This window comes from Lepisosteus platostomus, chromosome 2 (genome assembly GCF_059453375.1).
Source record: "Lepisosteus platostomus isolate fLepPlt1 chromosome 2, fLepPlt1.hap1, whole genome shotgun sequence".
Taxonomy (NCBI): domain Eukaryota; kingdom Metazoa; phylum Chordata; class Actinopteri; order Semionotiformes; family Lepisosteidae; genus Lepisosteus; species Lepisosteus platostomus.
The window spans coordinates 51462694-51751051 of NC_142612.1; the positions used below are offsets into that span (position 1 = coordinate 51462694).

Here is a 288358-nt window from a genome sequence, read left to right on the forward strand (position 1 = left end):
ATGTGTGTCTCTGTGCTTGTGTTTGTGTGCACTGCGATGGAATGGAATGCCACCCAGTGTGTCCCACTGCCCTGTGCCCGTTGCCAGCCAGGATAGGCTCCAGTTCCAACAGATGTATAATTTATTCTTTGCATTAAACTGCATTAACATGTCTGTTAATTATGTCTAATACCAATTCACAGTTTATTATTATTGAGAAGTCTACAACAATTGCAATTGTAAAAAAAAATCAGACACACGCTTCTAGACAATACTTCTGCTCATTGACTCTAACACTCGGAAACATCTGCATCACCACACAATTTATTAAACATTATTCTTATGAACAGAACAAAAAAAAACTGTTGAGCTCTTGTGATAATTATATACATTCCATATCAGCTCTATTCCAAAAAATGATAGTAAATGATATAATGTAATAATATAATACCCTGTGCAAACTAAAGGTAAGCTTTATTTTTTTTTATAAATTAATTTAGTTTACGTTATTTCAACCAGGAAAGAAAATACAGGCAAATGCATTCATCGGTTGTGAATACATTTGAGATTTTAATTAAAACTTCAAATATATTCACAATGTAAATTCAGGAGAAAGTCAAACCCTAATCTAAATTACTTCTGCTCCTTCTAAGTATCTTTTTTTAACAAACCCACTACTGCATTGCTCTGCAAACTGAAAATCAAACCTTTGTTCTATCTTGACTGGGATTTTGCATTGATACTGAAATATATATATATTTGTGATTTAACAAATCATTGCATCCAAATATATTAACTATTTACAGATCCAGTATTTTATATCAAGTGATGAGTGCTGATGTTGTGCTTCAGCCAAACCTAGCAAGCACAGGGCACAAGGTGGGACTATACCCTGCACAGGCTGCCAGTCTATTGCAATCTATCGCACATACCACAGTCATTCATTCATTTACCCATGTAATGGAAAGTTACTGAGAAAAGGTGTTTAATCCTAAAAATGTTGTTTACTGACAGAGCTGTGCTGCAGAAGCAGCTGGATACCTAGAACAAAGTGTGATAGCACCCAACTCGTCAAGGGCACGGGATGTTTTAATAATGTTTATCTCTGCTGCTTGAAGAAGGGTGTATGAGAAATATTTTAATAACTGCTCTTCTTTGCTTAAAGCAGAAACCTATAAGGAATGGAAAATGACTGCTTTGCCTGTCCTTGAAGTGTTGCATCAGCTTAAAAAAGATATAAAACAAGGGCTCTCCCTGCTTGCTTTTGAATCAGCTTTCACTTCTCTGCACAGACGGGTGATGGCTTTTTCCCATATTGCAATATGGATAAAGACCTTACTGAGTGAATGAGAATACCTCTCCTTGCTCTTCTTCGATAAAATTCCACGACAATCTTTGGCGACGAGGATGGGACGTGTGGTTTTTGCTCTGCGGAGTAGTTAATGTGATAGTGTTCTAGAAACAGTAAGGCATTGTCAACAATGGGTAATGAGAGCTCTTAAGGCAAAGCTGGGCTGAGTGGCCCAGCCAAGTACATGTACGATAACTGCAGAGAAGCAGGAGTAGGTGGGTTAGAGTCCCACTAAGCCCGGGTTAGAGTCCCGGCAAGAAGGAAAATAAAAGATTTTAGTCTGGGTTAGAGTCCCAGCAGAAGAAAATGTTTTATGTTCATGAGCTGTGAAGCTAAGTTAAAAGGTGTAAGGGAACTTGCACATGATTTATATATGGGAACAAGTAATAGGTTTATTCCATGCTGAAAAAAAGAAGAAAGAGAACACAACGTTTCGGCCGTGGAGCCTTCTTCAGGTGTAAGAGAGACAGGGCAGTAGGCAAAGGTAAAGTAGCGGGAGAACAAAGGTTGGGAGGGAGGAGGAGTGAGAGGTGGGAGCAGGGGACAGAAAGAGAGGCCAATCAAGAGGTGTGAAGTCAGAATGGGTGCAGAGAGGTGTGAAATGAAACTTCCAATGAATGGAGAAAATTTAGTAGAATAGTAGTCTGTCATTAAGAGAAGGGAGAATGTGTGATCCTAGCTGCAGAATAATTTTGGTTTCGGTGGTCTTTCTGATGTATGAGTTCGGAAAACCATCTTTGAGAACACAGACAGAGAGATTAGAGTGGTCGTGGCTGTCAGCGGTGAAATGAGAAACAATGGGCTTGGAGAGATCTTTAATCTTCACAGCCCTGACGTGTTCTCTGAAGCGGTCTCCGAGTCTCCTTCCTGTTTCTCCAATGTAGATGGCTGGGCATTTACTGCAAGAAATACAGTAAATAAGGTTGCTGGAGGTACAAAATGCTGTCTGGGTGATCCAGAATTGTCCTGAGGGGCCTTGAATGAGTCTGGTGGTGGATGTGTACTTGCAGGTGATACAGCGAGCTCTGTTGCAAGGGAAAGTGCCTGGTGTGGATGGTTGTTGAGGGCGGTCAAGGGAGCTGTGAACAAGGAGGTTACGCAGATTAGGTGGTCGGCAATATGAGATGATAGGGCGATCAGAAAAGAGGGCCCCAATGGAGGGATCATCCTGTAGGATGGAAAAGTTGTGGTTAATTGTCCTGGGGATAGGAAGTGTGTTAGGGTTGTAAGGAAGCACCAAAGGAATGCAGTTGTTAAGGCGGGAGTTCCTGATCAGGTTGATGGTCCGGGGGGGGGTTTTTGGCTCGGGCAAGGGCCCTGTCAATCATACTGCTGGGGTATCCTCTGTTGATGAAAATGGAGTACATTTCGAGGGCATGGTTCTCGAAGTCGATGTCGTCGCTGCATAATCGTCGTAACCTAAGGAACTGTGAAAAAGGAAGACAGTTTTTAGTGTGGTTGGGGTGAAATGAGCTGTAAAGCTAAAGTCATGGCCATGCGTACTAAAAAGAAAAAGTCTCCACCAAAATTAGAAAGCAGTCGGGAGCCAAAGCCTTTTTACTCTGAGAGGTGTCTGACTGGGTGTCAGAAAAAAATTAGGAATGTAGAACAGGAATGTAGAATAGTGTATGAACATTGGGATAAAAATAAACAGATAAAGGTTTTATTTTAGAGGAATATTTGAGAATTCAAAAGAATATCATAGAGAAAACAGAATGGGATGAGACGCAAAGATTCCTGACGGAAAAGCTAAAAGCGATGGCTGAACGAAACGAAGTTATATATGCAGAAAAAGAAAAAGGCAAAAGGAGAAATAGAATGCCTTAAGAGAGAATCTGGGAGAAGCATGGGAATTAGTGTGGAGATTTTTGATAGAGCATTACCCTCTGTAGTGTTCTCTTTGAAGGCACCAGTTCTGTAGGGTTTGGGCATTTACTGGGACAATTATTAATTGTAGCAGTAAATCACAAAATGATTCTTTTGATGGCCTTAGAATCCAACCATGAGATATAACTCAAACAACGCACACACACAGGTACTAATACACGAGGATACATTTATTTATACATACAGATGCAGCCATTCAGCATTATTTTCCGGTACGCTGTACGCAGTCTACCGCAAGTTACCGGTAAATACCGCGAGTTACCAGTAAATACCGCTAGTTACCGTAAATTCTCCTATAATACGACAAGCAAAATAATAGTATCCGGAATTTCCGCAAGGTGGAGCTAATAAAGCTCAACCTCTCATGTTTGAGCTGTCGCCATCAAAGTCTTTAACGAAGATATTACTAATAGTATTAATAATGAATGACCTTGGACAAGCTGTAAGTGTAAACTCAAAGTATTGCCCTGGTCAACATTCTTTTTTTCATTGACCGTCTTTGTAAAAGTAACACCACAGCATTTCACAATCACGCATTTGTTTCCAGTCATGCAAAGTACAGTAATTTTTGAGAATCGATTCACCATGCCTTTCACATGCTCATAAAAGAGATTGATTTAGGAACATAAACATATTACCGTATGAAAACTGTACTGTATACAGTATGTATATGTATATTTAATGTCTTAACTGTGCCCGTTTAAGTATTGAATATTTATATGGAATTTTACCATTGAAGGGAAATCTTAGTGCCTGAGCATAAAAAGAATAGGAGCATACTGCAACGCGTGTGAAGGCCATAAACGATATTAATTTTGGAACTTAAACATACAGTATATGGCTGGTCTCGGTACTTTAAAGAAAACATACACACCAGTATTCCATTTCTCCCTAAACATTTTAAGCATCGAAGTCTTTAACTAACGCGATACCGGAGTCAACAAGCATACTTTTAGAATTTGATTAAAAGGGAATATAATATGGAATCGCGTATCTCAAGAAATTAATAACGATATAATTATATTCATGTTGCAAAAAAACTGCAACGGACATAAAAACTCCCTTGCTTTTAACAAGTTCCATAATTTCGAACTACGAAAATGATTTAAACTGCGACACTTATCATTCAACCAGAGCTCAAAATATCACAAGGATCCTCTAGAGCACAGCAAAGACTGTATTAAAAGAATCGCGTATCTCAAGAAATTAATAAGATATAATTATATTCGTGTACTGCGACAGGGCTGTGTAGGGCTGTTTCACCTCTGTCTTCATGTGACTCGATTCAAAAGCCATTTAGCAAAGAGGGGATGAGAAGAGTGACAAACTAGTATACAGTACAGTACTTCAGATCTTTTTTTCTGAACCGGGGAAAATCTGATCATGTTTCTCTATAACACTAATAAAAAACATTGCCACACCCGGACTGTTAAACCAACGCATTAGCACGTCGAAGCCCATTGAGGAGCCGGGCGCAATAACTGTTTTGTCCCTTGATTTAGTGATCTGCATTAATTACAGAAAGCGAGTTCCTGCTCTTTGCAGATGAACTGGTCCTGCTGTCGCCCACAGAACAGAGGCTGGAGCAGCACTGTCAGACCTGGGCGCTGACAGTCAATATGGACAAGACCAGAGTTATGGTTTTCCAGAAAAAAAGCCAGACCCCCATTAGTCTTCCTGAGATCGTCGGATTATGAACGAATAAAAGCATCTTATTAAAAACGCGTTTGCTTTTGTCTGGGTATTTACTTTGTAATCTGTGGTTTACATCTACTGTATTGTTTTGAGATGCCACTTTTAAAGGTGATATGTAAAATAATGTATTTTATTATTGTTATAGAGAAACATGATCAGATTTTCCCTGGTTCAGAAAAAAGACGATTAAAATCTGTAATCTTTCCACTTGTATGTCATCTGAAAATACAAGAAGTTTCTGCTTTGTGCTAAGACATTAACGAGTACAACCCCCCTCTCTGCGGGAGGGCTGGCTGTGACGAATTAAACCGGTTTCACAGGTATTTTCACTCTTCTCATCCCCTCTTTGCTAAATGACTTTTGAATCAAGTCACATGAAGACAGAGGTGAAACAGCCTCTGTCTTCATGATATAATATAATTATATCTTATTAATTTCTTGAGATACGCGATTCTTTTAATACAGTCTTTGCTGTGCTCTAGAGGATCCTTGTGATATTTGAGCTCTGGTTGAATGATAAGTGTCGCAGTTTAAATACATTTTGTAGTTGGCAATTATGAAACGCTCTGTTAAAAGCAAGGGAGTTTTTATGTCCGTTGCAGTTCTTTTGAAACTGAACTTGTTTGAATTGACTAAGCTTCGTGCTGTACCACACAATGTCTGTTTTTTTTTGTGCTGTCCTACTGTACTTCCTACTTTGAAAATACCTGTGAAACCGGTTTAATTCGTCACAGCCAGCCCTCCCGCAGAGAGGGGGGTTGTACTCAATAATGTCTTAGCACAAAGCAGAAACTTCTTGGAAAGATTACAGATTTTAATCGTCTTTTTTCTGAACCAGGGAAAATCTGATCATGTTTCTCTATAACAATAATAAAATACATTATTTTACATATCACCTTTAAAAGTGGCATCTCAAAACAATACAGTAGATGTAAACCACAGATTACAAAGTAAGTACCCAGACAAAAGCAAACGCGTTTTTAATAAGATGCTTTTATTCGTTCATAATCCGACGATCTCAGGAAGACTAATGGGGGTCTGGCTTTTTTTCTGGAAACCATAACTCTGGTCTTGTCCAGATTGACTGTCAGCGCCCAGGTCTGACAGTGCTGCTCCAGCCTCTGTTCTGTGGGCGACAGCAGGACCAGTTCGTCTGCAAAGAGGAGGAACTCGATTTCTGTAATTAATGCAGATCAGTAAATCAAGGGACAAAACAGTTATTGCCCCCGGCTCCTCAATGGGCTTCGACGTGCTAATGCGTTGGTTTAACAGTCCGGGTGTGGCAATGTTTTTTATTATTGTTATAGAGAAACATGATCAGATTTTCCCCGGTTCAGAAAAAAAGATCTGAAGTACTGTACCGTATACTAGTTTGTCACTCTTCTCATCCCCTCTTTGCTAAATGGCTTTTGAATCGAGTCACATGAAGACAGAGGTGAAACAGCCCTACACAGCCCTGTCGCAGTACACGAATATAATTATATCTTATTAATTTCTTGAGATACGCGATTCTTTTAATACAGTCTTTGCTGTGCTCTAGAGGATCCTTGTGATATTTCGAGCTCTTGGTGAATGTTAAGTGTCGCAGTTTAAATCATTTTCGTAGTTAGAAATTATGAAACGCTCTGTTAAAAGCAAGGGAGTTTTTATGTCCGTTGCAGTTTTTTTGCAACATGAATATAATTATATCGTTATTAATTTCTTGAGATACGCGATTCCATATTATATTCCCTTTTAATCGAATTCTAAAAGTATGCTTGTTGACTCCGGTATTACGTTAGTTAAAGACTTTGATGCTTAAAATGTTTAGGGAGAAATGGAATACTGGTGTGTATGTTTTCTTTAAAGTACCGAGACCAGCCATATACTGTATGTTTAAGTTCCAAAATTAATATCGTTTATGGCCTTCACACGCGTTGCAGTATGCTCCTATTCTTTTCATGCTCAGGCACTAAGATTTCCCTTCAGAGGTAAAATTCCATATAAATATTAAATACTACAATGGACACAGTAAAGACGTTTACTGTAAATCTTTCTACGACAGACCAACGGACCATGAGTGCCCCTGTCGGTAAACCAATCACATACCGCGGTACCCCGCGTCATCTTGCGTCACGATGCGCGACGCCGTAGCCAATTACCTCCGGTACGTGTCTGTACCGCGCACTTTGAATGGCTGCATCTTTAGTATATGCATGTAAACCTAACAGATCTTATCGAGAGGGTTATCAGAATACAAAAGGTATATATTCAGTCAGTTACGAAGTGTTACATATATCAAGAGGACATACGTTCAGTATATCATTCATTTAGACCGTTTCGTAAATGAACTTGGTTATAACTTCTACATTAGATACTCAAAACAAGTACATAACTCTTAGGAATTAAATTGATATCAACTGGTTGGGATAACAATTGAATTCTCGTGCAGTAATACAGTGAAGTTGAATACTCATCCAATCTTTGGAGATTCAGATCTCCTGCGGGCTCTCTGGCTCGGTGTCAGGCTGTGCTGTGCGGCTTGCGACGGTGACCATTGATCATGATAGCCAGGCTTAGCTAAGTGCATCCCCATTTGGGAGCTGTCCCTTATCAAAAGAAAACATCTTTAAATCAGCCTGCATTAATAGTTTCTGTGTGGCTGCACCACAGAGATGAACAGAGAGATGAGGCCTCATTTGGGAAAGCACTGCAACACTTAATTCTGTCTTATTAACAAGCATTGCCGCTACACCTCCAAAAACTGATTGGAGAAAAGTAACAGCATGTCAGCAGAAGGAAGTGAGGATGTGTCAGATTTTACAGAAAGGTTTAAAGCTTTATGGATAGTATACTCGGGGTAAGCTGATGAAAAGGAAGTGAATGAAGATAGTTACACAGTAATAAAATAAATGTACTTGAGTGGGTTAAAACCTGATGTTGCCAAGAATGTACAACTATGCTTTCCTGATATTATGGAGAGAGGTGTCAGATTTGATTTAATAACTCGTGAAACATGCATGCAGAAGTGCGAGCGATGCAAATGGGAGGTAAAAAGTCTCCCAAGGAGGAGAAAAAGGAGCCGCCAGTATGTCGCATTTATTGTGCGACTTTAATATTATACCAAGATATAAGACCCCTTCAAGAAAATAATGAGGACTGGGATAAATCTTCCTTTTTTTGGAAATTGTAAGAAAGAGACTTGATTTCACATTTAAAGAACATGTCAGAAGCTGTAACGTGAAATAATAGATTTAATCTAGTAAGCCCCTTTGTAGCCTTCCTAGATTTATTTTAGGATTTAAATAAAAGTGAAATAATCTTACAGTGTGCAGTAACTGGGGGACACAGGAGCACAGTTGTCCTGTTTTTTGACTAAAACAGCATAAAGATGTGATATATAGTTTTCTAATGGGTAACAGGAAGCTACAGGAGTAGGGGGGCAAGTGTTGTGTTTAAAGCAGATACAAGCTGTCACAGTATGCTTGGGAAAAGATGTACAGTTTCAACTACTGATGTGGGTGGGGGACGCCCCTGACCTATTGGGCTAGGATGCCCTGCAGCATTTATAAGGAATTACTATATGAGCTATGTGATATTGTGATTGTTTTACCTAATGAGGGAATCCATAAGGCCAGGCTACTCCAAGTATTAGATCTTTGGATGGAAAAAAGGGTATAAAACCAACTACATAATAAAGCCAGGGTGAATTCCTTCTCAGACAGATCATCTGTATGTAATCTGTATGTGAGTGAAAGAAATGGGTTGTGAGCTGCTGTGCTGGCGCAGGAGCATGGGGGTACATGTAGGCATCTTCTGGTGGGTTATTATTCAGGACCCCTCAATGCAGTGACCAAGGGGCCATGTTTATGTGTTGTGCAGGCTACCTGCCTGGCTGTGAATAATCTGGTGTAGAACCAGCAGACCGAATGAAAAGATTTAATTGAAACTTGTAAATATGCTAAATGGAAAAGTGTAGCGATTTATATAGACTATATACACATTTGGTGTATGCCACAATTTTGGATGGCTGTGGAGGAATTGGGTTTCCTCAACATGGCAGGGACTCCAGTTAAGAATGCTGGGTTTGTCTCTGAACTATTAGAAGCTTTGCAGCTACTGACTGAAGTAGCTGTGGTAAAGTGTAAGTCACATAATAAAGAAATGTTTCCAGTAACTCGAGGGAACAACTTTGCAGATGCAGCTGTCAGGTGAGCAGTCCTGGTAGAACAGGAGTCTGAGACCTCTGTGTAACCTCTATTGGTGAAAAGGGACAGCTACAGGACATTCAGGCTGAGGCCTCTAAAGCAGAGAAATGGACATGGTTAGAAAAGAATGTGGGGCTGCATGATGATTGGGTGTGGGGTTGCTAGCACACTGGACGCCCTGCATGCCCTCACATGCAGGGCGTCCACACAGCCTATGCCCTTTGTAGCTCGACAAATGCATTCTGTCGGACACCCGGGTGTGTGTCAAATGGTGTGCCGGTTACCCAAAATTGGGTGAGGACCTGGTTTGAAGCAGTAGCCACTTATGTGGTATCTCGATGTGATGCTTATCAAAGGAACTCAACTACAGTTCAGGTGCGGGTGCTACAGCTCAAAAGGCCTGCTCCTGAGGAACCTTTCATGCACTGGCAAATTAACAATTGTAAAGGGAAAACCTGGACTCTTATCATTTGTTTTCCCACTGGGTTGCTGCCACTGCCTCTGTGTCTACCAAACACTTGATGACAGAGATAAGTCCTCAGTGGGCACTACCCTGCCTCTTGTATTATGATCAAGGGACACACTTCACAGAGAAGGTGTGTCAGGCTGTGGCTGCGTTGTTCAGGGTGAGATGGGACCTTCATTGCACCCATCACCCTCACTCTACTGGAACAGTAGAATGAAGGAACAGAACTCTGAAAGATCGACTAAACATCAGACTGAAGGAACACCAGGGGTAGATGAAACTGCAAATAACAGCACCCTAAACTGTTCCCTGACTTGTGAACCATCACTTGCCAGATCAGGAGGCCCTGAACTAGTCCCGTGCCACTGGGAACATCGTAGGCCCGGAGTAGAGGCCTAGAAGAAAATGATGGCAGGACAAGAATTAAGTACATACTGAAAAGATCACTGAAAATGAGAATTGATGAGCGCACCCATGATAAGGGAGTGAATGGCAATACATACATTTTAGCTCTGTCACATTTGTATGCGAGCAGAGAGAATCAGAGTTCGTGTTGTGTTCGCACAGCAGGGCCCCAACCTGCTATAGGGGGGTTACCCTTGGGAGTGATTCTCCTAGATGCAAATGATTATTGTGGTTTGTTCATAATAAGATGTTTTGCAGGAACGGAACAAAGAGAAATTTTACAACTTCAGCTAGAATTGTTCTGCAAAACGGCCCAGCTGAGGCAGGGGAACAATGTTTAGATTTTTCTAAGAGTTATTACCCAGTTGTTGACCTATTTTGTAAAAAAAACCCTAAGATTATGGTATGCTCCAGCCCACATGGATTTACCTGTGCTGTAAGAAATAATGTGTGAATAAGGAGAGAGGCATCAAAGATACACCCATTTTCTTTTCATGGTTAAAATAATTATTTGGGTCATGGGGACTGTTTTTCTTGAAACTGTGTTTTTGCTGTTGTGCTGTTGAATGACTTGTATTATTCCTATGCTTCGATCTATGGTAATGAAAATGTTTATGCATCACTATGCACTGCTCAGAACAGACTCCGAGGAGCTCTGGGACCCACCAGATGACCCCTATGAGGACTCTGTGGTGTGAACATATTTAAGGATAAAAATGATGTTTACTGACAGAGCTGTGCTGCAGAAGCAGCTGGATACGTAGAACAAAGTGTGATAGCAGCCAACTCGTCAAGGGCACAGGAATTTTTAATAATGTATGAGAAACTATTTGAATAACTGCTCTTCTTTGCTTAAAGCAGAAACCTATAAGGAATGGAAAATTACTGCTTTGCCTGTCCTTGAAGTGTTACATCAGCTTAAAAAAGATATAAAACAAGGGCTCTCCCTGCTTGCTTTTGAATCAGCTTTCACTTCTCTGCACAGATGGGTGATGGCTTTTTCCCATATTGCAATATGAATAAAGACCTTACTGAGTGAATGAGAATACCTCTCCTTGCTCTTCTTCGAAAAATTCCATGACACCCATACAGTACAGGAATTATTGAAAGAAAAACATACTGCAGTGATTATGCAATAACAGACAGATTTAATACTTCAGAGCTCATTCAGATCTCATTCAGAAAAAAAAACATAGATGATACAAATAATTTCAGCATTTATAAAGTGACATTAGTGTAGCTCCTCTTTGTGTAAAATGGTGATCACCTCTTGCGTTGAAAAGTCAAATCACTGTAAACCACGCCTTCCACTTATCCTTCCTCTTCCTCCCATCTCTGTTCTTGGAGGGAAGAATTTCCAATGCAGTATAGGTCACTGTTGATACTTCCTGATATTGATTAAATGGAAAATAAAAATACTTGATCAATATATCTGTCCCAGATTGAGTAACTGTTTAAGTCTGTAAACCGCATTCTCTGTTTCTAATGCAAAATAATATTTTAGGTCTACAGTTAAAAATTATATTATATAATTATAATTATCATGTAGACTTTGTGCTGGTACTTCAAAGTTATCCTACATCACATTAACTATACCCTGCCATTAAGTATTTCTTTTACCTTTTTAGCTATGTACTGTATAGCTCACTTTAAATAGCAGCTATCCTATGTGACTAACTGACCAACAGTTTTTTTTTCCAGCTGTTGAAAATGAAAATGATGGTTACAATATCAGTTACAATAATGTGATCTTTGCTGCAGCTCAACATATCAAAATACTGCTGCAAATATGTTTTCCAAATATATTTAGCGATCATCTTGCATGTAAAACACTCAGAATGGATGTCCAATAGCTAAAGAACTAAGGTAAAAATTCATAAAATATAGACAAATAGAGACAATAGAGACAAAACTGAGACAAATAACTATCAACTAACATGTCCTACTATTTTTGGATTTCTGGAGACATTAATTGGAGTTAAATGAAAGGTTTCTTTATATTTGTAATAAAATTATGAGATACAAGCATCATGAACTTTAAAATACTGGATCCTGTACTGGAGTAAAAACCTGTATGCATGCTAAAATTTTGTTATAGTTGATTTCCAGAACAAGCTTAATAAAGTTCCATAGAAATTAAAAGACAATGTGAGTATATTTAAAAGTATTTTAAACTTTGTTCTTCCTAATTTTCAGAATCTTGGACATATTTAACTTGTCTGTGTCTAAATATTTAAAGGTTTATGCATGGAATAGTTTTGCTTATTTAAAGTTGGTCAAATGAATTAATTTACCTCATTGTGATTTCTGTGCTCTTCACCACCTTTCTTAGAGAGACGGCCTTGGAGAAGAGAGAATTGGTCTTGATTTAAAATTCTCAATGAAAACAAGGGAAGGAAGATCAATTAGACATCATCTTATTTTATAAAGTACTGTATATATCATACAGTGGATCTAGGAATAGATATACAGTACATGGAGATACTGACATCTGTTTCATGTGTGAAGAAAACATCTTTCTTGTGTTTTATTATCGAGAGATACATGTGCTGAATTGGTTATAAACTGTTACAGATGTCACAGGTTATTTGAATATAGAGGTGTTCATACCTGGCTGCATCTCACCTGCACACTAAAGGCACTTTGACATCTTTCTCCTCATCCACACCAGGACAGTGATCAGAACCATCAGCAATACATCAACTGCAGCCAGAATCATGTTCATCAGGTCAAAATGGAGGAAATCATCTGATCCAGCAGCTTAAACAAATACCATGCAGATTTATTGACAATGCTCTTCTCTTTGTGGAACTTATATGTGATATAAGATATACACAATGTAATATCTGTTTCTCCAAGTAAAAGTCTAAAAGAATGAAAAAGCATTCCACAGCCCTCTATTGACTGGACCATATTGTTGATAAACCTTAGAAAAGTCACATTGCTTTTACTACTGTATACTGTATGTGTCAGAAAAAACAAACAAACAAACAAACAAACAATCAAAAGAGGTCACTGCTCTTGATTTAACTTCATTCTTGAGTTTAGTTACTATTTTTGAATGTTAGATAAAATAACATGAGATAAAATGAGTGTCACATAACCTAAAGTTTGTAATTTTTTTAATAAGTATGTATTTTCTCATTCTTTGTTATGACTACAGACGCACCCATCTGGAATGTGCAAGTTGTCAGTAAGTATAAGCAAAAGGCACAGCTGTGTCACGGACTCCATAATTGTTCTATTTTTTAAAAAATCTGACGCAGGGCTGTTCTTCTTTGTAAAATGCCCAGGTATCACAGTGAATCCTTAAAGTAGCACAACTGCATGTTTTAAATGTTACAATTCAGAATTTCATTAAATATAATAATTACATTGTTGAGACAGAATGTTGCTACCACACCATCCTGTTGATTGAGACAGTACCATGATCCCACCACACCTTCAAATAAGATATGCAACAATACTGTATAACAATAAGAGAATTCTCTTTTTTAATTATATACAGAATTATTTGTAATCATGGATAAATAATAATTAGGAAACAGATTTCAATTATAAAATTAAACATAGCTTTAAAACAAATTAAAATATCAGATTTAAAAGCAAATAAACACATAAAAAGAATTATATAAATATACAGATGCAGCCATTCAAAGTGCGCAGTACAAACCCATACCATACGCAACTACCCACATCATACCGCGGTACGTGATTGGTTGGCCAAAATGACCGACAGGGGGCACTCGTGGTGCATTGGTCAGTAGTGAAAAGATTTAATCATTTAATCTCTTTACTGTGCATGTTTTAATCCACTTAGTATTGAATGTTTATATGAATAATTTAAAACTGCTACTGATATTATTACTGACAATAAATATTATAGACAATATATTGTCATTACAAACATGTATGTATGTCGGCCATATGGCGTATGCGTTACTGAAGCTAAACGTTTAGCCTTTGTCACTAATGTAACCACTAAATAAAGACATAAATATAGAAATTCCTACATTACAAACTGTATATGGCTGGTATTGGTATTTTAAAGAAAAAATACACACCAGTATTCCACTTTCTCCCTAAACATTTTAAGCATCAAAGTCTTACATGTGGTTATTTTGGAAACATTTTTACGTGCTCCTTCTGACCATATGAAGTTTATATTAAGTTTAAGTGCCCATGGGCACTTTTCCTGTCCATGGGAGGAAGGGGGACTGTCTTTCATGAGAAAGGTTCGCCTATTCTACTCTGAGAATGTAGAGGGGGAGGAAAAATGCCTGCTGTAATTAAATAAGTATTAAAATTTGCACTGTGCTAAATTGTTGCACTTCCATGTCTTGTAAAAACATTAATTTGCAAGACTGTGTTAAAACATATGTTACATTTGACTATCAAAAAACCAGGGTTTAGTTTTTCTGTCTCTCCCTACTTTATATAACCCTCTGCGATTCGCAGAATGGTTAAAAAAATGGGAACATGGCAGGCAGCAAGAGGGAACGGGGGAGGGGGTGGAACTGTTACCTGGTAAGGCTTTCTGTGTTTCCCTTACAAAGATATTGTAGCGGCAATGCTTGTTAATAAGACAGAATTAAGCGTTGGTATGCTTTCCTAAATGAGGCCCCATCTCACCCTCCATCTCTGTGGTGCAGCCACAGAGAAAGTATTCATGCAGGCTGATTTAAGATGTTTTCTTTTGATAAGGGACAGCTCCCAGACGGGGATGCACTTAGCTAAGCCTGGCTATCATGATCAATGGTCATCCATTGGCGCCTATCTGTCTAGGGAGTGCCGAATGGACATCTGGACTGCATTCCTAAGTGTCAAGAGTAAGTGACTCATATCTCACCTTGACCAACCAATCAGGGACTGGCAGGGCGTGGTAATACCACGTGGGTCTCCAATGCCCGCCAAACTCTCAACCAATCAGCACACATCTGTGTCTTGGTCAAAAAGAGAGCGCAAGCTCAGATCGGGGCTCTCCTTGGCCATTTTCGCGCATCCTCAGAGAAAATCACGTGACAACTGCTGTTGTCTGCAAAGGGACCTGGACTTTGTTCTAAGCGCGAGGCCGAGGATCCCGTACGTACTCAGAATTCTACCAACGTGAATGCTCCACTTGATCAACGGCAGCCTACAGTTGGACCCTCGTTGACAACCTGAATAGCTTATTCAGAAGCAGCGCTGGACCGGGAACAAACGAGCTTGTTCCCAGGCAATAGAGTGACTTGTGAGGACTCGCGGTCACACTCTGTGCATAGAGACTTTCTACTTGCCAGCCGGACTGTCCTACTCCAAGCTGCACCTCGACTGGTTGGCCGGTAGCCAGAGGATGCCAGGACAACGCCCATTGGACAACCGCTGGAACAGAGGCTGCAACAGAGCCTGTCAGCTGGTTTGGTGTTCGTGCCGGGAAATTCCAAATCCATACACAGTGGATAAGTAAACCCCATGTTCTACATTGCGTCTCGAGAATTCAATTGTACCTCAACACAAGTTGTTATCAATGTAATTCATGAGTAATGTATTTACTTCCGAGTTTAGAGTAACAGTGGGTAATAACACTGATTAGCGATTTGGTAACCGAACGATATATATTGATATATATTCTCTGTTGTGTATCTCTTTGTGTTTGCATCTCTTCGAGATTATATACCTTGTATATTGATAACCCTCACAGTAAGGTCTGCCGCTCGTATCCAGGCAGACAAGTATATGTTTGGTGCACAATTTATATTAATAAATGTATCTCGTGTATTGAACCCGTGTGTGTGCGTTGTTAGTTGTTCTGACGATTGATTTTCTAAAAGCCCCAACGAACAACCTCGTGATTACTGCTACAATTAATAATTGTCTCAGTAAACCCATCAAACCTCTACAATATGGACATAAGAATATTCATGTGTGGCCAAAAAAAAGGCATAAAAACGACAGTGAAGGCTGTGAAAACATTTACAATGTACTTTGTACACACAGCAAGTGTTTTTGTAGCTCTAGGTTTTGTGAAAATGCTACAGACATGCCAAAATCATTTTCTTCAAGCTAACTTTACCCCAGTCTTCACAGACTTCCTTCTTTGATTCAACTGTGCTTCAGTAAATAATGTAGAGTTTATCCCCTTCTGCAATGCTTCTAGTTTAGCAGGATTTGTGCAATAAGCACATTGTTTGATTGGGATGACATTACCCACGTCTACTGTATATCACTGTACGACACAGGTTTGAGTCGGAGTTGCTTATTAAACAGAGCGCCTTCCAATACAATAATAACTACTGCATGATTTCTTTATCCATTTCAGTTAAATGAGGGAAATTAAATCAGTTAGAATCTCGGAGTGCCAATTGTAAAGATAACGCTTCTTCCCTCCTTTGCTTAACTTTAAATTCTTTTTAGCTTAAGAATTTAGGGAAGAAATCTTTAATCACAATATCATCACTTAATTTATCCAGATACACAAATTCACGCCAGAGCCAACAACAAGCTATAATAGTGGAATATTTTTGCTTTGAACTGTCTGGGTGCAGCTCGCTATATTGCAGTGCTCATTACCACTACAAGAATAATAGAAGTTTTTTTACAAATATCAAAATGTTTCCAAAACGTCCACTTGTGATACTTTAGCTGCTTAGTTACACAATTCCATATTAATATAGCTATCAAGTGATGTTAAATTACTACAACATTTATCTTTTTACAATAACAGCAAGTGGTGTTCTTACTACTGTACTGTATGTATTCTTGGAAAAGGATAAAACATTATAACTTTTTATGACGTACAGAATATAAGCTTAATGTAACGCATACAGCCGGCATTGCAGGTTGTGTGAGCCGGCTTACCAGTGCGGTGATGTCACCGCCCTTCCCTGTGGATAGAGTCCTCAGCCACCAGGAGGAGGGGAGATCTCCCTTTAGCTCAGCTGGCTGGTTCCCTGTTGAGTGACGCTGGGGGCTCAGGTTCGAGTCCCCAGCGGTGGGGGGCCGACCTGATGTGGCAGCGGCAAGGGCACATACCCACGTGAATCCAAGAGCGCTACATTAATAATGTTAGAACAAGTACATTAAAGCCAGAACCCATGTAAATTACCAAGTTAAAGACTTGGATGCATAAAATGTTTATGCATTATTAAAATGATGAAGGTGGAAGGTTGTGTACTTTTGTCCAACTGAGCAATCTTGCTTTTATAAAATATACCAACTTTTTAATGTTTAATGATTAACATGCTGTAATACACAGTTTAAAATTAAAAGTCTAAAGAGTTCTTAATTGGATAAAGATTGCCCGTCAGCAGTGATTGGGATTCGAAACCGAGTGTTTTCTGGTGACAGCTCAAATGCTGTACATGAGAGGTTAAGCTTTATTAGCTCCACCTGGCGGTGATTCCGGATACTATTATCATAGCTGTGTTATGATGCGGTATGATGCGGTATGACGCGATAAGACGTGTTTTGACACGCCCACTGCGTTGTACCGCAGCGTACCTCGCTCATTTTGAATGGCTGCATCTGTATTTAAATTGTTAATATTGCAATTCACCCTTATATTGTTGAGCTATTCACCACTCAGAACATTTTAATAATCACTTATAAAATATTGGTGTAAATAATTGTATCTATAGTAGAGGAAAGCAATCTGCAAGGAAAGCGATAATGCTTTAGTTAATTCACAGTGTGGATATCTGTGAATATCACTTCACTGCATTCTTTAAAGTGTGCGGAATCTCTGGAAATTTAGTTTTTTGTCAATGTGTTTGACTCACATGATGGGGCAAAGTCAAAAGACACTTATGTACAATATTTTTGGAAATTGTGAGTATCATTTATTAATTTTACATTTCTAAAATGTTTTATTTTTATTTTTAAAGGGTCTATTTAACAGTTTTATTCAACAGGCACAGCATGTATTTTTTTATTCCACAGGAGTTTTCAATTTAAAAATGATTCAAAAAAGAAAAATTATGTGAACCTTTAGATTCAATAAATGGTAGTATTTCTTTGAGAACAATGACCTCAACTATATGATTCCTGTAACTTTTTATCTCTATCATTCATTGGCTTTTAGAAATTCCATCTCATTCTTCGTAAAAAACCGATTCAAGTGGATGTCATTTGAGGGTCTGTTTGTCTTTTTGCATAAACAACTTGCTTCAGGTTCTCCTATAACATTTCAATGGAGTTTAAGCCCAAAGTTTGACTAGGCCAAAATATTAAATTTCTTCTTTAGCCATTCTATTGTAGATATGTTTATTTGTATAGAAGACTGCTACCGACTTTTGAAAATATAAACTTTTGGCTGAGCTTCTACTGAGGAATGGATGGAAGGACATTCTCCTCCAGAATTTGCTGATACAACACCAAATTCATGGTTCTGTCATTGATACCAAGATCTCTGGGATCTGAAGCCAAAACCAAAATACTCCCATCACCATACCTGACTGTCACGATGAGAATCTTCTGTTGAGACAAATGTTTGTTTTTTTTAACACAAAACATTCCTCATTGTGGCCAAAAAGTCAATTTTGACATGTCTATCCATAGAACATTCACCCTACAGTCTTGTAGGTCATTCAATAGCAAACATGAGATGGGCAACAATGTCCTTTTAGAGACCAATGGTTTCTTTATGGCTGTTCTCCCATGAAAGTCATTCCTGTTCTATCTTTTCCTGAAGTTTCAGGAATATACACTGATAATAGCCACAGCAAGAGAAGTTTCAAATCCGTAGATCTCAATTTGTGTTTTTTTCTGAATTCCTGGATGATTATCTGGGTTACTCTTGAATTGATCTTGCAAGTTCGATGTGTCCTGGATCAATTCCCCTGGGTCATGAATATTTTCTTATATATTCTATTATTTGTATATCGTATCTGTCAAACAGTGGATGGAAATGGTTTTATAACCTTTCCAGATTCCAGGCATAACCTACACTTTTTCTGAAGTCCTCTAATATCTTTTGATAGCGGTATGACATTGTAAGAGGGCAGCGGAACCTGGAGTGTTGTATAGGTGTTAAAATACTGGAGGGAAGTTAGAGACATAACTGATATATGCAGAAATACATTAGGAAATCTCATACTCATGAGGTAATTAGGGAACTGGCATCAGCTGTGTGAACCTTCTCCCTTTGTAAGGTTTAGCAAGCAAACTGTCAGGGTCGACTCATGGGAGTCGGACTCTTGCTGACAGGTTTTCAGGTTTACAGTGTTGTGTGTAAATCAGAGTAATGCTTGTATTGTATGTGACTCAGTTTTGTGAAATACAGTAAAAGAAACATTAAATAACTTTTAAAGGATATGCCAAAATGAGAGAAAACGTTCTTGGGATATTATTTTTTAACAGACTTCAGTTACCAACTAGTTTGGGATTTACTGGGATGAATATGTTGATATAGTTAAGAATTATTTGTGCCTACTTTCACTCAGCAAAGTGCTCCCTGTGGCCAAGTCCCAATATCGGAGTGGCTGAGGGAGAAACAGCTATGTGTACAAAGCCCAGCCTCTGAGCTCATCTTGCACTGATCACTCCTGTTTCAGTGGTTGTTAATTATTCTTGGAAGGGATTTTCCTGAGCCACGTCTGAACAAATAAACATTGCGCTCTCCTGCACAACTCTCAGTGTGTATTGTACACTGGAAAGAATCATCTCACATCTTGGCTGAGACAGGTTACTTTATAACATAAAGCCCTCATATAGAATGTAATGCATCATCCCACAAAGAGCATGCCGTATTACACATCAATAAATGTCCAACTCCATTTTTTTAAATAATCTGATGCAGGACTTCACTACATTAAAAAACCGCCAGGTGCCACAGTGAGTGCTTAACGTACCATGTGTCTATACAGTACCCACTTTGCCCGGATGTCGGTTTTTTTTTTTATAAACGAATGATAAACAACATTTTTTTCAAACCGCTCCACAAATTTTCTCACATGCAAGTATTCTCCAATATCATCACAACAAAACCATAAAGTTTGTTTCCACAGATGTGACACTATTGTGCAATAAACCAATAAATTAATGAACTTGCAGCACCCCAATAAAAACACCCGGCCACCCGGCCAGCACAATATGTCAATATCATACATTTTTAGCAACAAAACCGCAAAAGCAAAAACCAGCAAAAATATATATATCCCATGATTTTACCTTATTCTGAAGCATGATATATGTCCAAAATAACCCAGACTAGCTTATCTCCAGACCTGGAGGCTATTGAACGTTATTGACTTTGTAGTAAATGTTTGAAGCAGGACCACGAGAAATAAGGTGATCTGATTGGTAAAAAGCACTGTCATTCATTGTATTTTCAGCCATTCAGAGCCCTTAGGGGGTAAGACTTCCTCTAGAAGCCTCAGGCTGCATTCTGCCTGCCTTTTAGCTGTCAATCATTGACTCAGTAGGGGTAATCAATCAATTTTTTATCAGTTGCTTATCAGTGCTCCTTTTTTCACACCAGAAGGCAACTCTGAGTTTTTTTTTTTCATTGCATAACAGCAAATAAAGGCTCTCTAGCAGTGTCTAAAGGTTTTTATAGCAATTGCTATGGTTTTTATTCTTATTATTCAATATGTTTTATGATTTTTTATTATAGGCGTGGAATTTAATTCCAGGTCCAGTCTTCACAAAACATGATGTATAATTTTTTCTAATTGATCAATTTGTCCCAGATTTTTATCCAAGCTAGAAGTCACCTAGAACAAGGTTTTCAAATCATTCTTTTTACATGCATATAGTTGAAAAATCTAACCTCTGAAGACCAAAAAAAAACATTTTCGCCTGCTGTTTTGGGTTTTTTTTCATATTTTTGTCTGCTGAGTGGACACATTAAGAAATATAAGAAATTTATATTCACCCTCAAAGCCAAGGGGGTTAGCTTCAATTTAAGACCTGAACCAGGCTCCTGCTATGTTCTGCTGCAGAGATATAACAAATGTTTAAGGGGGAGGAAATTCCAGGCGGAAATTGGCTAAATGTGTCCATGGTTATGGGCATCTGTGAACAACTGATAGAACTATTTTCTTTTCTCCTGCCATTGACAGTATTCATGTTTTGCTAACCCATCCATGTTCATTCAACATTATTGTTTGTTATTAATATTATTTTAATATTTAACTTAAATATAAAATATACAAATAAAAAAGTACCCATTTTATTTTTATTTTACTATTAGAGAAAGAGTCCTTTTTGTTTAAAGTACTATAGCAGCAGCTATACAACCCAGAATCTTCTAGCTCGCAGGCACAAATGTTTCATTTTCCATTACAACAATCACTACAGCAAAATGTAGTTAAAACAAGTGCATCAAAATGTTTCCAAAATAACCGCAACAAGTTAGACTTCAATGCAGATATTTAGGAAGAAAGTGGAATACACTGCCACCAACAGCTATATTAATATTGTATATTTTATTTAAATTCAGAAATTAATATATTTAAATTCTCTATGAATTTTTATTTTTGGCTAAAATTTCCTTTTATTTACATGACTCAATATTAATATTCCATATTAAGTGGACATGAAGAAGTAGGACAAAAGATTAATCAAGCTAATGTTTTCACTAACATCAAAGGCACCACAAGTGGCAACTTTCAATCTTCTTTGGCCAGTGAAGATTCTTTGGGCAGTGTAATATGGTATGGCAAAGTCATTTCACCGTAGTAATGCTTTTTTGTGTGTAATCTGCTTGGTTGCATCTTTATCTCCTCACTGACTAATCCTAATTTGAAGAATTAGGGACTCATTAATGATTAGAATTCTTCAACAATTGTGATCGTAAATATTTAGACACATGCTTGTATACAACACTCATGATCACTGACTCTAATTCTGAAAAAATGAATATTATTCAAATACACAGAACAAAATACACTTGCTATATCCCTGTATCAATCACTGTATATATAATGATATGTGCACATTGTGAGTTTAACAGTGCTAAAAGGGTTAACATTCCAACCTTGCCCTGGGTGATATTTACATGTAGTTTGCATGTTTTCAAGGTGGGCATGTGGATATCTGCCAGGTGCTCTAATTTCCTCCCACACTCCAAAACCATTTTGGTAGGGTTTATTGGCTACTGTGAAAATTAATGCTATTACGATTGTGTGTATATTTGACAGTGTTTTGGGTAACAGAGAAGAATATATTTAATAATTCAGCTATAGGTGATGTAGAGGTTTTGATGGGTTTACTGAGACAATTATTAATTGTAGCAGTAATCACGAGGTTGTTCGTTGGGGCTTTTAGAAAATCAATCGTCAGAACAACTAACAACGCACACACACGGGTTCAATACACGGGATACATTTATTAATATAACTGTGCACCAAACATATACTAGTCTGCCTGGATACGAGCGGCAGACCTTACGGTGAGGGTTATCAATATACAAGGTATATAATCTCGAAGAGATGCAAACACAAAGAGATACACAACAGAGAATATATGTCAATATATCGTTCGGTTACCAAATCGCTAATCAGTGTTATTACCCACTGTTACTCTAAACTCGGCAGTAAATACATTACTCATGAATTAAATTGATAACAACTTGTGTTGAGGTACAATTGAATTCTCGAGACGCAATGTAGAACATGGGGTTTACTTATCCACTGTGGTTGGATTTGGAGTTTCCCGGCACGAACACCAAACCAGCTGACAGGCTCTGTTGCAGCCTCTGTTGCAGCGGTTGTCCAATGGGCGTTGTGACGGCGTCCTCTGGCTACCGGCCAACCAGTCGAGGTGCAGCTCGGAGTAGGACGGGCGGAGGAATCTAACTGCGGCGCGCAGGGCAGTCGTTGCTCCGAGGGGATCTACCAGCAGTCCGGCTGGCTAGTAGAAAGTCTCTATGCACAGAGTGTGACCGCGAGTCCTCACAAGTCACTCTTTTGCCTGGGAAGAAACTGGTTCGTTCCCGGTCCAGCGCTGCTTCTGAATAAGCTATTCAGGTTGTCGACGAGGGTCCAACTGTAGGCTGCCGTTGATCAAGCGGAGCATTCACGTTGGTAGAATTCTGAGTACGTACGGGATCCTCGGCCTCGCGCTTTGAACAAAGTCCAAGTCCTTTTGCAGACAACAGCAGTTGTCACGTGATTGTCTCTGAGGATGCGCGAAAATGGCCAAGGAGAGCCCAGAACTGAGCTTGCGCTTCCTTTTTGATCAAGACCCAGATGTGTGCTGATTGGTTGAGAGTTTGGCGGGCATTGGAGACCCACGTGGTATTACCACGCCCTGCCAGTCCCTGATTGGTTGGTCAAGGTGAGATATGAGTCACTTACTCTTGACACTTAGGAATGCAGTCCAGATGTCCATTCGGCACTCCCTAGACTGATAGGCGCCAATAGATGACCATTGATCATGATAGCCAGGCTCAGCTTATTGCATCCCCGTCTGGGAGCTTGTTTCTTATCACAAGAAAACACTCTTAAATCAGCTTGCATGAATTCTTTCTCTGTGGCTGCACCACAGAGATGGAGGGTGAGATGGGGCCTCTTTTAGGAGCATACCAACGCTTAATTCTGTCTTATTAACAAGCATTGCCGCTACAGTGATGTGAGGTTTTAATTTACTATAACAATCACAAATTGTGAGCGCCATCAGGTTGCCCCCCCTACAAACAGCACAAACAATGAAACCCACCTCATTTGTTAGTGCTGCATTTGTACCGGTTTTTACCATTAAAAGTAACTTCCCAACTGCTTTTGTTCCTGAGATTTATCGCCTTCATTTTTGGATGATCACGTGACCATGTATGGCGACTTTGACCGTCAGTAACCCTGTCTGCTGAGTTCAAGCATTCTATGTTGGGTGTAAGGACAACAATGTCTGCAATTTTGTTTCTCTGTTTGCCCAAGTGGGGGAAAATTAAATTTGTCACCAATATTATACCCTCATCAAAAAAGTTGCTAGTGTGGCCTTAAAAAGTGGACATTAGCAAGCAACTGCCTGCTCTTACTAAGAGGCTTTAACTAGCCCATCTTAATACTTCGTACCTGTGACCTTTTAAAAAAAATCAGAAGAAGTCATCAGTTTCTCAATGTGTCCTTTTTAAATTAATATGCAATTCAAGGGCCTTTCAAAGATTTGACCCATCTTTCAAGCCACATATTTAAGAATTTAGGGATTAGCAACTTTCTGTATTACAAGATCATTGGTTTTAGATATTGTTTATGCTAAAAAATCATAAACATGAAAAGGAACTATAATTTTCTAAAGGGGTTGACCCAGGTAGTTCATAACTCAACTGCAAAACAAAATTGGAAAATTAAGAGTCTCACTCATGCAGACCGTGGAAATATTGGAAAATATTTTTATTTTCAGATAAAATAACCAAACATATAAATAAGGTCTTCAGGCATTATCCATGTCTTTGTATTTACAGTGCTCTTACAAGCAAACATATCATGATTAGATCACAGTCCTTTTATTTGTGTATTCCTGATTCCAGGACACGGGTACAGAGTATTAAGATGGGCCAGTTAAAGCCTCTTAGTAAGAGCATGCGGTTGCTTGCTAATGTTTGCTTTTTAAAGCTACACCCTCAACTCTTCTGATTAGGGTATGATATTGGTGACACATTTAATTTTATGTTCACTCAAATGCACAGAAGATACATCAAAATGAACCACCACCCCCCACCTGGGCAAACAGAGAAACAAAATTACAGACATTTTTATACAGTATATTTGTACCCAACACAGAGTGCTTGAACTCAGCAGACGGGGTTGCTGACGGTCAAAGTCTCTATGCATGGTCACGCGATCACCCAAAAAATAAGTTGTTTTACCTCAGGAATGAAAGCAGCTGGGATGTCGCTTTCAACGGCACAAACAAAGCACTAATAAATTAGACCAGCTCTGTTCCCCTACGATGTTGTGGGGGGTGGGTAAGGTCACACGAAAGCAATATATCTCAGGAACAGAAGCAGCTGGGAAGCTACATTCAATGGCACAAACCAGCAAAAACACAACACTACGAATGAGAATGGTTCGACGTTGTAGGGTGGCTGAGTGACGTCGTGATCCCAGAAAAAGCAAGGGGCTAAATCTCAGAAACGAAAGCAGCACAAACACTACTTTCAATGGCACTTACGCAGCACTAACTAATGTGGCAGGTTTCATCATTTGTGCTGTATGTAGGGGGGTCTACTTCACGGAGCTCAAATAGCGACAGTAAACTATGAGAGTACTAAATGACTTTTAATAACACATCAAACATAATAATTTATAATCTCACACATGGATTCTAAATATAACACCCACACATGCACAACAAACAATGTAATAGAATATGCCGGTGACAGTCTGCTGAGATCCGAAAGCTGACCATTCCTTCAGGGATTACAAAGATCGATGTTAATAACTTCAGAGTTAACATACATTTACTATAATGTGTTAAAGTCTAGCTTGTAGGTTCTATCAGTCTCATATAATTAAATTACATTTATTCACAAAGACAAGTGTGCAGTTGCTATTGAGAACTAAACATCAAACGTGCTTGGAATAATAGTGCAACTCTCAAGAATTATAATGTGAATAAAGAAGTCTATACTCAAAAATCCATTAGTAAGGCATCCTTTATGAGTTAAAATTTCTACAGATTTGGAGCTCAGATTTGTTCATGATCCTACTTTCAGCTGTTCTGTGCTGGGAGTTTCCTGGTTGCAGAGAGGAGAGAGAGAGAATTTTACCCAGTGTTGATTAAGTAATAATAATAATAATAATAATAATAATAATAATAATAATAATAATAATAATAAAAATAATAATAAACATTATTTTATATAGGACCTTTAAAGGTGACTTTTCAAAGTGCTTTACAGAATGATAACAACAACAACAACAATAAAAAATACACAAGATAAACACGATGAGAATATGTAGAGGAGACATTAGATGGTGGTACAAAATACAGTAGGAGCAGAGGGGTAAAGAATGGAACCAGTTAAGTAAAGGCTCTTCTAAAGAAGAAGGTTTTGAGTCTGGATTTAGTGGAGTTTAGAGAAGCTGAGTCTGATATCCTTAAGGGGAGAGTTCCAGAGGTTAGGGGCATAACAGGAGTAGGCCCTATCACCCATAGAGTGTAGATGGCCTTGGGGGACAGTTAGGAGACCAGAATTAGAGGAGCGAAGGTTGTGAGATAGGGAGTAGGGCAATAATAGATCACACAGGTACTGAGGTGCCAAGCCAAGTAGAGCCTTATAGGTAAACATGAGAATTTTGACGTCGACATGAAACTTGACAGGAACCCAGTGCAAGGACTCCAGGATAGACGTAATGTGATCACTTGCACTAGACGTGGTCGGGATTCTGGCTGCCATATTTTGGACATACTGGAGTTTGTTCAATGTGGATTTAGATATTCCAGCGAGTAGAGCATTACAGTAGTCAATTCTGGAGAAGACAAATGTGTTGATCAGTCAGTGAAAACATAGGGCATAGTCTAGTGATGTTTCTGAGGTGAAAGAAAGATGTTTTAACAATTTGCTGCGCATGTAGGTAGAATGTTAAGCCTGAATCAAATATAACCCCAAGGTCTTTCAATTTAGACTGAAGCTCAAGTACAGTACCATCCACATACAGGGTTACAGGATTGGCTTTACAAAGTTGATGTGGGTGCCAATAAGCATGACTTCAGTCTTGTAACAGTTAAGATGAAGGGAATTTTGAGTCATCCAAGTTTTTATGTCAGAGATGCAATTAAATAGAATAGAGACACATTCGTATCAGGTTTGGTATGGATGTATATTTGAGTATCATCAGCATAAAAATGAAAGTTGAGGCCATGCGATCTTAAAAGCTGACCAAGTGGAAACATGTAAATGCTGAAAAGTAAGGGACCCAGTATCTAACCCTGAGGAACACCAGCCTTAACGAGAACAATTTCAGACTTAAATCTCCCAAGAGTGAGCATAGAGAGAGAACCAGAATCAGAAGCTATTAGAAAATTGTTAGTAACTTTGACCAGGACAGTTTCTGTGCTGTGAAGTTGACATAAGCCATATTGGAGGGATTCAAAAAAGTTATTTACAATGAGAAGGTTATGTAATGAAAATGTGACAGCATATTCTAGAATTTCTAGAATTTCTAGTTGGAAATGGGGCGGAAATTGTTTAGATTGTAAAGAGCTATGTTAGGTTTTTTTGGCATGGGGGTAATGGCTGCAGTTTTGAGGACCTTTGGTACAACACCAGTGCTCAAGGATTATTATATTGAGGACAATGGGGCAGGGAAAAGTGAAACAGAACTGAAATAAAGTGGTGGGAATGGGATATAATATAGAGGTGGTGGATATCAGGTGTGAAACTAGTTTACTGAGGGATGTAGAGTCAAGAAGAGAGAAGTTGGAGAGAAAGGAACCAGAAAAATACGACAAGCAGGGAGGAGGTGTGGGAATGATATGAGTTGTGAAGAGAATCTGATGCCGGATGTTGTCGATCTTGGAGCTAAAGAAAAAATGTTACAAAGTTGCGATGACGAAGATAATGTGGTGGGGCAGTTAGGCTTTAGCAGTCTGTTGGTGGTGGAGAAAAGATGCCTGGGGTTGTTATGGTTATTTTCAATGATGTTAGAGAAGTAGATGGATCTAGCAGAATCTATCTTTCTCTTTCCTAGCATTAATCCTGCATCAGCAGGGTCCACTTGTCGGCACACCAGTCTCCATTTGGTGGTTTGAACCAAATCTTTGAGCTGACGTTGCCATTAACTGTGATCGAGAAATACTTCAACCGACGCATCGCTCCGCCTGCCGGGGGGGAGGAGAACAAAGTAATGTAGCCAATTCATAGAGGGGGATTATTAGGAGGCATGGGAAATTTGGCCAGGACACCGGGGTTACACCCCTACTCTTTTCGAGAAACACCCTGGGATTTTTAATGACCACAGAGAGTCAGGACCTCGGTTTTACGTCTCATCCGAAGGACGGCGCTTATTTACTATACTGGGGCATTAGGACCCACCTGGACTGCAGGGTGAGCACCCCCTGCTGGCCTCAATAACACCTCTTCCAGCAGCAACCTTAGTTTTCCCCAGGAGGTCTCCCATCCAGGTACTGACCAGGCTCACACCTGGTTAGCTTCAGTGGGTTGCCAGTTGTGTTCTGGGTTCCCATTATCTCTTCAAGCTTGATAATGTACGTTTAGGCCAGAAAGACCCACCATGTTTCCGGGAAACTGCCTTAGATCCATAGATCGCAGATGGTCAGTGTATCAGGGGGCGGAAAGAAAAAAACAGATGGTGCAAGTTTTTAGAGGAACAAAGGTGTCAAGGGTAGATAAAAGAGTGCTATTAAGAAAATATAGGGGGATATGAGGATCAATGGTAGAGAAACAAGATAAGGAGGATAGAACAGAATTTGCAAACCTAGGCTGATCACTTGATCGCCAGTTGCCATTTACAGAGCATAAGGGGGAAGTGTTAGAACCAGGCAATTCCAGATTGAAAAGAATAGCTAAGTTGTCAGAGAGGCCTAGATCAAGGGACGAGCAGTGGAAAAACAAAAGTCACTTGAAATGATTAAGTCTAGGGTGTGTTCTTTATTATGTGTAGGGCTATGAAACAAACTGAGTTAGATCAAAGCATCCCAACAGAGCTAAAAAATCCTTAGCAAAACTGAAATACCTTGTACATTAGGTCCCAAAAAAAAGGATCAAAAAGGTCAAACAACTCGGACCCAGTAGAGACTAGTGGTTAAACAGGACACCATAGTTTTGTCTGTGCCGGGTTTCAGTTAAGCACAGAAAGTCCAGTTTTTTATCTGTAATGAAGTCACATATAAAAAGCCTTATTGTTCACAGAGCAGGTGTTTAGTAGAGTTGATCTGGCTAGTATCGAGGATCCAGGGGGAAGCAGAGTGGGTTCCAAGCGGTAGTGAGAGTAGATTTTTGAGGTTGGCAAGGCTAGAGGAAAGAAACGGTGTCCTGTGCTGCAATGGATGTAATGCATCGGTTGTAAGATCCCAATATTACACCAGTAATCAAATGTGTCTTTTACCAGGGAGTAATTCTGTTTTAGTTGCAGCAGTTGCAGTGAGGTGTACCTTAGAAGCATGTTCGATGAATCCGCGACAATGCATCAAGACGTGGAGGAAATCCAGAATCAATGCAGTAGCAGGTGGTTAAAAGACCTCAGCTGAACAATTTCATCTAGAACAATTTCATCAGGAAGTAGTCGGCAGTAGAAGCAGCAGTCACAATGCAAGTGGAAGTCACGTTTGTAAATTGCAATGTGAAGCAGATAAAACTAAATAATTAGAAACCAGGGCAGAAGAGAAAGAAAAAATAATAAAAAGTAGATACAATTTTCTTTTTAATGAAAAAATGTAAATCTGGTGAGAGGAGCAGCAGCCTCTCAGCCGGAACCAGAGAGTAACATTGGTATTCAGGCTGCTCTGCCAAAGTTAACATGTCTGAACTTATGTCTTGAAATAACAGTCAACGCACAGTTTTCTGGGTCCCGGCTGCAAAGTAGACTAAGGGGAACTCGGTTCATACCAGGTATATCTTTGTTCAGAATTAGCATGGATATTCTACATATTGACAAAAAGAAAGACTCCAGCAGCTCTCTCTGCTTCAGAGAGAATATCTTGAACAGAATTCTGTACTTTCCTGACTCAATATTTTGGTTCCCGGCATCATGGAGAAAAGTTTAAGTCCTGACTTGGACTGTTTGCAGTGACATTGTTGGAAAGGTCAGATTACATGTTCAGTTGGGGAGATGAGGAGCCAGTAGGTTTAACCAGTGAAAATTAGTAATGTACAACATCACAAGTTGGTGATTGGCTGAGATGCTATTGAGTTTGATTCTGATACCCACCTTGCTGATCATTCATTTGTGGAGTTCCTTTGCAGCCTATGCATGTTTGCACAGCTACTTAATTAAAAGAAAAGATATGCTGCCTTCTAAATAAAGCAGACTACAATATAGACAGAAATATCCAGGAAAGAAAAAACAAAAATCTAGAAATTGAATTTTTCGTCCTGCCTTCAAAGATAAATTTTTCAAGTTGTGACCCTGGAAATTAGCTCAATATGCTTGTAGACCTTGCCCTATGTGTTTACTTACTTGGATACAAATTTGAGACAAATTGGACAAATATAAAAAAGACTATACTAATTCATTTTTTTTTCTTTTTTCCATAGATATTTTTCCTTGCCTTTTTGTTTTTTTTCCTGGTTTTGGATTATTTTTACACCATTGGCCTGCCAGCTTTTTCCTCTTTTATTTTTCAGTTGGGAGCCTCGCTTATTTTATAGACAGATCTTAACAATCTGTCTTTCTTCCATCTGCCTGTATACCATCTGTCTTATATTTTCTGATCCTGACATTCACTACTTCTATTTTAACACTTTTATCAGCATGCTGAGACCTGAGCTTGGGCATTAACAAAGCATCAGGCTACAGCACAGTTTACCGGTGGTAGCAGCATAACACTTTTTTTTAATTAAAATTAAAAAAATAAATTAAAACTACAATTTTACTTGATATTTAGACACTTAATCAAGGTTCTGAGATAATATTGTAGGCCAGCAGTTAGGTTTGTTTGTTTTTTCTGGAAGTTGCAAGTTGGCCCTCATTGTTGCGTTAAGGCCAAGCATTGAATATTTTACTTCACTAAGAGAACATAAACCTATTGTTTTCTAAATATAATTGTTCTCTCACAATCCTTTTCAAACCTTTATGAATTAATTACTATAAAAAGACTTATTAATATGACTAGCTCACAAGTTGTTACTGTATGTAACACTTGTTGAAAATGTAACACTAACCTTTTTCATGTGCTAGTGTAATTCAACATATCAGAAATACTGCTTACACTTTTCTGTTCAGGAATGTGATTCAACAGTTACTCACACCAAGAGGTGTGCTTAATATTTGGAAAGCTACAAATGCCACACACAAGAGTAGGACAATTTTTTTATTGACAAAATTTTTAACTTTTTAAAAAAAAATTCACCAATCACTCCTATGACTATTATGTGTAAAGTTATGAAGACATTAGAGTTACATTACATTACTGTTTAAATTAAGAGTTCAATTATAGAGGTTAATAATTATGAAGTTAAAAATCATAGATCCTGATTAAGTAAGTTATTAGATTACTCTGAGCAACTAACAAATTATGGATGCATGCAGAGCTTATGACATAAGAGTTCAATTTCAAAACGCATGCAACAATGTTCATCATAAAATAATTCGTGATTTTGAAGCTGCACAAATCTAAGGCAATGTGCCTCTAAATCTCTCAATTGAGTGGTGAAGCTAGTGCAGTGCCTCTGGGATCATTATTAGACCCATTGTTCTAAATGAATAAAATGGAAAACAGTGCTAGTATACACTCTGGGTGTGCAATTTAAAACAAAACAGGTAACATTAACCTCCTCTAAGAGAAGGTTAGAGACCTCTGAAGTTTCAAATTATTCAAAACAACTGATCTATTTTAAAAAGTATTTGATTTTCATGGTATCTAATTGGAATAAAATATTACCATGCAATTGTTTTCCTGTAAGAAATAAATTGATGGTCTTGGCAGCTTTTGGTTTGATCCTGTTTTATAAATTTTCTTAACATACCTAAAGGCTTCGTCTAACACAATCGCCATGTGGGGTTGGTACTGAAAGCTTTAATATTCCAATGACCACCTGACCTGTCTTTATGTATGTTTTAACAAATGCGATGAAACACTATAGGAATTTGGGTTTGGCTTTTAGAAGTCAACACATTTGGGTGGCATACTGTATGTATTTCATTCACTCTTAAGTGTGGAAGACTGTACAGCAGACTTAGGTTTCATGCAAATGTGTGTATATGTGGTCAGCATATAAAAAATAAATGAAAAATCAAATAATGCAGGAGTTTAACAAATTCAAATCTGACAAGGCACACACCATAGCTAAGCTATGGATCTAGTTACAGAGACAATAGCATACCGGTGCTTTCTTTATCGGTACTTTCTTTGTCCACTATCTTCTAGTTACTCTATGTATGCTACTTTATGTAAGTATGAAACCTAATGACAGATAAAAAAAATGATTGGCAGAAATACAGATGCACAAGGTGTTTCATTTTTGTAAATATAAAAATAGATTTTTTAAACAATTGCTGCCCTTTTCTGCTAATTTTAGCAAAAAAGCAAAAAAGCAGTGCTCACTTTTTGTTTAAAAAGCTGATTTTTATGAGAAAGACTGTGATGACTGCAAGCTTCCATACAAGGAAAAAAATATCTAAATACATTTGCAAGGCACTGTATATCGGGTCTTCTGTAGGGTATAAAAGACATTAGAAGGATAATGTTAAAAAGTACAGTAGGCAAAGACATTTTTTTTCTACATTTTATTCAAAGAAAGAAAATTTAGTCTCTGTGGACACAGACAGACCTCCCTGGACAAACTGATTTGGTATTATAAGCTGTATGACACCTTTATTGGAACTATATGAAAGAACTTCAATTCTGCAACAATATGTTTTAGACAGTATATTAATGCACCCAAGCACCACAGCGCAGAGCTATTGGTTATATCTCAGAAACAATGGGCTACACCAATCTCATTCATATTAATTGTTTTTAAGTTGCTTCAATACACAGCCACAATCACATTACACAGCAGCCCTATTACTAAGACAATACCAATGCAATTGAGCACAAAATGGAACAGGACAGCGTAGCACAATGATATGGTTGTTACCATTGCTGTGTCACTGTTCTGGGGCCCCAGGTTCAATTCCTGGATTGCTATCTGCATGGAGTGTGTATGTTCTCCCAGTGTTTACATGGATATCCTCCAGGTACTCCAGTTTCCTCCCACAGTCCAAAGACATATTGGTAGATTAATTGGCTTTTGTGAAAATTGGCCCTGGTTTGAGTGTGTATATGTTTGTGTCTGTGTGTGTCCTGTGATGGACTGGCATTCTGTCCAGGGTGTATCCTGCCTTGTACCCAGTGCTTGCATTGATAGGATCCAGCTCCCTTGCGACTGTATTGGATACAGTCCTTAGAAAAAGGAAGGATGGAGAAGGAAATAAAACTAAATCCGATGTAAAGGAGTGCCCAGCACATATGGTCATAATGACATCTAAAGCACAGCGAATTATATATTGTGTGAAAGAGTAACATTGAGTGGATTGGGTGGTCTTTTAATTTGGTGGTTTGTTTTAAGTTCAAACTTGTAAGTATGCATGTTACTGTAGGAACCAATTTAAGAACTTAGTCAATTACCTGCTAAGTAACGATTATATTCTGTCTATGGAAAGAGTCAGGCCTCAATGAACAAATTGATATCTGACATTTTTTTACTTCTTGTCATTTCTTACCTTGAAAATGGACTTGACTACTGTATATATTACTCTTCCCTCCTGCTCCTTCCTTGTTTTTGTGTGTTTAGCTCTAGTTTCATTAAAAGCCAAGGCAGTGTAGGTTTCTGTTCTTATCTGAGGATTCTGTAACAGAAAACAAACAATAATAGTTGTTTTTTTTTCTTCTCTGGAAGCAAGCCTTAATTTTAAAACTATACACAGATATCCTTTGCACATCCTTCAAACTGTTTGAACATGCACAGAATAGGTGGATGAACTCACAAAAACAGCAGATAATTTCTAGAGCCACTGAGAGAGTGAAATATGTAAAATAGTGAAATTTTTCATTATTTGACTTTGACATTTGATTTTGACAAGTTAAAAATCCAAAACAAATTGCTCTCCAGCTTACTTTTCAAGAAAAAGAAAGAAGATTGTAAATTTACTCATAAAATAGATTAGATACAAAGAGCTATATGTTTCTTTAAAGATCACATGACCTAAACCTATTTTATGTCCAATATACAATATAATTTTCATTTAAATTAATTTCAATTTTAATTTTTGATTCTAAAATTAAAGACAGTAGGCAACCAAGGTAAGGAACTTGGTCTGGTTAATGGACAGAAAAATCAAATTCGGTTGACATAATTAATTAGTACCAAAGGAGACTGTGCTAATTAGGATGATTACCTTTTCTAAATGAAATCATTGCTCTATATTTTGTTACACTTATTAAACTTCTAAAACTTGCAGTTAATACCCTAACAGATAAATTACAAAACAATGTTTAAACTGTAAACACAAAACAAAAAGACAGACAAAATTCAACATTAGGAAAATAACTGACAAATGTCATTTACTACAAATAAGTTCAGAGTGTTAGCAGTCCAGATTCAATATATATGGTATCAGTCCGGATTCAATGTACTGACAAGTCAAGAAAACATTAAACCAAAATCTTTGAATGTAGAGTTTTGAAAGTGGACCTGATTCCCATGTTGAAAATCCTCAAAGTCATTAACATACCTAAACTAATGAAGTCAACGCAAACAATGAAACAAACCTGTGAACACAGATGGAAACTATAGGAAAGTGCATTTAAATGTGATAACAAGGGTTCGTAGTAAAACGAGTTGTAAGTATCTGAAAAAAGCTACACAATGTTGATGAAGTGACCTTTAACTTCTTTTAATGGAAATAGATCATTAGATCTGTTAGCTACAAGCAACCATATGGGCTCATTGGCCAAATGACCTCCCCTTGTTTGTAACAGTAATTGGGTTCAACTTTGCTTTTCTCTTTTTTACTGTTTTTACCTGACAGCTGATGGTTTCTGAAAGTGTGTTGTGGGAGAGAATTCGCTCAGCTGGTACCTGGGAATGTCCTGAGAATTACGCAAGAAAGTGAGGGAGAGAGAGTGGACACTGTTTAATTTTCCTCTCAAGGGAGAGCAAGCTGTTCTTCATCCTAACTTCAGATCATGATATTTATCATAATGTAATGAGTAGTTTGTCATACTGCTTACAATCTCATAGACATATTTTAGATTAAAATATACTTCTTATTTGAATTTACTGTATGTTTCATTCATCCAGATTAAATTACAGACTCACTGTCCCTGTGACTGCATTACAGTACTAACTCTCAAATGGACAGGCAAAGTCAGGTAGAGAATTATGAAATTACTCGGCAAATTATATTTAGGAGACTATTAGAAATGTTTTCTGTAGATCATTTCATTTCTTAAAAATAAGTTTCTCTTCCTTAGCTTCTTTATTATTGCTGACATAGTGAGCTCACCTTTACACTGGTCACACAGCTGTCTGGAGGGCATTGTACAGACAAGGACAGCCAGGAGAAAACCTAATGCTGAGCCCAGAATTGACAAAACCAGCACCTCTGGGGGAAGGCTGGCTTTGGGACATGTCTCTGGAACTGCTGTTTAATCACATCATCAGTAAACAATGTAACATGAAAATTGTAGCATGATATTTATTTATGATGACGTATTATTCTTTTAATATTACAAAAATAGCTGACATTCATTAAAAGGTCACTACTTCTGTATTATCATGCAATCATGGGAATTTTTCTATTGTTTTATAACAGTTTATATCTCAATTTTAGATTACATTCCTGCAAATTATCAGTTTTTCCAGGTTTCATTTTCAGTGTTCAGTTTAACCCCAGGAATTATTGTTCTCAATATTATATGTTAATCTTGTATAAAAGTCTTTCTTTTTGTCTTGAGTAACGAGGGTAACTAAAAGTGCATTGTACTACGCATTATCATTGAAATAAACAACTCATACTAATTCAAATGTTTCATGTTACATATACTTTATCAGTTTAGCTTTATCATATAAATATATTCTACACATCCAGACAATCTTGAATACTTAAAGCGATATAAATTAAGAATTATATTTCCTGTTGTATATATTCTACATACCACAAATTCCATTTGACATGAATTTCAAATTGTGATTACAATAATGTCATATATAAAACACATACAGTATTAGATAAACAAAAAAAATCAGAAAGAAACATTAAAAGCCTCAAACTCAAGGCACTTTAGTTTTAAATGATCTAATCAGGTATATTCATACAGTTGTATCTTTCTCATGAGCCCCAGAAAATTCAACTGTAGTTTACCTAGATAGTTGCCTTTTCAATATACAGTATACTGCCTGGGTTTATAATGAGAACATCAATCCGTTTTTGGAACCACTTTATCCTATAAAGAGTGTCAGGGGTGTCTGAGCCTATCCCAGCAAGCAACAGGCATGAGTCAGGATACATTTTTTATGGAACGTCAGTCTATCAGAGGGCAAACACAGAGACAGATGCTCACACATTCATACTAGGGACAATTTTCCCTGAAGCCACTTAACAACAAGGACACAGAAAGAGCATGCAAACTCCAAGGAGATAAATAGGACCCAGGACTCCAGCACTGCAAGACAACACTGCTAACCACTGCACCGCTGTGCCTCTACCCTCATGAGAAGATATTTTGCATGTTTTGCTACAACCTTTGTTCAGATTCATTCATTTTTCAAGCAATTCAAGGAATCCAAAATATTTTAATGTAATTATTTTTTAATATGACAGGGTACCTGTAATCTCCAGCCCATTCCCAAACAGGATCTCCCCATATATGGCCACAGCACAGTAGTAAGTTCCAGCATCAGACAGGCTGAGGTTCCTCTTGGGGAGGTTATAGACACAATTCTGTGTAGGAAATCCAGCCTCAAAACTCCTGTTACACTGATCACTTCTGTTCCCATGTGTGTAAATTATTCCTGGAAGGGATTCTCCTGATCCATGTCTGAACCAATAAACACTGTGCAATCCTGCACAGGTCTCAGTGTGTATTGTACACTGCAGAGTCACATTATCTCCTGGCTGGACTGAGAGAGACAGAGGCTGCAGGACAACACTCCTACTTATCAATTCTGAACCTGATTAAAAAAAAAACACAAATTGATATCCATCATTCTATTAAAATTATGACTGCAAAAAAATAAAAAAATCTGTACCACAAATTATGTACCACATAACTTTTTTTACTTGTATATTTTTAAACTTTTTTTTTCAATTGAATTACTAAAACAGTTCAATCACTATTTACGCTGCAATATAAATTAAACTTGTATGACAACTACATCCTTAAAATAACTGAAGCAAGGTGAATAGTAAGTTTTTTAGATTTCAGTATTTGACTTCAAAAATAAACCTGTGCCAAGGCTGTAATAAAGCTCTAGTAAATACGTTTTGAATTCTGGTAAAGGAATTATATTTGTCCTGTCGTAGAAAAAAAACTAAATTAGCCTAATATTGCTCATAGTTTAAATTTATAATTTACCTTTCAGTAACAGGAGAGTTCCATTTCCTATAGCTACCTGTTTGTACATGAAGGCTCCGCAGTAATACAGAGCTGTGTCTGCTGACTGGATATTCAAAATTGTGAGGGTGAAGCTCCTAGCTGTTTTCCGTACTTTGAAACGATCGCTGAATGATTGATTTAATTCTCTGTGGAATTCAGGCTTCTCTGAAAATGTGGGTAGTGTCATTATGTATTTAGGTGTTTGTCCAAAGTCTTGCTTGAGCCAAGCTAATGTCATTGGACGGGTCTGGACAATAAAGCATGGAAGAATGACAGAGTTTCCAAGCTGAGCAGTCACAGAGAGATGAGACTGAGATATAACATCTGTGAGAACTCCTGGAACATATAAAGCAAAAGTAGTCATGGAAAGGGAGACATTCTTCATTACCAAGTCAATTAAGATAATATATTTTCCTTCTGTCTTTTCTTAATATAATCCTTGAAATAAAACACCAACCTCACATAGTAGCAGTAAACTACAATGACAGTATTATTTTCTCACAAAGGATTCTAAATTCTTAACTAACAGTACTGACATATCAAGTACATTTAATCTATTTTTCACTTCTGAATCTGATAAAGCAGCCATATCACCCTGCAACTCACAACTGGCATCCCACTGAAGCTAAGCAGGTGTGAGCCTGGTCAGTACCTGGATGGGAGACCTCCTGGGAAAAACTAAGGTTGCTGCTGGAAGAGGTGTTAGTGGGGCCAGCGGGGGGCGCTCACCCTGCGGTCCATGTGGGTCCTAATGCCCCAGTATAGTGACGGGGACACTATACTGTAAACAGGCGCCGTCCTTCGGATGAGACGTAAAACCGAGGTCCTGACTCTCTGTGGTCATTAAAAATCCCAGGGCGCTTCTTGAAAAGAGTAGGGGTGTAACCCCGGTGTCCTGGCCAAATTTCCAATTGGCCCTTACTAATCATGGCCTCCTAATAATCCCCCTCTATGAATTGTCTACATTACTCTGCTCTCCTCCCCACTGATAGCTGATGTGTGGTGAGCGTTCTGGCGCACTATGGCTGCCGTCGCATCATCCAGGTGGATGCTGCACATTGGTGGTGGTGGAGGGGAGTCCCCATTACCTGTAAAGCGCTTTGAGTGGAGTGTCCAGAAAAGCGCTATATAAGTGTAAGCAATTATTATTATTATATGTAATGCAGAAATAAAGTGCATCTGAACACATAGCTCAGCAAATCTCAAACTGCATAGTATTTAATAAATTTCTGTTTTCATTTTGGTTTTATGTATTGTTTATTGGTAACATAGTGTAAGTACACAGTGGCAGTATCATAGTTTCTGAGGTTTAACCAGAGGTGCGATTATTGCTAGTTGAAACATTGATTTATTCATTTAAATTATTTGTAAATAGTATAGTTAAATGTAATTGGGAAGGCTATATAGGATCATAATTCTACACTGTAACATATTTACTTTTACACAGTTTTTAATGCAATAAAGGGTACAAACCTCATACTGAAAGAAGAACTGAATAAGTAGTAATATAATTTCATAATAATTGTGAATACTGCTTTTAAAGATTCACATGAATTTCTAGAATAAATAAGAACACGTTCCACTGAGAAAAAACTAATGAAATCAGTTTCTACCTTTGAAGAAAAAAAGAAGAAAACTGAGAATTGCCATTGCTGGTGATCTCATCTGAAGTCCTCCCCAACCTCGTTAACTCTGAGGTTCTGAAGTCTGAGTACACTAGAGTACAGCAACTTGCAGTTGCCCAGTGGTGGACATCACAATGCTGATTGGTTCCTTTGAAGTGCACTGATAACAGCAATGGTAAGGGGAGGAACACTTTAACAACATCTTAGGCCATAGTGACAGTGAACAGCAACTGCAGACCTGATCAGGCAGTGCTAATGTCACCTTGCTATGTAAGCAAGACTCGTACATCACCAGGGTAGCAAACAGCCAGCTGCAGAAATATATTGTATGTTCCTAAAAATGGATTACTTGGAGAATTGTGTATGAATTTATTCGAAATAAGAAAACATTTATAATGGTAAAGGAAACCTTTTATAATGGTAAAGGAAATATTTTGGCTGTTCTTGATAACTGCCATCCCCACTAGGCCTAGTCTTTAGCGTTTATTTGAAAGCAGTGTTGTCAGCAGTTCTTAGAGAACTTTGTCAATTTAAAAATTGCAGTTTTTGTGAATTTTGAAATCTTTATTTTTGCCAGCTTGTAGCCTGGTTGTGGCAGATCTCAGAAGCTAATCAAGGCTGATTCTGGTTCTGGTCAGAACTGGGCTTGGAAACATCTAAGGTGTAGAATACATCTAGATATTGTTTTTTATGTCTACTTAAAGAAGGTAGGATACCCATTGTTCAACTCCGTCAGTGACATGTTCGTATTTAGTTGTCTAGAAAGAGTGTGACATTCTCGGACAATTGCACATCAGAATATATCTCTGTGTTGATCTTTTCATATATTATATTCCTTTTATATTCTGTACTGTGTGTTTTGAGATTATATCTTGTGTATGAAGTTGTTGGAAGTTCAGAAGTGCTTCAGAGTGGTATAGGCAAAGATACATTAATATTTCTGCTTTGCTCTCAAGGGGTACATCTGTGAACTTATTTCAAAATGTCACTGAATAATGCTGGGACTTCTTGTATTCCTACAAAGGAAAAATAGTTGCTGCTATAAGTGATGTTGGGGAATCACTATTTAGTGCTCATCCAGAACAGGTACAACATCATAATTTAAAGACCAATACCCCAGCATTGTGACTACTATGTCACCGGCTGTGGCACTGACTGTAAGAGGCACTGAGGTCTCAATTATAGGTCCTCTCTGCTGGGTCAAAAGATCCCATGGCAGCATTTGAAAAAGCAGAGGTGTTAAACGCAGTGCAGTTGCTATAATCCACACTGGGGCTTAACTATCTGAATGCCTTTTTTCCGTAATTCAGATGATGAAAGAATTTCTCAGTTCTCTACCTTATCTGCAATGCAGTGAGGCTGCTAGTGCAAAATGGCTGGCTTTGTCAACCAAAATAATTAAAAGCACTATATACAGTGCCTTGCGAAAGTATTCGGCCCCCTTGAACTTTTCAACCTTTTGCCACATTTCAGGCTTCAAACATAAAGATATAATTTTTTTATTTTATGTGAAGAATCACCAACAAGTGGGACACAATTGTGAAGTGGAACGAAATCTATTGGATTTTTGAAACTTTTTTAACTAATAAAAAAATGAAAAGTGGGGCGTGCAAAATTATTCGGCCCCTTTACTTTCAGTGCAGCAAACTCACTCCAGAAGTTCAGCGAGGATCTCTGAATGATCCAATGTTGTCCTAAATGACTGATGGTGATAAATAGAATCCACCTGTGTGTAATCAAGTCTCTGTATAAATGCACCTGCTCTGTGATAGTCTCAAGGTTCTGTTGAAAGCGCAGAGAGCATCATGAAGACCAAGGAACACACCAGGCAGGTCCGTAATACTGTTGTGGAGAAGTTTAAAGCCGGATTTGGATACAAAAAGATTTCCCAAGCTTCAAACATCCCAAGGAGCACTGTGCAAGCGATCATCTTGAAATGGAAGGAGTATCAGACCACTGCAAATCTACCAAGACCTGGCCGTCCCTCTAAACTTTCAGCTCAGACAAGGAGAAGACTGATCAGAGATGCAGCCAAGAGGCCCATGATCACTCTGGATGAACTGCAGAGAACTACAGCTGAGGTGGGAGAGTCTGTCCATAGGACAACAATCAGTCTTACACTGCACAAATCTGGCCTTTATGGAAGAGTGGCAAGAAGAAAGCCATTTCTCAAAGATATCCATAAAAAGTCTCGTCTAAAGTTTGCCACAAGCCACCTGGGAGACACCCCAAACATGTGGAAGAAGGTGCTCTGGTCAGATGAAACCAAAATCGAACTTTTTGGCCACAATGCAAAACGATATGTTTGGCGTAAAAGCAACACAGCTCATCACCCTCAACACACCATCCCCACTGTCAAACATGGTGGTGGCAGCATCATGGTTTGGGCCTGCTTTTCTTCAGCAGGGACAGGGAAGATGGTTAAAATTGAGGGGAAGATGGATGCAGCCAAATACAGGACCATTCTGGATGAAAACCTGTTGGAGTCTGCAAAAGACCTGAAACTGGGACGGAGATTTATCTTCCAACAAGACAATGATCCCAAACATACAGCAAAATCTACAAAGGAATGGTTCACAAATAAACGTATCCAGGTGTTTGAATGGCCAAGTCAAAGTCCAGACCTGAATCCAATCGAGAATCTGTGGAAAGAGCTGAAAACTGCTGTTCACAAACGCTCTCCATCCAACCTCACTGAGCTCGAGCTGTTTTGCAAGGAAGAATGGGCAAGAATTTCAGTCTCTCGATGTGCAAAACTGATAGAGACATACCCCAAGCGACTTGCAGCTGTAATCGCAGCAAAAGGTGGCTCTACAAAGTATTAACGCAAGGGGGCCGAATAATTTTGCACGCCCCACTTTTCATTTTTTTATTAGTTAAAAAAGTTTCAAAAATCCAATAGATTTCGTTCCACTTCACAATTGTGTCCCACTTGTTGGTGATTCTTCACATAAAATAAAAAATTTATATCTTTATGTTTGAAGCCTGAAATGTGGCAAAAGGTTGAAAAGTTCAAGGGGGCCGAATACTTTCGCAAGGCACTGTATATTGTTATTTTCCAATCTGAGCAATTTAAAAACAAACATACAATTATTATTAATTATAATAAAACAATAAAAATAATTATTTGCTGAATTTAATTGTCAGCTTTAAAAGACAGTATTTTCATGAATATGAACAGATCACTTTTGTCACATGATTAACAATAACTTCGGGGATATAAAGTACATACATATGGCAGTTTCAAAAACTTTAATTTTAGCAACAGCAAAGCATATATACTATTCACAGAGAAAACAAATGTATGTACCATAGCTAAAGAATTGTGACAGACAACAGCCCGAGGGCTAGGCAGGCTTTGTGGTGTCCATCTTTCAATACCGAGCCCTGAAGCCCGGAGACGCCAAACTTAAGTAGTGACAGGAAAATAAGAGACAGGTGCACGTAATAATGAAACTAAAATGCAAAAAGGTTGGAGCACCCTCTAGAGGAGGGATGACGATCGTGACAGTACCCCCCTCCTTTTGAGGGCGGCTATGAGGCCCTAAACAAAAAAGGCAAGGGGAGAAAAAAATAAAAATGAAAACAGGAGGAGTCCTGGGCTTCCGGACTATCATTCGTGGGATCTATGTTGTGGCTTGGTATTCTGTAACGGGAGCCGGTTCAGACTCCCATGTAGTGTGCATTTAGGACCCTATGCAGACAGTAAAATCTAGAAGAGACTGGAGAAGGACAACAGGAACACACAGCAGGATCAGGATGGGATGACTGACAGGGGGGTGTGACGGGAGTGTTCCGGTGCTCGGGGGGCGAGGCACAGGTGAACATGTCCAAAACAATCCTGAAGGGGAAACCAGGAAGCTGTCCAAACTATTGCCGGGAGATCCATCCAAACAGGCACAGGAACGGGGACGAGAAAGATAAGGAAGGAAGTTAAAATCATAACAGAGCCGGGTGCTCCAAGCCCCAGACCTAGATGGTCAGGACACAGGGGAATAAGACCTCCCCTTTGGCTACCCTTGAGGGGAAAGGCAGGCATGGTGGCATCCATCTTCCAATACCGAGCCCTGAAGCCCGGAGACGCCAAAGTGACGGGAAAATAGGACACATGTGCATGTAATAATGAAACTAAAATACAAAAAGTTTGGAGCGCCCGCTAAAGGAGGGATTAGGACCATGACAGAAAGGCATTAATAAAAGATGAAGATTTAACTATACCACAAATGCAAAAGGTGTATTTGGATTATTTAATTTACAAAAAAGTGAATCGTTAGATTCAATAGGTGGTATTTTCTCCTTGAGCAGCATTGACTTTATTTACACATTTCCTGTACAATTTATCAGTGTCTTCCATCGACCTTTAGCACCTTTGGTCTATTTTTCCTTACAGAGCTTCTTTAAATCAGTGACATTCAGGGTTTTCTTGCATGAGCAGTTAGTTTCAGTTCCTGCCACAATATTTCAATTAAATATAGGTCCTGACTTAGACTGGTCCAATACAAAATGCAAAATTGCTTTTTCTCAGTGATTCCATTGTAAATCTGCTTGTATGTTTAAGATTATTGTCTGCATGACACTGCATGACAAACTTAAGCCTGACAAATGGATGGCCTGACTTTCTGCTCCAGGATGTGCTAAAAAAACACATAATTCATGGTTCAGTCGATGATCGCAAGCCTTCCGGGTCCTGAGGCAGCAAAACAGTCCCTAACAATGATACTCCAATACAAATTTTCCTGTGGGCTATTTTCCAAAATTTCCATTAGAAAGTAAATTGATCAAGCTGCTGTTCATTTGTTTTCTTATAAGAAAAGCTCAATGCAATCTAATTCTGTCAGTATAGAATATGTTAATATTATATTACTATTTTATATTAAAATATTGTATTGAAACAATATTCAAAAAAGGTTTAAAACAGATTTGCACTGACATGATTTGCAGAAGATCAATAGTCTATAGGGTATTGGAATTGTGGTGGAGCATCTCTTCTAACAGGACCACAGATGGGCTGCGCTCAGAGGAGGGCCTGAACAGGAGTGCCATAAAATAAATGATGAGAACAGGTCACTAAGAAAACTAATGAGGAAGTCTGTAGATATGATTTTTCAGTTTGGTGCTTAGACATTGGAATGAAATGAAAATCCAGCTTCCGGGTTCAAAGTATTATTTACTCAAAGATTGGAATGTATGTCTTTTATGTGCTTTCAGCAGCATTTATTTATACAGTGCCCTGCAAAAGTATTCAAACCTTTGCAGAGTTTTGCTTTAAAACTTGCAGTTATGACACTTTGAAGTAACAGTTAATATGTGTTGCATTTGCAATTTAAAAAATATAAAAGAAAAGGTAAACAGAGAGTGGCATTGTAGTGCTGTAGGTACTCTACAGTAGGTTCAATTCCTCGAGTGCAGTCTGCATGGAGATATACTGGCTTCTGTGAACATTTGCCCTGGTGTCTGTGTGTACCCTGTGACGGACAGGTGTCCCATTCAGGGTGTATCTTGCCTTGCACCCATTGCTTTCTGGGTTATGCTCTGGATCTCTCACAATCTTGTACTGGATAAGTGGTTTAGAAAATGGATGGATGGAAAATAACAGTAATGAGCCACACAATTCATTGTGTCGCCAATGTCTATGTGCAATTATAGAAGATTATGTCATGTCATGTCATTTGCTAAACCGTTTTATACCATACAGTGTCGTAGGAAGCCGGAGCCTACCTGGAAAGCAACAACAAGTGCAAGCCCATCATACATGGGGACAATCTGGAGGCCACAGTAAAGGCTGAAGGGTGAAATTTGGCCTGTGCACCGGTGAAACTCCCTACTCTTATCGAGAAATGCACAGGGATCTTTAATTACCACTAAGAGTCAGAACCTTGTCTCATCCTAAAGATGGTGCCCACTACAGTATAGTGTCTGCGCCACAATACTAGGGCCCACACAGAACATAGAGTGGGCATCCCCCACTGGTCCTTCTAACACCACTTCCAGCAGCGACCATAGCTTCCCAGAAGGTCTCCCATCCAGGTACTGACCAGGCTCAACCCTGCTGAGCTTCAGTGGGTAGCCAGTTGAGAACTGCAGTTGATCTGTTTTTGTAATGTCTTTTAGTTAGTTAATAAATTTCAAGCAAAAACTTAACCATGAAGACTAATGAGTTTCCAAAACAACTCAGGAAAAAAGGTTTATAAAAGCACATATCAGGAGAATAACATTTCAAAGATGCTTTTTTCACATAGCCAATTGTTTATTTATTTTATTGTTTTAATTTGTTTAATCCATGCACAATAAATACATTAAAACTCCACAAAAGACAATGAGACAAGAATTACATATAAAAACAAACTAATCTCTTTGAGCATAGGAAAGTATATAAAGTACTGTATAGGAATGCCACTGTGAGGACAAGGAAGGTCCGTTGAAGGACCTACAGAATTTGACTGGAAATTATGGGAAAAATTTGTATGAGTCACAGTGGAAAACACATCTCTAATACTAAATACATGTAACGAAAAACTTTTTTGGTAAGACAAAATAAAATTGGAACTGTTCAAAAGGATGATATTATGTTTGGTGTAGACCTAAGACAGCATATCTTCAAGTCCACATCAGCTGCTAGGAGAATTATACTGTGGGGATGATTCTCATCAGGAGGGATAGGAAAGCATGTTATGAATGAAGGAAAAATGGATGAAACAAAGTACAGGAATATAGTGTAGTATTTTGCTGTATACATTTGTATATACAGATGCAGCCATTCAAAACGGGTGGGGTATTTTTCAGTATACCGCTGTGGGCGTGCTGCATCAAAACGCGGTATCACGCGTCACTTGACTTCATGCCGGAAAGTATCCGGAATCACCTTGTAAAACCGCCAGGAGGAGCCAATAAAGCTTAACCTCTCATGTACAGCATTTGAGCTTTTAAATTTAAACTGTGTATTACAGTGTGTTAATCATCATTCATTAAAAATTTGGTATATTTTATGAAAGCAAGATTTCTCAGTTGGACAAAAGTACACAACCTACCTTTATCATAAATATTTTAATTATGCAGAAATATTTTATGCATCAAAGCCTTTACCAAAGATATTACTAATAGTATTAATAATGAATGACTTTGGCCAAGCTTTAAACACAAAGTATTAGGCTGATCCACATTCTTTCACATTTTTCATTTTTAAACAAAAATACTTTTTTTTTTTCTTTGACAAACACCACAGCATTTAGTTGATCTAACTAACGAGGACAGGACATTAGCTAGCCAATACAATAAAGTAATTATTTTTTTTGCTAATTTCTTCATCACATTTGTACAAGCACCTGGAATCTGTCCAAGTCCTACTTTCTCAGGCATTTTCTTTTACTTTTACTTTAACGGACATAAAAACTCCCTTGCTTTAAACAGAGTGTTTCATAATTTCTAACTACGAAAATTATTTAAACTGCGACACTTATCATTCAACCAGAGCTCAAAATATCACAAGGATCCTCAAGAGCACAGCAAAGACTGTATTAAAAGATACTTGTATCAGATACATGAGAATCCAAGCTTTTTATCTACGCTTTCATTTCCATATACTAGATATTATGGAACCACTTCAGAAGGGTGTCAGCCAGTCAGATTCCAGGAATCAGTACTTTAAAGAAAAAATACACACCAGTATTCCATTTCTCCCTAAACATTTTAGGCATCGAAGTCTTTAACTAACGTGAAATAGCATGTAAAAAAGTGGTAGTTTTAAGCTTTTCTGCTAATATAATATGGAATCGCGTATCTAAAGAAATTAATAAAGATATCTTTATATTAATGTACTGCGACAGGGCTGTGTAGGGCTATTTCACCTCTCTCTTCATGTGCCTTCACCAGTAGTGCCCTGGTCTATGTGCCTGTCTACTAACCTACAGGTTGTGTGTTCAAATCCAGCCGGTGCCATGACTTTTCTTTTAACAAACATTTCTTTGAAAAAATAGAATAGCAATATTATGGACAATTAATTGACTTTTATATTTCTAAATATCACAACATGATCGAATTTAAGTCATTTTTAATAACAATGAATAGTCACCTTCTTCCCTTCTGACAACTGTCCCTGCTTCTGCTTCCTGCTTCTATCATGTGTGTGTGGGGGGGGGATCCCTTTAGATCTCCCTTCAGATTTAAAAGGTTATTAATCATATCTTCGTTGTCGCATCTTACCAGTGCAGCTGATCTTTTGCTGCCTGGGTAAACTATCACAAAGCTTCAGAGAACTTAGCATTTCTATTATCAACAAATTGTAAATACGACGTTTATATTTGTCATTATTAATTTTTCACTTGGGTGTATGGAGGGTTGTCAGCTGTCACTGACAGTAGACCCCCCCTCTTAGGCTGCGCACATGATCTTTTACATTTTTATATAGAAATGGAGGCTGTACAGTGTGCGTTACAATATAAACATTTATATTTATTTAAATCGCGTTTTGATTTAAATCACAAACGCGTGTTTAATTATATGTGTTTTTTTAAATCATAATCAGACAAATGCAACATAAATTGATATCTTTGTCTTCTAAGTATCTTAATAAACTTTCAGCATAGCTTTCTCCCCGTTTAGATTTATTTTTCTTGGGATTTTGGGATCAAACGTGGAAAGATTAGATTGTAATAATTTTTATTTTTTAAATACATTTTAGAAAAGTGTAATCTATACTAAAAAGCTGTACACCACCTGCTATACAGATACATACTGTAATACTTTCGGGTTCGGATAGGACGGACACAAGAACTCAGACTTGCGGAGTTAAAGCAAGTTAAAGCCTTTATTTTTCTTCTCCGTCACCACCTGCTAGCCCGGCTCTCCCGCGCCCCCGCCAGCCAACAGTGCAAGCCAACACACCGCCAGCGTGCGAGAGAGAGAGAGAAAAGAGAGAGAGAGTAAGACCCAGGGGTGCAGAAGCAGGGAACTATTTACAAGGAAAATGGATACCTCCCCAGACTGTACGCCCGCTTCACTGTGGGACAGCTGCACTGGTCAGCGGCCTTCCTAAACCCCGCCCTGACCACTTTCACTCCTGTCCTGCCCCTCACTGCACACCCCAGCCGGGCGCTTTTCGGCCTCTGCCCGGGGCGAGTGCGCTGCAATATGGTTAGATATTTAGATATTTAGACCCGGCGCGGCACCAAGAGAGCGTCTGCATTTATAACTTAGTTTTTAAAATTAATCAAGCAATATGAAGCATCTCTTTTTACTTTTAAGTCCCTTAATTATCAATAAGCACAGCTTTCTCACCACTTAGATTACTTTTTGATACCATCCCTAGACAAAGCAGAAACGTGTTGTGTTTTCCGATGACATTATCGTTATACATTTTAGAAACGTTTCATCTCTACAAACACCACAAAACTATTTTCGATTGTATTTCTGAATGTTATGTTACACTTACAGTAGTTCACTGATTTAAATACATCTAATTCAGAAATGTAGGTGTTAGCATAAACTATTAGTAATCAATAATATTGAATTTAGCACTGTAATGTTGTTCCCCCGCGTCTTGTTAAAATATATGTTCATTGTTCAAATATACATTAAATCTGACTATCATATACTAAGTTAAATACAAAACCAATTTTATTTTATATATCACCTTTAAAAGTGACATCTCAAAGCAATACAGTAGATGTAAAAAGAGTTAAAAGGACCACAGATTACAAAGTAAATACCCAACACTGATTGTACCCATCTGTTATGCTAATAAAGCACCTTGAATTGAATTGAATTGAGAAGGGGGGGAGGGCGAGCGAGAGAGCACAGACAATAGATTAGCATACTGTAGAGGAAAACAGTATAGGCATCGTTGATATGAGGACTGTCCACAATATTGCTATTCTAAGCAAGAAGGAGCACTTCACCCTGCCTGCTGTGGGAAGAGTTGGCTTATTCCTTCCCTGCCTCACCTCACTGCCAGGCCCTCGTCGACACCGGTTCGACCATCACCCTGCTGCGGCCTGGTGTCCTGCCGGGCACCGAGGCAGCCGGACCCCCAGGGAGCTCACCGTGCACTTTGGAGCTGCGAGGGTGAAACACCCCTTCTACCTTGCCCCAGTCCTTGAGGACTGTATCCTGGGGTTGGACTGGTTGCAGCAGGTGGGTGGTTGCCTTGACTTGGGCCGGCGAGAGTTGGTGGGGCAGGAGGAATGAATCAGTCTCGCGGTGGGCGGGGCGGAAGGTGTCCGGGGTGTGTGGGTTGACCGGATACAGTCCTCACGGACTGGGGCAAGGTACTGTAGAAGGGGTGTTTCACCCTCGTAGCCCCAAAGTGCACGGTGAGCACCCTGGGGGTCCGGCTGCCTTGGTGCCCGGCAGGACACCAGGCCTGGCAGGGTGATGGTCGACCGGTGTCGATGAGGGCTTGGCAGGGTCTGCCCTCGATGAGGCAGGGAAGAAATAAGCCCCGGCTGTGGCCAACCCTTCCCACGGCAGCAGGCGGGGTGAAGCGCTCCTTCTGGCTTTCCGGAGTCGGGGTAGCGTCGCTCAAGGGCGGCCTTCCCCTCTTTAGGCCGCCCAGCTCCTGTTTCACGATGGCCTCCTGAGTCCCCAGGGCTCCAGCGCCCGGCACTCCCATGTGATGTGCCCCCTCTCCCCACGGCGGTGGCAGATGACCAGCCATCGTCGCTCCCCCAGCATCGCCGTGCTGGCCGTCTTCTCCTCCCCATCTGATTCCCCATGCACCCCTCCATAGGTGCCCACTGGTCTCCTCAAATACGGCATCAGCCTGCTCAGCCAGAGCCAGGCCCTGCTCCAAGGGGACCGGCGCAGCCAGCATCAAGTGGCGCTGCACCTCAGTCGGTGCCAGGGCCCAGAGGAACGCCTGGAGCGCTATCTCCCGGTGGGCCTCCTCCGGGAGAGTAGGGTTACCCTGGCAGGCTAAGTAGGCCCCATCTGCGGCTGTTACCTTCACTGTTACCTGGATACCTCTTTATTTAGAACTCACTCTTCCCCCTGCCTGTCTGGCTTCTTTTAATCCTTCTGTGCCCAGACTGCAGCGGGTAAGATGTTTTTCCAAGAAAAAAAGAGAAATTAAAAAAAGAGAAATTTCACCAGAGCCTCTTCTCGAGTCTAATTTTTAGTTTAGAAAGATTCAAGCAGGATTTTAGATGAAAGGCAGCGACCTTAATCAAGCCCAAATCATAATTGAACCCATTCAGAGCATACATTGCATTTTAGCGTTTAATTCTGAGCAGAAGACCCTCACACCTGAAGAAGGCTTGCGTTTTACCATCTTACTGCTTTCTTTTTTACTGTCCTGGTGGTAGATTTCGAAGATCGTTTCGCCCCTGCGGTGTTTTCCTGAAGAACAGGCTATGAAGAAATGTTTATAATTGAATGTAAAATTCAAAATGGCAATAATACCTTGTAATATGCGTTATAATCTCATATTTCAGATGAAGCCTGCTGTATTTGCTTACCCTTCGCTCTTTGGAAGCTGGGTGCCAGAAGCACCTCGTCTCTTCCCGTAAAAGGTCTTAGTCTCCATACTGTACTGTGGTCGCTGTAGTGCAGGCTCGCATTTTTTTTTTTGTGATGGGAACTCACCCAATCCCTTGGTGTATTTATGCTATATTCTCATGTACGGCTAGAATGTGTTCATTGTCTTCCAATGAAAGGCAGGTTCCTTTTGCCAAAGTCGGGTGACATTAGAGGCTTGCCACTCCTGGACTGTTAAACCAACGCATTAGGACGTCAAAGCCCATTGAGGAGCCGGGCGCAATAATTGTTTTGTCCCTTGATTTTCTGATCTGCATTAATTACAGAAATCAAGTTCCTGCTCTATGCAGATGACATGGTCCTGCTGTCGCCCACAGAACAGAGGCTGCGGCAGAACCTGGCACTGCTGCAGCAGCACTGTCAGACCTGGGTGCTGACAGTCAATCTGGACAAGACCAGAGTTATGGTTTTCCAGAAAAAAAGCCAGACCTCCGGGAAACAGGTACAAATTCACACTTAACAACAACACATTAACACCTAACAACGGGTGCAGGGCCGAATTAGGCCAGTACCCACTACTGTTAAACATACAGAAAAGAATATTAAAGTATTGGCTTTAATATTAGCCATACAGAACATTAAAGTGCCCCCTTTCCATTCATCTTCTGACAGTCGTTGTTGTGAATGTCTGTAGAGTGTATCTTATTTTTAGTACTATATTTTTATATTATATTCCCTATTAATCAAACTTTAAGAGTATGTATCAGCTTGTCCCCCCCTCCCGCCCCTCTCAGTGTACAGTAGAGCCTCCTGTCCTGGATGGTGGAGCCCATACAGCTGTGTCTGGAGAGAATCCAGGGTATCAGCTTCAACCACACGGCTGTCAGCTTGTTCCCCCCTCCCCCCCGTCTCTGTGTACAGTAGAGCCTCCTGTCCAGCCAGTACAGGAGGCTCTACTGTACACAGAGAGGGGTGGGAGGGGGGAACAAGCTGCCCAGCAGTGTGGAATGCTACAGAACCCTAAACAGACAATACACACTAGCCGAATATTTGACCGAGATATCCAGGCACAGCTGGGTGAGCTCCACCAGCCAGGACAGGCAAATAAGATACACTCCACAGACATTCACAACAGCGACATATCATAAAACTTTTGCACATATTGTTTAATTATTACTTGTTTTTCAGGAAGTTAAAAAACACTTGAATTACTTATCCAGTCTCTCGAAATAAAATTATTTTTCAAGCAATGCAACTAACGTCGGGCAATGTGTTTTTTTAATCCAACATTGACAGCCACATCTTAAATCTTGTCAGTCAGCTCTTTTTTCTCTATTTGAATTGTGGCGATTCAAACAACTTGGGATAAGAAGTGGTCTCAAAGTCACAGAACTCATAGAGCTTCAACAACAGACGACAACTTCCTTAGTCCTTCCTTTGTCTTCCTGAAATTGTCTGATTATGAGTGAATAAAAGCATTTTATTAAAAACACGTTTGCCCAGTGGGCATTGATTCGTCGAATATACGTATATTCACAGCGAAAATACCGTACAATCGACGACATTAATAAACGCATATATAACATCGAAAACACATCTAACACAGTGCCTGAGGCTTTTTACTGTATGTATCGTGTGTGCCGCAACTAGGAGTATACGGCACTCTGCACAGTGTACGAAGTAAATTATTTTCGCAGTAATTAATTTATTATATTTACTATATTTATTATACACGTGTAAATTAATTACTGCGAAAATAATTTACTTCGTACACTGTGCAGAGTGCCGTATACTCCTAGTTGCGGCACACACGATACATACAGTAAAAAGCCTCAGGCACTGTGTTAGATGTGTTTTCGACATTATATATGCGTTTATTAATGTCGTCGATTTTGCGGTTGCAATTTGACGTTGATTATACGTCGAGGCGACGTATATATACGTATAGCCGTATTTTCGCCGTGAATATACGTATATTCGACGAATCAATGCCCACAGCTTGGCATACAAGGGTTTTGCTGAGGGGGTCTTGCCACCTGCCTGAAAAAAAACAGTAAAATGTTTGAGTGCCTATAGAGTTTCTATTTTTATTTTCTTGAGAAAAGTTGATACCATTTCCTGGACACCCCGTCCCCCATCAGTGCGCGGTGCCCGGGGAAAAATCTGTAGGGGGGCGTCTGAAATTCTGAGGGGGGGTGATATTTAGGTTGAAATGGAGCTGTATGGTGCAGCTACCCAAATGAAATCTCGCAGCTATGCCATTGATTAGTGCTTCATGATAGAAGATAACGACTAGCAATCTGGTATTTGCGATGAAGTTCAGTTTCACATTTTTCGTCACTCTCACGGTTTGTATTGCCTGGAGCGAAAAGTACCATAAGCGTTCATTTTTGCAGCTACATGGACGTTCTGAATCGTTAAGAAAAAAATGTTGTAAAACCAACAGAAAGCACAGACTGCTATAACTAGTCCTAGTTATATAACGATTTTAAGTATAATGATAAACTACTGCAAGGAATCGGTCCACCTGAGCAAACAGGATCGTAATGTTGACACTCAATAACGACACTGATATGTGCAGTTCCTGGACGGATAGCCCACCTGCCCATCAAACAGACTGAGTGACTGTTTGTGTCATTTAGTGTTGTCTGACCATTGACAAAGTACAACTATTTTTTTAGGGCGCAAATTAAGTTAGGTAAATCTTTTTGCCCAAAACTGAAGGGGCGACATTCCTCCCTCCCCCCGTGATGCCAGGCCTGTCCCCATCCTATTCCATAATGTCATTATATATAATACCATACAACAGTGACCGATCCTTACTAACTGCATGCGTTAAAATTGCACATCAGCTCATAGCAGGGGGCACATAGCCGCGATGTATTATCAATGTTAAATTTCAACCATAATATCGACAACATTAATAAACGCATACGTTGAGAAAATATCGAACCCAGCATATTTTCCGGTTATATACCACAATGCATTGCTAGTATTGGTTGGTCACCATTTTGGACACGTTTTTCAAACGTAGAAGTATATCCGCAAATATCTCAGCAATCCTCTTTTGACGAGTAAGTATGAACAATAATAATACTATCTGAATACATACAGATCTTTCTTAATATTATTTTGATTAAAATAGTAGGTGAATAAGCAAAAAATGGCACATAAAAATAGTGTGAATGGGGAAGATGACACAAAATCGTTTTGCCGTTTCTCTATTCTTATTCTATGTTGTACTTTCAAACTTTGGGTACTCTTTAATTAGGACAGACTTTATTGCTCAACTGCTATGATGCAAGCCAAATTTTATACATTTATTTCAGCTTTGAGCTTAGTAAACCATTCATTTTTTAGATTATACTAAAGAAGATATTAATCATCATTTATTTGGGAAGTAATATTATATAATTTTCTCCTAGCTGCGGTGCTGAAGTCCCACCCTACATCAACAGAAAAAGAAATAAAGGAGCACGCAATGTGTTACTTGAAGAATGCATATGCAAGGCAGGGGGCCAGGAGATCTGGACACTGAAAATAATAGGTTTTTGGTTCTAACTAGGACAATTAGACAGGGTTTGCAAATAGTGGACAAAAATCGTCTTAACTTCCATTGTAGTATTTTTTTTCTTGGAAATATAGAAGTTGTACATTTTAACATGTATATTTGAATCAAAATGTGGTTTTGAGTTAGTGTGTTAATGTAATTAGTTTGTGTTTGTCATTACTATACTGTATATTGCCATGTTACCGGAATTTGAAGCTGAAGTTTAAGACTAGTTGTGTTTTTTATGATTATTGCCCATATGTTGATTGTTGATTGATTGTATACAATGTATAATTTGAAATACATATGTTTCAGGTGTGAATGTGTATTTTCAGAATAAATTTCTAAACCTAATCATTGGCTTGGTTTACTTGTTTCTACACCTATAAAACCTATCTTTGATGTATAATAGACCTCTACCCATATACGTATAATAGACCTCTAATGTTATCCGTATAATAGACCTCTAACCATATACGTATAATAGACCTCTAAAGTTATCCGTATAATAGACCTCTAAAGTTATCCGGAACTCCAACCATATATGTATAATAGTCCTCTAAATTTATCCGTAAAATAGAACTCCAACCATTTATGTATAATGAACGTCTAAACATAGACGTATAATTGACATATAACTTTAGACGTATATTAGAATTTCATTCTAGACGAATTGCAGACCACATTTAGACGTCTAAGGTATGCGTTTAATAGACGTATATTATACGTCTTTTGCCCACTGGGTGCGTTTGTTTGGGAGCTATATTATGTATTTTTCATATGGAAGATATAATGATGTGTTCCTGCTTACACATCGCACGACTTTAAAAGCTAGAAAAACAGGTTTTGATTCACATTATCTGGCGAGCCTTGTTTTGTCAAAGGACAGCACATACTTTGAAAAGACCGCAAATGTATTAGCAAGGGTTAATTGCACTATGGACCGCACAAAGAAATTTAAAATAGTCTTCTTCAGGTGTGAGGGCAGGAGTGGATCGCAGCAGGCATAATCAGCAAATTACAAGAAAACAAAGAACAGGGCAGGTGAGACGAGTATCCAGAGAGCGAGTGATCAGAAAAAAGAAAACAATTGTTACGCCCAGGGTTTTCGACGCAATTTTTTTTAACTTCCTAATGCATCAGACACATTTCCTGGTGTATTGTGTTTTAAATAAAATAGGAGTGTCTTTCCCTGGTATTACCTCATCGTTATGGTGTAAGTTTTATCTGTACCATACTGTATACAGGTACAGACTTCAAGCTGCACCACTGTATCGCTTTGGTAAGGAGACGGACTACGGCCAAAATCACAAAAGTCTGATAAAGACAGTCTCAGGTTTGTGGACAAGACAAGAGACAAGAGGAATGTAAAAAAAACAATTACTTTTTGTCAATGAAAACCGGTGTGTGTATCTCTCTCTGCTGAATGTCTCTCTCTCTCTGCTGAATGAATAAAAGCATTTTATTAAAAACGCGTTTGCGTTTGTCTGGGTATTTACTTTGTAATCTGTGGTCCTTTTAACTGTTTTTACATCTACTGTATTGCTTTGAGATGCCACTTTTAAAGGTGACATATAAAATAAAGTTTTTTATTATTGTTATAGAGAAACATGATCAGATTTTCTCTGGTTCAGTTCAATATTTTGAATTATATTTTACCATGTTTTTTCTTTGGTTTTGTATTCAACTTATTATATGATAGTCAGATTTAATGTATATTTGAACAATGAAAATATGTTTTTACAAGATGCGGGGGAAAGTGCAACAACTTATTACAGTGCTAAATTCAATATTATTGATTACTAATAGTTTATGCTGACACCTAACTTTCTTAATTAGATGTATTTAAAACAGTGAACTACTGTAAGTGTAACATAACATTCAGAAATACTATCGAAAATAGTTTTGTGATGTTTGTATAGATGAAACGGTTCTAAAATGTATAACGTAACAAAATTAAAGACGATAAAAATCTGCAGAATTCACAGACGCCAGTGGAATGAACAATTCTCCCAGATATCCAACTGTTGACCATCACTCAAGAGAAGGAGGGGGGGTTGTACTTGCAGTGCATCAGTATAGATGGGAAAGCCAGAGCCGACCGCTACACCGCCCTCGTGTTTGGGGTGCTTATCATTCTCAGTGCATAACAAGTAAGATTAATAAACATAAACATAATCTCATGGTTAAATGGTCAAGTCTAGCCATGTGTGAGTCTAGTCTCACAGAGCTTCAACAAAAAATGACAACTTGTGAGTTAGATTAAGAATGAATAAAAGCATTTCATTAATAACGCGTTTGCGTTTGTCTGTGTGCTGACAAAGTAAAAAACAATTACTTTTTGACAATGAAGAACTGTGTGTGTGTCTCTCTCTCTGCTGGCGTTTGTAATCGTTTTTTATTTTTAAATACATTTTAGCAAAGTAATGTACCATAAAAATATTGTGAGACATATTTGGGTTAACATGTTCAGTGTTCAGTGTGTGGTAATTTGTTTGGTGCAAGTGAAGTTTTATTTAATCATTTAATCTCTGACCCAGGGAAAAGTTTTCAAAGAAATGTTTGTTAAAAAAAAGTCATGGCTCTGGCTGGATTCAAACACCCAACGTGTGATGTATAAGTCAGGAACCTAACCAACAGCGCCACTGGCAAGGTCACATGAGGAGTGTTGAAAAAGCCCTACAGAAACAGTATCAACAGACATTGTACAGCGTGTACTATTCTTGTGTTGCGGTACATATAATTATATCATTATTAATTTCTTTAGATACGCGATTCCATATTATATTCCCTTTCAATCAAATTCTAAAAGTATGCTTGTTGACTCCGGTATCATAATTAAAGACTTTGATGCTTAAAATGTTTAGGGAGAAATGGAATACTGGTGTGTATTTTTTCATTAAAGTTCTTTAAAGTACCGAGACCAGCCATATACTGTATGTTTATGTTCCAAAATTAATATCGTTTATGGCCTTCACACGCATTACAGTATGCTCCTATTCTTTTTATGCTCAGCTACTAAGATTTCCCTTCAGTGGTAAAATTCCATATAAATATTCATTACTAAAACGGGCACAGTAAAGACATTTAAATCTTTCTACGACCGACCAATGCACCACGAGTGCCCCTGTCGGTCAACCAATCACGTACCGCAGTATTTTGCGTCACGATGCATGAGGCCATAGCCAATTACCCGCGGTACGTGTCTGTGCCGCGTACTTTGAATGGCTGCATCTGTACAAGTAGGGGTTTTAATTTGCCGTAACAATCAAAAATTGCCAACAGTAAATTGAGAGAGTACTTGATGACTTTTAGGAATCAATCAAACATCATAATTAAGTCTCACACTTGGATTCTAAATACACATTATACAATTTATTGATATAACCAAAACATGCATAACAAGCAACAAATGTAATAGAATATACAGTAGATCTGTGAAGTGATCTGCTGAGAACACAGAATGGTGATCATTCACTCAGGGGTTACAAAGATCAGAGTTCACAGCTACAATCTTCAGAGTTAAAATATACATCAGCTATAAAGTATTACAGTTTACCTCATAGGTTCTATCAGTCTCATTTAACTAAATCACATTTATATTCTCAGACCCAAGTAAATATACAGTATGTTTACTAGTTCAGGTGGGTAGCTGCGTCAGCATGCGTAGGCTGCAAAGGAACAAGTAATAGGTTTATTCCATGCTGAAAAAAAGAAGAAAGAGAACACAACGTTTCGGCCGTGGAGCCTTCTTCAGGTGTGAGAGAGACAGGGCAGTAGGCAAAGGTAAAGTAGCGGGAGAACAAAGGTTGAGAGGGAGGGGGTGTGAGAGGCGGGAGCAGGGGACAGAAAGAGAGGCCAATCAAGAGGTGTGAAGTCAGAATGGGTGCAGAGAGGTGTGAAATGAAACTTCCAATGAATGGAGAAAATTTAAAAGAACAGTAATCTGTCGTTAAGGGAAGGGAGAATGTGTGATCCTAGCTGCAGAATAATTTTAGTTTCGGTGGTCTTTCTGATGTATGAGTTCGGAAAACCGTCTTTGAGAACACAGACGGAGAGATTAGAGTGGTCGTGGCCGTCAGAGGTGAAATGAGAAACAATGGGCTTGGAGAGATCTTTAATCTTCACAGCCCTGACGTGTTCTCTGAAGCGGTCTCCGAGTCTTAGTATGTTTACTATGTTTACTCACACCCGAAGAAGGCTCCACAACCGAAACGTTGTGTTTCCTTTCTTCTCTTTTCAGCATGGAATACACTTATTACTTGTTCCTGTATGTTTACTATAGCAAACTAAACATCAAACATGCATTTGGAATAATCATTATGCCTCGAAAAAGATGTGATTAATGACGTAATATTCAACAATCCGTTGGCCAAAAGTCCTTGATGAGTTTAAACTTTGTGCCAGTAAAAATCTGGTCTTGATCGGTTTGTCAGTGACAGCCTCTCTATGCTAGTAGGGTTCTGATGCAGACAGAGAAAGAGATTTTTCCTTGCTTTGGCTAACAGCTTGTGCCCAGTACGTGCCCAGTTTGTCTTTGTCTTGAACAGATGGGATATAAGGGGACCTGATATAAGTGTTCTAATTCCTCAAAGGCATTTATAAAGTCAGCACAGCAGATCTCTTCACAAAGAACAGTAAAATATGAACTAGCAGTCAAAATGGAAACTATGTGGAAGAGGCACTTCCTTCACCAAAGTTTTGTAAGGAAGTGCTATAATTTGAAGTGTGAAACAAACTACAGAGAAATGTTATTTAAGATGATACTCTGCCTTCCTTCAAAAATCGATTGAATTAGATCCTTGGATGTGTTCTACTGCCTTTTGTGGTAAAGTCTGAATTTCTAAGGAATAATTTATTCTTATTTCAGCTGGAATATAAATAAGTATGGAGTACACATGTCCTCCTAGTTACCTTGAGTTATGGCTATAGCTTTGCATTTCAGGACTATAAATAACTTTATTAAACAGCAACAGTTAACAAAATGAGTATCAGCTTTAGCTTTTTTTATTCTTTGTTGTGCTTTTGTCAGGGTTTTTGTTTTGCTTTTTGTGTTTTTTTTCTTGTGCCCTCTTGCGCTCTTGGAGATGAAGAACTCAAACATATTTTGTACTTTTGTGCCTATTTCAAGTATTTTTGATGTACCTCAGCATAAGCTTCTGAGCAGCAATTCACTCTCTCACTCTAGGTTCCCGAAAGCATTACTGTGATATGAAATGTGATGCACAGTTGAAAACAATAGCACTTAAGAAACACTTAGTGTATCTTAACTCTTAGTTTTTTTCTTCATTCTATCTCAAAAACATTTGATGTACAGCTATTATTTCTTTTCTTGATGAGTAATTATGGAAATACTATCATAATAAAATATTATCTCTCCTTCCTCATAGGCATGATGACTCTTCATGTACTCTTCATGTACTATGCTGTACTACTCTACTCTCTGTCCCCCACTTACAACAATTAGCAGAGATGCACATCTCCTCTTTCCCAGTAAGATCTAAAACCTGAATTCTATGGAAATCCAAATTCCATTTTCAGTGTCAAAAGAGCAAATGAGGTAAATGTGTAAAGATTCACAATTCTATTTTTTACATGTTTTAATAATTAATGTGTTTTGCATCATTCATTTAAGTATAGTTTTCTCTTCTCCAGAAAGATTTCTAGGTTATGTCTGAATCTAGATCACTTTTTTAATAGTACTGTTTACTGTATACCTGTTTATTTTTAGTTAAGGAAGTTCTCAAAATTTCAGCCATACCAATATTACTAGTTGAAACAAGGTTGGAAGCTATATCATCACTCCCTGTGAAAAGAATATGAGTATCCAGAGTATCCAACCCCAAGACTACCTTAGCCTCCTTTCAATGACTTGGATGTACATATAAATATACCTGCAATTACATGCACACAAAGGCGTTTTATAAGAGGACTACTCGAGACCTGTAGTTGATTATGTTCAAGACTAATCAGCTGGTCGAGTTCAACTGTGTGTTAAAATACTCTTCCTTCTGATATTGTGTTTTATTCGCAATGAGAATAAGGAGAATAAATTGGTAGTCACTGAAATAGAAGAGACAATGAGTTCCATATAATATAATGTAATATCATATTATTAGATTGTTATTAATGCAAACTAAATCTGGCAACTTGAGTAATTTTGTAAGCCATGTGTAATCTGACGTTGCTCACCATAGTATATAATGAACACTACATTTGGGGATTCAAATAGAATACCTACTGTAATCACACCATGAGGACTGGGAAATGGGGCCGGGGGGCAATAAGATGAACTGGGGAGTGGAGCAGGGTCATTATGATGTGCTGTATGTATTTGGGGTAAAATAAAAGAAAAAGTAAAAAACATTAGTGAAGCTGATATCCTTTCTTTCGTCAAACCAAATATTCAGATCCTCAAGAAAAAGCAGGTCATATAGCTAGTATACACACTTAATTAGCAACAACATGAGTTACATTTATGAATGTGGAATTACACTTCTCTGTGCAAGGCATTCTCCCTCCAACACTCCAGTAATATAATATGCCTGGTAAAGAGTTACTGTTCTGTCCATCAGATTTTATAAATAACTATGCCAAATTACTATTCATAGATTGTAGTTCAGCATTTAAAACTATAATCCCATCCAAGTTGGTCACCAAGATGTTGGAGTTGATCCTGAATACTTTTCTGATATTGGTAGATCTGAATCTATGAGAATAGGCAGCAACATCTCCTCCACACTGATCCTTAAAACAGAAGACTCCCCCAGGTCTTCTCCCTGTTTCCAGTGATTGTATGGCTAGACACATGTCCAACTCCATCTTTAAGTTCGCTGATAAAACAACCGTTGTACAGTAGATCTGATCACAAATAAACAGAGTACAGGAAAGAATTGTGGTATAGTGTCAGGACAGCAACCTCTCCCTCAACGTCAGCAAAACTAAGGAGGTTGCTGTTGATTTCAGGAAACAGGGAGGAGGCCACGCCTCTGTTTATATCAATGGGGCTGCTGTGTAGATGGTCAGCAGCTTCAAGTTTCTGGGCATTCACATCACCAAAAACCTGACTTGATTCCATCACATAGGTAATTGGTAATGAGCTCATGATTATAAAAGAAACTACAGAAGGAGGTGGAGACAGCTCAAGCCATCACTGGTACAGGACTCCCCTCCATTCAGACCATCTTCACTATGTGCTGCCTCAGAATGGCAGGTAATTAAGGATCAAAACCACCCAGGTCATGCAGATTTCTCTCTTCTTTCTTCTTTCTTCTTTCAGAAGATTAAGGTTATAAAAGCCCATAACTCTAGGTTCAAAGATTGCTTCTTTCTCATAGCTATAAGACTTCTGAACACCACCTCTTAATCCTCCTACCCCAACTTTAAAAGCTTTGAGAAGCCACCTTTAAAAGTACTATATGAAATAAAGTGTATTACTTTATACCCCACTGCTTTTGAACTGAACTCACAATTCTGTCACTACTCAGTTTTCGCATATTGCTGCTATTTGAATGCTGTTGAAAATTACAGTAATTCTAATGTGTACTGCTACTATTGTATTCTGTACTATTGTAATGTATATTGCTGTTAACCATACGTTTATGCATACTAATATTTTACACTGTTACTCCTAAGTTAACAGGGCTACTTTTCACTGTGTCGTTGATACTCATCAGGTTCGTGTGTCCAGCAATTTGTGATGCCATTTGTTATTTAATTTTTAATATAACTTGATATGTGAGGAAACACACATGTAAACAATTCACTGTACTCAGGCACATATCACAATACATTTGAAATGTTTATACTGTATGTATATTATACACTTGGGAGGGGATCTGTCAACAGCTATGTTCAATCAGTCTCAGCTGCCAGTAATTTGTAATCAATCCTGATGATATTTCCCCACTTAAACACTATAAATGCTGTACATAATCCCCAATAATTCTTTCCAAATAAATGTTTTTCATCCAGCTCCACCCCATCTCCACCTCTGCAGCTGCCACTTGGTCACTTCTCAATCTGCATGGAGGTCATATTCTCCTCATCCTATGGTCGGGAGTTTAGCCCTCAGCCAAGTCAAATGACTGTAAGTTAAAATACTCAATAATGTTTTATTACACTTAATTCTTGGTTGTTGTCATTCCTAGTGAAAAATAGTTATGAGAAAGAAAGACAGTTTGTTGTAATATAGAACCATTATTAAAATTTTACAGAATAGCTTAGAATCTGAAAAACAAAATTAGTTTCAAAACTAACTGGTCTTGGAGAACCTTCAAATCTACAAAGTCTGTGTAAGAGAACATGTTATTACAAAATCCCTGAATCAGATCAAATAGCAGAAAACAACCACTTTCATAGATGAATTTCAACTACTATATGTATCACATGTAATTCTAAAAGAGTCTTAACCTAAGGAAATACTTGTTAAGTAAGAAAGAATGAATACCTCAAAATCGTCTCATGTGGTTTCAGATTTAAGTAACGTAGCTCCTGTGTTGTTTAGTTAAATCAAGATTTGCCATTTTTTTCTCACCTAATGAAAACAAATCTGAGAAAAAACATGCAATTAAAAAAACTCTGATTTATAAGAAAATGTTAAGAAATTATTCCAATTGTTAATATTCTTCAAAGAAATTTGAGTCTTATCTTTTTTGAATGTGATAACTGACAAGTATTAAAACACCTACACTTAAACTAAGAAAGATATTTGTTTCATTTGAAGATGTTGATCAGAATCTTCTTGGGTTTTTATAAATCTTTGCAGTTACAGACCTGAATATTTCAGTGGGTGTTGGAAGAGGTATTGGTGAAATACGCCCATTGCAGTAATACAAACTCTCAATTGCCCGCCTATCATTCTCTTGCCTAGTTTTCAATACTGGTTCCTCAGTCCATTAAATGATTAATAACACAGTGGAGCTCTTAAAATGACCAGACTTTGGGTAAGACTCATCATTTTCTTCAGTACCAGTACAGGTAAGTTTAAAACCTGAATTATTTTACCAGGTTCCTTAAAAATCATAAAACGGTATCACAATGATTCAAAAGGTGTAAAAGGTTGTTTGTTTAATTATTAACCATTGCTTTTATGTTTGATGTGATTTAAATGTGATTTTATGGATTAAAGCAATACCATTTTTCGTGTAACCACAAAGCTTCTTCTCTTCTTCAATGTGCTAAACTGCTCAGATCTTGACCATTTTGAGGCAAGAACATGCAAAATTTACAGTTAAAGATTTTCACATCCACTATGCATCACCTAGAAATTACAGCATTTTTGAATATGTTAAATTATACTTGCTAAAATTGAATTTAAATTTTATGCACATATATGAAGTGCACTTCTTACACTTTATTTTTCTGTGCGTTTAATTTGTTAAAATATATTTCACAGTATTGCATATTAATGAAACATCATTCAAATATACAATCATCGTTGGTACAATCTTTTGTGAAAAAAAAAAACAAAGAAGTTCATTTGAATTTAAAATTTGGCAAATTTATTGAAAACTGGTAGATAGGAAAAATCTCCTATCTCTTCTATAAATGTATTCTAGTGTTATACTATCCTAAAACTACCTGATGCTGGTCTGTGTCTTCCAGGTGTCATTCCTGAGAATGTGGTTGATCAGCCTCATCTCTCGGTGACAGCGGGACTCGGAGGCTCTGTCTCTTTGGAGTGTTTTATTTTCACAGAAGAACTCATAAACTGGGTTTGGTTCAAACAGGTCCTGGGTCACCCTCCCAGATATTTCCTGACTTCATTTGGGAAGTCAGATAAAGCCACTTTCTACAATGAATTGGACAACACGACCCGTTTCACAATGAAGAAAATGTACAGCCAATTCACCCTGAAAATTTCCCAGGTGCAGCTCTCAGACGTGGCCACTTATTACTGTGGATTCCAGAGTTACACTGATGTGCAGTTTGGGAATGGAACCACACTCTTGCTGACAGGTACACAAGAGCGACTGCCACATGCATATAGTTTTATTCCTTTTGTTTTATTCACACCTAGCTATAAACAGATTAGTACCAGTATGAGAACTACTGCTTAATGTTTATCATGTTTTCTGCATGAGGTATGAGGGAAAAGAATTAGGAAAGCATTCTGGAGTATGAATTATAATAGGCAGTCCACATAAACAAAACTAATCAGAATTTTCTCAAGATCTAAGAAGGTATGACCAGCAAACACATCTAGTTTGTTCTTACTAATGGTAAGAACTAGAAAGATTATTTCAATTGATTTAGAGTCTCTTTAACTGGTCTTTTATTATTTTTGTGATCTTCTTCATGCAAAATTGCATGCTTTTACTTTTTAGTTTTTTTGAATAATATAAAATAAGAACAAATAAGAACATCAGAGAAGAAAGTTTTCATATTTATGCAATTCCCTATTACAACGCCTTACACCATTCATAAGCTGAAAAAAAAAACAAAGACATACCCATCAATTTAAAAGGAAAAAAAAAAGAATTTTGGCAATATAATTGGTTAATAAAATAAATAAATAAACTTTTAATAAATAAAGGTGTATGATAAACCCAGTGGCTAACACCAAAGTAAATATTAATAAAGTAGTTAACATTGACAAATATCTGACTTATGAACATATAATTAAAAACAATCTCTTAATATCCCATTAATGGTGCTGTTTTAATGTTCTCTTCAGAATTTATTAGTAATAAGGGCCATATAAATGAATTTACATCCCCTGTACTTTCTAACCAATGGAACTATAATTAGATTTCTTCATGGATGTTTAAAAATACTGTTGACCGCATATCATCATGGAAAATTAACTGTCAATGTATCATGTGCACATGTTTACAAATTAAATATTTAGACAGATGCACGTGTTTTGGATTCATCATATATTTTTGAAACCATTACCACTGTAAGATACAATAAGTTACAGTAAGACACAGTTTTTTAGAATTAAGCAGAACACTTAGGGCCTTTGGTCTGTGTTTCAGGCAGTGAGTCCAGGAACAGTGTGTGTGAGGCAAGCTGTGTGTCCCAGCACTCAGGGGAGCAGCTGTGTCTCCACTGTGTCTCAGCTGGAGCTCCCTGCAGTACTTCTAGAAGAATCTTAGGATCTGCTAATACAACTCACACTGCAGGTAAACTAAAATATTGGCACTGTACTATACCTTTTGTCTGCATAAAGAATCACTTTGTATACTAAGTGCATGCATGTATACAGTATAACCAAGAAAAGAACAGATTACAAAATGCATTGAATCATTGAAGAACTCTCACATTTATAAATTAGTATTTGCAATCTAAAATAGTTTTGAGCACCTTAAGACTATTGAGATAACTTTTCATGGAGCAAGTCTGTTAATAGTTTGAGATTTTTGTCATTAGTATTATGTAACAAACATTTTTTTTATTTATGTTTGCTTGTTAGTTTCATTCTTTTATTTCAACTGTACTAGATGGAACTTTTTCAATCCTCTCATTGACCCTGACACATGGGTAATCTTAATAAATTAATCAATTATTATGTGCAATAAATCAAATTGAATAATTGCTTTCATTGTAATCTATATCTTAAACTACAATATATCTTATGTGCCATGTTAGCTCAATGACCAGTCAAAAGTCTTGTGAGTCCCAGGTATTTGGCACTAGATTAGGAAGGGCCAACAGTCCTTGGTGTGGTGTGTGGTTTTCCGTCACAACCCTGCACTAGTCTGATCCACCCAAGGGTAGAGTCCAAATCCAAGATTATTGTATCATATCAGCCACTTAACACCATATTGTTAAATAGATCATGCTTATGTGTTCCAAGGCTTCAAATCAGTGACTCACAATCACTTCTCTGGACTTCTAAAAAGACCTGCAGAGCCTAGAATTTTTTCTTGTTATCAGTGTCTTGATGCATGTTGATATCATGTAATATTGATAATTGAAAATTATTTAATTCCTTTAGTCAATATCTTTCTTGGTGACTCATGTATCAAGGATATTAACCTGATTAACATTTATCAAAGTCAGTGGTGTTTGCCTAGTTACAGCATAGTCAATGAGTGTGTGAACTGTACTGTAGCTGCTCAGGCCTGGGGTGACCAGTGTCTCTGCAGAGGGCTGATCCCATAGAGGACAGCTCAGCTACACACGTGTCAGGAAAAGATGGCAATGTCATGGGCCTGAAGCAAAAACTGTAGAGATATATGGGGGATGGCATTACCTTTTTCTCAGAAAGAAGGAGGGTCTAAAAGAAATTGAAAGCAGCTGGCAATCAGGGCTATACCACACTACAGAAGAAGGTGTCAAGACCTTTGGCTTTGAGACAGTGCTATTTTACGTCCAGGCTACTCTGAGCTCTTGCAGCTCTGCTGCAGACCCTTGCTGAATTATGACTGTGCTACTGTGACTAATAGAGTTCAACTTGATAGAACACACTGAGGCCCCCTTTAGGGCTCATCAGTTAACTGTCTCTATAGATTAGACTCACAAGAGAGACATGTGGATCAGTGGTAACAGCAGAGAACAGCTGCCCACCAGTGTTGAGCTGCAACTGGAGTACCAACTAGTGAAGTTTGTAATGGAAAAGCTGGAGCAGTCTGTTACATATCCTTATCCTTGTATGTATATCCTTGTCTGGAGCAGTCTGTTCCATATCATTTCTTATCTTGAACAAGGATCTGGGGGTGGAGGGTGTGATTGCTTCAAATCTAAGATATGTGGGATAAATCTCCTATCAGATGTGAACACTCTCACTAATGCCTAATGAGAAAATAATAATTATATTGTTAAAAATAAAGATTAAATGAAAATTGTTAGTCATTTTTCACTTTATTCATTATCTTTATTGGTGACTCATGCCTGAAGGATACTCACCTGATCAATGCATTTATCAGAAGTAGTAGTGTTTGCCTCATTACATCATAATCAATGAGTGTGCAAATTGTACGGTAGCTGTTCAGACCTGGGGTGACCATGTACACACATTTTTTTTGTCTTAGAGTGGTAAAAACATAATTTTAGATGTGTCACTCTGTGCTGTAAATTAAAAACCAATAGAGATTAAGACTCTATCAATGTTGAAGCTATCAATGCCACATATTCAGATAGGTTCCAGTGATGTTTCAATGTGATGAGTTTTGTCTTTTTTTTCCCTGTGCTATCTATTTTTGTGGTTACTTTGCAAGAAGGCAGGGCCTTTATCTAAGAAACAGTGCCTCACCTTATAAGGTAAATCTGAGATCAACAGGTTTTTTTTAGAATCAGTAACTCACAGTGACTGAACACTTCCTGTGACCTCAATGACAGGAAACAGAAGCTTAGTGTTGTGTGTACCCAGCTAGAGTGCAGACACCGTATACAGACACTGCTCTTTGCTGTGCTAGAGTAAAAAATAAATTTAATAGTTGCACTTTTTCTCACGCTGGAACAGTGAATCATCCAGGTTTTACTCTAAATGTTTTGTTAATATTGAACAAGCAATATTAACATTAAAAAACATATTTAATGACCTCTTCGATTTATGCTCCTTTATACACCTTTAAGAAATCAGTGACTTTTGATGCGAATATTAAAAAATATATATTTGATTGTAACTGCGAGGGACTGGCATTACTTCCAGAGTGTACCCTGCCTTGCATACGTTGCTTACTGGGATAGGCTCCTGCTCCCCCACGAGCCTGTAATGATTAGAAAGTGGATGGATGGGTTTGATCGTAAAAGTTCTGTATCCTTGTTTTACACTTGTGCGTGAATATTCCCCGAAATGTGTCCAGGGAGTTGTCTAGTCCATGCTACATAAATTGTATTACTTTACATGCTACTTTGAGTTTGTAAAAGGTGAACATTATATTGCATCTTTCAAAGGACGGTAGAGACACAGCACAAATCAGTTTGAAAAGATTGATTTTTTAGACTGTTGTTCGTTTAATCAATGCCCTCTTGAACACTGTAGAATGGTCAGAGGTAACAAAAACTGGTAAGCAGGAGTGCTGTTGTTAAACCTCTGATGTATAATTGTAAAACGTTATGTGGAGTGTAGTTTCCGAGCGTTAATGTTAAAAGCATGTCCTGTGTTGTCTCGATGCAGCCGTCTTTCATGACCAGTTGTTTCAGCGTGTGACCGTGGCTCTGGGTGTGCTGAGCGCCGTGCTCCTCAGCGCACTCACGGTGCTGCTCTGCAGAAAAACATACAGCGGACACTGCCCGGTCTGCAAAGGTAAGGCATCTCGGTACGATCGGCCATGCACTGCTGTTTATTAAGTGGGGCCCATAATGATAAAATCCGTTATATTTTTTTCCGTTTTGCAAAGATGGCGTACAAACATTTTGTTTTTGCCCGAATTTTCCAGACAACCTCCAGACAAATAAAGGCGAGAAATAGTGTCTAACATCAGAATGTAGGTAAATGAAAATCACATTTCCCACCCTTTCTCCACATTTCTCTTTGTGTTTAATTTATTTTACCTTCCCTTTGTCTGTTTTCTTTAAATGTTAGGAGTAAATTCCGAAAACACCCTCCAGACAAATCACATGAACAATGAACAGGTAAACTTCACAAAATTAAGTAAAAAAGTGTTGATGAAATCAGTATAATCAATGTAATCAATACAAAACTATTTTAATTAAATGCATAATATTTATAGGTTATGCTATTGTATTTTATTGTTGTTATACATTATAACAATGTTATTGGCGCTATATTAGCATGGCTACACGTAATGGCAATTAGTTGGTACTTCTTACAAGAAAATAAATATTATCAGTATAAAAAACTAGCATAATACCGTTATATTAACCGCTTTAAATAAGGTTATCTAAATCTGATTTCAGTTTATTTTGTAATCTCATTAATATTTCTGCCAGTACAAAACTGTAAGAGTATGCTCAGTGCACGTGTTAACATTTACCCCCCAGGTAACAACTAAACAACGTAGAATTCTTCTGTTACAAATAAATATATTTATACAAATATGCAAAGAAAACATCGCTACCTGCTATATCTTTAGGCCAGACCCTTTTAGTGTTGTACAATTCCACCTGCTAGTACAGTTTAATTGAAGGAAAGCATTTATATCACTAATTTCTGAGCATCAATTATGTGTTTCAAACATCAGTTTTAATTAAAAGGGAGCCATTGTCCTGAGATTTTGTCTAGGCTATACTACAAAATGATTTACAATTTGCTTTATATGTGTTACTCTTCATAATGACCATTAACCCCTGTTGTGTTAATGGATGTAACTCCTATTATGCATTGTTATATTCGCTTTTTTTCTTAATAAGCAGGGCAAGGACACGCTCCACTATACAGCTTTAAAGTTCTCCCAGAGCAGAAACATCCCCAGAGAGAAGACGAGAGGGAGGCAGGAGAGGACGGCTGAGATGCTGCAATGCGTGTACTCTGTGGCGAGACACTGAGGCTCTCTGGCAAGAAACTGTACATTTACCCCGGCAGAGCTCTGATCTAAAATGTAGTATATTCGCCCTCAGACCCCCACACAGGCTGGGATATTAGCCCAGCTGTTAGCCTAAGTTAGCCTATTATTTTTATTTACATCATGTTTCTCATTCGCTCATACAGATACTAACTAGCAAAAGGAGCATATGACTTTGACTTGAAATTCAGTGTAAATAAATTTCAGACATTTTATTTAGGAATGGAGAACATACATTAAATGTGACCATGAAGCTGCTAAACTTGTTGAACCTGTAAAGGCATCTTAGAAAAGGGACAGAAATGTTTATATTGCCTCATCCAAGTTCTTGTCTAGTTGTCATTTAATTTAGGAAAGCAACAAAGATGATCTTGGTAATGCTGTTTATTGCCAGAAAATTCAGGTGCTCATACAACAAAACAGCTTTTGTGTGAAAGTCAAATCTAATTATTCATAATTGTGCATATGAAATATAATTATTGTAATTATTAATTAATAAATTATATATTTAACTGAACAGGTTTTCAACTTGATGAGCCAATGGGCCATTTGTAGAGCTTTTAAAATTTGTAGTTCGTAGTTCAAATAATTTATAATCCTCTGGTATCAGGGTCAGAGTAGTTATCAAGCGGCAGTGGAGTGCAAATATTTATGTCAGTTCATTTATGATAGAGGCAATCTGTTAACTAACAATCTGTTACAAAATGAATACAACTTAGAAACATTCTATAAACAGTGCAATTAACACTTAAGTGATTTTATAAGAAACAGTCTTGTTTTGCTTTGATTTGCATATTATTTTCTATAGCATGCAAATAGTTCAGTAAACAAGTCCCTGAAGTAGAAGGTTAATACTGTACCTCAAATCCTACAAAAGTTCATGTGTAGTTCAGGTGGAAATTTACACAAACGCCAAAAACTAAGGGTACTACTAAAATACAAAATATGTTTTTATTGTATCCATTCCAAAGACAAATGCCTAGTTATTTTTTATAGTGCAGTCCTGTTTTTCACTTGGAATACAATAAAATGTATTACTATTACTGTTATATTATTACTAATGTTGTTGTTGTTGATGTTGTTACTGTTTAATAAAGCAATGCACAGACAATCAATTTAATTTATTTGATATTATTTTTGTTGATGATGTTATTTGTTATTGTTATACAACAGTCTATATAATAATTATATAACAGTATATAATCACTATTATTACATTTACATATTACATTATTATTATTACAGCATTGTCTTGATGCAGCAACTTTAGCAGTCATACTTTAAATTTTTATTCAATCAGAAAATAGTGCACAGCTGTAATACAGATATTTCAATGTCTACATGATTTTAATCTTCAATAATAATTATTAATTTGTTGAAGACCCTGTTAATCTACTCTAAAGATTCATATTTAAAATTTGTTGTATGTTATGTAATGTCCATTTTAATGGATATTGGATTATGTAGTATGTTTCATACAATGAATAATTAAATCTGCATAATGTTGATGTTTGACTTCTTTTCTGATGACATTTTGTGTGTAATATTCCATTATTCTGGAGTTTCCACAGGATATATTTAATCTTTTTTTTTAATGTGGAGCAGTTCACCTTTTAAAACTACAGGTAGAGTACTGCTGAGATCAAGTTGAATTGTGGCTTGTTGGAGGTCATGATGGCTTTTCACATTGAACTCAACAAAAATGCAATATATTATTTAAAATATGTGAGGGCAAAGCATTCAGTGACAAATTCATTCATCCATTTGTTTAGTTGTTTATTCATTTACAAAGTTGTTTATTTCTGTAGAGGGGTTGAAGTGAGATGTTATTTAACTTTAATGATCGATTCTTAAGTTGTTTGTGATGTTAAGACTAAGAATATTGTATATTGAGTATAATTTTAGTTTAGATTTATATTCGATTTTTATGGCTAGCTTATTAACACATCATGGATAACAAAGATATAAAATTGTTCATTACTTGGTCAGTAATAAATGAGCAATACTCAAATGAGCAATAATGAGAATTAGGAATATAATAGATATTTATAATAGATCAACTAGTAATAAGATTATTTACTATAAAACTACACAATTTTTCATAACATGCATGCTATAAACCATTTATAAGTACCCTTAGTTTTGAAAACTGTTAATACAGTTTTAATGTAACAGTTATTACAATTCAATTACCCAGCTCAATGGTATTCTCCATTATTACTGATCAAGTCTAAGAAGGCTGAGTAATATGAATGTCCTAGGTCTGATTGTGGAAAATGAATCAGACGAGTGTCTATGGAGGAGATGGGTTCCCATTTACAGGGCACACACATTGCATACACTGTAGATCGCTGTCCCACAGAAATAAGGCTGGATCAGCCCAACCAACTGCCTTGCTTTTTTTAGCTTAAAACCATAATTTAAGTATGGTATGAGATGAGATGGAGTAATTCTCCATCTTCAGTTTTTATCTCTAGAGAGAGTTCTCTAAAAGAGAACTTCTGATACAAAGATTTTTTCTTCTAAAGCACATGTTTTCTCAGAAGACTTCACATGAAATGAAAAGGGCTTGATGGCTATTCCCACAAATGAACTGCATGTCGAACCAGGGTTTCTCATGCAACAAAACAGGCTTTTTTTCTCCAAAAACACATAAAACAACTTTTTCTTTCATGTGTGCTCTGGTTTTTTTTCACCTTCGCTTGGTAGCATCCGGTGGGCTGTGAGTTATTTTCCATTGGCAATATCACTGCGTTCTTTTACTGTCAAAACAGCCAGTGCAGGAAGGCTGACCTATAGACAAACCTTTACACCTCCTAGCAGTTGAAAACCACCACAAAGTCTAACTCAGACCAGAAATCACACTAGATCTTGGTGCTGTTCACATTTATTGAGCTAAAAATAAAGCAACCAGGCAGCTGACCCCTTTTACAGTTACAGAATGTAAAAGCTTAAAATAAATAAGATTTAGTGTATTTTATAGCTTTTGTGTAGCGAATGCTATTAAGAGATAAACCTGCTGTATATTTGTAAATCTTATCTAATACCATAAAGCCAGTCAGATTTTAAACTTAGCAACAATGTTTTTGATAATAGAGGTATTGATTAAAAACACATTAAAGTAGTTTTAATTTTAGAGTAATTTTTCATGCAAGTGATTAATATAATTAATTTCAAAGGCTGATCTAGCTTGACTGTTGGCTCGTAGTTTTCAAAATTCAATTCAAAATACTTTATTTATCCCAGGAGGGCAATTTAATAAATTTAATCAGAGTATTGTTTGCAAAGTTATGAAACATTTATTTATAAATAAACTAGGCGGTTATTAAATAATGACAAAAGCTTTAATTCAATGTAATTAAATAAATTTAATAAACTCCTGTGATGCAGTATTTATTTCCTCTTCCAAACCTCCACTTCCAAAAAAGAATAAAAACATCTGGTTTGAAATCACCTAATTTAACTGCTGTTTTATTGAATGTGTTTTTTGTGCTTAGTAAAAAGCAGAGTACCAGCAGAGTAGCAGAGTATGTTTAACAGAAATTTCAAATGACGCTAGTGCCACCAGGCGTCAGAAATATGTACGGCACCACGAATTTAACCACTGAAGCATTATGTGAAGTGGGTAGAAAGGTTTTCTTCTAATTATTTTAGAAGGAAATATTTATTTTTTGTCATTTTTTTCATGACATCTGCTCTAAAGGTTACCTTTATTCTTTCATGTTCATCAGCGTAGTAGGCCAATTGGTAAACTCAATAAGAAGTAAAGTAGTTGAGCTGCTGTAATATTTAACATATACTGTACAAAAAAGGCTCTATAGCCGGAATGTTGTGTTTCTACAGTGGATATAAAAAACTACTACTTTATATTTTTCAGTATGGAATAAACCTTTGCAGCCAACACACGTTGATGCAGTTCTTGCTTGAACATGAGTAATATTTTATTATTTCTTTCCAATTTACCTCGAAGTTACTCTTTCACCTTAGTGCTACTCCAGCATGAATGTTGTATGTTCTAATACTCAAAAAGTACAACCATATAAAAATTTAATGGAAAACTGAGAACAGCTGAAGTCACTTATTTGCAAATAAGAGCATGCTTTCATTTCATAAATGCCATAGTTGTATGGAGTGTGACACACTTTACAGTCAAAATACTAGTTTGAGTTGTGTTTGCAGTCAAAACTCATTAACCTTTGTGGTATTCAACAGAGAAGATTATGAACAAACCTGATACAAGTATTCAAAATCCTCAAATGCACTGAAAAAGTAAACCCAGGAAGATCTTCAGAAAAAACTGAAGCATGAACTAGAAAATACAAGTAAACACTACGTAGAAGTCAATTTAAAAATGAGAACAGGAAGTATTTTAACCCAAAGAGTTGTAGGATAATGGAACAAGCTACTATGTCATGTCTCCTCTGAAACTGAAATTAATTCTTAACTAGAAAAGTAGCAGATGGGCTGAATGGCTTCCTCTTGTTTGTAGCAAATTCTTAAAAGGTTCACATTGTTAAGCAAGGAAGGAGTGTGTGTCTGTGTGTTGCAGGAAGGGCTGGTTTTCAGACTCTAGAATGTTCCTAATCCATCACCTAGTCCTGTAGACCACACAAGAATAATCAAGTAAGATTGTGTAGCCACAATGTGCTTTCCCCTCTTCTCCAGGACCTAGGAAGAGTTTAAAAGTTTCTGTCCCTGCTCTCACTTTTTTAGTTAATAGAAAAAACAGGACTCTGAGTGCAAGTATCCAACACTTCTCTGCCAAAGGTGAGTGGATTAATGAAGGCAGAAGTATCAATATAGATATAAGAATCCAATCCTCCTTTTTAATACATTAACATCCTTTTTAATATATTAAAAATGCCTTTCGGGCACCTTGTTTGGTGCCTGTGGTTAAAGGAGAAATAGGCAATCTGAGTGAGCGCAAGAGAACAGATAAAAAACAGATGACTTTCCCTGAGATTAAAAAAACAGTCAAGAATATTACAATTCTTAATGCTGGCTGGTGTTATAGTGGTCAGACTGCTGCACTTGTGGCTCACTGCTGTGTTGTGCTAAATTCTTTTATATTAGACTGATGATCTATCCTACAAATAACCTTGATAGTATATATCGAAAGTCTTTTTTCATTCATGCGTTTTTCTCAAATGTCATGGGTGCCTTTCTCCAATTATGCTGGTATTGCCTTTAATCAAATTTTACTATCTCATCTGCTTCAACACAAATAACTGATTGCAGCCATTTTCTAACTGTGCAATTATTTACAGTATGTGCACCAGGTGAAGTGTGAAAAAGAAGGAGTTTCAGTTTGGCTGGCAAATCTTTGTTTTATGAGAACAGAAGCACGTGGATGACATGCACTTGTTATACAAAGTAAGTGACATTTTTGGGGGGGGCTGAAACCTAACTGTTAATGCCTGCTACATGAAGGGGGAGGTCTGTACCAACATTAAAAATGCTTAGTTGCATTTGCGTCAATAAAAAGAACATGATTGAGAAGCCCGTTTCCTGAAAAGCCCACAATTTGTTCTCAAATTGAAACAAACATCCTGTGGAAAACAGAAATAGCCTTCTTGGTAAAAGCCAGAGAATGAGTGGCCACACGCCTGCCATACCTCTGCACTTAGCCCTGACCACAGTCCTCCGCCTCCTCTCCCCCCCAGCCCTTTCTGGTCAGGGGTGTGAACGTTCCCCCAGTCACACATATTCTGATCACCACACTCGAGACCCTAATTTCCAACAGTGCAACAAGTAAAGGGTAAAACCACATTTTGAAAATAACAAATTAACTATATGTTTCTACTTCTGTGCATTAGACTAAAACCGCAGTGTTATAAAGTGCAGATATTTTCCATTGTTGTCTTTATACACGAATATGTAAGAGGCCAAGCACTGACAATATTTTGTGCAAACCTTCACCCTTCAGCAGCAATAAACTCTGAACTGGAAAATTAAACTTTATGAGAGTTGCGTACTCTGCAACAAATTTGTATTAGTTTTTATTCAAAATTTCTTCACTGACGTTTCATTTGGCTCCAAGCATAAATGCCACATTGATGATTTTTGGTTTGTTTGAAAACCATATAGCATTCTCCCCTTCCAAGGGAACTGCTGACGTTTTTAATTCAATCCCTGGAGGAGCTTACACTTATCTGTATACAGTATATTCATTTTGTTACAGAGTAGTAACAATTGAAGCTTTGTTCTGATCATTTTCCTTTGCCATTTTTCCTAGAAGGGTCTGAACTATCAAAAGTACATATCTATAAATACCAGTGCTCTTGAGAGCTGCAAATGTTGCCCTTTGTTTACATTTTCCTAGAAATTCATCACTGACCTTCAATATTTGTGGTTTAAATTAATTGCTCTCCCTGTAGAATGCATGACATTATATAAAAAGTGGATTTTAAATATAAGTGGCTCATTTAAAAGCATGAGGAACGGTAATTGCCTTGTCACTCATCTTGCATTGGCCTTGGTCGTAAAATAGCTTTTATTTTAGAGTGCAACTTCATGACTGAGGTTCTCTTGATAAGCTTCGGAAATATTGTTTTTGTCTGTCCTTTTAGATTGAATTAAATTATATATTTTTCTTCTTTTCTGTGAAGATGTGTCTTTTCTCACCCCCAGTGATGCTTTTTGTGAGTTACAGCCCTTTGGTGCCACCTGGTGGCAGCAAGGATGAATTTTTATTACTGTTGGTTTAAGATTAGCTGGCTGAGGGTCCTTTTTCATCAGATTCTCAGCAAGAAAGAGTTCCTAACAGCCATCACACTATCTGCTCAGGCTTACTCACTGACATTATAAAGAACAGTTTGCTGGAGGCAGTCAGTTTCTCCAAGATACCAAGAACAACAATGAAACTATCGAAGAAATGAGCAAGACCAACATGCACGTGGTCTTATAAAGCCTTTATTTGCATTAAACTAACTTTAAAGATACTCATCAGCAAGGCACCTAGTACACTTTGAAACTTCTATCAGAAGAGGCCTTAAAATGTAACTTATGAGAGTAACTATTGGGAAGCTTAATAACTAAATTTCAAACATTCTAGATATGGCTGACCCTGCGCTCTGACACCAGGCTCTCTCCCTATCTGTCTCTGTGTGTCTCATGGAGAGCAAGCTGGGGTATGCAAAAAGACGAATTCCTAATGCAAGAAATTGCATAGGGCTAATAAAGTGATGTTATGTTATGTTATACAATGCACATTAACCCATCACACTGCTATAATTATTTGTTTATGCATTTAGTTGTATATTAATTTTTATAAACCTTAAACTTTATTAACATAAGTGAAAAATAATGCTTACTGTCATGCTGTCTATTTTTCGCTTTTTATTTTTCTGAGGAGCTGTTGGATAGCTGTATAGAGCAGCTATATCTTCAGAGAGGGGCAGGAGCTGCTCTGGAAGATGTGGTCAGCTGTCTAGCAGTTGTCTGACAGCTGGTTGGCTGTTGTGCTTAGAACACAGCAGTGTTTTTTGAACTGCCAACCTTCCATGCCTCTTTCCCCCTCCTTTTTCTGACACGTGGTGGATTTAGCCTTGAATTAGGGAGGGTGGAGCAGTTAGGTTGGTGTTTTTGAGATTCAAAAACAAATTTTAAACATCCCAGCCTAGACATAGTGTACAGTACTGTACATAACCTGACCTTATACATATTTCAGCAGTGTGACAGCTGGGTGTGATAGTGCATTATATGAAGACTAAACAGACAAAAGGAGGGCAGAAGGCTGAAAATGGCATTAACACCTGTTGACAGCAGAGGGCAGTATTCCCTGTTCTGCACACAATCTTTTCCTTTTGAGAGTAGCATCGATTACATTGCATACTCGGTGAAGAGAGCGGCCTTCTGCTGTCAGCATTTGTTAATTTCCTTGTTCTGGCTCCTGCTCTGCCCTGCACAGACATGTTTCACCTACAAACATAACACCACAGAGCCATGTACAGCAGGCTATGCTTATGTATATGTGTGCAACAGTGGCAACAACACAGTAAGGTGTAATAAAACACAGTAAAAACACATAGTAAAGCGTTTACGGGTGTGGTGAAATATGACACAAGCCAGGTCAAAATGAAATGAATTTGTAAGTTATAAATGATCATCATAGACTGCTTTACAGTATGTGTTTGGAAAGAATATTGGCTGATATCTCTGATGCACCACAGTTATTAGTGACTGTTAAAGGTAACATCCCTCTTGGAATCCCAAAAAGGGATTTGTGAATCCGTTTTGTTCTAATCTAACACTTTTTATAGAAATCCGTTCCCTAATTTCTGCTGCAGGACAATATATTGAGATCTTTGCCTCTTATTTAACTGTAAAACTCTGTTCACTAGACTAAATTGAGATCTATCCACGTTCTGTGGACATGGACATGTGGATGCTGTAATCCAGGAGACCTGGTCACTCTGCAATTCTCTGAGGACAATGACCATCCCAGCACCCTGAGGAGCCATGACAGCTGTCTCAGGAGTGTGATTGGCACAGGAAACCCCAGTTCCTCTGAGACCCAGGAGGGGTTCAGCAGCAGGTTGAGAGGCAGGGCAAAGCATTTAACCTCTGAATTATACAAGTCAAGTCTTCAGACACTGAAGTGCATTACTGTGTGGAGGAGCTGCACAAGAAGATGCACCATGGCAAAGGAACAACATTGCTGATGGAGACCAAAGACCATAGTAAGGGTCGCTTCCCTTACTTGTCAACAATAATCCTGGATCACCCTTAATTTAGCCATTCATTCCCTGTTAAAACAAGGTTAAGATTAAATTTATTTTTCATAGCCAGACATGCAAAGAAATGCATATTTTTAATAATTTTAATAATCTTTAAGAATCCTAAACATTCATAACAGTCCACATTCACAAAGCCAGTGAAATGCAACACTTCACAAATAGTTTAATTTTAAAATAAAAAACTATAGGAATAAATGCAATTATTAAATAAGTTCTATTTAATAAAGCAACAAAGAAAATATTTGCTGTAACAGTTTAATTTTTTTTAAGGAAGCAAATGTAAATGATCACATAGCAATTACCTTTAATAAAACCTTTAAATCTCAGAAAATATCTGCTGGAGAATGGAGTGCATATAACTGAGTCACATAGTATTATTCTTTCAATAATCATATAGAATTTTATGTATTCTTAAGGTAGGGCAGCAGTGGTTAGGATTTTGAATTTATAACTAGAAGCTTGTAGGTTAGAATTCCAAATGAGACTACACTGTTGCAGCCTTGAGCAAGATGTCTTACCCAAATTGTTCCAGCAAAACACTGTATAAATGAGTGCAAATGTAAGTATAATGGACAAAAACTGTCTCTCTGTGTCCTCTGGTATTTGCTCCAACCAAGATGTTAATGACAAATTGATTGATTACATTTTTTATCTGAAGTCTGTTTTTTTTTATTGCTTTCAAACTCTTAACTCAAAGGGGAATTTTAATTGGTATTGACTCTATACTAGTGAGTTCCAGAATTCCCTTCAGGCGTGTGGGCTGAAATTAGCCAGTTGGACTTCAACAGAAAGTAAATACTGTACATATTTGTTCACCAGAATCTATTCCTTATCAAAAACATTTTAAATGGGAATAAGGAAACAAAATTGTGTTAATTTTGTTTTGATGTTAGCAAACAAGTAACAAACTCGTTTTTGTTCCACTTGAGCACTTTATAATTGTACCCTTAATACATCTAATAATAGGCTGAATTTCACATCTACTTGTCTTCAGTTTATGAAGAACATGTAGGATGTAGCCATTTTTAATACTGTCCTTCTTAGGTAAATTAAAATTTCCAACTTTTGAGTAAAAATAAAAGCAAATTGATGGTTCAATTCATAATTTATTTAAGTAAATAGCCCAGGAACAAAGAAAACCATCAGGTGAGGGGATCCCCAAGTCAAGGATAGGGAATCCCTGAGTTAAAGGCTGCCGTTAGCACTAGTGATTAGGGACTCACTTGTAATTAAATCCAACAGACACAAGAGTTCCTCAGAATCAGAACAGAGAATCATCACTCTCATTAAAGGGTGTGCTGTATTTTACTGTAAGGCAATAATAATAAGGCTTTTACAGTTATGTTGTTTATGTTGAAAGCAGTGTCAAATGGAAAACAGAGCAGGTGAAGGGAAATCCAAGAGCTCAAAGTTAGGAAATCCCTGAAAGTAAGAGAAAGTAGTGCAGAGAGAGGAAGAGTCTAAAAGAGAGAGAACCTTTGGTTTGAGCAGGTGAACTGGAAGTGGCCTCCACACCTGTACTCCTGTAAGTCTGTTTTTTATAGTGCCGAATGAAGTGTCCCTCTGCTTGGAACAATGTTGTCAGTTCCAGACAGTACAGCTCTTAGAGGGTTCCTGAGGGATCTTGTCTTATTTTGCCCTCACAGGAGATATATAATAATTTATGAAATATTGATTAACAACAGCTCATAACTTTCTGGTTCAAAGTCCAAAAGCTTTAATCACAGGCTAATAATTGACCAAGAGCAAAAGCCTCCAGGGATAATTAAACATCGCCCGAGTTCCTAGTGTCACTATCTGGGAAACAACCTGAAAAATCTTTCGTCTGCTGTCTGTGAAGGTCTGCCATGGGCTATTACAGGTTGTGATCCCCCCCACCACCACCACTTTCTCACACTTTCTGATCAAGTTGCAGATGAAAAGAATAATTCAGACAGAAAATAAACTTTGTCTTCAACAATTTTTAAAGAATTTATTACAAGGTGGGCCATTGTTTTCTGTGCAATGGACAGAAAGATTCAAATGGCTCTGAGGAGGTTGAAATTTGGAAAATTGGTGAAAATAAAGACGGTTTTATTCATTGAAATTATTATGTAGATATGGGCTCTCTACTGCAGGATTATGCCCCCTGTTTTATGGTATGTCATGGTGTCATTCACATAGGTCTCTTGACCTCTTGTCAAGAGATCTGAAGGCTGAATCCAACTAAGGGTTGGTCAACCTTAGTGTGAGAGCTTCATGATCACAAAGAGCTCATAGCCCAACCACTATTCGTTACTCTTCACCCCACCCTTCTGGTCAGCCTGTGTGAGACCTCCAGAGCATAAGAGTGAATAATAATAATTAATGATTGCTTACACTTATATAGCGCTTTTCTGGACACTCCACTCAAAGCACTTTACAGGTAATGGGGATCAACTCCACCACCACCAATGTGCAGCATCCACCCAGATGATGCGATGGCAGCCATAGTGCACCAGAACGCTCAGCACACATCAGCTATTAGTGGGGAGGAGAGCAGAGTAATGAAGCCTGCTCATTACTTGGAGATTATTAGGAGGCCATGATCAGTGAGGGCCAATGGGAAATTTGACCAGGACACCGGGGTTACACCCCTACTCTTGTCAAGAAACGGCCTGGGATTTTTAATGATTTTATACTACACTGATTTTTTTTTTCAGTATAGTGTCCCCATCACTATACTGGGGCATTAGGACCCACATGGACCGCAGGGTGAGCACCCCCTTCTGGCCCCACTAACACCCCACTAACCCACTAACACCTAACACCCACTAACACCAGCAGCAACCTTAGTTTTTCCCAGGAGGTCTCCCAACCAGGTACTGACCAGGCTCACAACTGCTTGGCTTTAGTGGGTTGCTAGTTGTGAGTTGCAGGTTGATATGGCTGCTGGCGAATGTAATCTCTGACTTAACGGCAATAGTCTGGGCCTGTTACTATCGTAGGCCTTTGTTTTCTCAACTGATGGACCTTATATTGAAACTAAGATTTAAAATATTCCTTAACCTGTACTGCAGATGTTATGAAAACATGGGACAATTTTTGGTGCTTGGGAAAATTAGCCTTGGTGTGAGCATGTGCATGCCTGTTTGTGTCTGTGTGTGCCCTGTGATGGACGGGCATCCTGTCCAGGGTGTATCCTGCCTTGCACTCATAGCTTGCCAGGTCAGACTCTGGCTTTCCCACAACCCTGAATTAGATGAAACCCTTAGAAATTGGCTAGATAAAATCATCTGTGGCTATATTTACTAGTGTTGGGAAAATAACCTTTAAAATGTAATCAGTTATTGTAACAAGGTACTTGTCTAAGAGATTATATTGGAAAAGTTTCAGATAAATATCTTAAAAAAGTGGTTATAATAAAATATGCAGTGTGTGAAAAGTTATAACTTAAGGAAGTATCTTTTAACTGCGACTAATTATTTTTCAAAGTAATTCCCCTAAATATTAATTTACTATAAAAATAAAATCAAATAGACATAAACCCTTATTAATAAACTCCTATTTTACCTAATAAAAATGTTCTGCACCTCCGATCGCTGTTGACAACAGAAGCAACTGTTGATAACACACACCTGTTATAGTGTGATATATACTGTATATATGCTTGCTTCGGCATGTCGTATACTAAAATTGGAACGATACAGAGAAGATGAGCCCCTGCGCAAGGATGACACAACAAATTCGTGAAGCATTCCATATTTTTGGGGTGGAGCGGTGGCTAAGGATCTGCTCTTGTGGCTGGAAGGTTGCCAGTTCAAATCCTGCAGCTAGCAGAGGAATCCTTCTCCATTGGGCTCCTGAGGAAGGCCCTCAACCCCAACTGCTTCAGGGGTGCTGTACAATGGCAGACCCTGCACTTTGACCCCAGGCTCTCTCCCTGTCTGTGTCTCATGGAGAGCAAGCTGAGGTATGCAAAAAGATCATTCCTAATGCAATAAATTGTAAATGGTTAATAAAGTGTGTTATTTATTATTATAAGTGGTAAAACTGATAATCTGATCATCAATAGCAATATTCAGCATTCTGGAGGTCAAAAGTTAGCAAACTTTTTCTTATCTGAGCCACTGGGAAAGTTCCTCTTCTCTACAATCACAGCCAGCCTGCAGTCTGGAGTGTGGAGCAAAAGAGCAGGTGAGTTTACCACAGCGACACTCTCAATCCATATAATCACATTTTTAATCAATCAGTCTTTTGATTTAAGTGTAATTTTGCAAAGCATCTGCTCAAAGCTGATAGCATAAAGCAAGCTTGGGAATTGGAATGTAAATAAACAGAAACAGCACAACCAGTCACCAGGTTTCAGGTTATCATGATAGGCAAAGATATAACTAGAAAAATGTCAGAGAAAACAACAGTTCATGTGCAGACCAATGTGAAGGTGACCCTTCACTGAATCATAAGGTTTGTGTAAATTTGTGGGGAAATGAGTTTTAAACTTTTACTCACCTGCAGTATGATTATGTCCACAAACAGAAAAAATATCACAAATAATTTGTGCATTGTCTTTATATTTTATATGTACAGTATATCTGTATGCACTTAAAATTAATAGATCACTAATCAGAGTTCACTGCTATCTGCCCTTAAAGCACTTGCCTTTCTTTATATATAATATAAACAATATTAAAGAATTATAATAATAAATTAAATATTTTTGTTGTGTTAAGTGCCAATAGAGGAATATGTATGACAATATCCATCCAATGTATTTCAATATGTGAATGTGCAACTAATTATTTCTAGCTATTAGCACTTAACAAAACACGACCTGTGAGGAGTTGATAGAACCAGTTTGGCCAGCTGATTGAAAAAAAAAGTGTTTGTCTAGTCCAGGGCCAGTCAGGAGACTCGAAGAGTGTAAATCTGTGTAATGAAATTCTTGAAATGTGTTTTATTAAATTCTTCATGATTTTTGCACTCCGCTCTCACTCGGCGTTTCATTAAAATAATTTCCACCTGCGGCAGCCTGCAACAGCTTGAAAATTTTGTTAGCTCGTTTGTCAAATTTAACAGTAACATGGCTGGGGCTGTGTAATTATTAACATGTGTGACTACAGGATGTGCTTTGTTCCATGTGCCACTCTCTGCGGCTTTTTTCAGCTTTATTTCTCCACAGAAGATTTAATATAGTTCAGTAATAAAATAAAAAAGCAGTGGTGTGTTGCAAACCTTTCAATTTGTAAACATGATTGTTGCATCATTTTACTGTGTTTAAAAGGTGTTTAAAACCTGAGCTTTCATAGAACAAGAGTTTGTTTGATGTTTTACATTTGCGCTTGAATAAGATTTACCCTGAAACTCACAAAATACTTTAAAATTATACATATGGCAGTATAAGACCACCAAAAAAGAATTCACATTCTTATTTAACGCTACATTCTGCTAATAATTTTATATAGTACGGTAACTTAAATTGTTTATCATTAATTTCTTCATCTTTTTCTTCATTTTTGCTGTTTTATTTAATTGTAATGGCCCTTTACATGCAATGTTATCTTAAAAAAATAAGAAAGGGAAAAAATGCAACGTTATCATAATCCAGCATTAAAAAATAATCGGGAAAGTAAATTATGCAGCAGACCATTTAAAATAAAGGTTTGTGTATACCTCAGATATGGAAAGAGAACAAATCTCTAAAACAGTCAATGATTCTGTTTTTTACTGATTTAAAATAATGACATATACAGCACTGTCTACAAATGTTTCAATTAATGATAAACTCACTGTATTACTCATCCATTTATTTCAGTGCTACTCATAACCTGAGATTCATGAACACAAAGATAAGCTTTTATTTTTAATACCCACTATACAGTATATATATTTAACTGTGTGCAATAATTTTTTATTCCACATCTCTTTTAAATGTTCTTAGTCCCTAAGGAAAGTTTTAGACTAAATTGAAATGTTTCATCAGCCAGTCTGTCTCTGATGGTGAGGATTAATAGTTGGAATATCTGGATCTAATCCTTTGCTGAAGGGAATTTTCAGCAGATGTTCTGTGAATCATACCGCTGAGTCTGTATAGCCAAGGGAGAGATAACCGATTGAAAACAGGAAAAAAGAAACAGGGGTCACTCTGCTGGCACTGCTGGTTTACAAATTTAAAGTGATTAAAATTTAGAGTGATTTAAAGTAACTCTGTACATACAGAAGAGTTACAAATGAAAGGAGTCAATTCAGCTGTTCTAGCTCATTTGGTAATTTATTTACCTAAGAAAGTTTTATTTAAGTTATTTATTTATTAAGACGTCAGATTATTGGCTGTGTCACTTGTCCCATACTCCCATAACCCTTTGTGTAAAGAAGTGTTACTGTAAGTGCTTTGAATGCCCTTCCATGTAAAAGATTATGTCTTGAAGAAAACGTCTGGTCATGGAGAAGTTCAGATAATGACAGTACAGATCTTTCTCAAGCAAATGTATTTTCATGAATGGAACCTCGACCAAACTATTCTGAAGAGTTCTAAAAATAAAAATGATGTAGAATTGTTTTGTATCAATAACAGAGTACTATAAAAGATCATTGTTGCAATAAAACCACCCTTTTTGATCTTATATCTTTTTTCATTGAATTCATTAAGATGCACTAAATATTTTCTCAAATTCAAAAGGAATGCCATCTGGTTGATGGACATATTTTACAGACATCTGTTTATTGATTCTTGGACTCCTTCATCCTTCTGGTACCCCTATTTTTCTTATTTAGAGAAAAAATATTTGACCTATTTTCCTTCCTTCATTGCTTATCCTTTGAATGTACAAAAAATCCTTTTGTTTTTTCTTATAAGAAGCATAACAGTTACACAAAACCAAGCCTGAAAATTATCAGATGTTACAGTACATGTTAAATGTTATGTCTGTTATGGAAGTGGAGGAATTATAGCACTATATATATATATTAAAAAAGTATTCCGATACAGGCACTAAAGGAATCTAGCAGTCTCTGAATCTATGTGGATCAGACTAATTAAGAAACATTCCAAAAAGAATAGTATTGGTGATGAGATAAAGACCACCAAATGCAGTTGTTGATTATAATTCAACATTGTATAATTAAATTACAAATTTATGTGCAAACTAAATAGTTTATTTATGGGAGACTTGAACTTTCCCAACATAGACTAGGAAAGACCTACAGGAATATACACCTACAGGAATACCAAAAGAAGACACTGAAATGGTAGATATGATTAGTGAATACTTTCTTATCTTGTTTGTTAGAGAGCATAGGAAATGTCTGTATAGAAAAGATTGTATTTTCAAACAATCAAGAGTAAGGTTAGAGACTTGTTAGGGATCTGTGATCGTATTATCATGTGGACCACTACTTTTCTTAAGTATATCAATGATCTGATAAACTAGTCATGTTTGAGGGTGATAACCAATTTGTAAATTCTGTAAAAGCAGCAAATTAAATTCAAAGAGATTTTGATAGAAATCACAACTCGCTAAACACACGGCAGATGGCAGTTAATGTAGACAAATGTGGGGTAGTGAGCCTTACTTGGCTGCTCTCTTTTGAGTCCCCCCTCATATTGGAATGTCTTGTTGACCACAGGGTTAGGAGTATTGACATTATTCCGTATATACTGTATATACTAATGAGTGGCACTAATTAAGGAAATAACTGTATGCAGTTGTATGCAGTTGACAAGGATGTTACAGTGTACTGTCCTTTCCTCCTTTGTCTGTTGTAGTTACTCTCCATCTCCGTACTTCAGCACATCTACAAAATCAGATGTGTCACCACTGTGTGATAATAGATAAGCATCTAGGAACAAGTAATAGGTTTATTCCATGCTGAAAAAAAGAAGAAAGAGAACACAACGTTTCGGCCGTGGAGCCTTCTTCAGGTGTGAGAGAGACAGGGCAGTAGGCAAAGGTAAAGTAGCGAGAGAACAAAGGTTGGGAGGGAGGAGGAGTGAGAGGCGGGAGCAGGGGACAGAAAGAGAGGCCAATCAAGAGGTGTGAAGTCAGAATGGGTGCAGAGAGATGTGAAATGAAACTTCCAATGAATGGAGAAAATTTAAAAGAACAGTAATCTGTCGTTAAGGGAAGGGAGAATGTGTGATCCTAACTGCAGAATAATTTTAGTTTCGGTGGTCTTTCTGATGTATGAGTTCGGAAAACCGTCTTTGAGAACACAGACGGAGAGATTAGTGTGGTCGTGGCCGTCAGAGGTGAAATGAGAAACAATGGGCTTAGAGAGATCTTTAATCTTCACAGCCCTGACGTGTTCTCTGAAGCGGTCTCCGAGTCTCCTTCCTGTTTTTCCAATGTAGATGGCTGGGCATTTACTGCAAGAGATACAGTAAATAAGGTTGCTGGAGGTACAAGATGCTGTCTGGGTGATCCGGAATTGTCCTGAGGGGCCTTGAATGAGTGTGGTGGTGGCTGTGTACTTGCAGGTGATACAGCGAGCTCTGTTGCAAGGGAAAGTGCCTGGTGTGGATGGTTGTTGAGGGCGGTCAAGGGAGCTGTGAACAAGGAGGTTACGCAGATTAGGTGGTCATTTACAGCTCATTTCACCCCAACCACACTAAAAACTCTCTTCCTTTTTCACACTTCCTTAGGTTACGACGACTATGCAGCGACGACATCGACTTCGAGAACCAAGCCCTCGAAATGTACTCATTTTTTATCAACAGAGGATATCCCAGCAGTGTGATTGACAGGGCCCTTGCCCGAGCCAAAAACACCCCCCGGACCATCAACCCGATCAGGAACTCCCGCCGTAACAACCGCATTCCCTTGGTGCTTCCTTACCACCCTAACACACTTCCTATCCCCAGGACCATTAACCAGAACTTTTCCATCCTACAGGATGATCCCTCCATTGGGGCCCTCTTTTCTGATCGCCCTATCATCTCATATCGCCGACCACCTAATCTGCGTAACCTCCTTGTTCACAGCTCCCTTGACCGCCCTCAACAACAAGTTTGTTATTATTATTGTTTACGTGAGAATTTCTTCTCCCCTGAATGAGTAATTCACAAGCATGAGCAGGACAAAAGTTTGTTACCTTAAAAACAGCATCAATATTTTCAGGGCAAGTGTAATATTTTAATCTAACATTCAGGAAAATGCTTGGGAACTTTACATTCACCTTAATAATGGGAACACAATTTTCGCAATTTTTCACAAATATTAATTAACATGTTCGAATGCACCCTTAAAGTCACAAATAAAATTCACAGAAAAATATCCACATTACTCCGTATATATACTGTATGTATAATTAATATAATATTTAATATATAAGGATTCCCACGAATCCTGCAAACACAAATAACTGCTGTACAACAATTAATCCTTCAACATAATACTAGGCTGAAAACATAGTGTCCTGCAGGAGGCTTAAGCTTTTTTAGCCAATAGAAAACTTTCCATTGCAAAGGCTATCTGTACAGACACTACTACATCTGAATGAGACAGGCATTAGACAGTTAGGAGCAAGAATCCCCCGAGAAACTCAAAAACATCCTAACTACAATGGAAGAATGGAGAAAATAAGGAACATCTCTAAGAGAGAAATGAGAAATACAGGGAGCAGAATAAGATAGAGAACCGAAGAGAAACAAAATGCCAGGAGATACAGGCATCAGCAGGTAGTAATAATAATAATATTGTACCATAAGTTGTTGTCATTACCTCTAATGTGATAATGCTGGATAATGATGGTAAAGATTATGAAGGATTCCCATTTAATTACCTTGATGAGGACAACCACAAAAGCTCAGTGCTGAAATATCTGCTAAGTGGAAACTGTACATTCCCATCTTGAATATTGAACATTTTTTTAAAAATTTTCAGAATGCTGAAGATATCTCTGCTTGTGCTAACTGTGGCAGGTAGGGACTGAATTATTTTTTTCTCTTTCTGTTTCATTATTTAGGATTTTGTATTTTTGATCAAGAGTAAGACTAGCTGGTAAGAAACTGGCGAGTTCTGGGTAATATACTGGCTACAGCAACCTACTTATTAGCAGCCCAAATTTTTCTAGTGTGAAAGGACCTACCGGGGTTGTAAGTGGGTTCACATGGGTCAGCAGAGATCCGCTTGATATAGTGTGTTGACCTGGTCTAATGAATGCAAACTGTGCTCTTCATCATATGCACAGATGATTCACTGCAGGGATGTGTAGATGGAAGCCATATTTAAATTACCAAACAAAAAATTGAGCTCACGTTAGTTAAGAAATTAGTTTAGGTTATGTCTATAAAAACACAGGTGCTTATCAAAACAATCCTGCAAAATGTAGGATTCAATGTTATTGAAGTAATCATTTAAAGTAAAAATCCTTTAATTGTGTCACAGTACATTTAAAACAATAGAGTAACAGTACTTCGGGATATGTGTTGACAGCAACAAGTGAGTCCATGTACTCAACTCTATACCATACGATAAAATAAAAGGGCGCTACCTTTAAACCAGGGGCTTTCATTTCCTGGTCCTGGATACCCACACATCTGCTGGTTTTTGTTTGTGCCTAGCTCAGTTACACAACTGAACCCTTAATTGAGAAAATTATTGAACCGAGTTGAACTGTTTGAGTATTCTCTTAAACTTATTAGAGATCATCTTGTAAATGTTAGTAAATGTTAACTTTGTAAAATAAAATCTCAAACTTTTGAGAAGAAGCAGCTTGCAAATATTCCAATCAAGAAACATGTTGGTTCAATTATACTTTGATTAGGTGATTAAGCTAACATTGAATGAAACCCAGCAGGTGTGAGGGAGTCCGGGACTAGAATTTGGAACTCCTGCCATAGGTGATGAGAAAACTGGCTCTATGCTTTGGGGAATCAAGTGTATCTTTTATCCGTATTTTCCAATGTTTTTATGAACCAATATTAACATAAAAAATATAGAAAAAAATAATTTAAAATGTTTTATTGAGTTTAACAAAGAAGAATAAAAATTGCAAAAAAAATCTTCAGGATAACTCTATCCCAATGTGTAACTGTGTGTTTGTATAGGCCTCCATGCTGCCCCCAGTGTCCCACTGCAGAATGACATCTTGAAACAGGGGCCTCCTGAGACCAGCCAGAAGAAAATCATCGAGCACTCCAAGGCTCATGGTGAGAGAGAAAAAAGAGTAAAGGCAGACTGAAATACAATATACAGCCACAGGTCATCTGAATTCATTTCTGGAACACCATATTCCACATCAAAGCTGACGTTTGGCCTGCATTATGTTTTGAGTATGGAGTATTACTTCAAAGCTCATACATACTAATAACTCTTAGCATTTATATAATGCCTTTAAATGCAAAAAAAAAAATTAATTGCTTTACATACTGTATAGGAAGAGACCCACTTCATCTACCACTGAAGAGCAACACAGCAGAGTAATGGGCAAAAGCCATTTTGAGCCAGTAGGATTTTTAATGACCAAGCAGGCAAGACCACAGTTAAATATCTCATTTGAAGGCTGGTACATCCTATAGCACACATCTCCATTCAACATACTTAGACATTAATTTTGAAAAGCTAGTCCAGAAGGAAAAACACCACCTACTGGCCCTTCAACGCTACTTCCTGCACCAAGGGCTCTATTTAGATGTCTGACAAAGCCTAACCGTGGTCAGCTTCTGTGATGTGATGAGAGGCTAGAAGGTAGTAGTGCTGCTGACTGCAGTTGACATGAAGTTGCTCAAGCAGTTAACTTTAACTGCACACAAGTTGAGCTCAATGGCCCAGATGTCATGAGTTTGATCCTGGGTCACATCACTATCTGAGTGTAACCACAAGCCCCCAGATGGAGAGGAACACTTTTCACAGAGTGAAATTTCCAAAAGTGACTCCTGAAATTTCCCAGATGAGTGCAGGGTTGGAGTAAGTAAGAAAGGCACCATTCATCCAGTCGGTGCTCTACAAATTTAGCAGCACATCAAAAGTGAATAGGCACTCACTTTCCTCAACTGCAGCACAAGAGTTGTTATCATTAACTGTAAAAGAAACAGTGAGTATGAAATGAAACATAAAAAATGTTCAAATATACTGTCCTTCTACAGGGAGCTCTATAGATTATCGGAGACAGGGCACTCAGCCTTCTCGGGCCATACTGGTGGACATGATATCAGGTCTTCCCAGAATTCCTGCCAGTGAAATGGAGAGGAACTACAGAACAATAGGTGAGCAAATCTCTTGTTGAACTGTATTTTTAGTGTAGAAAAGAGTCATATACAGCAGTTTATTCTAAAAGCCATGTTGATTACACTGTAATATCTATATGCTTTCCACTGTACTGGAGGACATAGTTTAGTTTAATAATGGTGTACATTTTGTTTTAGGTTTTAGGGAAGGTTTTAGGCCTTCCCAGAACTTCTGCCAGAAAACGGTCAAGAACTACAAGACCAAAAGTGATTGAGACACCAGAAGCTTAATTCATAGCTTAAGATATTTTGTAGGGAATGTGTCTGTAACATCTGCAGATGTTGCTTGCAGCACATTTGGTGATGTGTGTCTCTCTGTGTTCAGATCTCAACAAGGCCTCTATAGACCTGTTCAGACAGGGAACCCAGCCCTCTAGGGCCGTCCTGGTGGACCTCAATACAGGGCTCCCCAGGTTACCACTCAGCGAGATGGACAGGACCTATGTGCTGTCAGGTGAGTCAGACAGAAGGGATGAAAAAAGGAAGAACAACGAAAAGTAAAAAGAATGCCAGGAAAAAAAAAGTGCAAAGAAAGATCTTCTTCTGGTGTACCCATAAGAGTGTGTTATAATCTTTAGTTTTTAGTGGGAAAACTCGTAGAGGGAATCTTCAGGACTCACAGGGCCTTAAAACAGGAAACTGAAACTCTATATCTTTCTGGAAAGCACTCACACCACTTCCCTTCATTCTTTGAATGTGCTCTGATATGTTATGGAATTTGTTTTACAGAAAAGGAAAAATTTGAAAATCCATTTCTATACCATTTATATTACTGGACCAACAAACGTTAGTGGCTTCATTATATAACAAAGAAAATGTACCTTGTTGTTCACTGACATTGTTGGTTGTCTGTGTCCAGGGCATAAAAATGAAGGTGAACATCTTGAGATCACTGAACTGAAGGCACCAGCCCTGATTAAAGGTGAGGCTCACAGGATACTAAGTGACTGTCCAGAAGTCCAATATGAGACCAATAAACAGGCAGCGCTTTGGAGCAGTGATTATGATTCTGGGCTTGCATCTGGAGGGTTGTGGGCTCAAAACCCAGGTGATATAGCAATTCAGTCTTCTTCAGTTAGGTGATTCACCTGGATTTGTCTGGCAAAATACCCACCTGTATAAATTGTGTAAAAATGTAAGGTGCTTTGATAATCATATCAGCCAAATGAAACAACAATGCAGTAAATGAAGGCCCACTGCAGTTTGATACCATTGTATTTGTCAGTGAGTTCAATCCAGTGGGCATTTGATTCAGAATCTATGGACAGTCTAATATTACCACTGATTTCAAACACCAGTTATTTATAACCTTTTAATTTACCTCAAATCTGGTTGCATTGAAAAAGTATATTGTAAGGAACCATCTTTCCATCACTCATCAAAACCACATTATCTTTTCTTCCTTAAAGGATAAGAATTAGATTTACTAACTGTTCAAAGACAAAATATCACTGACATAAAAGCATCAGAACATATCTTTTAAAAAGCTGTTTGGTGTCCTTCATGTGTACCTCATGTTGCCTTTGAATTTAGAAACAGCAATACAAATGCAAATTGAGTGTCAGGGGAAAATCCCTACTCTTGAATTCCCTGAACTTGAAGCCAAATCCTGCACTCTGAATGACTGGGACTCAGTTGTACTTTAATAAAATTAAACATTATCCATCCATCCATGTGTTCTTAATGTGGACTGATGTTTTTCTAATGTAATGACAATTTACTGTTGTATTTGAGGTAAAACACTCTCGCTCCTTTGCTTCATTTTAAAACAGGAAGATTTAAATGATGCTCAAGTCAGTCCTATCCCAGTGTTTAACTGTGTATTCTCTTGTATTTGCACAGGCCTCCATGCTGCTCCCAGTGTTCCAGTGAGGAATTACATCCTGAATCAGGGGCCTCCTATGTCCAGCCAGACCAAAATCATTGAGCACCCCAAACCTAATGGTGAGAAAGAGAAAGGGAGAGGAAGACAAGAAAGATATACAATATACAGAAACATGGGGATTAGAGTCTGAACCACATTTTTAGAAGCAAGTCTAAGGTGTAAAATGGATTAGTCCATTTATTATGTGATTTTATTGACATACATACTGTCCTTCTACAGGGAGCTCTATAGATTACCGCAAACAGGGCACACAGCCTTCTCAGGCCATACTGGTGGACATGTTGTCAGGTCTTCCCAGAATTCCTGCCAGCGAGATGGAGAGGAACTACAGGACAACAGGTGAGTGAGGTGGGGGAAGAAAACCTCGTTTGTGCTTCTGGGATGGGGGGAATGTGGTATTGGGAAGATTTATCACTTTATTTTCTGGCTTATTATTAATGTTCAGATCTTTCCTCCTTTATCTCTTGAATTGTATTTCTTAATCTAGAAAAAATAAAAAGGCAGAGTCATATACAGTTCAGCAATTTATTCCAAACAAAACGATTCACAGTTTATTCCACAGTTGAACTAGTTAGTGTATTATTTTCAAACTATATCTCTTCCTATTCCATTACTCATTAAATGTAAAATTGCTGTGTATTCCATCAATATGACAATACTATATTTCCATTCACTGCCACAGGATAAATGTATTATGTATGTACAACATATAAATCGAAGCTGTTTGCAAAATATTAGGCTATATTTCATGTTACGAATACATAGGATGCTAACACCTGGGCAATGTCATATAAATAGAGACGCAGTTATATTTACAGATAAGTGAATATATTAATGTGAGCCAAGGCAGACACCCAACACAGAAAGTGAAATGGATTGTTAGGAGGATTGGTAGTGCTGAAAACATAGTAAATAGTTTGAATGTGATGAAAGAGATCTGGGGATGGTAATAATATCTACTTTCCCTGTTCAATTTTATTTTGCTGTATGAGCTATATTTCTTCCCATAAAAAAAATGTAAAGAGACATTTGTTATTCTGGAGAATAAGAAACATTTAAGATGTGTCTCAATGACTCCTTCTTTGCAGGCTTAACTAAAAATAAGTTTTCCAAATTGGTAAATACCTCTATACTTTTTCAGTCCCTTTGTCCTGATGATGGTCATAGCTTGTTTAAAATCCAAAATAACTTTATAATTTCTATTTTGTGCAGTCAGTGATGTCTTGATAATGACCTGATAACTCTCATTCTGTGACACTGAGCTATAGCTCCATTAATCTTGCAGTTAATGGACAAATAATTTTCTAACAAAAAGGCCTCCACTTTACTCATTTACTAACCAGAGCCAGTTATGTGTTCCGAGTTGTGCTGTGAACTGTTTTTCAGCTCACCTGCAGACCCAAATCAGACACAAAAAAGTGCTTTAGATCATTAAGGAAGACAGCTGGTGTCTGAAAGATAAAAAGTAATTTGAACATCTAGGTTTCCCTTTAATTTGTAGCAGATGTGTTGTTAGTGTTTTTCTATGTTCAGACCTCAACAAGGCCTCTATAGACCTGTTCAGACAGGAAACCCAGCCCTCTAGGGCCATCCTGGTGGACCTCAATACAGGGCTCCCCAGGTTACCACTCAGCGAGATGGACAGGACCTATGTACTGTCAGATGAGTCAGAGAAATGGGAGGGAGAAAGGTGGAATGAAGGGAAAAAACAGTGCAAACAAAAAAGATGAATGCACTTCCAGTATTCCCATAAGTGCACAACTGAGACAAATAGTGACTCAGACAGAGAGAAAAAAAGATTTGTATATGACCTCAGTCGTCCCTGTTTGGTTGGAAATCTAAGGAAAGCAAGCTGATGCCCTGTGGCACTCTGTCTTTTCACAAGACACTTCCTCACCGATGTCCTTTCACAATATCATTATGTGTTATTCTTTTTAAAATTATTTATAATATCATTGTCAAAGAAAATTAGTTTGTTTTTTTCACTCTACCAACAAAATCTTTAGCTACTCTAAAGAATGAAGAAGATTTTTTCTCTGATGATGTTGGCTCTCTTTTTCCAAGTCACAACAGTGAACTTGTGCAAACTGATGTGACTGAACTAAAGAGACCCTCCTTAATCAAAGGTGAGGCTTCCCAGATACAGAATGACTCTCCTTGTACCCAGCATAAAACCATAGGAAGGGGTGTGCCAGAAAATAAAACCCAAATGGATTCACAAAATGTAGCTTTGTACATTCATGCCCAACCTGAAACGTTTTGTGTCAAATCTTTGCCCATTGAATGAGATTATCTGACACAAAACACCCTCCATCCTCCTCATATAGTACTTTCCAACATGTTACATGTGTTGTCATTGTTGTGGTTAAAACAAAAAAGGTAAATAGTTTTAAAAAACAAAATAAAAGCATTTGAACTTCCTCAAGTAACTCTTACTATACATTAGCTGTTGTCCTGAAATATTTAAATGAATCTCCCAAATTTGAAGCCTTTGTTTTCTAAATAGTAAAGCAAAAGACAATAAATGGAAATGTTTTATGAATGGAACCTTCTTTCTCTGTCTCTCCCTTTCTTTCTCATCTTTCTTACTTTCTCTGTTACCCACAGAGTCAGAGCGGTGCCAGGGACAGGTCATTGATGGCAAGTGCTACCAGTTCTTTGCCAGCCCACGGACCTTCAGTGAGGCGGAGGTGGGTGGAAACTCAGGCGATCTGCTAACGTGAACAGTGCAGTCCTGTTAGCGACACAGCAGGCAGCATATATTAATGTTACACCGCAGAAAACCAGGGACTGAGGTGGGCTGGTTTCACAGACATCTGCTCTTTATTGTGCATAACTCGCAACTGACACAGAATGGCACAAAACCCGCCAAGTACTGTAAAGCAGTAACCCCCTAAACCCAAAGCGCAGCAGCATCGTAAACCCCAAGCAGACGCTGTGCGCAACATAACAGTTAACCCACCTTTTTTGCATAAATGATGTAACTGATAAGTTTATTAGTTATGAAATCTAATAACTCCCTCAAGTCCATTTTTTTAAATTGTCTTTACACTTTTTGTTGATTTACAGCGATGATTTCACCATATTTAGTTTGTAATTGTATAATTAATCACAGCTCCTATGGCAATTATCTCCACTAATCATCAGTAATATTAGAGTGCCTGCAGTAATGTTTGTAGGCTAATGACTGAATGACAGGCTTCCAATGGTTGAATGTGAGGCTCCAAAGGTTATGCAGACAAGAAATCTCCAGGCTCTGAATCGGGGGAGCCCAACTCCAGTCCTCTAGGACCACTTCCTAGCAGATTTTATAGGCTTCCCTATACCCCAGCCTTTGAACAAAAAAGAAATGTGTCAACTTGTCTAATTAATCTAATAATGCATTTAATAATAATAATAATAATAATAATAATAATAATAATTGCTTACACTTATATAGCGCTTTTCTGGACACTCCACTCAAAGCCCTTATTTAATTAAGCAATTAACATGTGAAGTGAGAATAAAAACATTCTTGTCCTCCAGGGCTGAGTGTTTGCTCTCCTTACCTAGATATTTTTTTTTCTTACCTGTTAAGAGTTGAAATCAGGATGAGTCTAGATCGTATCAGTATCTGTGACTGCCTTCCTCAAGCGATTCTTTTCAAATCTGCTTAGTCCCTCCAAGGGCATGGAGATGATTTGGCCAGGGATCTCCTGGCTCCTAGAGAAACAGTTACCCCTTATTTCATAGTTTCTGTCTGAACTGCAGTCATTCTTCCTTTCAGGGCTGAACTGCCTATAGAGTGCTGGAGGACATTTCAAGCTAGAAATAAATAACTAATTGGCTAGATGGGAGCTGTCAGATCTCTCTGTGGTACAGAAGTTAAAAAGTGAAAACACAGATGTAAATTCCTCATTGAATAGGTACATAATACTAAATAATTGTTAATTCTATATTTTTTTAGAAAACTAACTTTTACCACCTAAGCTCCTTGTAGAACTGGCCTGATTCCCATGACTAGGATAGGTTACCACTGTTAATGATAGTCTGCTCAGTTGTTCAGTCAGGTTAAATAAACACTTTGCTGACTGAGTGCAGAACAGCTCTTAACACACAGGGACACTCAGGGACAGGGATACATGTGTCAATACCTACCCTTATATTTTCATATTTTACATAATATTAGTGTTCAAGCTAAATCTCATCATTATTAATTCCCAAAATAAAAGTTTAAGTGAGGTATAAAACTGATGGTTTCAGATATGTTGGTTTGGCTTTGTTCTACTGTTTCATTGATCCAGGTAGATTGTTAAAGGAAAATTATTTTTCCCTAAAGGATTTACAACTTAAACATAGACTCCACTGCTGCATATTGAAACAGGTATCAATACAGCAAACTAAATCCAATATTAGGAGTGAGTAAGAGTCCAAAAACAAATCAGCACAGTTTTTTTAAGCAAAGCACTCGTAAGAAGCTCCCTGATAAAATATGTTTGTTTTTATTTTATTAAAAAAGTGTATTGTATGTATCAAGTGTTTTATATTACAGGACATGGGCATTTTCATTCATACAATTACAGTGTGAAGCCTATAGGAAAAATTAAAATAGCATATCAGTTATGTCTCTGTCCAGAGAGTCTGTCATCAGCCTGAATCTAAAAGTTTGATTGTTTATATGTTTATGTTGAGAGTGTGCATGTCTATCCTGAGAGTTTGTGTTTCTGTCTTATGAATCTGTGGGTCTATCCTGAGAGTCTGTCAGTGCTGTGAAGTTGTGTGTCTATCCTGATTATGTCAGTCGTCTGAATCTGTGAGTCTATCCTAATAGTTTAATTGTCTATATGTTTACCTCAAGAGCCTGCATCTCTGTACTGAGAGTTTGTGTTTCTGTCTTGAGAATCTGTGAATCTTTGAATGTCTGTATGTTTATCCTGTGAACCTGCATGCCTGCCAGTAGTTCTTTGAGTCTACGTGTCTGTCCTGAGAATCAGTCTGCTTCTCCAGTCCACCTGCAGGGAGCTCTTCCCGGGAGGACATCTGACCTCAGTGACTTCCCCAGCTCTGCACTCCCACCTCATCTCTTTGGTTATCAACACCAATGGAGGCCCAGCACTCACCTGGCTGGGAGCCTTTAATTTCAATCACCTAAATGTAAGTAATTCCTTTCAGCTCTGTACAGGAGGCAGACACTTTTCACAGTACCCTCAAGCTCTCTGACCCTCTTTATAGCATCCTCAGACATTAGCTCGTCTCAAGATAACTAAAATGAGTTTCCATTGTTTTATTGAAACTACAGCAATTGGATCCAACCAAGTATGTCAATTAAGAAAAACAAATGGTTTTACAGTGGTGACCTGGGGAGAGTATCAAAAGTAAAACTGTCATACAGAGGATTTGAACTCATGGCCTTCTGCGGTGGAGTCCAGAGCCCTAACCATTTCTGTACTTTCTTATTTCAAACTGTCCGCTCCAAAGTACAATATATTCATTGGTGAATCATAAAACTCATGTGCTGAAGTTTATCATGGATGAATTTACACAGTAACAGAGGGGATCAGTATAGTCCAATACAGGAAAGTAAAGATTAAAGAATAATCACTATTCAACTCAAGTCTGCATTATAACTGATATACTGTATAAAACCGTTACATATATAATTTTTAATTGGCACAGGTTAACATTTTTTTTTTTAAAGTCATGGTGTACTTTTTAAAAAGAAGTTATTTTTTGCTCACTTCAAACAGAATCTTCAGTAGTGTTCACCCCTATTATGAACAGGCACATACTTCAACTCTGTACAAGGGCTATAAACATCTGCAGTTATCATGTGTCAGTGCAACTACCCCATCTGCTGCTCAGCAGTTTAATAGCAGCACTAAAATTTAGTCAAAGAATACAACAGGTTTCAGATGGAAATGGCAGGTTTCTTGAATCTGTTTAGTGTGTCCTCACTTGCAGATGTAAATCACTACAAGAAAATCAAAAATACAGATTTGCATTAGAAAATTGGGATCAATTAACAAAAACCAGACCAGAGTTGTTTTAAAATGGTTTGACAATATTCTTAGTCATCTTAAAAACAATTCATGCATTGCAAGCAATCTTGTAGTTCTTGTAAGAGAGGACCCACTTCATCCACCACTGAATCATCTTCATGTGACGCATGACAGCCATTATGTACCAGCAGACTGTCCTAATTGAATAATGGGGGAAACTAGTTACCTGAGGCACTCAAATGAGATTCCCAGCTGTCCAGAATGTTGTTTCCCCTGTGCTCCTCATTCTTGTTTCTGTTTCTCCTTAGAATGGCCAATTTGTGTGGACAGATGATTCTGCCTGGGACTACACTGCCTGGCTTCCTGGACAGCCTCACATCCAGGGCAAAGAGAACTGCCTGGAGATGTTTAAGATGGGTAAGTCTCTCTGGTGTTAGCTGATGACCGAAGTGAGGTAAGCAAGCATCCAGAGCTATTGTTACTATACTGTGTACACTACAATGGCTGGATTTTTACTGGCTTGTTAATTTATACAACTATATAGCACATACAATGAGATACATACTGTGCATATATATTTGTTAGTTCAATTAAGGCTTCAGTTAGGTAATTAAGTTCAGCTGGAATGGTGCAACAGTGGGTAGCATTGTAGCCTCATAGGGCTGCAGCCCTGAGTTCACCTGGGGTACTATATGCTATTTGTATGTTCTCCCTGTGTTCACGTGGGTTTCCCCTGGTTGCTGGTTAATGGAATAAAAACTACTAGGTCCTCCAGGAGTAGAATTCGGGACTCCAGCTTTAGAGAACTGTGTATTCGTTTGATCAAGTCCACATTTCTTCAGCACTATGGGGGTAAAGATGAAACTGTGTTATTTTACTATAGATTAAGAAGAGCTGTTGCTGATGAGTATTTCCCCTTTCCTCTTTTTCTGCAGATGTGGAGCTGTGGAGTGTGGTGGACTGTGGCATGAGAAGAGCCTTCATATGCTCTTATTCAGTGACTGTGTGAGGAACTGGGTAGTCTGACTGGAGTGTCTTACTTAGGTACTTAAGAGTCAGCATCTCGTTCACTCCCTTTTAAAATGTACCAATTAACCATCTGTAATTGACTTGCATATAAAAAAAGACATAATTACTATCAATTGCTGTAATGTTTTGCATGTATCAAAATATTTGGGATTCTGGTGCATTTACTTGTTATATATACATAGAATGTTGACAGAATAATAAATATCTCTAATTGTATTCATTCTGTAGTTGCCAGAGGTATAATACATGTTGGGATATAAGCAAATATAATCCAAATGCTTTCATAGGTCTGTTTTTGGAGCTACACATTAATAGGAAACTTCATTATAACATGTTCATGCTTACTTAGATTAGTTGTCTACAAGAAATTAAAAATAGTTTACTGAAATGTCTTTCCTTTTTTAGCATGGACTCTATTTTGTCACACACAGTATTGACTTTAAATTTGTTAGGGAAAAAGAAATATAGTCACAGATATAAAATGCCAATATAAGGGTAGCAGTAGCAGGGCAGTAGTTGTTGAAGCTATACATCGTAAAGACTTAAATAGAAAACCCATGTGTACATGAGTGGGACACTGCTATAACGTTTAACAAGGTACTTCGGTTAAACCTTGTTCTGGTGAAAACAACCTGCTACTGACATGGATGTCATTGTTAATTAAACTATTTTCTCATTGACCTACTGGTTAAAGTGACTTCTCCTCACAGTTGCTGTACAGGACACAGAGTTTCTTTATTTTAACAGGGGCTTTGTCTCAGCTGTGGTAAAAGCATACAAATCCTTCTGCTAGTGGTATCAGTAGTTTGGCACGGTCAGGGAATTTTAGAAACTGCATTATCTAATGGTTTGGGGAAATGCAGTACTTATCCCTTATCTTAGAGTATTTGGAACACAATAACAGTGCATCTTTAACTTTTCACTCTCTCTTAACTCTGCAGCCAGCTTTATTTCAGAAGAGATCTACAGTACCTGTCAGAAGTTAGAGAAACTGTCCAATTGTTATGGAGTGGTTAACTACAGTTTGAAGTGGCTTCGGAATGTGTACACAAAGACAGGTTATCTAATGAAGATAGAGAAGATGGACAGTCACAAAAAGAGGTTAAAATGAGATTATGATATACTGTAGGCCAAGACATACTTACACAATCTTTTTTCCACCATTAAGTTTAATAGGCTTCATGAAGACAAAAGATTCTCTTGGCAGTGCTTTCAGTCAAGGGTGATTTTCTTATCTTTGGACTGATGAGACCAATGCGGGATAGACAAAGAGGCATGTGTGTCCCGGAAGAAGGAATGGTCCTGGGTTGATAATCTGGTCCATTATTCTCGTTTTTCCATCTCCTGTTAATGTAATGTGGGTTGCAAGTGCTGAAATCCTTTCATATGAAGTGCTCCTGGGAAATAGTCTCTCTTGAGTCGGTGTCAATGTTGCAGTTTTCCATGTTGGCCTTGAGGACATGTTTGAAGTGTATTTTCTGCCCTCTTGGATTTATGCCTGAGAGAAAAAGACTTGCACATAAGTCTTTGATTGCTTAGATTGTGTTCTTTGAAAGTCCAGAAAAATTATGAATGACATATAATTCCATCATCAATGAAATATCAACAAATTTAACAGTGAACAATTTCTTGCATTAGGAATTTGTATTTTCACATACCCAAGCTTGCTGTGAGACACACAGACAGGGAGAGAAGCTGGGGGTCAGAGTGCAGAGTGCAGGGTCTTTGCTCAGGGGCCCAAAAGAGTATGATGCCTCTGCTGGCTGCAGGATTTGAACCAGCAACCTTCCAACCACAAGTATAAATCCTTAGTCACAGTGCCACCACTCTGCCCCAATGTGACCAGGATTATAAAAAATGTGATTAACACCCTACAGATACCCACTGCTGATCAACATACAGAAAAGAGCAATAAAGTATTGACCACATCTAAAAACTCCTACCACAACAAGGACATGCTAAGCCAAGAGCTGAACCCAAAGAAGAAGAACCCCTGAGCCTGAAGAGTCCCTGAAGTTCACTGCCCCTAGCCACACAGACACCAGGCAACCTCAGGACAGCACTGCTAGAACATCCCAAATCAGAGTCAACCAAATCATAGCACAGATCACACAACACCATCTTGCATACTGGGACACGCACACAAATACAACATTAACGAGAATGCTACAGGCTCAGTGACCACAATCTGGCCACAAAAACTGGGTGACATAGACAGACCTGGCTGCCCAGAGAGGACAGGAAGTGTTCCTACTGCTAGGAGGGAGAATCAGAGACAGAAATGTACTTTCCGCAGCAGTGTGAGAAATACCCTGAGATTCTTTCTTAAAATAGCAAACCCAATCCCAGAATTCCCAAAACAGCTTCCAATCCTACTTTGGGAATGAGCTGGCAGCACATACGTGATTTCCCATCACAGCCTGAGGAAAAGTGAGCCTGTATCTCAATAATATTTTAATTTTTTTATGAAAAAAGTGAACTGCCTATGATGTGTTAGTATTGTAAATGTTGTGTTAACTGTATCTGCTTTGGCAATACTGTAATTCATTGTTTGTGTCTGCATGTCTCCATCAATGTATTGGCGTTCTGTCCAGGGAGTATCTGCTTTGTGCCTAATACTTTTGGGATAGTCTTGATTTCCTTGAGTACAATTGCTAAGATACCACTGGGTCCTGGTTATTTATTAATTTTGAGTGCTTCTATAAGCTGAAGCAGTACTCCTTCTTCTATGATAGTTGAATAATTGTTTACCCAGACTATTAATAACAATTAATAAAGGAATCTACTGACACCACTAACGTCTGTCAACTTGGAACAACACAGGAACATTAGAAAGTTTGCAAGAGAGAAGAGGTGTATTGTAGCTTATTGGGTATTTAGGTGCTATTAGGTTTGAAGAATTCATTCAAGTTATGAACAGCATAGCCAGGTAACTTGCTCCAGACTCCCACTACTCTTTGTGTAAGAAAGCTGCTCCCTCTTCGTGGATTTTAAATACCTGAAACAAGTCTCCTCATAATCTTCTCTATGCAATACTAAAAACATTAATTTCCTTCAGCCTTCAGTAGGATATTATTTTGATCACATGAATGTACCTGGCTGTCATTCTCTGGACTGATTCCAGAGCAGCAATTTGTTTGATGTATTGTGTTGATCATTGGTATTCTAAAGCGGATCATTCCAACACATTTCATAGCTATGCCACATTTATCCTTGATTCAAATGCTATGCTTTCAACTATGTATCCTATCATTCTGTTTGCTTTTTATATTGCTACCGAACAATGTCTAGAAGATTAAAATGAAACACAAACATATTTACCCAAGTCTTCATTTATAAGTGGCTTCTTCAAGATCAGATTTCCATTTTATCTAGATTATATTTGTGCTACTGCTTTCTCACTCCAAAAAAGAAAAAAAAAACACTCAGATTAAAATGATACAAAATAAGAAATATAAACTGAAAGCATTTTTAAAATGTGTTCTAAAGAATTAAATGAAGCAATTATATGGACACAAGTAACTTTCTTAAAAAGAACTGAAGGAGGAACTGAATTCAGTGCTCCTGTTTTTTATTGCGAACACCAGCTTTAAAAATGGCGTGGTAAAATTATTCAGTTTCATATTCACATCTTACTGTTTGCCATGCAATATATTTAATGGAAGTATGCCAAGTTCATCTTACAAATTTTGTGCTTTTAGCTTGGAGTTACTTTCCTGTAACTGTCAAGGTATTTCTGCTTTGTTTTGTGAAAGACATCAAATTCCCTAAATGTTAAGAGTGGTGTAGGAGATTGGGGGTTTTAATTTGCAGTAACAATCAGAACTTGTAACAGTAGATTGTGAGAGTACTTGACTTATAGAAACCAATCAAACATAATAATACATAGTTTCAAACACGGATTCTAAATTAACAATATACAATATACAATTTATTGTTATAACTATTTACTATAATGTGTTGACAATCTATATTGTAAGTTCTATCAGTCTAAATCACAATTATATTCTCAGAAACAAGTAAATATGCATTTACTAAACAGCAAACGCGGTTGTAATAATAAGTTCCTGAGAATTATAATGTGAATAATCATGAAAAATGAAAATTTATACTCAAAGATCCGCCCAAGTGTCCTTGATGAGTTTAAACTTCACGTTGGTAAATAAAGCTGGGATGGGTTTGTCCCGGTAGACAAAAGTGAGAGAGAAAGAGTTCTTTCCGTGTGTTGACTAGCAGCTTACGTTGGTCTCAGGGTCTGCCAAAGTAACATCTTGCTGACTTCGGTCTTTGAAAACAATCTGGCACAGTTTGCCTTCTTGTCTACAAGGTAGACAAAGGAACTTGGTTATATTGTTCAGAATATGCTCAGTTATTCTGGGTATCGACAAAAAGAAAGAGTTCAACTGTCCAATTAGAAAATACAGTGGGTTTGCAAACACAAGATTTCTTCCATTTGAGGAAGATTATCTAGGCTTTACTCACTCTCTCAACATGGCTTCTTGGAGAAATGTTTAAGTCCTGACTTAGACTACTTGCAGTCAGGTGGTTGGAAAAGCCTGACAGCCAGTTCGGTTGGAGAGATTAGAATACAGTGGAAAACTGGGATTCAGTTAATATGGGACGACATCTCAAGTGGTGACTGGCTGAGATGCTATCAGATTTGGTTCTAGTACTCACCCTTCAGATTCCAAATTGGTGGATCTTCCTTTGGGTGATGGATAGTGACTTTGATCTGTGGTTTTGGGAAGAAACTAGCCTGGAGACTTGCTGGAGCCTGTCTGCGCTATACATTATTACATAATTCAGCTTTATAGCCAGAAGTCACATAACCCTGCAACTCACAACTGGTAACCCACTGAAGCTAAGCAGGTGTGAGCCTGGTCAGTACCTGGATGTGAGACCTCCTGGGAAAAACTTAGGTTGCTGCTGGAAGAGATGTTAGCGGGGCCAGCAGGGGGCGCTCACCCTGCGGTCCATTTGGGTCCTAATGCCCCAGTATAGTGATGGGGACACTATACTGTAAACAGGTGCCGTCCTTCGGATGAGACGTAAAACCGAGGTCCTGACTCTCTGTGGTCATTAAAAATCCCAGGGTGTTTCTCGAAAAGTGTAGGGGTGTAACCCGGCATCCTGGCCAAATTTCCCATCGGCCCTTACCAATCAATGGCCTCCTAATAATCCTCATCTATGAATTGGCTTCATTACTCTGCTCTCCTTCCCACTGATAGCTGGAGTGTGGTGAGCGTTCTGGCGCACTTTGGCTGCTGTCGCATCATCCAGGTGGATGCTGCACATTGGTGGTGGTGGAGGGGAGTCCCCATTACCTGTAAAGCGCTTTGAGGGAATGTCCAGAAATGCGCTATATAAGTGTAAGCAATTATTATTATTATTATTATTATACAGCTTTACAATGTTTCTGATCAGAGAGGCCTTTTTAACCCCACTTCCTGGACAGCACCAGGCTGCTTAGGCAAGACACACAAAGAATTTTATAAATGTTTAATACAATTAATTCCAAATTAAATAACTTGTCACTACAGCAGCAACTGTCAGCTGAAAATTCTGGAGAGTTTTGCAGTAATGATTGATGGCTTCCCATTCACACAGCAGCCACAGTCAGGAATGTGGGAGTCACACTTGATCCTCTTCTGCCTTTTGAGCCTCATGCAAAAAATTTGATTAAGACATCTTTTTTCACATTAGAAATATTGTCCCACCTTAGGCAATTTCTATCAATGTCGGATGCTGAGTTCCTGATTCATTCATTTATAATGTCAAGGCTTTATTTCTCCAACTCTTTATTCCCCAACACTCTTCTCAACAAGTTGCAATATGTTCAAAATGTAGCTATGCTACTGACACCAGATCTCGACAACATTTGACTTCTACACCTAATGCTCTACGTTGTTGCCTTTAAAGTCGTGCATCCAATAAAAGATCATGTTACTCGCTTTCAATGCTGTAAATCATCTGGCTCCATCATACATCTCTTCCATCTTTACACACCCTCCCATAGGCTACCTTCAAATTAGGCTGTTATTTTGGTTGTTGTACCCAGGACTAAATCTCAAGACTTGTGGTGACCATGACTAATTGTCCTACAGTATATCTGTATAAACCTATATGCTCGTTTTTATTTTACTTTTTGTATTTTGCTTTATCACTATGTAAAGTGTCCTTGGGTTTGGAAAGGTGCTTCAGAAATAAAATTATTATCATTAAACACTTGTCCGCATAATGGTGATGTACCTTGCAGGTTTCAAGTTTGGTCTGAATGATCTCTCTGCATAATTTCTTAAAAATTGATATCACCAATTTATTTGTTTATCAAACAGTTTGTTTTGCATTTGATTAATGAATTCTGTTGCATTGTTAACCATTACTTTACATAAATGTATCTAGGCTCTCTCTAGCCATGACCCTCTGGAGGTGGTGAAAGAGAGAAGATTGCTGTCCAAGCTCACAGCCATCATGAAAAATGCCCCTCATCCGCCACATGGGACTGTTATTAAGCAGTGGAGCACTTTTAGTAACAGACTGCTCCAGCTATGGTGTTCAAGGGAACGTTTCCGCAGGTCCTTCCTCTCAGCGACTGTCAGGGTGTACATTGTACAAAAGTACATTGTACTTTTTTTGGACACTCAATCTGTATATACCTATGCACATTTTGCACATATTTAATTGTTTTTACAGTGACTATGAACATATTTTGCACACACCTATGTATTTATTTCATATTTATTTTGTATTACTGTACATCTTTTGATTTTTCGTCTATTCTGATGTCTGTTTTTGCTTGTCTTGGGCTGGACTTCTGTAACACATCAATTTCCCTTCGGGATCAATAAAGTCTTATCTATCTATAACACTGCCCTAGTCTAGGACTGTTAGCTATTCATCTGCTTATCTATGGACAACATGTTGCACTATTGTACTTTTTGGACACTGCATTAATATACTGTTTATACTGTGGTACTTTCAATCTGTATAAACCTATGCACATGTTGCACATACTGTATATTTTTTTTTACAGTGACTATCAGCATTTTTTTTTGCACACACCTAACTATAGCTTGTTTTGTATTGCTGTACTTATTTTATTTTAAGTCTATTCTGATGTCTGTTTTTGCTTGTCTTGGGCTGGGCTGCTGTAACACCTCAATTTCCCTTTGGGATCAATACAGTCTTATCCATCTAACCTTTTTTTTTTACAATTGGGAAGAGGTAGCCAGTACTTACTGTTATTATAACAAGGAGCTACTGTATACAGTAACCGCATGCCTGTGTCTGCTATAAGTGTGTCTGGATGAAGTAGTTGTGCACTGTCCCACTTCTGGCATATAATATTGTGGTTTGTGGTATGAGATTAATATATATTGTCTCATGGGCAGAGAGTTTGTGCACTGCATTAGACAACAGTTGAGTTGGGAATTCAGAAGACTGTTAAGGTGTTGCTGATGAAGATGTGTGAGTCTGTAGTCTGGGATAGAGACTGTGGTATGCTCAGCAATGCAAGAGATGCCCACTGTGATACAGAGCTGCGCTGTATATGTTCTTTTTTGCTGAGTAGATCACTTTTGATTTGCAGCTGTTGAATAATGCTTGGGAAGAAATGTGGTTTATCCCAAGACCCAAACCCTATTATTGCCTAAGCCTGCCCACAAATGCCAGAGTAGTACTAGAACATTTTTATGTTTGGCATTGCAATCCTCAAATACAAATAAATCTATGTAATAGAAAAAAAAAGATTTTCTAAATGATTGCATTTTTGACGTAATTAAGATACTATTCTCATGTAAATGTTTATATTAAAAAAACGTTAACTCCTCTAATCTTTAATTTTGTACAGTTGGGTCCAGCCTCTTCTGAAATGCAGCCTTTCCTGAGATAAAAGAATGATAAGTTCTGAACTGGGTTGCTTAACAACTTTTGAACAAACTTAGTAAATTCAGGAAAAAAATCTATTATTTCGTAAATATTGAATATTGAAACTGCGACGTTTTTAACATATTGCAGTAAAGCATAATTTGTAGACCTGACGCGAGTTCGATTGTCAATAATATTTGATATGTCTCAAAAGTACACTTTAAAGCGTCATCGATCAGACATTTTATAGTGGCAATATACAGGCTTTATTTTAAAATATATTATTTTTACAGAGATACGTATGTTATCACATTTATTATTGTTGATGTATGAATAATAATTTATCACTAGAATACTGACCGTACCGTGACAAGGTCTCGTATATCACATGGCCTCTAAGACATAACCATGCTATTATTACGAGATTTCTATGGGAGGACCCTATCTAAGTGCATGCTGGTATAGAAAGCCTTGAACGCTCGCTGGGGGTGCTGGGAGAGTGGAGGACTGTTTTTTTTTGCTCCGAGTGTCATGGCGACCAACATCGAGCAGATTTTCCGGGATTTCGTAATGAATAAAATCAGAGAAATCGAAGACGAAGGGCAGCATACGGGGTAAATATCATTTATTCAACATTTTAACAACATGTAGTCACCGGAGTAGCCCGGCTAGGAGAGTAGAAAGAGAGTCCGATCTGTTCCCGGGGTCCGCGGGTCGTACAACGGACTACGGCCGGTTTCGAGCGGCGTGTCTTTGTTTTTGGGATTCGTGTTAAATACGGGCAGACACGAAATCGTGGGTCGGGCCCATGACTGCATTTTTTAATTTAAAAAAAAAAACAACTGCCTGGATATCGGTTTTTCGCCCGATGACGATTTCTGGTGGATTTGAATGTGCGTTGCCCGAGCGAGGAACCTCCTGGAAGCCATGACTGCTGCGGAGTCATGAGCGACTGTAAGGTCCCGCTGGTGCCATGAGCTCTCGGCCTCGTTAAACTTGGGCTTCGTGCTTCTAACAGACACGGATACAGCAAACGTGTGTTGTAACTAGGGGGTGGTTTCGTAATACCGTAGTCTTTAACTTCTGGTACGGCTGTTAAATTTAATATATATTTTTTAAAACGTGAGTGTATGTGCGGTCTTGGGCCTGTGTACGGAGGTAATTATTTGAATAATACCATTTATTTATAAAGCGCCTTTCCAAACCCAAGGGCGCTGACGTATGTATCATGTAACAGCAAAGAGGTTTCCTGCCTTTGCGAAAGTAGAGCGGAATCCGCTCACTGGAGCAGCCATTACATAAGAGCACGTTGTCTCTCCGGCTGCTATTATTAACTCGCTCCCTGAGTCACGTTGACGAAATAATTATATATTATATTGCTGCTGCGCGTTGTGGCCATGAGCCTCTCGTTTTCGATCGTTCTTATTTTACTAGGTGAGACGGATTTTGCACAACTGTAAGTGTGGGGGCCGAACCCGCGGATTTGTCTGCCCACGGCTCTGTGCTCTGGGACGGATGAAGGCCTGAGTGCGGCGGCGCCTCGGCCTGTTTGCTGGCGGCGGGCTGAAGTGCAGCCGTCCGCGCTTCCCGCTTCTCTGGGGGTTTGGACCGGGGAGACGAGGGGGGGGATCCCTGCCATGGCGACCAGAAGGACAGTCTGCGTGCTTGGTTTCTTCGGTGTCTTGTCCGGTTAGTTCGCATTGTACAAACCTGGGCCCCAGGGACTGCTTAAATAGGTAGAGAACTGTGATTTATTTTTAATTTGGTCTCAGTATCTAGCTGTTTTTTTTACTAAAAAAAAGACATTTCAGACGCAGTTAAACTCGGTGCCTGTCGCCACCTGGCATGTTGTGCTGAGATGGTGTAATTGGTAAAGATAACGTATCGATCTGTTTTAGGTGGCGTAGCCTGCTTCCCCCGTTTTTGATGTTTACTCGGGTTATGTTTTTTTCCGGGCCGGGAAACGGCCTTGTTTTCTGTTTGAGTCAGTCTATAGCGCACAGAGCAAACAAAGCAGGCCCAAACACCGCCAAGTAATGCATTTTAAACGGGGTACTGTGAGTCTTGAAACACCTATTAATAATAATTGGTTACACTTATATAGAGCTTTTCTGGACACTCCACTCAAAGCGCTTTACAGTTAATGGGGACTCCCCTCCACCACCACCATTGTGCATTGAGGTTTCTGATCTGTTTAACCTTAAAATGTCGTATTTTGAGTAATTCCCGAGATTAAATCGTTATCGGTCGACAAAAAAGCGACATTAAACAGGTTTTTGACGAAGTGCGGAACTGTCTAGAAAGACCCAGAAAGGGCTTTTAACTCTTATGGTGCGCTACCTATATATCACTTCGTTTATTACGGTGTATTGATTGATGCGGGCTTATAATACACTTTTTTTTTTCAATTTAATCAATGTAAACAAGCGGTTTTGCCTGCTGATTAAAATGCATTATCCAGTGTCTTGAGAGTGGTGACCAAACTGTACGGCTATACGTTAGATTGTGGCATATTTCTGATACTGGCAACTTAAGGTGGAGCATTTTGTGCATTTATTAAAAAATACAAACCCAGTGTATGTTTGGTGGACAGTCGTAATAAACTTTATGTATTTGTAATTTTGGTTTGAAATGTGAAATGTTAAAAGGTAAAACTAAAATAAAAGGTAAAATAATGTGCTGTATTAGATTAACCAACGACATGATCCAGTTAAAGAAGAGGAATCCAGTTAATTGTAGGCACAAGTAAAATAATATGATAAAATGCAAGAGAAATGGAAAATAATATTGCAATGACAACTAAAATAGTTCTTGAAGTATTGCAACAGTACAAGAACTACTAAGGATTAAATTGAATGTATTAATAATAATGGGAAACTTAGAAATTGTTGTGGTAAATCAGTGTTTAACTTTGGTGTTCGCTAAGAAAAAAAGAAAATAACCTCCCCCATGCAGTGAAAAGGTGGGAGTACTGTATTAAATAGTATCGTATACATAGAAGAGGCAGAAGTGTTTTGGGTATGGAACAACTTGTGACTTATGAAACCCCAGGGTTCAATGGTTATTTTACCCAATACACTCAAGGAAACATTTGTCATTAAGAAGACATTGACACTGTGTTTCCAGCAATTGCTCAAGACAGCAATAATACCCAGAAGAATCATAAAACTTAGGCATGCAATTACAGGCCATCAGATCTGACTTCTTATAATGTTTATAAAACAATTAGAACTTAATGCGACATAAATAAGAAACTAGGAAATAGTTTGGATTTCGAAAAGGTAGGCCATGTTGAACCTACGTGCTATTGAACAAACAACAGCAGTGATATATACACATCTGACATTTTACATATTTAGGTTTTTGGAAGTCTTATGAGGAATTTTCTCAAAAGAGGTTAATTCATATTGTACAGGTGGGAGGCATTCAGGGAAATGAATGTTTGCATTGGAATTTATATAGAAAACCATGCCCAGATAAGACAATACTCAAATTGGGATGGTGTAATTAGTGAAGTACCTGTACTAGGATTACTGTTCTTCTTAATGTATATCAGTATACTAGAAAATTAAGTAGACTAGTCAGATGGTACTAGAGAGAGGAGGTTGCAAACACTGTAGAAGGCTAAATTAAAAAAAAGATTTAAATAAAATGTAAGACTGTGCAGACACCTGGCAGATTGTTTAATGTAGACAAGCACAGCGTTTTCCATGCAGGTAGTGAAAACATAAACTTTAAATACAAAATGGGCAACACAGAGCCAGAAAATCTAATTTATGAAAAAAAGCCTTTTAGGTTTTTATGTTGACACATCATTTACATCTTCTAGACAATGTGAAGAGGAAATATAGCAAATAATGTTATCATACATAGTCAAACGTATAATGACATTAGCAAGGTCCCATTTAGAATGTTGTGTATATATATTAATCACCACTTAATAGAAAGTATAATGTGGCTTTGGAATCCAAAGAAGAGCAACTGGATGTTGTTTTTTGGTTTTAAAGGAATGTCTAGACAGGCTGGAAGAACTAAAGGTTTTAGTCTTTAACACGTCTTGAATTCAAAATCCTTAAAGACCTGACATAATCAGCCCAATGATCTAGCAGTGAACAACGGACTATAAGTGGAAACAACAGGGAATTTTTCATTTTAAAAAAGCAGTCCTTTACCCAAACGGTGTTTGGAACCGGCTACCTAGCCAGGTTGTTGAATCTCCTTCAAGAAACAGCAGAATTACACTGTTGATTACCAAATAGGTTAGATGGGCTAAATGAACCTCTCTTGTTTGTAACCATTCTTACGTTTCTTACATTCTTACATTTCTTACAGTTTGGCAGGTAACTTATTCTGTGGAGAGTTAAGACGACAGTCATTGAGGTTGAGAGTTTATTTATTTGGAAAATGATGGCAATACTTCTGGTGTATGATTAAGTTTTAAATGAATGAATATTTCTATCTGTAGATGCAGAGTTATACTCTGATATTTGTGGATAGTTGTCCTTCTATATGGTACATCACAGTGCAGTCAAATAACAAATAGTGATCTGTGAGGTGGTTCTTCTGCTTGCTTTTGCCATATTCTTTAAATAAGCATCACCTCATTGTCAAATTAACATTATGTACTGCTCTAACTGACATAACTCTGGCATGAGACAGGACTTCAACTCAGACACACAAAAAGAACATGCTCACCCCACACAGCTGCAGAGCCTGGAAGAGAAGCCTGGTTTCTGGAGCTGTGAGGCAGCTGTTTTATATACAACCCATCACACTTCCCAGTCTTACAAAATACCCCTTTGCAAACCTGAACAGGCACATTAGCAAAAATTATATTTACATGTTCAGTTTTTCAAAAGGACTTACAGAGCTGGTTCCTCACAGATTTATAGAGAGATGTATCACAGAGGCATTTAGAACAGTCCCTTGTTATAAGCTAATCCAAAATTGTGATTCCCAGGTTCTAATTCTTACACTGTTCAGGACTCATATTTGAATGCAATCTCCTGTTTTGTGGGAAAAACTAATTTTGAAACCAAGAACTTGGACACCTGGGTATCACTTGGTTGGATGTCTTCTTAAAAGTAATGAGTTTGTAAGTATTAAGTTACCTCTTAAAAGAGTAATTAAGTTTTTTTCAATATTGTTACATCATAGGTAAGTAAAAACACATCATGCCCTTTATTTTTACTTTTGGCCTCATAGTGAAGTCCAAGTACTGTAAATAAGGAGACTGTGTGAACATTACCAAAAGGTCATAGAGTATTCATGTAGCAGGCTAGAGTGATCAAGCTGAATTCTCTGTGCTTTCTGTTCCAGAATGACAAGTGATGGACAACCGAATGGTGGAGTAACTCTCACCGGGGAAATGCCAGGACCTGAGGAACAGGCTGCAGGGGCTGTGGAAAGCCAGGAGGAGGCAGTAGCTGAGATGCATACTGTCCAAGCTGGAGTTGTGGAGCACCCTCGAAACAGCCAACCAGGCAAGTGATTCCCTGTCCTGCATCAGCATTCTTGGGTCTGTCCGTCACCTGAACAACAAATATCACAAGTGCTCCTTTTGTAACAAGGAAATACTAGTAGAGAACATCTTCACTTCATGTTCTGCAGTCTTTAAACCCTATGAATTGAAAAAGAAATAAAACCTTATCACAGGGTTGTCCAAACCATGGCTCGCCACTGTTTCTGAAGCTGCCCGTGAGTTAATTTTGAGCTATAAATTTGGCTCGATTTTAAGTAAAAAATGCAGTTCCTATTTTAAACACTAGGGGCCGGCATCACGTAAAATCACATCTCAAAACTGAATAGCTACCATCTCTCCTCCTCTTTACCCTCTTCAAAACTTTAATTCTGTACATTAATGTTAGCAAGCTATTCGAAATGGCGGAACCAAGGAAACTAAAAATTGACAGCGAATGCAGCCATGCTGACAAAATGAATACTTTTTCACTGGGTTCAGAAACAAGTGTATCTGTTTATATGCCAAGAATCAGTTGCTGTAATGAAGGAATATAATGTAAGGAGACATTATGAATGCTCCCACTGCCGGAGTTCTACAGGAGCTTGGAAAAATCCAGATTTCCACAGTTGAGACGCCATGCCAAAAGAATGCTGAGTTTGTTCAGCATACATATGCGAGCAAACATTTTCTCTAAAAACACTAAAGAGCCAAGTAAGATCCAAGAAAAGTCACCTCTGTGATGTACTCTGAGTCTTCACAACACTAACACTTGACAGTGATTCTTCAGTCCAAGACACAGCTTCACTGTTCCCATTAGTAGAGTTATCACTAATGAGTAAAATTTCTGAAATCTTACAGGTATATAAAAATGATGTACTATCATAATTTATAAAGGTCATTTCAAGCTTACAGTACAAAATACTTAAAACTCACCTATTAGTGTAGTCCACTAAATTAAAAGGCAATTTGATTATTGGAATGCACAGATATCCGGTGTTGTTTGTTTATTTTATTTGAGATAGCCTGTGGCTCGCGACTCCATATTGTTTTCTCCATCTGGCCCCCAATAAAAAAAGTTTGCACACTCCTGCCCTATCAAGATCAATATATTGATATTGGTGTTATAGCAGTTGGCTCCATGATGTAATTTGTGATCTAGCTGCAAAGGTGGTGTGAAGTTTAGTCAGCCTGTCACTTTGTACCTTGTGTTGAATGTGTGACATTGTGTTGCAGATACAGAGAAAAACACAGCCCCCGAGGGTACTCCTCCTGTAGAGGAGATGGTCACCAAAGAGGGCAGTGAAACACCCAGAAAGAAGAATAAGAAGCATAAGAGACACAAGAGCAAGAAGAAAAAGAAGAAACGTAAAGAGGAGAAGAAATGTCGCTCTGGTTCAGAGAGCAGTTCTGAGTCTGGGCAGGAGTCTGAAGGAGAATCTCGGACCCGGTCTAGGTCTGTGCCTGCTTTATTTTTTGCTCAGTGGCTTCCTGGTATTGGTGGGAGACCGTGTGGAATTCAGTGCTGCTTAAACTGGGAGACCTGGTTTGAGTTTAGAATACAGGCAGCATGTCTAACCTGTTAAACATGTTGTTGTATATGCTAGTGTCTTAGTATAATTTTGTTATCCTGTGTAATTCCAAAAGATTGGAAGTGAATATGACAAAAATGTTAATTTTAGAATAGAACAGCTAGAAGGAGGGGGTCTTGCAATTTAATATTCATACTTTGCTTTCCATGTTTACTGTGTGTGTAATTTTGTAAAGTGTGGAATGGTGGGCAGACTTTTGCTAAGGTTGCCTTGACACATCAGAATGTCATCCAGCTGTGTTCACTTCACTGCAGTGTGAAGAATGATGTGCAGCTCAACACAGAAGGCACTGCTGGGGAAGCAGACAAGAATGCCCAAGAGGGAGAAGTGGATAAAACTGAGTTGTTGGTGTGTGGACCCAAGGAGAGGCCCATCACAGGCAAGCAAATAGTAGAGAAAATTGTGAATAATAGGATATACAAATGTTAAAGCAAAAATATCTTGGTCCTCAATCTTTAAATAGTAGGTAATTGGAAGATCGTAGCAATCACACAAGAAAACCTTACACTGTATAGCCTTGCTATAATATGATCTTTAATACTGCAACCTTTGTTATAATGTTAGTGCAGTTGGGCAATTGTTTGTGTACTGTAAATAGGTATGAAAACACATTTTAAACATTCTTAAAATTAGATGTTGTGTGCCAATCCACTGAACACCACCTCATTGCGTAATGATGTGTTTATCTTGGAATCAGTGTCATTATCTTAGTATTCTCAGGTTGTAATACCAGCTTTTAACATGCAGCACGCATTTTTAAGGAATATTTGAGTACTATATTTGTGCACCATTTTTCATATTACAAGAAAACCTTCTGCTTTTATTTTCCTAGCTTGTAGTTTGCACTCTGAATTTAGTTTTAATTACAGCAAAATACAGTATGCCAAGGGTGCTTGGTTCATGTCCACTATTAAGTGTCTGTGTTCACGTCTAAAAATGTTTGTGTTCTTTCAGGCTGACAATGTAGAATATTCTTTTAGTATTTATAATAATTTTGATGCACTATCCACTTATATATACAGATAGATTGGAATAAACATCCCTTTACTCTTCAATATATTTGACTCCCAGTCCCTGAAATCAGACTGGCATGAACACAGTAAACATGTCTGTGGGGAAAAAATGAATCAATTTAAAAAGTTTCCCAAATTTGCAAACTAATTTTGCAGTTAGGTATTAAAGTGTAAAAATTCAGAATCATTGCCTAATACTGGATTGTCTAGTGTAGCTGTGCTTAGAAATTGAGGAAGTGTTCTGGAATGTACTTTATTATAACTCTCAAACAAATGTTTTTCTTTTCTAAATGCATGACTTAAGCATTACTGTGCTACAGAAACTAAAGATAATATTATCAATTTTTCATTGTACTGCCACATATTGCTTTTTATTATTAGTTATTAATTGTACCTAGTGTGTGGCCGTGGAAATACAAGTTTAGTAGTCAACAGATCTGTCCCGATGTATGAACTAAACGTTCATATTGACATTCAAAGTTTGAGGAAACAGTTTATGTAAATGTTTCTTCATTGTTATGAGATTAGTAGTTGGACTGGTTTCATTGTAGTATTCTGTTCTAACCACAGAAGTGGCTGTGGATGAAGGTGACAGCAAAACCAAGAAGCAGAAGAAGCATGCAGGCAAAAAGAAGAAAAAGAAAAGGAGAAAGGAGGAAGAGAAAGAAGTAAAGAACTCTCCTACTCATTCCAGATCTGAGAGCACTTCAGCCACTGGAACAGAATCAGAATCTGAAATGAGACATTCCTCTAAGCTTCATGGTTCCTCACCACTGGTCTCTACAGAGAAACCCCAGGAGAGTGCATCACCTGTCACTGTACTGGAAGTGGCACCTGCAACGTGTGAGTCTCTGGAGAAGGTTTCTGAGGTGACTCCAGGGGGGGACCTGAGTTTGAATGTCGTTGAAATGCATCTTGTTTCAGTTGAACCAGAGGTATCATCCTCAGAGAACAAGGATAGTTCTGCAGAAGTGGATGGTGTGGTACCTGAATGTACTGATTCAGTAAATCCAGCTAAAGTTCAGGAACTGCCTGACATTATTCCTAAAATGGAGGTTGCAAGTAGTGAAGAGCCTGCTGAAAAAGAAACAGAGGCTCAGAAAATCAAGGATAGCCCTGAAGCAAAAAATGGAAAGGGTAAAGAGAACCAGAAAGCCAAAAAGAGTCCTTCTGCATCTAGATCGAGATCAAGGTCTCAATCGAAAAAGCAGAGCTCAAGACGCACACCATCTAGGAAGAGCAAGAGCCGTTCGCGAAGCCAGAAACGTACTTCTGGAAAGTCAGGGTCTAGGAGGGCACGCTCTTCATCCAGGAGAAGATCCAAGTCTACTTCAAAAAGGAGGAGTAGCCCGAAGAAGAAGCGATCCGGATCAAGATCAGGAAGGAGGAGGTCTAGATCCAGGTCTGTCAGAAAGTCTGGTCGTAAATCTAGATCACCTTCTCTGAAAAGGTGCAGGCGTACCAAGTCAAGATCCCGTACAAGGAACAAGAGATCCAAGTCCAGGTCACCCAGGCGTAGATACACACGATCCAGGTCTTTCACACGGAACCGCCGGTCACGGTCTAGATCTTGGTCTAGACGCCGGCGTTCAAGATCGCGATCCAGAAGATCTAGATCAACACGGCGCATCAGGAGATCCGTTTCTCGGTCTCCAATAAGAGTAAGGCGTTCGAGGTCCAGATCGAGGAGGTCTAGATCACTTAGGAGAAATCGAAGGTCTAGATCTAGGTCTTTTAGGAGGAGCAGGCGCTCAAGATCTAGATCTCGTTCACGCAACCGGAAGTCTGTTTCTAGATCAATCACAAGAAATAGACGGTCAATTTCCCGATCCAGGAGGTCAAGATCTCGATCGCGTAGGCGAAACAGGCGATCGCGTTCTAGATCTGTGGTACGAAGCAGACGCTCAAAATCAAGGTCTCCTCGGAGAAGCAGGCGGTCAAAAACCAGGTCCCCACGACGAATAAGGTCCAAGTCCAGATCTCCTAGAAGAAGCAGGCGCTCAAAGTCTCGATCGCCAAGGAGGACCAGGCGCTCAAAGTCTAGATCACCAGCAAGGCGGAGACGCTCAAAATCTAGATCTCCTAAAAGAAAAAGATCCAAATCAAGGTCCCCGCGACAAAACAAGCGGTCAAAGTCTAGATCTCCTTCAAGACGAAAACGGTCAAAATCTAAATCTCCCCAAAATAAAAAGACGTCAAAATCTAAGTCACCTGCTACTACTAGTAAGCATTCAAAATCAAGATCTCTAACAAGAGACAAGTCCAAATCAAGGTCTATTTCAAGAGATGGAGGATCTGCAGAGAAAAGTCCATCTTCAGTCAAAGAGGAGAACTCAAAATCCAAAAACCCTGATAAAAATCAGTGCATTACCAATGTGGCCCCTACAACTGAAATGCCGCCTGAGCCTCTTACTTTGCTAAAGTCTGTTTTAGAAGCAGCTTCTGGATTGGAGACCTCTTCTGGAATTTTGGGTTCCCAAGAAAATATAGAGGCAATAAAGCATTTAGAGTCTAGTGAAACTGAATCACCCCAGTCCACAAAACAGATGGTTCCTGTGGAAAGTACTAAAATATCAAGTGAGTCTTCAGATCCAAATACAGACATATTAGTAGCACCAGGTGCAACATGGAAGCCTGTACCCCCATTGATAGACAATAGTGTGACACGCCAGTCTGTTTCTCCTGTAAGACCTATGACCCTTGTAGAAGAGACAAAAAATAGTTGCTCTTTAAGGGATGAAACAATTGGTGAGAAACCTCATGAGGTAGATGAATGTAGGTCTCCCCAAACAGATCAAAGTATGATACCAAAATTGATGACAAGTGAAAAGTGCTTTACTTCTCAGTTGCCTTCGGTAGAAAAGGGCTTTATGTCTGTTTGCTCACTATCAGCAGCACCCCCAGAAGTGAGCTCTCCCACTGCAGATGAACAGTCAGAACCCACCTTGCAGCATACTGAAGTGAGCCTTCCAGCTGCAGATGAACAGTCTGGACCCACCTTGCAACAGATTGAAGTGAGCCTTCCCACTGCAGAAGGACAGTCTGGACCCACCTTGCAACACATTGAAGCGAGCCTTCCCATTGCAGACGAACAGTCTGGACCCACCTTGCAACACATTGAAGCGAGCCTTCCCATTGCAGACGAACAGTCAGAACCCAGCTTGCAACTCATTGAAGCAAGCCTTCCCATTGCAGACAAACAGTCAGAACCCACCTTGCAACACCTTGAAGCGAGCCGTCCCACTGCAGATGAACAGTCTGGACCCACCTTGCAACACATTGAAGCGAGCCTTCCCATTGCAGAGGAACAGTCAGAACCCACCTTGCAACACCTTGAAGTGGGCCTTCCCACTGAAGACGAACAGTCAGAACCCACCTTGCAACACATTGAAGTGAGCCTTCCCACTGCAGACGAACAGTCAGGACCCACCTTGCAACACATAGAAGTGAGCCTTCCCACTGCAGAGGAACAGTCAGAACCCACCTTGCAACACATTGAAGTGAGCCTTCCCACTGCAGACGAACAGTCAGGACCCACCTTGCAACACATAGAAGTGAGCCTTCCCACTGCAGACGAACAGTCAGGACCCACCTTGCAACACATAGAAGTGAGCCTTCCCACTGCAGACGAACAGTCAGGACCCACCTTGCAACACATAGAAGTGAGCCTTCCCACTGCAGACGAACAGTCAGGACCCACCTTGCAACACATAGAAGTGAGCCTTCCCACTGCAGACGAACAGTCAGGACCCACCTTGCAACACATAGAAGTGAGCCTTCCCACTGCAGACGAACAGTCAGGACCCACCTTGCAACACATAGAAGTGAGCCTTCCCACTGCAGACGAACAGTCAGGACCCACCTTGCAACACATAGAAGTGAGCCTTCCCACTGCAGACGAACAGTCTGGACCCACCATGCAACACACTGAAGTGAGCTTTTCCACTGCAGATGAACAGTCTGGACCTACCATGCAACAGATTGAAAGTTCAAATGAGCAATCTAGGTCATCTTCAATTAAAGATGGAGAAAAGATATCGATGTCACCTTCTTCCAGCAGAGATTTGAGATCTCCATCACTAAGCATTCAGGAGCCCACAAGGTCCACTTCACCCCTCTTGGATAGACCGCCAGAATCTCTGACATCAGGTCCTGATAGTTCTACAAAGCCTGATTCTTCTGCACCTAAACAAACCGATTCCAGTGTTACTGAAGCAGAGAATCTTACAAAGCTAGTATCTCCTGAAGAAGTAATCAGTTCTGATATTATATCTCCCTCTGTAATACCAAGCACAAAATCAGTATCTCCTGCAAAAGATAATTCATCTCCAGCAGCAGAAGAAAATTCAAAGTCTGAAAAGAAAATTAATCAATCTAGTTCAAGATCACCATCAGCAGAGGCTAAACCCTCAGCAAGAAAGCAACGTTCAAAATCCAGATCACCTTCAGTTAGCAAAGATGTCAGATCTTCAAAGCAAAAAAAGCATTCGCCCACATCTCCCACTAAAAAGAAACGTTCAAAGTCTAAGTCTCCTTCCAGGAAGAAGAAATCGAAGTCTAGGTCACCTGCTCGCAAAAGGCGCTCAAGATCTAAATCAGTCACTCGAAGGAAACGTTCCAGATCTAATAGTCGAAGGAAGAAGTCAAAGTCCAGGTCTCCAGTGAGAAGAAGGAGGTCCAGGTCTAGATCTCGTAGTAGAAAGAAGAAATCCAAATCTCCTGCAAGAAGAAAGCGATCAAAATCCAGGTCACCTGCTAGAAAGAAACGATCAAAGTCAAGATCTGTAACAAGAACCAAGCGCTCAAGATCTCGATCTCCAAAAAGAAAACGATCCAAGTCAAGATCACCAGCACGAAAAAAACGTTCCAAATCCCGTTCTCCAAGAAGAAGTAAGAGGTCAAAGTCCCGATCCCCAGCAAGAAGGAAGAGATCAAAATCTATTGAGAAAAGCAAGCGTTCAAAGTCCCATTCTCCAGCTAGGAAGAAGCGCTCACGGTCAAGGTCCACAGCACGAGCTCGGCGTTCCAGATCACGCTCCACATCCAAGCACCGCAGGAAGTCTCGTTCCAGTTCCAGGGGTAGACGTTCTAGCTCCCGCAGGAGACAGGGTCGCTCCCGATACCGTAGCCGCTCTATTGATCGCTGGCGGAGGCGTGCCCCCAGCCACTCACCCATCCTCATTCTGCGGAGGCGAAGGTCCAAATCACGAACCCGGCGAAGCACTAGCAAGACCCCTCCACGCCTCACTGAGCTGGGTAAGACCTGCCAGGCATAGTTTTTGACTTCTTAAGTTTTGTTATTGTTGTGATGATTGGTCTGTTACAAATATGATGTTGCAGTCAGAGTTAAGCTGTGTCACTGAAGTCATATTCTTCAAAATAGTTTGATATCCCACTTTAAGGTTTAATATAGATGAGGCCAGTTAAATAAGCAATTAAAACCAAAGATGAAAACTGTGTATTAATGCAGCTGAAAATAAGTGATGCTTTTTTATATGTTCAGAGTAGTCAACGTCTTGCCTTATGTGGCATGAATGGTGTTTCAGTGTATTGATGCTTTTCTTTGACAGATAAAGACCAGCTGCTGGAGATTGCCAAGGCTAATGCTGCTGCAATGTGTGCCAAGGCAGGCGTGCCCATTCCAGAGAGCCTGAAGCCCAAAGCTATACTGCAGCTGCCTCTCCCACCCCCAGTGCTGCCTCTGTCTCTTCCTCTGCCCCTTCCCTTGCCAATGAGTCTGCCCATGAGTCTGCCTATTAGTCTCCCCACAATGAACAGCCTACCCACCACTCTTCCCACCCTGCAAACAATGCCCAACATGTCCACAATGTCATCCATACCTGCACCCCTGCCCATTGAGGAGGTGAAGAGAAAGGTGGTTCAGAAGGCAAACAGCATCAGCATTAAGGAGCTTACTGAGGTGAGGGACACTTGTGGTTGAAAGTGAAATGTAGTGTCTTTCTAAATGTGTTCAGAACATCGTGACCTTCTAAAATATTATTTATAATTCTTCATGAAAATACTGCTGTCAAATTATTTAAATATTGAAAGAAAACAGTTGCATGTGATAATTGGAAAACTGGTTACTTGGAGTTTTCATGCAAAATTATACCACCATATCAAACTGATGAAGGTTATTGAAGTCTAATGAAGTTGCATACTACGTGTTTATTTTAAAAAAAACTTCTGCCATTTTTATTTGATTTTTACATTTTGTAATTGCAAGGCTATGGCTGTTCTGAAGTGATGCCTCTCTGTTCCTGCAGAAGTGTAAGCAGATTGCTGAGAGTAAAGAGGACGAGAATGAGATTATCAATAAGCCGCATGTGTCAGATGATGAAGATGAAGAGAGGCCTTTTGGCAGCCAGGCTCTTCGAGTTGGTGAAAACAAGGGGATTTCCTTCAGTCTCAGTGTAAGACATTACATACTTTGTACATCACTAATTGAACAAAGCACATGCTAGCACAGAATCAGTACAGTTTGCAGCTGGTTCTGGACTAAGCATTATTAAAATCACAATTAGTAATAGCATCACAGTACAATAAAAATGTGAATAGCCCACCAGCAGAACTTGATACAACAAAGATGGTATCTTGTAATAGTATAGTGTACAAACTGTCATGATAATACAATGCAGAGTTTCTAGTCAGGAAATTTGAGTTACAGATTATCAATACCCTCAAATTAAAATAGAACTCCAGCCATCCACACAGTGAAGTTCAGCTGAAATGTTACTGTGCTGCTAGGTGGCCACAATACAGAAACCTTGTTTTTCAACAGAAAGTGTAATAATGAATTAGTATATCTGAGCCTATTGCTGAGCTTCATTTTCATATGGAATTTTTAAAGCAAAAAAAAATTGCTCCCTCTTTTCTGAAGTTTCCTCTGAAAATTTAGAGGATCTAAATGTAGGTACTGAGGGCTGGTTATAGAACAGAGGATGTATATTTATTTTTGGAAACCTTAAGAGTAATAAGAAATGGAGCTGTATTTCCATTGGTACAGTAAGTTTTAAAAATCAACTTTGGGGTACTCAAAGCAGTTATATAACATGAATACCACATACTGAACCCTGTGCTGCTGTTCCCATAGAATCCATCAGCAAAACCGGTGTCACGGACGGAGGTAGCTCTGACCAAGGAATTCCCCGTGTCGTCTGGGTCACAGCACAGGAAGAAAGAGAGTGACGGCGCCTATGGGGAGTGGGTTCCTGTAGACACGAAGCAGGAGAAAGACAGCAAGGACGACGTCTTCGGTGACACACCTGTGCAGGTGGGAACCGCGCCTCTGCTCCAGCCCCCCGCCTCCACTGCGGGCTCCCAAGCGGGCACGGGCTCGTAGACTGAGACGGGCACAGCTAGCAAGCTGAGCTGGAGCCAGTGCAGCCAGTGCAGTCACCCACCCCCTTCCCCCAGGCCTGCCCCCTGCGCCAGGCAGCCATCACTGGCACACCCGCAGAGAAACTTCCTGTGTTGCGAGTTGTCTTTGGACTTGCAGTTGGGAATGATCCACTCCCCCACTAGCAGAGGCAGCTAGACAAGAAGCACGCGTGCTGATAAAGGGCCTGACACCGCTGCACCATGTCTGTGGAAACTCAGTGTAAACTGTTGGAATTCCTTGTCTCCTGTACCTATCTAAATGCCCCCAGATTCCAGGAATTTTGTTACTGCTGGGTGTGGAGTCTTCATAAACCAAAATCTCAGTTTGAACGCTAACTGATTTTAACAAAGAAGGTAGGAGTGTCCAGAGCATGCCATTTAGCAATGGAAGCTTTGCGCTGTGTGACTGATCAGTGCAAGCCTTCCTAAAGAGAACTTTTATTAGTTTTTCTTACACTGGCATACCCGAGCTGAGCCAGAACCTCACTGAGCCTTCCCAGCACGGCTCAGGTCTTTCACACTATTTGAAGTACAAGCCACATCGTGGGACATGGGACGCATTCTGCAGCCACAGGTGCACAGTGCTGTAGTGTGGATTTATTTTAAACATGGATCCTGTGGTCTCGCTTTTCTTCGAGTTTTTTTTTATGCATTGCTGTATGCAAATGAAAACCAACAAATAGGAGGAGAAGAAAATTACTTGGAGAGAAAAATTTGGACCTCACAGAGTTCATCTGTTAATGTAAACAATTTAAAGGGGAAACTGTGTGGCAAACCTAAGAGATTTAGTATGTGAAGTTGGTGTCATTCTGTGTGGGGTTGGACACCAATTTCAGAAGGTAAGTAGCTGCAGGACTCTGCCCAAGAATGGAGTTCATAAAGTCATAAAAATGGCATTTTTGTGGACTGACCTACACTTATCATAAGATCTCTTTTTTGTATTCCTGTTTTATCACAACACTGTTTTGTGCTGATAATTATTTTCCTGTTCATTTCCTGTGTATATTGTCATTGATTCTATAGTTTCAGAAAGATTTCAGGTTTTGTTGAACACTAGATTCTACCCATAGTCACAAGTGCCTGTGTTTCAACTTCTTATGGCTAGACTTTTTTTTTCCGCTACACAATGTTGACTGCTATTGTTCTTTTCTCTTTCAAGTAGTGTACGACAGGCCGTCACAATTAAATAATGTATATGTTAGCTCTTGCCTTGGCCCTGGCCCAGTGCCACATAGCTTGTGAGGCCAATGTCCCATGGCTTGGTTCCACCTCGAAAGTGACCAGCATGAAACTAATGTGCGGACATGTCTCTGGTGTACCAGTGTGAAAAGAATGTTTGCTATTTAGTTGGTGCTGATTAAAGGGATAATTCAAAAAGGAAAATCCAGATGTTCTCTTATGGAGGGAGAAAAGATCTCTGAACCCTGCTGTTTGATTTTTTTGAGGAGACTTTTTTCTGATGTGATCATCTCTTAGATTCACACAAGCTGTTGGCTCCAAGGCTAAAGGCAATGTCTAGCCTGTAGAGAGGGAAAGCACCCCACACTATAGGGTAGCTGTAGACAGATGTAGAGTAGCTTCACTTCTTGTAATTTGCAGAAGACACCAATTCTGTGTAGATCTTGTGTGACAATCAAAACCTATTCTCTACATTTGAAGTGCAAAATGAATGATCCTCTGGCAAATTTTCAACTGAGAAAGCTTACATTGGTTTGACATCTTGTCACTGTAATTCAGATTTTTAGGTGTTCTGTTTTGTGCTTTTGTTTTTCTTAAAGATTTCTTAATTTGTTTTCCCCTTGCTTGCTTATTCAGTTCTATCTGCTCTGTGGTGTAGAGAAAGTGCCCTGCTGGATGGACTTTGGCTCCATTTTTTTTTCTAGGCAGTAAATGGTAGTTCAAATGTATTTTGGAGCCAGTACTCCAGTAACAGGGTACAGCATCTGCCACATGGAGCAATTTGTTTAATATAGTATAGATTTCTCAGTTTTTAAACCAGCAGGGGTAACAAAGTCAGTGTTGCAATAGGGAAGTTGGCACTGGACCAGATGCCCTGTTAGCCTGTTTTCTGTGTAAGAGCTCTCTAGAGTCAATGTGTTTAGAGGCTGGGTCTTAAGGTTATTGCAAAAACTTGCTTCTGTGGTGTTGTTGCACAAGGGGACAGCCCACCTCTCTGAAGTCACTCCAAACTCCTGCTCTGTAAGACATTACATGTCTGTTCAGACAGGTGTCTGGTAATTGCTTTAAGCACTGCAGTGCTGTTGTCGTCTTCATTCTGGTCTATGCATGCCCACACCTACACACACACACACACAGCTGCTGCTTAGGTGAATTTTTTTTTGTACTGCAGCACTGTGCTGTCAATACAGATCCCAGCACCTGGGGAATGTCCTCTGGTTCCAGGACATGGCTAAAATCGCCAAGTATGGGACACTGCTCCCACACAAGGCCTGCTCTGATTGTATTGAATTTTACATTCTGGGATGTAGTTTAGTACTCTGAACATGCAAAAGGCCGGAAAAAAATCTGTAAATTTTAATCTTCTGCACTGCATTGCAGTGCTAAGAGCACTGACTTGTTGATTTCAGGTGTACAATGAAGCAGATCTTGTCACTTTGTACATAATTGTATAAACAGTTGCAATGCAGAAATCCACATTCCTGTAGAATCCCCTCTCCTAATGTAATCATGTTTGGCTTTTTATATGAAATGGCATTTTAGTAGTTTTTTTTTTCTTTTTAGTAGTATGTCATTTTATTTTCATTGTACATAATGCTATGTTGATTATTAAAGGAAGCTCCTGAAATCACTAAAGCTGGCTTTTTATTTTGTATTTTTTCAGTTACTGGGACATCTGTGTGGCTTTAAAATTGCCTCAAACTGTTTAATGAGTTAATTTATTCACAAGTGTTTCATTTGAATGCACATGGAAGAATGGTTTTAATACCTGCTTAAAACTTTTGGAATTATTCTGCTGTGATTTCTGAAACAAAGAAGGGGCTCTTAAAGTAAAAGCTTCTGATACTTTTACAGCAGTGCATGGTCATTATTCATAACAGGGTTCTAGCTGTTTCACCAAAGACTTGATCTGGCCTTTAGTTTTCACCTCTGTGAAAGACTAAGGTGACTCTTACTGATGGAAAATATATTTTCTATGTGACTTTCATTTTACCATCGTAGTTCATATTTTTAAATCAAAACTAAAGTTGATCACATTTTTACAAGACTGCAAGAGCATAAAGTTGCAAACTCAAAAATGACTTAATATTAGAAATGTTGTGACTGGTGGTATTGTGTTCATGTTACAGGATGTCACACTGTATAATGTAACGCTGGTGTTTTATTCTCAGGAACTTTCATTCAAATGCAATGAAGTGTAGGTGAGCATATGTCAGCTTTACATTTTACCTCTGTTGTGAGGTTTACTTTAAAACAGAACATGTAAATGCCCTGTGTAGTTCTCTGAAATGGTTTTAATTTCAGCCGTTGTGCATTTTTGTATTCTAAATAAGTGTTTATGCTTGTGCCCAATGTGATGAGATATAATTCCTATCATAATAAGTACAAAAGAAATTAAAATTATTAAAATTCTTTTGGTGAGTTTTTAAAGTCGCCTGCTTGTTTAGTCCTTCTTTAAGCTACTCCTCCACAGATCCTCAGGCAGTAACAAAACTTTGCTTCTGTGGAGGACAGTTATGTAGATGTACAGCAGGTCAGGATCTTGACAATGTTGTGGGATGCATTAAGGAGCATTTTTACTTACTGATTTGTTCTAATTTTGCCTAAATTTAAAATTGCATAAAATTTGAATTTTCTTAATCCAATTGAGATCTTTTTGGAGGCTTTGATATGTTTTTTAGCTGCTTTTGTACACTTATTGTTCAGGTGATTTTGATATCTTAAACGCACGACCGTTAAAGGGAAATCAAAACAGTTCTGATGTATGAGAGAGTAAAGCTAAAAAAAAAATATTGCACAGCTACAACCTGTCAGGTGCTGAGAGCCAATGTACATATTCTTCATCTTATTACGTTTTAACATCTTGGCTTTGAAGTTTAAATGGTACCCTTCAAACATTTATGCTTAAACAGATAAGATAACGAGTTTCTTATTAGCTTTTCTGTTAACATTTGTGAAGTGTAAATGCAATCTGCATTTTGTGTTTTGGGTATTTCAGTGTTTAAAAGTGTTTCATATGGACTGAAACTAAGATGGCATTTGTTTTGGAAGGAAAACTGTTGACCAGTTGTGGGGAAGGTAAATCGCCTGTTTTAGATCAGTGCTGTACATGTCTGCTGCTCTGATCAGGAAGCCGACCTGCCCTCAGGCTCCTGTGTTGTCAATGCCAGCAGTGCCTTTAGGTCCTGTGTGCCAGCCCACCCCAACCCTCACCCGGACCCCCAGCTGCACAGATACGGGCAAACACAAGGATGGACGGGGATCCGTTTTCTTTTAGTGACTGGTGGTGCTTTCTCTCCCAGCCTGTGGACATCACGCTGGCAATGAGCGAGAGAGCCGCGGCACAGAAGAAGCTCGCTGAGAACCCCTTCGACGTCAACGCCATTTGCATGTTGAATCGGGCGCAGGAGCAGGTAAGCCCCTCGCCACTTCTTTTCCCCATTTCCTACCCAGGGGCGGAGTGCTGCACAGGGCTGCAGGTCCACAGTGGGATCATTGTATCAGCACAGTTGGTGGTGTTTGGGGAGACTGCGGACTTATTGGATTAATAACTGAGCAGATATACTTGGTATCATTTTACAGAGAAACATTTTGTTGGAATATAAAACAAGCTACCTATTCATTGGTTTAAAGTGAATAAAATTCGCTTCTCACTGGTATATGAATGACCAAAAAAGGCTTCTGCCTACTTTGCATTGCCTTCTGTACAGCTTATGCTTAATATTAATAAATATTAAGCTTTGCTTTGTTTAAAACAGAGAAAACACATCTTTACCCAATGTGGAGTGAGAGTATGGAGTAAAGGTAACCAGATGATACCCTGACTTCCTTCAAGGAACAGCTAGATCAGATCCTTGGATTATCTACTAGCTGCTGTACAGGCCAGGTGGGCCTAAAGGCCACCTCATTTGTAACCATTCTTTTGTTCCTGTATTTGAACAACATAAGAGAAAAAACACTTATTCAAATTGCAATAGGGGTTTTACAAATATTCTCCTTCAACTTAAATTCAGTGTTCTTACATATGGGGTATTTCAGAAGATCAAAGGGTTACTCGATTGATATTGTAATGCACACAACATTCTCAGACATGTCACCACACTGAGACTCCTTTGTCCACTTTCACATTTTCACAGTCGGCCAGTTAAAGTCCCTGACTTTCCCCCAAAATTTAGTTCATTAAAACGAATGTTTGCTTGTTGCCCATAGGTACTGTGGTTTTCACTTTAATTGGTCTGGTACTACCCTATGTTTTAGGATGTCTATGAATAAAATGGCGGCAGAGTCCAGGTTTAAACAATAAAGACCTTTTTATAATAACCTGTCTCCCCTGATGAACCTGTTAACCTCCACATAAGTGTTTAATTATTAATAGAGTTAGTTTTATGTTTTTCTTCCTTCAACACCATTGGGAGCAAATGAGTGTTCAGGTTTCAGGCCATCATGGCACCCAGTACTGACACCTCCCCTGAGCTTCTCCAGAGTGGCTGCTGCCCCCTCCCCTGCCACATGTGAATCCGTGGCTGACCCTGAGCCGGTTGCTTCCCCAGGTGGATGCGTGGGCCCAGTCCAACACCATGCCAGGCCGCTTTACTGGTTCCACCGGCGCGCAGGTGCTGTCCTCAGAGGAGCTGTCCAGCAGCGGACCGCAGGCCTGGGTCAAGAAGGTAAAGCTATACGTCACGGACCGAGAGACACGGCGACTGAGCCCCGCTCTGAGATTGTGAGGCAGTTTGTGTGGATGCAGTGCTCTCCCCAAACCTGACCCCTGTCTCCACGGCTTCCATCTGTGCCCAATGCAGCTGAACATGGCCTGAGTAGTATTCAGTTCTCCATCACAAGAATGGGACTCCAAACAGGAGTTTAACTCAAACTATTACTGTTCTGAGACACAACTGATAGTTCTGTTGGGATACAGGGCGTTATTTTTCAAAGGCAACGGTTTTAATCTAGAAACCTTGTATGTATGAAATGCAGCCAGCTTTACTGGTCACATCCTTGACCTGTTGTTTTTTTTTATATACAGTATTACAACTTTCCATACATTCTAAATGGGTTGTAGAAAACATTGATGGTCTTCATACAGTTTACAACTTGCATGCTAGCATGAACATTATAATTCTAAACTTAATCAACTAGGTGACATGTAGAAATCCTGTCACCTACATGCATAATCCATGAGCTTTTTGTGATTGGATTGATGGAAAATTGTCACAGTACTTAGTAACTCCTGACAATAGCTAATTTAAATGTTAATCCTTAATGTCCTGGAACACTTGGTAGAATGAAAGCATGCTAACAAGTGATGCCTAATTTGACACTATTACACGTGTGTACCCTACCTCACACATACCCCTTTTCCCTTTTCCCTGGAGCCTTTCTGGAACTGGCGCCCCACCTTTGCTCTGTAGTGTGTTCAGTGTGTACTCAGAGGCAGCCTCTGTGTGGTTGATGTCTGTCTCGTGTGTTCATTGATGTAATCAGTTCACAAATGTGGTCACACCACATAGCTACAGCATAAGAGCCTGGCTAGAAACTGGGATGAACACCACTCTGATGGGCTGTTAGGCTGAAGTAGGAACTGCTTGTCCCCTGTGGACAACTGCTTTCCCTCCTCTCTTTCATAACATGAGTTATTGTGTTTAATTTGGTGTGAAGAAAAGTGATAGTTTATTGAAAATTGCTGTACTTTATGAGCATGCAGCAGCTTCCATATTTTTTCATGCTCCAATTGTGGCCTTCAGTAATGACTTTTAAATTGCCATACACCTGTAGTTCAAAGTAGTAACCATAAAACGCACACAATTTTGAAGGAGGACTACACTGTGCACCCTGGGACACCAGCTGTCATTGGGTACAAACACAAGCACAAAGGTGCCACTAAACCCAGGCAGCACGTCTGTGGCAAATGGGGGGTAATGGGAGCATCTAGTGAGAAAAACCCACAAAGAACATGCAAAATCATGACACAAGGCACTCCACTCCAGAACTGAACCCAGGACGCAGCTGCACAAAGGGCCATGCCGCTGTACCATCTGTCTTTTATTCCCGATTGCCAAAACGTTATTAGAAAAAAGTTCACAACTCCTAATGATTCAGGAATGTTCATATTACCTGACTCTAGTACATGTGCTTCTAGTTTATACACATCTAAGATCTACTGTCCAGTTACATCAGTTCACTGCAGCTCGTTAATTCTGTGCCACACAAGACTGTAACTGGGACTTTACAGAGCTAAGAATACTTCCTGGACATTTGTCTAATTTGTCAGCCTGTGGTTTATGACCTGAGACCTTTAGGAGCAATAAAACCCTGTTTGTTGGAGCATGGAAGCCAGCTCTCGGTCAGGCTCTCTTCAACGCTCTTTGTGAACTGGATACACCACTGGATACCATGAAACAGATGTTGATGTTGAAAATTTTATCAAAGCAGGTACAAAACAGGATGGGCACCCCGGGTCCCTGACACTGGGGTATTTATCAGTCTGCATGGTGCCCTCTTTGCTAAAAAGAGGCTTCTTGGAAAAGAAAGAGAAAGAAAAGAGGGGAAAGGAGAATTGGAAGTAAGTATGCCTGTCAATCCACCCTCTACCTGGTCAAATGGATGTGGGAGATCCCCTGTGTGGATGAAGGGGGCTCCCTTGGATCAAGTCTGGAGTGCCAGGAATCAGGGCACTGTAGGTGGGGCAGCCCTATCCCCAGGTATGCTGAGCTGTCATTGGGTTTTAATGTCTTCATTTGGTAGTGCCGAACTGGTTTAAAGGAAGCCGTTTATCAGGTCCTTAGCTACTGGTGAAGGAACTGGCGCAGTTCATCAGTGGAGTGAGGATGTTTATATTCCCATTGGAAGTAAAACTCAGGAGGCTCAGTGTTGTGGCCTTCAGCCCAGTACCTACCTATGAGGGGTGTTTCCACCTGTGGCAAGAACAGAGAGTTGGTTCCCAGGGTTTTTTCAGTGTGAAGGCCTGAACACACTGTTTCATATCATCACTGGGGACTTGAGGGCATTAAAGCCTCCTCTGGCAGAGAGTGAAGTGTCTGCCAGTGCAGTACTTTCCATTGTAGGCTTTTGCACATCCAGCTGTTACATGGTGTTAATGGGAGGTTGTGATGGTATGCAATGGAAGGCCTGGTACTGGACTCCCCTGGTCTGAGGAACACAGAGGAGCTCTCAGAGCTACTCAGAGTGAAGGCACCTCTCAATCATGTGATCAGCTTGTGGTGTGGTCGAGAACTCTGGAGTAAGGAAAAACCATTAGTGTTTCACTGTGGGTGGGAATGAGGGAGAGAGGTGGAGGTTCACAGAGTGACCTGTGAACTTTCACCCCTCTGTATGGAAACTTGTTGCAGGGTCAGTCCTTGTAGCTGCCTTGTTGCCATGGTCACTCTCAGGCCCTTCTAATCACATCAGAGCACGGCCGCAGAGGCCTAGGTATGTACACCGACAACACCATTATATATATATATGTGGATTTGTATATATATAATTTTTAAGCGATGTTGTGCAGTTTTGCTCCTCTATAGCGAGTACAGGGCATTTGTCTATAGCTGAGTTACATATGCTATGTACAGCGCGTGAAGTGGGGTCCCCCTCTCAGCATTCCTCTTGTAATTAGTCTCTCCCACACCACTCTTTGGAGGGATTGTAGACTGCTACTACTCTCCATCAACTTTCAAGCGTGAACTGAGACCTACCGATTGGACATGCATTGGCTGACATACTGTCACTGCTCCACTAGACTTTTCTATAGGATTGCACAGCAAAAAAAGATGATCTTAAAAGTGTCAGTTGTGTTAACTGTCCTCTGATCAAACCTTGATTTGAGATTTCTTCTGTTTTTTGATTATGTAACTTCTATACAGAATACAGTGGCACCATTGTATAAAGAGAACTTTAAATCAACCTTGGAAATTAGTTTAGCATTCTTGACAGTGGTGGTCTAATGACTGGGCAGCAGAGAGAGGGGCCCAGCATTGAGTCAGGACTGCTGCTCAGTATAGACAAGCACCCTGGTTAATCCTGTAATTCAGAGGTATGACCAAGAATGAGATACAAACTCTTTTTAACCCTCTGTTGCATGATCTTGTTTTATTTTTTACCTTACAAAGATGTCTTGGTTCGTCTTTGTTTATGCATGGCTGCGTGCAATAGAGAGTTAAATTCCAAGCAGTCAACGGTTGTCAAAAGATTTATATAGACCAATGAGCCTGTTCAGTTCCTGAGTCCCCGAGACACCAGTACACACCTCCCATTGGGCTGCAGTTCTACCAAGAGCCTGTTGGACAACAGAGTTACGTTGTTGTGGCAGTAGGTATGGTGTGACGACTAGGTTGTGTTTTATCTGAGAACCTTAAGTCAGGTTTTATTTTATCAATGTTTTGTCATTTGCTGAGTGGACAGAATTTTGTGTCAATGGGGTTTGTCATTTTTCAGTCCAAGGTTCCACATAAGAGTTTTTACTCTTCATTGAGTAAGCTGCAGGCAGGTGACTAGGCTGTTTAAAAATTCATAAGCCAAGTGCATCTTTCACATATAACAGCAAGCGGGATGCAGAAGTCAAGAAGTTGAAAGGAGTTTTCCTTGTATGAGGTGACGCTTTGACATGAACCTCTGTCCCTTGCTCTGAGGAGGTTTGAAATTAGCGAGTGGCCTGCAGAGATGTGCTGTTAACTTTCTTTCTGTTCCTTGTGTGCCCCTCTCTTTCTCTCTGTCTCTCTCCCACTGCCTTCCCCACTCCCCATTCTTCAGGACCAGTTCCTGCGAGCAGCACCAGTGGCAGGGGGCGTGGGGGAATTCCTGATGCGGAAGATGGGCTGGCGAGAAGGCGAGGGGCTGGGCAAGAACCGTGAGGGCACTGTGGAGCCCATTATAATCGACTTCAAGACAGACCGGAAGGGTGAGGAGTGCGAGAGACTGAGTCAGTGTTTTATCTACAGCAAGATGGACGTTTTACTCTTGTGTACAGCTGTGAGAATGAGACAGACATTGAAAATACACAGTATGCATTGCACGGTGCACTTCACAGTTCACTGGAGTGAGTGATAGCAACACACAAATGATATCAGTACTGTACGCTGCCTGGAGAATGATGCACTGTTCTGCACTTAAGCAACACCGGCGCTGCACTGAGTGTAACAGAACATAAGAATAATTCAGCCCATCTTGTCATTTGGTTAGCCAGGGTTTTCATTCTCCTGTTTGTTAAAAAGATCTCTTTCAACAATATGGCTGGGCAGTTTGTTTCTCTCAACCCCCTTTGTGTTTAACAGTGCTTTTGGTTTTCAGCCTTATATGAACTAACACCCTCTTAGTTTACACTTATTTTCTCTTGTTCTTAATACTGAACTAGTTCTCAGCTAACTTAGTTACCTTTATAGTTACCTGATTATCTTTTGTAACTTTAAATGCTTGTCAGGTCACTTTGTAGTCTCTTGTGTTAGTCTCCAAGGAGAGAGCCTTGCACTGAGAGCAAAGAAGATACTGTACACTGTGCTGACTGACGGAAATACTGTTCACTGTGCTGAGAATTATGGAGAACCTGTGTTTTACCCCCAGACAGTACCGTTCTCACAGTCCGTTTTGTTCACAGGTTTGGTGGCCGTAGGAGAGAAGACTCAGAAGTCAGGCAGCCTGTCGGCGATGAAGGATCTTCTAGGTGAGTTACTCTTCCAGACTTCCTGTCACTCAGTCTTGCTGCCTGAATCCAGAAGGCCTGATCCTGGCAGGGATCTGGCTGAGGCCGTTTCACTCTACCCTCACTGACTGTGACTCATACAGATCCACCAGCTTTTCATTTTTAAGACTGTGTGCCTCTCTGAAAGACACAGTGCAAAATACTCTGAATTTCTACAGATTTCTGAATAGTAAAACCATACTTCTTGCTCTGTATCCTTAGCAGACATTGTTCATCAAGCTGAAGTTAAATGTTCTAACCCCTTAATCTTTGTTTCAGGGAAGCATCCAGTGTCTGCTCTCATGGAGATGTGTAACAAGAGGAAGTGGTCGCCCCCGGAGTTTGTCATGGTTCACAACAGTGGCCCAGACCACCGTAAAAACTTTCTTTTTAAGGTCAGGCTGCCCCTCTCTCCCCCCTTTTCTCTTTCCTCCCTTCTCCCTATTCCTCCTCCTTGTTTTCTTCATCCCTTTCTCTTGTTTCTCTTATTCGTTTACCATCTTTCTCTTTTAAATGTATGCTCAGCACCATCCTGAGGAGCTAGGAACTGCAGTGTTGGGAATAGATATCCTATGTCAACGTTTTAGTGATACCGCATTTTTGTGCTGCATATACTAAAGGTAGTAGCTGAAAATACTATCTTCAGAAAAACATCTAGGATGTTAACCAAATAACTGACCCAATCATCTAAATGATTTGGGTAAACATTTTAAAAGAGCAGTATAATGCTTGGATCTGTAGTTAAGAGTTCTTAATTTGATTCATAGGAAGAAATTTTAAAACCCTACAATGCAGTAGATATACTTAATTTGAAGTGTTATTTTTTCCTCGTAACACTATTAATGGACTTATTTAAGAAAAAGCAGAGTACCCAAACAACAAGGTGGGGAAAATTGTCATCTTTACAACAGGAACAGGCCATTTAGGACATCTGCACAGTAGTCTAGTCAGTGCATTGTCCATTTCCTCATATTGGTGCAAAACTGATATTTCATCAAGTTTCAGATCAACGAAGCACACATTCCTGCCCTGCCAACAGAAGACTTTCTCCAAGTACTTCAGCTGACATGAAGAAGGGGGACTTCCCTCCTGCTTGTGAACAGATGTAGGGTCCAGGAAAAGAGTAATGCTGTTTAAATTCAGAGAATTCTGAATGTATTATTTTTACTGTTCCCAGGTGGTGATCAATGGCAGAGAGTACCAGCCCCATACAGCCAGCCCTAACAAGAAGCATGCTAAGGCTATGGCAGCCACAGTGGCCCTGCAGGCAATGGGGGAGGTGTCTGGGGACAGCATGCCCACTGGCCCCGTGTTCACTGCTGCTACCAGCTGAAACTGGAACCAGGGTTAGGACTCATTCTAGTTTCTCTACTTCAGACCAGGTCCCAATGCCAATTCCTATTTCCTATTCACGGAACTGGTCATGGGAAGTGGTGGTAAGGGAAGAGGAAATTGTAATTGACTAACACAGGAGCAGACCAGCACTCTGGTCTAGACTGACCAACTGACCAAAAATGGAAACCTCAAGAAGCGCATTAGTGCAGATAGACTCAGATTCCAGGACAGGAGGACAGACCGGCAGCTAAGAGAAGGTGTTCTAGTTGCTGTGCCTGGTGCCCATTTACACCATTTAAATCATGAAAATCAACTGTGTTGTGCAACAATTTTTTGTCAAATTTTTAATGATTCTCTCCTTTGGTTTTAAATGTTTTTGTGTTAGGTTCGGTTTTGTCACTTATGGAACATAGCTCAAACGGACTTCTTGTGTTGTTACGAACAAACAATTTCAGTCTCACAGGATGGTGTTTATAGAGTCTGGATTTTTCCGAATGACAGACTTTGAAATCTGATTCCAGATCTCAATGGCCCTGATAGTAAGAGCCTTTAAGTCCTTCCCCTGTCAGTAGGGATGTGTGGAGCAGCTACCCCAGTAACCTCATGTTCTTATTCCTACTGTATTCAGTGTTTTAAAACAATAAAATGTGGACTCATTCAGTAGTGGAACTCATTAATTTTCTCATTGTTATATAATTCTTTCTTACAGTGGGGGAACTTTGTTTCAACTGTAAGACTGAATGAGAAGTGTGCAGCCGATCTGTGCCAAGACTAAGGCAGGGGCTTCCTTGAGCCAAAATGTTTCAACAAGATTGTACAGGAAAGGACGAAGTGTTGTGTGATTCATTTTACAGTTGTTTTACAGCAAAATTGTTAACTTTGAGCTTAAGTATTTGACAACACCACAAAGCACACAAAAAAGAAGGCCTTAAAGGTTAGATCGAGGGCCTATAACCTTGACCCCTGGAGGTCCAAATCTAGCATGCTTTATATTTATGTGATTAAATCATCAATTTTCAAAGACTTTGAACTATTCAGTTGTTAATCAGGAGGTTGTTCAGTAATATTTGTGAACATTTGGAACAAAAAAATAACATGACAGTACTGTATTGAAATGACAATAAGCAAGAGCATGGTCCATTCCTGTATCTGACACAGCTGCTCTTATGTGCTAGCAAATAGTGAGAAAGTTCTTCACCTAGTTTCATATCACATTTCCAGGAACAGTGTCATGATTATCAAGTAGTTGCATCGAAAAGATGAGATCTCTTATGACTGCAACCACTATCACTATACTGAGTCAAACAATTGGAAATTCAGATCCAGAGAGCCACCTTCTAAAACTGCCACCTACTGGTCTGCCAACACACTGACGGAAGCAACCTTGTTTTTCTTAGGTCTCCCAATTCCACAAGCGGCCAGGCTCAGCCTCTTCATTCCTGTCTTGAGCTCTCATGACTTAACTAGACATTAATACTATGTGTGGAGTGCTACTGTATTGGTATAGTTTGTATGTTGTCCCTTATTCACATAGGTTTCCTCCCATCCTCCAAAAATGGTCTACCCCATCGTGCACTTGTCACTTGTTGGAATAAGTTCTGGCTCCCCTCTGTCCCTGCGATGGATCAAGAAAAAATGTAATTTTTAGCTCCCATGTTGTTCATACCCTCATAGGTCTACTGTAGGGGTCCAGTCCTGGGGGGTGGGTGATACCTGCAATATTTCTAGGTTTCTTTAAATCAGCAACACCTGAAGGGCTGGAATAAGCAGTTAAAATGGTCCTGTAAGCCCAATAATCAGTTGATTAACAATGTCAAAAGTCAGCTATAAACAAAAACTTTCAACATTCACACCTAACCTCCAGGACTGGACCCCTTGGCATATTGCATTTCAAGAAAATTGTTATATTACAGAAAAATTAATTCCTTGTGCCAAAAGACCACAGTCAAGGTTTCACAGGCAACAGTCTTCAATGGGTTAAGAACAAAGTTAAGACAAGTGAAGTGAACAACTAATTGAAATGAAGTCTAGTCCAGGGCAGAATAAAAACCAAAAGACACGGCAGTCCTTTCAGAGTGGTTCTCGGGAGGCTGTTCAATTGTTTCACTTTTAAAAAAACATAATGTAGTACAGCTGGATTAGGTGGACATTTTATTAATATTCAAAACAGTACAGACAAAAAGCAACAAATTCAAATATACCTATATATTCATAAGCCTTGATTATTACTAATCTTGGACAGTACCATAAATTAAATAAGACCAAGCACCATGACATCATTACTGAGTACAGATCATTCTTCAATTTTACAAACTGATCCTTGACTTTGGACAGCTTAGTGAGGATCTTATTTCAGTCAGCTGTCATCTTTATATTCATACACCTGTAAGTACGTATGCATTTTTCTACAATCCTAACCTTCCTATGTCACTTTAAAAATAAATCCACATTGAATAGTAGTTTTAGAGTTTAGGTTTTTATTAACATCTTAAGTTTAAAATCTTGAAATTTACAAGTAACCTTAAATTCTCCACTCGTTAAGTTCATTTGAGTTAGCGAGACTTCAGATTCCTGAGAATACTGTTCTCCCAAAGAGCAGCTGGGACAACCCTGCACAGACGAGAATCTGTTGCAGGAGTCCAGCTACGCGTTTGCATTCCTGCCATCTGGATAATTTAACACCCTCTCCTGCTGGACAGCACTTACATCATCAAGGACTAACTGGGTAAAAGGTTTTCACTGAAATGAATTGAGGTCATTTCTCACATGGCATGAGAGGTTTTCCTGTAGATGGCTAGTGACGGGTAAATACCAGTTCTCCCCTGATTCCTTCAGCACAGCCACATTATTCATATATTCATTTGCATTCAATGTAACTGCCATCTAACAGGTTTGTACCGGAGACCAGCAACTGACCAGTAAGGACCAGTAATTAGCTGACCGTCATGTTTAGGCCGTTTAGGTTTCAGAAAGTCCATAATAGTTAGGACAGATTGCCATTACCCAGTTTATCATAGTGGAACCTCCACGTAATGCTACCTAGCAGAACCTCAGCAGGAAAGATGAGAAGAGATTTCTCACATGTCCCAGAGCAAAAAGACTGACCCAGCCAGCCCCACAAGGGGTCAAAACATCAAAGAAGGGACAGAGTGGTAGCAGTAAATGGGATCAGAGAGGGAACGGTCTGTGGCACTATGCGTATGCTACAGGGTGAGTCTCAGGATTTCCACATGTAGCAATAGTCCTTCATCTGCAGCTGCCGGAGAGCGTTCTTGCCCAGTGTGGCAGGTCCCATTAGCTGTTGCACAGTGTCAGGGTGCAGCCCGCAACCTTCCAGGCCCTGTGCCACACCATCCTGGAAGGGAGAAAGGAAATCAGCACCAGTGAGATACAGTCTCCTGTCATTCATTTTCACTAGGTTTAGCCCTATCTATCAATATCAACTTAAAAAAACAATATTGTGAAATTTGTTTTTCAGCAGAGTAATAATGATGAATCAGTTATGCTATGAAATACACACATCAACCGGTTGCACCAATGTTGCCAAGAACCTGCCTTCCAAGCTAAGCACATTATAATTATAAGGCTGCCACAGGTACCTAAAACACAAACCAGTGCTCACAGAACAGCAGTAGCCCTGAACGTGTGGACTCACCTGCATGGGCTCACCCAGGGGGCAAGGTGCAGTGTTGAGGACGGCAGTAGGTTCGTGAGTGTACAGTCCTGCCGAGAAAGAGCCCTGCTGGGTCAGACGTAACAGGAGGGTGAGTGCATGGAGAGCATGGGGCATCACCGGGCCTGTGATCTCCAAACTGTGCAGGTCCTGAAAGCCATTCCGCACCTGGGTCTTCACATTCACACTGCGTGCCTACACAGACAACAGCAAGGATGGGTATCGGAAGAGGATGGTGACTATGGATGGGCAGACTTGCAAAGTGACGGGCAGCATTCAGGAGAAAAATCAATGGGTAAAAGAAGTGTATGACATGAATAGAATGGATTGGTCAAGGAGCAGCTATAAGATCTGATGACCCAAAAAAACAACTGAGGGCGACATTGAAGATAAGCAGGGAAGGGAGAGGGGCTCACCTTAAGAGTGCGTAGGGTGGCCCCTCTGAAAGCAACAGGGGCCAAGAGGGTGGGAGGCAGACCAGCCTGTGGTCCCGCAACTGCAGTCAGGCCCTTGCAATTGATGAGGAAATTGAGCAGGATGAAGGTGCTGGGTCCCTCCACCAGCACCACTGATTCAGGCTTGTGGTCCAGACGTGCCTCACTGTGCTCTTTTCGGCTGAAGCAGAAAGTCAGGGAACATAGCAGCACAGGTCCGAAACAGCACACAGTGCCACCTCAAGAATGTAATAGTCCATGTCTGCCTGGCCACAGGACTAAAGGGAAATTGCACAGAAAGCAGATTCCTTTCTAACTTTAAACTTCGCTCCCAAAGCTATGAATAAGAACGGCATTTTCACTTCTGTCAGCACCGGAACATATGTTCTTTGGGAGGTTAAAAGGATTCAGACTCAGGCCTCCTGAGGTACGCCCTTCATTAAAATTTCTTTACTCAACTTAATTTGTTTAAGGTAAAACCTTAAGCACTTTGATCCTTCCTCAATTTAGTGCTTCTTGTGGAACACTTACCTAAAGAGAAGTGCTCCACAAGAACACTCTGGCAGCAAAAGAGGAAAATGGAAAGAGTAAAACATAACTTTTTTTAGCATCCCTACAATGAGACAGTGATTGCACAGCTAAAGGATACAGCTTAATGAAGGCTGAATTAGGTTTCTTTATCTTATCCTGGACCCCCATCTCCTCCAGCCATGAGAATACTCCATCGTCATCTTCATCCACATCTTCTCCACTATCTTCAGGGGCCCTGCAACACCACCATCATATGACCTCATTCAGGAATCTTAAAACATTTTGCAACCCTCACAGATCTTTTTAAACAAAAAACATTAAAAACTGGGGCCTAGATATATACAGGTCAGTTCATGATAGAAAATGATCAAAAATAGATTTAACAAGCAGCATTAGTGAAGAAGTGGTTAGGACCAGGTGCTCTTGTACCCTGGAGAAAGGTACTTCACAAACATTGTTCCCATAAAATGGCCTGCTCTATAAATGGGCTTTAAATTATTATTGTAAATGAGAATATTCTCAATTGTCTCAAATCACATCAAAATATCACTCAGCACTACTAAGTTTCAAAGATTAAATTAACAGATACACATGTAATAAGAAAGAGCTCTGAAGACAATTTTAGGAACTGAAATTACAAAGTACAAACATTTAAATGGACTTATACCTCTGGGGTAATTATTTGGGGTTTAGACAAAAGGGCTTAGTAAAAGCAGTACAGTGTCAACAGCCTCCAGGTCCCAGGCTCACCCTGCACTGTGCTCTTCCTCTCCAGGCTCTGCTCCTGAACCATCAGGTTCTGGCTCAGCTTCCTGCCCAGTGGAACCAGGGCCCCTGCATTTTCTCTTCTCCTCCACCAGGGGCAGCATGAATTCTATCCCTGGGGGCAGATTCAAAACTGCAAGTCAGAGACCACACTGGTGTGTAGGTATGCAAGTGTGAAAAAGTTTAATAACTAAACTACTCCTCGCTGGCCCTTGAGACAGAAATCACATTTTTATAGGTCAATTTACTTACAAGACCCATGAACTAAGATTTCACATGGAACGAAGAATGGAATGCAGCAGCCTTGAAGAATGAAGCTGGCAAGACTGGCACACTTACCCTCGCTCCTCATGGCTTCACGGAGCCCGAGCGTGGTGGGGGACAGCAGCGCTGTGATGCTGCGTGTGCCGCTGAGCCCGGCTGCTCTGAACAGCACAGTGAATTGGTAACTGCACAGGTAGAAATAAGGACACAGCCGAGCCCGGAGCAGGCTGTACAAGGACGTGACGCTCACACACCTGAAATGGAGAACCAGATGAGAACCAGCCTTTGAATGCGTTCTACAAACATTGAGAAAATATGATCAGTCTGGCCGGGCGACAAGGCCACTTTTGTGTGTCAAGTCAGAAAATGTAATTTAAAAGGAAACAAAAAAGGACATTTTCATGAAATAGATTTAAAAAAAAAACTTAGGTGGTTAGTTTGGCACTGGCCTTTTTGTTTAAGTCTTAGAGCTTTCCACTGCACAGCCTATCAAAGCTCCCAGCTCTCAAGGGCACAGAGATTTCCTATCAAGAAGGCATCTTTAACAGCAGCACTCTCTATCATTTAAGGCAGTGGTTCTCAAACTTTTTGGACCAAGTACCACCCCTAATCCAACCAAAGCATCCAAGTACCACCTACAAGTCATCATCTCATAGGAACCCCAGAAATTCTCAATGACCAAAAAGAGCACGCATGCACACACACTCACACATACATATAATAAATATTATAATAATAAACTTTATTTGATATAGCCCCTTTAAAGGTGGCTTCTTAAAGTGTTTTACAGAAAAAAAACATTAACAACAACTAATAAAAAAGCACCATTTCAGTGAGAGGGGTGAGCCTGTTTAGTTGAGCAAAGCAGATGTGAATTAATTTTTCGAGCCTTGATACAATTCACAACAGAGTCTAACAGATATTAAATCGTCAGGCATTTTCTTGACGGCAAAGGTCTCGCGGTGGATGTTGTAATGCGTACATTAATTTCTGGAGCAACCTCTCTAATTCGTGCAACTACACCGTTATGTTGGCTTGTCATTGCTCTAGCACCGTCTGTACAAACTCAGATGCATTTTATCCAGTCGAGGCCATTCTCTTCGATAAATTCATTCAGAAGCTGAAATATGTGCTCTCCTGTAGTTCCTGTTGGTAGCGGTTTACAGAACAGAAAGTCTTCATGGGACATACCCTCAAACTCGTATCTAACGTAAATGAGCAAATTGGCCAAATCGACTACAGACTCATCTAATTGCAGTGAAAAACATCTGCTCATCTTTACACGCTCTATCAGTGTACTTTTGATATAATCCTTCATTTCAATAATTCTATGAATGGCTGTGTCTTTCAGGGGGAGGGGGGCAGCAGGTCAAGCTGTTTAGCAGCTTTTTCTCTACACATAATACGCGTCAAATTTTTTGCCAACGGTAAATAAGGTTCTTCAAAAATAGTGTATCTTACCTGCTTTTGCAATCCGCAAGCTTGCATTTTTCCGCGTTTCTGTTTTTATTTCCGTATTTATTTAAAGTTTTTATTTCATGCGCATAGGAGCGAAACACAGAGACGCTCAGTGTATTTTTCTCAAATTAGAACAGTTCTTAAATATTTTGTTATCACGCTTTCGTGTGCTCACAAGATTACCTGCATTCGTAGCACGTATTTCTATGTATTCCTGTGTTTACAACGTTGGCATTGTTCCAAAATCATGCACATTCTCCTTTCACCCGATTTGCTGGAGAAACAGTAGCTTTTTTTAAATACAATTGGTCACTTGCATCCGTAGCACGCATTCCTATAGAGTGGTATAGAACTACAGAGTATCTCGTGTCCACTGAAGTATTAGCGCGCACTGTATCGTAGTACGTAGGCTGCATATTCGACACGTATTAAAATACAAAATATGAAAACCCGTCCCGATTTTTTAGCGCACACGACACAGTTCCAGGGTCATTTGGCGTACCACCTGGCGGCACTCCACGTACCACTGCCGGTACGTGTACCACAGTTTGAGAACCACTGATTTAAGGTAAGAGAATGCAATGCTTTTGGTCACTGTGGAAAGGGCTTAAGTCAAATTAACAATCACAGTTACGGTACCCATAAAAATAAGTACATAAATGCCCGAAAAAAGTAAGCAACCTGCAGACAGACTGTCTTTGCCACTCACCACTCACTCATCAGGCTCTGCTGCAGTGCTTCGTCTTGGGCCCAGGGAGCGCTCTTCCCAGACAGCTTGCGCTCAGCACCAATCCGAGGGAAGAGGGGCAGCCAGGGCAGGGAAGGGTGCTGCCAGTACACCAGGCTCTGCTGGAAGGCACAGCGCAAATCTGGGCTGTTCTGCAGTTCCTGAATAAAGCAAGACACACATGGAGTCAACATTAGTGAAACAAGTAGGTACCCCTTCAATGTACTCGAGTTTCCCTTGAGTGGGGAGTTACAAAGCAGAAAACACAGGCAATATACAACTGGGCAACAACTGTCTGCTCTGTAAATTGTTTTTACTGCATTGTGCAGCACTGCAGACTAAACGTACTTACTGGATGTTTACTGCACAGTGAGCAATTTTCAATGGGATGTTTTGGATGCCAGGCATTGAGTTCCCTCCTCCTGATACACTAAACACTCCCAGACAATAAATATCACCACACACTTCTATCATCTACAGAAATTCTCAACAACTGACCCACTGCTCAACGGCTACCCACACTGCCACCTCCCACAATCAAAAACAAGTCACTCTTAGCTAATCTCTTCAAATTGAAAAAGAAATTCCTGCCCCCCCCCCAACGTTGCAGGTTATGAAATTTGTGGTGTGTGGACCCTCTGTACCTGATTGTGGGACAGCAGGTTGGCATGGGTGGCACGGCAATGCTGGACCAATCCCTGGGCCTCCTCCTGTGCTTTGAGGTTTTCTGCCCAGGCAAAGGGGCGAGGGGAGGTGAAGAGGAGACGCGTCTTGAGGCTCCAATCTGGAGGGAACTGAGTGCAGGGAGTGTCGGATGCGGCCGCGGTCACAGCTGGGACCACAGAGTCCTGGGAGAGAGGGAATGCGGTGAGGTCATTTGTACAGACAACTGCGAGCGATCACCATGTCCCCCATTTACACTAGACTGTTGCAAACATCAAGCCAAACAAGAAGACTCTACTATTTTCTTTCTCAAGCCCAGAGGTTTATCAGGCTGGAGATCCTCCCAGGTTGCCGAAGTTAAACTGGTCTGGGGGAAAACGGCTGTCCTGAGCGTGGGAGCACAGGGATCAGTTCCAGTTTTCAATCCCAAACCCCTTTTCTCACCAATTCCAATTCCTTTTTTACATTTAGGGAACTGGAACAAAAGCGGAACAAGAATTGAAAAATGAGAATGAAAAATGCCAATCCATCACAGCGTTAGTACTTATACCAGAGGTACTAATGTATACAGTACTGGGGGACAGGAATAATTTGGGAAACAAATTGTTCCATGCAACATCAATGTCTACAGGTTAGGAAATGCTTCTGGTTAAGAATCCAAAGCACTAACAACACTACTTTCTACAGACTTTACAAAATGCATTTCAACAGTCTTTGGAAGGCAAAATACCCCGGAGTAAAACCCAACGATCTTGTAGTCGTATCTTACAATTCAGGGTAGCTGCAGCCTATCCTAGCATGCAACAAGTGCAAGGCAGGATACACCCTGTATGGGCACCGGTCCATCGTGGGCACACACTCACACCACGGCCAGTTTTCCCACTAGCCAATTAACCTACCAATATGTTTTGGGACTGTGGGAGGAAACTCACATGAATACAGAAGAACATACAAGCTCCACACAGATAACACCCCAGGTCCAGAATTGAACCCAGGGCCTCTGCACTGAGAGGCAGCAATACACTTACCACTCCTGCTTAGGAACAAAACCATCATAAACAAAAACATACTGACCAAGTAAATGTGAGGATGAGCTGTCTGTTTTGAAAACATCTCTCTCTCCAAAAGGGAATCATCTTCTGGAAGAGAAAGTTCCACCTGGAAATTAAAAGAAAAGGCAGCTACATATCAGGTGCAAAAGAGATGTCACCTTAACTGACTGCAGGCAACACCCTCATTTGAAACTGCCACTAAGAGTGGACATTCAGAGGCCATGACATGCCAACTGTCCTACTACTCTCCCAGTGTGCATTGTATTAATCACTTGCACTGTTGCACTCAATGTAAATTCCTATACTACACCACCTAAACTCATAAACTCTGCAGCATATTTTGAAAATATGAAAAGATGAAAAGATGTTCATTTCTAAACATTAGGTTTACTTGCATAATTTAATTTTTATTTAAAATCGCATCAGAGTGAGACATCACCGATTATAACCACATGTGAGGACGCTGGTGTAGTGTATAAGTAACACTGCATTAAGAAAGGGACTTCTTACCTTGAAGGGTTCTCGGCTGTGCGTCTCTGCAAGAACACGCCGTGTGCAGAGGCCGCGTTCCAAGACGCTCAGTCCCTGTGGACCGTTCTCTCCCTCGGCCTCCAGGGGCTTGCACCCCGCCGGTCCGTCTCCCCCCTGGCAGTCCTCCACGGCCCTCTTTTTCGGGCTGTTGTACGTGTTCTCGATGCTAGCGAAGGGGTTCCTGCGCTTTTGGCCACCCGTGCGCACCGCGGAGCCCAGAAAGGGTCCCGGAGAGAAGGGCCTGATCCCGGAAAGCGCACCCCCCGGACTGGCCCCGGAGCTGCAGCCGCCAGAGGTCAACACTTCGCTGCGGGAGCGCTGTCGCTGCCTCCGCAACCGCAGAGTGTCTGCAGGTCTCTTGAAGCTCGGAGAGTAGCCTGCGTGTTCAGACATGGTCGCTTTCGATGCTACTTTTATTTTCTAAAACAAGGTGTCCAGCTGCGCCAAACTTCCCTCGGTGTGAAGAATGTAAATCTTCACCGTCTGTAAACTACAAAACAACCCCGAATTAAAGCGTACTTTACCCGCGCAAAGCTGTTTGATGTGACGAGCAATTGAGATTTTCTGTTTTTTTTTTCCTGTTACTGTTTCTGTACTTCCAACAACTGAACCCCGCCAAGTCGCAAACCTTCAGATCGCCTCTCTATATGAAAGACAGCACATACCACCAATTACGAGAAAATGTACTCCTAAAATAAGGAATACAAAAACATTTTAAGAACTAACTTTTATCGCGAACAATGATAAATTCCGTCCTCTTTTTATATGACGTAAGAGTTCCAAATCTCTATATTATTTCGATGCTTCTTCACTCCATCTGATTTTATCTTATTGCTCTGTGAGGACAAATTTCGCGCGTAATACAAGCACGCCACAATACACTGACGTAATGACGTCACTCTCCCGGCAATTTCCTGGGCAGGTCCTAGAGCGAGATGCTTACGTACGCTCTCCCGAGTTTAACATGTGATTGTGCTGTACGTCCAGTTATCAACATTGTAGTGAGCGGGCAGGAGCTGGATATATTGTATGTTTTTAATTCAGACAAAATAGAATAGATTGATCAATCAACTAGGATTTTGGGTTCATATCTGGAAGGTTGTTCACATTTCTAGTGAGTTACTGCTGTTGTCACTTTAGGCAAGATACTTCAACAAATTGTTCTAACAAAATATCCAGTTATATGAATGAGTGAAAATGTCTATTTATAAAATTGTCAGCCAAATTAAAAATATATATCAAAGATACTTGTCAGCAACAAAAATCATGTACATGTACAGTTTATGTACTTTTATTTATTAAATAAAATCCGTTAAATGCGTTATGCTTTTCATTCCAAAGGACCTAAAAGTGCTTTATGAAGGAGAGGGGACTCCTAAAATTAAGGGCCTCTAGGAAATTTTGAAAGAATGTATATTATTAAGTTGGCTGACAATTTTATAAAGAGACATTTTCACTCATTAATGTCTTTGGTGGTCTCCCATCTCTTTTTTTAAGGGGCAGCTTTGCTTAGCTCCTGAAATATGATTAAATCGGGCTACAGATAGTAGCTTGATTGCGCTCCTAGAAGTAACAGAATTAGTATGAGTAACGGCATTTACAATATATTTTAAATCCACCCTTACAAATCGATCCCAAATTAACTGTCACTCGTGAAGAGCTGTGTAAAATAGAAAAGACATATTCAATTCAATTCAATGTATTTTTATATAGCGCCTTTCTCATCAAGGTTGGCCCAAGGCGCTTCATGACATATGACTTTAAAACAATCATCACGTTCAGGGTATTATTTATACTATTTCAACTGAAAAACGGGGAAAACGTTCTTCTAATTTCTGTTACCGGAATCCTCCGATCTTTTACATGAAAGACTGCATACGATTGTTATATACACGCCATGACATAATTTGTCCACTAGATGACGCACTTTCTCCGTACAATACAACAGATTGCGATACTCAGTAAACCGGTTAATTCACCCGTAGAGAAGTACCCGATTTTGAGACAACAAGGGAGTGTTAAAGGCAGTATCGGTGTGCCAGGCCGGGTATTCGGGAATAGAGCTACGCTGTGCAGACACCATCAGCACTGATTCTGAAACGACTTGTCACAGTCTTTAAAAAAAAAAAAACTCTACTATGAATTCATGATAGGGTAGTTCTTCCAAATTTGGTTCCCATTTTTTAAAGGGATTTTACAAGTTCAAAAGTGCAGATTAAAAAGATACTATCTAGATGCAGAAAAGCATTGCATAATTAAAGATTTATTTGTATAAATATTCTTTCAAACACAGTCTGGCAAAGTTATTCAGATTATGTATAGTTACACGTCTGCTTCCCCTACTGTCAACAGGCATCAAAAAAGTGCCAGCTTCCAATATGCTTGCGTTTTCTTGGCAAACATACATCTAGCTTACAAAGAGATGAAAAGTATGGCTTTGGTTGAATGGAAGTCAGATTCGTGGCAGACTCTCACACCCTGTTTGTAAACACAATGCCTGAGCAAAGTTCCACACTGCTCAGCTTAGTGTCACACAGCTCCAGATGGGACAGAGTGTGGTTGCCTATGTGTTTTTGTATCAGGTTAAGGATATTGTAAATTATACATCCTTTATGCCAGCTCTAACAGTTCTGTTAGTATTGCATAACAGGAGGACATCTGAATAACTGCCCCCCAGCTAAACATATGGAAGATATGTTGGGAAGCAAAGTGCTTGGCACTTCCTGACTGGGACATGTGAGGGTAGACCAGAGTCCCTTGTTGTTTTGTAGTTGTCAATACGCACAACCCCCTACACACACTCATTCTCGCTCAGGCAGCTGACACACAGTTAGCAGCCCCCCAGCTAAACATATGGAAGATATGTTGGGAAGCAAAGTGCTTGGCACTTCCTGACTGGGACATGTGAGGGTAGACCAGAGTCCCTTGTTGTTTTGTAGTTGTCAATACGCACAACCCCCTACACACACTCATTCTCGCTCAGGCAGCTGACACACAGTTAGCAGCCACAGTGGTTTCGCTATCATTAAATCTAGTTTGAGGTTCAGTTCCAGCCTGACTCTGTGGTCAGGTGAGGTTGGCATGTCGCTTCTGTTGAGTTTAACCCTGACAAGTCTGTGCTGTGCTGGGTTGGGCTCAGATGTATGGAGCTGGAAAACATGCAGGCCTTGAGACAGATGATTTTGTTTTCTGAGGGCCTTGCCAACCGAAGCTGCCCTCACCTATTTTTACCCTGTGAATAAAATGTGTGATAGATGGGTCTGTTGGTCTCCTCTCATTTGTAACTTTTTTTAGTAGTAAGGATTGCAGCCTGTGGGTTTTAAAGACATTTAGAATTTGAGGAAACTATGATTTAGTCCTAAAGGCTATGCTTCTTCTTCATCCTTGGTAAGAGTGCACATTACGATTAGTCCCCCCTGCTGTATCTGCCTGTCAGGAACAGTCACTCCACCTCCGTCCTGGGGAAGGGTGGTGCGGGCAGAAAGCAGGTCTGGGCTTGCCGAGCATGCTGTGTGTTGAAAATTCCTCTGGAGTTCAGGAATAGCTGTGGAGTTTGTGGGAGGAGGTTGGGGGTGAAGAGACTGGCATTAAGTCAGAAACCCACATGTTCCTGTTCCATCAAGGCAAAGTGACATTGCTGGGAGAGAGGGAAAGTTGACAGACGCAGGAAAGGAGGAAGAAGAGGCAGAGCAACAAAGTGGGAAGGACAGTAAGGGAGGCAGGAGGGTGCAGAGTGAAGGTGACACACTCAGTAAGAAAGGCACAGGGAGAGGTAGTGTTGATCACATGTGCCTGGCCAAGACAGAAAAGACAGAAGAGTTCAAAGCAGAGCATCCAGAATAATCCCGGTTCAAAAAGGAAAGGCATAGACAGATAGTTTGAAAGATTTATGTATCTTCAGTCCTACATAGAGGGGATTACAAGGTGACCTGCTACAAAGTATTCGGAATACTGAAGGGCATTGGTAAAGTTAACCCAATGGATTGCTTCATACTTAGCTAAAGAAGAAGTGGAATTTACATGAAAATATGTGTCTAGGACTGAGGGGGTGAAAGTCTCTGTGCAAAGGGTGATGGGCATGTGAACCAAGCTGCCAAGTCATAATGTAAGTTCTCCAGGAAGCTGATCCCCTGGGATTCCCTGAAGAGCAATACCCCTGGGAAATATCCCTGATGATCTTTTCAGATCAGTTAGGAAAAAGCCACTCAATGGACATGTTAGCTAGAACGGTCTTGTCTTTTTTTGTAGCCTCCTTAATGTGTTTCATAAATTCTCCAAGATCTGAGACCTGCTCTTTGCAATCAAAACACAGAGGTGGACAAACAAGTGTTAGAAAAGAAAGGCAAAGGACACAGGAGCATGGTTCCAGCTACACAACTGTATTTATATTTATAAAATAAAATTAAACTAAAAAATACAACAAAACAATAAAAAAATATTTCCAGAAGTGAAAAAGCACAGTGTTGTGTAGTAACATAAAGCCTCAATGACTTTTTCAGGCATTCATTTACAATCAAGGACTATTTACACAAAGTGAGTTCTTTCTGTGAGTTCAGCCCATTGGCCTCAGAGTGTATAAAACCCCAGGCAGCAGGAGGGACACAGCGAGAGAATATTCTCACAGCTGCAGCCAGCAGGAAGGAGAGGTGGCCAGTGTGCTGTTGACCACTCATGTCCTGGGCTTGCCCTGTACCACTTTCATTGTGCCACAGTGAAGTCTGAAAACACAGAGGGCCTTAACCAGTCCTTCAGACAAAGACAAGCATCTCCTGCAGCATTTACAAGGATCATTTAATTACCAACTGACTAAGACCTGGGAGGAAATGGTTCTTTTAATTTGTGCACTTCATCTTGTAATTAGATGAATTCAATAATTGAAAGGTGGGCTGGAGTGAGACCCATCAGTCACTGCAGCTTGTGTAGGAATAGGTTCTCTCCCCACAATACAGCAGCCTCTACCATGACACAGAAGGCTTAAAGGCATCAATGGCTCTCAGAGTTGGTTGTACTGTACCAGAGTGGCTCTCCATGCAAACAGGAGTCCAGCTCGTGGACCTCAGAGTAATACGCTCCTAACCTTTTCAGGAATCTATATCTGTCTGCCCTGTCACATTTCCCTTACAATAGCCATAACAAGATCCCATACTGATCATAAGACCAGTTTTAGCCCAAATGCTAGCACTAATCCCTGCATAAAGCCTAGCCTTAACTTTAACCCCTAAAAAATCTTTCATGATAACTCAGGAAATCAATCTTCCATCTCTTTTTTTGAGTAACACAAAATACCACAATTCACTACCGACTGTCAACCAAAAATTCTTAAAAGTTGGAAAATGCTGACATTTAAAGATAAGGCTTGCACAAAATTTTGAGACTGGGTTTTCTGGAACTTGTACAGGTGAGCCCAATCTGGACCGATATCCCTCTACTGCCAGCCCAACTGCGTACTGCACCATTTCCTATATGTTATGTGTTACATTATCAAATATTAATGCAAAATTGAACATCTTTCACAAATTCCCACTTGCTCTGCTCTGTTTTACATTGTGCTGTCATCTAAGAATGGATGAATCCCAAAAACAAATTAATCATGTTGGGTTTTTGGAACACTGTCCAGACAGAGAATGTTTGCAGTTTGATTTTCTATGTGATACTGAATAGATCTTTTTATATGCACACGCGATTTGTACCATTCACTCTCGTCTCTCCCTGGCGCCGATGTGAAAGGGCTTTTGTGGGGTGACACCTCTGTGGGGTTCCTGCGCTCAGGAGCAGTGACAGCGCTGGCGACACTAGAAGCAAACCAGCACCCTTGCACACCAAAACGTCTCTTCACAGTCTATCACATGTTCATCATTCACAGTTTCTGTGTTTTCTTCTTTGCAGACTTCAAATGATGTTATAATAATTAAGAATAACAAGAACAATTATAAAAATCAGCAGTACATTCAAAAACAAGAAGAAGAAAACAAATCATTGGTTTTTCCTCCTTTACATCCTCCCACATTGTTCCCCTGTTGCTAGCCTTCACTATTTACAATCTTCTTGATACAAAAAGAATGAATTCAGTGAGCAAGTGGAAGTGCAAAGTGTTTGGCCACAGGTCCTCCAACCCTGTCTGGGAGTGAGCATGAAGGGGGTGTAGGGATCAATATGGCCGCCACACAGCCTCTTCCAGACGGCCTGCGCCAGTGGCCATGTTGGTAGGGGAGCTGCTGTGACTTCCTTCTGTCTCCACTGCTTCATTTTGATTGGGCAGGGAAGGATTTAGCAGGGCGGAGCCTGTGGATGCATTGGTGCAGGGAGGGAGGATGCGAGGAGGAGAACGTTCACCCCCAGACATCATGGAGAACTGGTATGAGCCGGCAGCGGTGCTGTAGTACAAGTGGTAGGGGGGCGAGCTGGTCTGGAAGGCCCCAGTCTGGCCCTGAGAGGAGCCCCCAGGGTACGGTGGGGGCAGATAGGTGTGGTAGCGTGCGGTGCCTGTCATGGCTGGCATGCCGATGCCAATGGCGGTGGTGACCGGTGTGGGGGTGTAGGTAAATGCTCCAGGGTAGTGCATGCGTGGGTCAGGGAAGCGACTCTCTGGCAGCGAAGGCAGCGAGGAGAACTGGCGCTCCAGCCCCACCCGGGGGTCACTGAATGCTGTCAGCTCCGAACCTAATGATAAAGCACAGAGGTCAGGGGCCATACAGCACCAACACTGCACACTTTCTTTAAACACAGAAACTCCAGACCAAATTCCAAACATGGTACTAACCCTTGCCCTTGGTTATGGCTATGAACAGGGTAAAAAGGTGGAGAGTAAGGATAGGATTGTGGTAGGTAAAAAAAATGTATCTGGGTTTACAATTTAGAAGTGACAGTAACCTAACTGTAACTGTACACAATAAAAACACAAAACATGAGAACATCAGAAAAGTTGCAAAAAGAGGAGACCATTCAACCCATCTAGCTTGTTTAGTAGTTAGTAGATAACTGATGTGTGACTCTTTATGAAAGAAGCCAGAAAACCAGCTTCAACACCATGAGTAGGCTGGTTATTCCATATTCCCACAACACTTAATGTAAAGAAGTGCCTCCTGTTCTCAGTTTTAAATACATTTCCTTGTAGTTTACACTAGTGTCTTATGATTCAAGTCTCACTGTTGATTCAGAAGAAGGAAACTGTACTTTAATTTTAACCCTTGTTGTGTAGAACACATATAGGTAGATCTAGGGTATGCACCTATTACCACTCGTTAAGACAAATTTCCGTACAGGAATAAAAACAGTCTAATAGTGTTAAAGATCAGACCCACTTCTCCTGCAGTTGGATAACCTACTTCCAGTTGGAAGATTAATAAGCAAAATGGATACAATCATACAGTATGCCTGACAAATTGTTCCAGATGGCAATTAAAAAAAATAGATTAAAGATAGATCTCTGCCATAACTAAATTTACTGATCAAAATCTAAAAGCAAGATGTCTTTTATATCTTCCTCCATCCTCATAAAAAATCCTTTGAAGGAACAATTCTAAACCTTACGTTTAGCCATAACACTTTTATAACACTAACTCCATAGCACTTACCCCAGATCTATTCCTTACCCAGTCCAAAATTTGCTGTAGCTGTCACCTCTAACCTTAAACCCTGATAAATGTCTAACCACAAATGAAGCTCTCCTCTGCACCTGTGCTCCTGATCATAACCTTAATCCTAAACTCAGACAGATCTCTAATCTTTAATCTCATACCCAGCTCTCACCTGTATCTGTGCTGCTGATCATAACAATAACCATAAATTCAGACAAAATCTCTAACCTCATACAGTACCTAGTCCTCTTCTCGACCTCTGCCCCGTCTCTAACAACTATTAGTTTGTTCAGTCCTCACCTGACAGCCGGCTGGAGAGGTCAGTGAGCGCTGACATGCCGCTGGCCCGTCCAGGTGAGATAGGCGTGGCTGGGTGGACGGAGGGGGTGGAGATCTGACCGAGGTAGGGATAGGACTGCTCATAGGTCCAGGAGGGTGATGTCTGCATCTGCCTGGAGTCTAGAAACAGGACACAAAATGTCACAGGTCAGGTTACTTTGCTAATTGAGTATGACATCTCAGCTCCCACATGGGGGCGCTGCCTATACAGTATCCTTTCTAGACCTGGAATGGACAATACACATTCAATTCAATTTGAATAATAATTTATTGTGCACATTTCACAGATCAACAGCAAAAGATTTATAATTATCTCCATGTTTTTCCTCCAGGTGAATTTTTCCATAATGATTTTAACTGGTTTCCTATTTTCCTTCTTTTCCATACCTAAGCTATGGCTTTCCATGCTTCAGTAAATCTGATTCAGGTATGCAAAGAAAAGTGACAAAGTGAAAAATAAAGACATCAGATCAATGCTGTGACAGAAACCTCCCTCAGCTGCAGCGCAGTGCCTAGGATCAAAGCTGTGACCACAGCCACGACAATTGCACAATGTGGATGATGGAGACTGAGGAGAGCAGGCAGTGTGCCCTTTCCTGTCATCTTAACAAGCTTTGCACCATGATTGCCTGCAGACTCCAGTCTGAATGAGTAGATCAGAGAGGAAGTAAATTAAATACAGGGAATGTGCCTCCTTTAACTGTAGCCAGCCTTGTGAATTCAGAAAAGGGCCTGTTGCCAACACCCAACAGCCCTCTCCCTCTCTGCACTGACTCCAACCCTGAGCTCTGATCAGGAGTGGGCCTCACACACAGGATGAATGTGGTGAGAGGGGGGTGGCCCATTGCAATTGGCACTGTCCACCTCACCGTGCCCCTTTAGTGACTAACAGCCTCTTTCATGTCAAGTACAGAACTTAAGACAGATACTTCTGAGAGTGACACGCTAAATGTGCATTATAAACTGAGCAGGTTGAAAATATTAATGGATTTTCTTTTATGGCCCAATGCACAATCTTGGATCATCATGCAACTAAGCAGAAAACAAACAGGGTGAGATCAGACTGTGTCCTGCTCATGTGAGCTTTTCATACAACTTTTATGATCTGACAATGTGCTCAAGAAGTTCAAGAATATAATCAGATTTTTCAAAACTGAAATATTTGTGGATGCATGACTTGTTTAGTTTAGCATCATTCTGGTTAGTGACCATCCATCTTCCACAGTGGCATTGCAGAAACATACTCCACTGTGGGAGGACAACTCCTACTCAGCCTCACCCAGCTGCTTCTGATTTTCGGCAATATGAAAGGAAAAGTAGAAGAGAAGGAAAAAAAACAAGGTCTTGAATTACTTAATAATCATTTCCTTTGGCAGATTTCCCACTGCTATTTCTGGAAGTGGGATCAGAGGGAAAAGTGAACGAGGCAGGAAACGTCCGAGTCCTGCTCTGCCCTTATTCCTGATCTGTGCCAGGGAGCTCCTGCTGTACTGCTGCAGGCTGGCACTGCTCTCTCTTCCTCCCCACCTGACAGAAACTTGCAGACCCAGTCTCTCTGCCAGCCCAATGCAGGGCCAGTGCTTGCCAGGCCCCCTCGGGAAATGTGGAAGAGAGACAGACAGGAGGCCAAATCACTCCAGCTGTACAAAGACACCACAACCCCAACACAGACACAGATTTTCCACTATTTCCCTCCTTTTTTCCCAGATTAAAGGCAGAATGGCATACCGCAGGAGTTTTCTAATGCCATAAAAAATATTTCCAATTGATTCCATCGTTTTATTTTGTCAAAATGAGCACTGCAGCTGCCTCACCATGTAAACTCCCAATTATTTAGGTCATCTAAGTATGAAAAAGTGTGCAAGAACATCAAGATCTGATATGGACATCTCCGTATTTTACAGTATCCCCAGCACATCAGTCTTATTTTTCTACGTACGTAGCATGAACTCCTACTAACCATTAGCAGCCAGTCATTTCATATATCACACAATATAAGTGCCCTTTGAATGAAAAACAGTCACAGAGGTGGTTTTATAGAGGGGGATTTTGTACGTATCAACTTCCTGCCAGATCTGTCTCACTTCCTCTCTCGCACCCCTGCTTCCCTCCTTGTGAAGTGTCAAACTTTCCTTTGGCCCCTTGAACAGCAGGCATGGTCTGTTCTCTTACGCTTCGTTCCCGAAACATAAGAGGAAGAGAAAGCAACCCAATACACCATGTATGGAAGCTTGAACATTTTCTCAGAGAGCGGAGATCTGGCTACCCAGTTTTCATGGGAGATGGGACAACCTGGTTAACACATAGCAGCAACATGGATGCAGCTCATGTTGTACTCTTGGCTGTACCCAGGATGACAGCTTTCCTTTGTTTTCTTTTGGGTTCAAATCCCAACTGAGACAGTTGTTGCAGCCATGAGCAAGGAAATTACATCACCCAGATTGCTACAGTAAACTACACAGCAGTATATATGGGTGCAAATGTATAAGGGGCTTTGGATAAAAGAGTTGGCCAAACAAATTAGTAACAATTAGTAAAAATCAGGGCAGCACAGTGGCTCAGTAGTTGGCATTGCTGCCTCAGAGAGCAAGAGCCCTGATTTCAATTCTGGTCCTGGGGTGTTATCTGTGTGGAGTTTATACATTCTCCCCATGTTCAAGTGGGTTTCCTCTGGGTGGTCTGGTTTCCTCCCACAGCCATACATACTGGTAGGTTAATTCGATCCTGGGAAAATTGGTCCTGGAGTGAGTCTGTGTGTGTTTGTGTTTGTGTGTGCCCTGCAATAGACTTGTGCTTGTTACTTGCTGTGATAGGCTCTGGCTGCCCCATGGCCCTTAAATGCAATTATTGACTAGAAAATGGATGGATTGTAAAAACTGTTAAAGTCCTGTTGTAAATTAACAAAAATAAGCTTTCATAAGGATGTGCTATTGCACGAGTGGAGCTCTAAATTTTCTTTTTAAAGTCAGGAAAACTAAAATGAATAAAATACAAGTACAATACAAATAAAAACACTGCAACAGGAGAGACATGGGAGTCCAGGAGTGATCAGCCCATGCAAAGTGAATATTTATATATAATTGTTATATGTGAGAACCATTTACACATAAACCTGTAATAAAATGTAGCTGCACAGAGCTTGGAAACACACCCAAGACTTTTTGGTATCTGAAAATGTTCTTGTGCAATTTTGGGACACTCCTTGTTCTGGGGTGTTCATGTTGAAGAATGGCATATACAATATCTTGTGCCTTTCTGGAGTTCCTAAAAAGAATCTTTATTCGTGTATGGCCAATTTTCATTATCAATCTTTCTCTTGCTCCCAGGCTAGATATTCAGACAGAAAATCTTAAAATAAAAAATGCACCAAAGCAAAAAGAAAATCAGAAAGTGATTAAGAAAAACAGAAGATGAATGATCTTTGGAAAGACACTGGTACTGTTTGACTTCCCCAGCAGTAGGACAAGCAGGTCTTGTCCGGCAACTGCAAAAAAAGTTTGTGTTTTTTCAGTGTGGCAACTTGTTCAGGCTTGTTGCCAGCTTTCTTTTATTTGCTTTGTTCTTAGATCTCTGGTCTGACTTGCCAGGAAGTGTGTCTTCAACTCAGTCAAAAGTTCATACAAGACAGGGAACCAAGCAGCAGTCAGCCTCTTAAGAACCCCACCCCAGCAAGCTGGCAAAGAGCTCATCCACTCCTGCCAACACATGCCAAGGGCATAGCAGGGGTGGGGCTGAGTTGCTGTCAGTTAGTGCTGTTCCTGTTTAACAGCTTGCAGAGTTAAGTAAGACTACATGGTCAGCCTCAGTATCCAAGCATAAAGCATACAGTCAAGCTGTACTAGACATACTACATCTCTGTCTGCTCTGTGCGTCTCCCTGTTGCAATGTGGCATTCATGTTCACTTCAAGACGTACGATTTCCACATGACATGCACCGGTACATGGCACACTAAGCTGAATGCTCACTCCGCCTAAAGATTTCCGGCACTCTCCACCCCACCTCCTCCTTGCACTCACCGGGGATCTGGCTGTGCGTAGGGCTGGCAAAGGGAGCAGTGTGGTTGAGGGGTGGCCGGGGGTTCGGTGTGGGGCTGGGATGGTGGGGGCTAACCCTCATGGCGCTGCGGCGCAGCTGTTCCAACTCACTCAGCCGCTCTGAAAATGCCAGGCTGCCCGGCTTCACCGGCTCCTCCAGCTTCTGACGGTGTCCTGAGAGACACACAGACAGCACAAGCTGCATCACAGCTCACACACAGGGAGGGTCTGAGCAAACAGACTGGCACAACAGGGGCTATTCTTCAATAAGAGACACACCTTAACACTAAACAGTATTAGAGAGTGCTGCATAGAATTAAATACGCTAATAAAGATTTTTGTCAAGCATCTCACAGCCAAAATATTACTTTACTAACCAAAAGAGGAAAAAAAAATTCTTTTAACATTGTTATGCACCCCACCCACTCCAAATTGGCCCATATCAGCACATGTCCTTGGATACAGTGAGACAGAAATTGTGAAGATTAAAGTATATAATAGTATATAATAGGAAATTAAAAACATTTGGAACAATAGAAAACTCAATTGAATCTTCTTTTTAATCCTTCAAGTCTCCTTTAAAAATAAAGAAGGCAAACTGACATTAGCAAAGACAGTTTTATATGACAGTTCATTATGTATCAAATAAAATAGCAACTACTGGCCCCTTCTTAGCCCAACAACTGTTTCTGTTTTCAGCTACCTCAGGCAGTTGTGTCTGAGAACAGTGAATGTGTTCAGAGAAGGCAGGGAGGTGGGAGTGGCCTGAACAGCATTGCGACTTGACACGCCAGTGCCGACCTCACACAGAGACACAGAAAGTGGGATTAATGATTACGGGCCACGAGGGAGAATCTACGTCTCCTGGCCCTCAGCTGTGAAAAACCATCACCGCTCTCCCCCTACACCCGCCCACCGAGAGGAAGTCGGTGCTGAAACTAGAGCTCAAGTCTGAGCCTTTGAAGACACAGCCAAGTGCTCGATGCAAGACCCAGCCTTGCATGCGGCGCCAGCTCCCCAGATTCCAGTCCAAATGGGTTCATCACTGGCAATAAACATGCTGGAGCTAAGATACTAGTACAGCTAGTTTCTACAGGAATAAATACATCTAACCAAGCACTGCTCTGTCACTACAGGCATAAACACAGCTAACCCAACTGTGCTCTGTCACTACAGGAATAAGCACACCTTATGTAGCACAAGTATGTCAGTACAGAAATAAAGCACACATAACCCAGCACAGGTCTGTGACTACAGGAATAAACACACCTAATTAGCACAGGTTGGTCTCTAAGGGAATAAACATACAGTGTCCAGTTGAGCTCTATTACGGCAGGAAAAAACCCACAAACACAAATTCAGTTTTGCCAGTATAAGTATAAATACACCTGGAACTGTCCAGTTCTCTCAAAGCAGAAACTAACACATGTAAATCAGCCCAGCTTTGTACCTACAGGAATAAACACACACATCAACTCTACTGATAACAGAAAAAAACACATCCTGTCCAGTCCAGCTCTGTCCCCACAGGAATAAATACAGGCAGACCAGTCCAGCCCTATAACAAACAAAAAAAATACCTAGACCAGTCCAGCACTATCTCATAGCAAACCTGGACCAGTCCATATCTGTTCCTACAGGAATAAACACCTGAAACAGTCCAGTTTTATTTCCACACCAGGACTAGTCCAACTCCATATCCACAGGAATAAACACACACATATCAGCCTATCACTGGGACTATAGGAATAAATACACCCAGCCTAGGCAGCTGTGTTAATTCTCCATCTGTAGTAAAGATCCTTACTGTCGCTGCCTACAGCCCTGCCTGTTTCTTATTTCCTCTCATTTCCTGCCCTATAGACATTCTCCTTTCCCCTTTTTCATTTTTTTTTCTGACATTAGCCTCAGTATTAAGGAGCAGTAGTGTTCTATGGGGACATTGCTAGTTATTTCTGTTAGGATCTCTATAGAATAATGCAGTTCACTTCTACTTTAGACCGTGCTTACACAATAGTCTGTACTCTCTGTTTTCAGACATTCCACAAGTTCAGAATATCTAGTCACCATTGAATAGAGGTCTAAAACTCAGGATCATATTTTGGTACAGTGCTGCAGAAGTGACATTTTTTTCTGTCTGCACGAGAGTCAGAGCCTCAAAGAGTTTGCAACCATTAGAGCTACATTACCAGAGGCCTGGAACTTAAGGAAATCTGGCTTGAGGTCCATTTAATTCCAAAGTATGAAAAGGCCTAAAAATGTTATATTAAATTATTACCGCTCCTGGAACAAGAAGGCCTGATTCAGTGCCAGTGTTGGCAACAGTAGGTGCTACAGGTTCAAAAGGTGCATGAAAACTTTGGAACTCACGTCTAGGCTCCCGTGGGCCATCCACAGTGATTTTGATGGCGCGGTGGTAGGTGGCCACCTGGGGCGGGTTGGTGAAGACGGTGATGGTCAGGGTGAAGCTTTTTCCTGTGTAGGCAATAACAGCAGTTGATCAGAACATACAAAAAACGGCGCAGGGTGATACAAGGGTGAGGTCTGGAAATTCTTGTCTGTTCTCTGTGCTACACGGAATCAATCTCTTTCGTTTGCAAGTGTAAAGGTTCTGGAGCAGGACACAATCACATAGAGTAGGACTTCTCCTCTTTTTATACTGATGTGAGTCACCAAACTGACAAAGTAAGAAGAGGCACCACTACTTTATTCACATAGACATTACCCATTGCCCATTATTGTTTTACTAATGAAACTGTAATGTAATTAAAAAACATTTGCAATACGTTTGGACAGTTTAAGTACTGTACTCAAGTACAGCTCCACATTTCTACTCTTGTTAGCACTTCAAAATCATTAAGTAATTAAAGTGAATGAAGCTAATGTACTATCAAGAGGACTTCACTTTGGCCTGAGTGAAAAAGCAGACACTTGTTGGATAGCAGTCTAATCTTTATTTAAGTTTAAGAGCTGCTGTACAAATTCTACTAATGAAAAATGTGGTTCGTATTATTGTATTTAATATTATAAGAACATACTAAAAATAAAGCGGCATACACCACCTGGTGCTGGGTTATTCACAAGAGCCTGTGGCTCATAAAATCGGAAATGGCCCAAAGAGCTGTTCAAGGGGAGTCTAATTTCCATTTCTTCTGGGTCAGATAATCTGATCATCATTGCCGTGAGTGGGAGATGCTAATTCAGTTTGTTGTTTCAAAATCATGAATATAAGACAATACCTTGGGAAAATAAGGTTCTGTATTTCAGCCACAAATATTGGTACTATCCCTTTTTTGTGTGGTGCAGTCACTCTCCCACTAACGCCTGCCAAGCTATTGCATCAGTAACAGATCTGGGCAGGGTAATTAATTCAGTCAACAAAGAAAAGTGTGCCTCTAATCATTGTCTTGCACAAGCCATCCAAAAAAAACAACTCTTTTACTTGTGTGTGTGTGGGGGACTATAATACTGTGTTTTGTGGAATTAAAATGAAAGCAAAAAGCAGGATGGTAATCTGAAAGACAGTTCACAGTTTCACAGTATGAAAGGGATAGATGATAGGCTCAGTTTAATAAAAAATCAGATTTATTAATCTGATTAATAGACAGATTCTTGAAGAAAATCCTTTTAGAGGAAACTAGATGATGTCTAGATTAATGACAATTAATATATATCCCTTTATGTTACAAAAAAAGCAACACATTTAGCTATGGATCTTCATAGCTCTCCTTAATATCCTATGCTTTTTTCCCCTCTTCTGAGAGGGTAAAGGGTCAGGCTAGCAACAAAATCCAGTAATACCAAATGGGCTGAAAGGCCTTCTCCACCTTCTGTGCTTTCTGGTGTTTGAATACGCAGAACAAAGCCTATCCCTGCTACAGTTCTTACACTCCCGACTGTCATTACAGTAAGTGACCTGTTGAGGCAATGAGGTGAACACTGATGAGGAATCAGGCTGCACTGTTAAAAAAAGCTTGCTGTTACACTGAGACAAGCAAACTCGTATCAGGAATGACTTCAGGCTGCTTTCAAACTCAGACCCCCTGTCTCAGTGCTGGCTGGTCTTTGAGCACAGTCACTCAGAGCTGTAAGCTATTCTCAGCCTGCGCCTTGGGGCCTATGGGCTGGGGCTGCAGCAGACACACAGACAGCAGACAGCACGCTTCTCTGAAAGTATGTAACCTCTAAGAGTTGGCACAGTAGCTTGGATTGAAGAAGACAGAGCGAGGCTCTTGGGGCTTGTGGTAGATAAAAAAAGAGAGACGAAAAGGCAAATAGAAGAGAGAAAAAGAAAGCATAGAGTGCCAGCCACCCTAGGAGCAAAAAGGAAACCTCACACATGCTCCATTCCTCATCTCATAACACACTTATACAGAGCACTGCCATAACAGTATGACCTGCTCTCTCTCGAGATAGCATATCTGTGGCATAACACCAAGCATACAACAGGGGCAGACACAAACAGATCTATAGGAGGTAGCCTAGCCTTGCACTTATCAAGCAGGAATTTGTGCAGATGGTCAGGGTAGAAGGTTGATATTTATACAGTATTATGGACTTAGAAATACTGGGGCTGTGGAGAAACAGGAAAATTCCACTGATTTGTTTGGAGGGGTGAAGAACAGACAATCCACTGCAGGTATTGCTTTCTGACCATGCTGACCTGGTATACCTCCTCAGTAGGCAGGGCGTGGGCTATGCTAGGTCAGTTCTCAGTTCTGTGTACTAGTTCTAACCGTCAACATGGAGAAGACAGGTACAGAAATGGTCCCAGATTATGTCAGCGTTGACCGCTGTCTAAATAGCACACTATTGCAACTAAACTAGCTAGGTTTTCAATGTTTAATAAAAGAGGTGCACAGTGCCCTGCTAGGGTGATACTGGACACATGACAGGCACTGTCCCTGCTCTGTGTCCTTACTCACTGTGCTCTGGAGAAACAGGCAGACAAATGTATGCTTTGCTACCTTTTATCACTTATCGGTTTCTCTTCTCATCTGACACCATCAGCCCAGCTTGTCCTTCACAACTTTATCTTCTATTAGGATGAGCATCTGTCTGGTTTACATTTTTTCTGTTCTTAACTGTTATCTTTCCTTCAACAATCTTTGTGCCAGCGCTTTCTAATCATCTAAGGGTGTCCCTGAGTACCTGCCTCTATAAACAATAACACATAAACAACACACACAGCCAAAGCACTGCTTTTACCATCTGTGCTGTTTTTTTATTAACAGGACAGGTATGTGCCTGTTGTATGTGACTGCCTCACACTGAGTTGCAGTTGAATATGCATCACTGTGCTTCATTTCCAGTCTCACTGAGGGACCCAGCCCTTTTCACATGAATCTAGGTGGACTCCCTGCCTTTTCAGGAGCTGGGTCACCAAAAATAAATGAATCTAGCCTCCCTGAGCTTGTTTTTCATCACAAAGGATCCCAAAGTGATTTGCATATAAAAAGGAACTCACATCATCCACTACTGAATTGCAGCCTGCATGTTAGCCATTATATGCCAGCTGCCCCACAACATAGATCAGGTGGTGAAGTCAGGACATGCTTTTCCCAATGTCCTAGGGCTGTTATATATAAATACAGTATATTTAAATAAAGGAACCTACAAGTACCTGTGTAGTACTTTTAAATATAAGTGGATTCTTTAAATTCACTTTCTTACTGTGCAAGCATATATACTGTACCACCTGTATACTTCTATATTGTGTAATTCTGTACCATGTCCTGTACATACATGGATCTAACTGTTACAGCAGCATGAGCAGAGTACAATATGGACTAAACATGTCCAGCCACGTGTGGCCTCCCTCTGCTTAAATCACTCTGTCATGTTCTCCAGAATTTCAATAACTACTCATGGCTAACTAGAATGACAGGTCTGCCTCTGTTTGCAATGTGGTGGGACACATAATTTAATTACCAGCCATTGTCTTTGGAGATGATTGAGATTTTTGAATTACAAAAGGTTTTTCATGCTTGTTGAATGCATGTGCAGAGACATTTCTGCTTTGCTGGTGGTGCTCCTGTTACAGTAAGAGAAGGAGAGGTCTAGTGATGATATTTCTGAATGTGATGGAGTGGGGGTGGGATCTGTGTTTTTTTTGTGCAATGATTTGAGCTGTTCTCCTCCCTGGGCTCTTGGCTGATGGAGCTGTGGCTTTGATCTTCAACAAACTCCTCAGGATTCCAGCTTGTTGGCGGCAGGTTTTGAAAATGATGCATTTCCTGAACGTTTTCTCAGCCTGGAATGCATTGCCTGATTATGTCAAGTCATCTGCCACCCCCACCCCCAGGCCCTTTGAAACCGTTAATTTGTTATCCGAAAGCCAGGCTGAGAACGGTAATGCTATTAATTAGCAGCGGTCTTGCTCTAGTGCAATGGTGCAATTGTGCTCTCCAGTGTGTTTATTTACAATGACAAATAGGATGTTTATGCTGAACAGGACTCTTTTTAAATATCCTCATATGAATGTCCCCATGAACGTGGGAGAGCACTGCTGCCAGGGGAAATTAAATCGAGTCAGCACGATGCCCGGAGGAGTAGAGACTGGCATGATGGTGCTCAGAGCCATGGGAAACGAGCTCTGTGAAGGAAACAGAGCATTACAGCCTCAAGTGAAAAAACTGGAGTCTAGAGAAAGCACACAGGCAGACTATATCCCTCATCCACTGCCTTTATTCGGTAAATAATTCATCTATTACTAAGTCATAGTTAAGAAATCCCATTATGCCCCTCTGACATTCAAAAAGGAATTTGAGGCCATATTATTGTAGCATTGTATTAAAAACTTCTCTGTTCACAAATAAATCAAGGGAGAGGAGCTTATATAAAGGGAAGGGAATGTTTTAACTCAGGGTTTGGGATACTGAAGCTGTCTACTCTATCCATCTATGGTGTGTGTACATAAGCAGGCCTTCATGCTATGTACATCAGCTCGATAAATGCCGGAAAGTAGACAGCTGAGCTTCATAAAAAGTCTTGATTGTCCATTTAATGCATTATTTATTACTTCTTCCTCTTTGTGCAGTTTTGTGCTTTCGGGTTATCATGCTTTTGGAAACAAAAGATTTGCATAGCCTTTCCAGTGAGGTGATTTTCAGTTTAGAATTTGGATTGGCCTGCTCTGTCCAGTGAGTGTAGGATCCTAGTCTGTGAGAGGAGAATGTCTGCAGCTGCATTATATGTTTAAAAACTAACACCAGCCCTGTGCCATCATTCTCCAGTTACTGCAAATCTGACAGATAGGGGGCCCTGTAGATGTTGTAATGCACAAAGCTTTGGCCAAGGATGGATTAGGCTCTTATTGCATAGCACTATGCAGATTTTTCAGGTTGTGGACTCTGGTGCAGAATGTATTATTAGAGCAGACAAAGAACGATGCAAGTACCGTACTTAACAGTGTTAAATAAGTGTTGCATCTTTTTTATTTTCCCAAAGTAGACAAAAACATAACTGTTTCTTCCTCTGTTTACTTGTGGAGCTCATAACATTCTAAAGTTGAGGAAAAAAGTTCTGAGGCAGCCTTATCATGTGATACATCTATGCTTACATGCTTCAACCATGAAATGGGTCATATTCTGGATACTTTCACTATACTTGTGGCAATAAGCTGCAATGCTCTGAGAGAAAGTTTTTTCAGCTGTCTTGTACTTCCACCTCAGTGTTGTAAATATCATTGACCTTCTTTGTTGAGCATCTGCAACGTTCACATCCTTAACTGCTTCAATGCTTTGAGAGTCTAGAGAACTGGCCCTGGGAGGAACTGGTACTCAAGCTGATTAACACTGAAGGTGATCTGGCCTCTTGCCACCCTCACCTCTTCCACTGCGGCCCACAAAACGCAGGTCATTGAAACGCGCCACCTGATTCTTTATGGCCGCGGTTGCATTCCGTAGCTCAGCAGAGTAGTTCTCATCGTTGCCAGCCATCACTGTTACCAGAGTGCCATCCGGGACATCCCCAAGGGCAACCACCTGCGTAGGAAACAGCACAGGAACTTCATTAACAGAACACAAGTCAATGCAGCTTGACACAGCTCATCACAGTACAGCTCAGTGTAGCTTATTTCAACAGAATGTGAGAACACAAGAGTGCTATCCAGCAGGTGGCAGAGGCTGAATAGACTTCAGACCTCATTCCAGACTTGTTCACAGAGAGTCTACTTTCTCATTGGAACACCACTTCACATCAAATGAGTAAATTGAAACAAAGTGTTGATAATAATTGATGTTTTAAAATTAACAACTGATGTATGTTCAGATAAGATTCTTTTTACATCAACATATATAGTAGACTAATCATTTTTCTCTTTTTTCTTCCCTAAAAGGACTGCCTAAAAAGATCATATATACCCAAGGTAATGTTTTAATATTCTGTTTATTAATTTTCTGTTATTGTGAGCAGCATTAGCTTGGCTGCCTTGTAGCATTGAGGCACTGGATTCAAATTGAGACCTGGGCTGTTATCTGTGAGGAGTTTCTATGTTCTCCTCATGTTTGCATGGGTTTCTTGCAAGTGCTCCTGTTTCCACCCACACTCTAAACACATACTGGTAGATTAACTTACTTTTAGGAAAATTGGTGTGAGTGTGTGTGTGTGTTTGTGTCTCTGTGTGTCCTGCAATGGACTAGCATCTTGTCCAGTGTGCATTTCGGATTGCACCAGTGCTTGGCAGGTTAAGTTGTGGCTCCACTATGACTCTCAGATGCATAAGCGGATAAAGGCCAGCAATAGAAGTATAGTAGAAGGAATACTAGTGTCATCATCCAGGTGCTCATATATCCTGGGACAGAATTCGGGAGAAGCGTGGACATACAGTAGGGGGAAAATCATCATACATCACCACCACATTGCAAGGATAAGTGCAGGTGTACCACTAGGAAATAGTTAAAAAGAATCAAAGCACACTGACTTTTTTGTTGCCTGTAGATGTAGTATCTGTAGCTAAGTAATGACACTTCCTGTTCAAACTCCACCAGCCCAAACCTTTTGGTTCACTTACTAGAATGGATGATTCTGTGTTCATGGAACTTTGAAAAGAAGTTACTGATAAATGAGCATAGTTTAGTAAGTGAAAGTATATATATAAGAATTTGTAGTGTTTCATACAAAAATAAATCTTTATCTGAAACTGAATAAATTACATATCACTATGGAGACCCTGTGTTTCACATTGCCTCATGAAACTGTAGCAACAAACCCAACCCTATGAAGTTATAACTGCGAGCAGCTCCCCACCAAAGGTAAATAACTTTGGAGACTGTTTTTATAAAAGCTGTGACTGGTTATATGCACAGTCATGGTCTACCTCTGGAAGTGTTCTACTGTAGCAAGTGTGATCTGGGCCTGTCTTGGTATTCTGTGATTCAAGGAATTAGACTCCCTTTTCCAGGCACTGGACTGCTCTCAGATATTGTGAATATTCTTATTATGGGCAATTATACAGTGGATCACTATACTGTACTGCAAGTCTTCATGCAGAATTATACAGTAGGTCATTATACTATACTGCAGGTCTTCATACCATGGGCAATCATACAATGAGTCATCATACTAAAGTGTGGATACCTATATTGTAGGCCCCTTTACTGTGGTTCTCCTTACTGTGTGCCTCGTATACCATGTGTCACCATTATGTGAGTAATTATTCCATAGGTTCTATAGTGTGAATCTTCATACTGTGAATTATTATGCCACAGCCTCTATACTGTGTGTCTCCATAATGTGAGTTTCTATAAAGTGTGTCTTCCTACTGTGAGTATTCATACTGTCAGTAATTATACCATGGGTCACTAAATGTGTGTTTTCTTCATACTGTGGGTCTCTGTCCCATGTGTTCCTATTCTGTGGGTCTGTGTACTGTTGATTCTTAATGTGTTATTCCTGTGTAATGTAGATCCTTGCATTGTGTGCTTCTGTACCATGGGTCATGCACATTGGTCTCTATGCTAAAGCCTTACCAAGTCATTGCTCAGGGATTTCTGCATAAGCACAATGAGTTTTAAGTATCAGAACTTTTTGCAACTTAGATGTTTTACATATTTATAGAAGGTGTTAAGTACTCTGGTTAAACTGTACTTATTTTATAATACCGCTTCAACCGCTTCATTTAAGGCTTATTAATCCTAGAAAGTGGTAATTACTGTGTTGCAGTGAATTTAAAAAGTTATATGTGGAATATATATAAATGTCTGGAATTGTATAGGAAATATCAATTTATTTTTCTTCCGAATTATTAGAAAAGTGTATATTCCTGTCGTGTTTTAATATATAGGACCTTCTGTAACAGTTATTGCGAAAAACAAATGATAAACCCTTTTTAAGGGGACCTGAATTAGTCCTGAAGATGGACAATCCAAATGTTTTGTAGAGCTCTCTATCCTCCTCGGTTTTGAAACACCCAAGGCAACTATGTTTTGAAGGGTTAATTAGGAGGTTTGTTTAATGATGTGATGAAAATATCATTTGAAATGAAAATAAGAACAACTTACAGCTCCCAGGGACCATAGCTGCCTCATCCTTACTTAAACGAAAATTAATTTGCTAAATTGATCAGAAACTTCCATTTCTTCCCATCTGTGAAAACTGATAACACAGGGAGGCTGTGTCGTGGCTTTCGAAAGATATATATTATATCAGACCATCCTCGGAACAATACCTAAATATGTTTAATTAAAATGCAACAGATTCCAGAGATTGATTCTTAATAATGATTTCAGTCCACACTATGTAACTGTCAATTGGTATTTTCTACAGTTCAATAATCGTTTTAAATACAGCCTATGTCACTTTGGATAAGCAGCTAAACTGCAAATAGCAAGACTGAAGTGAAGACGCGAGCTCTACTTCGGATTCCCAGGAATTTCTCTTTCACACAGTAGAAGATCCTGAAACACTGGACAGCGACCTTCTGTACAATACTCTCCAGATGATCTTCTGAGACTTGCGTTGTCTTTGTCCCATATTTAAGCAAATAAACTAAGGAAAATATTTCATAGTATAAATCCATTTATTTTTTAAAATCTCATCCAAAGTGTAGTACTTTCATTTTCGTAGTCCAATAATAAACACCTACATCATCAACATCAATAATAATAATAATAAGAAGAAGAAGAAGAAGAAGAAGAAGAAGAAGAAGAAGAAGAAGAAGAAGAAGAAGAAGAAGAAGAAGAAGAAGAATTTCTGCTTTTCCAGAGTATAATGCACAAAATCGAGTGTTACAACCACGATCATAAAGTACAGGTCCGTAAACCTTTGATGAGCTTAAGAATTTTGATAGTACAGGTGTATATATATATATCGGGTGTAGTACAACGAATTGAAAGCACCTTATTAAACTAAGGATGATTCCCTGTAGTACGCAGTTCTGTACGAAACCGCACGTTTGTTACAATTGCCCCTTTTTGTTTCAAACATTTTATTAAAGTCCTCGCTAACTGCTAGGGTAAAAAGAAACACGTAACTGCTGAAGAGAGAAGAAACTAGGATAAGCTCAAGTTCCAAACTCTAGGATTTCTCTAATAACAAAAACGACTGCAAAAATACGTAGTATTACTGCTGGTACAACTAGAATAAATCGAGCGATTTTAGTTTTGTGAAGAGGGAAATAATTAGAGGATTCCATCATCAGTGTTATTCACTCCATTTTGTGACGTGCATTTATAATTCCACGCGACAGGCCTACTATTTTTAATGTCGGAACAAAGAATAATCTCACTAGTCTCTCAATAATCACAGCCGAAACATAGACGTGACCTCTAAAATAGAAATTGTGGATGTTCGTTTTGTTATTCTTACTGCCACGAGTAATAGTAATGTAATATTCCATAATATTTATATCGCATTACTTTGGGAAGGCACTTTTGTCGGCCCCAGTATTATACTTTGCATCATCATCTCTCCAATGTTTTTTTGTAGTTATTCAACCTCTAAAAGGCTTTAAGAAAAAAAAACTCAGAAGTGCGTCTGGCAAACCCTGCCGGAGACACCATTGTGAAACCCATTTTTACACTTTATACTGTTCTAATCTCTTTCCACAAATTTAGTAGAAATAATCACACCTGTATGTATTTAACAGTATACGGCTGTATGTCCCAATAAACGGAGATCACTTTCATGCGCAATCGCGAATACCTGGCGATTTTACTAAATGGTAAGAAAATAATTGTAATGCTAATTCAGTTAAAGAGAAAAAGATTATGAGTTGGGTGCTAACTGTTAATAGAATAGTGATCTTTAACAAATGTATTAAATATTTGGTTTGAAAAATACATTCTTCGTTTTTCTTCTTCTCATTACGAATAGTTTCATTCTACCTGAAGCTATGTTTGTAATTAATTACATGTAAATATATCACAATATTTTTAGACAGTTTTAAGGTTTATTTAATTATTTTATTTACTTTGAAAATAAAAATGGATCCATAAAATAGCAAATGCAATTGATTAAAAATGTGGGGAAGTATTGTCATCGAAACAGATGCTTGAATACAGGCTAAATAAGCAAACGGTTGTGTAGAAGTTATTTTGAAAATCTGCATAAGACATTTCTACTGCGACCGCTGTATTTGCTAATACCACTGTCACTGATATTAAAGCCAACCCATGTCGGAGAAAAGATGAGCCTGTATCAATGCCAAGCGGTTCTGTGATCTTCAGACGGACAGTAGCTTACTCGTGTTTAGAATGCGTAAAACAGTTATTGCACAAATGTCATGGGATGGGTGCACAAAATCCTCTGCAATTCATTCAGCATTCATCTTAGGGTTTTTTTTTTTACAAAAAATATCCCTAGATAAAATACCTCGGTATTAACTATACAACTCTTGTCATGAAAAATAACAAAAATGTAAAATATTTTTGCCGAAATACAGACGTTATCCACTTCGGAGGTACTGTTTAGTGGTTCCATTCTGAACGACTACGTCTAGTTTTAGCCTTTTATTCCGTAAGGTTTTTTTTTGTGCAGGGTCCCGTCAGTTCTCTGATCTGGAAACAAGTCATTTTCAAAATTGGAACAATGGCTCCTGTTTTCCTAAAGTACAGCGTAGGCATTTATGCAAGTTTTGCAAGAGATCTAGGCATGACTTGTGTGATTGTAACTGCAACTGTCCCTGCTTGCAATCTGTTGCTATTTCCATAATCACCAAAAGAAGGAAATACTGTATGCAATAGCCTACAGTATGTGCTCTTCAGAAGGCTACAAAAAGTCAATCTCTTTTAGAGCTCTTTAAGAGTCATGACACTGCTAAATTACCATTTACAACAACTCTTGATTAGAGGACAGCAGTCTTAACTAAAGCAGAATCTACAGTTATCAAGGGTATTAGCTTGTGGAACAGGTATTGCACACAACATCATCTTGTGATTTAAATATAGCAAATTGCATTTTTGGGGGGAGTGAGAGCATGGTGACACAGGGATTAACATTGCTACCGCGTAGAGCTTGGGCCCTGGGTCCAATTCTGGACCTGTAGTGCTATCTGCACTACTATCTGTAGTTTTTATGTACTCCGTCCGTTCTCATGAGTCTACTCTGGGTGCTCTAGTGTCCTCCCACAGTCCAAAAGCATACTGGCCCTAGTGTGTGTGTGTGTGTGTGTGTGTGTGTGTGTGTGTGTCTGCCCTGCAGACACACAAAGACAGACTGTCTTTCTGTCCAGGGTGTATCCTGCCTTATGCCTTAAGCCTTGCTTGCCTGGATAGGCTCTGGCTTCCCCACAACCCAGAATTGGATTAAGCTGTTAGAAGATGGGTGGATAGAATCTGCATCTTTTCTTAAGGATGCAATTGTTCTTGGCACCTCTACCATGTGGATGTGTAAATTGAATCATTTTGACATTTCCCAACCTCTAGTCCTATCTTAACCTCTAACATGCATAAACTTGCATTTTTACACAAATGCATTTAAAGCACACATACCACACAATATTCCATTGTATATCATTTATAAAGCATCTTAAAATGTGAGGTAATACCAAAGAGTTAATCTCAAAAGTATGAAAATAATACGAATTCACAACTGAATTTTGATGAGTTGCATGTACAACATGGGCATGTGAAAAGACAGTTAATGAAGTTAATATGAATGCTTTTGGCTGTGTTACCTTAAATGCAATTGGTAGGGTCTTATTGCACCTCCAATGTGTCGGCAGGACGGAGCAGAGGAAGTTGGGGCTGTCTGTACGGACCAGCTCCCCTGGGTGATCGGCCAGCACCTCCACCATGCTGCGGTCCGTGATGCGCAGTTTACCCACCAGGGCGGCACTGTTGTCCTGTGCCCCAAGTGGCAATGCATCGCTCATCTTACCAGGGCTCAGTGTGGTGGAAGGTGGGGTGAAGCGGCGCCCTGGGGCCGGATCTATAAGGAAGACGATACAGGAAGAGTTGTATTACCAAGAAAAAGCTAATTCTTAAAAAAAACATCTGATGCCTACCAAAGAAGTTAATCAATTGAAGATTGATAATGATTAAAAAAGGAACAGCTGACAGCATGTTGTTTAATTGAGAACTAGCTTGTCATAGTCTCAACTGCACAGATAATACAAATAATAATCAAGGCAATTGTTACCCAGCATTGTATCCTACAGATTATATGAGGAACGGATTAAAAACGTTAGGGGTTATGAACTGCAAAAGCAAATCTATTTTCCGTCCATTGCCTAAATTAGCAGAACACACGACAAAAACAACAAAACACACCACACTCAAGATCTTCGAGCAACAGTGTTGTTGTTTTAGCATAAGGGCAAAAACACTAATTATAAATGTGTGAGTGGTTAACTTGGCGTGCACCAGGAAACATGAATAAGCAAGGAAACACACATAGATTTCTGAAGTGCAAACTGAACTGGAAAGCTTCACACAAGAAAACTCCAGACATTTCGCAGCGAATGTAAATGCAGGAGGGGGGCTTTGGTAGAAAACACTAACCAAGAAGAGTTAATAGCAACAGTTGGTCTCACACACTTCCCACACTAAAGTCTGGCATCTGAAACACTGGAAACAACAATATATCGTCACACAGCGCCTCTCACCGCAGACATTGCAACATTTAAAAGTATCACAGGAAGCTGTCGAGTATTTCTCAATTAACATTCAAAACGGCTTATATAACGTATATATCAAATATATGCCACAGATGCAGTGTATTCAACAAAAGGAAACTAACTTGCATCCACGTATTTACCGCGGTGTCAACGATAAGGCGCGCAGACGCCAATACCACACACTAGTGGGCACAGATACAGATAACTTCTTTGTTGTGGTGATGCTGAATAGATTGTGTAACACAGCCTGTTTGGGAGCGATTACTATGTCTTCTCTCATTTACTTTTGTGGTATATGAAACTAACCAGGTTGTACTCTTATGACACAATGAAGTTATTAGCATACCGTATTTGGCGTCCCAAAGGAAAACCATTTGTGCGCAGTTGAAAACTCCTCTTAGATACTCTTATAATTGTTTTCCGATTCACTTTTTCAATGAGCTCTGTTCAATGAGTGTTCTGCTGCTCTGTGTTGCGGGCTCATGAAGGTGTCACGGAGATACTGTTCCCGCAGAGTCAGACGTCCAGAAGTCAAGTGTCATCAGCACGCCAGTGGTAAACACGAGCTCCACCTCTCCCTCCAAGCGCACTGTCTGCAGATCCCCGTGTCGAGGTAAATTATCTCAAAACCCAGCAAAGGGACACGACTGCCCATTTAGAAACCGATCTGTGTCGTTTGAACTCCGATGATCTCTCTGCGGTGGTTTACTGTACAAGTCTTTGGAACGATTGATTTGATAGAAGAAGGTAAAGAATACAGGCGAATCCTTAGACTAACTTCATATTTTCCTTCTTTTACAATAATGAAAGGCGGTCCGTAATCTCCAGCCGACACCGGTGTGTCTGTCAAGTTGTGCAACGCGCACCAAACCAACAAACTTCCTGGAACAAAACAAGACCTCCAGGTACTTTGGGGTACTCTAACCCAGCAGGTGGAGAAGAGATGAGAACCGCGGAGAACAAACGACCGATCAGTCCCCCACACAGCCTAGAAACAGACTGCAGGATAAAACTCTCAAATATACTACTAAATAGACAGACAAGAAAACGAAGCAAAAACGCAAAATGTTGCTCTTGTAGCAGTGAAACTTATTAAAATCTTATAACAAAACTTTTTAAAAGTTTTGGAAAAATTATAAACATAGCGAAAATGTTTGTCTTTATTTTCTTGAATGCCACAGGAAAAAAGCAGGTTACGAAAATCAGGTCCGATTCTCAGAACAACTGATGTCCACGAGATAGGGTGTTGCAGCATGCCGGAGGGTTTCTTCAGGCATTGACCTGGTTATTATAAAGCGTAGTGAAACACATCCTAAGACTTACTGAATAAATGGCGGCAATAATAACACAGAATATTGACATTAACGGAGCCAGAACAATATTTTTTTATGAGGCAGAGCCGACAGTTCTGTTTGTGTTATTCCCGGGTCTTTTTATCTATCCAGAGTCATTCCAGCCAAAACAGAAACCAAACCTGCAGTCCCAATCCACACGCATACAAACACATACAAACTACCCTGCTGTCGTTCGGCCGGCTGCTGTGCCCGCTGCGCTATATGAATGAACAGCTCGAGAGTGGGTTGGCTTTTACTGGTAGCAGGCTGTGCAGGAATGCGGCCGGGTTGGTGAATTTGCATACACCGAGGTCTTGGCCTATAGGGGAGCTGTCTTGACAAGGCCGGGATTAGCTCCAACCAATCGGAGGGTCGCCCTCTAGCCTGCAAGTAATTGCACAGCTCCTCCCGAACAGTCAATGGGATTCCACAGGCGCGACGCCTGCCACTGTAAAATTACACAGGCGTCCTGCTATTGTGGTGCGCAGTATCTAACAGACAGGCAGAACGATAGACTAGGTGGGTAAAAAAAAAGTTCCATCAGGCCCCCCGGGCTTCAAAACTAAAAAAAAAAAACTTTATTGGAAAACTTAAAAGATTAACTGTTTTCCCTCTCTGCTTTATCACAGACCAAAGGTTATCCCAGTGATGACTTTGTATGCTTAATTGATTCAATGAAGGGCTGGAGGTGCAGTTGCTTAAATGGTTCTCAACGTCTTGCTTCTAAATATATTAGCAAACCATGAAGAGGTCTGAGTAATCCCCACACAGGAAGGAGAGGAAGCAGTCTCTCAGAACGAAGGTCATTATTATATCATCAGTCTGTACTGCATCGGCCCCGGTAATTGACAGCCAGTCACGAGAGCTCAGAAAGGCAGCACGGGACTGCAGGCTGCTCCCAGTCTCTGTACGTAACCCATCGATTTATTACTGAAGAGATACAATCACAATCTTAATATCAGCAGCGCCAGTTACACTGGCTATTCCAGTACTGATGCTATCATATGCTTTGTTTCCCAGAGAAAATGATACCATCTTAAAAAAATAACAGCGACAAAAGGAATCAAATACAGGATATTTATAGGAGCTCTTCTGGGTCAACTATTATTTCATATTTGTGATGAAAAAGGCATGTCGAAGTATAAAAAATAGATGAGACGGTAAATTTCACACTTCAGATTTTTCAGATAACATTTTGAATAAAAAAACAGTCACAATCCCTATTAAATACATTAAATTAGAGCATCCATAAGTAAAACGTCAGACGTAGGTTAGAAAGACATATAAAATAGTTGTCTATAAAATACGTGGGTAAATAAATGTATATATCTCAATACTATTTGCACCTTTATACTGTATATACCGAAGCAAAAATAATAACATTGAAGATTAATCACTTCTGTATTTCAGCTCTCGTCTTTTAAGTAACATCTTAGTCGAGGTCTAGTCATTTGCAAGAGATAGCCGAAAGGGGGCGGCAGAGGACGTAAAAGTGGGGAGGCTCAAGCGACTTCGTTTTGTGTTAGTGTAACGTTACAGAAGAATCAGTACATATTTACCGATCGTTTTTATTGAAATCTATCCACCACTGACTTCCTCAGGTTAATTTTTAATAGATTTACTGTGGGAGATTTGAAAAATGGTTTTTCGAGTCAGGGAGACTTATAGACCCTGAAGTCTGTGTTTCAGATCAAAACCTCAGATTATTTGGCCACATCCCGTAAAAAAGATGATTGACACACGCACAAATTATCATGAAGTCGTTGCTTCAAAAGTTAAGATTACCCGTTAATACTCGTACAGAAGAGTAGTGAAACCGTTTCATATCCCGTACTCCTACGGCGCCGTACACGATCAGGTGATAGCGCACACCAGATACACTGTACGCAATTCAGTAGAGGAGTCAAACAAGGATTTTAAATTATACTAAGAATTAAAATAAAATCTTGTATTTGTTAGGGTGAAACAGCCTCAGACACATGAATGTATTTCAATGTTTACGAAGAAAATTCATTTATCTTTTGAGCTTTACACAGAGCGCTAAAATGCAATCCTCTCACCCATAAATCAGTATCCGTCTACCTGTATTCTTTTTAAGTTAATGTATATTAAATCGCAAGCTAATCTGTAATAGCGTTATTCAACGAGTAACAATTCAAAAGACTAAGTGTGCTTGTCTGCATGTTACATATGTTAACGATTTCATTTTAAGAGACTGTGTGTTATTTGTAAACGTTATAACACCAAATTATATGCCCTGATTTTTTATATTTATCCTTTTTCAGTGTTCTTCTACATCGATTACAACCTTCATACCTTTTTCCTCATTCGATATTCCGCATTTTATTAGTTTTTGAAGCGGTGTTCATATATTAAACACTCCACTCTTCAAAATGAATATGAAAAGGATGCGTGTTAAATTATACGCGCAGGGTAACTATTAGTATCACTCATAGTTTTTTGCATATGCAGCATACATTAAATGTAGCTTTCACAAAATACAATAATCATTATTTGAATGTAAATACTGTATGTATTAAATTACTTGAATCAGCGTATCTGATTCAAGTAATTAGTGTAACACGTTTTAGTATTTCGCCTTTAGCTAGACATAATGTATTCCAGTCGGCCACGCAAAACAAAACGCGAAACTAAAAGTAATCTATCAAAAGTTTTAAAAAACAGAATTCCATTAAAAAGCAATGTCAGATGAATCTGTCTCCTCGATTTTTATAGAAAAAAAACAATTAGAAAGCAATTAACTTTTAGCGACTATTATCCTTTCTCACGGTATGCTTTTGTTATTGCACGCTTATCATCTTGACCTGATGCGAATTTAAATCGCGTTGGATAAAAGCGTCTGCCAAGTGAATGACTGTAAATGCATTTCTTGCTAGTACAGCCGGTGTCGCCTAGCGCAGCAGAGCCTAGGACTATTCCTATTAACTAAACCACTTCCTGCCGTTTTTACTTGCCGCAGAAATTACCCGCTCCACTTCTGTGGGGATGGAACACTTAACTAACCGCAGCAGATCCGAGGTCCCCAGCAATGTTATACATTTGGAACATCTGTCACCTAAAACCTACTGTGCGTTTTATGGGCCTAACATTGTACATCATTAAGATGCATTTTGCTAACAGTGAAGAGTGTTCAATAATTACAAAAGCGACGGAAATACGATGTTCCGGCTTTCATTAAGAAAAAACACCAACTAGTACTTCTTTGAATTCACTAGATCTATGACAACCTTCATTTGATTTTTTAAATACGCCTTGACACCATGTGTTAAATACTGTATGTCTGGCAATTAAAAATCTTGAGTTTGACAGGTGCAGGTGAGATAATAGTAACAAGAAAATATTTTAAATTCTAGCTATTTTGGTTTTGTAGCTCATGTGTTGCCAGTAGTTAGTAGCTAGTTTTATCCGGATCCCCCTCCCGAAATAATCCTAACAGATGCGATCTTTACTGTGCTGCTGAGAACACGATTGCGCGCGCTTCTCGCGGCAGGCCTGTCTGTTCGTAATGAGAGAGAAGGGAATTGCATTTTTAACTAGCGCACCGCTTCCAAACTTACACCAGTAGTCTCGCTGTCACAGATAACATCGAAAATTGGTTGGAGAGACTTAAATTACAAGATACAGTCTGACAAACACCTGGCTGGTGGAATTTAAAATAGATTACTTCCTCAATTGCATTGTTGGAAGAAAACGTTTCTTTTCTTCACCTTGACAAAGCGAGAAAACAATATAAGACCAACATTATACTTCACCATGAAGAAAAATATGTTGTAAAACTGAGGCTTGTTTAAAAGCCACTAACACTCTGAAGACTTCCTTTGGAGTAGGGTACAGTAGTATGCATTTAATCACCAAGTTGTGTAAAGGAAAATGGTGCACATTAAAACGAAAAAAGTGTGACAAAACTACCCTCAATGGCTTGTTAACAAGACAGACAAGTTAAAAGGGCAAGATCTCACCGATGATGAGACTAATGATTATTAAAGTAGTCATAACCCACAATGGTAGCCCACTAACATTATTTCAAGCAACTGCAAGATTCACACGATTACTTAAGACTGAAAAAGACATTTAGGATGTGAAGTGGGACGTCTTTACACCAAGAATAGCGGTTGCCTTAAACAAATAAGCTAACCATAAAGCGGACTGAGATCCTTCCATAAAACTCAACAGAAAAATTTTCTGATATAGATTAGCTACTGTGACCCAGTATAAATTGAATGTTGAAATAGTCTTTCCGACTATTCTGCCAATATTAGTGACTATACATATATTCTTTTGATAAGTACACTAATAAGTAGTATAATAAAATGATTTCTGCGTGGTAACCAAACAGTTTATATAACAAGAATAATAAATAATAAATTGCAGGAGGTGTTCAATCATCACATTTCCATGGTTCCAGGTTTTATGTTCCAAACAAATCTTCCATACATTTCACGCGCCCTGTTCCCATTTTCCCCTTGTGCCCAGAATTATTTGTCAAATTAATTTTACATAGAAAAGTCTGCTTGACACCTGTGTCAGACAATTTAGGGCAAATACACGAGATTTTCCTAAGTATCTGGAGACAGTCTTGTTTTAAGAGTTTAGCCACAGGGGTGCTAATAAAAAATGTAACGTTTTTAGCTGCGGTGACGTGTCCTCTCAGGCAGCCCGGCGCTGGTACCAGTTCATCGCTTTTGTGAGGTGACTGGCCATATACAGTAGATGTCTCGGACTGAAGGGACGCCGGCAATAGCACCTGCATCACAGAAACTTAGGCAATGAGGTCACCAGACGAACCACTTGTGTGGTTTGTCTGGTGACAGCTGACCATTATACATACTTTTCCTTCACAGAATATCCGTCAATCTATTAAGCACAGCACATTTTTGCACAATGGTGCATATTGTACTTATTGAGCGCTTGGTGTTGCGCTCCATTATTTACACTATGTTCTGACAGCATTGCAAGAAATGCCAGGAGCGACGTTCCAGAATCCCGAGTGCGACTAGGAGGCGGCGGAGAGGGGTTGGACAGCTGTAGAGAAAGGTCTTGTAACATAGCCGGGAAAAGGGAGATGAAACATTATTTCCCCCATCTGTAATAAAAAGGGTTTCCTGAGGGGAAAAGGGTAACTGTAGAAGACCGTCTTAATCTTTATTTTTATTTAATCTCTTCTGTGGTGAGAACCCTGGTCTCTTTTAATGCTTACACGCGAATATTACAGGCTCAGATAGGGAGGCTGTTATATCCATAGCTTCGTGCGTGCTTCATCCCTCGTCACAGCTGCAGCCCCTAAGCAAGGCACACAGATCCCTCTTTTTAGACCAGCCCGCTATATGTCCTACCAAGACTGAAGAGCCTGTCTCATGGACACCTACTGTAGGCATTCGCACAGCAGCACAACAACAACAACAGCAGTAAAGACAGTATCCTTTAACTGAGCCCCGCGGACCATTATAACCTGTAAAAACAGAACGGGTCTATTAGGCTTTAACATTTTCTATAGCCCACTAAATAAAATCGATTAGCCAGTTCCTTCAACCTCTATATGAAAGTGCTGCTGCAGAGCCACAGGTGTCACAGACGAGAACAGAGACTGCTCAGTACAACGAGGCTGGGAATTATAATTTATTGCTTACCGATCAAAGATCAATTGAACAAGTTGCAAAATGTAAAATATAAACGAAAATACGTAAATATGCTAAGAACCAACCTCTTCTGTCTGCTTAAGAATAACAAAACACTATTTTGAACCACAATGTGAAGAATTACACTTGTAATCCTATAGTTTTATACACTAATTTTAATTAAAAAAACACTCGATTCTATGATACCATCTACGTGTGATAACACCTGGATTATTATTCCTTTTGTAAACGTCATTTTGCCATCCCTGTATTAACGTTGTGACTAGTACATTTAGTAGAGCCCCACTGAGACGACAGTTACCCGTCCTCTGTGGAGGACGCTTTCTTAGTGTCAGATGTACTTTAAACGATCATCACAATCAAGCAGGTTAAGCAAGCGCGCAGTTTCCGTGTTCTAAATTCTGAATTATATGCCTTTCATAACATCGAAGAAGATATATTAAATACATCTTAAACCGACAAAGCTTTAAGTTAAAAAACAAAGGATACAATTATTTGTTCAATTCTACCCTGTTTTTTTACGCAAACATTGGTCAATTATATTGTTGTTTTCACTCCAGTTCCCATTTTTGTGTGGATAGCACAGCTATATGCCGCATTTGACTGAATTCCTGAAAAGGAATTCACTAGACTTCATTTTTTCACAAGACATTACCGACATTATCAAAAGTATCTGCAGGCGATAGCAGTGAAATTCTACACGACATACTGAACTGACACAGACTGTTATCTTGGCTTTGACAATACTATGAGCTCTGGGCATCGTGACTGCCCGGCACTCGAAGGACGAAATAGCCTGTCCCGAACCAGCAGAGACCGGACCCACACTGTCTGAGGGAATGGACATTTACATTAACTAAAGCTCAAATAAACAAATAATTTAAATTTCCTCTGTTGGCTTTCAAATATATGTGAAGTTCAAACACGCTTTTTTTAAATTCCATACTGTAATTCACTGAAATTCTGGATTTACAACCGTGAACAGTAAACGACTACTATGCAGGTATACTGTATTATGAGGATGATAGTAGAGTAACTTTGTTTTTCTATTTTTTTTTTACAATTTTCACGCTTCTTATATTTTTTTCTGTAGTTTAAAATAACAACTTGATTCAATCTTTTACCGTAATATATGGAATATTAATAGTGTTAACGTTGAGTTGTCTCGTTCTCGTTGTTGGTTACTGTAACATGCACCATTTTTGGAACAAGTCCTAAGATTAGCAATCACGGTGTTGTGTTTAAAATTTTATATCTTGTATTTCCGAACACTTGCTATACTATTCACCTTAACAAAACATTCGTTAATTAATTCACGAATCAATTTCCATTTCCATCTCCAATTTCAAATTCAAAATAATGGAAAGACACTAAACCATAGAATTAAAAAAAAACACGCTGAAAGAGCAAATAATTTCATAGATCACATGTACTTAATATTTTAGGGTAGGGAAGTGGATGATGTGAAAAGTGAAACTTTTTGTGAACTCGGTACATCAAGGACATCACACGGTACAAGTACAGAATTCAGAACACAAGCGCATTATATAGTGTAGTATATACTTATTGGAAGAAGAAAAGATAAATTATATGCCAAAAAGTATAAAGGCGAAAAGCAGAACTTTTGGGCTTTGAATACTTCTACATCTGTTAACACAAATTCGATCCTAAGTGATTTTTTAAAATTCTTGCACTGCTGAATTACAAAACGGAAACGCTTCTAAAAACACATTTCAAAGACGTGACGGAAATTGTAAAATAACGGTGACGTGTTTTGTTTTTCTTGCTTTTAGTATTGGTGTTCTTTGTTTCGGAGAGAAGATTGTTTTTCACTTCGCTTTTTCGACGGATGTTCTCACTGAGGAAGTGACAGACTGAGGCAATAACGACAGCTCAGCTTGTTCTGAACTACGAGAAGTGGATGGAATTGAGAGCCTAAAGTACCCTTACAAACTCCTCTCATGTTGAACTTAAAACAAAAGACGATGCCAATGTTTACCATCTTCAATTCATTATTACTGTTGTTAGTATTAATATTACAGTATTCGCAAAAGAAAGATAGTAAAGGTAATATCAATTTTATCAAGTGAATTATGTAACAATGTACACATCGAACTGTCAGAAAAATAAAAAAGACTACGCTGTTTTGAGAATTAAATGTCCAACGAATATACCTGTGGCTGAGGATTTGGCTGTTTGACACTAATTATCCGATTTACAAACCAAACACAAATGCAGACATACAGTATAACGCACTATTAGGTTTTCTCAGATTCAGTGCAAGTGCAAAAACTTATATCATCTGAATCACCCAAATGACATCGGATTTTCATTAAACAGCTTTCAAGAAAACGAATTATATAAAAACACTTATGTTGAAGCTGTACAATAGTTCTACAATTTAGAAGGCACGCATTTTTAAACAAACGAACACAAAACTATTTTCTTGTCGAGCTCCACGAGAACAAAGACTATAGTGAGCATTTGAGATGCTAATAGCAAAACATTTGATTAAAATCCTAACTCAGATAAATGAATTGTTTTTGACGCGGAGAACAAGAAGGAATAACAGATATCACTTGGATATATTTGAGTCTCAGCTTGTCTACAATTTTGAGACTGCAAAATGTATGCTGTTAAATGCAAGGTTATTGACCAGATCCCACAGTAAAGAGAGCGGCGAAAACTCCCGGACTGCTCTGTATTGCTGGTAGATCACTGTAGATAACGGACTAAATGACTGAGAACTGAAAACACAATGAGTGTGATTAGTAATCCTTGAACAGTGTTTCAATTTATCAGTGATTCACTGGGCAAATAAATCAGCCCCAAATTTTCTATCTCTGTAAACTAGGATAAAAATCTTTTTGAATAAGTGACAGATCCATGGGAGGCTGTTTATAAAGCTGTATAAGGCAATATCACTGTCAGCGGTGAACGGAAATGTGTGCTCTCAAAAGATTAATAGTATTGCATCTTTAAACTCTGAAGATTTAAAATCCTTAAATTTAAACTCAATTGTTTCTGCTTCTTCAGCTTTGTTAACCTTTTTCTTTTCCTTTGATATGTTGAAGTTTCAGAGATAGGGAGATCAGATGAATAGGGTGGCCTTTGAGTGTCAGTACTGTCACCTTGAGTGTCCTGTTACAGAAAAACTAGAAATGCTAAAAGGAAAGAGAGGCATAGCAGGACGTAAAACGAAATCAAATATTTGATTTCAGTATTATTTACTTCCTATTGTTTTGTATGTATCTGGGAACTAATTATAATAAAATTACTATCTATTACTGTATACTATACAATTACAAATTAAAGTGCTAACACCTTGTATCCAAAACCAGTTTACTCACTAATCTTTGAAGCCAAACAAAAGTGGCTTGGTAAACTATATTTCACAGTATTTATCACACTTCTTCAAAGCTTATTGGACACTCATTTACCCCAGAAAGAGATAGTTAAGGTGTTTTAGCAGACAATGTAATTCAGATTTCTAGTGTCAATTCTCACTTCTTCTATTGTAGGATTTTCCAGTGCTATATTCTCATTTGTGTGAGAGTCTGGTAGATGCGTGTCTTACAGCAGTGCAGATTAGTTCAGCATTGCTCCAGCCTGGCTGGAGTGCTGGAGATGGGCTGAAGACCTCCGATATACACTGTAGGAATGCATTAGTACAGAAGCATCAACACTGCTGACACCCACATCCCTTGATGCATGTTTTCTGCGGAGGCTCAATGAGGTGAAAAATACAGCTCTCAAAGAAGAACCAGAAACTGCCCCTCCTAGGTGCCCATTATGTTGCCGTTAGTACCTTGCAAATTATCTCTGATTTGGTTTTGTTTTGATATTCTACCATTCTGCTTTATCTACTATGCACTCTGTCCACCTCCTATTTATATTAATCGGATTCTATGATAATTCTACATTGCCCACTACAATGGTCCTGAAGCCCAGACGAAAACAGAAGCTTAAACATTGAGCTCTCTGAGGCCTGAGCTGGAATTCTGGTCCTGGCTCTGTGCTGATGAAACTATGCTTTACTATCATAACAGAGCACAATAAAGCTCTTTGATAGCATGCTCTTCAGTCACTATATCAGAAACAGACAAATGTTGACAAAGTGAGGTAAAGGAAAAACACTACAAAATATACAAACTTCCAAAGCAAAATCTTTATACTTCAAGTCTGCTTTAGCTCCCACAGAGCTAACCGACTTTTGCTCATTGATGCACCTTCACGTTACCCGGCTCCACAGAGAAAACATAGTCCAATTCACACATAGACAGAAAACACCTTCATTCTATTACCATTCTGGCCCAGCTGGCTGAGATTCACAACACAAACAGTTCAGCCAGCCAACCCTGTCCTAGCTGTCCTGACACCGAAGCAATGTTCCAGCTTCACAGTTCCATCCTCTTTCATCTTAGCATCATACATTCCTTCTTAAACCCCATCATTAGCGTTTGTCTTAATTTTATGACCTCATTCTGATTTTTGTGAAGTAGTAGAAGAAGAAGGAACAAAAGAAAAAGATAAAGAGGAAGAAGAGAAACAGAAGAAGAAGCAGAAGAAGAAAGCGATTATGTTACCAAAGAGAGGGTTGCTGGATCGGGTTTTCCTCATCAGGTACATGGCCCAGGAGAGGGGTGCTGAGGAGCTGAAGTGACTGTGGTTCATGTCTGTGTCTCAGAGGCTCAGGGTCTGAGTGTCCCTCTGTGTGTTCACCTCCCTTTATACTGTCCTCACTTGCTTTCTTAGTTAGCACCAGCAAATTGAAAAAAAATGACATGCAGTCATGCCTAATATATTCTTTGCACTAACCATGGCCACTTGAGACTTAGCGTCATCTTTAGCCTCGGGTGTTTTTAACCTAGTAATTTCATTTAAGCTACTCAAATGATTTTTTCATCCTCGTATCAGCGAAAATGGATAAGAACGCAAATAATTTTGCTTAAAATTCGCTTGACAGAGCAGAAGATGGTTGGGAGGGGGAATGGAACAGATTGCCAAGTTGGAGAAACATTTTCAAAAGCACTCCTTCAAGTTTGGCATTGTTCTGTAACATTTCTAGAAACAATATTCTGAGAGGCATTAATGCTACAAATGAGTACTTGAACCAAATACTTGGTTAAAGTATTTGTTGTGTTTTTAATGCCAGTGATTATATGTTGTGAATGATAATCTAAACAGTTCTAAAAATATTGTTAGATACTCCCAGCCTTAGGTTATGGATCTTTTAATAAATATATAAAGTATGACAAAACAAGCTGTGATTTGCAAACAATCCTACAGTTAAGATTAGGGTTACAATTCAACCATGGTAAAATTAGGATTTTGGTACTACCATGCAATTAATTAAGGTTGGTGATTATCACATTAATGTCACTATTTTAACTGCACATTCTGTTAATATGTTCCAGTTTAACTGTCCATAATCTAAAGTGTTATCATACAATGCTAAACACAAGTTATTCAGAAGTCATTTGGAACAGAAATTGTTAGACTTCAAGGTCCAGAGTATCCATATCTGAACACACTGTTTGCATAATTGATCAATAACCTGGAACTGTTTCTTTAGAGACACATAATTTATGATATCCTATTATATTGTATTGTGTTGGGGCTCCCCAGGACAAGGTTTGGAGAGTAAGAGTGTCCTTCAAGCACTCCACAACTGAGAATCAGTAAGTGATCAGGAGCTGTTTAGCTATTAGCTATTCTATTTCTCCACTCTTTCCCTTCAGTCTGTTTCTTCTCAGTGCCTGTCCTTACCTGGAGGACCCTTCCTTTCACTTTTCATTCCATTTAGTGGTTAAAGGGGAACTGCAGGAATTTCTCAGTCTGGTTATTAAATCTCGGTAACAAATTAAATTAATTGAGGGTATAGAAAATGTTTACAAATTTCAGATTAATCACAAAATTGGGGACTTCGGGAATGTATTGTAAGTTGCCACGTTGTTACAAATCCCTGGTCTCGTCTCAGGTTTTAAAATCAGTTTTCACTGCCAGAATATTGCCAGATTGGTCCCTTAAAGGTGTTTGGGGTGGGGGTTAAACCAGCAACTGGACTGCCCCAGGCAAGTCTGCACCCACCTTATATGGGGCAAGGCACCTTGAGGCAAGCACTGCCCCTCTCACTCCACATCACCATTCTTTCTCTGAGCTGGGGATCAATACCCCCATCCCCTCCTGAAGGGAGGAGAATAGGTCCATCGTAGATCAATCAGTTCCTGGATAGTAGTGCACTGTACCATTGTTCAAGATATTACTGGAAGGGAGGGCCCACTCCCCATGACCCTCTTCATCTGAATTGCCACCACAGACAAAAAGCATCTCATTGATGCACAGAATAAAAACTGGAAGCACACACATCTGGTCACTCAGAAAGTGAAACAGTCCACCTTAGGAGGTAGCTGAAAGTCTGTGAAGGATGTAGATGGTTTAAACAACAAAACAGAAATAGCACTGCCACCTCTTTACAGAACCCAGTTCTTCATCTTTAGTCCTGATTTACCTGGAACATGTGGAGTACTATACAAATTCCCCATACCATGAAAAATGCCGTGGAAAAGTTATAAAAGCAGGCTGGGATGTGGTAAATCATTAAAAAAGTATGTTGAGCAATAGCAAAGCATAAGTAGAGTATAATGCATACTCTGGAAAAGCTGGTTAGTGTGCAATAAGGACTGAGAAAAATAGGTTGTCTACTTGGAAGGTAGGAGATTGCACTGGAACTTGAATTAGGGATCACAAATGCTGAAAGGTTTTGAACAAGTCATTCCAAGCAACATTTTTAAGATTAAAAAAATACATGGACCTGGAAACAGTTCTTTACAAAGAGCCATATCAATCTGGAGCAAAAGTTGCCGCTTTATTGAATGTGACACTAGGGGATTTCATAAGAGTCTAGAGTTTCATTAAGAAACTAGCAACCAAATAAGAAAGATGGACTTAATGGCTTCTTCTTGTTTGTAACATTTATTATATATAATGGCATTACAATTTCACACAAACCAGAGGACACAAATGGAGTCTTTAATATGCGGAAGTGTATTTAAAATTGAGAACAGGATGCAGTTCTTCACCCAAAGGTTTGAAAGAGTATGGAACAAGCTCCACAGCCATGTGTTGAAGCCAATACCTTGGCTTCTTTCATGAAACAACTGGATGAGATCTATGGATCAATTAACTACTAATTTCTACTGTAAATGAATCAATTCTACTGTAAATGAATTTTTAAATTTAGACATTGTTCTAATAATGAGTGAAATCCAAAACTACTGTAAAAATGTACTGTGGCTTTCCTGTGAGGTATATTGACATTTTAAAATGAAAAGGGTTTTCTATTTACTGTGTCCAGAAGTGGACATTGTAAAACTGTCCCAAGTCTCTGTTCTCCCTTCTCCATTTTGAAGCTAGTCCTATTCTCCCCATACTCCCCTCAGCAGATAGGTACACAGGGTAGCTATTTGGCTCAGTTTGAACAGTCTGTGTGCTGCAGCTCCAAATTAGATATCCTGGTTTCTTGAACAAGAGCCAGTCTATCAGTGCACCCCCGCATGCCACCCAGTGCTGCTCTGGGCACTCTGTAGTCCCGGACACTTGGCTGATTGTTAAGAGTAGAGAAAGAAAATAACTGAGCTTTTGTTCTTCTCAATAATTCATGAAGCTGTATTGTGTGGATACTCTTAACTGCTGCTTAAAAGTAATTAATTGATTTTCTGACATATCAGTTAACAGAGCAGTGCTCTGACACGGTCAGGCACAGTGAGTCCCCCTCCTCAACGTCGTTTATACACACACTAAACTTCCTATATTCCTGGGTCCTTATACACTTGTCAGCATGCCTGGTCCTCACTGTCACTCCCTGAGTCATCAGACACCTGCTGTAGCACTATTCTTATCAAGGTTTTTTTTATTGTACCATTGTAAAGGCAGGTGACAAAGCAGTAGAGCAAAATCAAAGTAAAGGAATATGTGGAAAAGCATGATGTAAACTCTGGTAAAGCAAAGTAAATGTGTAATATACTGCCCTGCAAAGATATTAGAGAACGGTTTGTTAGAGGTACTGTAGCTCATTCGTAACAAAGTAATGAGAATGGTCCATCATGGTCCAGAAGACTATAAGTAACAGTAGATTAGGCTTTTTCCTCAAGGTGCTGTTCTATGGTTGATGCAAGCAGTCTCAAAGAGCACAATTGCAAGTGCATTTGCCATTTGCCTTTCGTAAACAGCAGGTAACAACAACAGACTTGGCTAATGTGTTGATTCTGAAATCCTGATTGGGAAGAATAATGAACCTGATGGGAAGCTCGGTTCAGGCCTCACAAAGTTATTGAGCCAGAGGGACAGATGGCAGGTATCACATCTTATGAGAAGGCCAAGTGGTCACATTTCTTTACAGAAGATGGGCAAAATCGAGTAGAATTGATGCTGTCACATCCTGCAGTTGTAATGGGCACTGGAGGTAGATGGACTATGAGGAAGCAGTCTGCAGTTTTGTGGTAAGGCAGTGAAGAAGCATGGCAAAACCATAGCATGTTTACCAAAATTGACAAAATTTCTCAAAGGTCTCTGTGTCTGCTGTTCTTTTTATCTGGCAGTCAGAAGCCCCAGCCAAGAGGAGGGCGTCTGGGGACTCTGTGGGAGACTCGCGTGGTGTGAATGTAGGACGGTGTGTTTTGAGTATGTCTGTGTGGCCTCCTGTCAGGGTGTTCTGGGAAAGCAGCAAGTGGCTGACTTCCCTCCGCAGCTGTATTGACATTGCTGGCCAGGGGCGGGACTCTTCTGTCTGTGTCATGAGCTGACGTCAATGGTGTCAGTCTCCTGTGTTTCCCATGGTTATCTCACAGCCTCGGTTCCCCCAGCATGGATGGCACCTGAAAGAGCTGGCCCCATGCTTTGCTCTTAGGAGTGATGATACAAAATTTCAGGTGCAGGTTGAAGACACTTGCGTGATGTGTTTGGTACTCCTTTGGAGATTTATCACTGTCATGAGAGCGAAGGCCAGGGTCAGCTTGATCTCCAGAACTGTTGCTTTACTGGTAGAGCAGAAATTCTGAAGTCTTTTTTTTTTACTTTTTGGGGTGGGATCTGGAACTGCCCATGTCAGACAACATGAGACTCACCAGTTCTCTGTTATAGCTGTATAGCTGTCCTACCTCCCAACCCCCCACTGAATATGTTCAATAATCAAACAAGCTAACTTGCAGTTTGAGTATCTGAAAAAACATAAACAACTGCTGGTTAAACTCTATGCATTTGTCAGGGTTTGCTTCAGGAAACCACAGTATAGAATACAGTAGGAAGAGAGTTCAGATTTGTCCAGAGGAGCTTCAGTGGTTTGAGATAAAGTGTCACAATGAATTAAAACAGCTATTAGGTATTTTAATGTAAAATGTATAATTATGGAATGGCATGGTGGTAAGCTTTGCTGGCTTATAGCACTGCGGCTCTGGGTTCAATTTTGGTGTGCTATGTGCTTGGAGTTTGTACTGTATGTTCTTCCTGTGTTTGTGTGAGTTTTCTCTGGGTGCTCTGCTTTCCTCCCAGCAATAATTGCAGATGAATTGGCTTCTGTGAAAATCATCCCTGGTGTGAGTCTCTAACTGTATTGGTGTATTGCACCTTCCACACGTTGCTTGCCAGGATAGGCTTTGGCTCCCCATGACTGAATTGTATAAAGCTAGAAATTGGACGTATGGATATGTATGTTTACGATTAACCTTTATAGTACTCTAATCCAAAGATTGCTAACTCCACACGTTAAAAGCCACAAGGTTGTCTACGTTTCATTCCACCTCTTATCATAATTGCTTCACTAAATTGATTATTTTGTTAGGATAAAAAATCTCCTGTTGCTTTGGGTTCTAATCAGTTGATATACACATTGAAAAATTCTTACAAGACTCCCTTCTGTCTGCATCAGACCGAAGGATCCATAGATATAGGAAGATGCTGAGAAAGAAACACAGTCCAGATCAAACCGCAGCCCCCACAACACACAGTGTTTTTATTGGCACTGAAGAATGCCATAAAAATCCTTGTTTTTAAAAGTAGGCTTTTGCAGTGAATGTGTTCCTTTGTGGAGAAGAACTCATAGAGGAGCTCATGACTTCTCAGAATTCTCAAGATGCCTTTTCCTGAGACTCTTCTGTGATGTTATCAGCTTCTCACAGCAGTGTTGCTGCAGTCTAAGGGGCAGTCACTTGATAAGAACTGATTTATCTCCTCCACAAAACAACTTTTCAAACTATGACATTCACTCAGGGTTTCTAAGCTAAAAGTTCCCTTAAATTCTGAATTGAAGCCCTGTGTAAAACACAACAGAGAAAATATCACAGATTGTTGCAGATTGAAATGATCCTGTGTGAATCACAGCAGACCACAACAACCATCTGGCCTTTAGATAGAATCAGCTTGTAGAAAATTGGCCCTGAGACTCACTTTTCCTGAGGCCTTCTTTGGTTCAGTAAGGGACTACCTGGACAATCAATGCCATACCTTGTGTAATAAAGTAGCTCACGGACAGCAAAGTGTCACAGTTTTTATATGTAAAACCTCACAACTTTGCGGTACTGACCAGTGTCAATGATCTTAAGAGACCACTAATACATCTTTGCGTGGGTTCTTAGTGCAGTCATTCTATTAAATTCAACAGTTGATTGTGGTGGGGGCTTCATTCTGAGCCCTCTTGCCCAATACAGATAGTCTGTGCAGCAGATATCCCTATATAAAAGAAGGTCACTTCAGAACATCACAGAAGGACCCTGGTAGTGTCCAGTAACAGGGTACTCCTCTCGTACTGCGTCCCATACTGTACATTGCTAAACCACTACTCTGAGAGAATGAAGGCAATTCACCCTTCAGCAACATTAAGGGGACTGATCAACTAATTGCCTCACCTTCTGCCCAGTTCTTCTGATTAATTAGCCCCTGTTCCTATATTAGCTGTCCCTGCTATTAGAGTCCATTAACATTATGAGTGATACATGGCTCTGTGATCAGGGTGTTGGTAGTGAAGGCAGCCCCTCCTCTTCACTCCTGCAAATTGGAATTTGGAATTAAAAAAAAAACTCAATGCCAAATTGTTCAACAATCTCTACATGCACAGAAGAATCGGAATCCCTGGATTCTGCCATTGACCCAGTTAATCCTCTCCTTACTCTATGTCGCTGAGCAAAATCATCTGGTGGAATTTTTTCCCCTTCAGTTTTAACAGTGACTTAACCAGGCACAGCTTCAGACAGGTCAATCCCACATCTGAAAGAGGCTAAAACTAGTCTGTTTAGAAAACATCTATGAAATATGTCAAAGATTGAATTATTTTGAGTGTTTAGACAATAACACCCAGAGCTATAAGACTATTTGAAATGGGTCTGTCTGCCAGTCCAACAGGCAGAACTGGAGTTGACGGATGCAGGCAGAGATGCTGCAGGCTGCACTCTGACAGAATTGTGTCCTGGATTAAGGGAGGGGAAGAAGCTGGTGAATTATTCAGCAACGTCCAAAGACAGCAGAAAGAATCAAGACTTTTTTTCTGAAATCACTGATTGATTTTCTGACACAAATGGTAAAGATAAAAGATGAGGAAGCAGAATGAGCCTCTGAGTCCATATTCCTTTCTTGTCCGATACTGTCACTTTTTCTCTCTCCAATCTTTTGCTTTATGGTGGACAAGACTCTCTCACTGCTCTGGATCCTGATTAATGGATGCAGATTCTCAATCTGACAATGTGATCACATGTTGTATCATCAGGATCTCAGAGCGCTCATGTAAAAAAGTGCATCAGTGAATTAAATATACTGAAGATTACAGCATCAAAAGTATTTTGATGAGTTTAATTTAAAAGATTATACATTTCTGGCTTCCTAAATTATGCTCTCCTAAATGAGCAAACGTCAAGCCTTCAAAGACCTTGTGTTACAATACTATTTGGTTGGAGCGACACACTCACCAAAGTTTAAAGACACAGCTCTGATCACTTGATTATTATTTTTGTCCCTAAGCATGCCCCATCATGGTCACGTAAAATTAAATAAAATTAAAACTGCATTTGACACTCTTCTTTTATTTGCTTTTGTTTTTGATGACCTGCAAAGATTCTCTGTAACGTGCAGTGCCACCTAGTGGTCTACTGGTATAACCGCTGCCATTTTCCAGAACTTTGATATTAGAGTGTAGAAATTCAATTTGATGAGGAGGGCAAAACCCTTACTAAGAATGCCTGACTCCCAAATATATGCACAGCAGGAAAAGAGATATACAGCAGGTAACACTATTGGACTCCTCAAAAAGGAGAAGCAGCATGACTTTGATATTATTGTCTGTGAAGAAGAAACTATAGTACTTAGAAATACAGTCACAAAAATCAAAGCAGACAGATAAGAGGGGGCTGGGAGACAAACCCTTAGAGAATCTGATTCAGTTCAGCAGTTTTTCTATTATATATGGCAATATTTGAAATCAATTATTGACTTTCACATGTGTCTCTCCCTAGCCGCTTCCCTGTACTGTCTCACTGCAGTAGGAAGGCCAATAATGTAATAATATAACATTGCCATTCCTGGCACTGTCTCAAACTGTGGCACACTGTGCCAGACCCCTTGCTATCCGTTTGCCAGTCAGTGTCAGTTCAAGCCCCTGAAGGGGTGCTGGCTGCCTGCAGCAGTTAGTATTGACGTGGGAGGCGCTGAGTGCGCCAGCGGGTCTCAGCCTCCAGGCACAGTTTAGTGAAGTTCGAATGGATGATGGTAGGCAATGGGGTGGAAAAGAAGGCTCACGCAGACAAAGATACCAAGTAACAATATTCCAGATTGCTTTGTTACTTTACTTGGTTTCAATATTTACAAGGAAGTAGTTGTAAATGATAAAACAATAAAATATTTTGTTTCATAAATCTTTTGACACGTTACCCTTAATTTGCTTGTTTACTTTTTTCTATATCTTAAAAAGCAACAGAATGCCAATTTGTTTTTATATAACTGTAGAAACAATTTTAGCCCTGTCCCTAGTTCTAAAACCTAAATGTGAACAAGTCTCTAAAACAAAGCCACAAAAAACTGGATGCAGAGGAGCACTTTTTTTATAAAAGTTGTGTGTTTTTTGGGTCTCAAGCCCTGTGATTGCACACAGGGGAGAATAAGGAAGTATAAGCAAACTTCTCTGTCTTGCCCAGCTTTGAGCCCCTCGTCCAACTTTTTTCTATTTGAATCACACAATGGGAAGTGATGGTGTCAAGATTTGGGCCCGGAATAGAGGAATAAAGGATGTATTAGGGAAGGAAATCAAAACAGATAAATAAGAACCAGCAGTAGGAAATCACTTGGAGAGAAACAGTTGCTGTTTTATTCTTTGTTTCTGTACACACAATGAACAGAGATCCTCAAGATGGACACAATGGCATGGCACACTCAGGGCCTCCATAGAGCTGAATCTTGGCCCAGAAGCTGGGCCCAGCTATTCAGCAGCTACCACTGCCCCTCCCAGGTATAGACACTGCTAGCCTTTGCTAATTATTTTACTAGTTGTGTGGTATCAGGTGTGTTCATTTGATGTTTCCTTTAGAGCTTTTCATCATTGTGCACATTGGAAGTCAGGGCTGATTGGAGAAGCGTTGTGTCTCTCTCTGGTTTCACAAGCCCAGCTCTACTAATTTTTGTTAAAACATTTTGCAATATTGTGCAGAGTACAAAAACATGAACCGTTTGACAAAGCACTCTAGTCAAGCATAGACAGGTGTTGACTCATTAATTCTTACTTTTTGACTGGCAATGTTAGATCACAGATTCTCTCCAAACCAATTTGTTGATAGCAAATACTATACAGTATACTACAGATGCACAAATAATATGTTTAGAATATATATTTTGAAATCACGGTTAATTAAGACTCTCCTCTCCTTTTTCTTTTTTCCAACTTGGAGAGGGCTACCACAGTACCACTGTGTTTCTTTTTTTCTGATTTGTTATGTGTTTGACACTTTAAAATGCACTCACAAAAACAAAACTCAGTTCTCTGACATTCAACTCTGCTCCATTCAGGTGAGAATGAAATGTGTTCATCTGATGTTCCCTTCAGAGCCTTTTGTCACTTGACACATTGGACTTCAGAGCTAGTTGGGGGAGCAATATGTCTCTCTCTGTCATCACAGGCCCAGCCGCTAGCTAATCCAAATCTTACTCAGAAGCCAATGTAGAAAAAACGTTTAATTGTTAGGGTTGGTGTTATGAGCAAAATGGATGCAACTGAAAGGAACAAATTGCTTAGGACCAGGTTTCGAATCCAGAAGAGGTTATCTTCAATATGGAGATTGTATCTTCTCACTGTGTTTGTGAAGGTACTCCAGTTTCCTGTTACCTTCCCAAGACATGCTGGCTGAGTTAAATGGTGTATCTAAATTCTATAGTGTCTCTAAATTGCCATGGACTAGCATTCTGTCCATGGTGTTATCTCTTCAAACCTACAGTATGCTTCTGGCATAGGCTCTGTTAACATCCAGACATCCAAGAGTATACTTACTATTTGTGATAAATATAAATGCAATGAGTATACACAGAAGAGCTGGTAGGTATTGTAGTTTACAGAAAGCAAGGTACAGAGGCATTGAAGCAGGATTACTGTGTTCTAAGGGATACATACTCAGAAAAATCCTAAGTAAGCCAGCCTTTGTGATCCAGGAGATAGATCTTCTGTCACCATCTCTTAAGCAGAAGACTGTGGAAGAAGAAGACTATAGTTTTGATACTGGGTTTGTGTGGCACAGGTATTCTTAACTGATAGAAAGACAGGAGCAAAAGTAGATAGACCAACAATAACTTATATTTTTCATCAGATCCCAAGCTTCACGTAAAAATCAAAACAATTCCTAATTTATAAAATACACACAGTGCCCTAAGAGATCAATATCTCCAAAGAGGTAATGAGAGCAAGCAAGAGAGAAGGAGAGACTTAGCAAATGTGAGTGTCATTTAGGTACTGTATATTGGCAGAAAAACCCAGAACGTACTGTAACCTCCAACAGAAGATGTCTGGAGATTAGCAGCTGGATGTGGTGTTCTAAGAGGAAAAACTGGACACTGACAAATAGACACTGGATCCAGTGTCATTGCATGTGTCAAATCATCTTTGATTACTTTCAGTCCAGTTCAATTTGCTTGCTCTTACTCTTCAAGAGCTGTAGCCACCAAGAAAAGCTAAACTGTGTATTAAAGTACAGAGCCCCTGTCACATATGACACTTTTCAGCAAAATGTGACATTGCATGTTGCAATAGAGAGAATCTGGTTTTAAACCACCCATTAAACTATCTTCACTGTCTGAAATCTCCTACATACATCCAGCCCAAACCACAAACAGGACCCTGACTGTCCACAGGTAAGAGGAAGGAACAAATCACAGTAACCTGTATACACTCCTTTTTTTACCCAGGAAGGAAGAGATAATGAGAAAGTTGGTTGGATGCAGGGTGGTGTCTAGAATAGCCAACTTGATGACTAATTGTTCTGATTCGTGACTGCGGTGCGGTCTTTGTAAATCGCCTCCAGTTTGAGAGACAATTTAGCCTCCTTCCTTTTTGAGCAGGAGGCTGCTGCTCAATAAAAAGTCATTAGTTAGCCACAAAATCAATTAACTACTTGGTGGTGGTGTGATCACGCCACTCCTGCCCCTCCCCAACTCCTGCCGTGCTGCTAGCTCTTAGATGTTCATTACACTGGACAGAGCTCTCTTTTCCTTGTGCCATCCTCAACCACATCTCTCACCTTCTCCCATTCCTTTCTCCCAGTTTCAGTTTTATTCGGATGAGAGACTGCCCAACATGCAGAAGAGCAGAAACTCAAAAGCGAGAAAAGGTGTCTGTAGCCGCCACGAGCCCTTAACTTGGAGAAGGCGAGCGAGTCGACAAATAAATAAATTAACAGCTTCCAACGGCACGAAACAGGGTGAGGATGGAGGGATGGCATTAATGGCACCCCACTCAGCCCAATTCGCTAACCGCACTTTTACGAAGCAACAGTCCATTTGCATATCGAAGCATTCCCGACGGACTGGAGAGGTGGTTGGCCCAGTCCATTAGCGATGCCTGGGTTTGGGGTGCCAAGCTGTGGTTTGGCCTGCCCCCTCTCCAGCCTGGCTGAAGTATTGACAGTTATATGGCTTATTTCTGTTGCGGTTTTTGGCGGATGCTCAGAGTGGCTCTCCCTCTACTGGTAATGGCTCTCAAACAAGGCAAGGTGGGAGCTATGTGCCGCCTCCTCTCTTTGCATAGTGCAGCACCATCTGCTCCTCTCATCATCAGAGAACTCCTGTACCGAGAAACACGGGGAGCGGTTATGCCGCATAGAGGTTCTCCCAGACTTTTAAATAATCTTTTACTTTTCAGCATAATAGCAAAACTTTCCCTGCTGCAGTGCAATAATTGCAGCGTAGCTCTTTTCACAAAAAAACAACTGTGAGTGTTTGTTAATTTCTTAAGCATGCGAACATGTTGAAACTCACTATTTAAAATCCTGGAATTTGATGAGCCAAGCTGGGTGCTTTTGGAATTCTAAAGGGAACTATTTTTCATTTGAGGGATTTATTGAGGCAGACAGACAGATCGAGGCACAGATAACGTAAGAGACAATGAGCTCAGCCATTGGTTTTACTCTTATATAAGTGACACAAAGAGATGTTTTGCCACATCTTTGAATGACCGGAAGATAAAACAATCTGGAATTAACAACTCTGCTCAACAAAGTTATTGCCAAGAAATAAGAAGACATTAATGTTAAAAAACATAAACGTCTAGTCAAGAGCAGTCAATCAAGCCAAAGTGTTCCATTGAGGTAAAACATAATAGCAATTATCTCAACAACAAGGGATAAATATCTGTTTTATTGTATGTTCTTTCTTTGAATGAATCTTCAGTCACTGAATATCAGAAACACTACAGTCTGAAATCTAGACTTCATTTAGAGAATCTTGAGGTTTCCCTTTTGTGTGGATTTTTTTAAAAGTATGATGCAGAGGCTTGTGGAGACACTTTACCATACCGAGTCTATGATGCTTCATTCAGGGCTGTGAGGGACTGAGAAAGCAGGGCTTGGAAAGAGGGAGGAAGGGAGGGGAGATGGAGAAGGCTCTGTGGTTTTGATGGCCAATATGTGGCAATGGGGAGGGACAGGGATGAAGAAAACAGCCCTGAAGCCACTCAAATGGTTTTGAGGAAGAGTGCAAAGAGGTGCTGCCCACTGTGCCATGCAAATGTGTGGCTGAGTTAGGTGGTGGCTTCTTGCTGCAGAACAAAAATCAAACTAGGATGGAATTTCACTTACAAAGTGTGCAGAAGATGGTGTTTCTGGGATACTGTCCTGGGACTATGGGACAAGAGGCAAGTTTGCTATGTTCTTGTGTGGCCTGGCACTGGTTTTGTGATCCACCACATTGGTGAGTGAACTACCAAAGGAGAATGATTAAACACAGAAAGTCATTACCTATTCAGGGAGAACAGATTATGGACAGGCCAGGCTGCAGGACTACTGTCGCTCAGGAGCACAGATACACCACAACGGGAGGTGCACAGTGCACACATACTACTACTGCCACATCAGCCTCATCCTGACCCAGAGACCCAGGCAGCTACAGTTGAAGACATAAGCTTTCTTAGTTAACTCATTAAAATAACAGCTTGCAAGGTTTAATGAGTTTAATGAGTTACTAATGAACTTAGAGCACTGACGAATAAGCACAGTTAAATAACTGTATGAAACGCTATTAGATAATTGAAGGGTATGACAATGCATCTGTCTAAAACTGCACTCAGTACGCCACATAGCACAAAACAGAGGGCTCATCAGGGTGTTGCATTCTGTCTTCTGCCTTATTTAGCTCTTTGGGAAGACACAGACAGGGGAGTCTGATGATTATACCAAAGGATGCAAAAGTGCTGTAGGAGACATGGCAAATTTCATTATGTTGGATGGATGCTAAGATGCATCTTACAACCAAGAGGAAGTGATCCCATCCGTTTTGCGGTTGCAAATTCTTTTAAAAAAACCCAGCCAGCTCTGGACAGGTGTGGCCCTTACCATATCTGATGCTAGTTGCCAATGGTTCATTGTATGATATTTATGAAATAGAGCCTCAAAAATCTACTTTCACTGCTGCTACAGATATAATATTCTTCTCCTTTTCCTTCTCTCATCCAATCACAGAGTAGTTGAAGGGGCTTTATTTACAGAGACTGTATTGCCATATGATCAGTGCACTGGTCTTTATTAACAACTCCCAAGACCACAGGGCAAATTAACCCCTCTCAGCCTGCATATATAGCACTGGGGAACAGGCTCTGAGGGTGGAGAAAATTAAAAGAGGAAATAAAAAAGTTTTTAATTTAGTCTCTTCCTGCATTTCAGTTGTTGTGTTTGAGCTTTAGATAGGAGATCAAACAGGGATCCAGCTCTGTGATCTCCTGCCAGGATAGCACATGATGTTCCTTTACAATCCAGGGCAGTGGTTTCAGAGGGGGTTTGGGTCTCATAATGAGGAGGCTTAACAGCCCTGTGACCAAGTCTCACTCTATACTCAGACTGTGCCAGCATAAGCACAGCTACAGCACTGTCAGCGTCCCAGTCAAACTGTTATCTGCTTCAGGTAGGCTGTCTTGTACAAACTTAAACCAGTACATTTTCTTGAAAAGAATGGGGAAAGCCTATTTTGTTCCTTGGACATTGGGTTAAAAACAATATTTGGGAACAGATAGAAAGTCATTGATATTGTTATTGCGAATATTAGAGTTAATTTTATTTTTAAAGGAAAGATTTCGATTGTGGGTTTATTTTATAATGTGAAACAGAATAGTTTAATGTGAATGGCTCAGGTTGCAGACAACCTCGCCCTTCAGGGGGCATCACAGGGAAAACATGTTCCTCCTGGGAAAAACTAAGTTTGCTGCTAGAAGGGGTGTTAGTGGTCAGGGGGGCGCTCACTCTGCAGTCTATGCAGGTCCTAATGCCCCAGTATAGTGACGGGGACACTACACTGTAAAAAGGCACTGTCGTTCGGATGAGATGTAAAACCAAGGTTCTGACTCTCTGTGGTCATTAAAAATCCCAGGGGATTTCTCAAAAAGAGTAGGGGTGTATCCCCAACATCCTGGTCAAAGTTCCCATTGGCCTTTACCAATCATGGCCTCCTAATAATCCCTATCTGTGAATTGGCTTTATCACTCTGTTCTCCTCTCCCTTGATAGCTGATGTGTGGTGAGCATTCTGGTGCACTATGGCTGCTGTCACATTGCACAATAGGTGGTGGTGGAGGGGAGTCCCCATTACCTGTATAGTGCTTCGAGTGGAGTGTTCAGAAAAAAGCACTATGTAAGTGTAAGCAATTATTATTATTATTGTTGTGATCCACTCTACACATTACTGTAGTCTATTTCACACAGGTTACTGTAGTCCACTATTTATAGTTGGTCAAAGTGATTCCCTCTACACAGGTAAATCTGGTCCACTCTACTGGTTACTTCTTTGTACAGGATACTTTGGCCCACTGGACAGGTCTGACCAGTACAAAAAGACCAAAAAACATCCACTGATTACAGGGGACTGTCACGATCGCTACTCCTCCTCTTAAGGGCGCTCCAGCCCTTCCTCGTTCTTTCCCATTACCTGCACCTGTTCCCTATTTCCGTTCCCCCTTAAAAGCCAGATGCAGACATCACCCGAGGATCCTCATTGAATCCTGTTTCGTGAGAACCCGGGGTCCTGCTGCGTCTGGCTCCGTTATGGTTTTAACCTTCTGTTCCTGATTCCCTGCCCCGCCGGTCACGACCCGGTTCATGCTTTTATTCCCTGGATGGATCTCCTGGCTTTGGACTCTACTCTTCGGTTTTGGATTCTCCGTTTGGACTTTGTCTTTGTTTGTTCGCCCTGGACTCACTTCCCCAGGACACCTGCTCACCCCCCTGTCTCCAGACCCTCTCCTGCATGACTTTTCCCCAGTGTATCTTCACAATTCCGGATCGTGTCGTCTGCATAGGGCCCGGAAAGAACTGTTACATGACAGGGACATGTCAAGCATAAGCAATACGTGAAACAGAACTAAGATTCTGTAAAATGAGTGGACCTTAATTTGGTGCTCTGATCTTGGAAGCAAAACAGGAACTCAATGCAGCTCTGGGGCACTAAAAATCAGAATAATTAAACCGCCTCTGATTCATTCTAATATTTTGCATTGGCAAACTTGTGCTGGTATTCAGTTAACAGTCTTCCCCAAGGGTGGAAAAGTGATGAATTACTCCAGAAGAAGTAATAATGCCACTCTTATTGCGTATTAGACAGTTACTTGAGAGATGTGACAGGAGATAAAGTAGATAACAGGCATGCACAGGATTAAAGACAAAGTCTGCAGCTGCAGGCAGTAACATTTATAATTGTATGTAAAAATGATTTTCGTATGGGACCTTTTTTAGCTGAACGCAGAAAATGTGCTACAAAAAACCTGAAATTTTGTTTGTTCAGGGAGGTGATAGTACAAAAATGAATTTTTGCTCAGGATTGGATTCTGTGCTGATCTTCTCTAGGTGTGACCTCATACTATTGTCAATCTAATACTTACTTTAACCTCATCCTACAGTTTTTAGATGCTTCAGATACTTTGTTGTTCCAAGTCAGTCAACTGATCAATCAAAAATCCAACTTTATTTATACTGACATTATTCATACTAAGATTTATATGTTATTGATACTGCAATGCACGTCCAAAAAGCTGAAATATACTGTATCCATTAATTCTCTGACAACACTAATTCTGAGATTATGATGATCCTAGAGAGTCCTCATTCATTCACAAAACTTTGATTAGTGTAATAACAAATATACAAAAAATGAAATACGGCAGCCCAGTCTTTTCTATTATTTTATACAATTAATATACAGCTTTATACATCCATTTTCAATCTGCATGTCCCAGTGTGTTTCATTTTATTTTCATGGTAAAATGTTTCCAGTATAGAGACTGCCACTGCCTTAACTATAAATGTTGTGCATTTAAAATCAGGATACCCTATGTTGTGGTTAATTTCAATTTTGACACTTTAGGTAGGCTTCGTTTCTCCTACATATCCACTTGGACATCCATGTCCTGCTCAAATTGCCCTCTGGTGGACAAGGTGATCTTCACCTGAGAGCCCTGACCCAATCCTTCAGTCTAAAGGCAGTCTTAGTATCCTAGTGTTGCACATTTTTAGCTTGGTGGTAATAGGGAATTTGTAATTCCAAAGTCATCATCTAAATTAACTAACACCCTGCATTTTATTTTAAGATTTTCTCTTATTTATACTGCATGAAAATCACACCTTTTCTGCTCTAAATGGACATGTATGGTCCACAGCTACAGGAATGCACAACCACACACAGTTCACTATTCTTGGCACAATAAAACCACAGAACTCTCTGCCTTTGGCATAGACAGCCACAACCTACAATACACATCCACACAGCCTCCAGCCTCTACCAAACACACAACTGCACAACCTGTTGTACCAAGCACACGCATACTAAAAATAAAACACAACCTGCACCTTATTCAATCAAATCCACACAGCCCACAACCTCTACCGCACACAAGAATACACAAAGCCTTCAACCTCTACTATATACACAACTACAATGCCCACAGCCCCTGCAACACTTCACCACATCCACACCCTCCACAACCTCTACTATACACAGAACTACACAGCCACAGACTCTGGCACACATAACCACATCCACACAGCCCAAAACCTCTATCTCTTCTGCACAGGGTTCATGCTCACACTGGCAGAGTACAGAGACCTTGAGAAGAAACTGTTTCCAGCAATAATTTCCTCTTAGCTCCTCTCATGTCTGAGTGTTTGGAGTTGAATGCTTTTCTAAATGGAAAATAAGTTAAGGACAGACTCTCTGCCCTCCACAATGAGATAGTGCTGTCAAATTCTTCAGCACTGAACAATGCAGTAGCAGACACTCTGTCTGTTCAGACAGAATGAGCTCTGCTTGTCTGTCTTATTCCCCTTCTTAATGAACTCTCCCTCCCCGGCTCCTGGTCTTTCAGCCTCCCTCTACCTGAGTCAGAGCCCAAAACTCAACCTGTTGGAATAGGCAGTTGGAATGTAGCAATGGATGTCAGTCCTTACAGCTGTACGGCTTAAAGGCTCAGGGAGTAGAGACACACTGATCACAGTGTGACCCCAGGATTACACACTAGGAGCTCTGGAGCACTAGTGCCTTTTGTGAAGAGGGAAGGATATGTCTGCATACCCTGTGACTAAAGCATAGCTCACACTTTGGGCTGTGTGCTTCCAGACAGTAATCTAACAGGTGGCACTAATCACCCAAGAATGGTCCAGACACTGGGGGAAGGCTGTGCCATGGAATGGGTATTCTTCAGCATTCCTACCATCTACTCCAGGAATAAGCAGTAGTGCTGTAAGATTCTTAATGGAATGCTTTTGAATTGAGAAAAAAATAGATCTTTTAAACAGCCTGCAATGACTTCTTTATCTGTTTTTTCTCAATGCAGATTTCACAAGGAAATGTATTCAGTTTCTTGTTGTTTCTACTGTGGCCCAACGCACTCACTATGACTTGATATAACCTGACGTCGTAGAAGGGTCACGATATTGATAGATAGATAGATACTTTATTGATCCCGTGAGGGAAATTGCAGTGCAACAGCAGCTTAACACACACAACACAGCCACAGTGTAACGAATTATATAATAATAGCACAATACATACAATACAATACAAGAGTTACTCACAGTCCGGACACACAAGAACAAACTAGAACAGAACAGTACACAGAAAATCGTATCACACATATGAATATAAATATAGATGTAGCTATAGATATAAATATAAATGTATTGCACAGGTCCCTGGCATATATTGCACAAAAAATGGTTGTAAACGGGAAAAGAAAAAGAAAAAGAAAGAGAACAGATGTAGCAGTAGATGTGTAGATGCGTTTAGTCCAGAAACAGGTCACTGTCGAATTTGCCTCTGCCAAGACGCAAGGTGGATGCGTTGTACAGTCTTATGGCAGAAGGCAAGAATGACCTCCTGTAGCGCTCCCTGTCGCACCGTGGATGAATCAGTCTATTGCTGAATGTGCTCTTCATTCCTGCAAGCCTGTCATAGAGGGGATGGGAGAAGTTGTCCATGATGGCCTCTAGTTTGGACATCATTCTCCTCTCAGCCACTACCTCCAAGGGGTCCAGGTCAGACACAATGACAGAGCTTGCTCTCCTGATGAGCTTGTTCAGCCTTTTGGAATCCACTGCTCTAATCCCAGAGCCCCAGCACACCACTGCGTAGAAAATGGCACTCACTACCACCGACTGATAGAACATGTGTAGCATCTTACTACACAGATTGAAGGACCTGAGCCTCCTCAAGAAGTAAAGTCGGCTCTGTCCCTTCTTATAGATGGCCTCGATGTTCTTAGACCATTCCAGTCTATCGTCGATGTGCACTCCCAGGTACTTGTACGAGTCCACCATCTCCACGCCACTCCCATGGATGTAGACAGGAGTAGGTTTGACCTTTTTCCTCCTGAAATCTACCACCAGTTCCTTTGTCTTTGTTACATTCAGTTCCAAGTGGTTCACCCCACACCACTCCACAAAGCTACTGACCAGTCCTCTGTACTCCTCCTCCTGCTCACCCTTGATACATCCCACAATTGCAGAGTCATCTGAGAACTTCTGCAGGTGGCATGACTTTGAGTTGTACTTAAAGTCCGAAGTATAGAGGGTGAAGAGGAATGGAGAAAGAACTGTCCCTTGAGGTGCCCCTGTGTTACTCACTACCTGTTCAGACACACAGTTCTGAAGTCTCACAGACTGTGGTCTGCCTGTCAGGTAGTCAGTGATCCACGAGGTCGTGGAGGCATCGACTTGCATCTCCTCCAGCTTCCTCCTTAGAAGTAAGGGCTGGATGGTATTGAAGGCACTGGAGAAGTTGAAAAACATGATCCTTACAGTGTTGCCAGCCCTGTCCAAGTGTGAGTAGGCCCTTTGCAGCATGTAGATGATCGCATCCTCCACACCAACACTGGGCTGGTAGGCAAACTGTAGGGTGTCCAGTGATGAGCTGACCAGGGGTCTCAGGTGGGATAAGACCAGCCTCTCCAGTGTCTTCATGATGTGAGAAGTCAGTGCAACTGGTCTGTAGTCGTTGAGGACAGAGGGGCGCCCTTTCTTTGGTACCGGGACCAGGCATGATGTCTTCCAGAGCACCGGGACTCTCTCCAAGCGCAGGCTCAGGTTGAACAGTCGCTTGAGCACTCCGCTCAGCTGATCAGCACAGGCCCTCAGAACTCTGGGACAGATGTTATCTGGTCCTGTGGCCTTACCCTCGTGCAGCCTCTTCAGCTCCTTCTTCACCTGGTCAGCTGTGATGGTCAGCCTGGCCTGGGGGATGGTGCTCATAGTGCTTTCAGTGCTGCAGGTGTTAATGGCGGAGGTGTTGGAGAGTGGCAGCTGTGGGGGATGGTTGGGTGAGTAGCTGTCGGGGGTTGTAGCTGTGGGCGGCCATGTTTGTGGGGGTTGGAGGAGGTGTTGGGCAGTCGCAGCTGTGAAGGGTTAGGGAGCGTGTGGCTGTGGGGGGATGGGTGTTGCGCCACAGAAGACCCAGAATCAAACCTGTTAAAGAACTGGTTCAACTCGTTGGCCATCTCCAGGTTCCCTTCTGTTGCACCCCCAGCCTGTTTGAAGCCAGTGATCTCTCTCATGCTGCTTCATACATCTCTCACTTATTCCTTTGCAGCTTGTCCTCTACCTTCCTCCTGTAGGCGTCCTTGCTCTCTCTTAACTTCTGCTTTAGCTCCCTCTGTACACGCTTGACCTCTTCCTTATCTCCCCTCCTAAAGGCTCTCTTCTTGTCATTCAGAAGAGCCCTCAGGTCGCTGGTGATCCAGGGTTTGTTATTGGAAAAGCAGTGTACGTCTTTGGTGGGGATGGTGTTGTCTATGCAGAAGTTAATATAGTCAGTGACACAGTCCACCATGCTGTCTATGTCGTCCCCATGTGGTTCGCACAGCACATCCCAGTCGGTGGCCTCCAAAGCACCACGTAGATCCTCCATAGCCTCCTGAGACCATCTCCTCACAGTCCTCATAGTCACAGGTTGGCGCTGGACAATAGGCTTGTATAGTGGTGTAAGCAAGACAAGGTTGTGATCTGATCTGCCAAGGGGGGGAAGGGCTGTGGAACTATATGCATCCTTAGCATTGGCATATAATAAGTCCAGTGTTTTGTTTTCTCTGGTCGGGCACTTAACAAACTGGTGGAAAGTAGGCAGAGTGGTGGAAATAGAGATATTGATCTCACTATGAAAACAAACATTTGAAACACAATAAAAGATTTATTTACTGACTTATGCTGAAAAACAACTGGTTCTCAAATGAAGGAGAGTGACTAAGAGGATGGAACCAGGCTTCTTCTAAGAATGGGTTGGATGATATCTTTGGATCAATGTCCTACTTACTACCAAATTGACTAGATTGGCCAAATAGCCTCCTTTTGTTTGTAACATTTCTTAGATTCCATTAAAAGTAAAGGAGAAAACAACTTAGTTCATAAACAGCACATCCACTCTGTCCTCTGTGGCTTTTGAGGCAGCAGTATGGAGTACAGGTTAGAGCTCCAACCAAAGGTAGGAGGTGCTGATGTTCCCTTGAGCAAGGAACTGCACACTTCATTCACCCCAGTAAATGCCCTGCTATAAATCAATGGATTCTCTCCAGGTTGTCATTACAAATAGGATTTTTTTTCAACTGAGCTATCTAAAGACCAAAAATTAAATTCAAAAGCATTGGAACTGATATCAAAGATAATTGATGTTGCAACTCTTTACAGTTGTAAATGAACTGTAAATGAATTGTATTTGACATTTTATAAATGTATGACAAATCCAAAAAATCAAAGTTTTCTTATTAAAATTGTTATTAATCGCCATTATTAAACACCTCCTGGAGGATTAACACTCTGTCAATTTTGTGTAATTTAAAAAGCAAGTCTTTTACTAGTTGATTGGGGTAGAACGCACTTAAGAAAGTTCACCACAGTAAATCTGATTGTTTCATTGCCTGTTTTCTCATGATTTTGTCATATGTCTATACTGTATGTCACACATACCGTATTTTATCTGATGGTGTGTCCAGGACTTAGAAATTCTATTACATTCCCAAAGGAGACAGAGGTGGAAACCTGCATTTCCAGACCCATGTCAATCCCCGAGTCACTGGGTAAAAGGTGTAGTGAGTGTGAGAATGTGTGGATGGATGGAAGGACAGAAAAGAAGAAAGCTCTCATTGCTTTGTTTCTGATCTCCTATATTTCTTTCAAGGAATTACACCCATGCCCTCTCTTGAGCACTGGGTCCTCTGTTTATACAACTGCATGCTTGAATGTGTGATTCAGACCGTTAGCAGCGTCAGCAGTGGAAATATGACTCACTGCTGCCACCACCAGGACATCTGAGCACCTACAATCTCTCTCATATTCTGTTTCATGAAACATTTATATGTTTAAAAATTGCCTTTCCTATTCTTTCTTTCTTCGTGGGAGAGGTAGAAAATTATATTATATGTCACTTAAAATTTGCTTCCTTTTGAATATTATTTTTTTTTATAAAAATAGAAAAGTAACACTCAAACGTTTTCCAGCATTCAAGACATGTCATACATAGTGAGCGAGCACTTTCAAATTAAGAACATTAGAAAGGCTGCAAACAAAAGAAGGCTATTCAGTCAATATTGTTCATTTGGTAGTTTTGTAGGTAAGTAAAACTAAATTCTCACTTCTTGAGAATGACCTGACAGGGAAACCTTATTCTGTAATAACCATTTCAAATTGTTCATCCTAAACTCTACCATAACGATTTAGTGTGAAACAGTCCCCTGGGTTGACTCTATAAATCCCCATGAGGATTTTATGTTCTTGAATCAAATCTTCTCTTGCTTTCCTTTGTTCTAGACTGCAGACTCTCTCTCATCCTAGCATTAATCCCGCATCAACAGGGTCCGCTTGTCGGCACGCCCGTCTCCATTTGGTGGTTTGAACCAAATCCTTGAGCTGACGTTGCCTGCCGTCAGGTAGGGGGGGAGGACAAAGTAATGTAGCGGGAGGACAAAAATTCATAGAGGGGATTATTAGGAGGCATTGGAAATTTGGCCAGGATGCCACGGTTACAGCCTTACTCTTTTCGAGAAACACCCTGGGATTTGTAATGACCACAGAGAGTCAGGACCTCAGTTTTACGTATCATCCGAAAGGCGGCACTTGTTTACAGTATAGTGTCCCCATCAGTATACTGGGGCATTAGAACCCACATGGACCACAGGGTGAGCACCCCCTCCTGGCCTCACTAACACCTCTTCCAGCAGCAACCTTAGTTTTTCCCAGGAGGTCTCTCATCCAGGTACTGACCAGGCTCACACCTGCTTAGCTTCAGTGGATTGCCAACTGTAAGTTGCAGGGTGACATGGCTGCTGGCCTAGATTGCAGACTGAACTCCTTTAAACTCTCCATGTATGACAAATGAAAGTCCCCCTGAGACTGCAAATTTGTCTTATTGGTCGTTCTAAGTCAGTTTTTTATACTATGAACAAAATAGAAAACAAAATACTCTAAAGTCTTACTTTTGTGTTGTACAATGGGGGAATGTTGGAATCTTACTTTTATTAATTCCACACTTATTGCTGTAGTCCCAAGTATTCTAAGTTTTTTATTGCTTTCCTACATTGACTTAGATGTTCATGAATAGTTCACCGCAAATCCGAAACATCCATGTAGTATGTATTAAGTTTCTTTCTACTACCACTGTAGTTAACTTCACACTAACCATTGTTGAATTTCACTTACCAGGTGTCTTCCCAGTCCATATCTTTTCTAAATCTTTTAGCAATTTAATTGCCTCTGTTTCTGTGTTTGCCACTCCCCCTATTTTTCTATCATCTGTAAAATTTTGTTTGCTAAATACGTCAGAATGTAATCATTGAAACAAATCATTAAGGACAACTGGCCTAAAACACATCCCTGCAACCCACCACTGCTTAGATTTGCTCATTTATGGGTTGTGACTCTTAAGAAAGCTGTTTTTGAGGGTTACATTCCAGAACCAAGCTGCACACACTTTGCATAATAGGAAATTTACTAAGAATAACAAATGAGAGCAATTGAAAGCAGATAAACTGGATTTACAGCAGGGACACAGGGATCCGATGTCTGACAGGGGGCTTGCTTCTAACTGCTCTGCTCTACTGTTGCTGATATCAACCAATAAACATCACCTGCTGCTACAGTATGAGTATTGTCCTCTCTCTACTTGTGTCAAGCTTTTTATTCATGACAATGAATGGCAATTCATTCATGGCAATATTTTTAAGGGCTTTGTTGAAGAGAATTCCACACTCAGGTGTTAATACTTTACATATAAAAGTCCTCCCTTTCCTAGATTTGTGTTTTGTTTCCAATTTTTGTTTTAGTTGGCTTGGATTATTGCACACTTCCATTAACTTAGTTTATTCATGACATAGTCTGCAGTTTAGTAATTTGCTTCTCCTTTGACTATACTAGAACTGCCACTAAAATCCCAATGTGCTTAAACCTATTTTCTTATCTTTATGGATATGTTTCTCTGTTGAAGAATCCGTTTTTGCCTTTTTCATTTTTAGTCTCTAAACCTCCTGAACCTGCAGCCCAAAGCAATGGAGACTGAGACTGAGAGCCGCTGTGTCTGTACAAACCTCCATTCACTGCCTGCCACTGTGTCAGTCTGGCAGTTGCACAGATAGCAGAAGCCGCTTGCAGGAGGTGTGGGGGTGTGTTGTATTCCATCAGTGGGTCTTGTGGCCTGGGTCTGGTGGTGCTGTGGCCACACTGGGCCCTATCAGTGACAGCGGGCAGGCTGTGGTGGCAGCGCGGTGACTGTGGCTTGTTCTTTACCCACACTTACTAACCAACATGCAAAGTACTGTAAGTGCAGTACCAGGCAGCCTAAGCGACACCCACTGTCAGAACCCAGTACTGCACCGACTGCAGGTTACCTGTTCACCCAGCACCTCGGCCTCACTGAAATGGTTTTCAATGGTTTTCTGCAAGTGCACATTCTGCATTTACTTGTGTTGTTCCAGGAATTAAATACTGTACTAATACAAATAAAGTGTTGTATTCAGCTGTAAAACTTTAACTAACACCCACATTAACTAAGCAGAAGGAGAAAAAAAAGATTTTGACAGACCTTTTTTTCTGCAGATTCTGCTTTTCGGCCTGTGCATTAAAACCGACACTGGGACTTCTCCATTCTAATCTTAATACTGAATGAAAACATTCTATTGTCATTTCAGTACTCACAGTAAGACACCACATTCTCCCTCATTGTCAGTCCTGATAATAGTATTACAGTACTGAAATAGTAGTTTCTCTACCTCTGGGCTGTGAAGCCATATGTGGGGCTCAAATGTTTCCCACAGTGATGCTGTAAAAATAGCAGAGATCAGTTGCACATTCCTGTAAACAAACCTGGAAACCAGCTATTCCACTGTATAAATATATCTGATCAAAAAATGTTTGACACACAGACAAACACCGAGTAGGATGAGGAAGGAAGAGAGTGAAAGCTGCTTTCAGGACGTGCATTAGAGAGAGTCAGAGCTGTGAACCAATAACTGCTGCCGGTGTTTTGCCAAATTCAGAAGCCAGACATGGTAACTGCCAATGCAGCTCCTGAGCGGCTGTTGACAGGAAAGAGAGACTAAAGCAGGCCAGGAGTGTCATGAACGGAAGCTTCACAGGGGCCTCCATAACGCTTATCAGTCCCCGGCAACAGCATGCTGTGGTTTCACAGTTTTGCAAGGAACCCTCCCCTCAGGCCCCCCGGCTCCCCTAACTGTCAGCAATGACACTGAGCTGTGCAGCAAAGCTTCTGCACTAATGCCAGTTTTAATCCTCTTCAGCTACAGAATGCATGCAGAAATCATATTGGCAGCACATTATAGTCCCACTGGATGCACTTCAACTCCATATTGAATCCATAATAAATCCATACCTACTCCATATTGAATCCAGATTCACTCTAAATTTATTCACACATTGAAATATAAGCCGATCTTAATCCACCACATTGGTTTGTGTCTAGTATTTCTGTTCTCTCATTTTTACTGTGGTTTTCCATGGCTTACCTTGCTAGATTTATACTTTTTTTTACTAATGTAATCCATGATAATAGCTGAGATATTTCAGTGGTTCAATTACAAAATTAGTATGATTATTACCATAGCCAAGTGTTGGAAATTGTTTCAAAACATGGTAAAAATGTGGGAATGCCTAAATATACCTGGAGTGAAAGCACGCAATTGAAAAAATAATCAAGTATTTCTTTTTAAACAGTAAAGATTCCTTGGGAGTAAGGATAAGAGCTGTCAGAGCATGCTCTCGTTAGGTTTGTGAGGTGGTGGAATGAGTCGAGTGAGCTGTGATTAATGCTGAAACAATGTCACACAAGCAGCTGGATGGTACAATTAGAGATTCCATCCCTGTGACTGGTGAGAAAACTGTTCTAATCACACATGGCCCTGTGGTCCCCTGGACTCTAATTTGTGGTAAACTTCTTTTTGTTTCTTTCATACAGCTTTTGGGGTCAGTACTGCAGCATTTTCTGTTTTTTCACCCCTTGAATTGATTATGTGAAGAATTGTAGGTCAAACAAAGCAGTACTTAAAGTTTTTTAAACCAGTAATCCAGAGATTTTTTTTTGTTTTTATAAACTTTGTTTAGCAAGTGCAAGGTTTCATTGAAGTGTAACAATCTTACATTTTTGCACTGTTTTCCTCAATCATTCTACACTGCAAAAGTGAGGAATGACCATCATTCCTCTACGCTGACTTTCTGAATAGTGAGACTCTGTTTCTACTTGCTCAGGTATGTGTACTGAGGGATACAATAACATTTACTCATAAAAACTCCTATTCAGTCTTAAAATTAAAAAATCATAAAATTTGGAGACTTAAAAGTGTCCCTAGTTAAACATTCCATAGCATTTTCAGTTTTCCCAATGTAGTCTGAAAGGATTTTTATAATCCTATTATTTTGTTCTTCCATCCATTTTCTAACTGCTTTACCCAATGCAAGATTGCAGGGGAGCCAGAGCCTAACTCTGCAAACAATGGGTGCAAAGTGGGGTGCACCTATTGTTTATTATTTATTAATAATATGGTTATTATTGCTGTGTTGTGTGCTGTGCTGTGTTAGTGTAACAGTTTTTGTGTGATGTGAACACAATGCTGAACACAATGTTCTGTGGACCCTTTCAAGTTCAAATTAGAGTCCTGGGATTCCTTTTCTTATTGCTATTGCTATTGCAGATAATTAATGATAACGAATCAGATAACTCATAGGAATAATGTGTGAAAACCTCAAAATTTTCTATTGGACAAACCACACAAAAATTAAATCCAGCAGGAAACCCCATTAAAAATCCTACAGGATTTTTGAACCTTTCCAATTGGCTATTCTTTTGACTTCTGGTTGAAAATCCAGTATGAATCCTAGCGCACAAATATTAATTATAATAAAAGTCAGCCATTCTTGCAGTTCATCTAACAGGTTCTGAGAGAAGAACAGTTTTCTGCACCATTGACACCCACTCTTTCTGGGTTTGCTCTTGAGACCCCTGGCTGTAATGTAATACAGAAAGGACTCTCCAGTGGTAGGTATAAAGTGCAGCACCCTCTCCAGTGAAGTCATGCGTGATGTGCTTTACCCAGTCTATACCAATGGGACTCACACCAATAGCAGTCTGTACCACTGGGCAGACGTTCAGATGAAGAAGTGAAAAATCATATCACTGGTGGAATTAAAGGGGGGGGGGGGGGCTTTAGGTGTGCCATGTTGTTTAACCCCGGTGTGGCATTAAGCCAGGACACCAGAGTTAATAAACAACCTATAAATCACAAAGCCTTGAGATCTTCAATGTTCAAGCAGCCAGGACCTTGGACTAATGTTTCATCTTACACAGGTCTTCATACTGAGGTATTGGTTGGTAACTTCTGGTACCAGAGGGGAGAGTGCCACTTACTGGTCCACAAACACCACACACAGGCACATTCTGGTGTTAAATATCCACTGGCAGCAGTCTTGTTTATTCCATTCAATATTCTGAAGAAGTCCAATGACGTCCAGCCTTGGTCTCAGTGATAACCATTCCCTTACCTTGAATAATTCCTAAAACATCTGTATCTTTTTTAGTACTGTAAAATGCTCACCCTGTCTTCATCTATATCAAGATGTACTACTCTAGTATATTCTGCTAGATAGAATTTAAAAGCATCAGAAATAGAATATAATCTGGTCTGCATCTTCAATAATCTGTACTGTATCCCAGAGACCCCACCAGCCATGTCAGTCCCTGAAATGTGCTGCTATCTGCGATCTAATAAACTAGTACATCTGCACACACAACATCCCACTCCCCGATTACCTGGAAATGCTTTGCATAACATCATATCCACGATTGCACAGACACAAGAGTGCGACCACAGGCACAAAGAAATGTTTGTACTTTGAAAAAGCATACAAAGAAAAAAAACAGTCTCACATCATATCATTGAAAATAAACCTTCATTTAAATGAAACAGAAATGTACTGAAGTCCGTACTAAAGACATAGACAGTCACATACAGTAATAATACTTGTTTAAAGACACAGATTAAAAACAAGTGAAACATTTGTTTGTCACAAATGAAACAAAGATTTCAGAGCATTATAAAGAAATGCTATGTTTACTTGCTTGTAATAATACCTTGGGACTGTAGTATTTTCATTATGTTAATATCTTTAGTTTTTCCCTGGTTTCTCATACTTTCAACACAGATCTCATTTACTACGTTTGACTATGAAATATGGTCATAATATATAGCAGGATAATTCCATGGTCCAATACGGTAAAGCACATTGTAAATATTTTGAAAAATTTGAAGAATACAGAAAAAATATGCTATGATAAATCAATGCTATGTTAAATTCACCTAGATTAACCAAAGGGGCCAATGAGCTTGTATATCAATATACTTTGCAAAAACAAGTAATTTACCAATGCTTGATTTACATAAAACTTATTTTGACAACTCTTGGTGCTACTTTAGACTAGATCAGGGCTATTAGGGTGAGATTGGGAGTTGCAGGAAGAGTCATATTTATTCCTTGCAGAAGAAGACACATCTTCCTAGAAAGGTGTAGGTGTGTGGAATAATTTGCCATTCAGGTCTAGGGGCTCACAGCTACTGGGATGCTGAAAGTTACAACATAACAGATTGATGAGGCTTTCAGATCTTAGCCGTTAGCTAACAGATGAGGAATATAGGCTGAGTAGCATTCTTTTGGCTTGAACTTTTTCTATTTCAAATATCAGAGCATCAGAAAGGTAATGCATGAAAGGAAGCTGTTGACATCATCTTTTTCATTGGATTGCCTGTTAAGGATCTCAGTAATCAACTGTCACAGAGGGGCTATTTTAGGGATTAATCTCAGCTCTTGCCACTTGTGCCATCAGGGTGTAACAGGCTCCCTTGGTGGACTTTAATTTCTCCCTGGAGTATGTGCAGCGTAGGCTGGAGTGGCCCGAGTCCAAGATATTCCTGGAAGTGTGTAATGATGTGTTCGGAATGACCAGAGTATCTCTTGACAAACTCAATCCCTCCCTATTAGTGCTGCCGATTCTCTGAAATTCAAGGCCATGGAAACCAGCACAACAGAATTCCCAAATATTTGAGTCCCACCTACAGAATTTCATCATCTGTATGTTACCAGAGCACAAACCTCAGCTCATTTGAAGCCCATTCTCTGCTTAATCAAGCCCACATTCCCCTGCTTCAATTCTGGGGGTGTTCAATAAAGCATCACTCCAAGAGAAAAGACATTGCATGATTAATCTAACAACAGCACAGATACATAACCTCATATCCAGTTTAAACAACAGAAATTTAAACACAAGTAATGCTTTCTCACTTGGATAGTATTATTACCACCTTGTAACCTCATGTCATCAGATAGAGAAACTATGCAAGGCTGGGACTGTTTATTAATAAAGTTGGAAACCTCTAAGGAAAATCTAGATGTTCTGCATTACAGAACATGGTTGTGTTCTTCTCTCTGAACCAGGATTTCAAACCACTGTCTCAGCATCTGTATCTATCTCAGTATTGTGACTGGGAATACTGTGCTGTAGGAGGTGTCATTTTTCAAATGAGGTCTCAGCTACTTGGTCAATTAAAGATTCCTTTGCACTGTTCACAAAAGTATGGATTTTGACCCTGGTATCCTGAATAAATTCAGGGCTTGTATAATCTGTGCAAAAGTTCCCCCTTAAATCAATTGGTGAAGCAGTTTCTCTACCTGGTCTTCTGGGTGGTGGGGTGATGGTGCAAAATGATGGCCCACCCAGCCAGCTGTTGCACAACTATTGTAGATCACATGGGTCCTCCTCTTATATGTAAAATACTGTGAGATCCTATTGGCACCAAAATTGCTACACACATGCCAGAACACTCCATTCTGACTTTAGCATTGCTACACTTCATTCTTAGTTCTCAATATTGACTCAGCAATACTCCATTCTGACCTTAATTTTAACGCTGAGACACTCTATTATCAAATGAATACTACTAATAATAATAATTAATAATTGCTTACACTTATATAGAACTTTTCTGGACACTCCACTCAAAGCTCAAATGGAGACTCCCCTCCACCACCACCAATGTGCAGCATCCACCTGGATGATGCAACGGCAGCCATAGTGCGCGCTAACGCTCACCACACATCAGCTATTAGTGGAGAGGAGAGGAGAGTTATGAAGCCAATTCAAAGATGGGGATTATTAGGAAGCCATGATGGCCAATGGTCATTGGCCAGGACGCCAGGGTTACACCCCTACTCTGTTCGAGAATTGCCTGGGATTTTTAATGACCACAGAGAGTCAGGACCTTGGTTTTACGTCTCATCTGAAGGACAGCGCCTGTTTACAGTATAGAGTCCCCGTCACTATACTGGGGCATAAGGACCCACATGGACCGCAGGGTGAGCACCCCCTGCTGGTCCCACTAACACCACTTATAGCAGCTACCTTAGTTTTTCCCAGGAGGTCTCTCATCCAGGTACTGACCAGGCTCACACCTGCTTAGCTTCAGTGGGCTGCCAGTTGTGAGTTGCAGGGTGATATAGCTGGTGGCTAATACTGTCATTAGAATACTGTCACTAGAATGCCATTCTCATTTTCCCCCAACTCAGATACACTTCCTTGTCAGGCATAAGCACTGGCTCTGTTCTTTTTTCTTTCTTGTGATACACTACATTCTCAGCTCCCAAAAATGAGTGTTAAAATTTTCACTATGTGTTCTCTCCAGTTCTGTCCTGCTCTTGAATAATAAAGATTAAATACTCCTGGCTGCAGATTACATCCTGAGAGGCAGTGCTCAATATTACAGAACGGTGTAAGAGTCATTGCATTCAATACAAAGAGTCCTCGGTGTCAGCAAGTTACAGTAAGGCATCCCTGGAACCTGAGCAGCAGAAAATCCAATAGATAAGAACACTGTGCTGTGGTCCTTGAGACAGGAAACTCAATAAAGGAACTCAGCACTGCCAGCTGAAAACTGACATGCTTACAGTAAGTTAGGTTAGCCAATAGAGATCTATACCTCTTCTCAAGGAGCAAGTTTGAGAAATAGGGCCCAGGGCCAGCATGCGCCAGAGATGATAATGATTTGGGCATGTGGGGGGGCAGGATTGGAGTTAGAGGCCTCCCACCACAAGGAACAAGGGTCAACAGTGAACCTGTTATGACTCCACACTCTCAGCTTGCCTTTTTTCATCAATGAGGTAACTTCTTCAATCCTTCATTACAAACATGGTTATGTACTGCATTGCTGTGATAGAAATGAGATACTGTATCAAAGACTGGATTCTGTGTTCTGCTGCTACAGTGGAAACCACAGTTGTTAAGATACCTGACCTGAGCTACAACCTTCATCTTAACATCACAGCATACATTTCTTTCATTTGAACAGTAAATTGAGCTTGAACAAAATGCACAAACTAAAATTAATTCAGTCTTTAGAAGCTGACCTCTAGCAGAACTATAGGACAAGGACAGAAAGGATGAGGTTTTTGCTGATTCGTTAAAGAATAGAACTAACTAGAGGGAAGAAAAAATTTGATGATTTCCAAGAAATCTTGCATTGACTGACTAATTCTTACAGCTAGAGCAGTAGTTGATAGTTACAGTTAAAAGTAAACACACCCAAAACTCCTTTGATCATGTTTTGTACAAAAATGTGTTGGCTGTATGAGGCAATGTCAAATATTTTACTTTATTCAGCTTTGAAGGGGCTATGAAAGGGGTACGGGAGTATTTGTGCATCTTAAAAACAGGAGAATATCTCTGGACTTCCTGGGCAGGGAATGTAAGTGAGCCCCTGGCTCAGCACGATACACTAGGCCCATATCCTTTGTGGTCTACCACACTCAAATTAATATATGAGCTTTCTGACACCACAGACAGAAAGGAATTTTTTCTACCAAAAAGTTTTGAAAGTGTTTCTTTCTAAATCTAAAAACAAGAGTTATGGGCTTCCTTCTGAAAGTGCTGCTTGGGGTGATAACGTCGAATCTCTGGGGACAGCCGGATTAGTCTGTCCTTCCTTGTCCATCCGTTTGCTGAATGCAAAGAGAGGACCGTAAATTTGGACGACATTTTGTGGATCGAAAAGAAAGAAATCTGAATAAAATTCACCCTTTGTGGACGTTTCTAAATAAACACTGGATAAATATATTGAACAGAGAACAATTATTCCAAGAGTTGATTATTTTCATAGCTGCTAGGGTTGCAAGTGTTCCCTAGTGATCTGGGTGACTTGGTTTCAACAAGGAAACAGCAGCTGAACTGATATGCAAGGGGAAAATGTTAATTACTTTGCTATGTCCAGAGAACTGCTGACCAGCATCTCCAGCACAGGACAAACTAGACCTGGCCCAGCTTTCCAGCATTCCTTACAAGATGTTGGGGCATGAGGAAATGGAGACCAGCCTAGCTTGGTTAGCTAATGGAGTTCAGAAATGGAATACCAAAGTGGGTTCTACATGCAAGATGTCTCCTTGAAACATGCTGTCAAATCATTTAGGTCTTTGCAGCTCATTGTTCATTGATAGTCTTTTCTTGATAGTCACTTTTAGTTTCAAACCATATGAATACTGACACATGTTTATTTCAGACAAATACTGCAGACATCATTCTAGAAACAGAGGATTCTAACAGGTGGTTTCAGGACACAATTAACAAGCTGTACTCAATGTGAGTAAGAAGTAGATGACAGTGCTTGCACAATCAAGGATCACAATCCACTGTGAGCAGGACCATGACACTATTATCAAAAGGCTGACTTTATGCATGGAAGATATTATAGAAATAATCATCTACCAAATCTGAGGGAATTGTAGCAAAATATAAATCAGCTAAATGTTTAAAATAAGACTGTTGTGGTAACAACACTGACCAAATCTGTTGAGTAGTTTTCATATTCTCCTTGGTGTGGTACTGGTTTTGAAGCAGTGTATTATTGGGTGAATCAGGCTCTTGGAGATCTACCTTTGATGACAATTCCAAGACAGTATCTAACTCAACAGGTGTCTACATATCACTCCAGGCAAGCCATGAAACTTCTCAAGTGCTACATGAGAGGACTAGTCACCCTGTAAATGAGCTGTAACACCTCAGCAATTTAGCCAGTGAATGTGAGCCTTATTCTGTTTTTGTTCCTCAGGCTGCATGCTTTTTTTTTAACAAAATTAAAGCTTTTTATCCACAATATTCCTGGCTCTGCATTCTCATGGCCCTGCAACAATATCAATGCTGTACGTTTCACCTGCACATACAAGTCCAGAAGAAGAATGCAGCTGTGTTTTACAGATCGATGCCTCCTCAGCACAGGAAAAAAGTGCCACATTGCATCACAAACAAGGAGGGCACTAATTAACACCCTGCTTTTGTTTTTTATGTAGATGCCTATTTCCCTCTGTGGCCATAGTTGTCATTCTCTCTGTGTTGCATTTTGTATGATGGGTCATTAAGCTTCAAATGAGCTCATACTATTTATTTTGCACCCTTGTATATCCCAGTTACTTCTGCACTGTGATGCTCTTCACAATGCACTGCTATTTTCCTTTGATTTAGCTCAGCCTTCTTACTCACAGAACAGTCAAATGGCTGCATGGGAAACTTAGCATTGTCTCAAGTGTAAATGTAGTCTGAACTGAGGTATACTATTAGAATGAAACAATGTGACTTCAAGACTGCGGATCATAGCCTTTATAGACCTAAACTGTATTTTGGAGGAAAGTAGAGAATACACTGGCATTTTAAAACAAATTGTGTGTGGAGATCTAAGACGTGCATAGTAGGAGCAATGTTTGTCAGACTGTGCTCATCTATTACCCCTGCACCTTGTAGTAGAGGGAAGAGGCAAATAAAAATGCTTTACCAGTGCCCTGTAGCCTGAGTCCGGTGAGCAGAACTCTATGTTCTCTGTGGCAGGATATTGACACACCAGCACACAAAATGACACCATCCACACTCCATCTGGACACTCCAAAAACAGAGCAAATGTATTCGAAGCAGTGACATAAATAACCAAACAACAAATGCTAAGAATCTTTACAAGCCTTTTCCCAACTCCAGCATGCAGTTTATTCCATGTTTTCCATATTAAACGTAGCTGAGATTCACAAACTGCATAATATTTTTTACCTTCATTTTCCACACTTGCAGAGTGGGCACCTTTAATTATGCATTTGACACCAAAAACTGATGTATAAATTAAGCTCAGGAGCAAAAATGCTGTGCTGATGCTTTGTGTTAAAGCACACATTGTGTCTTCTGTAAGATCTCTGTAAGTCAATTTTGGTTTTCCTCAACAGCCTCTGAACAGCTTGATTAATTTCCTGTGCAAAACACAGTTAAAAGTGTGAAATAAACAAGCTAGAATAAAAAAAACCAGTGTAAACACTGAAGTGTTTGAACATGTACTTGTCTTTTAACTTTTTCTATAGAGAAATACAAAGTCTGCTACAATTCAGATGAAAGGTGACTCTGAAGCAATGAACAACAGTGTTAGCATAGGTAGGGTAGGTAGAAGGTACTGTAGGTACCGTAGGTATGAGTATTAGGTATAATACACAAATGCAGAACTTGGAGAAGCCCTGTGCTCCCAAACTGCAAGAGATTCAAAAATGCTGACTGTGCAGGGCTGTTAGCTTTGTTTTGTTTTTTTTTAAATAGAGAGACCAAGCAATTCAGAGGTGTACGAGACAACTTGAATAGTTTCCTTGATGCGCATTTTCAGATTTTTGTATTAAAATGTGTCTTCCGCGGGGTTTACTGTGCATTTCTTTAATAAGAATAAGAATTATTATTAGTTCAGGTGGGTAGCTGCATCAGCATGCGTAGGCTGCAAAGGAACAAGTAATAGGTTTATTCCATGCTGAAAAAAAGAAGAAAGAAAACACAACGTTTCGGCCGTGGGGCCTTCTTCAGGTGTGAGAATTATTATTATTATTTGTGCATTTGTTACAGTGGATGTTTACATTTGTACTTCATTTTTTCCACTGGGTATGATAGTGGGGTTTTAACTAACTGTAAACATAGACTATGAACTGGAGATAAACAGCTCCACTCCACTGCAAATTAAGTTCATTATTGTAAGGTATGTTGTAACAAATGACTGCGACATAATTTTACTTACCCTTTCTCTCAGGGTAAAAGAAAATCCTATATTCAGACCTTGAAAACAGAGGTCTTTTGGGGTGTGAGGGACACCAGCAATTGGAATCCAGAAGCAAAGATACTTTTCATTGGGACTTCCCTGGTCCCTCATTCTGTACTAGAACTAGAAATAAATTGACCATCAGTCTTCAAATAAGTGGAAACGTGACTTTTTTTCTAATCCTGAGAACGGGTAAGACTCTATTCTGGGAAAATATAATCACATAGCTGAATTTAACTCTGGTTTGTTTTTCTTACCCCTCTTCCTTCTCTCTAACAGTGTTGCATGCCTATTTATTACATTTTCAAACTATCAAACCACAGTCATATCAATCTCACGCAGCTAGCACATTGTGGTCATTTTTCTATCGGTCTACAGCTTGGGAATTTAATTTTGCACACGTGTTTTTGTTTCTTCAGGAGAAATTCCATTTCAATTGTTCTAAATATGAATAATTACAAATTTCATTCCAGTGTCAATCTAGATTATTCCCGATTCTCATGAAAAGACATTTGAATAAAGGTGCATCTGAGGCAGCAGCACAACCCCAACAATTTACAAAACTGCTTCCAGGGAGGCAGATAGAGCACACCTTAGCCAGGAAATGAGAGAGGAAGATACTCCCTTGAAATGCAGATGAACATGAATTTATTTTTGCAGAAACATGCATACCTTGCAATTCTGTGGAATAGAGCTGTGTAGACCTCATTTTCTTAGAAACAGTCTCTAATGCTCCTCAATGTTCCTTTGTGGTCCCCCGTAAGAATCCCTGTTCTACTGTTTAAAGCACACAGCAGAAGCTCATATGCTTTGAAAGCAAAATAATGGTTGATTCTTCAAGTTTACTACACAATGTGCATTAGTACCAGGGATCAGACCAAGGTGCCACAACACATACTCTGTAATTCATTCTTCTAGTACTATGATTGAACTTCCCCAACCCTGTTCCCGTGAAAACTGTAGTAAAGACTGGGAACTGACAACTCGCAAAACAAACGAGTCTAATGACTTCGCGTTCAGGACTGTCATATCAACATCAAAAAACAAGAGTATTTAATTATTTTATTAGACGATTCCTCAATCAGACCTGCAATGAGCTGGACCCAGAGACAAAACCAGACACTGAAATTTCCTAGGACTGCTTTAGTGATTTTATCATCTCCCCTGAAGCTTTGCTGACAAAGTTTGGTGGAAGGTCACCAGTCTGGCAGGCTGAGCCCTACCCCGGACAGGGCAGTCAGACTTTGCCAATGCAGCTCTCAGCCTGCTCTAGTTTGGATGGAGGTTAGAAAGAGCTCCTACCCACATACCCACAAAGCTGTGGTTTCCACAAGAGTCAATCAGCCACAGGATTTCAGAAGACTCCAGCCACAGGACCCAGCACATATAAATGAATAAATCTGCAGCCCTGCTTTCCAATGCACTCCCCTACACAGACCCTTTGCCCAGACTGAACCCCCTTTGCCAACACCCCAGTCTGCATGAATGCTGTCTGAGGTCTGCACGCCCCCAACACTCACCCCTCACGAAGCATGACTGGTACGAAGGAAATGACTCAAAGATGCTGTTGGAGGCCATGGCTTCCTTGCAACAAAGTGACAGCCTGCACGCTTGTGCTCGCAAAAAGAGAACCGCTGTCGCTTTTCTGAAGCCAGTGAGTGCCTTTGTTTTTAAATCCACTCTGAGCTCTCCTTGGGCTGCAAAGGGAAATAAAAAAATAATGTTAAAGAATTAAACGAAACACATTTTCTGCACTCATCGTCTGACCAACATCCACTCAACCACAACCAAATTCTGTTCACCTCTATGCATCCTCCCCCCACACTCCTCACCATCCCAGTCTTACAACACACTGGACACCTACATTTAACTTGCCGCTTCTCCAGAAAAGAGACCCCCATAGGGCTTTGGGATGGCATTCTCCTTGCACTATAGACAGGGCGGTGGAAGGTGGTGGACAGGCTGCGGTTTACTGATGCTTACCCTTGCGCAAAAGACAACAGCACTTGAGCAAAAAAGTCGTTGTGGTTTCAGCAATCCTGGTGATTCGCACTGAGATCAACGAGCACACCACTCCCCCCTCCTCCCCCTCTCTCTTTCTTTTTCTTTCTCTCTCTCTTGCACTGCCGTGACTGCTCCCAGCCTGGGTTTGTGGTTGTGTGGTGGCCCACAGACAGCTTCACATAACCCCAATTACAAATTTAACTGTTCCTTTCCGAAAACCTCAGCCAATTGGGTAGGGCCTGTCACGTGATATGGTGATGTACAGGATTTCTTTTTTTTAATCTGGTATCGTGGCTTTGCCTTTCCCACCCCACCTGCCCTCCCCTTTAGTTCAGTGAGGAAATAACAGTGGCTTGAGTTTGTACTGAGAGACAGAACAAAAAATGACTCACTCGCACAGTGACTAGCTATGCAAATCGCACTCCAGGAGGAGATACAATTAGCCCTGTGTGTCTCTCAGTGATCCTGGTGAAGAGTCCAGTGAGAATTTACATGTCAACTTTTCATATCTAGGTATAATCTGATAGTGTTCTGAGAGGGAAAGTAGACTCTGAAGTCATCAGTTTTCCAAAGCTCTGTGCTGTGTACCAGCCACCTGTGAAGGGAGTTTATGAGGATACCAACACCCCTTTCACTCTGCTATTACCCTATCTTCTTCTCCACTTCAGGTGTCCTTCAGAGGCATTCAGACTGCTATAGAGTTGCACTAAACAATAATTTAAATTTTTGGATTCAGTTTCCTCTGAGGAGTTCTGGGTGACCAACTGAGTGAGACTTTTCCCTTGCATTGATTTCTCCATGTTAGTTTCAGGTAATTTTGCATTTTATTTGGGCTGATAAATAAACTCTGAAGACATGGGAATGTGAAGACCATATTTTGTCTCGTTTACGAGGTGGATTCTTTTTCCACTTCCTGCAGAGTGTTGATCAATCAGTAGAAGAGTTCTGCTGCCAGTTCTCAATCTGAAGTGACAATTGGCTCCGTCAAAGTTCAGTTCCCTCGCAAATGTCCTTACCTGGTATTGGAACAATTTCCTACAATTCTAGCTTATAAAGCCATCAACATAGTACTTAATATTAATAATGGCATTTCCTCTTTGCTGCAAGAGTACCACTCTTCTTCCTTCCTACTGTCCAAGTCAACTGGCCAGTACATTTATTTATTTGAACTTGAACTTGAACTTGAACTTTATTGCCATATGTAACTGGTACTGGTACAATGGGATTCTTACTCACAGAAAGTCTCTCGATTGTAAAACAAGTGTAAAAAACAAGACAAAGTGCAAACAGTGCATCAAGACAATGTACAAACAAACAATAGACAATGTGCAAGTAAACATGTAGACAGTTTGAATGTAAACAATACAGACGTGTAAACAATGACTGGAGATGTGCAATAGATAAGAAATCATAAAGAGGTAGATGGTGATGGTGTAGGTGTGGTCCGAGGGGGATGGCTAAAAGTGTTCGCCAGTCTCACTGCTTGTGGATAGAAGCTGTTGAAGAATCTAGTGGTAAGTGTCCGTATGCTCTTGTATCTCTTGCCTGAGGGCAGTGGGGTGAAGAGCTCATTTCAAGATAAGATTTCAAGATAAATGCCCCAAATTCCAAGTAATACAGTTTTATGATACTGATAAACCAGGCATGAAGACCAAACTGTACTCAACTGTCTTGGTTAAGCAAGTGTGTGAACAGGGTATGTAGGTGACCACCTTGAGGGTCTCCCACACTCAAAGTGTGCTCTGACTTTTTCTGCCCTCCGCGCTGGGAAGACATTCCTCCTTTTTATACTTTCTCTTTAGTTTAGCAGCCATAGCTGCAATAAAACTCTTAAACATATGACTAACTTTAATAGGAGGGTTTAAAAGCTGAAATGGAAACTTTGGACAGAAGTATTTTGTTTAGCATGATATAAGAGAGTGAGCTGATGGAGATATTTTCCCTTTCTTTCGAGGTCCGTGGCCTAATATACTGAGACTGTGGTAGACTGAGAGCTACCTGTGGATGTTCACTGACTGATGAAAAAGTAAGGCCAGTGAGTCAGCTGGAAAGGAGAGTGATAAATCATGTAAACCATGCATTTTACTGTCCATAGAAGGGATTGTTTACTGACAGTGAAGTATTTTATAAGGCCAGTAATGACGTCCTGTTTCCCTAAGCTTATTCTTCCAGCCTGCAATGGAACGTTTGCCTTGTCCTTCTGGCTTTTACGTTTTTCAGTTAGAAGATGGTTTTAGCTGTGCTTTCGATTTATTTAATTTCTCATGGAGACAGTTGCCATAATGGCGTGGAAATATAGGAGGTCCCCCTTACTCTCCCTTCCTCTCCTCACCTGGCAAGTGTGCTGTTCATGGCGGCTCCAATCTGAGGTGGCAGGCCCGCCCAGGCCATTGTTTGGGTAATTGTGACTGTGTGTGTGAGCAGCAGCCCCTGCAGACCCAGTCGTGTGTCTGTGAACTGTAAGGGAGGAGGCAGGAGGGGGTTGTTAATAAGGATGATCAGACAAGAGAGGGGATGTGTGTGTAGGTGTTGACGGCTGGGGGGACCTGCAGTATAATTAACCAGGCGGTGCACAGTGGTCTTTCATATGTGTATAGCGGTGTGTGGAGGGGTGGAGGGGGTATAATTGCAGGGCTGCTCACCTGCTGTACAAGAATAATAGTGGTGACGAACTGCTCAGGTGTGTAGTGTCAATCGTGCCTGCTAATGCCATGATTACCAAGGCCTGCCTGCGGCCTGTCTGTGAAAAATCAGCTTGTTTACTCCATGCAGGAATGGCGCGTTGTCTCTACACCTGCATGCCCCCCTTCCGTCCAACCTCCCTAATCACCGGGTACGTTAATTGGCAGAGGGGCACAAGGTAAGAGGACAGCTGTATGACCCAGCTCCTTCAAACACACAGGGTTTGAGCTTCCAAGAGCTCTCGCCTGCAGGGCTGTGATACTCACACCCACCTGCCAGGCTGGAGTATAACTGGCAGCTGCAGACTTGGGTCGCACCAGTCGTATTAAGGCCACATGATCTATTGGAGATGCCTGCTGCAGAGAGGCTTTAGGGATTAACAGGCTAATACACCTTATAACAACAGAGCACTCAGCACTCCCACAACAGGTTAGAGATGCTATTGATTGATCCAATGTGTGCAATTCAAGGATCAGAAGAAAGAAAAGGCAAAAAACATTTTTACTAGGCTGGAAACTAGGCTCCATTTTAATGCTTAGATAATCTAATGAAACATGTTCACTCTTTCATGATGACTTATACCAGGGGTACCAGCAACACTTTGCAGGTCCTTAATGGGTCCAGATAAGGTGTACGTTGATAAAATATCATTGTTATTGATTGACATCCTCACAATAGTATCTGATAAGGTATTCAAAATAGGGTACTTGAAAGATAAAGGTCAAAACTTTGAATTCACAAATGGTAGCAAATATCTGTTGAATAATGACATGTAAAAACACACTGTTCAAGTGTATTCAGAACTTCCAAACATGTAAAACCTAAATGTTCCAGATGTAATTCTTCCATATTTTGATCATATGATAGTTTTACAAAATCTCATGAAGTATATTAATTCATTCTTTCAAATTCACCTTGATTGTCATTGGATACTTAAGAAGGCTATACACAGATGTAATCCAGTCAATACCATTTGTTATCTAGTGGAAAGATAATTTTGATCCACACAACTCAGCAATAGTAATGGCTATAAGAAAATTGCAAGATGGTAGACACAATATCTACCGTACCATTAATCATCAATATGCTCAAGGTGTGGAATTGATTCTTGCCAGAAAGAGGACACAAGAAGGCCCTATCCAATTATGAGGTTGAAAGGTGATTTGTAAAGCTAACTCAAAGCAAAGGACTAGGAATCTTCACCAACAAAAGAGGAGTTGGCCCCAAGAAAATGGTGGCAGGAGGTCCTTTTGTTGTCAAAGTAACACAAGTATCAAAGAATTAATGAAATATGGATTCCCAGAGTGTGTAAATAAATTATAATATATGTCACTATATGAAGCATCAACAAACATTACTAACTGTTTCAAAAAATTCAAAAATACATTAAGAAAATGATTGAGTCTTTTTATAGCAGGTGCATTGACATTTTATTGAATAGACATGATATAGATAATGTTACCATTTGTTTGTGAGAACAGGGCTGATAAACAGGAGCCAACTGTGATTCACAGGTTATTAGTGTATGGAAGCAATACAAGCTGTACATCTGTGATGTATGATTTACATGAGGTTGTAGATGTTGTCTTAAAACATTCTTTCTGATCCTATTCTATTTCACGTGGCCTGCAACAATATTCTTTACTTACCACACAGTTTCCTTGTTCCTTGATTTTAGTTGATGCTTAGCACTCAATTTCTGAAGATCTACAAATAATCAAATATCTATTTCTAAAAATCCCTCAAGGTGTCTTGTGAAGAAAGAGAATGGCACATACAAATCATAACTCTCCCCTGAGCCTGCAGCAGTGTGCACAGATACTAGATAAAAACTTTTATCTTTAACAGCTTTTAAACAATGCAGAGAATGAGGCCTAAGAGTTCTGTTCTCAGTTGGAATTTTTGGAACCTTGTTATCAAACGATTGCTAGATTTTCACCTTTGCTTCCAAATTTCAGAATAAAAAGGCATGGACACTAAGTACAGTATATTATATTCAATTATGATAAGTTTTTGTTTCACGAATTGACCTCTCACTTTCCTATGAGAAAGGCATAGACTTCATGGATACAGTGACAATGTATTTTTGAAAATGCAACAGTTTGTACTTTTGACCTTTAAAGACTAAAAAGAGTCTGCTGTCAGCTGCAATTTCCGGATGGCCAGCGAGACAGACTGGAGTCCCAGTGGAGGAGGGCTGTGAGAGCAGCACTGATCTCTCGACAGGATGACAGGGTGTGAGCATTGGGGTAGGATAGCTGTCTGGGGCTTTCAACAGCTGAACACTTGAGCCTGCTCAAAAACTTTTTTTTTTGGTCAAAGACAGTTTTATTGGTTCAATTCAAATTAAGTTAGTTACATCACCCCTTCTCCTAGAGTGCCAAGGGTGGAGTGTTTAATCCAGGAGATGTAATTTCCTTCCGCTAACCTATACCCAGGTTTTTATACCTTCTTGCCTTGGAATTGAATTGACTCTGGAGCCAAAGAACAATTTGTATGTGAATCCTTTCCAAGTCTGTGCTGTTTCATCTCTGTAATAGGCAATTGGATAAAGCCAGTCCTGATGAAAAAAGGTATGATGCAGGGCTGAAAGTTTACTACTCACCACATTTCGATGGAATCTGGTGCTCACTTTTCACTGACGTCGGCCTGTTTAGAAGGGGATGACATACAGTAAATGTTACAGTAGCTGCCACTCCCCCACCTGTCCGGGAATAGAGGTCTATATTTATACAGCATGTGTGTGTATTTTTTTGTGATTGTTGATGTGGGGAGGACAAAAAACACAGTGCTGATAGACAGAAGCCCAGGGCAATGCAGTCTCACCAGAAAGAGAGGTACCCTATTATAATATCCCTGCTCTGATCTCTAGACTACTGTATTCCACATAGCTCCTTTGAGTTCTGCAGCTTCAAAAGATAGTGACACATCTGCCTGTTTCCTTTTCCCCGAGCACCCCCCACCGAGTTCCCACGATTCTTTTCACTACATGTCCCAAGGGGCCATCGGCACATGTTGGACATCTCGTCTTTTTTTAGTGTTTATTTGTTTAAAATGTCTTCTCTTTCTAAAGAAGAACAAAACTGCTTTCTGTGCTTGGAGGTCCACATTCATGATAGTTTAAGAGCTTAAAAGTGTCAAGGACAACTATTGGGGGTCCCTGAGTGATGTAGCCTTCCTCCATCACTGAGATTTGAGTAGACATTTTGTATTATTCACATATTCCTCTGAGTGACGGTTCTCAAAGTGATAAAGCATCAGGCAAAGGTGTGTTATGTCCACATAGTGGGGAGATCAAGTATGTTAAGAACTCAAAATATTTAGATTAGTGAAAATCCGAAGAGAAAAAGAGATGCAAAACACCAATGAACACAAAGTGCAGGAAACTTATCCATTTTCTAACTGCTTACTACTAACAGCTTATCCCAGCAAGCAATGGGTGCAAGGCTGGGCACACCCTGGACAGACCACCAGTCCATGTGGGGCACACACAAACACACTCATGGTACTGCCAATTTTCCCAGAAGCCATTTCATCTACCAGTAGGTATTTGGATTGAGGAAGGAAACTGGAGCACCCTGAGGAAACCCATACAAACACAGGGAGAACATACACACTCCACACAGATTGCAGCCCAGGTCTGTAATTGAACCAGGGCCCCAGCACCTCAAGGCAGCCATACTAACCGCTGTACCACCGTCTCAGTCTGAGCTGTACGAAAGTACAATACAAAATAAAATCATGTGAGGGAATAAAGGAGTACAGTACAGCACAATCATGACATAAATAATAAAGCATCAGGTGTGAAACTTGGAGTATGGTGAGGCAGTACTATGGGGATTTATTGAGGGACACTTTAATTTGGAAGGTGAGTGCTCACCCAGTGACCCAAAAACAAGTTCAGAGTGTGGGTTGAGTTCCATGGCCCAAAAAGTTCAAGCCTGACCCATTGAATTGCTAGTTTAAAAGTGTTAGGGACAACTACTGGGGGTTCCTGAGTGATGAGATTTGGGGTTCCTCCATCACTGAGATTTGAGCGGACACTTTGCAATATTCATATATTTCTCTGAGTGACAGCTCTCAAAGTGATAAAGCACCAGGCAATTTGTGAATTGAAATTCGGAGGACGTATAAAAAATAATTGGAGAAATAATAAGAGCAGGAGTGAAGGCCCCTGGACACAGTCTAGGTCTTGGGACTTACACTAACTGTACAATCTGATCTGTAGTAGACCAGTACTAGACCAGCTTTACTAGAACAGCTATAGTATTTCGTCTCTGTAGGTGGCGCTGTGCAGCTCACTTATGCCCCAGCCTGCCTGTTGTGACCGTCGCGGTTCCACGCGGTCTCGTGCCCTCCGCCACCCCGTTTCCTCCTGCAACACCTGGGGCACGAACCTGGGTCTCCAGCACAACGCAACAGGGAACCAGCCGCATGAGGTAAAGCAGATCTCCCTCAACCCAGGTAGCTGAGGTCCCTGCTACGCGCAGTGAGGGCGATAACATCACCGTATCCGAACTAGCGCCGCTATACCCTCCCCTGCTGACTTCGCCTTGGTGAAGGACACTCCCATCCGGGTCACGGCACCAATTTAACCATCACAGTTCTGCACGGCCTCATACCCTCCGCCACCCCGTTACATCCCGCAACACCTGGGGCGCAAACCTGGGTCTCCGGCGTAACGCAACAGGGAACCAGCCGCATGAGCTAAAGGATACCTCCCTCAACCCAGGCAGCTGAGGTCCCTGATACGCGCAGTGAGGCCAATGACGTCACCATATCCGAACTAGCTCCGCTACACTGTCACCCAGGCTCATAGCTGGGACCTGAGTAAGGAGATTGAGGATCAAGGGCAGATGGGGAGTGGGGGATGGGGTGGCGATCACCGGACACTTGTTGAGATTCCTCCTGGTGTGGGTGGATGAGTCACTATGCAGTCCCTACATCAGCAGTTCAGTTAAAGAATTAAATACATTTTTCAGCCAATGACCCAGTGGAAATAGTCTCAGCTTCAGAGAAATGGGAATTAATGTAACACAATTGTATTGTTGCTTGAAAACCCTGGTCCTCAGCATGTCTATCCAATATTCCTAACCTCGGAAACTATCTATCTACACAGGTGCTAGAATCTCATTGAATAATAATTTTATCACCACAACTCTTCCCTTGTTACAGATAAAAACCTGAGAACATCCAGTTCACAGTAAACCCTCATGTATTATTGCCTCTTAAGGCCTCTTAAGATCTCACTTAATTCATTAAGTCAGTTGCTTGCAAGTTGTTCATATTGAACATGTCCTCACAGGTTTGATGCAATCTTGTGTTAAAAAATACCTAATTAATCTGCAGGATTCCCCCGAGAGTCCTGGACATCCTCTCCCTGCTCTCTGGACTCTGTCCACATCCTGACCCAAAAGCATAGAAATTACTGCTAAACCATGAAACCCAGTACTTGGTCTCTTCATATTTCTTTCCCAGTCTTAGTCCAACTAGATGATTTAAAGTGTCTGTAAAAAACCTAATTTTCTAAATTTTCACCATGTGTTGTCTTATTAGTTAAAAAAAGGAGCAAAAAAGATTTGTATATTTTTTTAGAAAATTAATTCAAAACAAAAACAGAAAAACTTGGTTGGATAAGGCAGCATAACACTCCACAAATCTGGTGTCAGGATTGTAGTCCCTCCCCCTTAAGGGCGCTCCAGCTCATTCACTTTTTAGTTGATTTTGTGCACCTGCTCCCTGCTCCAGCCCACCTTTAAAAGCCAGACGCTCACTCTGTTCTGGGCTCTGCATTGGAACATGGACGCCTGGAGGCTCTCCTATCACTGAGTTGCCCTACGTCCGTGGCTTGGGTGGCATTTGCCTCCTAGGTGTCCTGAACCAGCCGAGCCTGGGACCTGGAGCGCCTGGTTCCCTTCCCCTTTTCTTCCCCCCGACCCTTCGCCGGATCCCGCTCCATTTTTTAACTTTGCTTTGTTCATCTTGGATTTATCACCCGGCTCTGGACCTTCGCCTGCACTGGACTTCCCTTTGGACTCCCTTTTGAAAAGTTCGCCTGGATCACGCCCCCCGGGTACCTCCACTAGTACAGTTCCTCGTCTCCTCCCTGTGTGTGTTCACTCCCTTCTGGATTGTGTCGTCTGCAAAGAGTCCTGAAAGACGCTTCGTAACATCTGGTCTGTATAGCAGGATGGAAAGAAGGAAGCCTCTACTGAAAGAAATGGCAATAAAGCATTTAATTATACTGAAAAGATGGCAAATAATGGCAAAATGTTTGTGCTCTGACAAAACTAAAGTACTTTTATGCCTAAATGTGAAGCATTACGTTTGGCACAAACCCAACAAAGCACATAACCCGAGGAATCTGTGAAGTATGGTAGTGGTGGCAACATTACATTATGCGGATGTTTCTCATTGGCAGGGATTAGGGCACTTGTCAGGGTAGAAAGCATAATGGATGGCATAACATTTAGAAAACATTGAGGAAAACCTGCTGCACCATCCTCAATTTGTGGTATGACGTGAAGATTGCTGTATATCAACAGTTCCCAAAGAACTTGACAGAGCTTGAACAGTTTTGTAAAGAAGAAATGTCAAATATTTGTGAAATCTAGGTGCACACAGACACACAGATGTAACTGCTACCAAAGTTGCTTTCACAAATATTAACACAGGTGGTTGGGGACTTATTGAATTATAATATTTTGGTTTTTGTATTATTAATATGTCTTTTTACTATTTAAAAACATTTTGTTCCTCTTAAAGTTTTGAGAATGGTTGGTTGATAAAACAACAAAAAAAATTTCATTGCATAAACCTCAGAGGTACTGACATAACAAAATGTGAAAAGGGGAGTGTAGACTTTCTATAGGCACTATAGATAAGAACATATGAAAAGTTAAAAATGAGTGGACATCTGTCCTGTTTTCTAGTTAGAACCTAATTTAAAGTAACAAATAAATCTCTCAGCCTCAATGTACAGTATAGTTCACAGGCATGAAAGAAAGTTGAGCTTGTTATCAAAATGCTACTCCTTTTTTAAGCCAAGAATTCTCAAAAGTGAACAGCCTTTGGCACTTTGAGAAGACCAGTCAGTTTATTTATATTATTGAGAAAAACACGTCTTAATTTCTGTGTTCACTGAGGGTGTGAATGAACCAGCCCAGAGGGGCATGTGAAACTTTTAAAGGCAGTGGGATGCTTTGCTAGGGAAAGTAATGCTGGCTGACCAAATCATCTCCAGAGCTAGAGGCAACAGAGAAGGAAGAGTGATAAAAGCAGGTTCTGTTGAGTCATTTCCTTCTGCTGCTGCTCAGCGTTCAAAGAATGACAGCAGCTCACTTCTTCCCTTTTTTCTGGTGGGACACTCTGGGAGCTGCAGGCTACGTGCTCTGAGTTGTCCCCTGCTGCCGAAGCAGGAGGGGAGCCAGGCCTGCTGTCAGGGCTCAGCCGTGTGGACTACGTCATATAACATTAGGAACACACTGTCCATGCTGGCACATGGCATCATAAAAGGATGCACCTGTAGCTGTAGAGGCAAAGACAGGGAAAGACCACTGAGCTCTAATTTAATGGAAAGGGTGCTTCTGTCCTGTTGTTCACAATGCAAGGGGAGCTGGGTGATCAAATAATGAATTAACGACTTTAGAAGAATGGAGTCTGGAAGTGGAATCATTAAAAGATGACATAAATAAAATGTGTGAAAGAAGTCTGCTGCAATAATGATTGTGTTCATAGACTGCAAGATGTTATTCTGCCTGTTCACCAACACTGTGGTGTACATTAGCTGCAGGGTTGCTGATCAAATTACAACCTTAAAAAATCACAGCAATTGAAATCTTGCGTAATATTACCACATCTAAATGCATAGCCATACAATACATTTACTGCTGTATCAAATCTCTTTGCACACAGCCTGGAAAGACAGAAGTAATGGATTAACGTGCCTGATCAGTTTTGGGCAATCCCTCGTCCTTTTTCATAATTTTTCAAAGTACATTCACCATTGCTGAAGCATGAACTCAGGTGAGGAGAGGAAAATGAAAGCTCATGGTTGTGAATGTGGTGAACGCAGAAACCTTTTGATCTGGCTAACAGCAGAGTTTATGATATCTGTGGGAGGGGATCCAGAGAAAGGCTAAAGAATATTCAGTTTCATGATGGGTGGTGCAGCTTTCCTTTGTAACAGCTGCCTGTGGCAATGTTACAACAACCCCCATGATTTCCTACTGTGTATAGCATGATTTTGGTGTGTTTTAGACTTTTTTAATTAAAGTTAACCATAGTGAAATTGTCAACTGATCCATATGGCAGCAAAGCAGCAAAGCAGTTATGAGGCCATACCTCCTACTTGAGATACAAAGTGAGGGTGGATGCAGCCACCTGTATTCCTTATATCCAGAATAACACATTCTCAAGGCTCTTTAGAAGGAGTTGTATTTCTATTTTTGAAAATTATTCAAAACATTCTTCTCAAAACACAGAGAGAAAGCAGCAGAAGAAAGGGAAATACAATCAGATGAGGAAGCTGAGACATAAGTAACTTCATTTTTCGTGGGAAGGGGGATATGCAGGGGGCAGGAGTTGGATGGAGAAAAAAAGCAAGACCTTTGAGACAAAAGGGCCCAGTTTCTGGCAGCCAGGACTGACTGAGCTAAATTTTGAACTCTACTCCAGATGAGCTCCTGCATTCCTCTGCTCATTGAGAATGATAAGCTGTTTTATGAGAAAACAATGTAGTTACGTCTGCTTCTGGTTAAAACCTATGACAATTCTTGTCACTGCCCACGGGGCGAGCTCATCCAGGTGGGCGCATACAGGCTGTGTTCAGAGTGTGAGAGAGGAAGGCCTAATGGGGAGTGACTCATAGCTCCAAACACACAGCCCACTACTGCGCCCTGGGTGTCTTCCTCAGAGAGACCAACAGAGATGTCAGTGTGCCACACAGATGGAGTTTACACCTGTCCTTGGAACAGAACAATTCAGCTTCAGTGTGACCAAGTAGCATGGAGAAATAAGCATTGAAAAGAAGACATTCACCTTATGGCCTGCAGGCACTTCAGCCTGTGAGTAACCACTCTATTAAGGCACATCTGCTTTGGAAATGTAGGGGTGTTTGATGATTTATTTTTTGATGCTCTGTGCTCGTAATGTGAGAGGTTTTAAAAAAGTGCTCCATGGAGATACCGTCATTAAACAACAGAGCTGCTTCCTTAATGTTGTCATTTGGGGTGTCTGCATCTCATACACTCCCTGTGTTCTCAAACACACTCACTCTACACCACAGGCTTCTCTCTTCCAACCTATAGCACTGATGGCACATCCCAGCAGACTGTTACTGCAGTGCATTAGTGTATTTTATTGGCTCAGCTTAACCATCTCAACCCTGCATGGATCCCTAATAAAGTTTCAGAAATGGTAAACTATTAATTTATTTTCTGAAGGGGTGCTATTTGCCTTATGTTGCATTGCTGTTAATTACATAAACTGTACATCAGCTCCAAAAACAAATTTCTTTAATACATCTCTTCATTACACTTTTTAAAGAAATTTACTATCCTCAAATTTATTTTAAACTGAACAAACATCCGGTCTGTGTGTACTAAAGTAAGACAGAGGACCTGAGACATGCTGGGTAACAACAATGATTTGACAGATACCTGGGAGCTTGTGTAGTTTTCAGTAGAGCCATATCAGTCCTCCATTTAGTGTTTCTCTGGGAATAACAACACCTAGGAATTAAGCATATTGAGAATATTTATTGAATGTTTTAGCCATAGTTACAAGTGGGCTAGAACCCCTATGCACAATGAGGAGTGACCAAGGGGTGGCTGTAAAGGGGGAGATGAAGTACAGGAGGGATGCAAAAGATGAATGTGAGGGAGAGAGGGGGCTTACATATAATATTTTTCATCTTTAACATGAGGAATTGAAATCAAAATAATGCATATGATATAGGACAGCTATATAGGACAGCTGAGACTGATTGAACTTGGTAGTTGTCATCCTTTCTGAATTTTCTTTGTTTAAATATCCTGTATGCAGAGTGGGAGTCACAATGTGAGAAAGAATAGATGGCTTTTTGACTATTCTTTCAGGAATGTCTAGGCTCTGAGCCATACAATGCCTGCTCTGAAACAGCAAACAGCACTGGCTTGGAAGTGCCATTGCTGCTATTATGTTTTCAAAGGAGATTATGTCACTGTAACAGGCTGAAGGATCACAAAAGATCACTAAAGATCCAACTATCCATTTTCAAATACTTCTTAGTAATTGGGGATATTAATAATAACTAACCAGAACTCCAAACAAAAAAATATTTCATGTTTTACAATTGAAAATTACTGAGCTTAGGGTTGTGCTGCAGGTCATTTCTGTTTTAAACTTTTAAATAATTGTATACTGTCATTTTAATAAAGTTAACATCATTTTCACATTCAAAAATTCACATTTTAGTTTTACTTTTAAGCTAAATTCCACTTTTCAGTGGAACTAACTTCTACATGCTCCTGTGCAGCTAGCACATTGAGCTCCCAACACATTTTCACGCAGCTTTCAACTCATTGTCAATATATCGTGGAAAATAGGTATGCAAAGTTGCATGTCAAATTATTACTAATTACGCCATTTGGTTTGTTTCAAATTAGAGCAAATGGAATGAGCAATTCTTTAAAAAATCAGATTTATGGGTCACAGATGATAACATGAACACTCATTTTTAATGTAATTCATTGACATCCCACTAACAAAATTAGTCTTAAGGCTTCTTCTAAGGAGACTGTGCTATGAATTAGACACAGCCCCCATTCCAAAGCAGCATGGCAAGTCCAGACTTCCAAACTGTTTAGCTTCCAGTTTACACTTGCTGTGCAACTGAGTGTCTAAAGCAGGGCTGTCAGTGTGAGTCTCAGGTCCTGGAGGACCTGGTGTTATTCAGAGTTTTTCAGTTAGATACAGTATCTGGTCTAATTATTTAATAAGCAGAAAAACTGTTAATACTTCTAACCAGGCTTGAAGGTGTTTATAGGTAACCATATTTGTACTTAAGTACATTTTTAGTAATGAACTGTAAAACACAATCCTTTGTATATCTAATTAAGAAAATAATTAGGGTAATTGTTTAATGAACTGCTTAGGTGGCACCACAATCCAGAAGACACTATGGCTTTCAGAAATTCAGTTTAGCACCCTTGGAATAAAGGAAGTCTAAACAAAGAAGCTGACTTAATGTTTTGTGGAGTACAGCTGTGAATTTTGCTAACACTCATTGAAAAACCATTGAGTCTAAAGACATTACACAATCCCTGTGGGAAGAGCTTTTCAGGAAACCTGATGATGAAAAAACAGAATTGCTGGCCTAACTGTCCCTGAAAACATGTTGGAATCCCTACGCAAGTGAACATATTCCTCTGTCTAGGATGTTTCTGTCTAGAAGCTTTCTGTTATTTCATGGGGGCTACCAGGACTGTTTAAGCTGCCTAGTCATGCTGTTGAAGCTGATACCATGGGTTGGATCAATTATCTAAGTAGACTAGATGGAACAAATGCCCTTCTCTCGCTTGTAATTTTTCTTAAGTTTTTGTGGAGGACAGAGTCTCCTAATTTTTACTTTAATTGCATGCAGTTTTTTACAGTTTGCAATATATATATCCATCATTTTTCCTACCACTTCACCCAATTCAGAATCACAGGGGAAGCCAGAGTCTATCCTAGCAAGCAAGGAAGGGGAAACCCTGGATGGGATGCCATTTCAATACAGGGCACACACAGACACAAACACAATCACACACAGTCACAGCAGGGTCAATTTTCCTAGAAGTCAATTAACCTACCAGTATTGCTTTGGACTGTGAGAGGAAACTGGAGCACCTGGAGGAAACCCACGTGAGCATAGGGAGAACATACAAACACCAGGCAGATACAGCAGCTCCCCAGTTCCTGAATGAAACCTACAGCCTCAGCGCTGGCAGGAAGCTAACCACTATGCTATCACCTTCCCGCTTTTCCTCACCTCACAGAACACTGATTTTATTTAATTTCCAGAGCTCTGCTGTAGTGGTAAATATTCTCACCAAAACCTGTCTGAATCTGTTATTACCTGGATAAGCATGTCTCTTACTATCAACATTGTGCTCCCCTGTATTCTGTATAATATGCACTCACCTGGAGGGCATCTGAGCTCATGGAATTCCTACAAAAATTATTAGCATCGATTACAATTTATAGTTGCATAGGGTTCTAGTGCATTTGAATTCAAGCAGCAACTAAAGATCAAAACTAATGTTTATTAATGACAGTCTTGACTGAACAACACAGTTTTTTAAAACTTAAAATTAGATGGATTTTTTTCAGCTGATAAAAATAGAAAATAATGAAGAAAGATGTGAAGACGGGGGTTTGAATTTAATCTTTTCTGTAGGGGGTTTAGACTTCCAAGTCACAAGCTGGGGTTTATGGCAGGAAAGGGGGTTAACTGATAAGGATTGCAGATGCCAGCTAGGAACCCCCCCCTGGGTGTAATGTTAAACTGACCATTTGCCCAGAACATCGTAAACTGGCCAAATACCATGAACCCCCCTCTTTACCATCAGACCGAGTGACGTCAGAAACGGAGAAGAAAACTGTATAAAACCCAAAAGTTTGTAACAGTACGGGGAACAATACTTCGGTTTTGTTGTTTCTTGCGGGAAACAAGACTTCGGCTTTAATGTTCCTTGCATGCAATAAACTCATCTGTTTTACTTCATCTCGGGATCAAGAACCTTATTTCTTCTGTTACAACAAATTTGGCGTAGTCGGCAGGATGCTCCAGAAGGCGCAGAACTTCCCATCGGCAGGAGAGACGGTCAGCGCGCACATAACTAAGAGGTAAGGACTCCTCTTTTATTTAAAAGTCCCGACTCTCTCTGACCGATTGGGAAATCTCTGCTCCCTGCGAGAATCGCCCGAGATGACGGAGTAAACGTGAGTTTCTGAATTCCTTTGGCCCGGGGAAGGCACCGGTGTATGTAATGGGTTGGTTGCTGTAAGCCCAGAATTTGGTCTGGCAGGGGTTCCGCGGTATTGTGTACAGGCGTTCGAAGCTGGTGTATGCCTTAATTGCGCGTGGAGTTTTGAACGGGTTTTGGACCCTTACCGTGAAGTTCAGGACTGGTGTGGGTCTTAATTGCACCCGGAGTTCTGAAGGTCAGAACTGGTTTGGGTCTTAATTGCACCCGGAGTTCTGAGGCTCAGAATCGGTGTGGGCCTTAATTGCGCCCGGGGTTCTAGAGCAAGTGGTGCATTAAATGCACGTAGTTCAGGACTGGTGTGGGTCTTAATTGCACCCGGAGTTCTGAAGGTCAGAACTGGTTTGGGTCTTAATTGCACCCAGAGTTCTGTGGCTCGGGATCGGTGTGGGCCTTAATTGTGCCCGGGGTTCTGGAGCTGAGTGGTGCATTAAATGCACGTATAATCCAGGATTGGTGTGGGCTTTAATTACGCCCGGGGTCCTGAGATTAGCTACGCCTTGATCGTGCACAGATTGGAGTGGCGTGGTTTTTTTTTTGTTTTAAAGGAAACAGGAGTAGAAGAGATATATGTATGTATGTTTTTGGTGTTTTCCTTGTTTGTGAAATACATATACACACGCACGACACTAACATAAACACACCTCATAATAAAAGAGCAAAGCATTAAGTAGCAGGATTTAAAGGACGTTGAGACCCGAGAATCGCCCTGATTGAGCTCAGTGCGTAAGTCCACCCCGGGGCAAAAGCAGCGATGCTGGCGTTCTGGGGATGGTGAATTACTGATCAAGAAAGGGGGTTTTCGAGGTCTCGTTTCTTACCTGTGAACAGTGCGGTGTAAGTCCTCTCTAAAGTCTCGGAGAGGCATTTAGATCTGGAGGTAACAGACGCCCTTAGCTGAATGAGTGCAGTAATGCACAGGTTTTTCCAAGTGAAAACATCCCCCTACTGAATGAGCTGTTACCTCACACACGACAAAAGTAAATCTTAAAGAAACCAAACATGTGTGCTAATTGGGTGTTTGAGAAAGTGGTGGAAGTATCTGATTACATATCGGAAAAGTGTAAATTGACTGAAAGGGAAGAGAAATATAGGAAGAAGCTGAGTCTGTCAGAAGGAGTTTGGGGCGAAGATGCCTGTAAAAAAGCGTATGAACATTGGAACAAAAACAAAGATTTAGCTGCAGCCCTGGTGATCGGCCGACACCTGAGGTGGCAGATTAGCATGAAGGAGAAATCAGAATGGGATAGAAAAGAGAAGGAGTTCACAGAAAAAATAAAAGCGTTAAATGAGAGGAAAGATAATTTATTTGCGGCAAAAGAGGTACTAGAAAAAAAACTAAAAGAGGCAGTACAGGAGAATGAGAAACTAAAGAAGGAATTAACTCCTGATCACGCTGCACTGGTTAATGTGCTACAGCCGGCGACTAAGTTATATCCTGCTCTCCCACAGGGGAACAAACAGGCAGGAAACGAAAATAATTGGGATCAATTCCCTCAGAGGCCATATGGAGAAGGGGGGTCTGATTGGGATAACACTTGGTATGAGTGTGATAAAGACGGATCAGGGTCTCCCCTGTTAGAGGGAGGGCGCCCGCAGGTCTGTACTCTCACTCGAAGTGGGAAAGGACTTGATGTAGCAGGGGCTGGTGCCGTTGATGACAGCGCCACTCTAACTCCGTCTCGCACCCCGCCGAGGGGGTCCGGTCTCGCACCTACCTTCCCTGAACCCCCAATACGATCAAATCCAAAACCGGAGGATATTGACCGGTGGGCTAGAGAAGTACCGCACCCAAAATTAGGGATGCAGCGAACCTGGAGTGCGCTTCAGGAATTAAAAGATACTTATGGTATCTCCCCCCTGACTGCCGCTATGATCCTCAGAAGGACAGGGGAAAAGCGTGTCGGAGAACTTAAACAATTGTGTGAGGATAACGGCAGGGGAGGGCGATGGGAATGGGTTTGGCGATGGCTTAAACAAAATTATCCACCAAAGACAGATTGGAAAAAGATATCTGCGTGTCAGCAAAAAGAAAGCGAGGATGTGGCTGACTTCACTGACCGCTTCGTCACACTCTGGCTGGAATGCTCAGGACTGAGTGACGAAGATGATGTGAATAGCGATGCCTCTGCTGTAATTAAACAAATTTATTTGGGCGGTCTTAAGCCTGATATAGCCAAAGCCCTTCAGTTAAAAGAGCCCGAAATAGGGCAAGATACGACTAAACAATTTGAGGAAATAGTTAAAATGGCACGGCAAATCGAGAGAAATATGTATGCTAAGGTGCGGGCAATACAAACAGGGTGGACACCCCCCATACTGAAGGGTGGAGCTGGCCCTGACACCCGACTAAATCCAAAAGGCGAAATTACAACTCGGTGCCATTATTGTAAAAATTTCGGACATTGGCAAAAGAATTGCAAAAAGCGATTAGCCAGTGAGGGCAGGTTTGAAAGATACCGAGATCCCCCTTTCAATCCCTCGAATCGAAAGGGGCAAAAAAACCTGTTGTCACAATTACAGGATCTGAGCGAAGCAGACAAACGCGCTATCAGGGAGCTTTTAAACTAGGACTCCCCCTAGTGGCCTCCCTACGCCTATCTCAGGAACTGAGTGAAAAAGAGCTCAAATTACAATGCACGATTAATGGGATTCAAATGTCACTTTTATGGGTCACTGGGGCTCAATTATCGTGTTTATCTGAACAGTCAGCCAAACGGTGTGGTGTCATGTTCACAGGGAAGGAGCTGGAGGCCACTGGTGTAGGGGGTAATCGAATAACACTCAGAGAAACTCAAGAACTCAAGATTAGACTAGGAGATGGGGAGGTAACATTTAATGCTGTCATGTGGGTAGGATCTACCCCAGATCTGTTGGGATGGGATGCTCTGAAATACCTACAAGGGGTTACATTAACCGTACATGAGGAGAGGGTGGAGGTAAACATCTGGTCCCTCCAAAAAGACGAACTAAAAGGGCATTCAATTTGGACTATGGATAAGGACGAATGCGGGCTTCTGGATATGGAACCCGCCACATTTACTGGGAAATCCCCGCCATACACAAAGCCATATAAAATCAACAAAGAGGCGGAGGAAGGGGTTCGACCAGTAATACAAAAACTATTGACTCAAGGCATTGTACGAAAAACACATAGTACAAGCAACAGTCCAATATGGCCCGTAAAGAAAGCCAGCGGAGCATGGCGATTCACAGTTGATTACTCAAAAGCTAATCAACACATCAACCGTCTCACCCCCTTAGTAGCAGACCCCTCTGCTATTTTTCAACTACTGACCCCTGAGCACCAGGTGTTTTCAGTAATTGACATGGCTAATGGGTTCTGGTCTGTTCCTCTACACCCAGAGGTACAAGATTGGTTCGCCTTTGTTGTAGATGGAGAACAATATACTTGGACCAGGTTACCACAGGGGTTTCATAACAGCCCCACCGTGTATCACATGGCACTTCGGAGGCATCTCCGGGAGCTGCCTCAAGTGTCCTCCGTCGTTATCCAATATGTGGATGATATTTTAATCGCGTCTCCTGACGAGGAAACCCACAAGAAGGACCTCCAAATTATTCTCAACCATTTGGTTAAAAAAGGACACAAGGCTAGTTATAGCAAAGCACAGTTATGCCTAGACACCGTAATTTACTTGGGACAAAAGATTAGTCAGGGAAAAAGGGAATTGACAGAAGATCGGGCCCAGGCAATCCGAACACACCCCAGTCCCAATACGGTGAGAGAGCTCCGATCATTTCTGGGTCTGTGCAATTTCAATAGAAATTGGGTTGATGCTTTTACTGAAAGGGCCAAACCACTTACAGACCTATTAAAGGGGGGAGGGAGGTCCCTTGATCCTATTGCTTGGAGTCCTGAAGCTGAACATGCTTTTAATGATTTAAAACAAGCTCTGTTACAGGCTCCTGCATTGGGGTTTCCTCAGACAGATCAACCATTCTACCTCTACGTAAGTGAAAAGAATGGATTTTGGACAGCTGTACTAACACAGGAACATGGGGGTAGGTACCGCCCGGTAGGGTATTACTCTGGATCCTTGGCCGAGGTAGCCAGGGGCTGGGGACCATGTCTACGAGCCGTTCAGGCCGTCTGTCTAGCAGTACAGGCAGTCAATAACATAGTGCTAGATCAACAACTGATTGTTCGATGCCCACATGCGGTACACACCCTCATGTCCCTGAATCGGGTCAGTCAGGTTAATGCGATTCGATGGAGCAAGTGGCAGGTCTTATTAGAAGCTCCAAATATTACCATTGAACGTGAAGGAGCTCTAAATCCAGCCACATTGTTACCTGACCCATCAGAAGCCTACATGTTAGAACACAGCTGTGATGTTTGGGCAATGGGAGAAGATGAGGGCATCAAAATAGCCAACCAACCACTAAGGAATGAAGACCTCATCCTTTTCACTGATGGAACTTCATTCATAAATTCTAGTGGGGAGAGGAAAGCGGGTTGGGCTGTGACTACAGAACATGATATCCAATGTGGGGAAGATTTGAGGTACCCACGTCAGCACAGCGAGCTGAACTGAAAGCTTTGGTGGAAGCCTGTAAATTAGCAAAAGGCAAGACCACCACAATATACACAGACTCACGATACGCATTTGGAGTATGCCATGATTTTGGAAGGTTATGGAGTAATAGGGATTTTTTAACCTCTGCTGGCACTCCGGTAAAGAATGCAGATCTGGTGTCTGAGCTGCTTGCGGCTCTCCAACTCCCAAAGCAGGTAGCTGTAGTCAAATGTAAGGGCCACAGCAGAGAGGACACTCCCGAGGCCAGGGGCAATAAGCTAGCAGACTGGACAGCACGTCAAGCTGCCCTGGGGCAATGGGAGGAGTGGGCTATAGAAAAACCTCTTCAGATTATTTCAGTTTGCACAGTGAACATACAGGCACTCCGGACGGAACAGCTCAGCGAGCTCCAGGCCCAGGCTCCAAGGATTGAGAAATGGACCTGGATGGAACGCAATGTGGGGCTGCAGAAGGATGGGACCTGGAGGTGCCAGCGTACAGGCAGACCCGCCTGTCCCAAGCAACTAATGCCCTACCTGGCGCAGCAAATACACTCCACAGGGCACCCAGGTGTTAGCCAAATGACTCGACGCTTTGCTCAGAGCTGGGTGGGCACAGGCTTCACACCCTTCGCAGCTGATGTGGTACAACGCTGTGGAGAGTGCCAAAAAGCCTCTGGAGCACCGCCGGTTCGGGCTCCTAATCTTCGACGTCCTGCACCCGAGGGGCCCTTTAGACACTGGCAAATAGACTATTGTTCACTGCCACCCTGTAAAGGGAAAACAGGCCTCCTAGTGATGGTGGACCAGTTTTCTAGATGGGTGGAGGCTGTCCCTGTCAAACGAGAGACTGCGCAGACAACTGCCAAATATCTCGTGACAGAAGTAATTCCCCGATGGGGACTCCCGTGTCGCATAGACTCAGACCAGGGCACACATTTTACTGGAAAAGTGTGTCAGGTGGTGGCAGACCTACTAGGGATCAAATGGGACCTGCATTGCCCTCATCACCCGCAGTCCTCCGGCATGGTGGAACGGGTGAACCGGACTTTGAAAGCTAAATTGACAAAGTACCACTTGGGAAGGATCCCCTGGGTGGATGCATTGCCCGCCGTACTGTGCAGCATCCGGGCTGGGACAAATCGAATAGTGGGGCTGAGCCCGTTTGAGGTGATCACGGGGCGTCCCATGAGACTGAGTGACTCTCCAGGACATGACAGAGTAGGCTTGAGTATACTAACTGATTCTCTGTTACAGTATTGCAAGTTGCTGACAGAGGCCACCCAAGGAGCCCGTGAGCAGGTCCTGGAGGCGTGGGGACCACCACCTGAAGGAGGGCACGACCTCATCCCAGGAGAGTGGGTGTGGATCAGGAAATTTCCTTCACAGGTTCTCCAGCCCAGGTGGGACGGACCCTACCAGATCCTGTTGACAACCGAGTCTGCGGTTCGAGTGGAAGGAAAAGATCGCTGGATCCACGCGTCACACTGCCGATGAGCCTCATCCCCAGACCCAGAATGAAATCATTTCTGTCAATAATGATAATTGTTGCTGTAGAACTATGTTCCGCAGGGATTAATGATCATCTCTCCCACAAAGGAGAACATGGAATTAATTCCTTTTTAGGCCTCTCCTATCTGACAGCTAAGAAAACCAACTAAAGTGCCTGCTGGGTGTGTGCCGCATTACCCAAATATGTACAGGGAGGACTTCCTATGGGGGCCATTCCTTGGCGTCTCGAGGAAGTCATAGGCATGATCATTTGGAGGGATAATTTAGGAGATTTTAATATGACAAACTATGGGGGTTGCCATAACACGACTTTAACCTGCACAACATTACAATATCTACAGGAGCGAGGCTTAGAGCCCACGAGTTTCACAGGCTCTTACGCTCCTAAATATAACAGAAGCCATACACCACCATACCTGACTCTAAATAAGGAACGTGAGGGAAACATATGTTTCCAGCACACTAATGGTCTGCACTTGGTTGGATGGAGTCGTTGCAACCTTACCATCGCTGCAAATATATCCACCTCTACCTTCCAAATTCCAGGATGGGATCGGCACACCCCACAATTCGGTATAAGTTTCTTATTTTCAGAGGCATGGGGAGCGCCAAACGGAACATATTTCATTTGTGGAAAACGAGCCTACCCATGGTTGCCAGCCCAGTGGTCTGGCTCTTGTTATTTAGGATATGTGGTTCCTCATATCCGTGTTCAAACCCACACCCCCTTCGGACCTAACCACAGACCACAAAGAAAATTGGCTGATTGGGAATATTATTTAGGTATAATATTTCCACAAGCGGCATGAACTTTCTGAGTCGAGAGTTAATTCAAATGGCCTCGACTTTAGAAGAATTAGCAAATTCTACCTCATCTAGTCTGAAGGCTGTTAATGATGAGATGGTAGCCCTCAGAACAGTGGCCATGCAGAACCGACTAGCTTTAGATTATGTACTGGCGGCCCAAGGAGGAACTTGTGCAGTAATTGGCACTGAATGCTGCACATATATCCCTGATAATTCTGAGCACATCTCAGATCTGGCCCAACACATTTACAATGGGGGACAGAAATATCAGGACTATTATACTGAAAATTGGGGAATTGGATCTTGGGTAAAGTCTGTGTTTGGGGCCTGGGGCGGAACTTTTTTACAGTGTTTATTTGTAGGAATAGTATTGTTTATATGTATAATTGTAATCATCACGTGCACAAAAACATGTATCACATCTTGCCATAACCGTGGAACGTACAATGTCATGGCAATACATACCTGTTCGCCAAGAAAGGAAAGATCTGCCCTGACATTGTATGTATAAAAATAGGCTACAGTGACGTATGCCATATTTTATAAGGGGGGAATGAAGAAAGATGTGAAGACGGGGGTTTGAATTTAATCTTTTCTGTAGGGGGTTTAGACTTCCAAGTCACAAGCTGGGGTTTATGGCAGGAAAGGGGGTTAACTGATAAGGATTGCAGATGCCAGCTAGGAACCCCCCCCTGGGTGTAATGTTAAACTGACCATTTGCCCAGAACATCGTAAACTGGCCAAATACCATGAACCCCCCTCTTTACCATCAGACCGAGTGACGTCAGAAACGGAGAAGAAAACTGTATATAACCCAAAAGTTTGTAACAGTACAGGGAACAATACTTCGGTTTTGTTGTTTCTTGCGGGAAACAAGACTTCGGCTTTATTGTTCCTTGCATGCAATAAACTCATCTGTTTAACTTCATCTCGGGATCAAGAACCTTATTTCTTCTGTTACAATAATATAAATTAATGACTCCAGCACATGTGAAGTGGCATCAGTATTATTCCAGGCACAGAAGCAGTTAAAAAATTGGTAAGCTTTCATAAAGTGCTGGGCAATGGTGACAAATTATCTATATAAACACTATTAATTGGGTACATCTCAATGGATAATCTCGGTGTTAGTGTATCCATTATACATTTTGAACTCTGACCTCTGACCTCTGACTATGAGAATGGAGATACAAAACTCACAATATTACAGGTTCTAAAAGGTTTAAATATTATACAGTCACAGAAACAGTAAAAAAAAAATACATACAGCCTGACAAGTTGCCTTATCAAAAATCTGTTGTCTGATTCAGTTTATCCATCCAACAAAATGAAGAGAAAGAAAGATTAAAAAAACAGTTTTTCCGGTCAACTGCTCGCTACTAATCAATCTGCTACCATTCTTCAGTATATATGACAGTGAGATCATGCTTTTTACAGAAGACAAATATATCAATAAGGAAAACAAGTACCTGCAATTCCTGTCACAATGTAATGAAGACTCTTCTTTTTAAACATAGGTCATTAAATCAATGATTTCAATAAGGCTGTAACTGCAAGGCTAAACTGTTTTTGGCTGGTGACATGCACATGTCCATTCAAAACTATGCAACTGAAAGTTAAAATGTCCACTAGAAAGAATCTTAATTTTAAGAAAATAGGAACATAATTTTTTACCAACAGAATGGAGACCATTTGGTCTAATTAGCTTGTTTGATTAGCTCCAACAACATGGCTGGGTATGTTGTTCCAGATGCCCACAGAATATTGTACAAAAACAAACCTGTCATTCTCAGTTTTAATAGTACTGTTCCACTTATGCTCTCTGGTTTGTGTTTCATTTCTGAAACTGAAGTCTGCTGAGTTCACTTTGTCAATGTCCTTAAGGATTTTGTACACTTAAATCAGTCTTCTCAGTTTCAAAACTAAAGATTCAGTACTTTTGGCCTGTATAGGACTCTCCATTAAGTGAATGTGTCTGGTTGCCCTTCTATAGATGGATACCAACACAGTAATACATTTCTGGTAACAGGTTAAAAAAATTTTTACAATCTAAATGAGTTCCCAAATACGAATTGCATAATCTGAACATAATAACATTTAATTGATATTCTACTGTTTTTAAATACATACGGTATACTCATTTTCTGTTTGCCTTTTTATTGCCTCCTTAAAGTTTCTAGAAGATTTAAAAAATGGTCTAAGCCTTTAACATACATTATCTCTTCCAGCTCATATTATGTTCGTAGTTTATGTTTCTGCTACTGGCATGTGCTACTTTGCATTTGTCAACATTAAATGCCATCTTCCAGGTATTTCTCAAATCTTGAACTCTCTCTGAATCTTTTTACATTAGTGTGTACCTTATACAGTACTGTATTTGCCAATCTGCTTATTTTGGTATCATCTGCAAATTTGACTAATTTCTTAAATATACTAGAATCTAGATTATTGATGTAAATTAGAATGAGCAGTTAACCTAGTACAGATCCCTGTGATACTCCACTAACTACAACCCATTAAACATTTTCCCCTTATCTGTAGTTTTTGGTTTTTGTCCATTAACCCTTTAATCCAGTTATAGTACATGTATTATCTTGCCTACTGCCTGCAATTTAAGAATTTATAGTTTACAAGGAACATTATCAAAATCAAAATATACCACATCATATTTCCATGGTTGCTTGTTCAAAAAATGCTACAAAATTATTTATGCAATGCTACCATTTACAAATCCATGCTGAATATCTTTCAGAATCTTACTACCAAACAGATGATCCGCTTGTTTAGTTACAGTATACAGTACTTATCTATAACCTTACATGTAATACAAGTCAGATTTACTGGTCTATAATTCCCTATTTCAGTTTTGTAACACCTTTCAGGGGTAGGCATTACACTGACAATGTTTTCAGTCAATAGGCATAATGTATCTTAAGTGATTGCTTGAAGTGTTTTGTTAATAGATTATGGATAACACCTTTCGTTTCTTTAAGCACATTTAGTAGAATGCCAACAGGCCCTGGAGACATATGTATCTTAAGTACTTTGAATACCTGTAACACTTCTGCCTCTTCTATGCTGATTACTTAATACAGAATTTTGCCTTTCCTCTGCCTGAGGCTTGCTTTTTGCCTTGTCAATACATGATCAAAATCTTCATTTAATGTATCAGTATCTAATCATCATTTAAAATTTATCATCATCATATAAAATATATCATTATACTTTAGTAAAAATCCTTACGGGATTTTTACAAGAGGATGTGGCCATAAGCCCATCAAAAACATCCATGCATTTTCTAAATGCTCCTTTCAGTTTAGAAACTGAGGGCTCACGAGGGAGCAGGAGCCTATTCAGTCCATCACAAAGCACCCACACTAAGAGCCAGTCTTCCCAGAAGCTAATTAACCTACCAGTATATTTTTGGACTGTGGGAGGAAACTGGAGCACCTGGAGGAAACTCACCTGAATACAGGTAGAACATACAATGTCCACACAGCTATCACCCTAGGTCTGGAATTCAACCCAGGGACTTAAATCTTCACCCATTAATGTTTACATTGTTGGATGTGTTTTGAAAAATAAATTCAGGGAAGACTATAAGAGTACAGAGGTGAAAGGACGCTGTAGTAGGAAGAATGGTCTCTCATGAATTGATCTCTCAGTGATCTAGTAGGGTGCCAATCACAGACTGGCCTTGCACACCAGCTCTGTTCTGTGCTCTTTCTTGAAGGAGCAGCTAAGGAAAATCACTAATAGACCTTTAGACTCCTAGACATGGCTTCCCTGGAAGGAAACAATACAAAGCAGATGGAGGGGAAAGAAAAGTGGGTGAATTTAGCAGTAATATTAACTTCCTGTGTTAATCTTGGAATATACTGAGAAGGGAAAAAAAAACATCAAGAGATTGAAAACATCTTTCCCTTTCTCTGTCTCTCGTGCTCTCTGGCTCTGTCTGCCAGCCCAATTAACAGCACATCAAAGGCTGATGCTGGCTGGCTCAGTGTGTTTGGTTTCCATGGGCTACTGTGAGTCTTGGCACTGCAGAGCAGCCGGGAACAGGACCTTCCTGCCAGTAATTCAGCACATGTGTCCAAAATACCTCCTCTCCAGAATGTCAGCAGGAAGGTTTGGCAGTCCTGTAGCTTGCCTCTCTCATGTCAACGCTGCATCACATTTAACTATATCTGTAAGTGCTAATCAAATTAATGTGCAGCACCCACCTTTGGCAAGTAAATACACAGACATCAGTGAATAAATTTTTAAGCTGTTAACATCTATCCCATCTATTCCAATGATGAGAAGCTTTTCTTATACACTAAGGGATTCTACTGTAACAGCATTAAAACGGATTTAGAAAATAATTTCCTGATCTTAGATTCCTTGGCGTATAGCGGCCTCCTTAAAGTGTCTGGGTAAATGATTTCTTATCAAGTGAATAATTATTTGTATAAAACGCAGCACACTCTGTCAGAAGGAGGAGTGAAACACAAGCCAGAGGACAGAAGCAAAAATTACATGGAAGAACAGGAGGCTTCTTTATCCACAAGGATGTAGGAGTGTGGAACAAACTGCCCAGCAATGCTGTTGAAACCAATACCCTGGCTTTCTTTAAAAAACGGTTGGATGAAATCTTTGGATTATTTAACTATTAATTACTAAACAGGCTAAATGAGCACAGACAGGATGTAACAGCTTCAATGATCTAAACAACCTTTTTTAAGTCCCATATCATCTTCATAAACCTAATTCAAACAGATTTTCTGAACACACCCTGCTACCTTGCGGTTTGTTTTGCCATTAATGAAGAATTGCCTGGGCGTGTCCTGTCGTTGTGTCTTTTCCTCCTGTGGCTCTGGGCTTCTGGGACTGTGTGACGGTTGGCTGCCCACATCCTGACCATGCTCCTATAAATATCCCTTTGCTGCAGTCTGCTGGGGAACCGCCACACATCTGCCACCCCGGACCGTCAAACCGAAACCCCCGGCAACGTGAGAAAATCCTATTAGTAGAGTCTTAGAAAGAATGAGAACAAGAGGGGCCACTTCTGGTCCATTTTTCTAGTTTGGTTGCTCATAGATCACAGCTTATCACAGGAACCAGAACCCATGTTCGTATAACTGTGTTGATAGTTTTAGGGGATGGCGGTGGAAAACTTCATTGTTCTCAAAAAGAATATTGGCCCCAATGATGAGCTTGCCACCACCAGAACTGAGGTGATCTGAGAAACTCCTAGCATATTTTGAGAAGGCTCCAGGGGAATCAAGTGAACAATATAACTGGTTAGCTTGTTACAGACAGCTCTCTGACAAAAGATGTGCCACCAGGGCCTATGTCCTCAAAACCATGAGTCTGAAGGTCCTGACTAGGAAGCCTTGATTTAGGCTCTTCAGATTGTCATGCATGCCTCCAGCAGAGATAATACCATAGCTGTGCAGGTAACTGAAATCTCTGTGCTTTGACAGCCAGGCTACTGGTTCCTCTAGCCTCCTTAGTATAGGCAAATAGGGGGTGAGGGAGTTTTAGCCCAGGGGACAGCTCATTCATTTATGACTCATCTCCTGCTGCTCAGTCACATGATCACAAACCATCTCCACAGCTCCAATTATATCCATTTCATCATGCCGTCATATTTCGCAACAGAGAGCATTGCCTGAGATCATTTCTTTCTATATCTGAGCTCTGGATAACTATTTCACAGAAAGGAGAACAGGACATACTTCCTCAGAGAATAAGGCCCAGTTAAACATGGAATCAAACATGGTGGAGATCAGAAAACCTTCTTGCACCGAGCACCAAATCTTTTTTTTTAATTTAGACACACAATTTATTTTTCTTACCTTCCCACCCAGCTACCATAAAGAAAAAGCAAAGGCTGACAGGCTGCTTAGGCCTGTCCACCATTTGGGATACTCATCTTTTGATAGGCTACAAGTTCTGCAGTGCCATTGATTAACATTGATCGAAAGCAAGGTAGTACCCTCTAATGTCACTTTAAACCAGTAAGTGTCTTCAGAAACATAATGTAGGAGTCCTCGTTTTGCTCTGGTTGGCTAATCCTATCCCTATTCCTGGAGACACTTAGCCAACTATGTGTTTTTGGATGAGAAATTGAATGAAGTTCGACCTGAAGATTTTTGTTCAATATCTGAAGCATTCTATCTTATTCATATCTTATTCATTTTATTCAATAGGTTAGGCAAACGTGTCAGCATTAGTATCATGAAAAAGAATTTGGTATTGACAGAGAAATAGGGCAAGTAATTTTCTTTAGGTTCACATCTGTGTACCTACAGGATGAATGTTCTCATTGCTCATAAGTTAATAAATCAAACAGTTTTGGGGAAAACTTTGTGTATCGTTGAGATAGATTCTTCACTGTTGCTCCAGTAAAATGCCCAGCATGTAAATGTGTGCAAATGAAAATTGTTTTGGGTAAAAGGGCCAGCCACATTAATTAATAATAAAATCACATTTGATTATTTCTTATGCATTTTCTCTGCACAGTATGAAGCATTTTCAGTGTATGAATTGTGTTTTGTTTTTTTAAATTGGCATTGACCCTGAGTTCCTAGTAAACGGATGTCTGCAGCCACAAAAGTCTTTCACTCTTCGTGCGCTACCATTCATGTGCTGTTTTCTCCCAGTGACCTGCAGCCGGAGTGTGCACAGTAGTGAGTGTTCCGAAGTCAACCCCAGGGGGGTGACAGTACCCCCTGAAGAGAACATTCCTCAGATGCTTCTAACTTACTCAGCCTCTCTGCTGTTCACATTAGCTCTTTCTTTCAGACCCCCGTTGTTATTTTAATGGAAGCGGTGTCATATTTAAAGCAATAATTTCCTCTTGGGATCTATTAGAAGCAATGAACAGATGTTTTTTTAAAACTGTGATGTTTAATAACAATATCATTAACAGTTAAAGACTGTCATTCAAAATAGCAAACGCAATTGGCTGTAAGACTTATTATGTGTTATCTAAGATATGAAAAAAATGCAAAATATTATTTCTATATTCTCTAATAATATTCCAAAGGGATTCCAAACATATTGTTTCTAATCCCTTATAAAGGATTCATGACTAAAGGGTTGCACTGATATTTAGTTAGACATTCCTTTTTCATTACTGTTCAAATTAAAAAAGAGAGAAACATAAGCTTTTCCTTATTCTGTTGGGTACAAAAAGAATTGTTCAGGGACTCTGGGCTTGGCAAAAAAATCTGATTTGGCAACCACTTACGTCTGTTCACAGCAGAGCAGATTAACACTGTAGGAGTTTCCAATGTGAAGCAGTGGACTACAGGAGTTCATAAGATAAAACTAATATTGGAAAATATCTGGGCCTACAGGGGCACTACTGAGGAAAAGACACTGGAGAGCCCAGTGACTAGAAGAAAAAGCCAGAGATGTCCTCATAAAAAGTTAGTGGCTAAGGTTTATAGTTAATAATAAGGATAGACATATAGTTAGAGGTGGTGCTGTATGGAAATTACATTCATAGATACTACAGATACTACTTCATAGATACTACTCTCAGACTCAACCACTTCACAGCACAGATCAAACAGCAATATCTCACACACACACAAACACAACATAAACTGGAATGCTACAGAACCCTAAACAGACAATACACACAAGCGGAATATTTAACCAAGATAAGAAACAGCAAAAAGAAACAGACCCTGACAAAGTACAGGCTCAGTGACCACAGCCTGGCCATAGAAACTAGGCGACACAGACAGACCTGGCTGCCCAGAGAGGACAGCCTGTGCTCCCACTGCCAGCGGGACGAAATAGAGACAGAGGTGCACTTCCTACTGCACTGTGGCAGATACTCTGGGATTAGAGAAACATTCTCTAAATTCAGAAATCTAATCCCAGCGTTCCCACACCTGCCAGAATCAAAATGAGTCCCAATCTTACTGGGAGAGGGAGGAGAGAACTCAGTTGAACTGGCAGACCAGTATGTGATCTCCTGTCACAGCCTGAGGAACAGTGAGTCTGTCTCCCAGTAATGTTCCATCTGTTTACAGTATACGTAAATATTTTATGATATATTTTTGTTGTAAATGTCTGTAATATGTCTTCAGATTTTATTTTACTTTTATTTTTGTTGTGTTAATTTGATTACTTTATTCACTTTGGCAACACTGATTGTACCCATCGGTCATGCTAATAAAGCACCTTAAATTGAATTGAATTGAATACTACAAGAGGTATTCAATTCAATTCAGAAATTCACCCTTGCAGATAGTCTACTCATTCAGATCCCCAGCACTCCTTCTCTCATCTCTCTCATCACAGACTCACGCAAAGGCTCACGCGCACACACACACGCGGCTCTAATTAAGCACCACTCGTCAGAAGCTTCCAGGCTAATGAGATAATACCCCAGCCTGTGACACACAGCGAAACCCAGCATGTTTGTATGTTTACTCTTCGCTGCCTGCTGACCCTGGGGCCTGTATCTGTCTTTTTCTATGTCTCTCTCACTGTTTGCTGAAAGAGGGAGGGAGGAGGCAGTGGAGTGTGGAGAATGAGATAATTGGTCCCCTGTGTGCCCAAAGGGGAGGGGGAGCAAGGCTGTTGGACAGCCTGTAGACTAGTGTGGTGAAGACACAACGACAAAGTGTGTCTGACTGCATCAATAAGAGCTTTGAGTTACAGCAAGAACCGTAGAGTGCCAAACAAAAAACGAGATACAAAAATCTATCATGACACAATTGTATTGCATATCTGCAGTTTTGCTGTAGTTTCACCATGCTTATGTTATCCATTTACTTTGTCATGCTTTCTCAAAACTTGTAGCTTATTTACCATACCTCCACCTTCATTTATGTATTTTTTGCCAATACACAATGCAGAAAAATAGTATGGGTGTCTGCAGAGAAGGAAAAGACAGATATGTTCAACTATACATGAACAAAGTTTGAGGGGAGAGCAGGGCAGCACAGTGGTTAACATTACAGCACTGTAGCCCCAGGTTCTGGACCTGGGGTGCTACTGTATCTGCCCAGCATTTGTATGTTCTCTCCCTGTGGGTGTGGGTTTCCTCCCACAGTCCAAAGACATACTGGTAGGTTCACTTCTGCTATAAATTGGGCCTGGTGTGCATGTGTGCCTGTGTCTGTTGTTGTGTCTGCTTTTGCCCTACAATGGACTGGTGTCCCATCCAGGGAGTATCCTGCTTTGTAGTCAGTGGTTCCTGGGACAGGCTCCAGGCCACCATGACCCTGAATTGGGTGAGTAGTTGTTGAAAGTAATGTGGTGTGATGTGAGGGGGAGAGATGTGCCAGTGTGTGTTGGCTGCAAGGGAAGGTGTGAGTCATGAGTTAGATGGCTCACATATTTGGCCCTGTGACTCTAAAATCTCTCTCCTAAATTTTACTTTTGATGAGGACGGATCATCATCAGCTACTGATTTCCCACCTACACCCAATTCTGCCTCACTTACATAGCCTAGGCACATTAAAAACAGTATCCCTGACAGTGACTGCTCTACCACTGGCATGGTACCACAAGAACCACCACAGCTCCTCCTGTGAGCTCAGTCCTAGTTCACCATTGTGCAAAAGGCTAATAATTTATTTTAGCCCAAAGTGAGATTGCAAGACATTAATGATTTCATCTACTTTCAGAAGCTCACCTAGACTAGACCTGGTCAGTGGTGAGATGGAAGACCTTTAAGGAAAACCAGGTCACTTCTCTAACTACTGTTGGTAGTCCTGTAGGTGGAGCTCTTCCCTCCAACTAGATTTTTTAAACCGATTGTGCAGTATAGTGACAGGAGATACAGTGCTGTAGGAGGAGCCTTCAGAAAAATGTCAGTCAAATTGAAATCCAGAGTGCTTGTTCATTAAAGATTCATTGGCTCTGTTCATGTTGCAATATCCTGTCTAAATTCTATGCCAAATGTTCCCAATCTGGCCTCCCTTAATTCAACTGATGAAGCAGTTTGTCACATCTCTACCTGACCTGATGCCAGATTTTGCCAGGTTGGAGCTGCACTTCATCAATGTGTTAAGTAGGTCCTGTCCTCAATATGGAGAACTTTGAGTTAATTTGTAGTGAAATGTACTATATAAATTAACACCAAAGGCACTAGAGAATTGGGTGTGCGATTAAAACCAAGAACAGGAGGCACTTCTTTTCTCAAAGGGCTTTGAAAGAATATCATAAGCTGCCCAGCCATTTTGCTGAACCTCATATCCTGGCCTCTTTTCAGCATATACTTGGATTAATTAGCCACCAACCAATGAGCTTTCATGGGGCCAAATAGCATTGTGTAGTTTATAAACCTTTCTTATGTGCTGGAACATGTCAGTATCCAAGCTCCTGTGAGTGTTGCTGGCTATAATATGGTACAATCCTTCCAGAGCAACAGGTTCTTATTAATGTGAGACCCAGATGGACCTGAATGAAGCTTTCCTTTCACTCCTTGCCATAAAACCAGAAAAACACCTGGTCATGCTCATCATGTATTCACCCCCTGAATCATTTATTTGTTACTTGTTAGAAAGCTGTTGAGGCAACAGGTTGGAGGTGTCATTTGTCCTGCAGCACAGACTCTTAAGGCCGTATTATAGCCCCTTCTTTGCACACAGATTCCTGCTAACAGCTGTCTGTGTACGTGAAAGTGTTAATTTGGTGATGAAGTTTATTACTCATGAGGGGCAGTCTTTATCACTGACACACTCCTGCATTGAGTGTCATTAACTCTTAACTGGACAGGATGGGGCTTGATGTGGGAAGGTTAAAACCTCCCCTTTTAATGGAGCATAATGGTGTTGTGAGCGGGCAGCGCAGGACAGGTGGGTCGAGGGGGGCAGCCATCACTATAGACACTCTACTTAAAAAGCCAGGACACAAGTGCAATGATAATGGGTTTTAACGACAGGAGTTGGAAGAGGAGAGTGGAGTTTTCAAAAGCAACAAAGCCTGCAAAAAGCTTATAGTGTAATTCTGAATGAATGGATGAACTGAGGAATCAGTCTTCCATTTGTCAGTTATGTCTGTGTGCAGTGACACACAAAGCCGGCTGCTGTGAGACAGACAATGAACTTTTACACACTCTGTGAGCAGGCCAAACTTGGCCGGAGTTGAGCTCACATTGAGGACAGATCCTCTACTATAGCCAGCTCTCCAGCAGGCACACTAACTCTCACAACCTGGCTGCCAATCTGTCTCCGCAGTTCCTGGCTCTAAGATTCCTTCCTATTTTGTAATTTAACTTTCATATCTGCTGTTTTCTACCAACCATGGATGGAGACAAAGACATCAGGATTTCAATCCATCACATTAACTGGAGGACTTTCAAAGATCTCTGCACTTGGAAAAAAATATTGCTTGCTTAAAATTGCATTAAGGTACAAAAAATGCAACAAATGTGTCTTTTGTTGTTCTTTTCCATTGTGTTGTTTCTTGCTCTGTTTCAGCCATTGAAATTCTACAGTCAGTTTTAGAAGATCAGCTCTTCGCACTTGTTGCACTGTTTTTGCATGCAGTAGTGGTTCTGGTAGCTGGTTCAAATCTCAGTGGGGCACTGCTGTGGTAACCTTAAGCAAGGTGCTTCATTCAGATTGCTGTAGTAAAATGACCATATCTTAGTTGTTTTAAACTTGACAGCCAAATAAATTAATTACAGGGACAGCTCCATACCCAGCCTCAGTCATTTTCTGCTGTACCCAGCTTCCCTGCCTTGGCTCATTGTCTCTGCACCACTGTCCCCAGGTGCAGTAAGGTAAAAAAAAGTGTGGCAAAAAAAAAGTTAAGTACATCACCTTAAGATTTTATGGTTTACATTAAACAAAGATATTGAATGCTGGTTGATTTTCTTTAAATAAATTATGACAAATTGTATGTTACTTGTGAAATTAGGCTAGTTTTATCTACTATTAGGACCTGCTGAAGACTAGGTAAAGCTTGAAATAAGTTAGACTCATTTTAAAGAGGTGTATTTACCTTTTCACTATACTGTAAGACCTTGCCAGTGCCTGAAACAGGCAATCCAGTGCAGACACACATGTTAATTGCTGTTGCCCTCCATTGCACGAGCATGACTGGTAGCACATAGAACACACTTTCTTCAGAAGGCAGTTAAATAACAAAAGCAACGCAATAGACCCAGCCAGCAGGGGAAGCCACTCCATTGATTGCAGCAAGACTGTGCCCCACACACGCTTGTTTCCAGTTGGTGTGAGATCCTCAGAGCAGCCGAGCAGCAGAGCAAGACCTCAGACAGCCTTATGTGGGCAGAAACCACATCAAAGCTGGTCTTCTACAATACCTATCATACAGATCCCCTGTCTCTCTCAGCTCAGCAAGTCAATCAGCTGAATCAGTGGCTGTGTGTGTTGGGGGGGGGGGGTCCTCTCACCCAGCTCAGCACAGTGACTCTATTATCTCCTGTGCAGGCTGTTTCTTATCCACATGGCCAGGTGCCAGTCCCCACCACCACCAGCACCACCATACATACACACAAATCCTAAACCCATGCAGGCTGAGGGCACAGTGTCGACTCCTCAGAAGGGCCAGGCTAACCACACTGCACCCCTAGCACCTCACCCACCTCCAACCCCAAATCTCATGCAAACAACAATCACAGTGTGCAGTCAGGGAGGTGTATTTAACCACCACAACTGAGTCCCTCAGCCAACTTTCACTAAAATCCCGACTGAAAGAGCAACCACGCTTTTTATCCCCCATCAAGCTTATTGCCTGCGACCGTGTCTCAGGGTGGCTGTCCTGGCACCCCCACCTAGCACCTGTTTTAACCAAGGCTAAGGAAAGAGGGAGTAGAGGGTGAAGGGGTTACCCACCAGGGATTTTATAGCTTATCATCCTGTCAACAATTTCCTCACATTTGGACCAATATAATTGTATTGGTTTATCACTGCCTGTAATTTTGATATATTCTATTTCTTTCACAGTTTCATTATGATGTGCCAAGGCATAGAACATTTAGCTCCTGAATTTAGAAATGTTTTCTGGTCACTTTAAATTTACTGTTCATTTGTGAAAGTGAAAACATAAAGTTTGGTGTTAGGGGAATCAACACAAACATAAATACTCAGTGCCTCTTTGCCACTTAAGAGTGCTCTTCAATTTCTAGAAATAAAACACCTGTACGCTTATCATGCTGGTGTACAATGTGTCTGTGAACCTCTGTTGTAGTGATATACTGTATCTCTGGCTTGACAACTGCACAAGAGATTAGAGTTCAGTGGCTCTCTATGAAAAAATAAAAGCAACACTTTTCAATAATAATGTACTGGCATTTCTAAAAAGTAGGTTCACATGTAAAAATGATGAACCTGAGGAACATGGGTTAGTTTATGAACTACTTCCTCATGATAAATGTGCTCATTATGGTTGATGTTCATCTTATGACCTTGAGGTAGTTAGATGGACCTGAGCACCAGAAAAAAGAAAGTGGCGGGTTTCTGTCAACCTAAGGTGCTATTATCCTCCTCAGCTCTTATCCACACAGTTTAAGGAGGCAATAAACTTAATAAGCATACCGTATTTAAAATCCTGACAAACCGAGAACATTAGTTATAAGTGAGTTGCTACATGACTAAGGTCTGCACTGTGATTAGAAATGATGGCATAATCAGTAGGAAACTGTGATGAAAAATATCACAGGAAAATATTAAAAAATAAAAGATGCATTAAAAGACTTTATTAGTATTAATTACCATTTCTGATGTATATAAAGCTAGTGCTGTAAAACAATGTCATTGCTTGCTAAGTGCCTATTGCTTGTAGAGTGAATACACCTACAGACTTAAATTGTGTCAGTCAGTTTCTCTGCCAGTGTTATCGGGTAAGAGATCTAAGGTTTTATATTAGGTCATAGAAACAGCTAGGAGGGTTAGGCTTCTACTTTTTAAGAGGAATATTGAATTGAGAGAACAAAGCTATATCCAGAATGGAGACACTTATTCCCAGAGCAGGAGGAATACTATCTTCCCAGCACTTAACAGTCTAGAAAGTGAAATATACTGAATAGATTTAAATATTTTCCTCCTTATGTTTGTAATTGCACTAATTTCAATATGGACTTTTGTGTTAAAAGTTCATTGAATTTCCTTACACAAAAGAGGTGTGGAGGTCTGGAAAAAACTGCTGTTGAAACAGGTTTCTGTGCTCCTTCAAGAATCGGCTGGATGAGACCCTTGGACCCTTTGACATCTGTAATAATAAGCCCTGCACTTACAGTATATAGCACTTTTCTAGACACTCCAGTCAAAGTGCTTTACAATTAATGGGAACATCCCTCCATCACCACCAATGTCTAGATTTCACCTGGATGGTTCGACAGTAGCCAAAGTTCATCAGTACACTCACCACACATCAGCTATCAGTGGAGAGGAGAACACAGTGATGAAGCCAATTCATATATGGTGATTATTATAAGGAGGCCATGATTGTTAATTTCCAGAGGAAAATGTGCAAGGACACTGGAGCTAACACCACAACTCTTTTCAAGAAAGGTTGCAAAGAAATGACAGAATTGCTTATATATGGAAGAGGAGAACACAGTGATAAAGCCAATTCATAGATGAGGATTATTATTAGGAGGCCATGATTGGTAATTTCCAAATGAAAATGTGGCAAAGACACCACTAGTCTTTTCAAGAAAAGTTGCAAAGAAATGACAAAATTGCTTATATATGGCCGTCATTCAGAGGTTCCTGAGTATAAAATAGGCGAGACCTAGATTAAAGCAATCCTTCATATTACGGACTGATTACATCTTCTTTCCCAATGCATTTTGTTGACTTAGGGATCTCTCTTCTTGTCTGTTGTCCTGCCTTGTCTGTTGTACTGCCTGAAATTGTTTTTGTTTCCTACAGCAGACAACTGCTCTAAGCACCAAAAACCTATAAACATTACAGCTGCTCAGAGTAAGATAGATTTTGGGCTTGTGAGCTTAGTCCTCTCATGTCTGTCAGGTTGGAGATGTGTACAGTACATGAACCTTTTGCCACAGGCACAAAACCAATTGCTGTCTCAGTGTGTGGAGTGAAAGACAAGGAAATGTAAAGCTTGTTTATCAGTCTCCCACAGTGTGGCCACTGACACCACAAAATACATTGAGATTGATGTCTTCCACCCTCACTATCTCTTTATATATAGCTCAGTGTCTCTATTTGTTATTGTCTGTGCCTCTATCTAGTTTTCCTTTGTTCTTTTCTGCCTCTCACACTGCCATCTACCTCTGTAACTCCCTTCTGTCTGGCAGTGCCAGCCCAGCCCATTTGCATGAGGTAAACCTATCAAGCCCTGTTCAGGTGTGTATAAAGAATCCAGCCATGATAATTGAGCCAATGAATGTGTCACAGGCAGTAATTTTCTCACCTTCACAGATTCAGATTGCACATCAAGTTCTTTGATGTTGGATCAGTTACTGTAGATACTGGACACTTACAGTATCACACAGAAACAATCTGCTTTCTTTTGTAACATTTTTTAAAGCTCATCTATGTTTATCATGCTGTAATAATACAGAATATAACTCCAACAACAGCTCAGTGAAAGCAGGCGAAGACAACCTATACAAAACTAGGAGGATCTCTGAGCAACTCCACCGTGAATTGATTGACATTTCAGAAGAAGCGCAGGAGAAGAAAAAGTAACTGGAACTCCAAGTACATTCCTTGCACATTAACATTGTGTCAGTTAGAAGTCAGCTAATGCAAACGTGTGAAAATGTCATTGTTTTCATATGGAAAATGGCTCCTTTGCCCCACAGTGCAGTAGGTCAGTACAAGTGGGCTGTTTATGTAATCAATGGTATCATTGTTATGGCTCAGCCAGAGAGTAATTGAGTTGAATAAAATATTCCTTAACCAGGTCCGATATCTACAGTATGTAAATAAACTGAACTGTCGGTGAGTAAATGGGAAAGAGAAACTGTTTTTTACGAAATTATCCAAATATAGGGACTGTAAAGGGGGAGGGGGCTTCCCTCTCTTTCTGTGAGCAGGTGTTCCGCAGTGCTCTGATCTCATTGATCTCTATTGAGAGCCGGTTGATGTAAATTCTCCTACAACATGATACTAAACACCTGCTAATTCAAAGATTAGCTCTTTTTACTCTCTCCGTTAATGGCTAAATCACTGAAGAAGCTGCTGCTGTAATTATCGCGGGAGTGATCGTGTGTCGCAGCCTGGCTCCTGTTGTGCCTCTCCACTCTGCGCTCTTTAATTATCAGCGCCCGAGACAAACTGAAACTCTGCTCTGTAATCTGAAGGCAGGGAGCAGGTGTGAAAAAAACAGTATTGTTGTTCTCCAACTTCCTCCCGCGCAAATGAGCCTGTCACTGGTACGGTATCCATTACACCATGAGTGACACCAAGGACAGCACCATCAATCTGTGTCCTGGGTTAGGTTAGCAGCTCTGTAGATCGAGGTAAATGCAGTTCATCACTGCTCAGGGTTAAGGACTTCATTGCTAGTTAAAGCCAACACTAACTAGCCGGTCAGTGAGCATCAGCAGCTGGATGAGTATTCAACTTAAATGCATTACAGCTCGAGAATTCAATTGTTATCCCAACCAGTTGATATCAATTTAATTCCTAAGAGTTATGTACTTGTTTTGAGTATCTAATGTAGAAGTTGTAACCAAGTTCACTTTATGAAACAGTCTAAATGAATGGTATACTGAATGTATGTCCTCTTGATATATGTAACTCTTTGTAACTGAATGAATATATACTTTTTGTATTCTGATAACCATCTTGATAAGATCTGTTAGGTTTACATGCATATTCTATGTATTAATAAATGTATCCTTGTGTATTAGTACCTGTGTGTGTGCGTTGCTTGAGTTATATCGCATGGTTGGATTCTAAGGCCATCAAAAGAATCATTTTGTGATTTACTGCTACAATTAATAATTGTCCCAGTAAATGCCCAAACCCTACAGAACTGGTGCCTCGTGAGAGCACACTACAGTGCTCTCACAAAAACTAATGGGAACTTATTAAAACTCACGTGCATTTCTGATTTGGCCCTTATCAGTTAGTGCTAAGGACTACATTATAGATGGTTCAATCTTTTTAGCAAATATACGACTTTGATTTTGCATCTTTGATTGCATTACATGTTATTCTTTATGCACTGGGCCTGCAGGTATGCTTAAAAGATAAGACACATCTAGCTGTCACATGCAGTCATTTTGTCCAGCATCAAGCCTCTGGAGTCTGGGCTTTATTTAAGTGGATGACTAGGTTTGAATTGTGTGGAGAGCTGAGCTGATTCCTCAGAGCTTCTTTCTGTCTGAGTCTCTTTCAGTTACTTTGGAGGGAGCCAACTTCCTCTTTTCATGATGCTTTTATCTAGATGTTTCATGCAAATTACTTTCTCTGCAGCCTCCTTGCAACAACGTCAGCTACTGTTTCCTGCCTGTCCCAGCGCAGCAGAGATCACAGCCACTGATATACCTGACACTGCAGCTCCTGTCAGTGGTACACATACAGCTCACATGTTTTCCAATCATCGAGGCCAATGCTTATATAAAGAAGAGAAGAGTACAAATTCAGTTGAGGGAGTTAATGTAAAAACAACTCAATGCACCAACAAGACCTGTTAGAATATCACTGTGGACTGCCTTATTACAATTCTGTATTGCATGCTCTTAAAAACGTTTAGACAAACAACCAGAATAATTCCCTGTCTGAAAGGGATGTCACATACATTAAAGTTAAAGGAACAAAACCTCTTAAGTCTAAAACAGTATATTATAGGAGGGGCTTTGATATGGGTCTCCTAAATGCTTTTGACAAAGACAACCCAGACTACTGAATACTTAGAGAACAAACAGGAAAGAGAAAGTGGACATAATTAAGAGCAAATGCATCTGGAACTGAAAATAGGAGGTGCTTCTTTACACAAAGTGAAGCGGGTATCTAGAACAATGTTCTTACAGCTGGTTTCCTGAGATTGTTTCCTGAGCCTTGAAATTGTATGAGGAGTTTTTTAGATGAAAAAATAGTAAAACCGGCTGAATGAAGAAGTCTCCCCCATTTTTAATAATTTGTATTTTGTACTATCAACCAGAAACACCGTAGCTAACCGTACATCTCTTCACACAACCCCAACCCTAACACTGACCTTAAAGTCAACTCTACCTGTATGCAATAAGCACAGACAGCAGAAGACACAAAAACTGGGGGACTCAAAGTGTTTTTTAGTAGAACGTGCAGTAGTCTGCACACCTACTCACAGCACACAGACACTCACACTCACTGTAGCCAAAACGCCCACTCACACAGACAGACAAGAGAGCTTTATTTTCCTCTGGCTGTGAATCCAACACATGAACACGCACATGGAAAAGAAAGAATAAAAAAAACAATCTTCAAACAAAAAGGCTAAGAGAGTGAAAATCCAGAGTGGAGCTGGAGGTGCCGTCTGTCTGTGAGTCACTGTCTAAATTTCTCTCAAACCTGCGTGGGAGAATCTTGCCAAAAGAGAATGGAAAAAAAAACTAGAAAAATGTACAAAATCCTCCGTTCATGAGGTTGAGTCAGCATAGATTGAGAATGGAGCTGGGAGACAGTCCAGGCGCGTTCGTCTCATACTGAGAATAAACAAGCAGCATGCTCAAAGTAGCTCCATTGGAAGAGCACAGGGTGTCAGTGGCTCAGAACACACTGCAGTCTGCTGTTCTCAGGGCTACTGTGATTCAATAGAATGGGATGCTTAAGTCAGAGCCGACTAAGGCTGGGGTGAATCAAATCACAATATGTAACCTAAAAAAATAAACAGTTTTCATGCAGATAAACAACTTTAAACTTGGAATTATGGTGGACTGATGTCCTGCTCACATGGGGTCATGCTGAAACACACAATCCCGTTAAAGGCATTATCTAAACTTTCCAGGGAACTCTTCTTCAGGCCTGACAGATGATCTCTCTACAAGAGGTAATGAAATATTCTTAGATAATAGATGAACCATTCCAAGTTAGGTTGAGACTTAATAATTACAATGACTTGATTGTATGAATATTAATTCGTTATTTTGTTCTATCACAATGTTGCAAGAGCCAGAGCTCTTATGGCTTCTCATTCTACGTTTTTTTTACACATGTGAAGTCAAAGATAGATCACAAATGCAAAAAACTTAGTGCTTCTCTAATATTCACTAAGAACATTATGTATAATATTTGACTTAGCATAGCTAATATTTTGGCTAATAGCACATGTCAAAAAAGACTTAGGGGATTCACTATGACATGCCTTAGCTGGCAGTAGACTGTATAGTGTAAAATGTATTCTGATGAGAGAGAATGTATGAACATGCATAACAATTTAAAAAGCACTGCAAGCATGTGGCTCTGGCCCAGCAGTCAAGAGGACTGTGTACTGCACATGGAGTGGAGGAGGGGTCAAACTACACTACCAGAATAACAAGGAAAGTAAAAAGAGGATCTCCTCTCATTCTGAGCACTGATTCTCTCACGCACTGCACACACTCATCTTTTTCTCATCTTTTTACCCCCTCTTACTCATTTCCCTTTCTTTCCTCTTCCCTTTGCATTTTCTCTGCCAGTCCCACACTTCTCAGTTAGATGGGTTTCGAAGTATCAGCCACTAACCAAGCAGAAACAGGGGATCCAGGGCCTACTGGGATTCAAAGGGACAGGGACTTCTACCCATTGACCTAGGACTGCTCTGACACCTGTTGGTGAATATGGGGTACTGCAGCTATAGTGACAATCCCTGTGGAAGATGCCACTTAGAAAAAGCAAGAGACTTTCATCATCCATCCAACCATTCATAGCTGTTTCATTCATCAGAGCTGTGGTACCCAACCCTTGTCCTGGGGAAAGGCCGAGAGCCGTGTGTTCTGATTTTTGTTCCAACTAAGTTCTTAAACATACAATATTTTTTTATTTGACACATGCTTTTAAATTAGTTTTCAATTGAGAACTTTTCACACACCTTGAGCTGATGATGCAGACATGCAATGTATTTGTCATCACTTCAATTTTACACATCTGCCAATGCAAATTTTGGCCTAAATGCCCAGCGAATGCCTGCAGATTTCATGAAAATCAATCAGATATGTTACAAGTACAATCTGGATGGCCTTGTTCATATACTGAGCTTTATCACAGGGACCTGTTATGAGAAGGCTTGTGCACAGCCATGTTGGTATTTATTTGAGTTGACAGTGTCGCCCTGACCTGTGCTCTGAACAACTCTTCAGCCTGCCCCTGAACTCCCTGAAGCCCTGAGCAGTATTCCTCAGTGGAACATATGAAAGCTGTGTCAGGTTGTGACTCAACCTGCCCATGTCAGAGTCAGTTATTGTCCTAATTGTTTTTTCTCTTCATTGAGGGATGAGCTGTGAAGTTAGAGTGCAGTGTGACACAGTCACATGCAGAAAGGCATTGTGCTCACAGGAGTAATGCATTGATAACAAATCACCAGCACAAGGGCCAGAGAGAGAGGAGACGTGTGGCAAACTGAGGAGTAATCACAAGGCCAAAAGTACTGCTCTCTAGAAGGAAAATTGTGAGATAATAATTTTCTCGGCCTGAAACCAGCCAAAAAAAGCACTAACTATATTTTAAAGAGATATAAATTGTGTTGCAAAATGCATCAATAGGTCTTGTTGAGAAGGAGGTGAAAGCAGGTAAAGGTTAGGACAGAACCTAGTTAGATAGCATTGTAGAGCAATTTACAGTATAATCTCAGTGCCACAATATAGGGCTGGCAGAGACAACTGTTATCCTCTACCCTCTACACCCTTTGAACTGCACAGGAGGGCCACTAAACTGAAATCTTTAAAGATTCAAACCAGACCTGGAATAGTAGAAATCATTATCGGTATAGTAGGGGATTTATATCTGAAATGTTATTGAGTCCTGCATTGACTCCTTTCTGGTTAATGCTGTGCTGAGCTGGACACAACGACAGCACCACTCTGTCACCCTGCTGCCAAGACCACCTCATTGCAGCCCAACTGTCTTTCAGTGTTGCTTTAAGCATGCTTCAAAACGTAATCCATCTATTACTCCGTCAATCAATCTATCGATCAGTCAATACCTGCATGGAAAAAGATCTTCTCAATCCTCCTTGTGAGACAGTCCATATGGACAGTATATCAATTATGCAGTAGCACCCACTGACACAGTGCAATTTAAACAGGGCTGTACAATTAATGTTAAACACTCTCAAGGATTGAGAATACTTCACAATGATGGAAGATTACTTACTGCAAGGCAATTGAATACTGATAAAATGAACCAATGTTCCTTCCGCATCTCTTTGAGTGAGTCTGTTCTTTATCTAGTAGGAGTGTCTAATGGAAGGAAATATGCAAACTTTTACTTTTACTTCAGAAAAGTAAAAAGTAAGCAATTGTGATCTTAATAAATATTACAGGCCTTAATTTCTAACGTTTTTTGGTGCGTCACTGATGTGTAATAAATTATAAACTTAGAACAAACTATGAAGACAAAATGAAAACAAATAATTACAGGAGTAAGAAGCAAAGGTATACTCAAATGTACACTGTCTTATAAGAAAGGTCAAATTAAAGCTATAATCCTGTAGTGGGTTTACTCAAAACTCGTTTCACTAATTAATAAACTAATGTCAAAGCAGAAATAAGCTGTTGTGATATCATCACACTGCTGTACGAGTCCTATTTCCCTCCGGAATACAATGCTACAACCTTGCAGTACTAGTAGCAGCTGGAATAATCACCAGTGGTATTAGCATTAGCACCAGTAGTCCATAAAAGCTTTTCCTGAATATTCACAGACAGAAAAAGAAAGGCGATGATCAGGCTGAAAATGATGACGAATCATTTCCGGAAAACATCCAAAAAAATCTCAAGAAAAGTTCTGAACAGATCTGGAAAAACCGTGCTCTTTTCCTCGCTGTCCATATTAATGGACCTGCTGCTCTTTATGTAAGCACTTGCACAAATTGCTGTGTACAAGTGTGTTTAAAAGTGATTTTCGGGCTTATTGGAGAGATGACTAAAGTGTGCCAAAAACTGTAAAAAAAGAACTAAACTGTGTGTGTAGTTGCATGGCTGTAAATAGCCTAGTTGATGAGTTCAGCGCACTGCTGTGTCATGTAGCACTGTGGGGTTGTGCAACAGATGATCTGTGCTGAGTGCGGTCTGGATTCCAGCTTTATGGCCTTTCATATCCTAATGATGGAAGATGGGACACTGCTTACAGAAGGACTATTTAAAAGGAATCCCCTGTAGCCTTTTGTGTGTAAAACTGAAGTGAACATTACTGTAACTGTTATAAAGGAATGTGTTTCTGCTAACACATTAGCAAATGCACAATGTGCACAAAACAGCACACTGTTGGGTTTGTGTGAGAAAAGTAGACGTGCAGTCTAAAGGTCAGAGCACTGTTATAATCTACCTCTTAAACATCTTTCCAGCTTTTCTTAGCAGGTTCAGGGTTTCAGGGTTGCAAATCCATTCTAGATAATCCATAATCCTTATCCCCAATATATTATGTGGTATAGAATGTATGATGAGAACAGTATTGTACTTAGAAAGAGATTACATGCAAAAAGAGTATTTATTTGTGATATTGTAACGACAATGCTGTATAAAGTTAGAAACAACAGGCAACTCTCTCTGTAGGGATCTGAACTTACCCAAGTAGCAGATCTGTTGCCGGCACCCCAGTGACACAATATTACCTGCAATTTATTATTGAGAGAAGCCTACTTCCCTTTGCCGACCAAGACATAAAGCCCTTTCTTCTTGATCCATCTGTCCCATTGTCTTTCTGATCTCTGCCACAGTCCCTGTCACCACTCCTCTGCCTTATTTTAACCATCTTGACCCTTACTTACTGCCTCATTTAGTTTGCCTCTTTAACCTTAACCAAAATTAATTTAAGGCTGAAGTACTTTCTCATACTCTTAAAGTACTTTGAACAACTACATACAATGTTATTCAAACCTTTAGGTTTCTAAAGGTATTGCAAAATACACTCTATTGTAGATAAACTAGAGTATTCTGATACATGTATTTGTTATTATAAAACTTTCCCTTTAGGTCTCATGGATTGTCTTATTCTCTGATTGCCCTGCTTGTTATGTAACTCAATATAACCATTGCATCCCAACAAACATTTCTTAATAAGGAACCCTGAATTTAAAACAGGTAAAGAAATACATTATCATACAGAAAGAGAAATACATATCACACTGGGCAGCTATCTACAGTAAGTCCTCATTATGTGCAAAACATTGTAAAACATAAATTCCAGCCACAGATCTAGCATTACATTACTCCTGTGCTCTGGCCTTCAAACTGGTTACCTGTACATTTCTGAAGAGAATTCAAAATTGCTACAATAATCCATTAAGTACAGAATAGGTCTAACAAGCTACAAGCTATTTACAATATGTTGGTCACTGAATCTGTTTTTTGTGTGTTTTAAAGAATCCTTTCCAATAAGACAAGAACAGTCAACAGTAGTTATGCCCTGTCTTTAGAGCTGCATCTCTTTAAAAATCAGGATTTTTTAAACTCTTGATCACTTTTGATTTAAGATGAAAACTTATGAAACTGGGTGGTAACTGAATTTGGAATTAGCATTGCACAGTACAGTGCTCTGGCATACTTTGACATACAGAAGACTGCACAAACCTCTAATACTGAGCTGTGCAAAGCAGGGCAATTTCACTGGCAAGCTTTTCAATCAATGCCATTGCTTAATATTGCTCCAACCAGTTCCTTAATTATTAAATCAATAGCATGCAGGATCACTATGACATTGAACATGCTTGCTGTACTACAAGAGCGCAGTGGAGCAAAGTGAAAGGGATAGAGTGTTATGTAGACCTGGTGTATGGCTGTGAAAAAGGGAATATTTTGGGGAAGCTGTCGCTCTTTGTGGTCGATGAACAATGAGGCCTAAGTCAGCAAGCTGCCCCCCCCCTTTCCCCAATATCAGCTGACCCTTCTCCCCTTTCACAGGCGCTTCTCTTTTCCTAGAAGTGAAAGTCAGTTCAGGAAATGCAAGGTGCAGTGTGATAGAGGGCAGCCCCAGACTGCCTGCCTCACAGCCCTCCACTGGACCGGTGGGGAGGCCCTGATAACAGAGAGGACAGCCAGGAATGGCCTAAGTTTAGGCACGGCCCCTTCTATCTCTCCAGCCATGGTAGGGGGGCAGTTTCCTGTTTACACAATAGCAGCCTTTTCTGTGTCACAGGGAGATATACAGACCTGCTGTGCAATCCAACACCTTATCAGGAATCTCATCTCCACAGACAACCCTGCCCCTTGTCACCAAGAACCCTGGTGAGGCACTGAAGGGCCTCACTGCATCCTGAAATAACCTGGAATGACCTGGGTGTGCAGTAGTGTATGTTTCTCTGAGTTTCGTAAAGGGTGTTTGTCTCCCAGGCCTTGACTTAGGACTACTAGAAGTATTCTTTTTGGGCATGATTGCACTATGGTATTAGCTTAAGACAGCATTGTTCAGTGTTGGAACAAGTAATAATAATGTTAAAAAGAGAAGAAAGAAAACCCAACGTTTCAGCCATGGAGCCTTCGTCAGATGCTCACACCTGAAGAAGGCTCCACGGCCGAAACATGTTTTCTTTCTTATCTTTTCAGCATGGAATAAACCTATTACTTGTTCCTTTGCAGCCTACGCATGCTGACGCAGCTACCCACCTGAAATAGTTCAGTGTTTCCTTTGGATTTTATTCCAGACAAGGCCTACAATATTTCCAGTCTAAAGGTTTTTACAAAGGTTTCACAAACTCGGAATTAATACAGATTGTTGCAGAAAAAAAAAAATATTCCGTCATTCTTAACTTGGGTATTCATGACAGATGTACTGCGGTTATTGGAATGTTAAACAAAGCCAAATGTTCGTTTAAAAAATAAAAATTGATTTCCAGGAGATTTGCCTGACTGTGGCAGAGAAGAGACTCTTTTCTATGGAGCTCAGTTGTCTCAGCTCTCTGCAGCAGTCCATACTGCAAACAATTCAGTCTGCAACTCAAATGAATATTTAATAAAGGTATTGATTAACGTCTTAAAGCAATGAATTTGCACTGCTCCTTGATGCTGATATTAAGTTGCGGTGCTATCTTGGAGAGGATATCATACAGGGGCGAAAGGTTCTGGCCATGTTCTTTTGCATTGAATGTTGTGATATGGTGCAAATTTAGCTATGTGTGTAGTCGTGCTCTTGTGAGAGAAGGAACAGGGAAGTCAAGTCTGCAGCCCAGGTGAAAACCCCTAGGCAGCAAGTCCTTAAGGTCACTGGAGCTGAAACCAAGAATCGAAAGAGGAAGTTTCTATAAACTAAACTGGGCTGATGAGAAGGTGATGAGAACTAGAACATTCTGTTTTATATTAAGCTGCATTACACATGTCTGTTATCTTTAATCTTATTTCAGTAAAAGCTGGGCTGTTTTCTACAGTATTATTTTCACTTCATGTTTGCTAGAATAGTGTTTCTTGTCCACTTATTTGTGTTTTATTCATCATCCTACTGCTCTTTAAGTAGTGAAAGGATATGTGTTGCAACTCTTCTATTGACATACCTAGTCTGCTGGGTGTGAAGTAAAACAGCATATACTCAATCAATCATTCAAAGCTTATTTATCAAATGCACAATAATACAGTGTGCAGCAGTAATTGCAGGCAATGAAATGTCTTTAAAACAGAGAATATTGTAGAGAAATCGGGTTCTTGGGCTTGTGCCCTTGCCGCTCCCGCCCCAGTTCATACCTCACTGCATGGGCTCGAACCTAGGTCTCCGGCGTCACTCAACATGGGTCTTGCCGGCTGCCACCACTACAGGCACAGCAGCGATACTGACACCCTCATTGACACTGCTCTGTTACTACCACCAACAGACACCAAACTTACACCTGTACTGACACTGTTACTGCACTGACTCTATTACCTATACTGCACTGCATTGATAACCAAAAACACACCTAACAGGCACCCACACTGACACCACACTGATACCCACACAGACACCAAACTGACACCCATACTGACACTACACAGATACCCAAACTTACATTGAACTGACACCTACACTAACACTTATTTATACTACTACCCACACTGATGCTGCACAAATACCTACACTGACAAGGCACTTATACCCACACCAATAATCAATGATATCACTACTCACTGTGCCACTGTACAGATACCAATACTGACACTGTACTGGCACTGCCACCTATATTGACACTGCAATAACTGATACCCACAGTGATGCTGCATATAGATATAGATATAGATAGTTTGGAACAAACATCAAGCTGTAAGACCATATTGCCAGGTGTCACAGTTGTTAAACCCACTGCCTGGAAAAGGAAAGGAAAAGAAAGGAAAGACTCACTCAGATATTGCGCAACCTATGCAGTAATTCACAAAGTTCCTTTATTATCTGCATCAGGATTCAAGATGCACTTTATGCCAGAGGATGTCTCACTGGTATACAGATTATTTCCACTGCAATGTGTCACATGTCTGTAGTGGTTCAGGGTCATTGTTTATTTTAATGTGGTGGGGCAGCATAACCTAGGGTCTAGAGACAGTGTTCCAACGGTGGTGCACCACGGTATGTGCACAGTCACCCTGTGGGGTCCTTCCTTGAGAATGGCATCATTGTCTGCACTGTTATATTGAGTTTCCTGTACTATTAAATGAAATGTCTAGATTGGATCTGATATCTTAAGATTCTGTATTAATGCTTCAGGGTCAGGTTAAGATCAGCATTTACACACACTTGGAAGCCTAGTCCTTTTCACCTGCCTTAAGCTGTAGCTCCAACCTGAACTTCTTAGGAGAGCCCTAGGTTATAATAATCTCACATACAGTTTAGTCAACACATTAAAAACACAATATTGCAGTATTGGAAGTAGTGGAGAAAAGAGCAACTACTGTACATGGACAGGACATCTGGATGGAAACTGACATTATACAGTTCTGAAACAAAATGATTTAGGGATGTAGCCTGGGTTAAAGAATAGTTTTGTGAGAAATAATTGAAGTGTTGCAATTACTAAAAGGGGAGGACAAAGCCAAACTTCCTTTTTAAATCTACCTGCGCACAAACGATAGCAGCAGAGGACAACAGTGAAAATGATGAACACTTTCACTCAAGACTGAGAACAGGAGGCTCCTCTATACCCAGGGGCTGCTTGGGGGAGTCACATGCTCTCTTTTATCCTCCTCCTCCCTCTCTTCCTCCCCTCTCTTCTCATTCTCTTCTTCCCTCTTCTTTCTCTCCCTCTCTATCTCTCCTATCCTTCTTCTCTCCTTATTTCTCTCCCTAAAATCTAAAAGCCAAGCAAGTTAGAGTATTTTAGGTCTGAAGTTTACATAACACCCTCTGAGTATTAAAAACATGAGTACTATGTATCCTTATGGATCCGATTCCCTTAATTTGGGTATTGATTTGATGGGTTTTTAGTTGTTTTCTATGACAAAGTAAAGACACAGAAATTTTTACATGGAAACCCAAGAAGAAATGTCACTTTAACTTAAGATCTGTTAGCCTACAGTGACTGCAGTAACTAATATAAAAGAAATTATCTTTACCACGATCCGAAGAAATATGCTTCAGAGCAGAAAGTGACACATGGCATAACTGATGCTTCCTCAGTACATTCCTCCAAGTTCAGCACAGAGAGCTTGAGGGCAGTGCTATACTTGGAAAGAGCACAGTGTGGTGATCTGATAGTGCACTGCTAAAATACAAGGACCTAGGAACATTCCCATAGGACAGGGACAGGGACAGGATGCATCAATCCTATTCACTCATACTGGCAAAGGTTTTGTGGCTCTGTGTGTAATGTGTTTCCATATTGAATGCCAATTCATTTTTGAGAACAAATATTAAGTGAGAAATATTGCATCCATGTTTTCCTCTATCAGGCCCTGACTGCACAGTCTGACCTAACATCTGACTTGACTGCTGTTCTTTACTGGGTCTCTCATTACAGGATACTTAATATATGATATTAAGATATATTAATATATCTCACACATATGAGATTGCAGGCTTTCAGTCTCCAAGACATTTGCCTCAGCCATTGAAGATATATGTGAGCTTGTGTTTGATGTGTGTGAGGGTGTGTGAAAGTACTTATTTATTTGCATCTTGACTGGTATTCAACAGGTCAGAGCAGACAGAGGATTAATAGAACACACGAAAGATACCAGACTTTACTTAAGTTCTCAGATAAAGTCAGAAAGTATTGGTGGTGCACAGCAGTGTATATAAACTTTACTATGATTCATCACAGTGGCTGCTTATTAAATCCAGACCCCCCACCACACCACTGACCCCCATAAACAGCCCTCCTTCCCATCTACAGTGCGAGTCACCCTTTGCCTCGGGGAGAAGTATTACTGGAAGTGAGAGAGAGGGAGACCAGAGCCTTGGCACTAATGATGCACTGGAAGGCAATGAGCCTGATGTGGAAAGAGACAGAAGACTCTGTTTCATTTGGCATTGCCATTGGCTTCAATAGAGGAAAGAAAAAAGCAAATCTGGAAAAAGAGAGAACGAGAGAGAGAGATGCCTTGATTGAGCAGTATTGCATGGATGTCAATAATCAGACACAAAGAAGGAAGAACCCAGCTGTTTACAGTTTTAAACCAGCAGGAGCTTTTACAAGCATTTGTCTTTTTAGCATTAGCAGCCTTGATAAAGAAATAATGTGCAGGTGACACATTGCATGGCACAGAACAGAGCAACCATGCGCACAGCAGCATCTGGTACCCTGAACCTGTGCTTCTTCCTATGAGGAATATACTGTACATATTCTTACCACATCATAAGCAGCACTGTGGGAACATTTTAATAATTCAGCAATTTTTGGCATCTCTGCCTCCCAGAGGCAGTCTTCTCAGCAGCCCCTTCTCTATAGTATAAAGTACGTCTTACTGTCTTGAGGGAACCCTTGCTGTCGTAGGTGTTTGTAGTTTGAGCACTGAACAGCTTCCCTCACTCAGCCCGATACCCCCTGCAAGGGATAACTGCACTGGAAACCAGCCTCTGTGGCTGCAATCAGTTCCAGCTGTGGTCTTTTACTAACATCACCCTGTGAACAAATGCTGTACAGCACCTTCCCACTGCGTACTTTCCGGGAAGAAAAAACAGAAGCTTTCAATTCCCTTATTGACACACACACACATCCCCGCACACACGTAACCCCCACACAAAAGCATTCACAAGAAGAAAGCACCTCTCCAAGTGACCAAACCCAGAGAAAGGCTGTAAACTGGCAAGAATGTGGCTAGCAGCCCAACTGTCATGTGATTTCTGGAATACACTGGGCTAATGATTCTGGCAAAGACCACACAGGAGATTACCAGAACCAACTACCACCATCTGAGAATCTGAGCAGAATAAGGAGCTTAGATGTTCCATGTAAGCTCAGCAACATGCCACATCATTCTCCAATTCACACCACTGGACTGATGTTTATATCCCTTGGGCGGCCGAGGAATCCTACTCCATTGGGCCTCTGAGCAAGGCCCTTAACCCCAACTGCTCCAGGGGTGCCGTATAAATGGCTGACCCCAAGCTTCTCTCCCTGTCTGTGTGTCTCAGGGGGAGCAAACTGGGGTATTGAAAAGACAGATAAAGTCTTTAAAGTGATAAAGTGATCTATTCTAATCTAAACTGGAAACTACAACTTCACCAATACAGCTATTGCTCTGTTGTCCTCTAATCTTCCACCATAGACTGAGGGACTTTTCTTCTGCATGCTGTTAGACTCTGTGTCTGTTTCTGATGTGGGCCATCAGTCTCTGGGACTATTACTACTGAGGACCATCAGATTCGAAGACCGTTCCCTCACTGGGCAGTCAGATCAGGGTCTCTACCCATTGCAGTTCATCAGACTTGGAGCCTGTTCCTGCTACATGTAACCATCAGGATGTTCCCATGGAGGGTCATCAGATTGGACAAACTGTGGTACTGTCCCCACTGTGGGCTCTCAGACTGTGGTGTGGTGTGTTTCTGCTGAGGGCCATAGGACAGTGGAACTGTTCCTACTGCTGGCTACCTGTTTACTGCACTTTGACAGACTGTCAAACATTTTAGGAACATCAAGCAAGCAATACATTCAAATGAACCAGCCCAGTGCCAGATCATGTTTCTATTGCAACTGTTGCTGCAACATTAACTGTTAATTGTTTAAAACTTTTGTTGGCTTCTATTGTTCTTCCCAAAGAAGACAAAGTGTTATAATAAAAATGAAAAAATGCATAATGCGTAAAAAACACTGGAAGACCCATGTAATTATACCTTTAACACTAGAGTGCTGTTACTACATTGTACAGTACATGAACACATACTCAGTGCTTCAACGCTTCAACTTCTTCAGTGGGATGTGTCAGAACACAACAGTTTTATGAAGAAATTTTGGAACTGAAGCAATTAGGATTTAAACAAAGCCCAGATGCCCGACAAAACACACAACCTATATTACTGTATTCGTATTCATTATTTTTAAATAAATAACTATTATTATTCATTACATTATTCGTGAATATAATGTCACAATCGTAAGCCCCTCCTCTTAAGGACGCTCCGGCTCTTCCTCGTTTGTCCTGATTTTTTGCACCTGCCTCCTGATCCAGCCCCTCCCTACAAAAGCCAGACGCTCCCACCATTCCATTCCAGCTTTGGAAGACAGACCCCCGAAAGCCCGCCTACTAGCAAGTCCAGGAGAGACCCGAAGGCATAGGCTTCACAACGGTGTCCTGACCATCTGGGTCCAGGGCTTGGAGCGCCTGGCCCCGTTACCCTTTTTTATTTCCCCGACCCTTCACCGGATCCTGCTCCGGCTTTAAACTTCTGTCATGTCTGTCTTGGATTGGATTACCCAGCTCTGGACTTTTGCCTACCCAGCTCTGGACTTTTGCCTACACTGCATTTCCCTTCGGACTCCCAATGGACTATTTGCCTGGACCACGCCCCCCGAGCACCAGTGCACCGTCGCCACGCCCTCCTGTTTGTCTACCAGCCCCGTTCCTAGTCTTCATTCCACATGTTTGTTGCACTCAGAGCAACAAACATGCATTGTCTGCACAGGGTCCTGAAAAATGCTTCATGTACAAATATTTAAATTTCTATTAATATTTCTATTATGTTGTTTTTTGGGAACAACATTTTTAGGAGCTACTTTAAAAATATTGTTGCCACCTTAGAACATCCCTTAATCACACCACATTGGCTTGCTCAAGACCTCATTGGTCTTGCACAAGTAGATGGGAAAGTAAATCACTCACTCAATTGTTACTCAGAAATTAATTTTAGGAGGAAGCCAAAATTCTGATCTTACCTACTTCTGCTCTCCTACATCCAGATCTCTCCTGCTGGGCACTCCCCTTGCACCTCTTTCTCATCCTTTCTCTCCACCTCATCTTCAGCCTGATGGCAGTTCCCTGGCTCATTCCTCATGAAGAGAGGGCAATAAGGTCCTTCCAGTCTTATTCCCTCAGCTAGCTGAAACCTTTTGTGCTTACATCATATTAATTAGGATTTGGCTGAACACCTGTGAGTTAATAATCAGAGTATGTTCTCTCACATATACTAGTAGCTGCAATTACAAACCAAATCTGAAAACAGAAACCAGTAAGAAATAAAGACAAGACCCGTGGGAGTTGTGGGAGTTCACTGGAGTGCATCATGGTGAAATATAGTAAAAGACAAGTTCTAGTTAATCCTAGCATTTTGAGAGAAACACTATGAAGAGAAAGCATGTGAAGGTAGAATTAGTGTTTTGTAAGATCTTGTTTAATCCAGTCACGGGAAAGTGGTCTTCACTGACTTTTGTTTAGTTTCCTCAAGTGTATTGCTTTCCAGTTATTTGAGCTGTTATAGCTTGAACTGTGCAATATTACATGCAAAATAAAGTAAAATTTGGTAATATTGTTAAGACCAGGTTGACCTCCTACTGTAAGTATCATAAGACATGAAAACTGCCATTAGTTTCTCTAATTCACTTGCATCTTACAGCCTCAATTATATTTCCCTTTTGGTGATTCTCTTTATATGCCAGCCATTGCTTGTAAAGCTTTCAGCTTGCCTGAGCTGAAGTAATGCAAGTTCTGCAGTTGCCTTCAGCTGTTCTCCAGAGGCTTCTGCGCCATTACTGAGGAAAAGCCCTGGTCTGCTACTACTTTACAGTCCTCAGGATTGTGATACCTCATGTTGTGTTATTCTAATCTCTTTGAATAAGATGGGTCACTCTTGCAGAACATGCAAAACACTTGAATAATACAACATAATAATGTGGTTAATGCAGTAAAAATTATTTAAAGTGGTATTGTATGCATCAACATTCAAAATCAGTGCAAAATTTAAAGGAAACCCATTTTGAAGGTGTGGGATGAAGTATGAGTAATAATGAGCTGCCGTTTTACGGAAGAAAATCTCTCACACCCTCCTCACAACTCCCAAGCACAGTACAGCTCACTCTGATCTGAAGGGGTACGGTTACTGGCAGCCCCTTATAAGACAGGTTTCTTGAAGATGTAATTAAAGCAGAACTTCTCAAAAATATGTGACTGGTAACCAAAGGCTGAAATATGTATCTGAATGATATTTAATAAATTATGCATTCTGTATTTACTAATGGGCTATTGACTGGTGGGCTGCAGGCCCTATTGGATGTCACTTTTGCAGAGAGGCTGTGGAAATGAGGTTTAAAAGGGTCTTGTTTGGTCTCCAGAGGTTGACAGTGATGGTGAAGCGGAGAGGGGGGGTCCTTTCTCTCACTGCACATCCAACAGTCATGCAGGGCACAGCAACTGAGCTGCCACAACTGCCTCCCACAGAGGTCCCCAGTTAACTGCTCAATCAAAACAGCTCCTTTACAAATTGCCATTTGCTTTAACAACCTAAAACAGTTTAATCACTAGCTCTCCTTTTTTAAATGTTTTGTCACTAATTAGTTTTTATTTTATTCATATACTGACACATTTTTTATCACAATCCACACAATTCGCATTAGCTGATTCTTTTAAGACTAATTTCTTTGGGAATAACTACCTTTTCAGGAAAGAATAAAAGATTTCAATGTCCTCTAACACACTCAAACGCTGAACCTTTCACCATTTGATATGAATGGAATTTAGAGCTAACATTAGGATAGAAATTCCTCCATTCACTGACATCTCTACAAGCCTGCAGGGGTGGCTATTTGGTGGAAAAATTAACAAGCTTATCCCACTCGTGCTCAGCCACATGTGGATCATCAATCATTATCAAAATCAGGCAAAGTTCCAGCAGTCTTGTCCTGTTTCCTTGCAAAAAGAATAGGCAATATAATTCAACATATAAAGAAAAGAGTTTCCAAGTACATGTCCTTGTTGCTGGCTTGTCACTCATCACTTTGTGTTACATTTCATGTAAAACAGAAATCATGTTGACAACAGCTCTGAAGCAGTCCTTCTTTGATTAAAATTTAAACTCAATGTCACAGTAAGCTGCTGTTGCTGCTGAGAGAAGTGATTACAAAGGCCAGTCCAGTGTTGGTGTAGAAAAGGAGTGGTTCATGATGAGGAGACCTACCTTCTTCGTTCTATCTGATATGATTTTCTGTGAGCAGAAAACCAGGAGTGTGGCCATTGTATTGTGGCTGTGGTCTGATACACCACTGCACTGCACCAGACTAGCACTGTGGGATCTGTTATTTCCATAATCCATTTAGTCTTGCTATGTATTTGCTATTTATTAATGAATAAATCATCTAGTGTGAATCTATCTCCGTATTAATTAGGTGTCAGGTTACCATACGTAATGTATGTATTTAATAGAATAGAGTACAGTATTCAGCTGCAGTTAGTAACAATAAAATACTTAATTCCTTCAATAAATAAGCATTTGTGTAATGTCAATATGTTCTTATTTGACAAAGTAACATAACTAAATACTGCATTAATCTGCCAGCAACATTAAAAATGTTCAATTAGCAAAGTGTTCTTCTCAGCTCCTGTTGACGGTTGTTATGATCTATCAGGATTAGTGTTACGATTTCACAGTGCTGCACAGAGATATAACTTAGAGAAACACAATGGGACTTTTCTCAAAATTAATTAGTATAAATTCTAATTCATCACTATTAATGACTTAACTGAAACAATCAGGAGAGGACAGGCAAGAAACTAGCTTTGCAATTTAGAAGTGTAAACATCTTTGAATTAAAACATGTTTTATATTAAACTGTACTGACATACACATGTGTAGCATACAGTATAATATATACATATCAAAGGAAACTTAAACCTATACTGACATTTTATTGAGCTGATTTGACATTATGTTGATTAACATTTGTCATCAACATGGGATCTACTGTGAAGTCACAGGCTAGACGTATGTGACCACCACTGGAAGTACTTCAAGCTTTACATCTCTGACACCTGGTTTTGCAGGCTGCTGATGCAATTTTAGGGATTCTGTCCCATTCTTTTTATAGAGCCATGAAGTATGTTCCTATTCACTGGTCTCTGAGTCCTAGATGTTACAGCTCATCCCAAAAATGTTCAGTGGGGTTTAGATCATGCAATTACAGCATACTGTAAATAACATTTTATTATCAGAGTAAGCAGTTACTTGACAAACATAAGGAAATACATTACCTGATGAAATGGTATCAGGTTGAGCCTGTTGGAAATAGCAGTACAGCCCCAGGAATTGATCAATATAGCATCATGCAGTCATGTTGAGATCCATCACTACAAGTGGAGTTCTGTAGAAACTAGATGCTCTTCCCAGGCCATCACACTTGGACCTCTCCATGGAATGGTTTGCTGTAATAATTTCAATATTATTCTCTGCTTCTATGCCGTACTTACAGGCATTAATCAGGGTAGTCTCCACAAAACTGTGATTCCTCACTAGAGACGGCAATGCCAGAGAGTACACCTGACGCATTGGTCCAACATACACTGCCTTCAGAAAGTATTCACTCCCCTTGCATTTGTTTCAAATTTTTATGTTTCCAACCCAAATGAAGATTTTATAAGGGATTTATGTCACTGATATACATGAACTACTTTATAATATGAAAGTGAAACAAAAGTTCTGGACATTTTCACATATAACTTAAAAGAAAACACTTAAATATCTTGATTTGACCCACAATATTATAAGTATTCACCCCCTTAGGTATGACATTCCAAATTGAGACCAGGATTATTTAATTTCCATGTGAGTCATCTATGGATTCCATCTATGGTTAGTTTAATTCAGAAGCAATACACCTATCTATATAAGGTCCCTTGGTTGACAGAGCATGTTAGAGAAGAAACTCTACCATTAAGACGAATATGATCTCTCTACAACTTAATGTTAGAATTGTGAGGAGGCCTAGATCAGGGAAGTGGTATAAAAACATATTTATGATGTTGGAAGTTCTCAGGAACTAATCCATCATGAGCAGGCAGAAAGAATATAGAACCCCCGGTTCAGAGATGTGACCAAGACCCATTCACCACCCTGACAGAACTTGTCCTAGGACAAAAATCTCTCCAGCACTACAAAGTTTAAGTATCTATGAGAAAGTAGCTAGAAGCTAATAGCACATGTGAAATGTGCAAGAAGGCACATAGCAGACCATGACGATGTGGCAAAAGAGTCTCTGTATTTGGGCCAATGTAAAACAAATTGAACTTTCTGGTCTGAATGAATAATATCCCACCAGGCACAAGTCTTCCACAATTCATTACCCATGTAACACCATGTACTACCATGAAGCATGGTGGTGGCACCATCATTTTAGGGATAGGCTTTTTAGCAGTTAGAACTGGAGCAATAATATTTGCAATTGTTCAGGGGTTGCAAATACTTTCTGAACGTAATGTATCAATGACACAAAGATGTTGTTCTCTTTGATAAGTGGGGAATATTAGTTCTTTTTTGTTTTCCTCTCCTTTTTGTGACGACATTCAACAGCTTACATAATTTCCAAGCAAAACAACAACATAATGAAACAACTTAGTGCTTATACCACAAATTCACTCAAGTGTGTCAAGGTCAATTCACAGATGACCTATTAATTGAAATAACACCAAAAACAATCAATAAGTATCCACAATCTATAAATAATATTTTTCTAAAATATATCCATTCATAAAGTGATACATTTCTTCTCACATCGAGTATATACAATATAAAGTATGACCCCTAAAACATATTGGAATAGTGAAATCTAAAGTAAGATTCTCACTCTGAATTTTAGTCATATTTAATAATAGAAATAGTATTAATTATTAAAAAATAATGAGCATTTCAAATTAAATTAAAATGTGACAGTTAACTCTTATTTATTGTATTTAAACCTCTATATGTATTTTACTGTCTAGGAATTACCTAAAGAATGACAGCAGCAGTAACAGTTACTAATTAGTACACCTGAATAAATGTCCACTAATATGCAGTTACCCCAAAAAATCTATGCTTTCTTTTCACTAGAAATTCTAACCATCATTTTTCATTAAAACATGACAGGTAGGTGTCTGGTGTTGGGTTATTAGGCTAATAAAATAGGTGTGAACTTCCAATCAACCTCTCTTCTTTTCGCTTTAAGGTTTGTAGATGCCTCATCATCATTAAAAACAAAATAACCAAAGTGGAATTTGAAAATACAAGCAAGGAGAGTTTTGGAACAAAGTTTTATGGACAGATGATGATTAAGAAAAACTTGAAAAGACTGGAAAGAAACTGGAAAGGTTAAAGTGTGGAAAAAGAAAGGAACTGCAGATGCTCCTAAGAACATGACCTCATTTGTGAAGCCTGGTTTGGGAAAGTATGGAACTGGGTCACTCATCTGAATTCATGAAGTAACTAATCATGGTGGCAGCAGTAAGAATTTTGACATTTACAGAAATACAAATTGTTTGACTGTTAAGCAAAATAAGTTTTTACTTTACAATATCAATACTTTTGGTGGGCACTTTTTTTTTCTGAAGACATGCATGCATACAGTGATATTTTTTAATGCTCATAACATTACAAAAATTTTCCTTTGTCAAGAGTTTCTATTTCCTTTGTCAAGAATTTTTAGGGACTGGTCCCAAGTGTTGTTTTATTGGACCTGGAGTTGAAAGCCTCCTGTTTCTTCCACCTTTGGATGCAAAATGAGCTTTTGAGCTGTGTAGTTTGAGTGAGCAAGAAAAGAGGAAAAACAACAACAATAAAACAAAACAGTAACAGTAAGGAAAGCAGAGTCTAATTTCTTCATTTTTCAAACCGTCACAGCTGGATTAAGATGATGCTTGTGCTTAAAATAAATGTCATGAGCCAGAATGCTGGGACACTGTGAGTGAAGCGATGTTGAAGCTTGCACCTTATCGAAGGGGAATTCCACCCGACCCACTTTTGTCAAGCTGTGTCTGTAGTGAGCTGTTCCAGTTGTTTCAAAGCCCTGGACCCTCACACTGACTCACAATGATGGACTTATTGAAGTGCTCTCCTGAAGTGCAGCTCTGCCCCCTACAGGTTATAGAAAGCCACTAGTTTAACCATGCTGTCAATGAAATGGGGCATCACTCCTCTGAATATACCTATCTATTAAAAAAACTCTAGTGACCAGTCAATGCACAGTATCTCAGAACGTATAGTCAATACTTGGATAATAATTTCCTGTCTGTCGCAGAGGCAGCTGGAACAGATCATGCTTTGGGATATTCTGGGAACTGTCAGAAGACCCTAGCCATCCAGCAGCCCTCTGATCCTGGAGTGCTGCAGCTCGGAGACGCTGACTCCGCCAGAGCCTTATCTAGGACAGGCCAGGCTGCTGTGCTCCTGTGGCACCACAGGCCAGTAAATCAATGGTGCCAATTGTGCAGGGGTTGGTGGGGCTGGGATAGTGTTACACATGGTGACAGTAATTTATCTGTCCTGAGTCAGTTTGGGAAAGGGCAGTGTCCTGTCGCTGACTGGCATTGCTCAAAGGGACTTTAACTCTACAGCTACTCCTGAACTTTTGTCGTAACTATTTTGAGGAACTCCTTTAAAAACATTATTATTATTAGTTGAGGGTACTGTTACACTACTTAGTAAAGGATTTGGTAGTGGAATCAAGTTAGCTTTTTTATGTCTCAAAGGAGACATGTGGATTGTTAATGCCAGAAAAAGGGATCAAGGCTGTAATAATAACAGCATTCTGCAATAAGGCAGAGTATGTGACCGGGTCCTGTGTTGAGGCAGTGTGTGTTGAGGCAGTGTATTGTTGAGTCACTTGGTTTGAGCTTTCCTAAGCTAAGGCACAGTGTGACTTTGTCCTATGAGTAAAGTGTGTGATTATGTCCTGTTTTGAAACAGTGATGTGTAATAGTGTCCTGTGTTGAGGCAGTGTCTGACCATGTCCTGAATGGAATCAGAGTGTGTGACTATGCCCTGTGTTGAAGCAGTAATGTTTGAGAGTGCCATAAAAACACAAGGTTATGCATGATAGGAGGCAATTCGGCCTTTCTTGTCCTTTAGGTAAGTAATAGTTAACTGATCTCAGGGTTCCATCCAGCTGTGGCTTGAAAAAAGCTAGGGCTTTAATAAAATGGCTGGATAGCTTGCTCCATACTCCCACAACCCTTTGGGTAAAAAATTGCCTCCTGTTCTCAGTTGTAAATTAATTTTCACTTAGTTTCCACTTGAGTCCTCTGGTTTGTATTTCACTGTCAGTTCTGAAGAAATCCCTTAGTTTGATGTATTCATTACCTTTGAGGCTTGTGAATACCTGAATACTCGTATCCTGTATTGAGGCAGAATGTGTGCCTGTGTCAATGTCCTTTGCTGAGGTAGAATGTGTGGCAGTCTTCTGTGTTGAACTCGGGGCAGCATGGGAGCCTGTTGTGTGAAGTAGAAGTTTCAGTATGCTGGCAATGAAACTTCACATTTCCCCGCCGCACTCACTGCTACTCTAAGTCCCCCACTCCAGCAGGACAGAGCAAATTAGTTTTTATTAATATGTAATACAGCCGGAAATCAATCTGCAATCTCCGAGCCCGGAGAGAGCTTGCATATTCACTTCTCCTGACATCATTAAAAATCCATCTATCCCCGTCAGTCCAGCAACACTGTTTAATTAGTTTCTACAAACATATTGAGCAAAACATCCAGGAGGAATTAACAATGATAATGCTGATTCTATATGATTATCATAAAATTTCTGAACTTAGAGGAAAAGTTTTTTCATCAGCACTGATGAGACTGGGAGCCCTGCTTCAGAAGTAGCTGAGGCAGTGTGGAGCTCTGCACTTCCACTTCTCTTAGACAGGGGGCTCCACATGAAAGACACATTATTATTTTTAACTTTACCATCTTTTTATAGTGAGTTTAAGCTCAGATAGCATTACATGCTAAGTTCACAGGAGGAGCACAACATAAGTACAACCCGGGAGAGCTTTGAGTACAATTTCATGTGAATTAGATAACTGAAAACATATAACAAAAAAGCCCTATAACACAGGGCACAGTTGAAAGAAAAATACTGTAAAAAATCTTGTTGAGAAAAGAAAGAAGGGTCTTGTTGAGAGAAGTACAAATTGTACTTATAACCTTTAAACAGTCTTTCCAAAAGTAGTTTTACATTTCATGGTTCATGAACACTCTCCTCTGTGACATTAACTCTGAAATGGGTGAATTCCAGGTTGACTGTTATACATTCTAACGCCTAGTACTTCAGCATTGAAAGTTAAAACCGGTAAATCATGGGAACCACATGCCTGTAGCATTCATGGTGCAGACAGGAACCTGAGAGATAAATTTGAGAAAACCACAACCACTGGAGAATAAAAGCACAAAACACAATCGCATTTAACCAGCGTGTATGTGTGAGAGCTTAGTGTCAGTTGTTTTTGCTGAGGCTGGGTGAGGAGTGGGAGAGGTGAGAGTAGTGGTAGAGCTACAGGCCCTTCTTTGTGGTCAGGAGCATGGTACATTAGTGGTTCTCAGGGCTGGACAAACGTCTGGCAGCTTGGTGTGCCTGTGGTCAGTGCGGAGAAGCATGAGTGCGGAGTGCGGACCGCAGCCTCCACATCGATCGCCAGCTCAATTGGATTATTGTGGGGCTGAAACAGCCGCGGCTGCAGAATCGCCAATGGGACAGGAGATGGATGAGAAAACGAGTGGCCAGAGCGACAGCTTGGAGCTGGATTGATCTCTACACATGCACCCCTCCCCCTCAAAACTCCTTTTCCACTCTCAGCTGTCTGCCCAGAACTGGCCCCCCAGCCCATGGTCCCTGGCCACACAAATACTGTTGAGCTTCACTGTATTGGATTTATGAGTTAATGGGGATGTCAAGACATAACAGATCGGGAAATAAGCAAGTAGAAATAGGAGGGAGCCTGTACTGCTCTAAGAATTTGTTGGCTCCCTCTTGTACAGCTTTGATTCCTATGTATAGCCAGCCTGGACTGAGCTGCATCTGAGTCAGACTCACCAGGGATACAGAACTGCTAGTGGGGTTCTTAATTATTAATATTTAACGTAGCGTATTCACAACAGTGCAGTGTATTGGTTAAGGCCCTAGATTCTTATTGGAGGGACACAGGTTAAAATCCTAGATCATATCTTGTGCCTGGCAAACACAACAAACAAAGAGGTACCACGGACATAGGTACTGTAATTGTAATGCCAAAAAGTTTCTTTGCATAAAACTGTCAACCAATTAATACAGAACAATGATACAGTACAGTTACCTGGTGTGTAGGGCTAGTCACAGCTCTTAATATTATAGGCCTGCACAGTTTTAGATAGGTATACAAGGAAGAAAGATGTCAAATCTTCATTAACTAAAGTATGTATGAAAAGCATGCAATTAAGAATTTTGATATTTAAAGTTTCATTTTCAGAAATAAATAACTATTTGCAAGTATTAGTGTTACATGTAATGAGATTAATGTGTTAGCTTGACTGTGTGTTTAATGCTGTTCAGCTAATGACTGTTCATCTTGCATCTTCCTAAGCTAAGCACTCAGCCACAAGACCTGGAACAAAGTGCATCAGTCTGCTACTAGAAAGTGTTCAAGAAGTCTGATCTTTGGGTATCTTTAGATAAAAACCTAGCGGAGCATAGAATAGCAAACACAAATGTTGAAACTCCTGGTCATATGTCCAAAAATGTCTAAACTGTATCATGGTAAGAGGGATGATTGCAAGCAATGTAGTGTGGAGGAAAGAATCTCCCTTTCCCTGCAAGATTCTGTGGAGAGAGGATAGGATCACCACAGAGAGTGGATTGTGGAGTAGCACTCACTAGGCTGGATAGGGCTGCATGGAGAGGAACAGGGCTCAACAGATTAAAGGGAGAGGAGCTGGGCTAGGCTGTGCAAGGACTCTCAGAGCTCTGCTGACTGCGCTGTATGGAGAGACTTAGGGCTCACAAGTGAACGCAAAAGGTTCACACATCACAAGCTTGTGCCCTCAGCATGCCAAGCTGTTTTGGCTGAGAGGCAATCGGCCTGTTGTCAGGTACAGGGTGTTATTGATTCTCGATTGGGATGGCTCTGCCGGCGTTCCGGCCTCAGCCCATCTTGTCATCAGGACAGAAGAGGCAGATCTCCTTTCAACTGGATCAATAGCTTTACAAACGGAGCCTGTGTTTGCCCGTTTCCTGGATTTGCCTGGTGTGATTTCCCAGCGCTCTCTCCCTTGCCGGCTCCAGGGCATTGATGGGAGTGCCACCCACAGACTATTATCCAATGCAATACACAGGGTTCAACAGCACGTCCTTATAAGAGTTTATCATGGGGAATCTCAACTTTCTATGTTATTTCCATGCATGTGCTTTTGTACTGCCTTCCTGTGGTATTGCAAGGTTTGTGTTTCTGAATTTCAGATTTCCTCTACCAGGTTTTTACCCTGGTGCAGCATTATAAACATCTGTGTTACTGTGGTGTAACAGTATAAGCATAAGATAAAGCACTGACACGCTTGAATTTTTAATATTCAAAATAGATCAGGAAATCCAACTCACAAGGTTCACATTCTTAGAGAAAAACCCACATTCCCTTTCACGAAACACACTGACAGCTTCTTGATTACTCATAATCTCTTCTGATGTGCTATTCCATCCCCTTAAAGTTTCTTTAAAGATTAAAGTTGTCTCACAGGGTATTTGACATTTCACCAAGAAGGCTTTGAGAGTCTCATCTTCAAAGACTTTGAAAGAAAAGCAATAAAGATCAATGAGAAATCTGCATGACTGCAGTAACCCTGAACACAGTGCTTTAACCCAATTGTTTAACCCTGTTGTCCAAATTGGAGGTTAGTTAACACTACAGAATGGTGAGGCAGTACCTTGTTTTATGTTAAGGTTAAGTCTTTCCTCATCAAGGCAAAGTGAAACTTTAAAATAAATCTTGTTTATTAGGCTGGAAAATACTCGAACCCCTGGCAGTTTTACTGCTTCTTACAACACAATGAGAGTTGCGTTTCTATGATTGGTAGTCTATCCAGAGAAGAAAACATATGCCCTAAGTAACCTCAGTGTTACTGATTCTAGGCAGGGTCAGAAGAGCAGGCTTATTTATATTGGGATAAAAGCAGTCTTGTACAGTTAAAGACAAGGTCAGCCTTCCATCTGCTCTGACAGCAGTCAGCCAGACTAGTGTAGGCAGCACACCACACCAGACAGACTAACTGATATTAATGAGAGGGCTGTACAGGAGCACAGGTTAAATGCCATTAGCCAGAAGTCATTGCTACCCACCACCATGCAATTACTGATGTATGTGAGGATACATTTGTATGAAGTAGGAAATGAGATACAAAATGCTATAGGTCAAATTATTTTAATTGGGAGGTAGGTCATGTAAGAAACTAGATGGAAATTCTGCTGTTGGCTGGAGTGTGTCCCTCAGTAACAGGAGCCCCAGGACCTAAACCTCATGGGTCAAAACATGCATCGTGTCTGGAAAAAAGGTTCAGCTAGTTCTGTTCTATTCTAAAAGCTCAGAAAGAACAAAAGCCACAAAATCATGTAGTTCTGTGACTCCCTAAAGTTTAGTATTCAGTTCAGCATCTCTACAGCATGGTTGTAAACCAGTAGTTGTGAAACACAACCTCATATTTATCTGTGGCATAAAAAAAGTATGGGGACAGTAAAGTCAAAACAATCATACACATTCACTTGCATTTTGGAGTGTAAATGTCAGTCTTTGATTGCAAGTCCCCTTGAAGCAATCACTGCATGAAGCCAATGACCCAGTGAGCTTACCAAACTCCTTATGTGATCATATCAGAGATGCTTTACTACGCCTATTCTCAGGGTGATTTGATTTAAGTGTTTTCCTTTGTTACATAAAATGAATGCTCAATTGGATTTACGTTTTTTGATTGACTTGGATAGTCCAAGATTTTCCTTTTTTTCTTGGCTGATGAACTGATGAACTCCTTAGTTCCATTGCCCATATGTTTATGGTCACCATCTTGCTGCATGGTGGAGGGGCATCAAGAAGTATGGAAGCATTTTCTTCAACATAACCTGTCAAATGTTTATGTAAACTCCAGAAATCATTCTGAGGCTGCCATCACTAGTCACATCATCAATAAAGACCAGTGAGTCAGTTCCAGAGACAATCATGTATCCCAAGACCATGATATTATCTTTTACAGGCTTCACAGATGAGGTGATTTTCTTAACAGCATCTAGATTTTATTTCTTTCTCCAGGTTTTGACCTCTTCATCTGTAGCGTTTACAGGTTCTTTTCAGAACAAAGGACCAGTGGAGACGCGATTAACAAACCAAGCGCTAGCTTTATTCATTAACAAACACAAAAACCAAACACAGGATATACACGCTCATGAGGAGACTGACAGAACATGTACACTTCTTTAGGGTGGTAATTACTTAACACACTATACTCTTATAAGACTACACAGGGCACTAGAACTACTAGGACATTATTTACACAGGTAGGGTCAGCCGCTGGTCATCGTGCTGACCCTCAGACTCTCCCCGGCTACCACTCCCAGCATGCCCAGTGGTACTGCGAGCACCTAGGGGCGCTTCCTCCTCACCACCAGGCGAGGGCGTTACACAGCTTTTTGGTTAATGTTAATCTTTGCCCCATCTGTCCATGAAATTTGGTTCCAAAACTATCCTGACTCATCACTGACTCATCCAAAACTGCCTTTTCCATTCTTTGTGCTGATGTTTTATTCTTTTATTTCACTTTCAAAATTCCATGCTGGTTTTTAATAGAAATGTTGAAGTGGTTCAGGTGGGTATCTGCATCAGCATGAGTAGTCTGCAAAGGAACACGTAATAGGTTTATTCCATGCTGAAAAGAGAAGAGAGAAAACAAAACGTTTTGACTGTGGAGCCATCTTCAGGTGTGAGAAAGACAGAGCAGACAGCAAAGGTTAAATAGCACAGAAGAATAAAAGCTGGGAGAGGGGAGGAGGCGGAAGAGGGGAGAGGAAGAGAGGCCACTCAGGTTTTGCAAAGTGGAGAGGGGTGAAGAAAGGTGGGAAGTTGAAACCTGTATGACAATAGAGAAGATAACACGTAAATAAGTCTGTCATTGAGAGAAGGGGGAAGGTGTGGACTAAGTTTCAGGATGAGTTTTGTTTCTGTTGCTTTTCTGCTATTTCTGCTATGGGAGTTGAGAAACCCTTCTTTGAGAACAGCGACAGAGACAGAGATCAGTGTGATCATAGCTGTCTGAGATGAAAAACCATTAGGTTCACACCTACTGTACCTCTCCCCTGTCCCCTGGAGTTTGGATTTCATTTTGACCTTTGACTGTGGACTCTAAACACTGTCAAAAAGAGACAGGATATTATGTTCACAGCACTTTTATGAGTCTTATTCCCCACCAACAAACACCTGATCATCAAGAGACACCTGTCAGTCAATTGTGCCAATACTTTGTCAAAGTAAAGTGCTTCAACATGATTTGTTTAGTTGATCTAAGACCCAAGATGAACTGACTTTAAAAAATCAGATGTGGTATTTTTAATTATAATAATTATAAAAAGCTAAAATGCATAGGAGTTGTAACCAGTTTTATTTTTAATGAGAAAATATTTTTAAAACTCAGTTTAGACTTTGCTAACAGAGGGCACCCTATATTAGAGCAGAATGGGTATTTGTTATGGTTCATTAACTAGTAACTATTATTGTTGCTTTAATTCCCCAGGTAGTGCTGAGGCAGCAGTAATCCAATTCAATACAATTAAGAAGTTTTGGCCTTTGTACTGTATTAAAATGAATCATTTAGTAGACTATATAAAAGCATAAAGTACAAGGCCAACTCCCCTTATCACCCAATGCCTGTGAAAGAAGGGATCTACACAGCTTTGCACAAGGTGTGTCCTTCAATTCTG

The 288358-nt window shown here is 40.2% G+C and overlaps 7 protein-coding genes, 1 long non-coding RNA gene and 1 pseudogene across 25 annotated transcripts; 5 read left to right on the forward strand and 4 right to left on the reverse strand.

Moving 5' to 3' along the window:
- Positions 1-11098: 11098 nt before the first annotated feature.
- On the reverse strand, positions 11099-38914 carry LOC148676439 (uncharacterized). Of its 12 annotated transcripts, none has more exons than XM_088608072.1 (10): positions 38767-38914; positions 37133-37489; positions 36384-36728; positions 35062-35199; positions 34578-34645; positions 33277-33402; positions 27927-28143; positions 12596-12730; positions 12265-12311; positions 11099-11358 (listed from the first exon to the last, which is right to left on the reverse strand). In XM_088608072.1, the coding sequence occupies exons 1-7, from the start codon at positions 38816-38818 to the stop codon at positions 28078-28080; spliced, it is 1152 nt and encodes a 383-aa protein (XP_088464198.1). In that variant the 5' UTR covers positions 38819-38914; the 3' UTR covers positions 11099-11358; positions 12265-12311; positions 12596-12730; positions 27927-28077. The 12 variants fall into 12 exon arrangements, with proteins under 12 accessions (XP_088464198.1, XP_088464189.1, XP_088464244.1 ...); XM_088608063.1 differs by having other exon boundaries at positions 12265-12346; XM_088608118.1 differs by having other exon boundaries at positions 12265-12346; positions 38627-38852.
- A 23714-nt stretch (positions 38915-62628) lies between these two features.
- LOC148676440 (uncharacterized) lies at positions 62629-69974 on the forward strand. Of its 2 annotated transcripts, none has more exons than XM_088608154.1 (6): positions 62629-62776; positions 63404-63757; positions 64780-64926; positions 67866-67994; positions 68274-68323; positions 69062-69974. In XM_088608154.1, exons 1-6 carry the CDS (start codon positions 62728-62730, stop codon positions 69194-69196), a joined length of 864 nt encoding a protein of 287 aa, XP_088464280.1. In that variant the 5' UTR covers positions 62629-62727; the 3' UTR covers positions 69197-69974. The 2 variants fall into 2 exon arrangements, with proteins under 2 accessions (XP_088464280.1, XP_088464290.1); XM_088608164.1 differs by having other exon boundaries at positions 69065-69974.
- Positions 69975-81577: 11603 nt separating this feature from the next.
- LOC148676441 (U6 spliceosomal RNA) lies at positions 81578-81678 on the forward strand (annotated as a pseudogene).
- Positions 81679-81986: 308 nt separating this feature from the next.
- LOC148676442 (uncharacterized) lies at positions 81987-99140 on the forward strand. Its single transcript, XM_088608277.1, has 12 exons — positions 81987-82106; positions 87791-87828; positions 88957-89058; positions 89995-90114; positions 90461-90589; positions 90995-91057; positions 91978-92079; positions 92240-92359; positions 94628-94710; positions 97007-97153; positions 98307-98415; positions 98934-99140. Exons 2-12 carry the CDS (start codon positions 87792-87794, stop codon positions 99005-99007), a joined length of 1086 nt encoding a protein of 361 aa, XP_088464403.1. The 5' UTR covers positions 81987-82106; position 87791; the 3' UTR covers positions 99008-99140.
- On the reverse strand, positions 99039-102502 carry LOC148676443 (uncharacterized). Its single transcript, XR_015926804.1, has 2 exons — positions 102349-102502; positions 99039-100525 (listed from the first exon to the last, which is right to left on the reverse strand). It is a non-coding gene; the product is annotated as an uncharacterized LOC148676443 (long non-coding RNA).
- A 4848-nt stretch (positions 102503-107350) lies between these two features.
- On the forward strand, positions 107351-130056 carry LOC148676444 (uncharacterized). The gene is made up of 10 exons (XM_088608176.1): positions 107351-107507; positions 112213-112376; positions 113588-113807; positions 114198-114322; positions 115527-120212; positions 120527-120876; positions 121223-121369; positions 122050-122229; positions 126818-126928; positions 128066-130056. Exons 1-10 carry the CDS (start codon positions 107425-107427, stop codon positions 128240-128242), a joined length of 6243 nt encoding a protein of 2080 aa, XP_088464302.1. The 5' UTR covers positions 107351-107424; the 3' UTR covers positions 128243-130056.
- On the forward strand, positions 128294-135181 carry LOC148676445 (protein SON-like). Its single transcript, XM_088608201.1, has 5 exons — positions 128294-130946; positions 132264-132411; positions 133105-133170; positions 133468-133583; positions 134366-135181. Exons 2-5 carry the CDS (start codon positions 132315-132317, stop codon positions 134519-134521), a joined length of 435 nt encoding a protein of 144 aa, XP_088464327.1. The 5' UTR covers positions 128294-130946; positions 132264-132314; the 3' UTR covers positions 134522-135181.
- Positions 135182-136661: 1480 nt separating this feature from the next.
- donson (DNA replication fork stabilization factor DONSON) lies at positions 136662-145508 on the reverse strand. Its single transcript, XM_088608190.1, has 10 exons — positions 144601-145508; positions 144113-144196; positions 143020-143223; positions 142358-142536; positions 140266-140444; positions 139912-140041; positions 139280-139396; positions 138613-138811; positions 138179-138391; positions 136662-137878 (listed from the first exon to the last, which is right to left on the reverse strand). The coding sequence occupies exons 1-10, from the start codon at positions 145012-145014 to the stop codon at positions 137741-137743; spliced, it is 1857 nt and encodes a 618-aa protein (XP_088464316.1). The 5' UTR covers positions 145015-145508; the 3' UTR covers positions 136662-137740.
- Positions 145509-148979: 3471 nt separating this feature from the next.
- Positions 148980-220623, reverse strand: runx1 (RUNX family transcription factor 1). Of its 6 annotated transcripts, none has more exons than XM_088608216.1 (8): positions 220326-220622; positions 219982-220158; positions 170689-170942; positions 164401-164557; positions 158943-159047; positions 156555-156746; positions 152499-152657; positions 148980-151281 (listed from the first exon to the last, which is right to left on the reverse strand). In XM_088608216.1, exons 1-8 carry the CDS (start codon positions 220378-220380, stop codon positions 150770-150772), a joined length of 1611 nt encoding a protein of 536 aa, XP_088464342.1. In that variant the 5' UTR covers positions 220381-220622; the 3' UTR covers positions 148980-150769. The 6 variants fall into 6 exon arrangements, with proteins under 6 accessions (XP_088464342.1, XP_088464350.1, XP_088464360.1 ...); XM_088608224.1 differs by having other exon boundaries at positions 220445-220620; XM_088608234.1 differs by lacking the exon at positions 156555-156746 and having other exon boundaries at positions 220326-220623.
- Positions 220624-288358: the final 67735 nt, after the last annotated feature.

Coding starts and splice junctions, on each gene's coding strand:
- LOC148676439 (XM_088608086.1), bottom strand. CDS start 38,818: ATGAGATCACCAGCAATGGCAATTCTCAGTTTTCTTCTTTTTTTCTTC. Junction 36,729..37,132: donor AACTCTCCTGTTACTGAAAG/GTAAATTATAAA, acceptor TTTTTTAATCAG/GTTCAGAATTGATAAGTAGG. Junction 33,403..34,577: donor CAGAAACCATCAGCTGTCAG/GTAAAAACAGTA, acceptor TTTCTGTTACAG/AATCCTCAGATAAGAACAGA.
- LOC148676440 (XM_088608154.1), top strand. CDS start 62,728: ATGACCAGACTTTGGGTAAGACTCATCATTTTCTTCAGTACCAGTACA. Junction 63,758..64,779: donor AACCACACTCTTGCTGACAG/GTACACAAGAGC, acceptor TCTGTGTTTCAG/GCAGTGAGTCCAGGAACAGT. Junction 68,324..69,061: donor ATCACATGAACAATGAACAG/GTAAACTTCACA, acceptor TTTCTTAATAAG/CAGGGCAAGGACACGCTCCA.
- LOC148676442 (XM_088608277.1), top strand. CDS start 87,792: ATGCTGAAGATATCTCTGCTTGTGCTAACTGTGGCAG. Junction 91,058..91,977: donor GGCACCAGCCCTGATTAAAG/GTGAGGCTCACA, acceptor GTATTTGCACAG/GCCTCCATGCTGCTCCCAGT. Junction 94,711..97,006: donor GGACCTTCAGTGAGGCGGAG/GTGGGTGGAAAC, acceptor CTGCTTCTCCAG/TCCACCTGCAGGGAGCTCTT.
- LOC148676444 (XM_088608176.1), top strand. CDS start 107,425: ATGGCGACCAACATCGAGCAGATTTTCCGGGATTTCGTAATGAATAAA. Junction 113,808..114,197: donor GAATCTCGGACCCGGTCTAG/GTCTGTGCCTGC, acceptor ACTTCACTGCAG/TGTGAAGAATGATGTGCAGC. Junction 114,323..115,526: donor CAAGGAGAGGCCCATCACAG/GCAAGCAAATAG, acceptor TTCTAACCACAG/AAGTGGCTGTGGATGAAGGT.
- LOC148676445 (XM_088608201.1), top strand. CDS start 132,315: ATGCGGAAGATGGGCTGGCGAGAAGGCGAGGGGCTGGGCAAGAACCGT. Junction 132,412..133,104: donor CTTCAAGACAGACCGGAAGG/GTGAGGAGTGCG, acceptor TTTTGTTCACAG/GTTTGGTGGCCGTAGGAGAG. Junction 133,171..133,467: donor GGCGATGAAGGATCTTCTAG/GTGAGTTACTCT, acceptor TCTTTGTTTCAG/GGAAGCATCCAGTGTCTGCT.
- donson (XM_088608190.1), bottom strand. CDS start 145,014: ATGTCTGAACACGCAGGCTACTCTCCGAGCTTCAAGAGACCTGCAGAC. Junction 140,445..142,357: donor CAGAGCCTGATGAGTGAGTG/GTGAGTGGCAAA, acceptor TCTCCATTTCAG/GTGTGTGAGCGTCACGTCCT. Junction 138,392..138,612: donor CCACCCTACGCACTCTTAAG/GTGAGCCCCTCT, acceptor TTGTCTGTGTAG/GCACGCAGTGTGAATGTGAA.
- runx1 (XM_088608216.1), bottom strand. CDS start 220,380: ATGCCATCCCAAAGCCCTATGGGGGTCTCTTTTCTGGAGAAGCGGCAA. Junction 220,159..220,325: donor GGAGAAGCGGCAAGTTAAAT/GTAGGTGTCCAG, acceptor TTCCCTTTGCAG/CCCAAGGAGAGCTCAGAGTG. Junction 151,282..152,498: donor CCTCTCCAGCCGGCTGTCAG/GTGAGGACTGAA, acceptor CTTTATCATTAG/GTTCGGAGCTGACAGCATTC.